This window comes from Columba livia, chromosome 1, assembly GCF_036013475.1.
Source record: "Columba livia isolate bColLiv1 breed racing homer chromosome 1, bColLiv1.pat.W.v2, whole genome shotgun sequence".
NCBI lineage: Eukaryota > Metazoa > Chordata > Aves > Columbiformes > Columbidae > Columba > Columba livia.
Window position 1 is genome coordinate 114,402,943 of NC_088602.1, and position 288,358 is coordinate 114,691,300.

Here is a 288,358-nt window from a genome sequence, read left to right on the forward strand (position 1 = left end):
AACAATTGTAATATGGACAAAGTGCAATGAAAATAAGTTGTTACTTTTTGCTAAGTTTACAAGTAAATATTAATGATAATGCTTATTTATTTTTTCCAAAATATTATTAAGCTTTTTTCTTAATCACAAATGTTCACAGAATTCAAACTGTGTCAAAAATAAATGAATAAAACACATTTGTGTTCTGATCTACAGGGTAACAAATAAATAGCAGCAAAGAAGAGTATTGTTGTGTAGGCCCAGTAGCTGTGGCCTAATATGAGAACAAAGCATCTAGTCATCTTCTGCTTTCTTCAACAAGAATTCCAAAGAGAAACCCAAAAAAGACAGTTCGTGCTGCTTATGACTAGAGATGAAAGGCAAAGGAAGGAACTGATAGACCTGAGGTGTCAGTTTTATATGCTTTGTTTTGTATTATGAGTGACAGGCATTGTTATAAAAAAATTAAGCCCTTCATGAAGTGGAGAAATATTTCTAATTGTAATTTTGTTCAGGAATCTAGTCCACTAACCATGTCTAAATGTACATGAGATGTGGACATGTACCTTCCAGTAATGGCCTTCATCACTGAGGTTCAGTGGTGAGAATGTAGAAAGAAATCAAGACTCTTGTCTATGTGTGTTTCATTTGATCAAAACCAGAAATTTATACATGGCAGTAGACTGTAATTTGCACTCAAAAAGAATCCCACATTTGCTTAGATAAAAAAAAAAATAAATAAATCTGTGTCTCTGCTGGGCTACCTAGCATGGTTAGCATGAAGGAGCAGAACAAGGAATGGCGTGACTGGAGTAAGTGTAAGGAACGATGAGCATAAGTAACTCATAGTATAACAGCAGTGTGGTTCAAACTGGGAGAAGACACTGGGCTGAAGAGACTATTGGTCTGATCCAGCATACCAGCATTCTTTAGACTCAGGAATAAACAGGGCATGAGACAGAAGGAATAAGGCATGGGACATTTGGAGTCTTTGGAGAAGGATCTGCACTGGAGACTTTTTGATGAAGTACCACCACACAATATGTTATCAAATACAGAGTCCTATGTGAGAAGGTTCTTTTCCAGGATCAAAGCCTAGTTTTACAATTATGCTGATGAAGGTATGATTTATACTCAACATGCTTCAAATTACCTTCCTTTACTGCTTTTAATTCCTTCAAGGCACTCAGAACTTAAATAGATCTTGTCAGCCTACCATCTGCTTCCAGTGGCAGCCAAGGGGCAGAAACATTTATAACAAGAGCAGTGAGTTAAAATATTACATATCTTCCAGAAGTATTCACAGGTAATTAGGAAAAAAAGGCCTAAATGACAAAAAGACATATTTTTGTTGTGAAAAAGAGTAGCCACCCTCCTCATCTGAGTTCATTGAGACAAGAATAGGAAATGTTTAAGATACCTTTGTGCCTTGAACAACTAGGATACTGAAAGGATCTTGGGAATCTTCAGGGTCACTTAGGGCATGTTTTTGTTTCAGTCTGTATATGTAAAAAGTTGATATGAAATACTATCCAGGAGACAATGTGAGGTTAAAGTAAGGAGAGACAAAAAAGCCACTGACCAAGCCAAGTTTAGATAGAAATGCAAATCATATGAGAACATTGTGGTTTAAAAAATATATCTAGGAATTGAAATTTCCATCCCTCAGTAAGGTCTGAAATATGTCTTCTACTTATCCATTTAAAAACAACTAAATTCAGTGGAGATTTACACAGAAAGAAACCCCCTAAAAGGTTTTCCAATGTTCTAGGAAGTTAAGAGTCTTATGAACTGTAGTCAAAGACTACCGCAGTATTTAGAAGCTGAAGCTCGTATATTCTAGATATTAATTTAAATAATACACTGAACTGCATAGTAATCATTAAGTATTGAAAATACTGAGTGGAAAATCTTGGCCAACAGCACTCTTTCCATTAAATTCAGGAAATTTTTGTCTGTGCATCATGATACATAACCTGTTGTTTCTCTGTCTCTTAGCTAACAGGGAATACCTACTGTTTCATTTTTGCAACCATAATAAGAAATATTAAAAAAAAAAAAACAAAAACAAAAACAGGCAAACAAGGATATCTGCAAAAATAAGTAAACCTTTGTAGCAGATGCACTCTCCCCTCTTACCCCCTTTCTTTCAGGGTGGCAGTAGCACTTCACCTTTGCTTTCAACACGTCCCCCTCTCCTTCAATTGGACAGTTAATAGCTCCTTTTGTTTGACCCTCGTGTCCGTTAGCCAGGAGAGGAGGGGAGGTGCTGAGAAGTCACGAAGTTTCTGGGATGCCCACAGCCAGAGGGGTGGGGGGTGGGGGTGCAGAGAAGCCGAGAAGCTTCTGGAATGCCCACAGCCAAATCTGATCATACTATAAAAACAAGGTGCCTGCTGAGGATCCCCTTTGTGTGGTCCTCTCAGAGCTGCGGGTCTGCCGAAGCCAAGAAGCCCTCCCCTTAGACTGGGATGCTGTCTAAGTAATCTCCCAGGACTGGGACCGCCTCACCTCCAAGTGTGGGTGAGTGCATAGTCCTCGCTGGACAAGCGAGTGTAGTATCCTGGAAGCAGAGATGGCTCTGGCTTTGTTTTTTGTGAGTGCGTGCATGCACACTGTGGATCTCCATTACACTTATTTGCTGTACCCCAATAATTTCCTCAACTGATATCCAAACCTGTATTTTATGTTACCAGATTGCTAACTAATTGTATAAACCCTGTTTTTAATTGGTTGTTTTGCTGGATTTTCCCGGACAGAATACAAGTCTGGTTTGGACCTTGTTTGCCCCCCCTCCCCCGCCAAACTGATTTTGCGGTGCCTCCATGACAACCTTTCTTTTCCTCTGCAAAACAAGCAGGCATGTTTGCTTGTTTCATATCAGTTGATACTGGCATTCACACAACAGAGGTCTTACATAATGTGTAGGCCTTACTATCAAGAAACAACTACAAAAACATTATGGCATAAAGTGCTGTCTCTCCAGAGAGATTTAGCTTTAGCTGAAGTCTTTTGCTGGGTTAACCTTGCCCCCTAATATGAGGGAGCATAATATGCTTTCTGAAACTCTAGATGTTTTGAATAAATGTAGATTGTGGGCAGTTCATTATTCAGTCATAGTTTTGACATCAGTGCAATATATGTACATTTCCTAAAGCCCAAGGGGAAAGCTGGCTGCTTAGGGAATCTGATAAGGTTAGACATTAAGTTTTTAGTAGAAGACTAGATAATGCATAATAAAATATAACATCTCAAGAGCTCTAAAATTTACACAAAATAGAAACTAATTAAAGGAACATTTAGGTATACTGCTTAACCAGTAACAGAGGTAAAACAAAAATGATTTTTTGTTTTCCAAATAAATCCGGCTTCAGAAATCTAAACACTACCAAAAGCTTTCAGTAGCAATTTTTCTTCTTGCCTTTGTTTCAGTCAAAGAACAATTTTCACATAGTTTTAAGGGTACCTCTTTTGATGGTGATTTTTTTTACCTATATCTATACCAAATATTACTGATCAAAACTTGTCTCTGATCAGCATGAAGTGTGATCTAAAACAATGTTGCTGCAATAGCCTTTTCAACTAAATGAACAAATAAAAATTGGCCTTGCCATTTTCAAGACAGGCTTGAAAGCATAAGGAGATTCTTGGAAAGCCTTGGAGTCCACTTCTCAAGGCTTGTATACGCTTGCCATTAACTGAATAACTGTCTCAGGGTGATTATCTATGATTAACTTCATAAATGTGCTTTTATTTTAGAGAAAAACTTTGCATTTCAGTATCTATACAGAGAACTGTGTTTGTTTTTTGCATGCATATATGGTCGATTTTTCTAACCTGAAATAATTGGTCCCAAGTCAATGGTCAGAATGAGAAACTGGAACATACTCAGATATTTTATCTGAATCTTCTGTTTGAGGAAAACTTTGTTCCAATTCTGAACTTCTACAGCCAAAATTGTTTCAGGCTAAAAGATGATCCTTACTTTTCCAGAGAACTTTAGGCAATTATAGAGAACCACATTTCTCTGTTGTTGAGGATTAGATTAGCTTCTGATTTTTATTATTTAAAAATAAAACAAATGGTATATGTTATCATATAATGGTTAATAAGGAAATAGCTGAGTGATAGATTGATAGGCACACTCATCCATAAATAAACTAATAGATGGGTTTCTCAGGCACAAGCTATTATTCAAAGTGATCTTATCTGCTAATACTTAAAAAAAAAAAAAAAAAGACATGGGTATAAGGAAAACATATGGCTTAATATTTGAGATTTCGCTTTAAGTTTCTGAATTTTGTGAGATTTTTTAGAAGAAAGATACTCTTCCTGGTTTTAGATGGTATATTGTTCTGGTACTGAGGAATGCAATTAACCTCACAGAAAATAACAACAAAGTCCTCATTATTATCTCACCATCGTTTTCTTCAGTTATCAGGTTACATTTGTTTTGCTAAAACAGAGCTAATGAGAACAACATTTAAGTTAGAAAAACCAATATTCAGTTACCAGGAAAAAATTCTGTTTGCATTATATTAAACTAAATATATCAAACCCACTATAGTATTACTAAAATGTAATACTTTTTTATTCTTTCTTAGAATTTAAGGCATTTAATAGTTGCCTACAATTGCAGTACAACAACACATAGCAATGCAGATCTGCCTCAAGGTCACAGGACTCTTCAAAAATCTAAATTGTACAAACTGTAGATCTTGCATGGGGATTTGAAAGCACTCAAATTATGAGATAAAATAAGCTCCCTAGGAAATCAGGTAGTTTAGGTGTAAGGTCTTCATTTGATGTCAGAGTAAAGTATAGGGGATTGTGAATCACTGCTTAGCATGGTAACTAGTCACGGCAGGAAAAAAAAAAAATTACCACAGCTTTTTATTCATTTTTCAAACTAAAAAAGAAATGTCTATTTCAAATAAAAATCAAAGTATGAGCTAATCCTACAGTAGGAACAGTGAAGGATCCTGTAACTTCAGCAATCCTTTGCCTGAGTTCCTAAACAGTTAAGATATGATCATACATACTGTATATGTGAGTAAGAAAAACAACACCTCAACAAACAAAACCAGCAATTCTGTCAGATTGGCATTCATTTCCAACAACCGTATGCTCTCTGCTGTGAATTGGTGAACGGCTGCTACCATGCAGCCTTACTTCTGGGAATGCAATTACATGTACCCTAGTAGTCAGAGAACATTTGGTAACACACAGGAAAAAATTATTTGTATTTTAACCTGCCGAACCAAATAGACGATTAGAGCCAAAAGCTTTTATCCGAATTTACTATTCATTCTGCCTTCTCCCATTTCCAGCCACTTGCAGATCATGTGCCAAAGGATTCATGTGCTAGTCCTGCAACAAGTGAAACTCAGACACTGCTCCCATAATCCTCTCAAAATGCAAATATTAAAGGAAAGAGAGGTATTTAGTTTATGGAGTTTGCCAGGTAAAAAATGATACCACAAAACTTTCTGTTTTAACAAAGATTTCCTCAAGCTTTCTCTAAGGATATGCACCTGGATAACCACAAACACTGAAGTCTAGTGGCGGTCTGGGCTATAAGAAGCTCAGTGCATGTATTTACTATGGCTTTTTAGGAAGTAATTGCAATTAGTTGAAGAAAGCTGCTTTGGAGGGTCCCCTCTAACTTTACTTTCCTCTGTCCATATTCACATCCTAGGGATAAACCATGTTAAAGAAAACAGGAGCTCAGTTTACAGTACAGCTTAAACAAGGCTAGCACGCAACTAGCAACACTGTTTCAAAATCAATACTGAAATGAACCAGCCAGGGCACTGAACACTTTCAGCCACCCTCACCATACAGTTGAGAAGAATAAGATTTTGGTCACCCATGCAAATCAATTAATCCTTTCCAGGCAGATAGTAGGCACAATTTTATATTGCTCATGTGCTACTTTAGTTGGCCTACTGTACAAACATGTCATAGATATCTTTCCCCCTTGCCTTCCAATTTCTATTTGTGTCATATTCTCTATTGCACAGAAGGGCTTATGTGGATAAGAAAAATCATGTAATTGCATGTAAATTATTCTGTATGTTATCTGGAGAACACATTTTTAAGTCCTCATTTTTGTTGAAGGCAAAGCAAAGATGACAGTGTATTTCAACAGCATCATCAGTATAGTTCAGGTTCACTGTTACAGTCTAATGGAGCTTTTTTGAAGATTTGGTTGCTATTTTTCTCTTCTACCGTTTCTAACTCACATAAGTACATGAAATGGCAGATCTAACAGTTTAAACACAGAAAAAAATCTAGTTAAATTGAAAAGAAAAACTTAGATTCTGATGAATCGGGCTCCTGAATAAGTACACTAATAAGATCTATGGCTAAGAAAATAATTTAATTCTAAGTTCAGATGTTTTATTCTGTGCATTGCTGTTGACTGTGAGTATTGGTTCTTTATGGTATAGGATAATTTGTTGCACCACAGCAATATGACCATATTCAGCAAAAAAATTAGGGTCATAAAGGTCCGTTTAGGTGGGATTTAGAGATCTCTCAGATCATCTCAAGAAAATATCAGATGGTTACAGTAGATGAAGTTTCAGATAATAACTATAACTGTGCTGCATGGCATGCTCATCAACCCTCTGTTCCCAGCTGAGCTCAGGGGCCTGTCTCCTGCCAAAAACCATGCAACACAGAAAGGAGTTTGGCTTTTTGTTTTTTTTTTTTTTGTTTTTGTTTTTGTTTTTTGTGATTTTGACTGTTAAAACACCCAGTTTTTAGGTTTGCTCATATATTCAGCTTATGTAGACTGCTTTGAAGTGTATTGTTGATTTTTTAATACTCTCCCGGGACAGTGGTTTCCAGTGAGGTGCATCCCTGTTATCCATGACATGAAATTGCCCCAGATAGTCTCAGCTAATAGGTGAGGTGAAGCATTTCTTCCCTTTGGACTAATGACTATTTAGGTAGACATGGGAGTGGCTAAGAATGGGTTCATCCAGGTCACAACATGGTAGTGCAACTCTGCCAAGGATGAACAACAAAAATGGGTGGCAAGTAATGACGAGCAGATGCAGTAGAAACAATGTTATGGTCATGTAGAGAGGGTGAAAAGACAACTGGAAAAGTAAAAAAAAAAAAAAAAAGACAATTGCTGAAGAGGAGGAGAGTGGATGAGCAAACAGTACATGCAAGCCAGATGTTAAGAGAAAGGTCAGAAAGACAACAACAGCAGATTGAGGGCCTGTGACAATGCGAACAGAGCAGACTCCCAAGACCTGAAAGCTCTCTCCAAGTATGCCTGTGTGAATAGTCTCTGGAATAGTTTCCTCCCAAACCTGGGAAACTGGGTCTGTTCTAGACCCTGGAAGAGATTGCCCACTAATGGTTGCCTAAACAGTTACTAGACATGGTTCATAGCTGGCATGGACCGAAGCCCACCCATTGCAGTCAGTTTGGTTATGCCTACCCTGTTTTGAGTGCTAAAGGAGTTTACTAGTGTAAATCTGGAATATTCCATGGATCATCAACCTCTCCATTAGTCAATGGTATGTGGGACTTGAACATTATACAAGAGTAGTTGTAGCCTACAGCTGTGAAAGACTCACATTATTTCACTGTACTGGGATTTTTCTCCTTTCCTAATCATTTTAACTCAAAAACTCCCTATTTTCATACTACCACTAGAGCAGGATGTAATAGAACTGAATAAGAGTACAACAATCTTATTGTTTAATTAAATGGTATAGAATAACCATGCAGTTCACAAATGCATGTTATAAACAATCTTTAACAATCAGAATTTGAGAGAACTTTCAAGACTAAGAAATCTATTTGTCTCTCTCCCTATCTGGTGCTCTACTGGCACCAGAGCTGAGAACCAAAGAAGCACAACTGGAGATCTGTCCTATCTAGTTATGTGTACAGAGTTCTCTTTCTTCAGGAAGCAAATTTTACTTTCCAACTATGGAACCCAGCTTCTGCCCAAAAAATTGTCCATACTTTTCCGGACAGAGGCTGAATAGGATACCAGGAGGATATTTTGTATGGGTGGACATAATGCAAATGGGAACATTAAAGCCTGCAATTACTTCAACCAAGTTTTCTTTGGTTTCTCTGTAGCAGGGGTGCATCAATTTTAATCGTGTTAGTTTTCACTGCACACAGTACCTATCGATTTTGAATAGTCTATCACTTCTGCTCATTTGCTCATTGTCATTTAGAGATGTCTGAAGAAGTACGCTGACATCAAGAACCCTGCTACTTAAGTACCAGATGGTTTTTCTCTATTGGGAAAACTATTGTCTCAGCAAAAATAAGTATGATTTAGTGCCTAGGTATGTTCAAGTCATTGTTTAATTTACTTCTACGAAGTAACATATTTTCTTTCTTGCTTCCATTATCTGTCTCTCATACAGTTTAAAACAGAGATGAAATTTTTTTTTATCCCAAAGGAGAATAAGTATGCACACTCGTAAGCACACATACTTTCATAGAGATATATTTAATTCCACATAAAATACATACAATATGTGATTGTGTTCCAGTACTAAATACTTTGCTTCCTAAATATGCTAATAATGCTTTTTGGTATGGTTTCTTTTTTTTTAATATTCTCCTTTTTTGTTACTTATTTCTTTATATTTAGAGCTATAGATTTCTCAGAATATTTAGAGAGAGAAATACTACACAATTTATAGTATAATGCTTTTTGCAGGATAATCATGCATTTTATACAATCCTAAACCATTATATTTGCTCTCTTTTTAAGCAGAACCATTTTTGCATTTGTTTAAAAATGTAAAGTTATAATCTAGCACTATCCTTTATTTTAAACACAAAGTAGCAAACACAAAAGCCAATTGCTTGTTATTCCTGAGAGAGACCTGTATACTCCAGGCTTCATATTGTTTTGGTTGACAAGACCAATTGTGTTTTGTCTGAGATGTGAAGTATTATCCTAAATTTAACATTGTCACCACTTAAAAGAGAAGTGAATTCACCATTCGAAGCTCTCCAAGAAAAACTACTTGAAAGTTTTAGGTAATAATTATTATATAGAGCCTTACACTGAAACTTCTCTTTATGTTCTCTCTGTTGGAAGTATTTTTTGTCAGTCAAGATCCAGAGTTAATTTTATTCTCTTCCTTGTATTCCTCATTCTAAAGTGTGAATGTTAGTGTTGACCTACTTTAATTGGTGATGTATACTAATGATAAAACAAAGTGACATCTGTAATTTCATTTCTTGCAGTTGTCACTATCATTATGTAATGATGCTTGGCTACTGTCACAAAGGAAAAAAAGACTGGTCCCCTCTGCACTCCACTTCTCCCTTCTTGGAGGATTTTGTCATACCTACATTGAGGGTGATTTGTCTGCTAGCTTTAGGCATTTATGAAATAGGCCTCTACATGTCAGTAACACATTTAAGTCTCCATTAAAGCAGATTAGCTAGTAAGATGATGTTAGGATGCAATTATCTGACCAAATGTATGTTCTGCATCACAGTAGAATGAATAAATCTTTGGAAGCCACAGATGTCATGAAGTAGGTGTCAACAGAATAAATGAAGGTCTGGATACTCTAGCTTAACTGTTACACCTACGTTAGAGAGATCTTAAAGTAAGTGAGGCTAAGCCACTCTGGATATGACAGGCAAAATTTCAATGCCAAAAGATTTCAATTCTTTGTAGATGTGCTAGTTCAGCGGGTCAGCAGCTAATATCTTTATTCATAGTTTGTATTTAACTAATCATACTGACATGTCTGTATAATATGATGCCATAATATTTACTGAAACTAATTGATTTTTATCATGCTTAGTTTGAAATAAATCATTTATTATTTTGTTTTGCACCAGATGAAGAAGTATTTGTCAGGCATGCAATTTTAAAAGATTCAAAGTGCTTAACTGCCACTTTGCTATGTTTTTAAAATAATATATTTTAAAGGTATGTGCTATTTTTTGCTATGCTAGAGTTAATTTTCTTCGTAGTAGCCAGTATGGGACTATGTTTTGGATTTGTGTTGAAAACACTATTGATAGTACAGGGATATTATTGCTATTGTTGAGCAGTGCTTACACAGTGTCAAGGTCTTTTCTGCTTCTCACACTGCCACATCAGCGAGTAGGCTGGGGGTACACAAGAAGCTGGGAAGGGAAACAGCTGGGACAGCTGACCCCAACTGACCAAAAGGGATATTCGATACCATGTGATGTCATGCTCAGCATATAAAGTTGAGGGAAGATGAAGGAAAAGGGGTACTTTTGGAGTGATGGCATTTGTCTTCCCAAGTCACTGCTACATGTGGTGCAGCCCGGCTTTCATGGAAATGGTTGAACACCTGCATGCCAATTGGAATTAGTGACTGAATTCCTTACTTTGCTTGCATGTGTGGCTTTTTCTTTGCCTATTGAACTGTCTTTATCTCAACACACAAGTATTCTCACTTTTACTCTCCTGATTCTCTCCCATATCTCACTGGGGAAGAGCGAGTGGCTGAGTGATGCTTAGCTGCCAGCTGGGGCTACACCATAACAAGATAACAACATATTTTTCATTGATGGGTTGAAAATTTGTCTTTTGTTAGTTTCTTGTATGACACTGTCAGAAAGCATAGCACATCTTCACTTGTTAAATGGGTTAATGGGAAGAGCAGACATAGTTTCAATTAATGAGAAGTAGAGTTCTTGCCAAATCTTGTTTGTTAGCATTCATACACAATCTTTTATGTTAATCGGACTAATAATTACATTTCCCTTTACAGCATTTACAGCAACACAAAAATTCACAAAAATACATAATTCCAATCTGCCTTACTAACAACATTGTTCTTTTCTTCAGGATGCTGATGAAGACTGTATACAGTCTATGGGTAAAAGTTGACCTGATTTATTAATTTATACATACACAAGGATATAAGTGAAAAATAGTTAATGGTTTTTCAGAATAAAGAATTAAAACCATATATTTGGAAGGAAGTATACGTGTGTGTATGCATGTATACATGATTTTAAAGACCTATGAAAAAGTAAAATTTTTATCTCTTTTCTTTGTATCATTTAAAATATGTCTATCCATTGGGCTGATGAGAAATTTTTAATATTTTTTACATATACAATGTCAACAACATAAATAACCAGTGTCGAACACACTTCTGTCCTATTAGGCTATGTACTACCCTCATTCTCAAACCTTGGCAAGTGCTATTCAAAGTTACCATTTATGATCTAGGACTTGGGGGTGGATGCTTACGCTATAACTTTTAAAATTAAATGAAACAAGATGCTTATGTAATGTGTTACATTTGTTCTGTTATTACCTTGACATAAATGAATATTCTTAATTTTATAGCAAAGACTTTGTAAAACGACAGCTCATTCTTTCTATTCATTTTCACAGTTTCCTGCATTGACCTTGTTTTGAAAAAGGAAACTTTTAAGGAAAACAGTAATTAGCTGTCAGAGGTATTTGTCAAAGACTTTGCTCCCTAACATCTATTTAATCACAGCTGACTGTTAAGAAGCAGGTTTCTATTAATATCTTAGATTAAGTTCTTCCATTTTTAGTCTAATGCAGAATTTTATTGTCAGATTATGCTGAAGCAATGGAAATACGTTGCTTCCTAATTCTAAGAAATTTCATAGAGACTTTCTGCATCAACTATACTTCATCATCATATAGTCTTGAGTTTTCATTGTACTCAGACGTCTTCTGTCAGCCATGTGTTTTTCATGGAGTTCTCTTAGTGAAAGCATGATTTTGCCAGGAACTTTTAGTTAGTGTCACACTCTAGTTTCAATTAAAGAAATGTGACAGGATATGCACCACTTCCAATCCAGTGAGATCACCATTAGAAAGGCAGAAGAGTCAGAACTCTATGGTTCATTTTGCTGCTTCCAGACCATAAAGTTTTTCTTAGTGGAAATAGGAACAAATTTTGCTGACAGAAGTGTCATTGTCCCTGAACTGTTGTTGGATCAGCCCACTATGCAGATAGCAGCAGTAGAGATGGTAGGTTTTGAGCTTTTACACCACCAGAATGCAGGTACCACCCTGCCTTCTGAACTGTAAGGAGGATCATCTTCTTTTTGCATTATCTTCCTTTCTATAGCAGTTTCATACATACAATGCCGCAAAATAAAAAGAGCTGTCCATCTTACAGATGTGGTGCCAAGTGGTACCCAAATGAATAAATTCACCCCAACACTGTAGAGAAAGAAGAAAGGGGTTCCTAGGGCCCCTTAGTTAATGTAAGCTCACCTTTCAGTGTGCCTTATTACATTTCTGGTGTTAGTCAATATCTTGTGGATTTCTGTTCATAAGGTTTTGATTACATCAAGTTGGTAGTCATTTTGTTGGTATTTTTTAGATATAAATATTTCTGTGGATTGCCTAGATTGTCTAGATTTCCAGGTAGCAACTTTTTAAAGCTCTTTCTCTCCACACCATAATATACAATTAACTAAATATAGTCTACTAAGCCCCTGTAATTGCATCACATTCTGAATTTGTAACTGCAACACAATGGAAACAGCTTTGCCATGGTGGCTTCTTGATCCCGATGTTTGTTTCTCTGTCCTGATCAGAACTGCAAAAGAATCCAGGCAGGGATACTAACCTTGGTCAGCAAATATTTATGTTTATTTTCAAATCATGTAAATTTCACCAAAAGCCAACAGATTTAACACATTCTGTTGCTTTTTTATTTTTTTTTTAAGAGTGCAGACAGAAAAACAAAAACTTTGTCAACCATATGTCAAAGGCTTTCTGGTGCCTTTGGTTAGCATTCCAGTGATGCAACAAAGAAGATTAAGGCATATTTTTCACCTGACTTTGTTCCTTAAGCTTTTTTTTTTTTAAGCAAGGTATCTCAACCTTGCTATAGTCAATAGTAAACCTGTTGATCTAACTGGCACAAGGGTTTAATCTACAATTTGATTAATTTGCATCAATTTTCTTGAGGTCAGTAAGAAAATCCTCAGTTATTAGTTAAAGTAGCATAACTAGCTTGAGACTACTTAAAGGAGAAAAAAACCCTGTCAATCTGCTGAAAAAGAGAATTGCACTCCTCATTACAGTGATATAAAACACCGAAGACCAGTGGAGATGACATCGATTTGTCACAACTATGCCTGTCAATGGAACTGTGCTGGCTTTCACTGGGGAGACTCTCAGGTCCAGACAGGATGATTTCTGATTATAACTGGCATGAGTCATCAGTACTTACCACCCAGTAAACCAAGTATATCTAAAGGCCTATATAAAAAGGTCCTTTTCCCATCAAAGTTTACAAAGGAGAGCCTTACTTCTGAAACAAAACAATAGCCAAGGGGAGACATGTACCCTGGAAAACACCAGAACAGAAAAGAGAATTGGAATCAGGTGAAAATATATGCCCACCACATTTATGGAAGGTGACCTGCTTAATCTCGATTATACATGTCTAATTCTCACTGGCTACTCCTCTGCATATAGGGTAGCTGCACGTTTGCAAGCCAGCTAACGTCTCTTCACTGGAAACAGTATTCACCACCTACAGTGTCTGTACGTGTTTGTGTGATAATTTTTAAATGACTGACGTTTTCATATTTTGTATCACAGAGGCTCTGGGTTTTCAAGCAAGGACTTGAGAGAACTTGCCTGTTATTCAGCAGTGCTTTTATTTTAAAACCTGTGGATAAGGGCAGTCTCATTCACAGATGTCTCACAGCTTTATTTCTGTTGCAGCAAATAATTGTATAAGGAAATAAAATGTTCACCTCTATGAGGTTAGCTGCAACGTGTGTGGAAGTGCTACTGGTTTTAATAGTCCATACTGACTGCATTAGTCTAGCCCTTATTTTTCTAGTCTCTATGCATCTGCAAGGTAAATGCTTGCCACAATGCTTGCTGACAAAATAGGATATGGCTGCAATGCTATTCCAGAACATATAATTTAGGACTATTAAAAATAACATCATAAAACATTTTTCCTGGAGCAATTTTTTTTTTTTTTTCTCAAAACTGCCTATAATAGTTGATGAGTTTTCAAGCTCTCCTGGGAGGTTTGTTTGTTTGCTTCCAGTTTTCTGTGTTGTTTTTTTTTTTCCCTTTGATTTTGTTTTCTGTCTTTCATTGTTACCTTTTTTACTAGTGATGATGCAGGAAATGACAAAAATGGTCAGAAGTGAGGATAAACACATTAACCTTCAGATTCTATGGCTTTGCTTGCAAAAATTCAAGTTGATTAAAAGTATTCATTTTGATTAAAAGGCCAGTTTTCCACTAATGTGCATATGAATGCTCTCATGAATTTCTCCTCTCTACACTTAGCTGCTATCACCTTGAAACTCAGAAAAAACTGATTTTTCCTTTATCCCCAAAGAACTTCACAAGGCCCAACCTCCAGCATTATTTCGTAAATAGACAGATATCTTCCCACACTTTTCCCTCAGAGCAGGGAATCCCTGTTTGCAGCTAGAAACACCTCCTAGAAAACTTCCACAGGAGTGGATGGCACATGCCTGATTTCCCTTTCTATCTGTTTCTCTCACAGACAGCCTGCCAACAGCAGGAAACACAAATTTTTGTTCCATCCCACAGAAAGCAGTAGCAGTCACCAGGGAATGGCAGGAGCAGAAGTAATACATTACATGTAAGGCTGGGTCTGTGATTTGTAACCATATCTGCCATTACTCATAGAGGTAGATTTTATGATGTTGCCATATTAGATTTTTCTAGTTTAAGAACTCAAAACTGTTGGTGTTATTTCCTCTTTTAGTAGCCCCTGGAGAGTCTCAGATATTATTTTATGTTATTGATAGCTGACGTGGCCATAGTCTCTGTGGTATATGGGACATTTCTGGTGAAACTGCTGTCGTTTACTGTTAAATCTAATTCGAGAAAAGAAACCAACTGCCTCTCACATAATGTATGTATTAGAAAAAGAAAGGAACCAAACACTAATAACTTAAAATAATGGAAGCAGTAGGTTTCCTCCTGTGGAATCACAGACTGCTCAATTGCAAGACCACTAAATTGTGCCCAGACTCTCCAGACACCAGGGTCTTCAAAAGGTCCCATTGTGAATTTTGTTGCTGTGAAACACAATAAAGTAATGTTCTAAGAAACAATGAAACCAATCTATTTAATTTTTTTTATACAGTAATAAAAATACATTTCATTTCCTTTATGGCTCAAGTGTAGTTGTCACTGCCATACAGAGACTCAGTGTGGAAGTCCATAACCAGTCATGTCCTACAAGGGAAGTTTCTGCACTAAATCATATAAATTATAGATAGCAGGTGCATGCAAACTTTTGGACTTTGTATTCTTACCTTTCATTCCTTGTAGCCCTTCAAAGACTATTAAAAGGCTTCGCAGATGTTTGAATCCAATCCATTTACTTATTTTATCACGTTCCTATAAAGATAATCCTGACAAAAAGCAGTAGGGTTTTTAATTATTGCCTTTTCCCAAGAGAAAACTGTTATCTTAATGATGAAAACTACATATATAAGTCAGTCCAAATCTAAGTGTCCCCCAACACCACTTGAGTTTCATCTGTGATTAGAACAGAAATTAGACAAAACCTTTAATAAAGGTATTAACTATTAAGATAATATTTTATTTTTATGTATGCAAATTATCCTTATGGGTTCCAAATGGAACTGCAATGATGAAACACTAATGGTGTTTGTTGCAGTATTTCAGAACCAACAGCAGAACAGCTCTAAATTTCCTAAGAAAATATTTTCCTGTAAGATCTCCAGATTTGTTCTAAGACTCAAACTACTCATAGAGCTAAGCTGATTTCTGTTTACTTATCAAAATTTTCTATATTTAGATAAATGGAACCAAAACAAAAAGTATTTATAATTTTACCTACTTTAATGAATACCTATGTCAAATTTGTTTTCAGTGGCAATCAAGATGAAAAGAGAAAAAATGAGACATGGAAAGTTTGGAAAGATGTGTGTAGGGAGAAGTGAGAATTATGAAACTTAGTTTTAGTGATAAAGTTCTGGTAGATATAGGGAGGAAAAATACTTTGTGTATTGTGGTGGTTTAAATCTATATGAACATTATCAAGACTTTTGGTGACTTTAATAGGTGTTGGATCACACTCTTAGTGAACAGGAAGAAATAGAGAAAGAAATATAGAAAAGTACTATGATCTCCCTTGTAATCAGCTATCACTGAACAAAAGTATTCAAGATCCAAAACCACACCAATGCAAAAATTTGTCAAAACCAGCCTATGAGGCATTTACCTTTTCACCCTAAGTGCTAGTAGTTACTGAAAGAAATTAAGCTTGAAGATCCCATTAAAGGTGTACTTTATTACATGATCTAAGAATGAAGAACTTTATGAAAGTATGTGAATAACTTTCCACTTTCTTAAGTCAAGGAACTTGAAAAGCCAGAAAAATTGAATCTATCAATAGGTATTTTTTTTGCCTTTGTATGGTACATCAGCTTAGTCAAAAGCAAAGAAGTATATGCAAATACAAACAAAGCACAGTTAATTTGGTGCATGCAACCTTGTTAACCATTTTAAAAATGTGATAAAGCATTGTACCCTGAGAGTGAATCAGGAAATTAATGTATAGCTTTTAAAATATAGGAATGCCACATGCACAAGAAAACTTTAATAGGGCATGACTGTTTAATTTGCTCTTTATAGCTCCTATTTCTCTAGCTGCTTTGTCTAGAAACTGGACTACCTTCTATTTGCTCTTTGTAACTTGGAATAATTAAAAATCCATTATGCTTCCATCTCTCCAATGACAGTACATAAATTAAGCCCCAGCAGTGTTGAAACACATAGGGAAAGTGATATGACCCTTTCGAAGTGTCACATATCTGCAATGCAAATTTCTCCTGGGTGATCAGAAATTCAGCAAATATTTTTCATTTAGACCTCAATCTTTTGCAGCTAAGTAGTGTTCATTTGTTGTTTCACAGTTCAGAAGTTATTGAGGTGTTTATTTTTGTTAATCAAATGTGCACTTCTCTGGTTATTTTTATACTCCAGAACTCTCAGTAATCAGCCTCAAGGATGTCTCAGTGCCTCTCAGCACTGAGAGCTGCAGCCAGGCTTTCACTTTAAAGAGTGTCTATTTTCAGTAACTCAACAAGAAGTAACATGAAACCAATTTTGCTAAAGTGTGTGTAGTATTTACCTTTTTTTCCTCTTTTGTGTTTACATGTTTCTGTGTTAGATGTAAGAAATAGAAATTAACCTACCCCAGTGCTCCTCAAGCCTCTTTGACTCAAACCTAGTATCAAATGATTGAATCAAACCCTACAATTATGAAGTTGCATGAATCCAGGGATCATAAAAAGGAAAAAATTACTTGCAGTTAGCCTAGGTCAGATGTATGCATATAACTTTTTGCAAGAATCTCATATTATCTCTATCTTATTTAGTTATTTTCATTTTTAGTTTTATCCTGTGAAAAAATTTATCCTTCTAGGCTTTCCTGAAGATGTTGCACTGGTTTTCCACTTCTCATTCTCAAACCCTGGCAAGTGCTAAAAGTTGTGTACTGAAAATTACCGTAGAATCATTGACTAGAAACAACCCCTAGAAGTCATGTAGTGGAACCTCTTATTCAAAGTAAAATTAGGTCATACAGAACTTTGCCGAGGGGTCAGGAAGGCCAAGTCATGGCCGGAACTGAACTTGGCAAGGGACACAAATAATAATAATAAGGGCTTCTATATGTATGCCAGCCAGAAAAGGAAGGTGAAAAAGAGCAGATCACCACTGATGAACCCAACTAGCAAACTGTCAACAACAGATGAGGAGGAGGCTGACGTACTCAACAACATTTTACCTCAGGTTTCACTGGCAAGTTTTCTTCCCATATCTCTCAAGTGGATGGACCACAAGGCAGGGACTGGGGGAGCAAAGTCCCTCCTGTTGTAAGAGAAGATCAAGTTTGTGACCGCCTGAAGAACCTGAATATACATAACTGTATGGGTCCCAATGAGATGCATCCCAGAATCCTGAGGGAATTGGTTGATGTAGTTGCCAAGCCACTCTTCACAGTATTTGAAAAGTCATGCCAGCGAGGTGAAGTCCCTGGTGACTGGAAAAAGGGAAACATTGCATCTGTTTTTAAGAAGGGTAGAAGAGAGGACCCTGAGACATACTGACCTGTCAGTCTCACCTTTGTGCCTGGGAAGATCATGGCACAGATCCTCCTAGAAGCTGTGCTAAGGCAAATGGAGGGGAGGGAGGAGAGAGATAGCCAGCACAGCTTCACCAAGGGCAAGTCCTACCTGACCTACCTAGTGGCTTTCTATGCTAAAGTGATGACAACAGTGGACAACGGAAGAGTCACGATTGTCATTTGTCTGAAATTCTGTAAAGCCCTTGGCATGGTCCCCTACATCATCCTTCTCTCTAAATTGAAGAGGTATGGTTTTGATGGGTGGACTGTTTAGTGGATGAGGATCTGGCTGGATGGTCACACCCAGAGACTAGTAGTCAGTGCAACAATATCTGGATGGATATCAGTACCAAGTGGTGTCCCTCAGGTCCATACCAGGACCAGTACTGTTTAATATCTTCATCAACTATATAGTTGGATTGAGTTCATCCTCAGCAAGTTTGCAGATTACAACAAGCTGAGTAGTGTGGTTGACAAACCTGAGGGATGTGATGCCATCTAGAGGGACCTGGACAAGCTTGAGAAGTGGGTCCATGTGAACCTCATGAGGTCAGGGCAACCCCTGGTATCAATACAGCCTGAGGGATGAAGGGGTTGAGAGCAGCCCCGTGGAGAAGGACTCAGGGGTACTGGCGGATGACAATCTGGACATGAGTTGGCAATGTGTGCTTGTATCTCCGAAAGCCAGCCATAACCTGGGCTGCATCAAAGAAGCATGGCCAGCAGGTTGACGGAGGTGATTCTGGTCTCTGCTTTGGTGAGACCCCACCTGGTGTACTGCATCCAGCTCTGGAACCCTCAGTACAAGAAAGACATCGACTTGTTGGAGAGGGTCCAGAGAAGGCCACCAAAATGATCAGAGGGCCGAAACACCTCTCCTATTAGGACTAGCTGAGAGAGTTGGGGTTGTTCTGGCTAGAAAAGGCTCCAGTGAGGCCTTATTGTGGTCTTTCAGTACTGGAAGGGGGTTTATAAGGAAGATGGGGACAGACTTTTAGTAGGTCCTGTAGCAATAGGACAAAGGGCTGTGATTTTAAACTAAAAGAGGGTGGATTTAGACTACATCTAAGGAAGAAATTTTTTACTATGAGGGTGGTCAGACACTGGCAGATGTTGCCGAGAGAGGGGGTAGATTTCCCATCCCTGGAAACATTCAAGGCCAGGCTGAAGAAGGCCCTGAACAACCTGATCTAGTTGAAGATGTCCCTGGTCACTGCAGGGAAGTGAGACTACATGACCTTTAAATGTTCCTTCCAAGCCAAACCACACTATGATTCTACAAAGATCTCACAGTTACTTTATGTAACTGGTTCCCATGCCCTGCCCTCCAACATTCTTTTATTGACAAGGACATTTTTCAATTTTTTACATGCTTTTCTCTCAATTTTTCTTATTTTTTTTCCTAGTTTTTATTCACACAGATGGCATTCTCACACGAAAAGAGAGAAAAATCAAGATGGTGGCAGCCAGGATTTCTTACAGTAACACTGAAGTATTTTTTCAACTCAATTGGTCATTTCAAACCAATGAAAAATTGTTGGCTTATATGCCAGGGGCCTGTGTGCACCCCTCCCACGACTCCAGGGCCCACCTGGCTGCCCCTGCTCTGGTCCAGACTTTCGGACTGGCTTCTGACCAAACTTTGGTCCTCCCCATCACTGTGGTCTTGCCAGGAAGTTGTGGGCTCTGGGCTGGCCAGAGTCATTGTACCCAGTATGACCCTGCTCCCTCACTTGGTGCTCAGGGATAGGGCCCTGCTTAGGGAGGGCATGGTCCTGTTGGCCCCATAGCTAACCTGGGCTCCCTGCTGGCCCCATGGCCACCCTGAGATCCCTACCATGGGACAGCTAGGCCTCACAGACTCCTGATGGCCAGCTCCAGTCTGTCTATAAGAACTTACTGCATTTTTGTGAACCAGAGAGCAGATAGCATCTTTGAAGACCTCATTGCCTTTCAAAGAATGTAGTAGTTTTCTGCTTTCTGGTGCTTTACCAGAAAATTATGAGCAAAAATCAAACTCAATCATTCCAGTATCCCTAACATTTCTATTCTTCTCACCTTGTTTGAAGACTACTGATTTTTATCTTCATGTATGATTTACCTCAAAGATCATGAGATCTTTCCTGGACTTCTTATCACTTCTTACCTGTCTTCTTCTGTGAATCACACTTTCAACAACCCAGTTAAAATAAAAATGTTAAAAATATACTAATTCTGTTTGTAATTTGTCTCTTTTATATTGAATAAGGCAGCCATCTGGGGGACAAAAAAAAAAAAACAACACAGGAATTTGAAAAACTAAAAAATAGTTCTAAAAACTAGGAATTCTCTCATAAAAAATAGAAAACTTTGAGTAGTTAAATTCATTACTAATAAACTATAACTTCCTTTTAGATTTTCTTTGTGTTTGTGCAAATATGTAACCAAATGTATCTCAGCATGAAATGGAAACTTAAAGCAAGTCTTTTATTTTTCCTTATTTCTTTCAGTCAATCTTCCCCAAGGAGTGACTTCATTCAAGTGTTCACACTAGTTTCAGATGGCTTGAACTCCTTGTGGTACTGCTAAACAATGAGATGAGGTCAAGGTTAAAACAAAGGGGGTAGGCATTCATTTCAGAGGTGTTCACATCACTGCTGTGTTTCTGAAAACTTTCTGTTCATGTTTGGAAAGTTTCCTCCTCATTAATTACAACAGCTAGAAGCCCATTCATTTAGCTTAGTTCAGTTTTTAATTAAGTCTTGGGTTTTTTAAAAGGAGTTCATTATTGCATTTATTATATAATATGTACCATGAATCTTTTCATTCACCTTCTCATTTTTTAATGCATCTACTCTCTGGTTTCATAATATCTATTGTCTTGCTGTATTTGTAAAAATCCATTGGGCGGCTTTAATTCATGCTAATTTATTGTTTGCTCTTCCTCACTTTTTTTTTTTTTTTCCCTCCCCCATTCTGGAACTGTCTATGAGATACCAGATTAATCTAAGATATTTGAGTAGCTATTATGATGCTATTGGCTGGTTCTGGGCATTGTAAGTAAGATTCACTTTCATTCAGAAATAGTTCAGTAACATTGTTCTTGTGTTCTCCTCTAGATGAGGCTTACCAGAGTAAATGTAAAACACTAAGTCTTAATTTCCTTAAGGTCCCTGTCTAGCTAAGTGAGTGAAGCAGGGTCTTCCAGGTCACCATTAATCTTACTAATTAGCTAAAATAAATCAGATTAATAAAAGTTTAGAGGTGACTCCTTTCCTCAGCTGACTGTAGAAGGAGCCAATGAAAGTAAGTTAGAAGAATCTTGTCAGAGATGAGTTAAATAAAAATTACTTGGAAGAAATGGACTCTGTGTGGGTGTTTTATTTTATTTTTTATTCTGTTTGGAATTAGGGAGAGATTATTTAAGTTAAGAATATTTAGTGAAGCACCAGAAAAAGAGTACTTAGTCTTGTTGTAGAATCTCAGTTACTGGAGGATTTTATGAAAAGCCATACAAATATTTGTCCATAATAAATTGAGGGACAGAGAAAATAAAAGCCTCTTATAATTCAGATAAGATATACATTGAAAAGATGAGAAAAATGTGTGAGCATCAGGGACAGACTGCAGAGATTTCTGATAGTCTTCCTTTTTAACATGAGACTAAAAAGACTGCAAAAATGATGGTCATCTGTACATTGGATACTATGAAATAATTATGCTTATACAGGATATGAGGAACATGGCATCATTTTCTACATCCCTGAGTATGTCTTTCTTCCTAACACACTTGCAATTAGAGTTGCTCAGGGAGCCAATATGTTGAACAAGTAAAAACACCTTGCAAGTGGAGATAACATTAATCTTATAACTTACTCACCATCCTACACTCTTCTGGAATGAGGAACATACTTAATTTTATCCCTTAGGAAACTAGGACATCCTGAAACTTGCTCCTATTATGATCTCAAAGCTGTGTGCTAGGTGGGGGTAAGGAGGAATTTAATCAGGATTTTAAAAAGTATCTGAAACAGGCAGGTTGACCGGGGGTGTTTGGCAGCTCTGATGGTGTGTCCAGTGACAACTGGTATATACTCCACTTTCTGTCTAATCACTCAGTCAAAACACTTATAAAGAAGCTGAAAGCCTAAGGAAAAGGAAGGAAACAGAGGGAGAGATAATTCGTAAGGGTGTTATAAATTGGTTTCTGTTTGCCAGTATAAGGTCTCCACTTTGGGATTACAGAGAAAGAATGATCTTCCTCAGCCCTGGCTTAACAATGTTTGAAGTAGTAACGGGACAGCAGGAAAGGGATAAGGTGAAGTTCATGAGATAATAAGTGCCACAAGGACTTTGGGAAGAAAGATCAGAAAAGAACTTTTTAATTGCAAATGTTCCTGTGAGTACCAGGAAAAGGGATAAAACATATTACCCCGCCTCAGCCTTTCCAGATGAAGGTTTGAAGAGAGAGAAAAATATTTTCTTCACACTATTTCTTGGTTGTGTCTGTGAGTTTATAGGAACTTGTCACACATCCCAGTATATAATGCCAAGATTCAGAGATATTTCTTTGTGCTTGTATAAAGTAGTTGTCTTCTGTAGAGAATAATCCAATTTTTCACTTTCAGAGCTACTTCACTAAAATTTGTTTCCTGCAGCCACCAGGTATCTCTTGAGATATTATTTTAAGCAAACAATGGCAATGGAAAAAATATCAACAAAATAGAATCAGTAAAAGCAAACTCTGCATGGTCCTCAAAATAGGTGTCCTTTTAGGTAATAAAAGAACCCCAGTCTTGGATTCCTCTGACTCCAATTCCTTTCTAAGTTGCCTTTTGCTCTTGTATGCTTTTTTTCCTTCCCCCGTGATTGTTCCCTACGTGCAGCAGTTAAAGATATTTTTAGGTACAGACAGAGATTGCCTGTAGCACCAACTAAATGAGACTGTCACATAGGAAGGCTGTAAATGCACACAAATAATAAAGCAAAATCTAGGACTTTGGCTACCACCACCTGTTCCTAATATTCTTTCATGGCCCCTGGCAAAGAAAGAAACTGAAGATGAAACAATACTTTCAATTGCATAAGGGGGTTGTTTTGCCAGGGTGGTACAATGCAAAAGATGTATTGCAGGAATCATTGTGGGGGCGGGCATAGAAAAGGTATAATGGGAATGCTGGCCACTGTGAAAGCTCACAGACAAAGCTTAGAGAAAGCAGTGCAGCACCCTCCAAAGAGAAATGTGAGCATTTGGACTGTTTAAAACATAATGACAAGTTTTCAGATACACTGCTGGAAGGAAAAATGGGGCACTTCCAGGAGTATGGGTGGGAACAGAATGACTTTACTCCTTCTGCTCCATAGCATGAGCTCATCTCTAGGTACATGTCAGACATCCTGGTATAAGGATGTGTTGTTTGCTTATGAGAAAAGGAAAGGCCAGTGAAGAATCAAATCATTAAAAAGAAACAAAAAAAGACCATATGTAAATTGTTATTGTTGGTCAGGCCTTACAGGGCCCCCTTCTTCTACCAAATAGTAGCTGCTATGCCCCACTGGCCACTATCAGCTCTCCAAGGTGTTTCATTAGCTCTGCCCTACTCATGTCACACCAGGTGCAGATGTTTTTCCACTGGCCATAGCTGCCTGGTCCAAAGTTTACATCCAAGTCTATCTTCTGAAGGGGAATGTGTTCATTTAGTGCTTGACCAACTTGATATTGCTTTTGTCCGTCAAATTTCTTATCTAGGGGCACTTATTGTGGTTAACAAACCTTCACAAAGCACTGTAATCAAACAGCACAAAATTGGATCTCCTTGGTCAGCAGTCCAATACAAGGAGTGAAAACTACAATTCTTTTTCACACAAGTAAACAGTTCCTTATGCAGTTCACTATTCATTTCCGATTGGTTCTCATCATCCAACACGAATTTTCTGATTACCCGAGTATGCTATTTGTATACTGAGTATGTGCATAAGCAGCAGACATTAGTAACACTCTATTCACTACACATTATGTATCTTTTAATGACATACGTGAACACTTTCATCCATAAAGCATCATAGGAGTCTCAGGTAGAGCTTTGCTAGTCCTCAGACAAACTACAAACTTACTCATTAGATTGCTCTCCAACAATTTGAGAATCATCTTTTCAAACTACTTAGCCATCACATTTTTCAGACCTTAGCACTTTGGTTTAGCAGTTATGAAATGAAGGCAACAGGCAATTATTATTCACAGACTGCCCTAATCAGAAATGGCCAGATAAGAACTGCAGTAATATCTGAAACATGTTTATATGCCACCTCGGCTATTCAGTCTCAACTTGTTCTAAGCTGAAATACCTGACACTGATACCAGAAACCTGTGTTGCCTCATTAAGCTTCCTACTCAGCAGAGTATAGAAAGAAGTATACTTATGCCCAAAACTGCAAGGGTGGGCCTGAACATTACATCCAGCTGTGGGCTACTGCAGATGAACAGCTGTCCAGCTCCAGTTGTCTGTCTCCTGAGGGGCAGCACATGTCTACGTTCAAACTCAAGTCGGCAACAGCTTCAACAAGGGTCTCTGAAACCTGCCTTCATTACAAAAGAGGCGTATCTTGCCAGATGCCTTGCTGAGTGCTGCTGGGCTCCTGCATTGTGAAGGAAAAAAAAAATAAAATCACACTTGCCAAACCCATAAATTCATGGCACAAAAAGAAGCTGTCTCTCACAGTTGATTGAGCACCCCTTCAGAGAACAAACTCTCTCTTTTCTGACATGCTGTGATGAACAGTGAAATAGTTAACAATCTCAACATCTATAGATTCTCAAGAACAAGTACACTTGCTAGACCATACTGCTTCATGGTGGACCAAAACAAGCTTTCAGGGTCAGATTCTGCTTACAAGCTGTCCTGGTTTTGGTTAAAACAAGACCAATTATCTTTTAGTGAATCTTCCTTCCAACTGAGTTCTAAGTAACTGTGTTTTTCTGAAGTTGGCTGCATGTTTTTTGGACACTGTTCACTCCGGAGCTGATGACAGTAAGAATGGTATGCAGAAGAGGCCCAGGTTTCTCCTTATTGCTATGACAGCTGAGGTTGCTGATAAATTTTGTATGTCCCATAAGTAGAAGGGGTGTACTTTCAGGGAGGAAGAGATAGAACAGGTGACCAAAATTGACCAACTAGGTATTCCGTCCCATACACATCATACACTGTATAAAAGTGGGAGATCACAAGGGTCTTGGTCTCTTCAACCACGGTCATCATCTGAAGAAGACCCTGCCTGTTCTGCCTGCCATTCTAGGCCCAGTTCCAGGCCATGCACCCCTGAATCCAGTTCCAGTTTACTGCTGAGTCTAGCCCAGGTCTCCTGAGTGCCTTCCCCGCACCCACTGGAATGAAGCCAGCTGTGTTGTGGGGCCCCGCTGCATTATGCTGGGAAATTGAGTATTGGATTTGTATATTTTGCATTATTGTTTTTCATTATTAGTAGTATAACTATTTCTAACTTTCCAACTTGTTCATCTCTCTCCCTTTTCCTCCTATTCCCTTTTCTTAGTGGAGAGGGTGGGGGTTAACAGAGAACATCTGCCATAGTTTATTGTCGCCCTGCAATAAACGGTGACACAAGCCTATAATGTCTTGGCATAGGAAGATCTTCATGAAATTAAAGAGAAAAACAATGATCATTTTAAATAGCTCTGGTGGAAACATTTTATACATGTGAATGTATCAACAGTGGTTTTCCGTTATATAAAGACAGGTAATGTGTTTTTTGGTTGGTCTGTTTTTTTTTTTTTGGAACTGGAGGTTATATCTTTCCTAGAGATTAATTCTCTTTGCTCAGAACTGTTCTGTAATCACATGAAAATATGAGACATCAAGATTCAATGAGCTCATCTAAAAAGAAGATCAAATTCCCATGTTTCATGATCTTAAACATCTGCTGGGGCAAGAGCAAAACAAACAACAATATGAAATAGAAATAATTGGTACTTAGATTGAAAAAGTGTGTATGTGTGAGTGAGCAAAAGAAAGACAGATATCTTTAACGAACCCACATCTGTTCATTCCTCACCCAACAGTTAATTCTGCCCCTAAGTCTCAGAATCAATATTGTTCTTTCTAGCGTGAACCCTCGAATTCTGTACCTCCTTTAACTCTGTTTCTCACTTAGTGTCTGGGCTTCTTTAACATCATTCCTAAGGCTGGGATTCTGGTCTGCATCTCAGTCCTCTATCTGTTTTATGGAGTCTTTGTATATGAGCATTTATTAAGGGTATGGCTAGTTAAAGATCTCTCCTGTTGCTGTCAGAAAGATAGATGATGGAGGAATGAGTGGCATAGTCCTGGTTTCTGCTTTGCTTTTTTTTTTCCATTTTCCTGTCAGTGGAAGAAGGGAAGGGAGTTAATTTTATTCCTCATAATATCCCAGATTGGCTGCTCTTACCCAGATGTGTCATTTAAAAAGAAATAAAAACCTAGTCAAACCAGAGGGAAAGATGGTGGCTTCTTCAGATGACTATACAGGTACGCATAATCTACAGAAAGGATGATCATGTCATAAGGATTGGGTCCTTTTGTCCATGGCTCCTAAGCACTGAAAATCATCAGCACATTCCTTTGTAGGTTCAGGCAGTTATCCAATAACTTAAACCTCTATTTCAGGGCACTGATATCAGGCCTTTTGTAAAAGATGTTAGTTTTCAAGCTTGATCATTCAGCAAGCTATTGTAGGCTTGGGATTTTTTAAAATTATCTGGGATAAGACTTTAATCCCCCGTAACTGCATGGCTTGTGGCAATACTGACCATCAACATGTGGAAAAAATGACAACACATAATGCTGTTCTTCATAGCATATTTGTGAAAGACAAATAAAGAAGGTCCATCATGGTATTGAAAACAATGCTCACCTGACCAGACACTGAAACTGATTAAAGCTGATGAGTAAGTAGATGTCCATTCCCTAGGCTCCTCCTAAAACCTGCATAAGACTTCAATAGTCTGAAAGAGAGAAGAAATAAATCAGAGAGTATTGGGTTCATCTTGTACCCACTGTAAGAGATAGATAGGGAAACATCTGGAATATGCCAGCTAGGTATTAATTATACAGATCAGGTCAACTAGGCTAGGTCTAGTTTACATTAATCCATTCATGAGACCACCTGAAATATTAAAACAAAAAAAGACCTTATAGTTTTAAAGTATATTTTCAGGCAGGATGTTGGGAAGAAAACTGAAAGTCTGAAGTGAGAATGGCTGAGATATGGTTATCTACATAATATATGTGGAAAAAAGTGTCATCCAGCCCCCTCCATGTTTAGGAATTACTCACAGATTTCTAGCAAGAAAAAAGCTTTTTTGATAGCCCTAAAGCCATCCTCTAAAACGGATGTTGTTTTCTGCTAGTTTCGCTTGTAGACTTCACAAGACCATTAATGCCACTGAGCAGCTACCAGGGGCTTCCCAAACCACTGCTCCCAGCCAGGAGTGCCAGTAGTCCCAGTGAGTAAGCCTCCTTTGCAGCTCTGCCTTAAAACCAGAGAATGTTCTCTGAACACAGTGCTTGGGATTTTTTATTCTTTTTAAACATTCCGTGCTCAAGAAATGCGCACTTTTTTTCAGACACCTTGTTTTTGAGAACTCTGGGGTTCACAATGGTAATGTTCTACAGCTCCCTTGCTGATTTGGCAGCTGGGAAGAGGAAAAAGGTGGGGATATGGGTGTCACAAGGGAAGGTAAACCAAGAGTAAACAACAGAAGGGATCTGATAAAAAAGTAAGTGGATGCAAAGAATCAAGGGAGTATAAGAAGAAAAGGGGAATGGAGCAAAGGTAACACAAGAGTATGATGGTGCCTACTGCAAACAAATGTTTTTAAAAACAAGTAATCAATCAAAGTTGGGGGCATAATTTGATTAGCACTCATAACTGTGAAAACGTGATTTAATAACTTCATATTTCTCAACTGTTGGTAAACTAGCTAATATTCTAGTTACTTGATTTGAGATGTGTTGCAATACAAAATTGAAAGTTTTTATTTAAATGACCATGTAATAGCATGCAATAGAATATACAAATAAACCTTTATATACTGTATACAACCTCTTATAACTGATCATTTTTGTAAGCTCCCACTGAAATATGTGGAAGTTTAGACCACAAATAAAAAGCTCCTTGGACTTTTTCAATAAATATTTCCAATGAAACAGCACTGCAGAGGGATGAAATGTATCACAATAGTTTTGGATGCTTTAAAACTATATTGCAAAATCTGACTATTAAGTGTTATGTCAGCATGGACTAATGTGGAGATCCTTTAGTTATAAACAAAACTGTCTAGTAGGCATTTGGATTTATTTTGAATAGTCATGACCATTTTCAGCTGAGCACAGAAAATGAAATATGAACTGCATTTTGAGGCTTGTGTTTTGAAAGCACATTGTGTATTAATATTTAATTTCTAATATAATAGGTTTATAATCTGTATTTATATAAAGCACTAAGATGTTTAAAGTATAATAAAGAACTATGAAATATTTGTAATATAGGCAGTTTTTACACATGAAATTGCTAGTACACTTAAGGGATCACAATGCACATAGATTTTCAGGCCTTCAGAGATGGACTGGGGTTTTGTTTATGAGTGATATATAAATATATAGGAATAAGTTCATACATTTCTGAGCTTATATTTGACCACAACTGTATGGGAATTAGTACAGTTTCTATTATCATTGAAAAAAGACAATAAACAGGGTGAGTGAATGGCTAACTAATATTGTTTCTGAGTTTTGTTTAATTATTGTACCACAGAATCTTTCCATTGCCTTAGACAGAATTTTTCCCTTGCCTTCAATATTCCTTGTTTTCAGTAGTATGAAATATAGAGTATAACAGTTATAGGAGCTAAATTATATATCCAATGCCATTTATTACATAAATATTTGTTTGACTTTATTGCCACTAATGGTAATTTCCTTAACTGAGTTAACTCCGTGATACCAAAGCATTTAAAGGATCAAGGGTGAATCTGAGTTATGTAGAGGATAATTTTTTGGCTGAATATGTTTCCCTAAGACCCCTACAGACTTTTTGCCTCCAAATAAGATTTTGAAATAAAAAAGTAATGCATTTTTTGCAACCAAATTATTATAGTTTCCATAATTTTGTGCAAGATATGTGTTTCAACCATTCAGAAAATTACTACAACTTTTTAAAATTGAAAAGTTCTTATAAACTTTAATCCTGAATTGCACAATACTCATAGTTCTTGAGCTGTCCTTTGGATGCTCTCCCAACAGTAACAAATTTACCAAAGCTTTGAGGGAGAGTACAAAATGACGTATCTGTAAATTTTTTATGATCTGAAGTAGCTGACCTGTTAGTTCAGATTTGTATTCTCTATGACAACTGTATTTAATTGTCTGCAGGTGGATATTTCCTTTTATTTTTTTTAATCTAAATGATGCCTGTATATGGAAACCAACGTGTTTGATGGGAAAGGATAGGTTTAGATAATTTTTTCAGTTTAAAAAAAATCAAAGGAAAGCTTTAGATATATTACAAGTAGAAGAGGGAGACGGTGATCTTCCGAGCTCTTTTTTAGCTCTGTAAGATCTAGAAAAGATGTAATTTATTTGCAACAGTGGCAGCCTAAGAAAATGTCATGATAAACTAAAGTGACTGAACAATGACTGACATGTGAGAAGATTCCAGGTCTACCTAAAATCTGATCTGTTCCTTCTGCCCATAAAAAAAGTAAGAGGGTGAATGATGAAATTTTATTTTTTTTCCTGCATCTGCACTGGAGGTGAAGAGATGAGATCTTGGTAGAGCAGCTCTGCATGTATTAATATCCTTGGACACAAACTAAATTTTAAGAGCATCTGGGTATTCTGCATCATCTTGGAGCATTTTCCTCCAAATTTCAGTGAGGGGAAGGTAAATAGAGAAGGAAGAGTGATGATTGATTCAGTAAGTCAGTAGCAAAATGATTAGGAATACAGGATATAGTCAATGCTTCACCTTTCAGCATCAAGAAACACTTGACCTTAGTAGCCTCTTTTCATATAGGAGTGATCTGATCAGGAAACCTGTCCAAGCAAGGAAGAATCTCTTCACTAACCACCAGTCTACAGGCCACACTGACACCACACAGCAGCAAACACCTGCTCTGGTTGACCACAAAGAAGAGGACACTGTCTGACCTTCTTTCTTCTTAGCTAGAGTTTGGGCACCATTATCTTGCTCAGCTGCAGGGAAGACCTTTTCTCTCTGGATCATCATCATGAATCTCAAAAATTAGATAGGCTGAGGCTGGAGTACACAGCAAGGGTCAGACTACTGCTCTGGAAGCCAGAAAAATAGACTGCCTGTTGATACCAAGTAGTTAACACTATGTTTTTTTAACAAATAATCTTTCTACATGCTGTAGTATTCTCTTTGTGTTTCTATGCTATCTCATTTTACATCTACAAAGCATTCCTTGAAAATCAGTTCTTCTATAAAAGTGTTTGAAATTGCAATGTATCATTTTATGTTGGTAGGGTAGGGTTTTGGGGGTTTATAGTTGGCTTTTCTGGCAGGGATTTTATAAATGATTCAGAGATTATAAAGCAACAGAGATAAAGACCAGCTTTGAAAGATAGGATATACTGCTCACTATGATTTGTATGAACTAATCTCTAATGCCTCTTTGGGAAAAAAACATCAACTGAAGCTTATAGTCCATTGCATACATTAGCAATGAGTACTTATTAATCTTATAACCTTTTCTAATTAACAGGGTAAATTTGAAAGTGAATACAAATTGAATGTATCCAAGGGTAAAATATATTCAGCTACAAAATGTACCCTCACATTTGCTGAAATATCTATGAAGTGGTGTGTCACAGAAATAATCTGGTTTATTTCTTTTTTTGTTTGCTTATAGTCAACAAGAAAAGAAGTGCCAGCAGCTGGCACTTTGCAAGTAACACATCTGTGCAAATCATATATTATTATAGGCATGGCTAGTAAAATTACATTGTTCTTATTGCAACTGTTGCCATTGCAGCTGTTGCTATTTACTACATGCTACAGTTCTTTCTTCTAAATGCATGATCAATGAAAAGTAGAAGAGAAATCTGAAGGCCCAATTTAGAAAAAAAAACATCTTAAAGTCATAAAGTGCAATATACAGATTTATCCCTGGGATCAATGATGCTTATGAAAAAGATGTAAGTATAAATTGACACTGTATGGAAATTCTGTGTGTCTTTCAATGAACGGTTTGTTTCATAAAATTCAGCATGGACAAAAGGCACTGCAAACAGGAAACATTACTATAAACAGAGGTACAAACACCTACAGTGATCAGGACATGGCAAGATACAGAAAAAATAGCTGTGGTTGCTTCCGAGAAGGAATCAAACTATTATAGTTACATGAGCAAGAAGCAAAAAATGTACAGAGATTGGATCTGGTGGTGAACAGAATTTTACTATTTTGGTATCTCATGGAAGGGAAAGAATTTCTGTGCAGTCCTTTAGAGGCATCTGACTCTCATTCCACTACCTATACAGGGAATACAGAAGCTGTATTAAACAACCCAGCTTGAATTGTTCTTTCTTATCCAGGCACCTAACAGAGGTCCTAGAGTAGAAGTGATGCATTACTTCAGCTGGCACCTATTTAGGCAAACTGAAATCTGGAATAGAAGTATACATCTTTTTCAATTGGGAGAAAATGACTTAAATTCCAGGGCACACCTGCAGAATTCAAATTAATGTTATACTGGGGAAAATTACTTAGAGAAAACAATAAACAGGAAACATAAGAATAAAAACAGAACTGGTTTTCATTTTTACTTGTCATAACAAAAACTCTAAAATAACCAGTTAAGACAATTGTATCAATTGCAATGATACACCAAAAAAGATAGGTAGCAAGAGGTATAAACGTGAGAATAATAATTCTGGGCCTTTAAATGCACATTTATGCATGTAAGTATGTATCTGTATAGGCAGAGAGGAGCCAGGTTCATCTCAGTGGTGCTCAGTAACAAGGCCAGAGGCAATGGGCACAAACTGAAACACAAGAAGCTCTGTTTGAGCATCAGGAAACATCTTTTTACTGTGAGGGTGACTAGCACTGGCACAGGTTGCCCAGGGAGGTTGTGGAGTCTCCATCCTTGGAGATATTCAAAAGCCGTCTGGACATGGTTCTGAGCAACCGGCTCTAGGTGGTCCTGCTTGAGCAGAGGGTTGAATTAGATGACCTCTGGAGGTCCCTTGCCACCTCAACTATTCTGTGATTCCATGATAACATCATTAAATCATATATGATCAAACTAAAAATCTATGACTTAATGAAGCAATTTCCATAGTAATGCTGTAAAGCAAAATTATTACTCTTTTTGTAGTTGAGTAAGTGTATGCCAGAGAAATTTTATAGGTGTCAATCTGTGTGGCTGAATGTAGATATTAAATATGTTGAGTCTCTTTGACCCACATTCCCAATGGCATTTAGATGCTAATATTCCATGGACTGAAAATGATGAAATTATTATTAAATTGGAATTAACTGACATTTCAACATTTACATCTCTTAGAAGTATTTAGTCCTCTCTCTTCAAAAGGGCAACATGTCAAACAGGAAAAGTCCATAACATAGTAGTTGCCTTGGTACAGCTCTTGTTTCTTGAACTGTAGACTGACGTTGCATTCTGTAAAATTTCCAAAATTAAAACACATTTTTAAATGGAATTTTCTCTCATTATTACCCCTCCCCCCACCCAAAAAAAAAGCGTATACAAATATTGCCAAAAGAATAACACAAAATTAAAGCAATACAGTCAATATATAGACAGTTTTATATTAATATTTTCCTACAAATAAGGTAACTTCCTTATAATTTTCTTTTAATGATGTAATGATAAAAAAAGAGCTGCTATACTAGAAAAAAATATTAGATAAGCACATAAAACAAGAAAGACCATTGAAAACTGAGAACTAAAAATGTGATACTACAAACTTTTTCTAGAATTTTGACTATCTGGCTCCAAAAGGCCACAGGATTCTGGGACACTATTTCTATCTTGTGAAGATCTATTGTATGTGCTGTTGTATTATCATGATTAGATAAGCTTATCCATGGAGACTAACATTAATATCTAGTTAACACTTCATAAGAAAGATTCAGTCTGTGCTTTTAAATTAATTTCCACAAATTTGCAGTTGATATTCTTTCATCAGAAGCATTCTTTGAGGTTTTTATTTAAGTTAACATACTGTATTTTACCACCTAGTTTGGGAATTTTGGATATATCTGACATAATTAAAGGAAGATTCTCACATTCATGTTATTTGAGTTATGTAGATCTAATAAAGGATTAGGTATTAATTTGCCATCTGAGACAAGCAAGAAAACAGAGCTTTGGATGGTATGGAAAAGCTGAAGCTGACATCTCAAAATCCAAGTTTTGTAATTTCCAATCCAAACACACAGTCAAAAATCCTATTAGTTGCAGATGGGTGCTCTCTTGACTGAAAACAACAACAACAACAAAAATCCCCCCTCTTCACCCCCTGAAAACCTACATTTTTCATACAGAACAGAATATCAGCTCAAGGTAAATAAAAAAAGTTGTATTTTGAGCAATACTAAACCCAGATTTTTGTTATTTACTTTTTTTAAATAACAGAATGATAGACAAACATGGAGGCACCACAGCATTAATGCAACCATTCCTCATAGCAGTTACTCACTGCTGATGTCAGACCATCTAATTCCCAGCTAGAACTGTGGCAGGCAACACCACATCAACACCACATGGCATCAATTCTTTTTTTTTTTTTCCTTTTCTTTTTCTTTTTAGGAAAAAACAAAACAAAAAAACCCAAAACAAAACAACAAAAAAAAAACCAACATTCAAACAAGTCTTCACTATTAGAAAGTGTTTGGAGATTCTTGCAAAAAAAGTAAATGATTTTGTGGAGAGAAGGAAAGGTGGCAATGCAGAAATGTAACATCTCTGCAGTGACCTCCGGTTAGCTTCAGCTCCAGGGGCAGCAGGATCTAGTAGGCTGTGACCCCTGACTGAGAGTTTGTTTGCTTTTTGTTTGCTTGCTGACTGGCACAGCATTTCAGAAGCATGTATGTGGGTAAATACAGTTAATTATTCTCTGAATATAATAAAACTTTAGCTCACTTAGACTCATCTTACATTTCATGGGTTATTTTATCCACTGGAAATTTGAGCTGCCAACATCACAGTCAACTCCTACTGTTCAGCAAACAGATGACACAGGTGTTTAAATAGGACAAAAGTATTGGAAACAGTAGCAATATCCAAGCATTCTGTTTCAGCATCCTCTCCCATCTGTAGTCTGCCATCCATTTCTAGGCTACCATTCAAGAGTCTGGTTTTTTAAACTCTTTTCATTTTGCTCTGATTTTATAAGTAAACTAGCACCTTGTGCACACAAATTCCTAGTAGTTGTTGTGTACTCAGTTGTTTAGTTTCAACACTTCCAGTGACAAACCACGCAGCTGAAAGAAAAAGCTCCACACCTCCATTTATTTGAAACAAGGTGTCTTAATACTTTGTATATGTTAAATCACTTTGTCATACAAGTATATCGTTCCCACTGAGATCAAACTTACAATAAAATTTGCATTCAATGGCTAATGGTCTCTCCTCAGACAGATGGAAAATTATTTTTCTTTGTCTGGCATATTTTATAAAAAAATGCAGTTTCCTTCCATCTTAAGCTTGCCACCAGTGCAATTATGACTGTTACATCATAGTCGTCACAGTGTAATGGGCTGAGTGCATCCCACTGAAATAAGAAACAATTAGTAATTGAAGTTCTCATTCTCACAAACCCCCTAGCTGCTGCATAGGGTTCATGACCCACCACAGGCCTGGGGTTGCTTCCCTTACTGTCTGAATTAATTTTGTTCCTTTGGGAAGAAGTTACAGCTAGCATTTTGAACTCGTGTTTCAGGAAGCATTTTGCTGCCTTCCTCAGCAAGTTCTCTTTCATTATTCCCTCTTGCTTATATTTAAGCCACTTCGTGCTTTCCTTGTCCACATTTTTGAGTTCCTTTCATACTTTCATTTACTCGGCTGATCTTCCTTCAACCATAGGATCAAAGTTTTATAAAGCACTACAAATATCTCTTAGAACATACACCAGGTCTGCTTGGTATAACATGGCACCTCCCAGTCATCAGTTATTGGGGTGTGATTACAGGGAATAATACAATTTGGTTACCTTCCGCCAGACTGCTCCTTGTGACAGTAAAACTCCAAACTCCACTACTTTAAGACCATGCCAGTAATAAACATTTTGGTCTCTCTCCTGTCTGCAGATGATACGCAAGCAATGAAAGATCTTTTGCAAAGTATTCTTTCTCCACACATGAGGTGGCGGACAGGCACAGGTGTGGGAGAGGGTCAGAGGCATCAGCTGATACCTTTTACAGAGTGTTGGTAGGACAAAACAGAAAAATCCCATTGCCTTGAAAGCTGTCTTCTTCCCTTCCATCCCTCCCATTTCACTGCTCTGTCATGTGGGGTCTCACTTGAAACACATGAGGGGTAACACAGATAAAGCCAGAAACTTAAGAAGGGGCCAGAAATCCCTGGAGCTGCCTACTTCAGTATTGGGGTCACAGGGGGACAGCAAAGTTCCCCCAGAAATAAAGCTCTGTTGGGGAATATGTCTGAAAGTGATCTTCTCCTTGCAGAAGGGGAACCAAACCAACAAATGAACAAACAAACAAAAAAAACAAACTGAAGGAGGAAGAGCAGGGGAAGTAGGTGATGGCTGAAAGAACTAGAAGCCGCAAGATGGACTTTCAGGCTGTAGAAATGGCCCCACCTCAAGTTCCTGGTTACAAACATGACAGAGCTGGTGAATTCAGTTGACCCAGATAGAACAGAGCATATTTTTTTAATTATTATTTAAAAACAGACAAACAAAATGTACTTAAACCCCTAAACCTACAACTTTACCTTGCTTGTTTGTTTTTTAAGTCTTTATGACTGGGTTGGGAAAGGATCTGTCTTTTTGGAGAAACCCTGGCATTGGGGTTGGCAGTTCCAGATGTCCTACTACTGCATTTATAAGGGGACCCTGTGCATCAGGTCTGAATTAATGGAAAAAATATAAATGGTAATGTTGTGATAGCTTGATTGATGGCAAACAATCTTGTGGTGAGGAGGCAGGAGAGTCAGAGCTCTTGCAACACAACACAGAAGATTAATGCTAAGTTTATCCGTATTGATGTGCGCAGCAGATTACACATAATAAGCTGTTTTACACAGTATCAACAGCTAAAAAAAAAAAATAAATAAATTAGAATGAAATGGATGCAAGGAACTCACGCAGACTGATAAACAATTGAATTTAAGAAGTTTTTTACAAGATCAGATGTACCATAGTGATACAGAATATTTACAGTTCAACCAGGAACTTCATCGGTATGGTTTCAGTATTATAGCCAAAAGACTTGCATTCCAACTCAAGGAAAAAACTTCATAAAAACAAGAAAAACTTCTCTCACAGTCCTTTCTCTTTATTAGGAATCAGTACTATATCTGATGAACTCCTCTAGGCTGAAGAATACAGTTGCTTGTTATCTTGTACCTTTTATGTGAGAGGCCATTGTGCACCCTATAAATTCAAAGATATGGATGTGTTAAAAGTACTGTGTATGATAGAGACTAATTTCTCAGCTAGAAGGTTTTGCTGTGCTTCTATAATCTCGTTCAAGTATCTGTTATCTAACACCGAGCTGAATGGGACCTATCTGTTCTCTGGCAGTAACAGAGTGCCCTACTGAAATGTTGACTGAAATCATAATGTGGCTCGAACATTGAAATAATGTATACTTCAAAGACTTTAAAAAAGAAAAAGCAGGATCCACAATGTGATTCTAAACGTGAGAGGCACAGGACAGGGAATACTCACAGAGCAGTAATAAATATAGCAAAAAAAAACCCACCATCATCCTTTAGTTGAGACAAAACTTTGTATTCTTTGGAGAAAAAAAATCTAAACAGGCTGAGAAATGCTTTTTAAACAATGTTGCTTCACAACATGTTATATCTAGTAGCAAAGCATGTGGTGTCTAACTCTCAGAGGTAAGTCACAGATAGCTAGGCGTACTTAGTATTTGAGAAATGATCCCCTTCTTCTTATGAGTTGATATATGGGTTTTTATCCCTGATTGTAGGCACCAAACGTACATCCTTCCTTTTAACTTGCAATAATGCTTTCAGGGCATACACAAGAGCAATGCCTTGCAGGAAATAGGGGAATGACAACATTGACTTACCAACAAAATTGCTCTTATATTTTCCACTAGTGTAACATAGCTTTTTTTGTCAAAACAAAACAAAACAAAAAATAAAACCAAAACCAAACATTATATAATGTTCATGTTTGTTTAGGAAAAAAAAAAAAAAAGAAAGAGAAGAGAAGGAAAAAAAGTCCACATTTGCATAATCTGAAATAAATTGCTCAACAAAAAAGAGGGAGGAGAAGGCAAAAGGAAGAAAAACACAAAGGAATAGCTCAAGAAAGAAAAATAATTTTGTCAAAATATTTCATTTAATATTATAAAAGAATCTGAACAGATTTATTTCATCCTATTTTCCTCTAGAATTACACAACCAAATGTTTCATAATAAAAACAAAATTCACCAAGTCAACATGACCTGCTAGTACCATATTAATATCTTGCCCACTTTCAGATGAATATTCTGCTTCACTACAGACAGTTCTTTGAAAATATTGTGATTGCTGTGAAGTGTTTGCCACCATGACTACATATCTCACAGTTTGAATCCAAACTAGTGTGGTAAACATCTGAAAAATAATTTAAAATGTATATTCTATAACTAGCAATCATGACTTTACAAGTACAACACGACATTGCAAAGCTTTCAATCACCTCCTGCAGCTCCAGCCTTTCACAGAAAACTCTTTTTCTGCTACACTTTAAATTCCTTTTTTTTATGAAGAAAAACAGATTACATTAAAAATCCATTTATGTTCCTAGATTCCCAACACATAAAATGTCTTTTTATTTTATGTTGTATTTTGTTTATGATATTTCAAAAAGCACTTTGTTCTGTGTAACAGTGGTATCTACTTTACCATTATTATATCTTACAGAAAGATAGGCACATTATTTTCTTAGGGGATCATAATTATTGATGAAGACTTATAAGAATCATTTTTACCCATTGATACTGTGGGTAAAATGAAGAACATATTGTCAATGTCACCTCTTCTGGTACTTTCCAGGAAGCAATTTAACAGCAATCGTGGAAAATGAGATCATAAAGGTTAACAGGGTAGAGATCATACCAATCATTTTAATGGAGTTTTAGAGATTCAAGTTATATCCTTTTCCTTTTCTTTTTCTTTTTCTTTTTTTTTTTTTTTTTTTTTCCAAAAGATGTTCTCAAGGTTTATAAAGGAAACTTAATGATGTGCATGCTTGTGCATGAAGAGAGTTTGTGCATCAGTATTCCACAACTGAAAGTACAACTGAGGAGACCTTTTTGCAGTATGTTAGTTGTTGGTGTGTCTTTAGAGTAAAATAGTTACATTTCATCTGGGAGCCATGGCAACTGGAGGTGCAAGATCAAGTACAGACTGAGCTCAAAGGATCAGGTTGTCAAGCAACATCTTAAATGAGCTCAGGTCTGGCATGGATCTCCAGATATATCTATGCAAGTTAAACTGAGGCTTTTAAACTGTCAGTATTATTTAATCTTGCTAATAGAAGGACAATGTAGTTGAACAGGCAGCATCCCACAATGACTTCAGTACCCGCTTTCAAAGGTCTCCTAATAATAAATTAGTTTAAATGAATTTGACAATCTTTACTGTATGGAAAGCTTTAAAGCCCTTCCTCCAAAATTTTTGCTGTTTAGTGTCCATCATACACCCTTGAACAATAAAAGGCCTATGTAGCCAGGGAAAACATGTAGTCCAATTCTATTTATAAGAAATGGAATTCAAAGGACTGATGGAAATGTTCACTTTACTTTTTAGGGCTAAGATACTACTCTGCTTTCTGGTTTGGTGAAAAGAATACCTTTGTTTCTACTATGGCTTTGTATCTCTGGTTTGTTCTGGTGCTTGGCTCATACCTTCAAGCCTTTCTTCTCCTCATTTTCAACACTTTAGCTGATACGTCTTCTCCTCACGCAGCTTGTGTGCTACCTCTCTTAACCATGGCTACCCAACCCCCTCCCCTGCACATATGCTCTTTGCTACCCTCACCTTAGCTTTCTTACTTTCATTCTCTTAGGTCTGGGAGTTATTTGTAGAGTAATGTCAGTGTAATGAAAGATTTAAAATCAATCAATATCATTACACAATTGTCAGTTTACAATTACTTCACCTGATTTATGCATAGTTAAAAAAAGGAGGAGAGGAGAGGAGAGGAGAGGAGAGGAGAGGAGAGGAGAGGAGAGGAGAGGAGAGGAGAGGAGAGGAGAGGAGAGGAGAGGAGAGGAGAGGAGAGGAGAGGAGAGGAGAGGAGAGGAGAGGAGAGGAGAGGAGAGGAGAGGAGAGGAGAGGAGAGGAGAGGAGAGGAGAGGAGAGGAGAGGAGAGGAGAGGAGAGGAGAGGAGAGGAGAGGAGAGGAGAGGAGAGGAGAGAGCTTACATGAAATGAAAATTATTTAAGGGTGTTTTATTAGAACTGTCCACCAGTTAAGGGAGCTTAGCTGCAGATTCACTTAATTCAATGTATATGCCTTTCCAAGTGCGATTAAACTTCACTCCTGGACTTCATTCCCCTACTCCCCTGAATTTCCACCCTGAATATCTCTGGTTAATCACTTAAATTTGGTAACAGTGTTCATCTCTTCTTTAGAAAATGCTGCTTCTTGTTGATGATGAAAATGAGCAAAATCACAGTGGCATAAAGAGGACAAAAACCTGATGGATATTTTTTAAATGAAAAAACTTTTCTGTCACGCCATTCTCTCCCCCCCCCTACACTTTCCTTTGAAGGCTGAGAATCCTTTAATATACTGCACTCAAGAAGCATTTCTGGCCAATCAAAGTGGCAGTGACAAAAAAGCTCTTTACTTCAAGATACATCAATCATCTGCATTGTTCATGGCTGAGTAAGAATCTGAACATGAAAGATATGAATTTGAAAACTGCTTTAGGATTACTGTCAGCCCATAGTAGAAGTTTAGGATTCTGGTATATTGGCATACCACAGGTATTATTGATCACAGAAGTAGCTGGAATTAGATATTGCATTATGGCCCCAAATAAAAAAAAAAAAAAAAGTTGGGGTTTTTGGTACACTTAGCCAAATTGCTTTCTTTCATGTGAATTAGCAGTCAAACAGAGAGATACTCAGAAATCCTATAGGTCATGTGGTATGTAGTGAACTGGCAGTGTGCTTTCTGCAAGCATCATGACCACCTTTCAAATGATGGTATCTTCATGCCACATGATATACTCAGTATGAGCAATGTGTGTGTGTTTGTGAATTGGTCAACTATGAATCATTTACATCTTAATAATCCTTTTTCATATTTTAACACAAAATTTGAGTAAATTATTTGTTTGCTATATTTTAGGCTTTCAAAAATCAGGATTTATGAACAGATGATGGTTGTCATATACTGTAAACTGATATCACAGGACAAAAATAGAAAAAATATAGATAGACATTTCTGTGAAAGTGAAATTAATGTTTCTGCTGAAATCAGGTTACTGACTCCTAAACTATTTGACACACATTTATTTCAAGTAATTTCAATTACACAAAAATATTGTAAATTAATATTGAAACATGGATAAAGGAACCATACTCATCTGTGACCACTAGGCATGATTTTCATCTAAGGTGATTAGTGGAACTTGTAGACAGTCTGGTAAAAATTGCAAATTATCTCCCCTAAACAATCAGTTACATTGGGTAGGCTTCATAATATGACAGTCCTTACATAGATTAATAGTCTTTGGATTTGGATCAACAGTTGATAATGCAAAAGAATGGACAGTCTTCTGCTTTAACTCTGAGCTCTTTCTTTTTCACTATTTTGTGTTCCAGAAAAATTCACATATTAAAACCTTAAAAAATATCTCCTTCTCTTCTTGTTTTCTGGAGGATCCCTTGCTAATTTCTGAATTGTGTTCTTCTGTGAATTAGGAACCTCTAGAAAAAGAAACAATTAACCTGGATGACAGGCCTTTTAGACAGTTATGACTCTTTTCCATCAGAGGAAATCTGCACCATATTGTTTCTTGAACATATTGTATCTTGCTACATTATGTGTTCTCTATAGTAAAGACAGCAGCAATAATTCATAAATGTGTGGGAAGATGAATGGTTATAGTATTCATACAAAAGGAAAAGTGTGTGCAATAAGTCTGAGTCAGATATTTTGCTAACATCAAATTACTTCAGTTTTGGATATGGCTGTACTTCAGATTCCAGTGTAGCTAACGTGGATAGAATGAGCTTTTTTACTGAGCTTACCCAGCTGCTGGTTTGCAGTTTAACCTTGTCAGCACAGAACTGACAGCAGAATTTATGCTGCTAAGTGGTGTTATTTATTATTCCTTTTTGAAGCTACATTTTAAGAGCCTTTATTACTAGAAGTGGTAGTCGAAGTAATTATTAGTCTTAACATTTAATTTGGCATTATATTTGGCATTATATTTGGTATTATATTTGACATGTGATTTGACAGTAGTTAGGATCATGTTGTTACACTAATGGAAGAAAGTAAAGGACAGAGTTGAAGTGAGGAGAGAAATGGGAATGCAGTGATTCATACCAAAACAAACTTACATGTCCCTAATCATAGATGTGTTTTAAACAAAATGTAAAAAGTGTTTATATTACATTTTGAGTCCATCATCAGAGCATTAGTCCAACAAATCTGAGTTGGTTCCTGTTAATGTCTTTCACTCAGAAAAAATAGAAACAAATTAAAACAAGAGACTTGTCCAAATATAAAATATTTTTAATGTAGGTGAAGTATAATTGCTTCATCCCTACAGCCAGTTATTATGTTTCTTAAATCACCATGTTTTATCTTCCCCAAAATTTATTTTGTCTGTCTAGTTATTTGGATTATAACATTGACCAAAATAATCTGGTGAAATCACACTTAAATCTTTTTTCAATTTTATTCAGGGAATAAGAAAAGACTTACCATGAACACTGTTGATGATGCTGGAGGATACCCTCCGTCCCAAATGTCCAATAGCTTCAAACCTACTACTTCTGGATCGCTTCTTCCTTTAAAATTAGCCTTGAAAACTCCTGTTTCAGAACATCTGGAGGGTGAAACTATGTGTTTTTCTTCATTGCTTGCAATTAACACAAATATGTCCTTCAAAGGCATCTACATTTCTGTACTTAATATATGTATGAAAAATAGGCATTTAGAGGGACTTACTGCACTGCGTACCCAATAATAGTGCTTCATAGGTGTCTACATTTCCCATCCAAGTATAACATTATAGGATAAGCGAGACATACACCTTTCCCTACTCATTTCAGTGAGAAATGTTTCTCTTTAATGAACTACCACAGCAACAACTGTGAACATGTTTTCTTATTCTGGTCCAGATTTTTTAATTTCATATTTTTCTCTCTGTTCTGCTTGTGAAGGTCAGCAGGGCTGATGTGTATTTTTTTTTTCTTATCTCTCTCTGCTTACTCTTCTAATTCATATACTTCATGCTTGCATCGAGGTTTTCTGTCTTTCAGTTTATTTCCTGCCCTGGCAACAGCATTTTATTTCTATGGAGACATAAGGCAATGTGATGGCTTAGCTCATTTCGAACTTTGTGTGGAAAATGCTTCTTTCATCCCTCACTTAAATATTTTTTTTCCTTTATTTTTAAAAGTGGAATCTAACAGATTCAGTGTTGCTTCTTGTGACCCATGTGAAAAGCTACATTTTATAACTGGCTGGTAGTTGACCCTCAGTGCCTTTGGATTTATCCCCTCTGAAAGCTTTTCTTTGTTCTGTTAGCTTTTTATTATCTTTTTTTTCAGAGAGTACATTCTACGTCATGATCTTTATGGTAAACAGTATCCTGGTAACAGAAGTAATTGGCTGTTGAACCCAGAAAAAAAAATTAGCTTGCATTGTATTTCCAACAAAGAGCAAGGCTGGAGGTGAGCTTGCTAACATCTGATGGACACAGCTTAAAATTACAGAATGGGAAAGGTTGGAAACACCTGGAATTTAAAACATATGCAAGATTTTTGGTTTATAGTAGATTAAAGATATTGACTGTAAGAATAAAGCATTATACATGACTCAGTCTGTGCATCTTCTGTTGATGAAAGGTCTCACTCAGCAAAGTTCCTGAACATAGTGGGATGATGAACGCAGCTAAATTGCAAGCCTGTGTTCAAATGCCTTGCTGAACTAGGATCTTTCTGCTTGTATTCTTACTAGATATGTAGTCATGTGATAATACAGAATATTAAGAAATAAAATCCTTTAAGGTGCTGCAACTATTTTCATACCCAATATAATGCAGGGTAAACATTTTTAACTTAAGAAACAAACTAAAAAATGTTTAGCAGATGGAGCCCTAAAATAACTTTTCATGCATAATTCAGAGCAGTTAATTTGTTTGCTTTACAAAGAAGTATTTCTGAACATACAAGAAGATGGAAAGTGTATGATATGTACATAAGAAGGTAAACTTTTTAACACAGCAGGTAAACATTTGCAATAGTAGTGACTGACAGCTGTATATTAAATGTCATTACTTTTTTCCAGACATTAAGCAGTATCCTTTGACTCAAGTTCTTTCAACACAATCATAATTGATGTTAACAGAAAATGTAAATTGGAAAAGATCTTAATTTACTGTTGGCAAAACCCTATTCTAATCGAAATATCTCACTCTAGTAAAATAATTAAAATGTTGGCCTACAAAATAATTAATATGACCTTAAAAACAAATTGCTTGACCTGTATAATGATCACATTTCTTTTAAATACTTTCAGTAGGATATTTCTTGCAGAGCATGGTAGAGACAAAAAGAGCTGAAGGTCAAAGCCAAAAGAACCCCAGGCAAACAAACAAGCAAACAAAGAAGCTTAGCCTTTAAAAATGTGCTTTAAGTGAAACTTGGGCATTTAGTTGAAAAAATTCGCTTGCAAAAATATCCATTTGGGTACCATTGAAAGGATTTAAATTTCATACATTCCTCACTTGCACAAAAAAAATTAAAAAATTAAAAAATAAAATTCCAGGAGACAGAAGTGAGATTCAACTCCCTAAACACAGATGACTTGAGATTTATGTTGTTTATAATGGCTATCCTGTGCCTTTTTTTTTTTTTTTTAATCTATGACAAAGCAAAAAAAACCCAACACAACAAACATTCATAGGCATGACTGATATAATCTTCACATAGCAATACAAGCTGGGCTAGACACATCTTCTTTTTCACTCTCCTGGGTAGAAATGGAGGTGAGCTCAGCTCTAGATATCTTCATTGTAGGTATATGAACTTAAATAAGGTAAATCTCAGACCTACAACTATACTTCAACCTATAGTGATTCATTTGTAAATCCTTCTGGAGCAAGGGAATACATCTTCCCTACAACATCTAAGGACTCTGATTCTACTTTCCGAGAACTCCTGGCAATGCAAGAATGAGGTTCTTCCTGCACAAACACAGATTTCTTTCAAACCCTGGGATCAAAGAAGATAGATAATTCTTTCAAGCCTTCCCTCCACAACATTTTTCTAGATGGCACATGCAGTTAAAACAAAGCATCCTGATGCAACTGGCTGGATGTGAGAGGAGGGTGGGCAAGGAGAAGCACAATGCAGTTTCTGCCCTTCGTCTACAAGCTTTGCCGCTCTGAAGGGAAGACTCCCAGACTCACCATGTCAGGGAGTGAGTAACAGAGACAGAAAGTGACTTTGAAGCTGCAAGGTATATCCCTCTCTGCTCCAGAGGCAATCTGTGTACCTCATGTGATGGAAAATATTTCATCGGTCTTGAAATTTCATAGCAAAGCTGTCATCACCAGCCAGGTGAGTGTCCTTACCACTAGGGAATATCACCCTTTTCCTGATTCCCTGGATTTAAAATTGTTTACTACTCAGTGGCATAGTTTCAGCCTCGAGGTGAAGAGCAACTGTTTTCACTCCCAGACTCTCTACTTTCCTAGATCTTGATTTCATCTCTCAACCTCCTGATTACATTCTTGTCTACTCTAAACTAGCTTGTGCATGCTCTGATGGACTTCACAGCCTTCTTTACGAAAAATAATAATAATAATAATAATTTAAAAAAAAATAGAAGTCCATGGACTCTGTACTTTCTCCTCTAACAGAGCAAGACCAGCCAGTATGGAATGAGATTGTGGCTGGGACCCATAGCCACTGTCAGAAGATGGAAAGCATGCCCAAGACCCCAGTCTGTAAACACCCTGTGTCCCCTAGGCTTCCTTATTCTACCTCTTTCCTGACTATGTATTCCTTTGGCTTTGTCAGTCTGGTGTAACTACACAGGCTTCTTTCAGGAAAGCTGAATGTTCAGTACCCTGAGAATCATTTGGATAAAAGTTTAAGCCACAGCTTATGTTAGAGGGTTGGTGCCTTACAAGTCTCTGATGAGCAGAGATATACTGATAGCAAGATTTCAATGAAGAACAAAAATTCTGCCCCACTTTCCATTGCTTTTAAGACTTAAGAGGAACTTTGGCTTGAACAGAAACAATTCCTCAAGAGGCTCCTACAACATTGCTGCCTTTCTATGGGTTTACCTAAGACAGTTCTATGGATGCAAATCTTTTCTTTGTATACCATTAGATCAAGGTGATCATCCATTAAGATCTGGGTCCTGGCTTTAATCTGTGAAGGCCAGAGTCTGGATCTTAATGGATGATCACCTTGATTCATTCATCTCATTGTATAACAACCTTACATGTAAAAAAAAAAGGTTTACATTTTCATAAAACAGTCTTAGGCAAATCTGCCAAGCCAATTTTTAAAAGTGAAACTGCATTCCCCAAAATGTGTCTGGAAAGCAAAAAGGAGAAACACAGGAGACACCTAAAACTGAGCATAGGCTTACAATGTGAAGACGGTATCCCTCTGTATAGTCTGGTACTGAGTGCTTAAAAACCAAGGGACAAAACTAAATGTCTGCAGCATTCATTTAGTGTACATTAATGCAGCTGCTTGATTTCAATTTCCAGAAACAGCAGAATGCCATCTAGCTGCTGGGGATGGCCTCTTGTGACTGAATTTTGTTGAAAGGTAATCAAAGAGGTTCATCATTCAGTAGCATAAACCTTAGTATCAGAGAGGATTTCCTTTTATTTTTAGTAAGTGTCATAAGGGAGAAGATGGGCCATGAAGCAGTTCCTTTTGCAGATTAATATGCTTTTTAAATGCTCGATGAGTGATGACATATCACTGAATGATTGTGCTTTTTATGTGTATTAGACAGGGAGGTGTTAGAATCTAAAATTCCTATTCTAACAATCTCCTTAAACAGTTATCCAGACAGTGGCATTAATCAATTACTTCCCAATGCACTGCATATGACAGTGTAAGGTTGACAGTTACAAACCAGTCAGCACATTTTCCTAAACCTGAATATAATGCCTGTTTGGCAGGAGGAGGTATAACATAAAAGATAACAAAAAATTGAAAAGAAGTTCTCACACATAGTACAAACTTCTAGCATACTTTTTATTACAATCAGCACAGGCAAACCATTTTTAAAGTTGTGTTTTGTTTTGTTTTGTTTTCTTCATAGCTTCTTTTTTCATTTGTGAGCAATGAAGACCATATTAAAACAAAGTTATTCTCTTGCAGCCCAACTTGAGTCCATGATGCTCCTGAGATGATTTGGTCTAGTCTTCTGTAATAAATATTGGTACCCAACTTCATATTAAATTATCTTAAGTATCACAATGAAGAGTTCTGCTTTATAATTGCAATTATTTTTCACATAAAACAGGTACAATAAAATATTATCTGCATTAAAAGGTTTTATTATTTGATAACTGTATACTAAATAACGTTGGAGGAGTTTTTTGTGAGCTGACCATATACGCTGAATCTGTTATTGTCAAATAAAGTTTTCTTCTTCAACAAAAATACCTGTGGCACCATTCTTTTATAGATAAGATTAACATTCATCTACATAGGGAATCTAGCATGCTTTATATTAAAGGAATGTTTTTTTAAGTATTCCAGAGATGCTGTATAAGCATTGCAAAGCCTATAATCCACATCCTGCAAGGTCTGCAATGTTTCGTAACTTTGACAGTACAATTAGAGATGTGAGGATAATGAAGCCAGTTTTTATCTTACTACCCAGCATAGTGTAAGCTTCAGCAGGAATCTGGAGCTCAGCATCTTTCCATATGCATAAGAAACCGTCAGCTGCTGAACCTTTTGTTGGCACAAGCTCAGAACTCTTGGTACTGAACTAGCAGGTTAAAGCTCTCATGGGTGTTCTTAAGAACAATTTGCAACATCCTTTCTTTGCTGTACAGGTGAAGGTTTAGGCAGATTCTTATTGGTTTTCATGTACATAAAAGGTACCAAGAATATAAAAACATTTTGGAAAAGCTATGTGATTTGTCAGGGTGTTTCCAGGACTCCCTAAATTATTTGCAGTTTTAGCAGCCTATAAAACTGGAAGTTCCTAGAGCGTGGCTCAGGTCTTCTGGTCTTCCCAGGGAGCAAAATGCATGACTGTTGTTGTCTGAGACCCAGAGCTTCAGATTAAGATCTGTCACCTCCTGAACGATGACTCTCTGCTTGGTGTGTTTACTCAGAGGCAAGGGGTCCTGCCTCCTGTGGGTCCCCAGCAAATTTCCACCTGACAGCCTGACACTGAAGGACACTGCTGCAGAACACACTGCAGTCCCGCTGGCCACAGATGCGTTCTCATTCCTCCTGGTCTCCTGCAGTCCCCAACATACCCAGAGAAACCAGCAACACGTGGGCCTCTGTCTTCAGGACGTAACCCCCGGAAACTATTTGCTCCCTGGTGGTAACCAGTGCTGTTTTCTATGCCAGCCTTTCCTCCTGCCCACATGGCCGGACACTGTGCTTGTAGTGTACTTGGGCAGGGTGGCCTCCTCTCAAAAGTGAGCTCCTCAGAGGATATTTCAGATGCTGCACAGGCAATGCCAGAGGAAAAATAAATGAAAGAGAAGATGAAAAGTTCTGTTTTATGCACAGAACTAACATGTCCTGAGTCAAAACCACCAATGTTTTAACATATGTGCGCTATTAGAACATACAATTTTTGTAGCTATGTTTGTCCTTTTTTTCTTTATTATCCGTTTGTTTCTATATCAGCTGACATCTTACGTGAAATTTTCTACATTGTCCACACATCCGAACACCCTGATCTTAACATTGCTACAATGTGAAATAAGCTGTTGCTGGCAAGTGGTTACTCTCACTGAGCTGCCAAGGATACAGACCATGTTCACTTAGTTCTCTGCAAACTTTTGGTTGGATTTCATTGAGCTGACCCCTATCTCTAAAGGCTCATATTTCCTTTTTTTTTTTTTTTTTTTTTTCCCTTCTCAGACACAGTAATTCAAGGCAAGTCAGGACACCTCCAATTTTAAGAGCCAGGAACCTGTGACATCTGGTCACCAAGAGGCAAATATTATTTAAACAATTCCGCGTAGCCTCCTATCTCTGCTTTAAAAAAAAAAAAAAAAAGAAAGAAAAAGAAAATAAAAAAAAAGAAAAATAACTGAGAGAAAATAACACGTAATTAGAAAAAATATGACTAATATCTTTCTCTGAATCCCCAGCGTGCATCTTTTTTAGCCATCTGTTCTCTGTCATCCAGGATCTGATCCCACATGTGCTAAACAGTAAGCACAGAATCCATCTGCAAACCTGACGTTAAGGTTATCTTACACATTCTAGCACAGGAGGATCATCCACATCCTAGTTTTCCAGCTCTTAAACTGTACCTTCTGTAGATAAGGTGCCTTATTGACTAGAAAGTGTGACTTAACACTTTCAGCATTTTTTTGTTCTTTCAGTATTCCCAACACTTAGAGAAATACTGTTACTCTTCTTTGGGCACAGAGGAGGAAGTAAAAACCAAAGTTAAATGACTTGCTCTGGGCTATACAGGGACTTTGTGACAAACTAGGATGTGATGCTGTTAAATAATACTGTAGAGAAATACACTTTCCTCTGAAGCTTAACTCCCAGTTTAAATTGACATATTCTACAAACAGACACCATGTTACAATACAGGTGCTCGTTAAATGATAGATTGAAAGTCAGTCTCAAAGTACCGGAGCAGCACATTCTCCTTGAGCTTTCCTCATTAATAAATTGTGAATCACATATATCCCATCAATAACCTGTTGTGAGAAACAAAACTTTTCTTTGTTAGATCAGGCAGTGCCATTACAAAAATGGTAGATTGTGCTTCTTAGTTTATTTTTCAGGTAAACAAGACTACTTTAGTTACCATGATCTGACATGCCATCTCCAGAACAGAAGGTACAGTACTGAAAGGTATAATACATTTGCAATACAAGGAAGGTTTATTTTAGGCATTAAATGAAATAGCATTTACCTAGAGTATGAAAAATACTGACCTAGTTTAATACAATCTTTCTTAAAGGAACAATTGTAAACACGGATTTCAGATTTTACTGCTTAAGTCAAAATGTTGTATTAAATGTTGTACTAAATTGTGTTTTGGAAAATATGAAGCTTGTGCCACAAGCAAGAAATAACTTTTATTATTCAGGGTGTCTTGGGTGTGTTTTTAATTCTTAGCTTTTGTAATGAAAAGTTAATCCTTGCCAGACCTTAAATAAGTAGGAGGTTAGCAGAGTCAAGGAGCCCCAAAATTCAAATCTTTTCACAAAGACCACTTTTCATTTTCTGATTGATTAAAGCAAAATAGCCATCACAATCATTATGAGCAAATGGGAGGACTGAGTGGCAAAGAAATATGTGGAAAAAATTTGAGGAATGTGGACCTTTTAAAAAAGGAGATTAGAGAGATGGCACCAAAAGCCAAGGAGGCAAGAAAAAATCAGAGCAGTAGAAAAATTATGATTTTTGATACCTCAGTCAGGCAGCACAGAACAGCTGCTGTGCCTAACAGAACAAACAATTCTTGCACCTGCAGAAAGAAATAATAGCAACATAGCAACTTCGCAGTGAAAAGAAGTAGATGTGGATGTCCTTGAGAATATAAATTGAGATCCATGAGAGCTGCAGGAGTTGGAGAGAGCATCCCCCCTTGCCGTGGTGCTCAGTGCTGGGGCAGAGGCTCCCTGGTCACAGCCCAGTCATCCCACCCACTGCAGGGGGAGGAACACAGGAACCAGCGCCATGCCACAAAAGGTTCTTGGGACACATGGTAAGGAACAAAAATTTGGGATATCTGGATCCTGACGTGATGTCAAGAGGCAGATACTGAGCACTGCAGAAGAGTACTTGTATTCAAACTGCAGGCATCCTTCTTCCTAAATTTGTGTATGTAGTACATTCAGTGGTTAAATAAAGCAAAGAAGGAATTATGCCACATGAATAGACATCTGACTGCTTTCCAGGTATGATACAAACCATCTTGAGTAGTTATCAGGGAAATACCCAAACAGACTAACTTTATCAGCACACACAGGACTTTGCTACCTACAGAGAGCTTGCAGAGCACGTACTTAAGATACACAATCATGAACACAAGGTGAAACATCAAACATACAACTTCAAGGAAAGAGTACAACATTTCCCAGGACAGATATCTGGATATTGCTGAGAATGAAATTTTGAATGAAACTGTGGCACAAAAATCAAATAAAGCCTAAGTTTTACAGACAGAGAAATATACCATATATCACAATATATTTTTATAGGACAGGCTTCAATAGTTCCCAAGAACCAGGTCACAACCTTAATGTTGGCTGACTGAAGCAACTGCATTACTATCATCACAGATCACTTTTGCACTAGTGAAGTGCTAATACCACCAAACAGATTTTAATGTGTTATAATTTTGGAATTAACTAGTGTTTTCTGATAAGGAGCAAGTCACCTTCTATTATCAGGCATCAAATCATTTTACTTCTTTTCTGATATGTTTTCCTCTGGTAAAATCTGCCAAAGAAAATAATTTGCCTGCTTGCAGAGTGGAAAGAAAATGTTCCTGAATACAGAAATTAGCCCTGAAGTACTGCAGATTTCCCAAGGCCTTGCTAAGAACTCAGAGACAGCTATTTTGGCTTTAAGTGTTCAAGCCCAAGTTTATTCTCAGGAAACGGTAGATCAAGTATGGTCCAAATCTTTCATTTTATCAACTGGGCTATGAGCCCATTTTATCAACTGGGCTATGACGTGTGTCTATATCAGGGACTGAAGGATTTGTAGGGTTTTTGGGTTTATGACTGGTGCATTTGAAGTGGTTTCCTTCTTAAACAAAGGTTGATGCCACGCAATAGGACATTAGCTATGGGAGCACCATTTTAATGTGAATGCAAGGTCTTCCACTACAAAGCTCTCTATATTTTTATGGCACATAAAATTCATATTGTTGGCAATCTGTTTATTATATCACATCCATGATGCTTGTTGACAGAGACGATTTGATAAGTCTGCTCTTTATGTAACTAAATTATAGTTTCAGGTGGACCTCTACAGTATTATCTCTCTATTTTTAATTACCTGGTGCAATGTCCTACTGATTGTGGATAATTTTTACTGAAAATGACAGGAAAGTGTACATTTAGTGGTTGTATTTGACAGAAAATATAGGTAAAATCCTTGCTGTGTAAGAAAGCTGAAGATCTAGAAAATTATCTCATCTAGAAAATGCCTACAGCCTGTCAATTTGTAGCTGAGGATGGCAACATGTGCTTCATACTGGTTCTTGTTTTATAAAGACAGAAAAGGTGCATCTTGCCCTCCTTCTTTTGGCACATTTTCTTGACTGAAATTCTCTCCTACTGCAATGATGCATTATTTAAAGACAGGTCCTCCTACACAACAAAACCTTCTGAAGGCTAGTACCACAGTGGTTCAAGTCAGCTGCCCACACTCTCTTGTTCCAGTTTCTGCAAGGGAATCACAGCTTGTTTATCCCAAATGTACCTCCAGCAGGCTCCCTTCTGAGTCGTAGTCACAGTAGCAAGACTGAAGGAGAGATGAGCAGCATGGCTGGAGCCACGGCTTCCAGAGAAGATTGTCCCATGACAGCTGGTCAGGGACAGCATGCAGGGATCTGGTGTGGTTGTCTACTGCTAGGTGTATCACCCTGAGGATATCATAGAAACGGCTCTCTGTTTCTGGAGTCAGTGGGACTTTCTCTTCAGGGTCTCTGGAAAGATCGAAGAGCAGTGGGGGATCATGTTGTGTGATGAAACCTCCATGGCAGAAGCAAACGTGAGAATCATAGCAACCATTGGAGTTTTCAGGACTGAAGTTCGGAGTGAAGAAGAAGACTTTCCAGACAGATTCACCTGCAATTTACAAAGAGAAAACAGCTGGTGATAAAATTACAAACTTAAAGGCCTCTAATCTTATGAACTCTAATTTACACCATGGGACATCAGTCTTTTGGTACAATTTTGCTCTGTATAGCAACTGCAATATATTGAAAGAGTAAAATAAAATTGAGCAAAATGAAAAGAAGCAAAACATGGCAATTTTCATGCTACACATATTCATAAAATAATTCTGATCATTTAATTCCCTTGGAAGAATTCTGATTAACTACATCACAGAAGACTTAAAAGTACTTGCAGTTTTACAGAAACAGTGCTAAGAAGATTTGCATGAATATTTACTAAGCCATTGCACTACCTCCTTTAAGTCTTACTAAAATGTACCTTTGCCTCTTGACCATATCCAGACACTGCTGGGCCATGTCTGCTTCTCATTTTGCTCATCAAAATAATTTCATTTTTACCTTTTTCCCTCTTCCCCTCTTTGTTGTATTAACACATAGCCCTCTGCCACATGCTTTCATTGCAAACATCTGCAGACAGAGCATCTTGTCTTATTAAATGTGATGACATGAAAAGGCATAACGGACACTAAACTCCTGTCTTAGGCCTCTAGATGCTTTTTTCCAAAAATAAATAATTGTACAGCAGTGCAATTTTTAGGTGACATTCTGCTTTGTAACATGGGAACCAAAGGTCTTTATTTATAGATCCATCATTCTCAGCTTAATTTGCTGTGCACAGAAACTGAACGGTCTGCACCAGTGCAACTTCAGTCAGTATTTTTACTGTTTAAAAATACTAGCTATTTCCTGGATTAAGAATAAGCAGATAGCAATTGATTCCTTCAGGAAGCACTCTTGAATAGAAGGAACACTGGAGAATCTGAAAATACTTAACAAGAAAGGGGTCAACAAAAAATGGCTACTGTTTTGCTCAAGTATCACAGGACAGGGAAGGCAGGAACAGACAGGCACTTCCAGGGAAGCACACTATCCTCCCACAGACAGGAAAGCATAGAGTTCTCTAGAAATGAGACCACAGAATAATTAATTAGAGTAAAAAATCTGTACTTTTCTTCTCAATAAATGTAGGATACTAAACAGCTATGGTCTATTATGTCAGACTATCCACACACTTGAGTGTATACAGACATCAGAAATGCATATTCATCATCAATTCACATTCCTCAGTACCTTACTGAGGAAAATAATAATTATATATATATATATATATATACAATCTATCTCACCTCATTTTTTTTAACAATGGGGGAAAAACTGTTTTTGATATTTTGTTGAATTCTGTTAAATTCATAGAAAGCTTGTTAATTAATTACTAGCAACAGATTGTCACAGATTTATGTGTGCCACAGTGGTTAATATTCATTAATCAATTAATAAATTAAACAGAATGGAAAGCTCTAGAAAATATGAGGACAGAGATGAACTGGTACATGCCATACTGTAACTACATCACATTCAATTTTTAAAGATAAAAATAGGCTTAAAAAAAGAAATGTTTGGGTGGACTAGAGTCACGGGCTGCAGTTCTAGTCTACAGCAGGAATTGAAAGGACAGTAGGTGACCTTCAGATTCTTTACAGCTTCTTCTATCCCACAGCATTTTCCACATTATAAGAGATTTTACTTTTAGGAACCAATTCAATGACAGAGCCTGGAGACTTCCAGTTCACTTAGTCTGCACTTAGATCAGGGTTGCAGGGGTGATGTTATTATACACATTAGACCGGGAGAACCCTGTGTATGTTGCCTGCAAGTCAGGAAAGGGGAAGGAGTTCTAACGGCTGAGAGTGACTTGCTGGCACAGACAATAGGACATGGTAGGCTTTAAAAGGCTCTGGTTGTGACAGCAGCAATGGCACAGCCTCACTGGGGAAGAGGGAAGGGGAAGGGGAAGGGGAAGGGGAAGGGGAAGGGGAAGGGGAAGGGGAAGGGGAAGGGGAAGGGGAAGGGGAAGGGGAAGGGGAAGGGGAAGGGGAAGGGGAAGGGGAAGGGAAAAGGGAAGGGGAGGGGAGGGAAGGGAAGGGGAGGGGAGGGGAGGGAAGGGAAGGGAAGGGAAGGGAAGGGAAGGGAAGGGAAGGGAAGGGAAGGGAAGGGAAAGGGGAAGGGGAAGGGGAAGGGGAAGGGGAAGGGGAAGGGGAAGGGGAAGGGGAAGGGGAAGGGGAAGGGGAAGGGGAAGGGGAAGGGGAAGGGGAAGGGGAAGGGGAAGGGGAAGGGGAAGGGAAGGGAAGGGAAGGGAAGGGAAGGGAAGGGAAGGGAAGGGAAGGGAAGGGAAGACAGCATTCCTTCATCTGCCTTTTCAATAACATTTTGAAAGGTTGGTTTGATACTTGAATTCTTTGTTGTTTTCTCAGAATTAAAATAAACAATCAAAATCTAACGCCTCTCGTTACATTTCTTTGAACTTACGCATGGAACATTTCCCACAGCAGAAATATTTACTCATTTACTGAGATTTAGAATTTACATTCTGGGAAGGTATGTAATTCTAGACAAAGCACTCCTTCAGGCTCTTTAAAAGTGTTTAATTGGCAAGATAGACAATGAAGAAGAGAAAAAGCCAAAGGGCTTTATTAATTAGTGCATTTTGTGCCTTTGTAGACCATGCAATATTTGCCACACCTGAGAATTTGATTCAGGAGACAGTAACACCTTGATAGAAGAAGAGAAAAAAAAAAAATAAGTAGCTATTAAAATGTCAACTAAAAGAAATTCCTGTAAGGCCATGCACATGAGAATTTTGTGGTCAGGCTGTCTTAACGCACATCTGTCTTTGATGGTACCTTTGTGCTGATTGACATTGAAAAGGAATTTTCAGCCAACTTTATTTGATGTTGGGCCCTGTAGCACCATGCCAGTTCAATGGCTTACATATAGTAACATAAAGTTGGGGATTTTGAATTAATCCAAGTCAGTACAAGCAGCTCATATAGGTAAGACACGGGGAAAAGAAAGAAATAAGGAAGTTGTACCATGATTATATTTTTTTCCCTCACAGAATAAAGAATTGTTCAGGTTTGCATATACAGAGAGCATATGTCATGTTGCAACATCAGGCATGGGGTTGGGGTCAGGGCACATGCAACACAACATCATGTCTGAATCATGTTGCCAGTGTTTCAAAGAGCTGATGCTAGTTTATCAGCTATGCAGCTTTCTAATGTCATGATCATACTGTGCCAAACGCTGAGCTCTGGGAGAGCCAAGTCTGTTCCTGTGCAATGTTCATCTGTAACACTGCAGCGGTGTTTCAGAGAGGGTCTGGAACTTCACGTGGTGCTGAAGGAACAGCAGCACAGACTTTAACTGCTCATTTCCTAAGCATTATAAAAAGCTAAAGCATATCTGTCAGTGTCTGTGGCTGTGGAGCAGCCAGTGTAATATACTAGGAGAAATAAAGAGCTGTCAGACTTCTAATCTGTAAAGCTGATGAACTGTATAAGGCTAGATATTAAAAAGAGAGAGCTCTGTCCCAGTCTCTCTCAGCTGATATAAAATCTCATTTTGTCAGTGTTAACTACAAGGATCAAATTAATCTTTCATTAATTAAAGATACCTTTGTTCTGCAAAGCATCTGGATAGTAAACTCATTATATAAAAAGATAAATATATGTCTCTTCTTCAGTGAAGTCAGTAGTAAAATTGTCTGGGCTTCCCCACAGTCAAGTACATCAGGTTCTTTCTAAGACAGCAGGCAAGCCCTAAGCCTGCCCCAATACTTCACAGCTACTTTATTTAGTGTCCATTTTTTCTGCAATTCTTCAGATATCTGAATTGTCCAACAATTTTACCTATCCAGCTCTCATAATACCTCTTTCCTTCACACATGAAGAAAAACAAAAGCTACAGAGGTTGTAAATATAAATACATATAAATATTCTCAAACTAAAACAGGTTGCAATTAGTTCAAGTAGGTGTGCTGTGAACATAATTGTTCAGAATTTGATGTCCGTAACAGACTCCTCTTCTGTTTTATTATCCTTCACCATCTCCTTATTCTCTCATACTCCTACGGGGAACCATAGCTTCAACACACAGGTAGCAGCCATAAAATTAAATAAAAGTCTGACAGTAAGGTATATTAATATTCCCAAAATGAAGTGACACACTGGATATAGATGACATTTCTGTTATAATAGCACTGTTCTTAATCACTTATGTCTAAATGGTGTTTTCTGATAAGCAGCTCTTAAAGTGAAGAGAAGCTACAGCTGTATTATTGCCTGGACCTCATTTTGACTGCATTTAATCTGACAGTAGCTTTATAGGTTTGCTGCTACTGACATCTCCTTTATTCACATTATTTTGTTTCTTTTTTCTGTAGAAGAACAAGGTAAACATGTCTGTTCTTCACTGTAAATTGGGGAGGTGATCTCTCCTTGACTTCAGATGCCTTTGAGCATAACCCTTTGGGTATAGCGTGACAAAGTAAATTGCCCACAGGCTTTTCTTGTATCTCGAATGAGCTCTGTAGCCATTGTCAGCTCCCATGTTCTAACTCACGACAGCTCTTCAACATTTCTACAGGTGAAAGCTGCAACTCAGTTGAAAATTACATTCTTCAGACAACTCTTGTTATTAGATTTAATTCTTTCTTCCTTTTTGTATCTTTGGAATCATATATATACACATACGTGTATCTATCCATATCCTCAATAATTTGACAATTTAGAAAAGGTTTTGGTTGCTGAACTCCTGTAGAAGTATACATAGCACATAGAGAATACAATTTATTTACTGTCAAGAACATATATACATTCATCACCATGTATATTCCTCAAATAGCTAATAAAAATCTGCTATTTGAGTTTAAAAATTTGTAGCTTTACTGTTCTTTTAATGAAAATTTGTATTTTTTTAGATATTTGTTTTAAGTATCTGAATATGTTACAATGTTATATTGTTACATCAGTCAAAAGACAGTACATTACATCCCGGTGTAGGTGGAGAATAACTGAGTGATATTCAAAGACATACTGTCAGTTTATGATAATCAGTTGTTGCTAGAAGAGTCTTGCACAAACAACTGTGCAGAACACACAGTATTTGAGGTAAAATAATGAAAACAGTAGTAGCAGTGATTTTAAAATCATATGTATAGAAATGGCAATGTTAAGTATCCCCCAAAACAGAAGGGATTGCACATTGGTGCATACTAATAATCATACTGAACAACTGCTGGAGGCAAAATGCAAGACAGTGAAACCACGCTCAGGCTGCTGAAGACAAGAAATCTCATGACTGAGCTCATTATCTAGAGTAAGAGATGTTATAGAAGAAGTTTCCACTGAATTCTGATCAAAAGTCAAGATTATCTGCTGAATGGTAGCAACTGACAAAGAATTATTTTCATGAATTCTTCATTATCATCTTCAACAAGAACTGATTGATCATTTACAGTGTTTTCTTGTTGAAGAAAGTCCCAAAAGGGAACAATCTGTGAGTATAGAAACTATGCTGCTAAAATAGGAAATGCTATAATGCAATGTTATGCCTCATATTTGGAGGTCTTATTTAACAGCACCATGGAAGAATACATGTTGCCCTGAAAAAAAAATTCCATCCATAGTAATTTGATGCACATAATCAACACACTTGCTAAAGATTTGTTTGAATAATCTATTTATTTGCTGAATGGACCATGTAATTTTCAGTTCATTCAAGCAGCATTTGATGGCATGCTGAAGACAGAACATAATGTTGGCACAAAAAAAAATTACTGGTCATTTCCAAACTATATTCAAAAGACTTTGAAAACAGAAAAGACTTATTCTATTGCTTGTGAGAGAAGTAGTATTGATTGACTGTTTTTTTTTCCACTGGAATCACTTGAGAACCAAGAAAGCAATATGCTTAAGAATGTAACAAAGCAGAGCTATTTTGCCTGAAATGGCAAAAACCAAAGAGAAACCTATTTGGAATTGTGTTTTGTCTTTTATTCGTTTTGCCCTTCAAAACCATATTTTATTAACAGAAAATAAATTAGGATAATCATTACTGTCTTACATAAAGTGGATGCATTCATTCCGACTAAAATGAACAGATCTGCAAGATTCAGACAGTAATTTTCCTGATACCAAGCAAATGTATGAGACAAAGATGCAAAGGAAGTCCTAAGCAACTCCTACAAATATTTTCAGATAAGTTTGAACCAACCAAAACTAAACCCATTCCTAGGAATTTGTTCATGAATTATCTTCTCCAGATTTTTTTTTTTAAATCCCCTTGAAACACAGAATGCTAAGGAAGTATTCCAAATTATTAACCTGAAAATTGATAGTGTGTTTAACCTTTAAATAGCAGAAGTACATCTAAAAGCAAAGAAATAACTGTACAAAGTTAGTTAAAAGTGAAAAGTAGAGATTTTGTAAATGCAGTAGCCTGGAATTTTGTGCACTGCCAAATAATACTGAATATTTGTTTGGTTTGCCTTAAAAAGTTGAGGACAAAGGTGAATTATGCTTCCTTGTGTGTCTCAGACAGTTATTTTTTTTTTTTTTAAACTCCTAGGATATTTAGGAAATCTTCTGGAAAAAATATTCTTGTTTTGTTTTGAAAACTGAATCAGTTGAGAGTTTCATTAGAGTTCTTATGAGCCTGTCGTTTGGAACCAATACATTTAAGAAAATGGAAAGCAGAAGTTTACTGCAGGTCTACAAAGCAAAACAATGTGCCTAATGAACGTATGTTCAAACAATGCAAAAATCCCTCAAAATCCTGAATTAAACCTAAACACCAAAAGGACATATCACAGGATGTTGCCTTTAAGATTATCAGAGGGGACTCTTATATAAATTTATTCCTAAGAAAATTTCTAGAAATCTATTTTCTGTTTGCACATGGATCTGTTCCAGGTTAAGGTATTCCAGAGAAATTCAGCAGTCTGCCGGTTTGGACCTCTATGCAAAAAAAGTTCTTCAGTCAGCACAAACGCTTCAGTTTGAAGAGAAGAGTTATAGGAAAGCAATGGGAATATTTTCTTGTCTTGGTGGTATGCAAGAGGGATGCAGAGACCTTCAGCTATTCTGTAGGTAACAATAAGTGATGGAAAGGGGAACAAACATTGACTTTCTCTTCCTAAGTACCAGCTTAAGGAATGCTTGTGTGCGGCACAGTGAAAAACAGGCTTTACCCTTTTGAAGTGCTGTAACCTGCTAAAATCTCCTTCCTACTAAAAACAAGAACAGAGAGGGGTTTCCTGGGGTTGCAGTCCTTATATAGGACTTAAACGGAGAGGTCAGCACTGTTTTGATGAAAGGTTACTCCAGGTCTGTCACTCAATACAAAACTATACTGGCTAGCAAACTCCATTCAGTTATGCACGAAGTAATCCAAACAATCAAGTTTTTAGGGATTTTGTTTAGTTGTTGTTTTTGTTTTGGTTTATTTTGGTTTTGCCCTTCATGCTGCAGCCATTCCTGCTCCTTAGTTTGCAAACTAAACCTGGAGAAAGGGAAGCACAGATAAGACAAAAAAAAAAAAAAAGAAAAAACAGAACAAAAACAAACAAACAAAACAAAACAAAACACAAAAAACCCACACAAAAAAACCACACCAAAAAACAAAAAGAAAAATAAGGTCTCTATTTCATTTCAACTTAACCAACTGGACTAGGAATTTGGGTTTATGTGTTTACACTGATTAGGAATAGAGCATATTTTTTAAAAAAAAGGACAGGACTTTCTTTTTTCCTTCACTTTATGTCTCTCTCCCACAGTAAGTAGGGGAACACTGGTAGGGAGCGGAACACTGCAAGTCCCAGGGTATAAATAGCTCTGCCTGAGCCTAACAATAACTCCGCTACCACTGTCACAGACCAGAGCAGAGGCAAGAAAATACTGTAACAGCATTTGTCATGCTTGTCAGGAGAAACACTTTCCTACATAAAATATTGTTAGCAGAAATGTGTATCAGTTGATTAGGTCAATTTTGTTCAGCTTGATATGAACAGTTTTGTGGTGTCTGTTCAAGATATAAATGCTCTTCTCCCCTTTGGTAGTTACGTTATTTCACACTTACCAAATAATATGCCCATACTGTGTCACTCAAATACAGCTGCAGCTGCTCCGATATGAGGATCAAGACAGCAAATTAAAATACTTAATGAGATAGTTTAGGTAGATGACATTTGATGCTTTTACTGCTTCCTCCAGCTGTTGTGGCTGAAACACTAAACATAGATGAGGGATTTGGGAGATGATTTGGGAATTTTGGAGGCTTTTCTTGATTGTGGTGCCTCCATGAAATGGGCAATATCAGGAAGAGAGGGAGGAAAAAAAAACAAACCACAAACAAACAAACAAAACCAAACAAACACCCCCCAAAAATACAAACAAACCCCCAAAATCAAACAAAAAGAAAAAAAAACAAACAAGCAAACATAACAAACAGAACAAAAAAAAACACAAAACCAAAACCAAAACCAAAACAAACAAAACAAAACAAAACAACAACAACAACAAACAAAAAACAAGGGTGCAAACAAAGAGTGAAGGTGATTGAAATTAGGGGAAACAAAATATCTTCTACAATAGAGTAGATAAAAAGATCATAATGGACAGAAACAGTAATAAGTGAAATAGTTGTTCCATGCAGTTGAAAAAGGTATGCCTTGATATCAACTAAGAAGAAAACCAAGAGCAAGAAAGCCAAAAAGATCTTAAAAAACCTAAACAGAACACCAAAAAACACATAGGGGTTTGATCAATTAAGAAGATCAAAAGGAGATTCACTGTCAGTGAGACCAGAAGCTCAGAAATGGGGAGGGAAAGGGTAATAAGCACATAGGAGAAGGATGAAAACAGGGTAAAAGCACAAAGTTCAGAAGGGAGAAAGGGGCTGCTCTTTGTCTAACAAAATTGTGGTGTAAGTATCCTGATGATTCATGAGTTATTACTGAAGGAAAAGTGAATATTCTCCCACGACCTACTTATTGTGAGTTAGGTACTTGATGCTATTTAAGTCTTTTATGGGATTGTGTAGCTGATCCAGTAGAGAACAGACACAAATCCACATCATGCTGACACTTCAGTGTTTTGCATGCATGGTGACACTTAAAACCAGAAAAGTGGTCTGCAGCGCTTGCCTTTGACTGTTGAGGAAATCTCAAGGAAAAAAAAAAAAGTTACTTTATACCATAACATGCAAATGTGTAAACATCCATAAAAGATACATCTATATAGCTACAGAAACTTGTTATTTATTGTTACAACTTTCTGTATGATTTCTCTGATAGATTACTTTGCCACTGTGTGTTGCTATAATGACAAAGGCTGGAGATAAGGAATGAGGTTTAATGAGACTTCATGAAGTTTATAAAGTGACTTTGGGAAGGACACCTATGAATCCACAATAGGAGCTGCCTCAATCACCAACACCACCATTAAGAAAGAATAAAAAGATTCTGAGAGGTGATATATAACAGACAAGGTAAATGACTGTTTTAGTCTTGTGTTAAAAGGAAAATTGACCAAGTAAAGCAAGTGACACTTTCTTAATTTGATTTTTAAGATCTTTATGCCAGTGTAACTGAAATCAAGATCTGTATCTCATCCATGTTTTCCTTTTCTGACCATTCTTGTCAGGTCTTTCATGACTCTGATGCACGGATAATATGCTGCTCTGTACTACAAAACCAATTAACACCTTTTTTTAACTCAATTTTACTACACAGTCTAACCCAGGTATGTTATTTATTGCATATTTGCATATAGGCCTTTATTTAAACCTCTGCTGATTAAAAAAAAAAAAAACAAACAAAAAACCCCACCACCAACAACAACAAAAAAGACACTAATTAAATGACATCATAAAATTCACAATCAACTTCAAAAGAAACCCATAGTGTCCTTCCTCACACTTAGCAAAATAAGGATATTTTTCACATTGTGAAAAAGGTGGCAAGACATTTCTAATTTTAAAATCAAGGTACTGAGTAGGATTTATTGCTCATCACTATGCTGCTACTTAGTATGCAACCTGACAATCTGGTCACCTCACTTAATTTTGGATCACTGCAATGTGGAGGGCTTTATGTAAGCTAGCTACCAGCCTATACTGATATGCTTCTTACCTTTGTTAGAAGTCTGCTTTAGGGTGAGAAGAATTCTGCTTGTTTCTCTTGATGGGAGTGCTTAGCTCAGGTTAGCTCAGCTGTAGGTGTTTGCACTGTAGACATCTACATGTTGTCATCACCACCCTCAGATTTGCTAAAAATCTGGTATGTTGAGAGCCTTGAGGGCACCAAAGATTCCCACTGGTCCTGCCCAACCTTATGGTGGACCCTCACCCAGGCACTCTACCCATGGACCAGGATTCCCATTTCAGCCATCAGTCCCTGCCTGAGTAGTGCTGCTGGAATGCCATTTCCAGCCCTGTTTCTGGATGGACTTAGGTTGTAGCCTTTCTTCCAGCTCTGCCTGTGCTTCCATCTCCTCCTGCTCCTAACTGGACTTCCTGGATGGACCCTGAACCTGAATCATCATTTTGCCTATTTGGGACTATTGGTGCACCTGTTATCAGCACCCAGCTCTGCTTGCTCTGCTTGCCATGCTTGGGTGCGGGAAGACATTGCTCTGTCAGAAGAGCCACTTCCAGTGCTAGGATCACCTACAGTTCTGTTGGAGTCACTTTGAGAGTGAAGTGTCAACCCAAGTTAGAGTGTCAAACTTCTTGTTTCTTCAGCATTCTCTAGTCCATCTTTAATTTTGTTTTCTAAGATCAAATATCTATCTACAAAGTACTGTTGCTTATGAAAGATTCCACAGTGTTCATATATGGATGGTGAAACATCTCCTCCTCTCAAGTATATATAAAACCTACATAGTTAATTGATGTGGCCACGAAATACAGAGCCTTGCCTTCTTTGTTCATATCTGTTACTTCAACATACTTTTTTAACGCCTTGCTCATCTTTAATGACCGTTTAATGACCTCTGAAATATAGTTGCTAGCTACAGTGCCTCTGCATTGACTCTGCTTACATGAAACCTGTATCTCCCATATTAATGTATGAAGTTTCCTCTGTTCCAGTTGTGGCAAACAAGAACAAAAGCTCATTTCAGATATTTCAAATGAATTTTCTTTTTGTCATCTAATTCATCCCCCTGCCACTGCACAATTGTTCCCTACAATGTATTTTTTTAAGAGCTCTCTTGATGGATGGTGTCTTCTATTGTAACTTTTGTGCTACTATCATTCATTCCCTTTATTGTGGAAGACAAAGACATTTTATTGGCACACTCCTTTCATTTAGTTTTTTATCTACTAACTTTTTCAAATACAAATCCTTCATGAACTTTTGCTGGAGTTTAAATAAAGTCTCAAACTTTTTTTGCATTGCCCTATCCTTCAACTACCTGTTGTGTTGACTATTCTAAATTCCATTTCTACACCTTTTATAGAGTTCTGGTGCACTGAAGTGACTGTTAAATATGCTGTGAATTTACTGAGAGGATGATTTCATCTTTCTTGCCTTCAGTTCAACAAAGTGTTTCTACCTTAGTTTAAGAACAATAATAATCTCATGCTTGAATTTAGCAAAGTACAATGTAATCTGTGACAGAAGCTGCGTTGTGCTCAACTAATTGTTTAAGAAAGGACCTACATAGGCTCCTCAACTCCCATCAAATCTCCTACTTCAAAATATTTGAGAAAAAAAATAGTAAATTATCTTTCCAGCCACCTGTGCTGTTGTTTAATAAGTTAATAAAAACTGCTTCATTTCTTTGCAATAGTGATACTGATGGATACACCGTTAGTGATTTATTTAATTTTATCTCAAGGTCTACAGGAAAAAGTAACCTGAATCAAGTTTTACGAAGTCTAAGACAAGTGTCCTGTTCACTAGACAACTCTACCTTGTAGAAAAATCAGTGTTCAGCATTCAGGTCTTACCTTTCTGAAGATTAACTCCAAACATAAATTCCCCAGCTACTCAACATCCCATAGGTAAAATCTTGCTGCCTTTTCTTCTTCTGGCATGTACATGGATATGTATACATTACATACTACCTAGTATATCCAGGTAAGTCCAGGTGCTTTTGAGCTTTGTGGTGCATGAACCTGGGTGCAGTATTTGAACAAAGCCCTTGCCACCTCATGGGCCTGCTGGAGAGATTCAGCAGCATAGAGCAGTCCTACACAATGTCTAGTGTGCTCAGCTGAGATGTAATCAATCATGATGTGAGTTCAACTCAATCCAGAAGAAAGCAGCAATGGAGCTGGGAAATTCCAGCCTTTGTCCTTCATTCTCTTTATTCTATGTCCTTACACTTTCATGTGTAAAAAAGACAAAATTGCTAGGACTTCAGGCAGTGTTTGATCTCTCTCCTAAAACTTACTATAATTCAGATTCTAACTTAAAATTTCTAGCTAATCATTGTCATGGGCTATGAAGGGTGGGGAGTTTGTGTGTTTTGTTTGTTTGTTTTTGTTTGTTTGTTGTGGGGGGGTTGTGTTAGTTTGGTTTTTGTTGTTTTTCTTTTTCCCCATGATACATGAGTGGCAAATGAATGGTGATTTTCCTTTTTTCCCCCTCCAATCTCTCAAGAACAGTTGAAGGAGGGCATGGAGACCACTGCTATGAGTAAGGTCGTAGAGACAATGCTTGTTCTCTCTGGCTTGATCTCTGTTTTTTTTAGCTAACTGTATAATTCAATGTAATAATTCCAGAATGTGTCAAAGTATTTTTGAAGAGTGCACTTATGTCACAAACTTAATCCAAGATTTATTACTATTTGTTGTGGCACTATGAGGTCCAGATTTTGTTACACAAAACTGTGACAAAGAGGAGTTAAATAAAGAGAGCTTCATCCTTGAGCATTAAATCCTACATCTTTTTACTGGTCTAAGAGTATGTTCCTACAGATAGTGGTTTATTTAAGGGCTTTAACACATTATTTTCACGAAGCAATACAAATAAATATAAAACAGCTTGCAGTCTAAAGTCATTCAGTTACACATTGTACTTTCTCAAAACTACTGAAAGTGCTTTTGGCATTACATGACAAGATATGAATTTTATATATGCCCTCCCTCCACACTGCAGTTAAGACTGATGACAGCACTCACAGGATATTTTGAAAGAAAAACATCTGCATACTGGTAGTTCTTCTTTGGCTTTTAAGTCTTACATTCCATTTTTAGTTCCTAGTTCTGAAAACTCAGTCTTCATCTCTAGATTTTAGCTCCTTTCTTGTCAATATATATATATTTTAATCAAGATCTTTGACAATAGCAATGACAACAAGAGACACCAGGAAATGTTTTTCTATTGTATTCACTACCATGGCTCCTTCTTCTATGCATTTTTATGCTATATACTATAAGGTAAGTAAGCATAGCCACATTCCTCATCTGTTGCAATGGAAATGATTTTCAGTTGTAAAACAGGTTTCGTTTAGCCTTCAGTAGTGGTTTGTAGTAATCCATTCTGCTTCATACTATAGCGCATTGCACACTGGCAGACGTTTACCACAACTACAGTCTAGTGATTAATAAAAGCATATGAATTCAGGCAATGCTTACATGGTTGTTTAACTTTCTCTTACACTTTCAAAGATGTATCTAACTGGCTGGCATTCACACTGAGTAGGCCCAAGCTTAAACTCTGTTTTTTTACTAATACTGAGTCAGTATTCCTAACTGAGGTCTTAGCACTTACGCTCTGTAGATATAAAAAGAAACCTGAAATTCAGTCAGGATTAGAGATTAGGAAATCTCCCAATCAAATTGCATTCAAATGGAACTCAGGCCAGCCAAATGGACTTGGTAAACAAGTTTTCTATCATCCAGATCCTAACCTTAAATTTTAAAGGTTTTCCTGTCTTGCTGAATCTTGCAGGTCTGTCTAGTTTTAACCTCAGAACTTTGGATCACCACTTTCTTCTTGTCCATCCAACATAAAAAGACTAAAACCTGAAATGTAAAAAAGGTTTCCTGCTTCCACAACCATCTTCCCGAGAAGAGACCAAAATTTATAAGAGGAAGAATAATATGCCCCTACACATACTTCATGCAGCCATGTAGATCCTTGGATGACCAAGAATGGAGATAGTGTAAGCCTTCCTAGAGGTACTTGTCTACCTGTCTGAAACACAATGTGTTCCTATACACCTTATCCAAATAGGTAGCAATTGAAATAGAAAATCTAACAATGAATAGTCGTAAGGATATATTTGAGGTCAATTTAGTCCACAAAGAGAACAAATCACTTGAAACTGGTTAGGAAAGACCAGGTAAAATTGTCATGGGAACTTCTTCATGTGTGTCTAGGCAGAGACTGCATTGACAGACTCAGTCAAGCACTTAAGTTCAAGTATTGAGGAGTTACAAACCTGTTGCTGACTCTTCCATGACATGGCAATAACAGATTTATCAAGCTTCACAACATGAAGAAATACTTAGTGGGAAATACTTAAGCCATTGTGCATGTAGACACTGTCCTTATTAGTTGTAATCATCTGCCAACATATTAAATTCAAGGAGTACCCACTAATGGAATAGTCCTTTGCAGCATTAAAATAAATTATTCTTAATATTCTCACTCAATTATGAGACAGTAATTTATACACTTTTTCACATCTAAGATGTGCTAAAGAGACACAGTACTATGTTGACTTTTGCATTTTTTCTGTCTTCAAAAAATGAACTGTTCTTATGGTTACTTATAACTGGATTACATGCTTTGAAAGATACATACTCAAAAATATTCTCTGAAATACAAGTAGTACATTTACTTTTCTTTAATTAAACCTTCTAGTTGCTAACCATTCAAATATACTTTTCACAACTCAGTTCTATTTTTTTATTTTTCCAAAAATCAGTGCGCTGCCATTATTTAAAAGCACTGGCATAACTTAAAGCACTTCTTAACTGGAGGCTTGAAATATTTTGGCATGTGAAAGGGGGGAAAAAGAGGCCTTTGATAATGTTCAGGAGCTACAGGCATTGTATAATCTATTTAGCATCAAGTTTCAAAATCCAGTTAAAGTATTTTCAGCACCTTTTCTTGATTAGTACAGCCCCACTGTGATCACCAGCATGGTTTTTTAAGTCTTTTGTTGCCATTACATAGTCCTGGAGCTTTGAGCTATTTGGCATTCTCGAAATCACCAGAACTTCTAAATGACCTAGCAGCTCTGCTAGGGCAGAGCTGAATGAGCTGAAGCAGATGAACAAACAACCTGATTCTTGTACAATTTTTGCAATTCCCAGTTGCTTTTCTATCCACTGGACTGGATCATGTTTCCACTGACTGTGAGACTAAACTGAGACATTTGTGTTCAGTACTTACTCTTGTGCTAAGATAAGCCTATTAATGCACTTTGCAAGATTTTCAGAAGTATAAACATGCAAACTGTCAAAGCATGATATTCAATATAATATTTAAGTTGTAAAAAAAGATACATGTTGCTAATTTTGATAAATCCAAAAGTCATAATCGAAGTATTTTGAGTATCATAATCAATTTTTAATAATGGATTTAATTTTATTATAATCCATATTCAGGTTTAATAATACATTTTCTACAACTAAAGAATGCAGCAGATTACTAACCTTTTTTTTCCATACTAAAAAGATAAAAATAGAGAATGAAAATCAAAATAGTATATGAACACTTAAAGGTTTCCTTGAAAGTTTAAAAGTGACCATTGCAAAGAGGACTCCAAACAGAATTTTATAAGCTTTCTATATTTGTTTTTAGAAAAAAAAGATTAGTTATTCAAACCCTCAATTGCAGCATGACACAACAGCTACATTTCATTTGCTTGATTGTAGCTTTGGTCTTCTTATGCTGACCAGATCTGTTAGGATGAATTCTCCCAAATGATACTTAGGTTTTTTAGCAAATTGCAAGCTTTTATGGCAAAGCTTCCCTCTCACAGCACAATTCAAACCATTTTCACTTCTGAGAAATATGTTTCACCTCATACTTATGCATAAGCTCATGCCTTCACAGCATACATATAAATAATCCTTACTGATGAAACTGACTTTCTCTGGAAAAAAAAAAAAAAAAAAAAAAAAAAAAAAAAGTTTTGTTTATCTTTGGCTTTCTTCTAAGTTGCTTTTTGAAAATTGACCTTAACATTCAAGGGCTACAGTTGTTTCTGGATCATGAAGATATACTCTTAGAGCCTCTGGCTACAGCTGAAAACTGGCTTCAGTACCAATTACATTGTTTTCAGAATCCAAAAATCATTGTCAACTATAAATACTACAAGCAATCTACCACTCAGTGTTATAGAACTGCCAGTAACATCCTCTGCAAGTGCAGCTCATAACTTTAAACTTCTGAACCAAAATTAACTTTGAGTATTAGGATTTGAGAAATTGGACAACAAAAACCATGTTATCGTATAGTGCACCTGATGCAGATAAAAAAATTGGAGGACCTTTCATGCAAAAAGCATTGTTTTAGCTTCTAATCTAGGTATGCTGCATAAAACAGAGGGAAATGCCAGCAGCAAATTCCATTTTTATATAAAATCCTTAATATCCACAGACTACATACTGTAGTCAGGAATCGCATTTTCCCTTAGTATAATTTAATCACGGCTAGGACAAAAAATTAACAGCTGATTAAAAGCAAACAGCAATGTAGTTGCAACAAATCCCCACTTTCTAGGCTGAATGTTGGGATAATCTGAAAGACAAAGAACAAGTAAAGAAGTGGATAGAAGTGCCCTTATGATCCGCTGTATGAAAAAGAGTGGACCTAGTTCCTAGTGGCACTACAGGATTTACAGTTCTAAGATACTGTGGCCATGTGGAACTAATGAGTCCTAATTTCAATTTTTTCCACAGCATTTTAGAATTGGAGAAAAAATTATTCAAAAGAAATTCCAAGGAGTGTTAAGATACTATTTTTAGAGAACAAGTGATCCTTCACTCAGGTAGATTTATTTACTCACTCACGAAGTCTTGTTCAGCATTTCTACCACATACTTTTGTAGCGCTAGGTTCAAAATCTTCATGAGCCCATTTATACTTTGCTATTTCCTCTCTCTAATTAACTTTGTGTATATATATATCATGGTAGTGTTTTAGCAGCTCCACAAAATTATTAATTAATCGTGTTGGCTTTTGGAAGATATAAAGTATTTAGAGTTTGGAACTGGGAGGGGGAGTTCGGAAGAAAAAGAAAAATATTCGGATCAGCTCAAAACTTCCAAAATGACAATTCTATAAAGAAGGCCTAGAGTAGATAATTACATTTGGTTTTGAATCAGCAGCAGCACAGTAGATCAAGACATTGTTGAGCCTAAACTATAAAGGTTTGCTGGCTAGGCAGTTTTGCTATCAAGGCTATGAACCGAAGCTAAGGTAACTATAATGCTTTTAGAACTGAGATTCGATCTCTGCTTGTCACTGAACAGGTCCATATGGTTAGATCAGCACTATGGACTGAAAACCTGCCTGCACAACATCCTATGGCATTGAAGTGAGCCCAGATAACATAAGTTAATCTTGAAGACTCTACTGAGTCTTGAAGACTCTATTCTTCTCACTGAGCGAGTTAGATGACTGAGAACCTTGCTTCTGTGATGTTATGTAATTTTAAAATTAATGTAAAATGGACAGGTAAAAGGTTGTAAATGAAAAATTAGCACTCACTTGGTAATGACAATATTATCTTATGGATGACTAACATTTCCTAGTACTAAAAGTGTCAGCATTTCTTTATTGCACTAGTGCTAATTCTAAGTGCTAAAGTATCATGATTTTTATGGGGGTTTTATGGTCTTGTTGACTTTTAATGTTGTGACTGCACCATGATTTCTAACTTCCCTCTCCTACTATGAACAGCAGAAACCTATTTTACTTTAAAATGCTAACATTGAAGAGGAGTGAGTGAGTGAGTGAGTGAGTGAGTGAGTGAGTGAGTGAGTGAGTTTCACAAATATTTACACTAGTCCCACATCCAGGAGACCATGTATTCAATAAAAATAAATGGATTAAATTTATTATTCTGCTGAACATGACTGAACTGCAGCCGAAAAATTATTTTCAATAAAGTTGGGGTAAAACTTTGAATAAATTTTTAAAATGTCACAATCTGTAGGAGATTGTTCTATGCTACCTCATGGACTTTGAATTTCTACTAAGAGGTCAATGAAAAACCTATGATAAAAAAATACTGAAATGCAGTCTCCTTTAGTTTCTAAAAGCTTTTACACAAATCCGTCTACAAAATTTCCCTATTAAGAACAGCAAAACAGAAAAGAAATTTTAAAAGCTGGGTTTCAGTGTTAAGAAACTCTGGATGTCTTAATGTAAAAATACTTGAAAAATGTAATGTGCTATGTGCCCTCTAATATTTTGAGTCCCCATAAAAAGCTCTGAAATCAACTGAAAGGTGACTGTTGGTACTGGGATGTGATCTTTTCTCAGGCTAAGGCCATGTACGCTGCTTACTGAATACTTCTGGTTGTGTTGTCTTTCTGAAGTACTGACCAGGACTTATAATCAGAAGCAACTACAAGGTACAGACTGCACATCATCCACAGATGCACACGGGCCTCCAGCATAATATAGTCCAAGTACACCCACCCTCCGAGCACCCACTGTTTTCTTCTATATTTTCTGCCTTTCATGGCATGGTTTTATATGGCATACTGAGAAGTCATCTTGCTCTTGACAGTCATGTTTCCAGGGAATTTCTCTAATAATCAAATATTTTTCTTTATTTTCTAGGAGTAATAGGATGTTAGAGGTTGTGGCACACAGAATACTCTATGTGGGTTGTGCATGCATCACCTACTTCCCTTAAAGAACATCGCCTAAGACAACATATGCCATTTGAATCTGATTTTAAAATCAGGATGAATCAGCGCTATGTTCCGAATGTAACATGCAGAATGCTGCAGGCTCAAATCCAACACTGAACTAAAGCTATTTTTGGAAGTGTAATGCTCCAGAAATTGTTAAAGACCCACTTTTTATGTTACTTGGTAAGCTGAAATTCATTTTTGAAAGCGAAGTGAATTTTTAATCTACTCTTTTATGTAGTAGTTGTTATTTATATTTGTTTTGACTATTGCTAAATTTATAAATAGTTAAAAAATTATCAGATGGTTGTTTTAACTTAGATTTTTTTTACAATTTGAGTGGTAGCTGTGGAGTATACTGAAAAAAAATCCGTAAGATTTTTCTTTTGTACTGTCACAAGTGCATGACACAATATCTGACAGCAAGCCATTCAAGTTGAAGTTTAAATAATACTGACTTAGTTACTTTAAATGCCTTTGCCTTTATATGATCACTGAAACCTGTCAACCTTTTTCTGTTCACTAAGAACATTACTAATTTAGGTCAGGATATCTTGGATTCAATAGACCAGTATGTTATGGTTGCTATTTTAATATGAAGAAAAAGTACTCTGATACAATCACTGAAAGTCTGCGTGTATAATGTCAGTGTCAAAGGATATTTACCAGTGTTTCACTGGGGGAATGGCTCTCTGAGACAAAATTGTTCCTACATCAATTTTTTTATGACTAAAGAGGCCTATTCTTTCTAGCTAGAAAATCTTACTCCTTCAAATGTTTATCTTTTCTTTATTGTCCTTTCCCATCTGCTCTTTTCTGAGAAAAGATAAAAGGTTTAGTACTATAAGATTTCATTTTAAAAAGGTATTTCTTTGTCAGAAAACAAAATGTTTCAGTGATGGCAGTTATAGTTGCATGGTGGTTATTATCTCTCCCTTTGAAGATGCTGTGCAAAAGAGGAAAGTCCTGTATCAAACTTCTATCAAATTTACCTTCCTTTGTATTTTGTTAAGCAATGAAAGAACGTAACTGTAATTGCTGGCATTCTCAGGGTCAATATGAATCCTTACTAATCTGTAACAGCATCCTCTAAGTCCTTTGTTCACCACAGATAAGGCAAGTAAACCATAAATGGAAAAAGCTCCTGAGGGAAGCAAGCAAAAGAACAGGAAAAAGCTAGACAAGGGTATGGGTTCTGCCAGTGGGTCTACTGGGTATGAAAAGCACATCCCACGGTTTACGTATGATGCTACGATAGTATTAATTTACCATATGGCAAAAAGCACAACAAAAAAAATTCTCTCCTATTACTAAGAAGGTAATGAGAAAGAGAGTAGAAAACCATTAATGAGGCTTCAGAGAATGCATGAATTGAAATTTCTTGTTTATATTAATAAAATAGAAGCAATATGAAGATATATGTTTAACATATCAAACACTTAGAGATATCTCTAATAATATGAATGTCAGAGAAAACAGAACTGTATATTTACTTTGTGGATGTTTGATTATGTCACCATTCAGAGGCACCTGGACAGGCTTGAGCAGCAGGCCCATGTGAACCTCATGAACCTCACAGCAAGGCCAAGTGCAAGGTCGTGCACCTGGATTGGGAAAATCCCAAGCGCAGTTACAGGCTGGGTGGAAAATGAATTGATAGCAGCCCTGCGCCCAAGGACTTGGGAGTTGTTGGTTGATGAGTGGCTCAACATGATCCAGCAGTAGAGTGCTTCCATCCCAGAAAGGCAAACATATTCTGGGCTGCATCAAAAGTAGCATCTGCTCTATTAGACCCCACCTGGAGAACTGCAGTCAGTTCTGGGGTCCCCAACATAAGAGGGACATGAATTTGTTCGAGTGGGTCCAGAGGAGGCCACTAACATGATCAGAGGGCTGGAACACCTCTCCTATGAGGACAGGCTGAGAGAGTTGTGGTTGCTCAGTCTGGAGAAGAGGAAGCTCCAGCGAGAATTTATAGTAGCTTTCCAGTACCTAAAGGGAGTGTACAAGAAAGCAGGAGAGGCTTTTTACAAGAGCCTGTAGTGACAGAACAAGGGTAATGGCTTTAAACTGAAAGAGGACAGATTTTGATTAGATAGACAGAAGAAATTCTTCACCATGAGGGTGGTGAGGCACTTGAACAGGCTGCCCAGAGAAGCTGTGGATGCCCCATCTCTGGGAGTGTTCAAGCCCAGTTTGGACAGGGCTCTGAGCAACCTGGTCTAGTGGAAGATGTCCCTGCCCATGGCATAGGGATTAGAACTAGATGATCTTTCAGGTCCCTTCCAACATAAACTGTTCTATGATTCTGTGATTCTGTGTTTTTTAAATGCTTTCAGAGAACTGAACGAGAAAGTATTTTCAAATAGAAGTATATTGTCACCACTTACACTCCAAAATATCTCTCACATACGAATTAACGCATTTCCATTTGCTAGTGACAATCACTAGCCTCATCTACCCTTACATTGAGACTGTAGAAAAAAGTTTTAAGCTGGTTTTATAGAGCTTCATAACGGTTTCCCAGATTTTGCTACCTGCCTAGATTCCATCTCCTGTATTCTCTCAGGATAATTTTGTGTTCACAAGTTAGCATTCTTTAAGCAGACAAATTCAGTTTACAGTTTTTAACTGTTAAAACTCAATGCGATATTACAAAAAATGGCATTGTAAATAATGCAAACTCTCTTAATAAGGTAACCCTTATTAGCCCTTAAGACATGCACATCATAATCCTTTGGAGAGGTATGGAAAAGTGCAAGGTATTCTTCTTATTATTTTTATTTCTTCAGAAACAGGTAATATTTTAATCCCTTTTCACAAGAAAGGCTGTACTTGCAACCAGAAGTTGCTACAAAATGGCCCTTCTGAGCAGATTTTTCCTGCTCTGTCCTCTCTTTATTATGATTTGAAGGTCTTTAGTCTAACTAAACCTGCAGGTACCTCTTAAAAAAACCCACTATTCTGTAAATTTATCCTACGTAGCCTGTCCGAAAACTGCAAAACAGAATATATTTCTCTTGTGTTCTTTTTTTGTTTGTTTTTATCCTGTAACAGCTGCAACTGCAGAAAAGGCTAAATGCATGACTGGGAAGATCCTGTAATCCCTAGCCAAATAACAAAATATGTTTCATGAAATTTTGAAGAGAGCTGGATGCTGGAGGACATTGCAACATCCAGGAATCAGAATAGCTATGAATTCTGTCATAATATAGAAAGAATCCCTGGTGGTTGAATTTCACTTAACTATTTTCAGTAATTGGAGTATATCACAACACACAAGACACTCAAAATAAAAACTAATTGAAATGTATCTTATTTGTTAAGTGAGGCAAAGTGGAAAATTTCTGTGTAAAGTTTTTCAGTGAAGTTCTACTGTCTTTAGAAGTCATTATACTTGCATGAATAGCTAGTTTGGTTCTATTGTCTAGTGTGCTTCAATTTAACTTGCCATTGCAAGTCTCTTTTTCTTGTGTTTACTGAATGACATTTTCCACTAAATAATGAAATCCATTTTGAAATAGAAAAGGTGAAGAGCTGCTAGTAAAGTCACTCTAGCATTTATGAGAAACATTAGTATATTTTTATCAGTAGTACCAAAATACTGTGAACATTATTTATTTCTTTATAGTACAGATTGTACGGCATTACATTTCTCAATGTTTATTGCACAGGATTACAATATATTTCCCCCTTATCAAGTGAAAATTTTGCACACAATCAGAAGAGTCTGAAAGATGCAATAGTTCCATTCAACTGTAGATTTGCTCTGTATCTGATGAATTCTCTATAATGAAGTTGTCATAGCAATGCATTTTTAATAGTATTGATTCATATGCTGGTAATGTTCTGAAGACAGAGCTCTTAATAGTTTTTTAGTACTCAGTTATGCCAAATTATAACTCGAGCAAATACGCAAGTACTGGTCTGCTTGCACTAGCAGATGAACATGTCATCTGACTTTAAATAGGCCAAAGCATAATGTGACATACACAACTAACATAAAGCCACATAAAACTTTGAGTGGCTCAGCTCAAGAGAGTAAAAGCAGATCCTACACTTTCTTTGTTTTAAATGTAAATGTTTAATGATTAAAAATACTAAATGATTACACTTTACTAGGCAAAAAGAAAATCTTCGGGTTTTTTTGTTTCAGTTTTTTTTTTTTTTTAAGGGTGTTGCTTTTGTATATTAGTACTTATATCGTATACTAGGCAGCCGTGCAGAATAAATAAGCATTGATAATGGGAAACCACAGTACTTTGCTGACACTGTTTTGGCATGTCTTCCTCTCTGTATTTTTAAAGGATCAATTAAATTTCACATATTTACGAGGTTTCAAAATAACAGGAAATCATCCTCCAAGGACTAGGACTGTATACCTTGGTTGTTCCCAAGGCACTTACAGCCAGTGTTAGTATGCACGTGTCTGTGAGAGTGAGACGTGAATCAAGAGAAAGAAAATTGCCTGATATTATATTTCATTCCATTTTAAATTCAGAATGTGAAGAATAAGGTGCATTATTTTTTATTATCAGACTAAATGTTAGTGAATCAAAGAGAGATGAAGAAAAAAACAGTGTTAGCTAATTTTCTGTGGCTAAGAAAGAAGAGGAAAGTAGAAGAAAGAGAGATTCTTTTCTTCACGTCTCTCTAGAAAGGACAAAGTTTAAATTTTGAATTGTTGGTTGAGAAGAGCACTATTTAGTACATATCCTCTAAATGCTTCTTTAAAGGGCTGATGAAGAGGAAAGTATATTGTGAATGCATTAACTGACCTAACTACTATGTTTTAATGAAGATGTGTATTGATTTGGTTGTGAGGAATGCTTAGCCTCTAAATATATAAATGTAAAATGGTAATTGTTCACACTGAAGTTTCTGACCTTCCCTGAATGATGTGAAAAACACACCTGCTTAAGTCAGACTCTAGAAGCTTGCAAGCAAGGTGTGCATGTACTATAAAATAAACATACACTAAATGTACCTGTTTCATATATGTAGCCTAAGAATCAAAAATTAAACTAAATAAAGGTTTTTCAAACTGAAGCATAGCAGTGGTAAAAATAAACTTACTGAGGGAACTGTGAAGTGATGAAGGCAACAAGGAACCAAATGGCTAAGCAGAACATATCTTCCCTCTCACTTCCTGGTATATGCATTTTTTCCTTAGCATCAAAGCTAATGCTACACTTTGAGTGTCTAAAAAAACCCAGGGGAATATGCAAGCTGAAGGCAAGATGCAAACTAAGACTTCCTAGAAAATAAATATGACAATTTATGCATTAATAAGTGCACATATGCAATATACACACCTTTGCCCTTTATTTAGAATGGATTGTACTTTAGTTAACAAATAAATAAATAACATTTTCCTTAACAGTTGTAGGCTTTCTCTTCTCTGAATTTCTGGCTGCTGCTTATTTGTTCTTCAAAAAGTGCATCTTTAAAATTAATAGAAGTAACACATTTAATGAAGGGATCAGCAGACTATAACATCTCAGACTAGTTGGACAATTGGGTCCTTCTAATAAGGCGCCATCAGCAGAGCAGTGCAGAAGATGCTGAATGTATCTGGGATTAATCATGTCACACTGTCATGCTTTCTTCCGCTAAACCTCAGGTCTAGAGGGAGGCAATGCTAGTCAGCATTTGACCCATATGTAGAGGTATAATCTGCAGGTAGTATGTTTTTACACAATTCCAAAGTAGCTGTAGTCAAACTAATTAATTATCTGGGGAACACAGATCAAGAACAGCACAAGTATTTCCTGGTGTAAAAGATCATTTATTGTACACAGACAGACAAGTGTTCCTTAATTACATTTCTAAAATAATTGCCTGATTTTTCTTAGATAAGGAATACTACCTCTTCAAGGCTATCTTTAGAGTATTAAATATCTGCTCCTGGTGGACTGCCATGAACTAAGTGCTATTTGCCTGACTACAGTTACTGGCGAGATGCAACTAAAAGATGAGAGGTCCTACAGTCATTTCTGGATACTGGAAAATGTGTGTGCTCACAGATAAATGTGGTACATATTTTGGCCATAAAGTGTGTTAGGCATAGAATACATGTAGAGTTAGGAATGGTGATCAGTCTATACCCAAACTCCGAAGACTTACAGCCTTGTAACTGATAAACTGATAATAGTAGCATGCTGAGGTCACGTTAAAGTTGCACAGCTTTCAAGCTTTCTAGTCTGTCTTTAATGAAAATGGCCTCATTCACTTTCTTGGATGTATTTGCAAGAATAGGGAATGAACTGTTGCTATAGGATACTTCTAATTTAGCTCTTTGCTGCTAGGCCAAAGTTCTGTAAAATTTTGAACTAAATGTTTAAAGAAATTGCTTCTCCAGACCAAAAAAAAAAAAAAAAAAGGCAAAAAAAAAAAAAAGCATTGCATTTGCATTATATTTCTGTTTTACTTGTGCTCATTTTCACATCCTAAAATATCATCTAATAGTAGCAGAAATAGTAACTGTGGATGGACTCTGAGATGAGCTGTAAAGCATGAGCTGTAGTGGGAGGCTAGAAGACAATAATAGTCTAACTAGCAATATAATGCACTTTGAAGTTATCAGTGGCTTCATATAGAGCTGCTGAGATCTCAGAAGAAAGAACAACCATACAGTACCCACAGCAATGCGGATAGCATCAGGTGCATACAGCTGTAATGCAAGTATATTTACCTCTATACAACAATAACACATAGGAGAGAGATAAACAGGTGCAAAGCTTTAGCTGACTGCACCAAATATCTTTACAAATATGATTGCATTATCTTCATGGAAAAGGCATTTTTGAAGATTTGAGATTGGACAAGTAAGAAAGAAGAAGGTGCTGAGCACCCACAGGGGACTGGTATAAAAGACAGTAGAGAGGAATACCCGGCTGTTGCCTATTCTCATATCACAATGTAGCTGACAAAGTAGTATATCAAAAACCCCTTGTGCTGGTTTGGAGGGGATGGAGTTAATTTACTTCACAGTAGCTCATATGGGGCTGTGTTTTGGATTTGTTCTGAAAACAGTGTTGATAATACAGGGATGTTTTCAATATTACAGAGAGTCAAGGCTTTTTCTGCTTCTCACAGCTCCCCACCAGTGAGGAATCTGCAGGTTCACAAGAAGTTGGGAGGTGACACAGCTGCGACAGCTGACTCGAGTGGCCAAAGGGATACTCCATACCATGTGATATCATGCTTAGTGTATAAAACTGTGTGAAGAAGAAGGAAAAAGGGCATATTCAGAGAGATGGCATTTACCTCCCCCAGTAATCGTTAAACTTGATGGAGCCTGGCTTTCCTTGAGATGGCTAAACACCGGCCTGCTCGTAGGAAGTAGTGCATGAATTCCTTATTTCGCTTTGCTTGTGTGTGCAGCTTTTTCTTTAACTATTAAACTACCTTTATCTCAACCGAAGAGTTTTCTCACTTTTTCCCTTTTGATTGTCTCCCCCATCTCACAAGGAGGGAGTGAGCAAGTGGCTGGATGGTGCTTAGTTGTCAGCTGTGGTTAAACCATGACAACCTTCAATGCAAAAAATAACCCAGTATCATGCAAATGTTATTGCCAGGTTCTGAGTGGGCTTTCTCTTTTCATTGCTGTGGAGAAAGGATAAAGGGAGAATCACAATCTACATTGTTGTCCCTCAAGTAAACAGGATAGACTAGTCCCTCATCATTGCTCTCCTTCATTTCCCATTAAACTCCCCTTCACTGAACAACAAAGCTGAACTTTCCTCAGACAAGGGGTACTTCATCTTGCATGAGTGTCTGTTTGAGATAAACAGCTTCTCTGCCTCTGTGGAGTTCTTCCTACTTCTCTCATCATGGCACAGAATAATTTCATCCAACCTCAGATTTAAAATGGTACTAGATAGCGACATCTTCCGATTGCTTGGTTCTTCCTTATGATTATTTATTAATATCAAATGTAAAATATATATGCACAGAAGTGGAAGATGAACGTTATGTGTAATTTTTTCCTTTTTTCTAGTTTAAAGTCCAAGACAGGTAGAGAGTCATCCCACAGGTGACCAAGAAGACTATGTTTTCAACTCATTTTAAGTTTGTACAGTAACTATTAAGCACAAGATTTCCCAGGGTACTTAAATCAAAAAAATGTTCCACCAATGCTTGTCTTGGATCATCATTTTGAAGCTGTAACACAAGTCGTGACTTTGAGTGTCAACTGAGATAAGACAAATATGTGTTTGACTTCATTCAGCACAGATGTTTTTTATAGAAAGGGAAACATGCTTTGGTTAATGTGGAAGTTGCTAATAGAAACAGTGAGCTGTTAGTTAAAAAGGAGCAAATCAGTGGGAAATGTTTTTTTCCTTGTCCTACAAAGTGGAATTATATTATTCATACAGAGCATGAAAAGGGACCCTGTAATACTCCATTTATTGGATAATTATGACTTTGACTCAGAGATTCTACTGTACTTTGCTATCCCAAGAACAGAAATAGCCATGCTGATATCATACTTGTACTGTTATTTAGCAAACCATTCTATTACTTGTACATTTTTAGGAAGATGTAACAATTGACTTTGACTACTTCATTCCGCAACACAGACTCTCTCTCGGGCAAGTTAAAAAATCAAACCAAAACAAAACAAAAACACCAACAGTTTCAGATACCACAGATCTCAGTATTGTATTGATATGCAACATTAATGCTTAGCAGCAATCTATCATAATGTCTAACAGTAAAATGGTGAATAGGGGCATTCTAGCAAAAAAAAAAAAAAAGTGAGAAAGAAGGAAAAAGGCTAGATATTTTAAACTATTTATTTGTTACTATAGCTCAAAGCTCTTTTCTGGTTCTTTTCAAGCTGCAATAAAAATTACATGAAATATTTAAAATGTGAACAGGTAAGTACACTTACTGTTTCCTGGATGCCAGCGCACTGCATTTAAATATGCATTACAGTAATGGAAGAGAAATTCATGCTTGGATCGGGTAACTTTTCCTTGAAGTAAGGGCATCAGATCATGTCCATCAATAATTCTGATTAAGAAAGCATCAAAATCAGAAGAATAACACAAACCTCACTGTACTGAGAAGACACTATAACTCTGCATTTCCTCTGCTTTAAAAAATAAATTTGTATGGTTACTTCCAGATGGTCAATTATGAGAAACACCTTCAGGTGCTCTTCACCTTTTATTTTTAAATTATTTAATGAAACGCTGATTTTATATTTTGCCATTGGAATAGTTGTTTCCTAAACCTTTTTTTTTTTTTTTTTTTCCTGAGAAAGTGACCAGACATATGTGAGTAAATTGCCACAACACATTCTGCCAATATACTTGCTGAAGGTGTTTGGGAGCAGTCTGGTCAAAATAACCCTAAAACAAGGGAAATGTATGCTGTGCTGTGTTAGCATCCAGGGAAGTAATGGGAAGAATTCTGTCCAGCAAATTGTGAATGTCAGAATTTAAGACAGAAGTAGTCATTTCAAAGTTGAAATTGAACTATGTTTAAATACATGTTTGTGCTGCTGGAAAATTTTGATCATGCTTTGAAGAAGTCAGTCATTTTACATAAAAATTGAGTTATAAAATAAGCAAGGAATTTAAATGTTTCCATATATTAAGCCTTTGAACTTCTGGAATCAGCTGGCAAGGGAGAAATCATAATCTGCATTTTTGACCTGGTTTGAATTACCAGTTTTACAAGATGTTTTATAGGAAATTACTTTTTCTGATACACAGATTAGCAGGTAATTATTTTTCAAGAATTTTGAGCAACATCTCACAAAAACTTTTGAAACTTTAAAAGTATTAATGTCTACATTCACTTTCATTACCATGTAAAATTCTTTTCACGTATAGTGTAACTACTACAAGACAGATACTAACTTCCCTTTTTTAAGCTGCAAGCTCTATATGACTATGAAATTCTTGGAGCAATTGTATACCACAGCACCATTCTGAGTAGGACTCTTCTCAAAGGATGTGGCAGGAAAACATCCTGGAATGCCTAAAGCTATGCTGTCCGATAATTTTGCTTTTTGGTGCATCCCTGTCTGTGGGGGTCTCTTGAATTAAAGCCTTTCCCACCTTTAATTTGTGGTGTTTTCTTGCCTGAGTAATGCACTGTTGTCTAGCCCCTGCAGTCTTGTTCACTATCAAGTTGAGAGCAGGACAGATCTATGTCTATTGTACACTTTCTGTTCTACAGCCTGTTGATGGGGAAAAGGTTGTCTCCGGTAATATGTCTCCAATACTCTTGCATTCCCACAACTGATGGTTTGAGGGGAATATGTAAGACTTATTACTGATTACTTATTTTTCTTCTTTAATGAGGAGCACCTCCTCCTTTTCTTTTTAATCTGCTTCCTCACAATGACTTAATCCTAATCGTAGTCATTTCTCTTATTTCTCAGGGAGAATTAAATTAAGTGATAGGAATTCAGCTGCCGGATCAAAAATACTTCAAAGTAGTCCATGACCTCCCATGAAGCAGTAACAATAGCATCTGGTCTACAAAGAAGAATCAGAGTGGAGCAACTTGGAAGCGGAAGTTTCACAAGTATACTGTGATTTCTATCAAAGAGATCAAAATAAAACATTGGTGCTTAGTCTTCACTCAGGTAATATGAAAACAAAGTGCATAAGATCTGCCCACTTTAAGAATAATGTGAACTGCTCAGGATCGACAGAGTTACTGCTTGTAGGGAATCTCTCAGGGCAAGCCTGACTAATTTTTCATGTCTCACACATGTCCTGCCCTGCCATTTCCTTCAAGCACTCAGTGAATCATCATTAGCAGAGTGTCTCTGCTCACCACTGGTTTTACCCAGGTGGATTCTGGATGCTTTGTGCTCAAAAAGCTGTTTGTGTATGGTAGATGCATTCAAAGCATATGCATATCAGCAGGTTTCTCCACTTGCTGGATTTGGATGGCAACAGAGTTTAGGTGGAGGCACCTTGCTGCTGAGACTGCATATCTCCTGAACAAGACAAGGTACAGGGATGTAGGAGTGTCAATAAAGCATCTTAGGAAATTTAGAGATCAGTGGGTTTTCTTTATCAGGGTGAAAAACTCTATAAGGGATTATTTTCACTAACTCGGTAAAGAACAAAAAAGCCTGGGGGAAAAGCTTAGCTGGCATTTGTTGTGTTTTGCTATACTAAGCAGACCCATGTTGAGTTGTAAAGTTTAAAATAATTTACACTCGCAGTTCCTTTTTCTACCACGTTCACTCATGCAGAACAGAGCCATTTTTAACACATTTATTTCTGTCTTTAGTAAATAATTCTAGGCCTGATTTGACAGTATGTTGCTCTTGGTGGTATTCTCTTTTCTGCTTGTTGCTTGGTACATGTTCTGCAAGTTAAGTTGTACTTATGTACAGCATTTCTGTAAAATATATGAGTATGTCAATATGAAAAGAGACACACTACTGGAAGTAATGACGAAAAAATGCTTTTAAAATCTAGACTTTTCTTTTAATTCTCCCCTCTATCTTAATAGACATCACTAGAAACTATAAAACACTCATGAGACTTTCTCTAAAACAGACATAACTACAGAGCATACCTGTCAGAGGGTAACTGTGCCTCAGCAAGTTTGACTACGGTAGGAAATACATCCATGTTGCTTGTTGGCTCATCTATATAGGCACCAGCCTGTATCACTCCAGGCCAACGGAGAAGCCCTGGCACACGAATACCTCCTTCCCAGTTCGTTGATTTTCCACCTGAAAAGTGAAAGATCTGTTTGCTAAGAAATCACTGTCTTCTTAGAAAAATACCCTCCCACAAGATTCAATTTCCAAATATTAAACATTCTGTATAGCTAGAATATTTCCATTAAATGTATTTATCTTATTTTTAATTTGCTAGGCTTAAGTTTTCCACCTACAACCATTACCTTTCTTACAGTGAATCTACTAATATGTATTAGAAAGAGCCCATAAAATGTATTTAGGTTACAAACAAAAATGAATAACAGCTGTAGGAGATAAAAAGACACCTCGCAGGAATTTTCATATAGAATTTGGTCTAGAGAGTGTGCCACATAGCTATGTGAAGATATAACCAAAAAACAGGAATCAAAAATAAATTCAGGTGTGCCTAGATGACTGAGTTATGAACTCAGAGAAGACATATGGTATCTTATTAAAAATGGTGCTTAATGACTTTAGATAGAAGAAAGTACTAATTTAAGTATGTTACTGAATTCTCCAATTCATTCGATTGCGAAAAAAATCACTACAGTGATGGCAGGTCTCAGGATGCTGTGAAGACCTTTTTGATTTCTAAACCAATACAGTTGCATCAAATGCACTATCAGCTGATTGCATTCAATACTACATTGCAGCCATCTCCTTTACTTCTACAATATCCATCACTGTCTAGTTGTCCTGACATCTTTGCAGAAGAACAATGTGTTTATGCTATAGCAGTATTTCTATCGTTACTTAATATATGATTGACACAAATCTATGTGAAGAACAATCACAAGTACTATCATTAATATCTTATACAGTCATTTGACTATGCACAGCACCTCAAGTTGATCTTTAAAATTAACATATCACTTGGAATAAATATTTCTGGTAAACAGATGGGGTTTGGATGTGATTAAGTATGGTCTGGGCCAGGCATTTACAACTAAACTGAGATTGTTTTATATAATAGAAATATCTGATAAAAGAGGGATACGTGTGTTGAACCCCTGCCATTAACTGAATCAAACAGCAATTCATAGTTCAAACAATACTATTATGACCCTATTTTCCCTGTATCTCCCTTTTTCAAGTAAAATAAATACACAAAAGAACAAAATATTACAAAAAGTACTTCAACAATTCTGTCTCTTCATCCTCCTAGACATCCAAAATACCACGTAAATGTTAATACCTGCAGAGTGAAGCCAGGCCTTGCCATATATCCTGTCTATCTTACTGACTCCCCAATAATTTTTTATTTCAGCACTGGGGGATTCAGAATCCAGCTGTTTTTCTACAGGTTTTTCACTGTTCATAAAGGTAAGTGGCAACTTCAAGAGAGAAAACTCTCTTTTACATAGATCTTTACCCAGTCTTTTGGCTGAAAAAGCTTTGGCTCATAATTCTTTGTTATATCAGATTTTTGCTTACTTTTTTCATGGGCTTTATCAGAATTTATAATATTGAATAGTAAGGGACACATAATTATCTAGTCTGACATCAGAAAACGTAGACTTTCTAATATCCGACATTATGTCAAGCAACAGTCTTTGCTTAAGTTGTGTTTGGAAAGCAGTGCCTAGTTCAGATCTCAACAAGACTGTCTTTCAGAGCGGTTTTAAAAATTTACTCTTGCTACTGCATCATATGCAATTCCTTTCTCATAATAAAGCAAATGGCCACCTATTCTAACACTCAGGAATGAGATGCATGGATTATTTTTGTTTACAATCTTGTAATAAATACGGTTTCAAAACAAAAATCTAACAAAAATGTAGATTGAAGTTTATAAACGTGTTATCTGGTGAGGTTTTAAACACTTACTACCTAGCAGAGGGAAGTGTTCACCTGAGTATGCTGATTGGTTGTTAACACCATTGGGTCCAGACCAGTGTAGATGTCAATAGACTGTGTGCATCTTCGGTAGAAAATATGACTCTTGCCATGTACAACAGTCATTAGGATTTTACAAGTTAGGTGAGGATTACGTGTTACTCAGTAAGAAAGTGTCAGGATTAATACCCTGACTGAGAAAATCCTGTTGAGTGGGACTAGTTAAATCTGAATAAAATTACAAGAAAAGAATGAGGACATAAAATTAAAGATATTCTCAGATTAAGCTATTTTCAGTGAACAGTTATGCTGGGGAGATGATTTAGTTCATGAGCTGGATCTTAATTCTGTGTATACATCACAGCAGCTTGTTGTCTGGACAGTACAGACAGACAGAAAACTCTAAGAGCTGATGTATACCATAGGTAGTTTTAAGTGTGAGGTTCCTTTTATTTCTCTCTACCTGTCTGAACCTAGTAACAGTGCGAGCTAGATTGGATTGTTTAAATAAATGCTCATTTTACTGTTGCCTCCTGTGTAATCTGAAGGCAGAGCAATTTCAAGGTAAGTGGTGAATCCCATTCCCAGACATGTTGCAATTCTTAAAACCTAGATATTGGATCACTTTTACAGCTTCTAGGTTCACAGTAATTTTTTTTTGAGTCACTACAGAACAGGACAGAAAACTTGCCCATTATCCAAGCACAAAGGAGCACTCGGCAAACTCTGTCTCCCTGCTGAGAGATACAAGAAGCAAAATGGACTCCACAGCAGGGCTATCTCCTCACTTATGTCCATGAAGAAGTGACTGCTGTTTTCCTTTCAAAAGGCTAATTGGAGCATAATTTTTTTTTATATCTCTTGAGGTTAGGAATAGAAGGGAACCAGGGCAGGAATTACAGGTCATTGCGGAAGACTGTCTTCTATTATCTATGCCTACGTGTTGTTCATCTTTATTAGAGCTGTGTTTAGTGACATCACTAGAGTTGCTTAATGCCATTATGTAATTACAAATCCCGTGATATAGATTGTCTTTAAAACGGTAGCTGTTAACGATATTCAGGCTATCTGAATTCTATTTTCCTTAAAATTCTATTTTCCTTAAAAAATCAAGGTTTCACTACTATGCTTGAAACGTGGAACAAACAACCGAACGGCTAAAATATTAGAAAAAAAAAGAAATATCCACAAAAGGTCACTATTTAAAAAATAAATCTCTTGATATTTCAGGATATGACTCATTAGTTTCAAATTTTGTTTGGACTTTACTGCAACAGAGAAAAGGCAGCAACCTAGTAGTCTGTCTGTATGGCAAACTCTAGGCAGCCTAACTATATATTCTTTCTGTTCTCTTCAATTCTCCTAAAACTGTTTTTAAAACAGCATAAAACACCCTGGGCTATATTTTCATGCTTGGCTATCTATGCTTTCTGAGGAGTTGCACCCTTCAGTGTTATATTGAACAATAGCCTACTTTCACCTTCCCTGAAAAATCTGCAGGAGCAGGCAAAGTACAGACATAAGTCTCTGCAGTCATCCACAACATGATGTCAGATTTCCATTTTAACCTCATTTCAAATCTTTGCTAAAAGAATAACCCTATTTTATTTTTCTCTCTCTGGTTTAAATTTACTATTACCTAACTCTGGAAATAGAGCTTTTACAAAGGATGATATATAAAGGAGAACTCTGTGGTATATCACTATTAATATTTCGAATGATGAATGATGTAAACTATTTAAAATAACTTTCTTAAATTACTTATATTATAGCCATAATACCCTTTCCTTCCTTCTTATAGTCTTCCGAAAACAAAGCTTCCAAACCAAATTTGTTTTCTTGATGACAGAAAAATACAAAGAAATTCATTCTTCTACCCATCTGTACTGGAATTATGCTACAAATATAGACAATCAAGTTGTTTACTATTGCTTACCTTATAAAATGGTCAAACAACAAATTATTTTCAATAGCAAGCTCACTCTTTATTTAACTGATTTTTTTAAACTATTTCATGTACTGCTTTTGTTAATTTTTAACCTGAGCTGTTCTTGTACAAGTGAATGTGATAGACATAGCTCATTTGGACATCTTCTCATCTGACCTTTCTTCCAATCAAACAAAATGTTCACTCAGGACATTTCTGTTCCAGTCAAAATTACAAGAAGTGTTGATCATTTAAAAATCTGTATCACTTCAGAAAGAATACAAAATACAATACATTTTAAAAAAAAAAAAAAAAAGGTCAATTCCTACTCTCATTAAAGTCAAAAGTGAAACTCCAACTAGTATCACTAAATATGCACTAGTATAGTTCCCAAGGCCAAAGTAATTGTCAGCTTGATTTCTCTGTGCCTTGCATATAGGAAAAGGTTTACTAAAAGCTTCAAGAAACACTTCTGAATGAACTTATCACTGTAGTATATGAAATTGTATAAAACCAAAATATTTCAATAAAACATTGGATAATTGATCCCTGTAGTTCTTTTTTACCTCTCACAGATCTGTAGCAGATCTTTAAAATAAAGATTTAAGTCCTTAAGAAACATTCACTATTATTTATCATGCATATTAACAAAATAACTATAAGTATATCTACTTGTAAGTCACAAAGCACTTAAAATAAATGTTATTCAAATGGTTTACCATTATCAGTGTTTGAGTCTGCTTCCATTAGCAGCAGAACTCATGACCCACTCTAGCAGCATGACAGTAGCCAAGTGACTGTATGCATTGTGTTAAATGCTTCAGAAATACAAAGAAAAGCAGTGTTTCTAATGTGCAGGTCCAAGGTACAGGCTACATATGAAACAGAAGCTGACAGTATTAAGAGATGCAAAGAGACTTCATAGAAAATCCCATATGTAACAGAGTGAGATAGATGTCAGCAAATGATAATGAGGAAGAACTTACTGTCTGCATATGTACCAGTGAAATAGTATAATGAGAAAAAGTGTGGAGAAAAGTTTTTAATGCCTTCACTGTTTACTGCTATGAAGTATGTAACAGGAGAGACACATTTTATAACACACTGAAGTTAATTCAAGAAATTACTCACTAATCAACTAAATAAGAATTACCACAAAATAATTAGATTCAGTATAGATTCAGTATCTCAGGGTACCAGAGATGAATATAATGGCACCCTTTAGACCAGTCAGTTTAAGCTGCTAGTTTATTCAACTCAAAGAATATTCTTTTCATTTACCTACTCAAGTAATTCTAAAGTAGAGACCTAAACCATTTTGAAAAAGTAACCTTATTTCTGTTCCTAAAGGAAAGCTAATGTGACTAGCTCAAATGGACACGCTCAAATTGCCGATGTCATACTAATGAGAAAGCTAGTGAAAAACACCTAAGAAGAAGTCAGTGCAGGTATCCTGGATATCACATACAGAAGCAACACCTCGAAGCTACATATCTTTCAACATAGAAATGTCACAGAACTGTACAAAAACCACCAAAAAAAACCCTAACAAACAAACAAACCCCATAAAACAACAACAACAACAAAAACCCTGGAAAAATTACAAAGAAAATTTTAAGAAGAAACTTCAGTTAAACACAATAGTTTTCATATTGCAGTCTGGAAATGGTAATAATAACAGGATAAAAAGGACCATAGTTTATATGTTATAAGCCATAATAAATTCTATGTTACAAATAACTTAGAGGTTATAAATTGTACATCAGGTGCAACTTATATGCCAGTGTATGGAAAATCATTCAGTGATCTGATATGAAAGATAAAGAGCTAAATAGGAAAATACAGAGAAACAAAGATTTTTCAAAAACATATTTTCATTTCATTCAACACAATTTTCAAACTTTACATTTCCAAAGGAACTAAGAGGCCAAAATGTTTCAAATGACCTATTAGCCTGATAGGTCCATAAGAACTACTAGGTTTCTGAGAGAAAGTGATTATTTGATTGATAAGTTTCTCATCAAAACACTAAGGAGCCAGGAAAAATGTACTATCATGTATGCACCCATGGGTCCTTCAGGAGTTCAGGTAAGAAGGTCTTGATATGTTGGAAAGAAAATCTTACTAAAAAAGCCTTGTTTGTTTGTTTTAGAGGCTGCATCTAGATTTAAAACTTTGAAAGATCTTTAACAAAGACCTTCAGGAAAAGTTTCTGGAGACTAATCAGGGTATAGGAGACATAAGGTAGCAATGAATCAAAATTTGACAAACAGGAAGGAAACAAAGAGATAAAACACACAGCCTGTTATACTTTGCAAAAAATTCAATAGTAAGCTACCTTGACGCTACCCTGTATTAAGCCCCTTGCTATTTTAATGTATTTGCTTCCATTTTGGAAGGGAAAAGAGCTGAGGAATAGAAAAACATATGACATGACGCAAAGTATCTATCCCAGGTTGATCGAATTCAGAAGAAAAGATAATGGACTTCACACCAAGATGGATGAACAGGAAACAAGATGCAAGTTCAGATTCTGTAAATATATTTGCAGTAAAACAAACATTAGAGAAAAAATAACTTAACTAGGGTCTACAGTCTTAGTTATTCATACCATAACCTTCACGGCAAACTTATGAAAAAGGACCTATGTAAAGACAAATGCACATCTTAATGCACATCTGTAATCAGCAAAATACAGAGATGACAGGCAGTCTGTAGGATGGAGTGGATAGTATTAAAAGGTAAGTTTATAAACATGTAGTGATACTTCATGGCAAAACCCATAAGGCAATAGCTGTGAAATCATTTTAAAAGAAGATATTGCACAATTAGAAATGGTACATAGAAGAAAATTACAAGAAGTTAGGAACAAAGATAAACTCATCAATTATTACTGATCAGAGAGACTGATGAGACAGCTTTTTTCTGAATGAGGTATTAAAGTGAAAGAGGTGCAAAAAATGTATACAAAACAAAGGTGAGCTAGGGTATAACAAGTTTTCCCACCTTTATCCCACATTAATGAGGAAACAGTATTAAGTGTCAAGCTGTTCCATGAAATTTTCAACTATTCCATTTCAAAATGGTAAATGAAAGCACCACATTCTCATTCTCAAATGATTTAGATTATGCTAAGCATTTAGAAAGACTCAAAGTGCCATTTCATTATTGCATGATGAAAATTTATATAACTAATGCTAAAATCCTTTGCAGAATCTAAACTATCAGGATTCAGATCTTAAACCAAGGTCATACTATCTAGGATTAGGAGGAGATCTTCTTAGTGATATTTTTTATTTACAATATAATTCCTGTATCTTCCTCCAAGGATTCTGATCCTGATAGCTGTCAGAAAAATGCCACTGGAAGATGTCATGGTTTTGATCCATCATTTCAATGTTACTGTATAATATCTTCTAAAAAATGATACTGAACAGATAAACCAGACTGTGTATGACAGCAACTAGTTAAACACTATATCTGGTTTCTAATTTCAAGGGCTACCCAAATTTATGATGACGGTTCTACAGACAGAATCCAGAGTAATAAAACCTTCATATAGCAATTTCCCCTTTTTTGCATTCAGTCTTGCAGCGCTAGCCCAACTCTCCAAAGTCCCCTTAAATTTTATCATTGGTGCTCATTTGGCTGGATATCAAGACAAATTAGTGAGTTTGGATTGGGGAGATCTGTTGAGGGCTTTTGATTTTAGCGCAGAACCAATTATTGCTGAGCATACTACTCCAGCTCTGACAAGAGGGTTAAGTGCCTTGATTAATATTCGCATTCATGCAGTGCTCATATACAAAAAGATAAGTAGTGGAGATGGTGTAGCACAGACAGGGAGAAAGGACATACATGTCTCCCAGTTTTGTAAACTATTAATCAGGTGAAGCAAATTCCTCATCTGCAGACACATGAGCATGAGCAGCACAAAGCAGCACTTTGTTAGGCGTATTGCTATGTCAATGCCTGAGACTTAGTGCTTTGCAGGTCTGGTTTTCACTAAATCTACCAGAGGTGTACAAAGCTCTAATGCTTTTCAATGTACATGACTGTTAAGACGAATAAATTCTTCTGCATGAAAACTCCTAATCATGCAATTAATTGATTACTTCCACTTCAGCCCTTTTGAAAATTATGTGTAACATACCTGTTTAATTGAGGACTGATATGGAGATGGAGGGAGTGGAAGATAAAGCAGAATTCATTGTATTTTAAAATGGTAAAAGTATATTCAACTGATTGCATGAGGTTTTTTTATTTCTTTTTATTTTCTTAGGAATGCTTCTTATACTATAATGATTTTATTTTGTATATAGTGATTCTTTTCTATCTCATAGTACATGACAACATTTGCCAGCATATCATGGGTGGTAACTGTAAACCACACAATTCATTTTAAAAATAGAAGCCCCATAACTCTTCAAGTATCTCTATCAACCGGATTTTTTATTAATTCAGGTAAGATCTATTTCAAACTATTCTCCATTCTGTAAGAATGAATAAAAAATTTTGCAAGGCTTGATAGAAAAGACTCCATTCAATCAAATTTCCTCAGGAAGGCACAGTCCCCAGTGTATTTGTCTTTTTTTTCCTGCTTATCGTTTATTCTGTATCTTATGTCTGGCATTCTAGAAGGCAAATATTTTGTAGAGCTTCTAAAACACCTCAGGCTGTGCCTACAGCTACAGATATGTAACCATATGGTTCCTTAATTACTGAAATCACTATGTAAGGCCTATGTGCTAACGTTCAAGATAGATTTCACTCTGCTGTTAGCCCAAGGGAACCTGTCTGATAGTTTGCAACCTCATGACTTTGGCATTCCTTGTTTTGATTCTGTAGCATTTCCTTCACAGCTCTCTTAAAATATAAGAGTAATTTCTCAGACAGATACCTAATGACTAAAAACTGTGGAGTCTTCTCACTTGAAAACCTCACTGTATTGTTATTGTTTACAGTGTATGTCTACTTTTCCTCCTTTTTGCAGTTTTACAGATGACATGAAACTGGGAGGAACGGCTGATCCACTGATGGTTCTGCTACCATCCAGATGGACCTCGACAGGCTGAGAAATGGGCCAAAAGGAACCTCATGAATTCGGCAAAGGGAAATATCAAGTCCTGCATCTGCAGAGGAATAACCTCTGGCACCAGTAAAGAGTGAGGGCTAACTGGCTGGAAAGCAACCCTGCAGAGAAGGTCCTGGTGGGCAACTAGCTGAGTGTGAGCCAGAAATGTGCCCTTGTGGCAAGGAAGGCCAGCATCATCCTGGGCCATATTAGGAAGAATATTTCTAGCAAGTCAAGGGAGGTAATCCCTGTCCTCTGCTCAGCACTGGTGAGACACGCCTGGAGGGCTGGGTCCATGTGCAGAGCTTCCCAGTAGAAGAGAGATATAGACATACTGGAGTGAGTTCAAAGGAAAGCCAAGAAAACGGTTAAGTGGCTGGAGCATTTACTTATGAGGAGAGGCTGAAAGAGCTCAGTGGGATCTTACTCGTCCATACAGATATGTGGATGTACTTGAGTAAAAAGGACAGAGACAGGCTCTTTTCAGTGGTGCCCTATGACAGGGCAAGAGGCAATGGACACAAAATGAAACACAAAAAATTCCATTTAAACATCAGAAAAAGTGGTGTTTTTTTATAACGAGTGTGACCAAACTCTGGAGCAAGTCGTCCATAGAGGCTGTGGAGTCTTCATCATCGGTGATTTTCTTAACTTGTCTAAACACAGCCCTGCACAGCCTGCTCTAGCTGACCCTGCTCTGCAGGACCTACCACTACAGACCGTGGGAGGTGCCTTCCAGAGTCAACTACTACATGATTTTGTAGCTCTGAAATACTACTTCTTTTAAAAATTATATCAAAAGGGAATTTACTTATTTCTCTCTATAAGTTTCAGCTTTGGTAAATGACTTTACAAAAACTGCTGGATTGCTTTGACCTTGTCCCCTGAAATATGAGGAGAAAACAAACTACAAAGCCACTTCCTAGTGGAAGAATGAAAATAACTTTATCTCTGGTAAAAGAGCAAGCATATTCATTGCATTTCATTAAAAATAAGAAAAACAATCATTCCTACCCTATTTCAATAAAACTGAAGATTATTAAAATATTTTCAACATCCATTTTCCTGATGCTGTATGTCCACCAGTTGCACACTGGACAATGCTGTTTCCTGTAGTTTGTCAGAGGAAATCCTTTGTTTAATATTTGACAATGTTGTCTATGAGCAGTCTGTGACTGAATAATCATAATATTTTATTATGATCATTCTGTGACTGCATGCTGTCAAGCAGAATTCCTCCATCTCCACATCCTTTATTCTCTCATTCTGTTACCCTATTATCTCTTCTTGTCTGCTTTCCTAGAAATACATTGCTGACAACAATTACGTTCATCTCCATGTTGGAATCATGTTCTCAAAGGTATCCAGTGGTGTATTACATTCCTGTGGACTGCAGGGATCCCCATGCCAGGGATAGGGGAATGGAAAAAATGAGGAAAGCTGTTTTCTAAGCCAGAATTTTTCTTTCTGCAAGATCACTTCATTGCAACAAACACAGTATCTTTCAGTATTGTTGTGTGATATCATCACAAGAAAGTGTATTATTATAAGATAGACTTGAAGCACGTTTTAAGTCTCCACATAGATTTTGGAGTACTAATGTCCTCAAGACCTGCACTAAAATAATAGAACTAAATTCTGTCCTTTTAACTAAAGTCTCTCCATTTCCAAATCAGTCTTCAGTTCAGTGTTTTATGCATTGTTTTCAAAACTTTCTTATCCAGCTCAGTCTTTTCTGCTTGAAATCTTGTCTTCTTCTGGCTGTTGTTGAACTTGCCCATCCCAAACTCAATCCAATTCCTCATTTCTTGTTTTTTTAACCTAACTTTCCTTTTCTATTTTTTCTAAAATGAATACACTGGACTGTGTCGCTGGTTCTCCCATCTCCTCTATATCCTATCTTTGTGTGATCCCACTCATCCTGTGGTATTTAGCTCCTATTTATGATTCCTGATGGCTCACAAACCACCTTTTTTCCCTTTCTGTTCTGTTATCCATCAATTTTAGTAAATTACTATGAACTGACATCCTTCCAAAGCTGTATCTCTGCCCAGTTCAAGAGCATATTTGCTAGTGTTAAAACTCCACAGAGCTCTGGCAGAGCATGAACTCAAGTTGAGCTGCTGTATTTGACAAGTAAATACCTTATATTTACTGCCTGTGTTTGAATTTAGAATGACAGCCATGAGTAGTTTACTATTAAGGAATTGAGTTTCGACCTGAGCCACAGAGCATATTACAGTTTTGGAGCACAACCAAGGAGATGATAGTTTCTTACACAGTTTTTAAAAATCATCAGAGAACGTTCACCTTTATATATGCCATTGTATCCTCCATGGACTTCTCCAGAACTGGAGATTTCTTCAACATGAGCCCCTTGGTCAGATGTAAAGTATACAAGGGTTTTATCACTCAGATTATATTTCTCCAGCATATCCAGAATCTGCCCTAAAAAAAAAAAGAAAAAAAAAAAGAAAAAGAGAGAGAAAATAACAGATTTAATGTCTTTGAGTGACTTTTTCATAAGCCCTGGCACATACAAATATTTTTGTCATTATCCCTTTTCAAGATCGTTTTCCATATAAACATTATTATACATAGCAATTGGCACCATGCACCATACAGTAGGGGAGAGTTGCACAAGGCTTGTTGTAATCAGGACTGTGGTTCAATTGCTGTGGCGTTTCTTGAAGCATAAAATGAGAAGATTTGTGCACATCAGAGAAAAGGGCTGATCCACCGAGAGCCAGTGACCTTTGGAAGTGGTTGCTCTGAGTCAAGGAAACCCCTCAATAAGAAGATTTAAACTGAGAATATCTGAAAGAGTCTCAACATGCAGAATAGAGCTAACAGTTTGGGGTAAACCTTTGCTGCCTAGCAACCTATAGAGACAGCATGGCAAAAATCTCAGTGTGAATGTTAGAATAAGACATTCTAAGAAAAAAAAAAAAAAAAGAGGAAGTTAATGTATAGATTGTCTCTGGAGACCACATGGTTTCATTATCAAACCTATTAATTAGTCCCTAAATTCTCACCATATAAGAAATACATCGACTAAACTCAAAATGTGCAAGGTAATAAACACACACACATGCACATATTTAAAAAGGGGATCCACATGGATATTCTCTGAAACTCCAAGGCACCGTGGGCTCAAGCTATGTTCTCACAAAGGGCTCCTCACACTATCTTGGCACTGTGGAGAGCTTCACAGTGCACATAAATCACATTCAAACCTATTTAGACTGAACTCTTTAAAGAGTTTCTGTATGAAAGAGAGTGAAGCCACTCTTTGTAACTTGCTCCAATGAATTTTATACTGATTAGGAATCTAAAACGATTGGTCCTGGAAACCAACCAAAGTATAAGAATATACTTCCTCACATCAGCCCGCAAATGAGTTTTAACCTTGTCCTTTAGGGATCTCAGAGCAAATGAAGATAATGCTGTCTTCACAACCATTTTATCTTTATTCTTTTTACTTAAACATCCAAGAATGGTCCAATTTGAATGTTAATTTTGATTTGCTCACCTGTCCACTAAGAATTAATTCATCAGCTGATGCCCAATTATTGTGTCAAAGGGGATGAGATAAGAACTTTGAAATACAGAGCCTTCTTTAATGATTTTCAGATCATCATTTCTGTTGCTATGCTCTTTTTCTGGATAAGAAGTAGTTACGTTGCCTTACTGTACTATTTCTACTTGTCTTTTAATGTTATAACATTCTAAAACTGCGTTGTTAAAAGATTGACTGTACTTTTCATCAGCTCAAATGACTGGGTCACGAATAAAGGAACATCAGCAGTTAAATAAGTGATACCTGTTGGTCTTGTTTCTAAACTAGGAGCAAAGAAGAAATGTAAGAGAGTTTGTTTATGTAAATTTTGAAACCCTGTGGGAGTTGAAATTTCCCAACAGAACTGAGGATAATCTGCTACAAAGGTTGACATTTAAAAGTTGGTGGGTAGGGGGAAAATTATGCAGCTCCATCTGACAAGCCATTCGCTTGCTACAGCAGGTGGACTAAGTGCCAGAAAAGTGAGAGGCAATTTCCCATTCGCTTCTGAGATTGTTTGGAGAATGCACTTGCTAAGTAATTATAATATCCCTTGGAAAGGTAGCAATGATGATAAAAAAGTGAAGTATATATATAAATTAAGACATTATATGTGGATATTTAGCTAAATGACTTCCAGAGTTCCCTTCCAACCAGTATCAATCTATGATTTTATGATTCTACGATAATAATAATAAATGGAATAGTACAAAAAAAAAATATGTGCGATGACACGCACAAATGCTTTTTTTTACCGACACAGTTTTCCTTCATGAAACTGAATTTTCAAATTCATTCTGTATCTAAAACAAAATAAAAATAAAACAAGAATTCCACTCAATACATCACATTAAATAACCTCTGGTGATCAGAGACATCTGCTATCATTCAATAATGGCCATTTCGATTTCCTGATTAATTTGGGAAGAAACGAGAAGCAATAAAAAATGTCTTGCTATATCACAAATAATTAAATAAAGCAGTCATAATTATGATGTCTTCCCCCCGCCGCCCGAAACAAGGTTGTGTAGCTTGATTTGGCCTGGAAAAAATAAAAAAATAAAAAAAAAATATCTGATACTCAAATGTTACTTGTTTCAGAAAAAAACACCCCAATAAAATGCATACAAAGTCTCATCCAGAGCTTGTTGAACTCAATGGTAAAACACCCATTTCTACCATTTTGATTTTTAAACACAAGGAAGATTGGCTGCATTAGGGTTAATTAACGAATGCTAAAATGAAAATTTATTTTAGCAACAACATTTTTCAGTACAGACAGACTAACAGTGGTAATTCAAATAACACTATTGTCAGAGAATGACAAACACAATGCACTCACAGAAATGAAACAAAACTTCCATTTCTATTTTAATCTTGAACACTGACACCTTCTAGAATGAACACTATAAATAAGCAATAAAGTGTGTGTTACCAGCAGATAAGCCCCATTAAAGTGCATTTGAATGATGTGGCTACTGTTAACACAAGCAATACTTTCACTTATTTGCATTTCTAAATGGTAACCAATACAGAAGAAAAATCCTAAGAATGTATTGTGGCTCTCTACTAGCAGATATTTTTCACATGCTATATTATAGCAATTTTGGAAGAAAATACTACAAAGTATGCAAAATATATTTACTACTGTTTTCTTATAACAATTTACTTTCTTTTTTTACTCTACCTCCTCCACTCTTATTATTACTGTAGATTTAACAGAGACTTTAGAATTAAGTTAAAATTGATGTATAAACATTCCCAGGCAATGTCAGTGAATGAAAAAGGGGTTTCATCTAACCCATTTTAGCTGCCTTTGGAAAAGGTGAATCACAACCGCTAAAAGGCCTTTTCTACCTCTTGACTAAAATAGAGAAGACAGGCAAATAGCTCAAAACTAAGTGCCTTCATACCAGACATCAAGGATAGTAAGATGAATCCTACCTAAAGTGCTAGACATCCAGCTACATGAGCAACAGACTTTAATGAGTGTGGTGAGCAGATAAATAATGTTTGAGAAAGAGAAGATGGTAAAACACCCACAAAATATGATTGGAAGGTTATCTTATGTCATGTGCTCTTGAATGACAAGAACAGGGCTTCAGCTGGCCTAGTATCCCCTTTGAGTCTCACTTCTGGTTGTAGAAAGCAATACAAATATTAAAGGACCTTTTGGATGTAAAGAGTTTATACAGAATAGGAAATGGCAGGACACAATCTAAAACACTGGAAAAACTGTAGCTCTGTTCAAGCAACAATAGCTTGCTATCCCCAGTGTAGGAAATAATAAAAATGGAAGGACTCTTGACTGAAAAGATTCACTTGAAAGCCATGTTCTAAAAAATTCACAGCTGCACTGATCTCCGTGGATGGTATCGTCTACATTTTTTCTGATTTGAACAGAACAGATTTGGAAAGACAACATTTCTGGACAGCAAAATCAATCTAACACTGAAAGAGCTGCATAATTTCTCAAGCTATTCAGCAACTAGAATTTTGTATCAAGTTTCTTCCTACTATTGTCATTCTAGGAATCTATACCCCAAAGTAGGTGGCTAACATTGTAGCAAAAGTTGGACACTTTTTTTTCATCTGTATTTTTTAAGATACAAACCAGATTAAGGACAGCATTAAGATACTACTTGTTTTAATCAGTCCATAAATGTTCCAAAATGTAAGTAAAGCTTCCTCCAAAGTATTCCGAGGACTGCTCTCTACACTCTGGTCTCCACTCTTGCTTCAAGCTGTGTTAAATTATAAAGAGTTGTTCCATTCTTAAAGTGAAAATGCCAGTTTCAATGGAGTAATAGCCATGTGAAAGTGGTAAGAGCAATTGACTCTGTTCTTTTGAAGGAAACTGAGAGTGCCACGGCATTATTCAGCTTCTCTAACACAGCACGAATGGTAGCTAGACCAGCCTGTCTAATGCAGAACACAATTTCTGGAGTTTTGAACTATACAAAACTCCTACTGTACTCATCTACATAAAGGCAGGGGGTTTATAACAAATGACTATTCATTTGAAAACAAGGTACAAACATTGAAGAACAATAATGTGTTTACAAACCGGTTAGTGATTTGGAACATTGTTCAAAGGTTTAGTAGAGCAAGCATATGAACAAATGCATTTGATGCATAAGTTAGCTCACTGTCATTTGAAGTCAATAGGACAGAAATGTTATTTGTATTAATCTGAAATCATTTAGAGACTTGCTGAAATTATGAATAAAAAGCTCTGGAATACAGAATACTTCTGTAATCTAGGCATTAGGACAAAACAGTCTCTCTATTTGCGAGGAAAACTTTAAAGCAGTTTGCCAGATTTGAAGAAACAACAAGATTCAGAAGGAGGGTTAAGTATCTGTCACAGGACAAGCCAGTTAATTATGAATGGAATTCCTGTAAATGTAACATTATTTTCCCATGCTAGCAGACTTTCATATGCCTCTGCTGTACCTAGAAGATTACAGTAAGCTTGAGACAATTATTGGACAAAGAGTGATCCAGAAAGATCAGCCATCACACATCTGCCTAGAAGAGGCAGCTATGTTTTGGTTTTGGTGTGTTGAATGGTTTGGGGGTTTGTTTGTTTTTCCCTGTCAGGAGTGCTTTGAATACATGCGTAAACTTCTACATGTTAACCCTACATGCGTAAGTATCTGGAAGCCCATATTTCTCCCAGAAAATATATCAATGCCATCCAGCTATATGGACACTACATAGTAAACCTCTTGGGACCCTCTTCCTGCTACACGAGTTTAATTAAGTTAATTCTACAGTCCATAATCTCTTCAGGGCTCAAAGGCTAAGATCTTCACCTTATGAAAACTTTATGTTGCAACTTTTGCACACCATCATTCACAAGCTAATTATCATTTTAATCTCTATGTTGATTTTATGTGATGAAAAAAGGTACTTCACTCTTGAATGCAGTGATCTGATTACAAAATCCACTGAATAAAGCCTTTGTATAAAAACAAGCTTAGTAACTAAGACCAAGACATCTCTATCTTAATTTTAGCTTTTGCACATTTCAGGTTATAAATATGCAAATGTTTCTCTGGTATGCTCAGAGCCATACAGTTTCCCCTTGATAAATATGTAAATCAGTTTGTCTCTGCAGTGGGGAAGTAATTATCACTTTCAGACCTAGTCATTGAGCACAACACTTGAGGTAAAGATGGAAAATAGTAAAACCATTGACAGCAATACAAGAAGTGGCTGCACATATGGCTAACAGTACATAAACCCTGCATGCAACTCATTTAACATTCAGAGCTAGAACACAACCACTGGAAAGTGGAAATTCTGGGATGAAGCAATAGGTTGATGTTATGGCACATTATCTAGACAGTCACCAGAACACATCCACCTAAGAAGATGAGTGATTCTGCATAGGGGGAGCATTTGCACATGAACCTCAAAGACTGGAGTGAATACTACTTAGTATAACTGTTTGACTAGACCAGAGAATAAATGCATAACTAATTACAAAATTCACAATGACTCATGCAGGAAGAAAGTGGAGTGTAGGTTCAGCAGAAAGTCTTGAATCAGTCCTACTGTGCTACCATTATTTCTAAAGTTATGCTATGGAAGCAGCCCATATAGTAAAGTCTTCTCCAAACTACAGAGCTGGAGTCTAAAATGTGTTGAGTTCCTACTATGACAGGTTAGTGGGGTTTTCAATGTCAACAGGGCATTCTGTCAAACAAGGATCATCTGGTTCTGAAAAAGCACATCTATTGATATATCAGTCTTTTAATTTGGATCAGGAGTGCATATTTACAATAATCCAGTCATAGACAGTTAATATTTCTGTTTGCATAGAAAAGCTGTCTTGTGTTTCATGACCCAGTTCCTTTGAAATTAAACTAAACTTGAGGATGGACTCCAGGAATGCACCTAAAGCACTCGCACTACTGATTGACATTCAGTCTAAGGGACCACAGCAGAGCCAGTCTGAAGTGGATTTCCTGTCTCTGCTGGTGTGATGACAGCCTCTCTCCAGCTTGGAGGACAGTTCAGACTGTTGGCAGTTCAAATTATGGTAGGATTGATGAATTCTACATTGAAACTCTGGTGCTAGAACAATCAAACTCTACCTGTGCGTATTGTAGATACACAGAGGGTGGGATTTACAAACAGTGTACAATTCTGCATGTTACATAGTTACTATAAACATTTTTAAAAATCAATTAAGCCAAAGAAGCATTTTCATACACAGCTCAGCCACCTTAAATGAATGAATTTGGCCCCCAAAATTCTGAATTCTTTCCACAAAGAGGTAAAGTGAGGCAATTGCTCCAGATTTAACTACGTATGACTACCATTCAAATCAGTAGTTGTTAGGTTCAGATAGTCTGCAGAACATCAAACACTTTTCTGTTGGATTCCCCTAGACTCAGGATGAGACAAGTAAAATTAGTGTAAGGGCTTGGAGAAAGGCAAAGTGATTTTGGTGTGGGGTCAGCTAAACTATCACTGTGAATTTACTTTCTGTTTGGGTGTGGATTGATATGTAATTTTGAACTTGTAATTGTCTTGTGACTGTTTATACAGTCTTATAAGTCTAATGTGTCTTTCAGACCCTCAGGATAAATTTTCAGCATAGTGCACAGCAGATTAAGTATGCACGGCTTAGCAGCTATGAATAAATGAACCAAATTTTGACTTATAATTATGCATAAGAAAATTTTTCCTAGAGATGAGAACCACATCTCTTATTTTCTTATTCATATAGGGTTCAAACTACTTTGTAAACATGAAAGTTGGAATGATACTTTACATATATACATAAATATACGTGGATGATAAAGCATAGTTAAGATGTGGTTATGAAAGTTCTAAAGACCTGTATGTATAGGTGCAATATAGACAATGCAGGATGGTAAGATTTTCAGATTTACATTGTTTCTACAACACTTATGATGGAACACTAAAGGTCAAAAGTATAACTATTCAGTGGCTATCTCCTTATTAGTATTTAAATAATCAAATAAATGCATTGCTTGAAATTCACTTTTAGACCTTACATCTGTTGAACATAAGGCTATGTATTTCTAATGTAAATCTTAATTTTTAGCCTGCTTAAAATGCTAAAATATGAGAGATGGTCATGCAATTTTAGGAGGGTCCATTGCATTTTCATTTTGCATGACAGCTGTGATAACTTTTTGGGTAAATCTCCATCTTAATTCTGCACATATTTTAGAATAAGATGCCATTTCACACATACAAGTGAGATACAAAATGCAAAAGAAACTGTCTAGTTCCCCATTTTGAGGTCTCCCATGTTTTCTTTCAAATTTTGGAAAAGATTTCTTTAGGTAGGACCTAGGAAAACTGTAATGACAACCGAAATATACTGTTAATTTTTTAATTAGACTGTCAGGTGAAGTTAAGGCTTCAGCTATTTGATTATTCCAATATATGCCGATGGTGGTTGATTCAATAATTGCCAAGCGATAAAAGAAACTCTTTGCTATATCTTCAAAGGTATAAATGTATTAATGTCAGACTCTGTTTGAAACTGCATAGGTATATGCTCTTAGATCCAAATGCATAATGCCAACATTTTGCCAGATTAAAGTACAAAGAATTATGAAGAATTTAAAACAGGGCAAGTAATTCAACCCCACATTTCTGCACTTCTGCACTTTTCTGAAAAAATCAAATATTTGTCAGTGTGCTTGTTTATTTATTATAACTTTTATTAAATAAAATTGGAAGTGTAATAAAATTGGCTGATACTAGAGCTTAAGCATTTGTTGTCTTTCGACAGCCAAACTTTTAAATAGTTGTTGAATTTAGGAGTGGCTTTTAAAAATTTTCTACAAAACATATACCATAAAGTTAAGAGGAGTTTTATCAAGATCAGATTAACATTCCTCATGATCTAACCTTACATGAAAGTAGCTGTGCATTCACTCACCCCAAAAGAACAAGGTGCCTCTTTTTCCTCCTTGACATGAACATCACCATGCACACTTGCTAATTCACCTATTTCTCTAATTGCTTTTGGGCAACTCGGTGACTTTTGTGCCTAAGTAAGCCTACGGTGCAATCACCAGCTCCAAACCATGCTAGCTGTGAATGAATCTCGGTACAGTCATGTTTATACCAATAAGAAAGCAAACCTGACTGTGAAAATTGTCCTCAAGGGAATTTTCCACTAATGAACGTAAACTCCAATCTGTCTTCCCTAGATGACATTCTGAACTTAGTAAAAGTAAAAAATAAATTGAAGACCACAAATCTTTATTTATGATTCAGCTATTTTCGCAAATTATTATACTTTTTTTTTTTTTTTTTCTGGTATGTATGTGTGTTTGCTGTGACAGTATCTATGCTGATTTAAACTCCAGAGGATCCTTTCAGAAGGGAAAGCAAAGTATTTTTCAGGTCATCCTCATTGATCATAGATGACTAGCTCAGAAGATTGCTCACTAGCTTATGAAATGGGACTTTGATTCTTTAATTCATCTGAGTGCTCTTGAAAAAACACTCCTACCCTATTTGGAAAGTGCTTTTATTGAAGTTTCAGAGTACTATTCAATAGCACAGCAGATGTTTACAACAACAACAAAAACCTGCCTTTTTCTGGTCTGAGGCCTGAAAGGACAAATATGTCACACTCGTTTTAAATTGGTTTGGAAATACTTGAGGTCTCTGCATAGGCCAAGATGTATTTGATGTCCCCAAGACTTGACGGAGGCATGAGATCATGGAGGACCCTAAGATCATCAGGCCCATTTCTTTGCTGTGCAATTCTTACTCATGAATAAAGCAAACATGTGAGATGTGAAATTACTAATATAGCTATTAATCTGAGTTTACAGAGGTTCAACAATATGAATGCTAAGTGTCATTTGGTTTGAAATGGAAAGTTACAAAAATGGACCTATGAGACCTTCTTGTGTGAAGGCAGGACAGATTTCTGGAAGGGCTCTGCTTTGCATACAAGGATCAGAGTGAGATGAGTTTTTTAGAATAAATCTGAAAGCTAAATTTGAGATGAGGAAGGATCATACCAATGCCACAGATCAGCTGAAATATTAACATAGATACAAGGAATAAAATAATCTAACTGTAAATAGATAGTATTTGGGCAAGAGAGAAGTTATTGCCAAGGTAAACTCCCCAAAGCACAGGTGGCAAATAACCACTGGAAGGCCTCAACCAGCACATTTCTTTCTTATGGGAATAGCACTATTCCTATGGATACAGAAACAAGTATAGAGTTAGTCCTTCCCTATTAATGTATTTTTTTAATGGGCTAGTTCTATCTGAACCTATAACATCAAATCTACAGAAGCTGTATATAGACAGAAATCCTTGAAGAGATAAGGTTTGAAATCTCCATATTTCACATTAATAGTTCTGTAAAAGACTGGTGTTTCAGTATCATGTGCAGAGAGAAGTACACAAAACCAAAAATATTTCTGCTCTCGAAGGTGCTGGAAAAGCACGTCTAGCTATACTCAGCAACTGTATCACTATCAAGATTCAGCAATTAAATATGACAAGAGTAGGATAGAACAATTGCAAACATTTCCTGATAGTGTGTTTATTATACCTGTGCCTCCTACTTAAAAAAAACCCACAAAATCCTTAATATAGAACAAGAGAAGTAATTAAATGTAACATCAGAAAACCAGTTTACTTTCTGAGAGACAAATGTGATGTTATTCTCTGGTATTTTTTTTGCCAAGAAAGTCCTCAAAGCTCTCTCTAAGTCAGCCATCTACTTCTTATGAGAAGCACCTGGGGGTTATTGCAACAACTGGTTGATGAACTGCAGCAGAATCACACAAAAGTTGAAATGTGAAGAGGCTGAGAAATCTGGGATATGTGGCTTGACTACCTCAGCTCTAAGTTGTCAAGAATATTTAAGATATGACCCTTGTAAATGTTTTAGGGAATTTTTTAAAGGACAACTACCGATTTTGTGCCTTGTTAATATACTACTAGTAAAAAAGCCACCATAGCAGCACATTGCCCATAACAGCATGCTAAGATGCTCAGACTTTGTCCTGTATGATGTGCTGTGGTGGGTACAAAGTAACTTACATTATATTTCACTCTGTTCTCAATGTTGGAAACTCAGATCACAGTCAGGAATTGAGAAAGATGAGGCATTTCAGCCCACTGTCAGCTGCACAGACATCATCCTCACCTTTGGCTTTGGTTTTCCCTCTACTTTCCTGCTAATGGTGTTGCTCCCTGCCTGCAAGCTTTTGGCAGCCACCTCTGTTTTCCTCCTATGCTTTGCCAGCTATTGCTAGCCACATAGCACCGTCTTGAACATATTAGAAATGTGGACCATTTATTTACTATCTTTCTGACATTATGGTTAAACTTTAAAATTAAGTATACACTTCTATTACACTTTTAAAAACATATTTTTCATTTTAATTAAAACTAAATCAACAGAAAATACAGATTTTTTTAAAGTTGTGATGCCATTTTTTTTTAAGAATCACAACCTTTTCATACAGTTGTTGACTTCAAGTCAGCTCAGTTCTACTGACTTCAGTATAGTTATCCTATGCAAACAGAAGACCTATCTCAGTATGGTTAAAAAGAAGACATTTACCAGGTTATCTATCATCTTTCTTAGTTGAAGAACCACTTTCCAACCAAAACGCTAAAAAAAGTATATTTTTAAAAAACAAAAGTACTTTGAGGGACTTGGGTATCTGCCAACTAGAAACACTTCCATATTGCTACTTTCTCTTTGGATTTAGGAAGACACCTTCTTCAACTCTTAGGGAAGAATAACTAATACATGATTTGCATGGAACTGAGAAATATTTATATATAAATGGAAAGTTTAAATTAAATAAAAAATTTCTGTTAGCTCACCTAAAAAGAGAGAGCTTCCAAAAGGAGGTGTAATATTAAAGTATGTCAAATTGATATTACCCTTTTTATCTCAGTCATATGACACTTTTGTTCCTCCTTGTTAAAACCTAGTCTTTCCAGAACTACTTAAATAATGATGTTCCAATAGGCTATTATCATTAGGGACTGATCACGGCAGGAGATTCCAAGTAATGAAATGCAGGCAAATAGAGAGAAAAAACACAGTGTGATCTCCTGTGACAATGCATTGGGAAGAACTAGCAAAGGAAAAAAAAAAAAAAAAGTCTGCCTGTGGCATATGAGGAGCTGACAAAAAAAAAAAAAAAAAAATGACTCTTAGATGAAAGTGCATCTCACATCAGGAAGGCAAAAAGTTATTTAAAGGAAGATAAAACTAGTATCACAGATATGGAAATACATTAACATTATCCTGATTACTTAGGTCAGTGGGACTGTTCATATCAATATGCAAGAGAGGAACTTGGCACTAAGGCTCTGGTTTTGGACCACCGTATCACAACCATATTTCTATATGTATACTACCAAATGGGTCAAGATCTCTTTTGACATCTAGGGAAAGAGAAATATCTACCAAAAGGGAAAGAAGTCTCATCTTCAGAGATGGTAACAGACCTACCACAAACGTTTTGTTAAAATCAATTTCCTGGCTGCCACTGAAGTAGCTCAATTATGTAAAAAAGAGTTTTATAAACAAAGCATGGGCTCAAAGCACCGTCCAACTTTGCCTTGAACATTGCCAATGACGGGGCATCCAGAACTTCTCTGAGAAATCTGGTCCAGTGTCTCATCACCTTCATAGTAAACAATTTCTTCCTTATGCCCAATCTAAACCTACCCTTTTGCTGTTTAAAATTGTTGTCATTTGTTCTGTCAATACAGGCCCTGGTAACAAGTCTCTCTCTCTCTTTCTTATGAGCCCCCTTTACATACTGAAAGGCCACAATAAGGTTTTCCCCAGAGCCTTCTCTTCTCCAGACTGAACAACTCCAACTCTCTCAGCCTTTCTTCAGAGGAGAGGTGTTCCTGATCATTTTCATTGCCCTCCTGTGGACCCACTTGAGAAGGTCCATGCCCTTCCTGTACTGGGGACCACAGAGCTGGATGCGGTACTCCAGGTAAGGCCTCACCAGGGTGGAGTAGAGAGTGACAAATCACCTCCCTCAGCCTGCTGGTCATGCTTCTTTTGATGCAGCCCAAGGCACGATTGGCTTTCAGGGTGCAAGCGTACATTGCTGGGTCATGTCCAATTTTCCATGCACCAAACTGAACAGAAAAACTGCATCTGTTTGAATTGTAAATAAGGAAAAAAACTTATTTATTACTTGCTTAATGCATGCTCTGCTGTTTTGTGGTGCCAAAATCAAGTGTATTCTGGATTATAAGTACTTTGATACCTTTCACACAGTCATATACTATGCACACAGCTCTGCCTTTCACACTGCCAAAAATAGTATAATCCACGACTTTGCTAGAAATGTTGAGATCTCCTGTGTTTCTCATTTATTTCAAACATCTGGCATTAAGTTATCTTTGGGTTTGTAGGAAGACAAAGTTCATATTCCTTTTCTGATCCAGGCAACTGAGTTCTTTAAGACTAAAGCACATTTACATTTGTATTATTTCTTGTTCGCCTGCTTTGTTTTTAAATTCAGTCCGATTCAGAAATGGAAGTAAAAGCAATTTCTGACCCACAAATATTTCATCCACTAAAATACAAGAGCCTGAAGAACCTAAATCCTTTATCCTCATAACACAGAAATGGCAGGAGTACTTTACAACCATGTAAACTGTAGTACTTAAGGGCCAAGTTAATCACACATCATTTTAGGCAAACTAAGTGTGATGTTATAGATGACTCCATCTAATAGTTTGCTAAAAAGGCGCTTGCTGAAAAAGGAAGATGCTTTTCCTCTTTCTCCTCTTCTGCTTTCCCTGAAGCTGGGTAGGAAAAAAGAGAAAAGGGAGGGAAGGGTGTTCTGCCTTCCCTCTTGTGGTAGCAGTAAAACGAAAGATCCACTGAAGCTGTGGAATACAATTTCGTGCTGGTGTAAGATAGGGATTTGATTATCCTGGACTCTCTCTTTCATCATCTCAAGCAAGCAGCTCAGCCCTTGGGGGTCAGGTGTTCCTTTGGATATTGAGCTTTCTACTGTAACATAAAACCTGTTGGGTGTTCTCAGGGCTACTACAACGTGATCTTTGTGAGGAAATGTTATAAAGAAAGTTCCACGTGTGGGTAGGGAGAAGGAATGATTTAAAAATAAAAGTGTGTTTACAGAATAAAAGAACTAAGCCAAAAGAGAAAGCAAAAAGAAAATAAAGCATTCCAATTAGTGAAAAATATCCTCAGTACAATAAATGAAATCTGAGAGGAAAAAACAAACAAAACAACCAACCCAAACAGTAATATTAAAAAATAACAGGTAGAAAAGCATAATAAAGATTCAGTATCAGATTTTCTTAAACAGCACACTAAATTGAACCATAATTCCTTATTTTACAATCAAGCAGTGACAGAAAAAGCTAAAAAAGAGTAAAGGTATCAATTTATCACTCTACCTTTAACTAGTCACAGCATCATTACTCTACTGCTTTCCCTAACCTCAAAAATTTCATTATTTATCTCATTATTATATTGCACTATTATACAGAAAGTGACAAAAGCTTTCTGTAACGCAAAATACACAACTGGTTTCTGGAAAAATAATTATCTTTCCTAGCATTACCAGCCTGCCGATCATATAGTGTGGTTGCTTTAGCAGTCAGATGTACCATTGATACAAAAAAAGCCACAGTCAATAAAAATCAGTTCTATCAACCTCATCAATAAGAGCTTATTACCACCTGGAATTTGAGCCTTCTGATTCAGCTGTTTGAAATGGCAATTCACATTCTAACCATTTCCCACATCCAACAGGGATCACCACCTGGAAGGTTAAATGGCTTGCTTCCCCCTCTTTCCAATTCCCATGGCAGTTAAATTGAAGTCCTAATGCTTTATTACAGATCCAGAGTTGAATTAGTAGGTGACTGTAGGCAAAGAGATACCCTATACCTCAGTGGGTAAATCTGAACATCATCTTTGTGCCTCAGCTTTTCTTCTGGGAAACAGGTTAATGAGATCCCCCTATCTTACAAAGACTTTGTGAAAATGCTTATTTGTGAAGCCGTTACATACTCTAGCAAAGCAATGCCACAGAAAAGATGAGAGATGTCAAAGAAATCTTTCTTCAAAACAGAAGTTCAATAGTGCATGCTAAATAAAACATGAGAATTCATATTTAACAATGAGGAATACACCTACTGTTGAGTAGTTGCTCATTAAGAAGGCACACTGTGATAAGGAGACAGGGTTCCAATGGGAAAAGAAATGACATGTAAACATACGCTTAAAAATTGTACCGTAAGAGACGAGCATAGGAAGATTGATTTTTCCTATCTTTGAGTACTTGACTTCATAGCCTTACAACGTTCACTTGTGCCTTCTGTGTGTTTGTATGAATGCATAATTATTCGAGGACTGTATGAGTTATATTCAGGTACTGGGGAATCCACCACAAAACTATCTGAAGGTACAAGGAAGGGGTGTGGGTGGAAAGGTTTAAATGCCCAGATTAAACATCCTTAACATCTTTAGTTTCTTCTCCCCTTGGTTTCATGTTTAGGCTTCTTTCATAGAGATGTAACTTCTACCAGCAACATACTCCAATTACCAGCTCAGTTGCATCTTTTATTAAAACCACGATTACAAGCTCTACAAATACCTAGACAGATATTGCTTTCAGTGTCCAAGTGTTGAAGTAAAATTATTGCAAAATCATGTTCATAAGCCATTACTGAAAGCTTCAGGTTCACAACAGGGACACCTTTGTCAAAGTTAGCAAAGGGAGATATAAATAATTTCTCTCTCTGTCACCGTGATCCCTTGCTCTGGGAGACTGACTTACTAAGTTCCTGTAGAACATCCTTGCGACAGGGTGAATGCAATTCCTCTTGACTGCTTCACAGTATCTGTGCTAAAAAGGTTGCTATGCAGAGGCATTCCACCAGCAAAATCTTTAGTAACTTCCTTTAAACTGCTTTCCCAGTCTGTATTTTGGAGATTATATATAATTTGGATAAAGTTAAGTCGCATTCATTTTCCTCATTGCAATCTTAATCCAAGTATACGTAGAGATCACTGTATTTCTGCGGGTCAATTTTGGCTTAAATCTTCACTGTGTTCTTAATCTCACTGGTAATGACTTTGCCCACTCACCTTAAGCAAGAAACAAAATGCAACCATACCATTTATATGTTAAATTAAACTCTAGGGGCAAAGATAAGACAAAAGGTTGGTAGCACATTTCATTACAGAACTTCCTATCCTCGTGGCCTGGAGAGTTGTTGGGATTCCCTTATCTCTAGCTTATCTAAAACAAGCTTTGAGCTTTCTCCTACTAATGGAAATTAGCTTGTCTCAAGAGCAGTGCTATTTTTTGCACTGATTGGAGTACTTTGATCACAATGTTGGATGTAATTTCACTGTTTTTGTATTTTCAAAGGTTGATAACTAATAGAAAGCCTTTACAATTTTGGAAGTTATATGATTACATTTTTGTAAAGTAAATGCATAATGCACTAACACATGCTGTGCTGACAATTTAACTACTGCAATATTAGATGCAAATGAAATCTGTTTAGTAGCTGGAAGCAAGTTTTGAACAACACAGCACTGCTACCACAAGGTGCATTACACTGAAGTTTTCCATCATGGAGCATGCACTACTAAGAAATTATTTAAATGTGACTGATTAAAAAATACTATAGGAATGGCTGCTTAAGATGTGCTTTGTAATCTTGTAAATAATGTTCTAAGAAGGAGCTTTTCTGTGTACAAAGATGTAATATAGAAAAAGGAAACTGTACTTAAAGAGGATTTAGGTAGCTCAGGAGGCTTATCATGGTGGAAATGGGAGTCTTTCATCATTTAGTCACCTCTTAGATTCAGTGCTGTTCAGTAGTGACTGAAAGTCATTGCTGCTTAGTGACATATGAAATGAGTTTGGGTTTTAGCCCAGATTGTAACTGGACAGCATCCACACCATAAAAGGCAGAACCACAAATGTCTTTTATCTGCACCCTTATTGACAATTTTCCCAGATCTGACATAAAAAATGAATGTGCTTCAAGAGCTTAACTACTGTCTTAGCTGAAGAAAAAGTCTCTTAATGTTACTGTAAGAGCAGGATGGCAGAACAAGGTGGGAAAATGCTGTTCTAGTCACAGAGTACCTGTATCAGCTGAAAAGCTTCTTCCTTAGAGATGCTGGCTGAACATCGTTGATGATAACAAAACCAGCTTAAAAATCAGCCTTCTAGACTTGAGACATATACCAGCATAAATTCAGGAAAGCAAGGTCACGGAATGCACCATTAGCATCAGGCATCACTCTGCAGATTTTTAGTTCCACCTCTAAGTTTTCAGGCTCTGCTAAATTTATGTCATATTCATAATAGCTGGATAAAACAATCTGAGCCTGATTATCTACCACTTCCGATAATGTGGCATCATTCTGCTTTGCTTATCTTTTAAATTGACTTTGTACAGTTACAAATGACTACATCAGGTGAAAAGGCATGGTAAATTAGGTTTATCTCTGCATAGCAGATTTTTTTCTGGAAAAAAGATAGGATAGCTCATCCATTTTTTCTCAAAGCAACAGGATTTTTTTTTTTTTCCTTTCATATTATTAATGACCATTTTGATTTTTAGCATAACTCAGAATTCTTAGAAGATTCGTAGTACATTTTTGGATTGATTCTAATACAGTAGGATTCTAAATAGACGCTGAAAGCATACAAACACTGTAAAGTCAAATAAAGATGTAAGAATTCACAACGATAGCTACTAACAATACTAGGTAAAAGAAATGACATAGATTTCATTATGCTGTATTCCAGAAGAAGAAAAGCTACTGCTTAATACAGGAAAGAATGTCAAAAATGAAGAAAAAAATCTAGGAATACAATCTAAGGGCAAAATAACTTGAAATAAATATTAATATTATATTTTAATTACTTTTTAATTGAAAGTAATAAGTCAAGTTTAAGAGCTCATAGGCTTGTAAGTTTAAACTAATTATTTTAAAAATGAGAAAATAAATGCTTTTACTAAGAAACAGAAGACAGATGTTATTATGAAGGCATATAAAAAGTGAAAAACTGGGGGAATTTAACATGCTTCAGGACATCAAGAATTCTTTGGCTGTAACATTTAGACACTTCTTTTTGTTTTGTGAATGCTTTAGGCTATCACACCTTCACAGAATTTTACTAAAAATCTTGTGGGCATATTTCAGTTTTCTAGCTCCTAAATATTATACAATTTTCCAAAAGGCAGCTTTCATTTTCTTTCTGAAAACTTTATTTTCATCTATCACTAAAGCAGTGGCACATCTATTAACAAAACAGATAAAAAGGCACAGGGGTCAATGAAAATGGTATATATTAAATTTGAATGTTTTCCACCTAGATTCTTGATTCACATCACTCCAGAGTTGAATGAAAGTTAAAAGTAGAGGACATCATCAACACATATACATTGCATGTTATCTATTTAAACATGCATACATTCATCCAATAAGAGGAATATAAACATTTAGTTTTTATTATCTCACATGTAGGCACTATAGAAATTACAGCCACAGCATAATCTTGCACATGTGTGTTGACATAATCTATTTTACAACACTGGGAAATCTAACTATGGAACAAGTAAACTATGTGTTTCCACAAAGGTCTGGAGTTGGGGGAGCTTTTGCTCTTTCCTTTCTCTTTGAAAATGCCATGTGAAGATACATGTTTATAGACAGTTCTTAATCATGCTAACAGCCGAAGCAAAGAAAAACAGCGTAAAAAGTGGTCTAATTTTCAGTTAGTCCTGCTGGATTGTACGCTACCTGGCCTTTCTCAATGAAGTATACTTAATTGGAGGAGAGTATCATGAGAATATCTTGCTTCTGTTTGCTTCAGTGAAGCGTTCCTTGGTTCCTCTAGACTCATTTTAAAGGTTATATCTGATTTTGTTTCAAAATATGACCTGACTTTGGTGAATAATTTTTTTATTTTCTTCAGCATCTCACAGGATCACAGAATGCCTAAGGTTGGAAGGGACCTCTGGAAGTCACCTCATCCAACTCCCCCTGCTCAAGCAGGGCCACTTGGAGCCCAGGACCATGTCCACATGTCTTTTGAATATCTCCAAGAAGGGAGACTCTACCACTTCCCTGGGCAACCTCTGCCAGTGCTTGGCCACCCTCAGAATAAAAGTTTTTCCTGATGTTTGGAGGGAACCTCCTGTCTTTCAGTTTATGCCCACTGTCTCCGGTCCTGTCAATGGACACCAATGAGGCCTCATCCTCTTTGCACCTTCCCTTCAGGTATTTATATACATTAATAACATCCTCTCTCAGCCTGCTCCATAACAAACAGAGCTCTAGTCCCATCTGTCTCAGCCTTTTCTCATAGGAGTGGTGCTCCAGTCCTTTAATCATCTTCATGACCGTTTGCTGGACACTATCCAGTAGCTCCATATCCCTATTGTACTGGGAAAATACAGAGCTAATCTCTTCATATGTAAGTCTACCAAACCTTTTAAGATTTCTCAGAAGCTACATGTAAGATGCACTGGGAATTTCCATTTATTTTCTTCTAATTAACGATAATCTAATGAAAGTAATATTTTCTTGGTATAACTTGATCTAAAGGCAGGTCAAAAGATCATGGCAGAGAGGCAGTTAATTTTTTTTGTTCAGCCTGCAGGGCATTCACATAATAAAGGTATCCAGACAAGGCCCCCACTCTTCAGTTACCAAGCTTGTGCCAGACTACAACTTCTGAGACTCTTTCACACTTAAGCCATTCAGTTGTGGTTGTTCCACAATGGATCAAGAACAGATATGTAGTTTTCCTACTGTTAACAGAACAATAAACAGCAGTTTGGAAAAGTGGTGTTGAATTAGTGTGCCTTCATACACATTGCATGCAAGTCTACAGGGGGCTCCAAAAGTCTTTGCAGTGATCTGTTTTGGATTAAATTAGCGTAACGCAATTTACATCAAAAACAATTTCTGAATATGTCCATTTCTCTTCCTATGCTCAATCAGGAATGAAGGAAGAGAAGAAGAGATGAAGAAATAACAGGATAGTATTGCATTCATTCATTCTTTCATTCATAACTTCTTTTTCTATTTTTAGACCATAAAATTATTTCATCTGTTCTCATATGAATTATAATTAATGGCACTAATAAGGTACTTAGCTTACATTGAAAGAAAATTAATGTTATTAGCCAGAGAATAACTCTCTAAGGCATGTCACATGTGACACTATAACTGTGAATGCTTTAAACATTGAATTCTATTACAGACATGATGCTATGCAGAAGAAGTACATATCCATGCTCCCAAAGCTTGTCTAGACGCTTTGTATTTCATATTTTTGACATGGACTGTAATAATACACTTCAGTGTTGGTTTAATAAGATACAAACAAGAAATATTCAAAGGAGCATTTCATTCATGTGTCTTATAGGTTTTTTTATCCTCCTAGCATGGACATTGCCTTATAATTGAATTATTGTCCAATTAGGTAACTGATTCTCCATAAATAAACAAATGAAAATGGAGAATTGTCTTTTATTTAGAATTCCCGGTCTGAGTGGACTCTGAGTGGACTTCTCTGTCCTACTAGAAAGTTTGTTGCTTTTCCTCTTGCAAATGGCAGCTAACACATTCTTACTGATTCTTGAAATCAGGAACAATATTTCATTTGCATTTCATGGTCTAATCTTGATATAACTTTTTCATCACTGGTACCTGACAGCCCAAACTTCTACTACTTCTAACTTCTATTATTTTTGTTATCATCCACAATGTTTTCCTGCAATATTTCCCACTCAGCAGATAGCACATTGTAGGTTTCTTTCAGAACTGAGTTGAAGCTGGTGTTTATTTTCCTACCAGATGCCAAACATTTCCAATGTTGTACTATGATGCAGTTTTCTATACACTCTTTTATTTGTATGCTTGTGTTGTCTTTAATTAGAAGGTTTTGAAGCATATAGTTATGTCTGGGCTATTTTGTTCTTATTGCTTTTGCAAGTTACATTCATTTATGCAAAAATACTAATTTCTGCCCAGTGAATGATAAAACTTCCCTTTGTGGAAAGCTTATAGTTTTCACTTTTCAGACTTTCCAGACAATTTTGCTAGACTTTTCTACTGTAACATTCTCCAGAGGCATTCCAAGAAAATACTGGTTATTGACATCAGTAGTACAGCGAATAAACAAATACTTTGTCTGACCTAGCTGATGCATTAAGACTGGCATTTTCAGTGGAGGTTATGGAAATAAGTACTCCCTTCAATTGAAAGAAAAAAAAAAAAAGGCAAAAGCTATATTATTGCTTCAGACTCCTTTGGAAATGTCAGCCATAACTTTTTTTCATCATTCTAATAATGGAGGAGAAAGCAGAGGAACTAAACATATTTTCTACCTCCTGGAGCAGATATGCAATCTGTCATCAGAGAAGTCTTACAAGACATAAGCGAAACCAAGTAACTAGACCCTCAACTGAAACAAAATTCGATGCTTGAATAGTGATTTATGACAGATGAGGATCTGTTTCCTGACAAAGGTAGCTTTGCTGCTCTTGAAGTTCCTGCAATGGATTGTAAAGGACAACACACAAGGAAACTCCTGTATCTCCTTTCTGATTTTGTTCAAAAATCCTGTGTTATCACTGCTGAATTTGTATCCCTGATTTGTCCCAAGCTTTTTAATAATATGCTTCTGTACTACACAGTTTATTTGACACATCTCCCAAGAGTCTGTGGTCATTCTGGAAGAGAGTAGTGGTTTTCGATCTGTTACCACCTCTGCATCATTAAATAGACTGAATTAGCAGCATGTCAGCTGCCTTGGTTCCCAACTTGCTGTTCAAACCCTGGAGCCACACTTCTGAGGTGGCAGCAGCATGTAATGGCATGAGCAACGAGGCTGGGGTAAGCTAACTACCGCAGAACAGAAAAAGAAATCGTAAAAATCAAACACAGATGGCAGGACCAGTTAATGCTCAGTAGCTTACTACAATGTGGATGCAAGCAGAAAAGACGACACATCAATACTTGTACCTCATGCAAGCATTTGGCTGATAAAATGTTGATGGCTATTGACAGAAGTGATAAAGAATCATGGTGTAATATAACTGGAATGAAAGCCACTCTCTTGTGAGAAAACCTGGCTTACAAAACAATTTTTTTCTGTTTAATCAAGTTACCTTCCACATTGAAAACCCTTCCTACTACATGTATCGCAGTTTCTCACAAGAGTTTTCTCATTTTTTGCCAATACTACAGTAAATACATTATGAATCACTAAATGTGCTGTGATGCCTTTTTTCCCCTACCTTCTGCAACTAGACCTCTTGAAGCAAAATATCCAAAGGAATATACATTATGTTTAACTGCACATGCTTGCATAGTTTAAAAATACGTATGCAACAAAGCTGAATATCTGTTTATAGCAACTTCTAAAGAAACAACATTTTCTTGAAGAAATCCAATTTGCACTGAATTGTACTGAGAACAGAACTGACTCGGGGTATACAGGAAGGAGGAATGTAAGCTCATCCTTAGCTCCTAATACTGCTGTTCTCCCATACAATTATTTTCTAATATGACCTGGTAGCTGTTTACACAATTGATTGTCTCTGGAATCAGAGTGTCATTCCGCTACATCTGGAGACAAGGGAGTCCTGCTGAAAGATGTAGTGATCAACTGGTCCCCATCCGCAGAGAGAATGGAAGGCTCTGAAGGGCAAATTGTTTGGTTATGACTCTTCTTCATGAATAGAAGTAGACCACACCTGAGGGATTTCACTATTTCAGAGAACTCACTAAAAAGAATAGCAAATTAATTTTCCTAATAACACATATTGTAGTCACTTTATTTGAAAATATTTTTATATCAGTATCATGTGGTTGTTTTTTTAGGTAACATATTGTTTTATGAGGACAACCTGCAGAAGCCAGATGGCACTCAGAAGCTCACGGGGTTGGATTCAATTACTCTCCGTCAAATGTCCATAGTAAAGGTGTCCATATCTCTGCTAAATCCATAGTGTATGGACTGCCTTCATAGTCAAAGAAGAGAGCAGGCATTTGCAGGACATAATAAATTCAGTCATAAAATAGATATTATAAGAGGTCAGATTGCTATGCCTTTTAAACTACTGTTTCTTTCCCCTAAGTATAAAGGACAAGTATGTCAGATATACCGTAGACATCCAAAGTCTGCATTTGGTGGACATGAATGTAAGTCTTCCATAGATTTCCTTCACTGATGTTAAAAGTACATGTAACATACCTACACTCCAGTCCATTTCCTCCACTGCATCTCCATATAAACCATGCTTGCTCTTTCCTCTAAAATTTTTTGAAGCATATAGAGCAGTATGGACGTGAAGATAAGACAGGACAAGAAGAAATGGTGCATCACTGTTCCTAGAAAAAAACAAAACAAAACAAATCCCTAAACCCTTAGTATATTTTGTGACAAAATTTCTACAAAGAAACCTTTCTACAGTAAAGCTCAAAACAAAACAGAGGAAAAGGAATATTGTGACCAGTTACAGGGTAATGCTGACTACACGCATGTACAGGGTAAAAATGTCATTCTGAACTGTATACTGAATTGAAAGCAAAAATAAACAACATAATCTAATTACTGTTTGCTATATATATTGAAAGAGGACTTGCTTAAAGCCAAGAGCCTTACACCTTCTGGCTGCAAGAACCTCTCTTCACTTTACAAGTAGATATTTAAAAGCCCACTTACAACTGCTGTTCAAAAACATACCTTTGTAACTACATATATATCTGAAACACAATTATCTTCCTCTACAAGGTCATATGGAAGCTGATCAGCTAGAAATATTACGAGGATTAGGATCAAACATCCCATAATATGGTCGTTCAGCCTAGGGAAGAAAAGGCTGAGAGGGAATCTCATCAGTATTTCTAAACATCTCAAGGGTGGGTATAAAGAGGATGGGACCTGATTCCTTTCAGTGGTGCCCAGCGATAGAATGAGGAGCAGTGGGCACAGACTGAAGCACAGGAGGTTCCATCTGAATGTGAGGAGAAACTTCTTTGAGGGTGCCAAAGCCCTGGAACAGGCTGCCCAGAGAGGTTGTGGAGTCTCCTTCTCTGGAAACATTCAAGACTCGCCTGGACACATTCCTGTGCAATCTACTCTAGGGGAACCTGCTTTAGCAGATGGGTCAGACTAGATGATCTCCAGCGGCCTCCTCCAACTCTAACCATTTTGTCATTCTGTGACTATATCAAGTATACTGGTACTTTTCCTCCTTCTCTGTCCTGGACCAAGGTATATGTCCATATCTTCTCTTGCTCTTTAATGCTAAGTGTGTGTGTATGCATGTGATCAGTACATAACATATGTTGTACCAAAGAATAAGTAATCTCAAAGTACATACTAATAGAAAGAAATCATTCTCCTCTCACGGTAATGAACAGCCTCCATTGTCTTCAGCCTACTTCCTGAACTGATATAGAAGACAGAATGCAACAAACAAACTCCCTGTAAATTTTTCTGTACATGTGATCTGTCAACACGATATTTATGATCAGTTCCAGCAGGCTGTGAAAGCACTGCTCAAGTAAGAACTTTTCCTTATGCATTATTTATAGAACTTTACTTAAAATTGTGCGGTACTAGCCAATTTTACTGCTATACGCTCTAACAGTATTTGAACTACATGAAGCACACTGTAAATATCAGTTGAATCACAAAAGCATTACCCAGAAAACTTGTCTGTATCTCACCTTAAAGCACACAGCTAATTACAGAGTATTTTTGGCTTTATATAACATATTTTCTCTTGCCTGCCTGTGGTGGACAATCCCTGTGATTCATGTGAACATCAAAGGGAGACTATATATTTCCTCAGGCTGTTGATTCATCCACTTTTTAAGGAACAGAAGAACAATGCAGACATGCACATACAAACTGTTTCTTTAAAATGAAACCCAAAAATAAATCTAACCTTCAGAAGCTGAAAATAAAGTCTTTTAATAAACAGGATTCATATGGTATGAATATTTTACTCCTAAGGAAAAGTAAGTAGGTTTAACCTAGTATATTTATGATCCATTTTGTCTCTCTTCTTGAATGGACCTTGTTTTGTACAAGTTACATGGTTAAAGTTTTTTTTTTACTGGCATAGGCAGCAGTACATAAACTCAAAATGGGAAAATTTTATCCAGATTACTCACTTGATAAGCGTGTTTCTGACTGGGACTGTTTCTTCATAAAGTGTCTCCTTTTTTAAAAAAAATGTCAGAATAAATAGAACATTTTTCATGTAGAAAATGGAAAAAAAATATTTGAATTTTCTTCAAATATTTGTGCATGTATCCTCCATTATCTTAGTATTTTAAAGTACAGGTTCAAAATATAAAGACAGTATCGTTCATGAAAGATCCACTTTCCATGAAATTGTTTGTTACTATTTGAGAGGTCATGTATGTGAGAAACTTTCATTACTGTAGAAACAACACATGAGATTTCTGGGTCAATGAAAAAGACTGAAGATGTCAGCACTTCAATTAAAAAGAAAGTATAAGTTTAATATTTCATATGTATATTAATGTAATACTGACCTTTCATTAAAGAACATTTCTGCAAGTCAGATTTTTGGTTTACAACCTGCAATTTTACTGCATAGGATTATCTTTGAATTTTTCCTTAAACACAGTTCACTGAATTTAGAATAATACACAAATTCTAGGGGAAAATGCAAGAAAAATCTACATTTTATTTATAATGGTGCAGGCATAATTTATTTTTCATGCAAACTGCCTTGTTCTAATGTCACAGAGATAGTATATACTTCTAAATGCCTATCTGTATTGCTAAAAGTGAGTATCAACAACCTCCACTTTAAAGGTCATTTTCAAGAGACAATAACTCAGGTCTAGGGTTTTTGTTGCTGTTGTTTTCTTGTTTGTTTTTGGTTGGTTGGTTTGGGGTTTTCGTGGTGGGGGGGGTGTTGTTTGGTTTCGTCTTTTTTTTTTTTTTTTTAATGGAACACAAAGATCGCACTTTCATGAAAAGTCATCAAATCAACGATTGATATGGAAGGGCACTACATCATTCTCTTCTTTGCAACTCAAATTGACAGGTTCTGATTGACAGCTCACTGTCAGGTGGAGAAGTATCTCAACTATTAATATCCTATAAAACATCACAGGCAGCTATTTATCTCCTGCCAAACTCTTTGAGAAGAATCATGACTGACTACCTTTACCATGACCTTGAAAATGGGATGACAATATCATCTACTAGGCAGGAGAGAAATTTGACAATAGCTTAACTCCTGAACCACTTCAGTAAACAGCTCCTTCAAAAATGTATTGCCACTATCTTTTGCACAGTTCAAACACAGGGAACTTCAGTTTCAAAAGATCTGAGATTCACTTACCCAAACACAGAAATAAATTTTATCCTAAAATGAATCACAGTCTTTTCAATTTACTGAGTAGCTAGACAGATTACACACAACCGTCATAAGACATTCTTTAATGTGTTCTTAACAATCTTGAAAACACCTAAATGCATCATGTTGCTGGTGACTCCTCTGCATTGCGTACTCCTAGGTTCTTATTTAGTGTGAGGAGTTTTCAAATTACTCAAGAATCTAGTTCAGGCTTGAGCTGTAAAACAAAGCTTTAAAGTGGATGAGAGAGCAAGTTACAACTAAGCTGACTTCGTGCTTCACACAAGGGTCTTTTAACTTTTTTTCCTGCAATTTTGCTCTAAATATTTGCTGCACTGAAAACTCCTTGGGTACTTTTGTTTGCTTTTCTGTGCAGTGATGTTAATTTAAGAGCACTGCAGCAGAGCAACAGCTGGGGCTCTGAATTTGTTGGCCTGTGGTTTCCAAAACAAATGAGATTTCAAGTACAATTCTACATGGCTTTGTTTTACTTTTTCACAATAAATTCTAAATTAACCTTTTATATGATGGACAAATATGATGTTTCTGAACAGCATTTTTTTTTCTAGATGCAAAATTATCCCCACATCTTGTCATAAAGTACATATTTTTAACCCATTAGACTATTAGACCCTGTATACCAGTGAAGGTGCTATGATCCACAGCAGATAACTATGAAAGCAGATATACTTGGCTTCGCCTGACCGGGGCAAACACTGTGCTGTGTTAAAATTGAGTTAAGAATTGTTTCTGTAATCCCCAAAAATCTTATAAATTCCAGCCAATTCACCCATAAGACTAAAATAGCCTGCAAAGAACTATTTGAAATAGATATAGGGGTAAAATACATTACTTCTGATAAGTACATATGATTTAATAAAACTTATTGAATGAGAATATGACATTTTCACATAATCATAGTGCACCAGAATCATAGTTAAAGTGAAAGAAAACAAAAAGGCTGAAGCATATAATCTGAAGATATATTTTCAGCACAAATATGTAACAGTGTGTTGATACAGGCAGATGCAAACCTAACTTTCCCTCTCTGTAACTCTCTTTTTACTTAAAACATTCTTGTTTAATATCATCCCCAGTGGATAAGTTCATCCAGTGCTCATTTCCCATGGCTCCCTCCTCTACTTCCACATTAGATCACCAATTAGACAGTGCTCTTTGAAAGGGGACGGGCTGAATGCACTTCATTAAGCCTTGTTCTGGTAGAAAGAAAAGGCAAACCTTGGCTTAGTTTTATCAAAGCAGGATTTTGTCCTACAAGCTGGATTTTGGTTTGTTCTGACTGCTAACAGTGCTAACATCATTGTTACCATGAATAAATACTTCCGTCTTATTCTTTTAAAAGACACATCTTTAAACTACAAACCTCAGATTTTCCGAATTTTTCAAAATCAGAAAAGAGATCTCCAGACCACCTGGGGGTAACTTATCAAAACCACAAAAGGTGTTAAAAATTGAATTAGAAGGGGAAAAAAATAAGTAAAAAGACAGAAAATCTGTCTCTTTCTAGAAGATATTAAAAGTAGAATGTGTTACTACTATATCTGCATTTGTGAAATGATTCTTCCATGCAAATAGACAAGATAATTTTGACATCTCTAATGGCATACCTATTTCTTTGCTGAAATGCTTAAGGTACACAATTCATATATGTGTTTATTTCCTTTCTATATAACAATTTTTTCCCCTTGAAAAAGTACATTCTTGTAAGCATGGGAAAAAGAAAGAAATTTCTCATCTACTACAAAGTATTTTCATTAGTAAATTCCTTTCCCCCACAAAACTTTGGAGCCCAGTATACAGGCCTACTACTTTTTGGAAGTGTTTGATTTACAAGGCAGTCTGTCACTCATCACTGAACTAGTTAGGTTCTCAATCATTCATAAATTACTTAAATCTTTCATTTTCAGATGGCCCAAAAGTATATGAATTCACAGCTTCTTCTTGTTAGCTTTTTGTTCAAAAGGAACAAGCAGAGGTCTGAGGAAAGGGGATGAAGTAGAGTTGTTACAGCTTGTAAGTTACTATCCTTTTTTCATGTATGTGCACATATTCATCATATATACACAAAGATACACAAACTCTTCTCTATAATTTGTATTTTACTGTAAATTATAAGGAATACTCTTGTAGTGTTGATAAAAACACTTGATTTCAGAACTCTAACTGCAGTACAACATGTCAACTGCCTGATCTTAGGACCTAGTGATATATGGAAAAACTCTAAACCCCAGTCTGCTCAAGTAGATGAAAATAAATCTGAATGTGTTGTAACAGCCTTTCAAGGACTGAAATAGAATAGATAAAAAGAAAAAAATGTATTAAGTGTCATCACAAAATGTTGAATATTATGGCTATGCAATCCATGACTGAAAAAATATGCATGAAAATTGTTCAATATCATCTTCACCATAGCTGCTCAATACAAACAAGTTTTATGCAAATACTGTTTTCCACAAGTTAGATTTTATTAGGATTTAAAAAAATATTACCAATTGTGATCAGCTATATAAATTTGTCAGAGAGGTGTTCTGTATCACAGAGTGGTACTTTTGTGTTGTTAATTTCTGATACATTAGAAACTGGTCTCTGGCATTTTCCGTATTTGGATTGTCTGTGCAGCTGGTCATTAAAGGATGTGCTGAAGACACATGAGTGACAACCACATTGAACTTAACACGAAAAAACAGCATTTATCTGACTTTCAAGTATTCTGTAATGTCTAGAGACTGTTCTGATAGGTTTACAATATGTACATATATTTGCTCTTGGCAAAAAGTCATTAGAATTAACATACACAGAGCTAACCCGCCCACTTACAATTAGGGTGAGCAACTAAATTAGTATGCATTTACACACACTGGACCTGATACTTGTAATTGTATATATCCTTCTCCAGTGCCATTTCTGAGCATTGAAACTTTTATTTGCTCTCTTCCAGTATACCTAGGAACAAATAAAAACTGTAATACACATACACTAGACGAAGGAAGAAAAATACAATACTATGTCTCCAAAAACCAGACCGAATTACCAATCCCCAACGTTCTGTGATTCTGTGATAGCTATATGCTATGAAGAAATTATAAGAAGACTTGAAAAATACAAAATCTAGTTATTATAAACATGGTAAGAAGTCATGAAGCTGACAATCTGACTAACAGAGAAATAGCTAGAAAAGAGAATAATGTCAGGAAGTCCATCGCCTACATGTGGCTAAAGGACTGAGGGATACTGCTTGCTGAAAGAAGTGGAACCACAAGAAGGACGTGAAGCAACCAAGGCTTCCAAAAACCTTGTGGCCCTTCACTTATGAGTCCCAGATGTCTGATTTCTGCTGCAACCTGGTTGCCTCTTGATGGCCATTCCCCTACAAATGGCCAAAGTCAGTAGACAAGTCATACAAGCAAAGGTCTACTGATGCACTGGAATTGACAGGTATGAACAACATCATGTCAGAATCAGTGTGTCAAAGCAAATATTGATTTTGTTGCTCACACTACTGTATGGGACAGATCAGTTCAGTGAATACTAATCTAATTACTCCTGTCCCCAGGAGCAAGTTTTATGGCCATATACTTAGCATGTGAATTCACTACATGGCACAGTTAAGATTGCCTGAATGCCCTAACTGCTTCTCAATACCTTAATGTGCTTGGATATTCTTTAATTTAACATTGACTCTGAATTGTCTGAGTTATAATTCTCACTATAATTGCAGCATTCCTGTAACTAAGTTTATTGTAAATTACGAATATGCGCTATTAACCTTGACTTCAATTTAACATCACTTTTGTCTGGAAAATATGTTGAGAACTGGGGTCAAGTGCCAAGCTGATGTAAAGCCACCTACCTCCAGCTGAGACAACAATGCTGCGCTGACTTAGATGATATGTTGTTTTGCCAGATCTAAACACTGACTAAGCTATACAATAACAGTGGACACATTATGAATAATAATGAAGTTAAAAGAGTTACTTGTTTTCTAGCACTGATTTCCAGTCTTCAGCTCACCTGTTTTGGGGCTACCATTTTATTGCCATTGAATCGAAATTAATGAAACATTCAGAGCTATACAAAACATTGTGAATCACTGCAGGTACATAACATACTTGTAAATCATGGAAGAACCTGTCTACGTATAGTTAATGTACTCAAGAGTCTCTTAAAATCACCAAATGCTTGGTCACTAAGCAGATAACCTGTCAACAATTTTCAAAGGGGGCTATGTGTGTGTGTGTGTTTTTAGTAAACAAAGTATTTCACTGTTAAATTAGTTAGAATGTAGATGAGAAGGCAGCTTTACATCTATAACCATTGCCAAGAGGAAATAAAGATACTTTAGTTCATAAATATTCATGAGAATGTTGACTGTTGGGAAGACTTACTTAAAGAAATTTAATATTAAAAAAAAACTTTGGTACAGTAAGCAGAGATAGCCACATAAAATATTTATAACAATAGAAATCATAGAAAAATTGCAGCATGAAATCAAGATTTTAGATAAACATTTCTTTCTTGCTAACAGTCTTGATGACTACTGCATGCAGTGTTTAAGTCTAGAAAATTTAGCCTCTGATTCTTTGGTATAAGTTTTCATCCAGCACTGACACCATGTGAATGTATTCACAGTTACTGCCTGGAATATACTTTCCAGAATAGTAATTAAGGGACTTCTTCTGTGTAAGAACAGTTTTGATTAACTATTTTTAGAAGCAGTGCAACCTATTTCAAAAGTAACTGAGCAAAATACTTTAGTATGTTTTTCAAGAAGTTAAATGGATGAAATATTTTTGCTCCAAATATATTGATTTGTATTTCAGAATATACAAATGTATACTTTTATGATTTGTTCCCATTCAAAGCCCTGTGATGACAATTATGTCAAAGTGGCTAACTTTGCAAAAATGAAGAATGACTTAGGAAGAATTTGTACATCCAATGTTTAGGTAACACAACGTCATGGCTATTGAAAAATAATTGCTTTAAAAAAACCACATTTATTTCCTAACTTCTGTAAATCAAATCTTTTCAGAATGAATCTGCATTAAAAGTGGAGGCATCTAAAATGACAATATCTACATGAAATTCACAAGAATGAAAGTCCTAAGAAATTTAGATATTTTAATTTTTTTCTGAAGCATGTAAACATGGTTTTTAATTTTTATAGAGAAAATTATGACATATCTGATAGAAAACAAAACAGAACACTTTCACTAAAGAGATTAACCTCAGTCATCTTTTAAAGGAAAAAAACGATGGTAACATATAACAGCCTATTCCTTGTGCCAATCAGTTCACTTTCTTCTACTTTTTTGGAAGAGCACCGTCATTGTGAAATGCCAGCACTAACTTATAACACAGTTAGAAACCTACCTGCTTATAAACTGCATGGCTTCTTTTGTCAGTCTCTGAGTAAGGTTCTCATAGGATAGTGGTTGCTGGATAATCTGATGGTCCCTCATTAAGAAGCAGTTCAGGTGTCGAAAATGATAAAAGAAAAAAAACAAAACCGCAAATGAAATAGCGGTTATTAACAAGCAGTAACTCAAGGCTTGGAAAGGTACTTTGAGAAGGCCAATGTACTGCACTATTGCCAAGGAGACCAGGGTGATTCCAGCAATCTGGACAGGGATGACAAGAGTTTTCTGAACCCCTTTTAAAAATACACTGCCTTGGCCAGGTTTGCAGTCTCTAAAATTGGTCACGGTAAGCCCGTAAAAGTAATCAAATCCATGACTGAGGGGGTGGTGACAGAAGTCATTACTGCTTTCACAGTTCATCCCAAGATGCCACTTCCCTACAAAGAGAAAAGGACAAGGAGAATTTTTGTAGTTAAATCATCAAACTTATAACATGCACTGTTCCAAACATGAAACTGTCACTATCCGACTGATATCTCCCCTCCCCCAGCATTTATTGTGTAGATCCCTATTTTCTACCTAATCTTTCTTTATGCCTTTATCAAAGACTTTATTTCATATCTGCCTCTTCATATTAGTTAGAAATAGTTTGGCAGAGCTCCTGATGGATACCATTAAATTCTGAGTGGGCTAGCAGGTCATTGAGGGGTAACAGAGCCCTAGCAGATAGCTAATTCTGAAAATGAAGCCTTTGTGCATGTGTAGTTAAGTAGTTAAAAAAATATCATTTTATAGCCACTACTGCCTTCTTAGGAAGAGTCAATAAGGAGTTAAGAAATATCTTTTCTGTTTTTTTTCTGGTAAATCATATACATTTGACTAATTTAAAAAAAAAAAAAAAAAAAGAAAGAAAGAAAAAGAAAAAAGAAAAAAAAAAGAAAAAAGAAAAAAGAAAAAAGAAAAAGAAAAAGAAAAAGAAAAAGAAAAAGAAAAAGAAAAAGAAAAAGAAAAAGAAAAAGAAAAAGAAAAAGAAAAAGAAAAAGAAAAAGAAAAAGAAAAGAAAAAGAAAAAGAAAAAGAAAAAAGAAAACTAGCAAACAGAAAATAAATCAAGAATAGTGAAATTAACGAGGCATTTATTATTTAAATGATTGCAAAATCTCTGAAATTGCCAGCCTCCCTCACTATATACATATATACATAGTGAGGGAGATAATTTTTTATTTATGGACACTATATATATATATATATAAATAATAAAGAAACAACAGTAACAAGTAAATTACTGCCAAATGCTATCTCTCACAGCATTTTGTCTCACTAGGAAATCATTTTAAACCCACAATAATGTTGGACACTGACTAACACAAGGAAACAGTGAGTCTAATTTGCATTATAGTAACAAAATCTATGTTCATGCTGATTACAGTAAGTATGTAGGTAATTCTTTTTATGACTCAGGTACAACCCCTTACCATATGCTTATGCATAGTTTAGTGCAACAGACCTGTTTGATAGCTGGTACTGCAACAGCAAAGAGAGTGAAGACAGAGGTCAGTTCTGATTTTTTGAAATAGTACCACCAAATGGGCTCAATGACATTATTTGTCTTTCACAAACGACAGAACTAAGGTAGGGGATGGGAATGTCATGTGCCTAAGTTCATCCACAAGCAAAGGCAGAGAAAAATACCACAGAAATCTTGAGCCTAACTGAATGCTTAGTTGAGTCCTGTTCTCCTTCTTCATCTCTTGATGCTCTTAGGTTAGGAATAACTTCTGTATAACACAGAAGCAGGTATAAAAGCATTTTCAGGTCTGCTTATGTGCCAGTAAAATGGAGGCCTCTACAGCTTTCTCATCCCATCAGAAGCTTTCCCTCTTACTGTCTGTTGGCCCCTCACCTGAGGTGGGATTTGGCTTTTTGCAGGCAGAATGGCTCTTGTCACTGCTTCTGACACAGTCCAGTGAACATCATTGTGGCTGAGTACAAAAACAGCAATGAAGACCACTGCACTGAATTTTTAGATGTCATAATGGTGCCATCAAGCACTTGCGAAGACTGCAAGTCTGAATTTCATTCCCAGCAAGCAAAGACACAGATTTTGGAAAGCAAATGCTTTAATATTTTCTCTTAGGTTTACATTACTGTATTTTGACCATTTTTATGGAATAATTGTAAAGCCAGACATGTAGCAAGGTGAGCATGAGAGAACTCTCATCAAGTCAGATAGTTGAAATAAAAGTAGAGGCTTATAATCATGATTATAAATTATCTTAAAGCTTTTTTTTTCTCATATTTGTCAATCTCAAAGCACTTACAATTTAGTAAAAAAATATGAAAAAGTAACCCAAACAAATGAAATATACTTTCAAGGTCATTTATTATGATATAAAGAAGTTTGTTTAAACTGGATCTCAATAAAACTAGACATTGCAAGCCAGGAAAGAAGAATCTTGCAACAACAAATTAGGACAGGGGAAACTATAGGACTTATTTTTGTTGAAAAGGTTTTAGCAAGCACAACAAATTGTTCAATGTCAAAGTGAACCTGGGCCTCATAAAAAAGAGATTTGTTCAGAAGCAACTTAAGGCAAACAAAGTAGACAGCAGGTTAGCTGGGAAAAGCAGCAGAAAATCTGGTTCAAATTATATTGGCAGCTGTTATGGAGAGACACAATTGCCATTCTCAAACGGCTGATGAAGTAGAGGGTTTTGATAGAACCTGTGCTACTATGGAAGTAAGTGATGACTGGGTCCACAATGGATGTTTAGTTTCATGTCTTGTGGCAATAACCCCTGTCTTGAGCTAGTGTTTCAACAGATTATTGTAATGTGCTTTATATCCTGGGTCTCTTCTGAATCCAAGAGCAGTGTGAAATGCTCTCACCTCTTTGCCAAGTGAAGCTTGATAGTACGGACACTTCACACAAGCATCATATGCATTTCAGCAGATTCTACCAAGCTTTTGCGTGAAATTTATGCTGTTATTTGTAAATTATGAGTGCGTTAATAGTTGGACATCTAGGCACTCTTCCCCTCTCCTTTAGCCACAATTAAGATTTCTGCAGAGCAAAAGCAATGCAATGAAAAGGCAAGTGGAAATGAGAGGCAAGTTCTATTCAGCCAAGAAACTTAATTTGGAACTCAGTTTCAGAACCCAGGATGCTGAAGAGGCTGCAAAAATTCAGGTTTCCTCTCTACTTTTCCCTCAGACAGTTGAAACAGGAACAATCTGAAGACTGAGTTGTATATAATGATATATTTCTCGTTGTATGATTTTGTGCTCTTCAGATAAGTAGTAAGATGCGAGATGCAGAGCAAAATGGAAACAGGAATATTTTCTGCACTCAAATAAATATATTTATATGAAGTACAAAGCAATAATAATATAAAATATATATGCATATATTATTAATATAGTCAGATTTTAAACTGTTGTATTAATCCTACTCCATAGACTAGACTCAGCATGTCACTACTGTGATGTATCCAAATATTTCAACACCTCATTCTGGAGGAAAGATACAAGTCCCAGTTTATCCATTGGCATTTTAAACTTTGGAGATAAGCTATGTAGGCAGATTTTAAACGTCTCTGGATGCTACACAATACACAGGGTAACACTAGTGAGGAAAAGCTGACCTTTACTCAACTGTAATTGAGTACTGCAGTAGTTAAAATAACACTCATTTGCTTTCAGTGGAATTTTTGCATTATGAATAGCTATTCCCTACAAAACATCAATATTTCTTCTTACTCTCCAGGATCCTTAACAGGTGAAATATCGCATATTCAATGCATCTGCCTTTTTTGAGAAAACTTGGTTTTGTTGCAGATCTTCTCATTGTGTCTCTTCCTGCCAGATCTATTGGATGCCAGCTTCTTTGTGTCACAGGGGAAAAATAATGTTATAAAAAAGTGTACACATAAAGTAGATTTATAGCTAAAATATATTTAGGGATGTATCAAGCAAGAGGAAGCATATATTCAGAGGATGGAACAAAAATTAAAAAGAAAGGAAAATGCATTTAGGGAAATAAAAATGTCCTTAGTGAGTAAAGGAGAGAGAAACTTGGGGGAAAAAATAAAAAGTGACAGTACAGGCTTGAGGAACTGAAAGGCTTCAAATTACTCTTATGCCAATCCATCACTGGTGTGGGATTTGACAATTAATTGTTTAGGAACTGCTGAGTTAGATTAAACCAAGCAAAGACTCTGTGACCTAGACCGATACGATGTGATAAGAATACCAGCAGAGGCAGAAAATGAGCTGGTTGGGAATCAGAGTCTTTCTATCTAGTCTTCAAATCTACATAATTTTTCTTTTTGTCATTTACACATGCTTTATCCTTAATTTTAATGCACTTCTTGATTTTCGGAAGCCTTCATTATACTCTAAGGATATGGTAATATTACATCTTATGGTTTCATAGCTATCATTCAGGCCACTTGGAAGAATTGTTCATTAAGCATCATGGAGAGAACTTCTGGAGATCTAAGTGGCAAGCTGTCATGTTGCAGTGAATGTGGTTAAAAAAAGAACATTAACTAGGTCAGCCCCAGAAAATAAATTGTATTACAGTACTGGTTACAAATAGAAAAAAAAAATGCAGTCTTTAATTGAATATGGACCAATATGAATTAACTCCATGATGAACAAGACAAATTATGAATGGCTTTTTTGCATCATAATTCAAATACAACTGCAACAAACATATTTCTGCTAAGATTTTCTGGTTTTCTGGTTTGAATCTGTCAGGACATCAAGGTATTTTATGCTTTCTAAGACTAGGGTATAGCTAAGTAGGATTTTTAGTTAAGAACATTGACATTGGGTATCTACATAATACAAATATTTTTTGAATAGTGGTGCAAATTGTTAGCCTCACTAAACAGACTGATTTTTAAACAGAAATTACTCCCCAAATTGCAAACTTTTGTTACATTTAAAAAACAAATTGGATGTCTAAACTAATGTAGTAATATTCCAGTATGATGTTCTGTAAGCAACTATTTCCTGGCAATTCCAATAGAAAAATACATTATGTAGTACAAGTTGTATTTAAAAAAAATCTTCTAAAGTAAGCAGTGTGGAATAAGTCGGTGGCCAAATCAGGAAAAAAAAAAAAAAAACGCACATTATTTAAATGTTATTTCTTTATGATATTCATTCAACTCTGTTTAATATTCATCTAGTGGGAATCTTTGTACCCATCACTGAATATTTATGTGCAGTTAGTTGTCTGAACTGTCTTTATAATGAGAGAGAAACACATTTTTTGCATTAAACATCTACCACAGGATGAGACAAATTTCCCAGAAATGCCCATTTCTGTCTGATGACTGAGACGAGAAGCCAGATGGTTAGCCCAGGTACTACATTATCTACTTTGTCGATATTTGAAAACTGGTGAAACAAATCCTACAACTGTGCTGACTTGTACCCTGTGATCAATCCCTCATTGTCTCTCTGTTGTAATCAAGTTCCTATTTATACTGAAAACTTTTCAATAGCTTAACTAATTTTCAATTTGTTCATCATGTTTCTTCAGTACCTTGCACAATGAGACTATTCACAAATGAATTAGACATACTTACGTGGTTAGTGTTGTACATATGCATGGGAATGCGCTCAGCTTTGTGCCAGGAAAATAAACTCATTATGCTGTGGGGAAAAAGCTTAATGCAGACCCTTAATAGCCTATATGGAAAGCTAATGTTCTTTTGATTGAAATGAATGAAAAATAATGCTGTATATTGTGCAATTTTACCTATTAGAGCTGTTGCATAACCTCTCTGCTTCAAGAGTTTGGTAAAAGTTATTTCTTCAGAAGGAAGTCCCCCAGAAGAGGCAGAAAACAAGAAGACACCAACTCGTGAGAAGGCAGCCATTCCTAAATACAATGAAAATGAATGTCACTTGGATAACATAGTGAAACAATTTCCATTCATTCTTTCTGCATACATTTTTTTCCTTTAGGTGGTATCACTTAAATGATATATTACCACCAGATGCCAAATGTTGCAAATGGCAGATACAAACATCCATTTAGCTGAGTGAGGTCTTTTGTGTATTGACACCAGAAACTGAGAAGTAGAGAAAAAATTCTCTGCTCATAACCATGGGGTCAGCCATAATATGAACAGCTGCAGCCCCTTCTGTAGATATTCTAAGGTATAACCTTTCTGAAAAAAGTTGAGCTTTCCAAATTTATTTTTCTTGAACACAGGGAAGGAATGGAGCTGAGGACTAAGTGATTTCACTCCCAAGTTCCACTCTTCAAACTTCCACCTTCCTCATACATGGCTTTCTACAAGCCTTTAAGATCATTTGAGGGAAGGCAGAGGAAATAGGGCAGTCCTATACCTGGGCATGTAAATACCATGAGGTCAAAAAAGAGCAAGAGAGAGTCTGATTCTGGAAATAGAGCAGTGAGGGCATGCAGCTTTGATGGGAGAGGACCCGTGTTCCAACGGCATGAAGACACATGATTCAATGCACACAGAGTGCATAAAAGCAGCAGCAGGCACCAGCTAACAAGACAACATCCAGTAATTTCTATATACTGAGAGTCTGAGAAACACAAACTTCAGCTTATAAACTGCTCTCAGGTTGAGGAACTTGAGAGCTCAGGTTCATGAAAATTAGATTACTAGGATTCCAGACAAGAGCTGGCTCTGAGTATAGACAGATAGAACACAGGATATCTATGCAAATCTGTGCAGATGTATCTCCAGGAAACCTGAATTATGCAACTGGATGATTGCAGTGCCAAAGTTACATGACTGATGTAGACAACCAGTCTTCCCTCAGGTATACCTTGCGGTTAGATGAGAAAAAGACTCATTAGACTGGTTTATTAAAGAGAGCTCAACCTACTCTTCATATGTTGACTTCAGTTTTTCACGCCAGCTAGCTTTATTGATCAACAGTTTAGCTAGTTTTAAGCATCTATACAGATCTATAATTTATTTATTATACAGTTATTTATATTTATTTTTATGTACTTCTATTGCTTGTAAGTGAAATCAGTGTAATTCCCATAAGTTACCAGAATGGAAGTACAGAACACTATGATTTTTTTTTTTTCATCATTACCATTTTCCAAGTTTGCATCTCATCAAATACTGCATTTTGGAATATTTTTATTCAGGTGTATTAGCAAGAGTTTTAAATTTCTAACCTATTTTTCCACAACATGATTCTAGTATCTTCTATAATAATCCTTTACTAGCTCTTCACTGATGTTTGGAAATACTCCATATTTAGCGATTTTGGAATTTAATTAAGACAAAGTTCAATTTTTGCAACTACATGCAAATGATTAGGTATGACTGAGAGAAGATCAGTAAAGAAAAAAGAAAACAGTTCAAATGCTAATTTTTCAGAAATAAGAACAAGGATCATAATGGAAAATGATCTGTAGCTTCATCTACAGTAAATATTAATAGCAATATAGCCGTAACAGGTATATAAAATTTTCCTTTGCAGCTGAATGTAATGGAAAATTTAGCAAGTTATATTAGCTGGCACTTTTGCAGAAGCTTGTTACTTGATTTGAATGAGCACGAACATATCAAGTAGGCTCCTGAGTCTTGCTTTGCTTTCATTCCCAGAAGCAAGGACAGGATGTTTTATCACTAATGAACAAGCGATCTGATTAATGTATAATGATCCTTGCTAAAAATGATGTTAAGGGAATGTTAAAGTTGCATGGCTAAGCACTGAGGGGCTCAGTCCCAGCACACTAAAATGAACTGGATCTTCACTGACTCAAATGGGCTTTGGATCAGGTACTTTCAAAGTATGAGAAGTTATAAAATGCATATATACATAGGATACTTAATACTGTGTATGGGTAGATAGGGAACAAATACTTAGAAAGGAGGGAGATTTTTTGCTTTCTTCTTCCCAGTTTTAAGGGCTGCTGGAATACCTTTATGAACTGTTTTCCTTCCCCACTCTTCCCTGAAAAAAAATACCAATTTGTCTAAATCAAAAGGTTTTGTAGAAACAGAAATACCTGAGTAGAAGGATTTACAGTGGGTTCTGCCATGGTGTTTTTCTAGATGCACCTCTGTGATGTTCAACACTCAGGCTGCCCACCAGTATTCTGGGAGAGGCCTGAATGCAACTGAGGATGCAGGCAAAGACCCCAGGGTCATCTGGACAATGGAGGAAGTCAATGAAATTTGTCTGCTCCTTACATTAAATAACCACAATCAGCTTTTTCCCTCAGTGTTTTTTAAAAAAATAAATTCCCAATTAAAAAGCTTTATTTTTGTGTTAACTATTCTGAAATGTGAAAACTTCCCATACATATGGAAGATTTCAAAAACTGATCAACCCTGCTGAGCTTGATTACTCACTGAAATGAGTACCTAACCCAGTAATGATCAAGAAGGGACAGAGAAAAAAAATGGATACAGTTTACTGCAAATAAAATATGATATTTATATATAAATAAAGTAATGGTATTTTACCTGATCTGATAGGATATCGCCCTGTCAGGAAAGCTGCCCTGCTTGGAGTACAAAGTGGGGACGCCGCTATATGCTGAGTAAGTGTCACTCCTTCCTCTGCTAGCCTGTCAATATTAGGGGTTCTAGTAAAACATAAAAGTAAAAGAATACATAAAGATGATTATTTCGAAATGGGCATGGCGAAATTAAGGCATCTCAGGCAAAAACTATCAGGAAAGTCAAATTAAGACTTACTGTGTGCAAATTATCAAAACCATGGTGGTGGTGAAATTCTAAATACTATTGTGTCAATTATTTTTACATTGGGTGTCAACACTGAACCCAGACAATGTGGCATTGAGACAAAAATCTTTTTCCCCACCTACATCTACTCTTCATGGCCAGTACTAAAGTGTGACACCTGGATGCATTATACTACAAGCCTTTTTTTAATGCATTCCTTGACCCAGAACTGTAACTTTGCTGCTTACATGGCCTTTCTGCTTCAGCAATGGGGAAAGGACAGACTGAAGAAAGTTGTGCTTCTTTATTCTTTACTTGGTGTCACTTCTGTCTTTCCTCAGCAAAAGTTTTTTGGGGTAGGGGTAATGTTGTGTGGTGATATCAGTTATTAGAGGAGATGAAAATGCTTATGACTCTGCATTAGGCAATGTTTACATGTCTGCCATGGCCATGCCTGCAATATTCAACCTAGGAGCACATCCAAGTTTCCATATCTGCATGGGAAACTTGACTGTGACCTGGCTCATTATGCAGAACAAAACTGGGTCCTGCAGAAAGAAATCGTGTGCCCTTGGTTCTAAAGAAAAGAACTAGAAATGCAGACTGGCCAGGAGCTGCAGGATGCTCTAATAGGTCCCTGGCCTGGAAGATTAATGACCATGACCTCAAGGCACACGAGTGCTCCCACTATCTACGTCTAATAGTCAGAAACATTAACTTTCCAACAGACTACTTTGCTACCTATAATATCACCTACTGATAACAAGCGGTATGATGAAATTTCTTCATTCTCCAAAGATCTAGTCTTGAGTTCTCACATCAAAGAACATACATATTGGAGCAGTTCTAGTCCTTGTGAGTGAGCTGTAACTTGAGGGGTTTTGTTTGTTCCAGGGTTTTTTTTTAGCTAGTTTAAATTATAAGATTTTACTTCTAAGTTCAGCAGGAACATAAGTATTTAACATTTGACAGGACAGCACTTTTAGTCTAAATGTTCTATTTAACTTGATCAAAAACTTTGCACCACTGAAACACAATGACAAAGTACAATTTGTGCTTTTTACAGAACCATCATACTGGTAATGGTGGTAATGGCTGGTGGTAATGACCATACTGGGGAACACTGCTGCATCACTCAAGTATATTAACATTTGATTTAATGAAATTACTGACTACAGCATGAAAATAAATGAAGGAAAAAAATCAGTACTTTATTTCCAATTGCTTAGTGACAAGATTGTCTCAAATCATGAGTGTTTCAAACTATACTTAATTCATAGTATTTGCATCCTGCATATTTTAAAAGAAAATTATTGATTAGAGTTTCCTTCTCTAGACCTATCCTTATGTGGCTGGTTGCTCAATTCTCTGTTTATGATGCAACTTTTCAGCAGGATACATACATCAGGTGTCTTATGTTCTTGTTAAGAAAACAAAGATTGAGTATTCTGTTCTCTGGAAAGGGTATGAACTTTGTTTACTTACAAAGAATCTAATCAAAACTCACAATGTATTAGTGTTTTTAACTTTACAAATTCGTAGAAAAACTAAATATCAAGCTATGTCTTTCCCAAATTAATCATCATACCTTAAGGTTCTGTTCCCGTAACATCCCAGGTCTCCAATACCAAGATCATCAGCCATCAGTAAAATGACATTGGGATTTGAAGTACTGTGTGTTTTGACACTGTTTATGGCACACTGGCAAATTATGAGAAGTAAAAGGACTTCCATCTTCTTCCTGATGTGTAGGAACAGGTGAAAAACATAATTAAAAAAACCCCCACATTTTAAAAAATTTGACTCATAATCTAATTCAGTAATACCATTGTCCTGGACTGTGCAGTAGAAGAGAAAAAGAAAATTAGATTCTATATTTTCATTCAGATTTCTTTTTTTCTCAAGAGGTTTTTTTTAACATTATTTTCTCTCTCATATTTCTTAAAAACATTTCTTAAAAACCTTTTAGTACATAGCTAAATTTTCCTTCCACTCCTTCACGCACTTTAAATATAGACAAAGAACTAGTTACAACCTCAGTGACAATACTTTTTCATACACAGATGCAATTCACAGCAAGAAATCATGAGAACAAAAAAAATATTTTTTTAATGGTTCATTGCTGAAAAAAAGTGAATCAATTCTGCTTCTGAAGTAAATTACTGAATTTCTCTTAAACAAGGAATAAAGAGAGGGTGAAGAGATGCATTATCGAATTACTCAACGGAATGTTTAAGAACAAGCTCTTTGCAAACGTTTTAAGTATCAGGGCCTACAGCAAAATTATGTAAAAATATTTGATATCATATCACAATGTTCTATAAACAATGCTTGTGGTATATCAAACTTAAAACATGAATAATTTATTATATACAATACCACATACCGTGATATGCTTTTACGATAAAAGCATAGTCTATCTGCAGATGTGTATGCTATGAATGCCATTTTACCTAAACAGGGACTTATCCTATCTCTGTTTTAAACAGCACTGACTATGCCCTGGCTACAATCGAGTGCCTCTAGGCTGTGATGGACTGTGCCAGGTATACACATCTAAAAATGAGCAGAGACTCTCTCTCTTTTGCCCCTAGTAATACTCCCATCTGCTCTGGATGCAGGCAGCCTTTTTCAAATGCAGATAAGGCATGAGTCACCTCTGCACTCTGGATTATGCTGGGACAAGACGGAAAACAGAAGATGCCAAGACTGAGGTAAAAATTTGAAAGTGAAAGAGTAGGAATGAGAGTGAGAGACAAGGATTCCCAGAAAGAATAGGGACAGCAGCTCAAGAAAGAAAAAATCTTGTACATCAGGGAGTTATGATAGATAAAAGTAACCAGAGAGAAGATAAAGAAGCCAGAACTGGAAGAGCTGGTACAAAGAAACTAGACATCAAGGGAGACACATTTGTAAATCAGTGAGGTGTGGTGGGTAAAAGTATTGGTAGAGAAGAAAGTACTCAGAACTGGAAGAGCTTGCACTGACTTGAATAAAGAGCAAGAAGGGAAGCTTGAGACCCAGCTGGAATCTGAGCTGCAGGGTGAAATGAGGAGAAATGGTAGAGCAGGGATGTCAAACTCATTTTTTTCACCCGGGGCCACATCAGCATCGCGGTTGCCTCCGAAGGGCCGAATGTAACTACTCCTACATTTATACAGTCCTAAAATTACATTCGGCCCTTCAGAGGCAACCGCGAGGCTGATGTGGCCCCTGGTGAGAATGACACCCCTGTGGTAGAGGGTTTATGAAACTGAAAGGGATAGTGCTGCAGTGGATAGGAAAACAAACTGAGGAAAAGAGGTGAGAGAACTGGGAGTGTCTGGGATGAAAGAGCTGAGGAGTTGTGATTAAGGCAGATGAAGGGAACCGATTGGAAAGAGCCTGGGCAGATAAGACGTGGGACTGATACATGTGAGAAGAGGCCAAAAAGTGGGGATCAATTAACACAGACTGGGGCTTCTGATTCTGAACCTTCATTATTGCATTCTGTCAGAAAGTACAGGTGCAAAGAGGATTTTTACTCTTTTAGTGCTTGTTCACATACAGATAAAACATTAATAACTATACTAGCTGATTTTTACTGCTTAACATACACTTTATAAGCCATTAACCTCACTTTGATGACAACAGTTCTGGTTTAGACTTCAGCTGGCAACATTTAAAGATCCCAGCCTTGTCACTGCAGCAACAGATCCCTACCTGCTTTACTCCATGGGAAGCCATCCACTTTGTTTCAGACATGGAAAATACATACACAAACTTTAAGACTAGAACACTAAACGCAGTTCTGCTTGGTGGGATGCATCTAACCAATGCTTCATCAAATTACCATACTAATGAAGATGTGTAGCACCTGTCACACTGCAGACATTTAATGTGCACAGTAGATTTACCTTTCTTCCCTCAGAGCATAAACAAGAGTGAATTGCTTCCTATGTGTTGCAAGAGAACTAACATGCTGACCCCATAGGACAGGAGCAACCTGCTCCTGTACCTTAAATTCCTGCTCCACTGTTCAGCCTGCAAGGGTCTCAGGGCCCATGGCAATAGAGATGTTTGAAAATGGTGACATATATGCTGGTGACATTACATATAGAGTTGGAGAGATGCTTGCAGGACTTGCACATTTATTTCACAGAATTACTCAGTTTTGCTGTAGGTTTCATATTATCTGAATAAAACCCAGAAATATATGCTCCTGCCACTAATAATAATTTTTAAAGGCATGAAGATAGCTGGTTTTGCAAGTTTTACAAACAGCAGTTCTAAGATTTGACTCAAACTACAAATGAAATAGCCTGTGTTTTAATTAGAAGGTATGGGCCATGGAGAGTAGTCTTTTAAAATATGTGTTCATCCTTTAGTCACTAATGAACAGAGAAAATTAATTTTTCTTTTACTGAGCAAGGTTACTGTTGGAAACAAGAGTAGCAGCTGTATTTTATTTTCCAAAATGAAATAAAAACCTAAAAAAATGCGTGAAGTACCTTAGAAATAAATTGACTACAATTTAATGAATTTTAAAGCAATTTCAAGTCTGTGTAGAGACATCAGCAGGAATATAATCTATTCATCAAAATGTCTAAGAAAATTAATCACCTGGCTCAAATATGAAAAACTTCTGCTATATATGCTATACAGCCTCTTAATATAGTATTTTAAATAAATCTACATAGCAAAGTTAACAACAGCTGTGACCAGTATCAACTGGATCATTTTCATTTAGAAAGTGGCAAAATTCTTATCGTCTGTATCTATGCTTGCAGAAGTTACCATCATTTAGTACCTCCATTTCTCATTTTGCAAATCAACAACAACAAAAATTGTTATTGAAAGATGTCTCTGATGCAATATTGCCAGACACTCCTCCACACTGAGGGAGCATCTGTACACACTCTCATGCGTTAGGCTACTTGCCTCTGCCTGATATCACATCCCTAAAGTGAATTCAACAAGGAAGCAGGAAAAAAAAATTAATCCAAACAACTCTGATTTCTCTGGTGTACTCTCTCTGCAGCAAACTTTCACGCATCTTGAAGGGATATGCTTGAAAAGCCAGAAAAATTGGATGGATGAAATTGAGTGGAACGGACAACAGCGAAGAAATACGGAGGAGCAAAAAGAGAAGGACGTGAAAAGAATGAAGGTCTGAGAATGCTAAGGTTCATCTGTGTCACACCAGGGTTTTTAATGGTGAAAAGACAGGCATGTGTAGACCCAACATGAAAACAATTACACCAAATCAGAGGAAGCTTCCACTTAAGCTAGTATGTGGTCTCCAAGAGCAGCCAATTCAAATAACATAAGAAACTTGGCAAGTATATTATTTTACTAGTGCAACCTTCTAGCTTTTGGAAGTTGGCATTTAGGGTATTTTGGACAGCAGAACACTGTACTGAATAGCTACTCGTGGATATTTTTACCGTCATGAATTAGTTTTAATCCATTCTGAGCCAATTAGCTTTTTTTGTTTGTTTATTTCTTTGTTTCGGTTTGGGCTTTTTTTTTCATTGAACCAATTCGATTTTGTTTTCCTTCCACAACATCCTTTAGACATTTCTGCAGTAGGGTTCAGCTTTGAAGGCTTATGTTTTAGATGCAGGTGGCATTATTTTTCCTTAATTGCATGTAGGACACATAAGTGCAATTTTTAATCTCTGCTTCACTTTCCCTGTGATATGATAGGACGAGAAGTACTTTCTTTCTTCCCAAGGTGGATGCTAAATTGAATAGATTTAAGAGGTGCTTAATTTCCTACAACATGAGTCATTCAAGAATTTGGATTCCATATGTGCTAATTAAAACTACAATACTTTAATCATTGTATATGAACCTATATACATGCATACATATACAGATGTGTCAATATACACATCTGCACATGTATGTAGGTGCACATACATACATATTCTACTTCTTCTACATATCTTCAAATTACATTTTTGGGATTCTAATACACATATTCTATCTGAATTAGAACAAATTTAGTACAAATGTATAAGAATATATGGATGAAACAAATAATAGATATAATCCACTATTTGTTGATATTTCATATGGATTTAGGAAACACTTATTTTAAGTTTTCTGCATTAAGAAATGTTGGCAGATAATGTAAAAGCTGAAGAGCTGTCTTTTCTGCCCCCTCCCTTCTAATTCCCCCATCCAGGATAACTGGCTCAAGATATTGTTAGTTATTTTATCCTCATCCTGATTACTACAGACAAATGCTTCTCTTACAAGACCGATATGAAACATTTTTAAACCTCTCTTCCCAACTGAATCATCCCAGCATTTTTATTCAGTTTGATTAAGCAATGTATCTCTAAACTACTCTTTTAATATAACAGAACCCTTTGAGAAAATGCTTAATATACTTTATCCTTGAAGGTATAGTATTTTCTGATGAAATAAGCAACATTTAAAGATATTCACCTCATTTTAAAATGCTGTGCTATCCTTAGGCAGTATGCAAAAAAAAAAAAAATTACTTTTCTTAAATGAATGTCAAAACTCCAAAAATTTCCCAAAGATTCCATAAATATCACTCTGTAAACACACTAGAAAACCCTTCCTTCCACCCTGCCCTCCATAAGATTTTGCAAAGAGAAAATCCCTCAGCTTCATGAGAAACAAAAAAGTTGCTACAATTTTTAAAATGGTAATTTTCTATACCATTAATAATATCCTGGTATCAGATTAAGTTTTGTTCAAATCTCTCAATTCCTCTCTTACAAGTCAGTCATATCTGTTGCATCTTTTAGCCATACGGCTGCAAAAAAATAAAAGAAATAAAACCATACACTTTTGGTCTGCTCCTAATGCTAATTCATTTAGACAAAGAAACATTACTTTGCATTTGCAACAAGCTAAGATCATGCAAAAAGTCAGTTATGGTATCCTAAATGATCGGTGTAGTCAGTCTCAGTACGGTTGCTTCTATTTTTTTTTTTTTTTTATAGCGTAAACTCACTATTTCTTAATGCTGATTTTTCAATGTTTTCTTATTTCTTCTCCTTCCTGGTAAGATACCTTCTCAGAATCGCCTCCACGCCTCAGAGTCAGACATACTCCTCCCAGTTCCTCAGGTCCAGGAACATTTGATGTGCTTCACATTTGTTTCTGGTTTTGTTTTTTTTTTCCTTCCCAGAAAAGCCCAAGAGACCCAGGAATCTTCCATCCTAACTATTGGTTAGGCACTTCAGATTCAATGCTAGATTAGGATGACTACTATTTGTTTCTCAGGTTGGAACTGATTTGCATTCAGCTCTCTCACAGCGTGGGTTGGGTCTGTCTTTATCTGTAAACTGGTATCTGTGTCTGTAAGAAAGCTGAAACACGTTTCTGAAAAGTGCCATTAGATTTCAATGTGCATCTTCAGGTAATTATGTATATAACTGAAAATCTGTATTTAATTTATTAAAAGTTGTCTCATAAGACAAAAAATTCACCTAACATGAATTGAGAAAACCAGAACAAATAATCATGTTTCTTTGTCAGGTATAATTAGTTACCAGATCTGAATCAAACAGAGATGAAGCCACACAGCCTCCATCAAACCCAAGTTCAATTTAGGTATCTTTTTAAAATGGTCTCTCAAGAATTTACTAGCTTCACCTCAACTAAAAAAAAAGAACTTAATGGCAGTATTAATAAATAATAAAAAAATATTTCTGGTATTATAACCTGAATGGAAGACAAAATCACCTTTTGTGATATAATGTCATTATTTTCTTTGTAATAGAAACCTGTATAATTACATACACATTTTAGAGCATATATTGTTTTCCATTATTACTGTTTCACAATATTCCTTGTTAGCTCATTAGAAATTTAATTTTGAATATGGGCTCTGGTAGCAATATAGTAAAAGAGAATCACAAGATAACACAGGTAGTCATACTATTTGGCAGTTATGCACTATCCTGAGAGACAAAAAGAAAAAGCTTTTCATTAAAAAAAAAAAAAAAAGAAAAAGCTAATCAGGAGTAACTGCTAGTGACTGTGTCATGTCACTTCCCATAAACCAGAGACAAAAGTTCTAAACAATTAAAAGAACTCTTTCGGTAATTGCACATTACTAAAACGTATGAGCACATATGAAAGGCGGAATTCTGCTCTGTCTTTACAGTTCACCACTTCACAAGGATTTTAGGTCTGCATACATTCTGTGTTTAGCATAAATATATAAAAAATTACAAATACATGTTGATGGAACAGAAAGATGAGATAGATGAGAAAGCTTCATTTCTGAAATCCATATCAACTTCAGTAAATATTACACAATGCTGACTTACAATGTGTAAAGCTGTTGACGTGCTATTATCAAGTATCTGTTTTAATGTGTATGCCAATTAGAATAAGAACTTCATGAGGCTATATTAACCAAAGTAATATGACACTTGCTTACATAATTTTAGGGCTTAGCTAAAATCATCCACGATATCTAGCTCAATTAAAAGTTTTGAAAGTTGTTGAGTCAGGGCTTTTTGATATACCAAAGCTAGATGGCATGTGAAACGACTCTTTTCAATAGTCTTTATCAAATGGGCGTGAGGAAGAAGAACTACTGTGACTAAAACTTTGTGCTTCTGTTTTTATGATAAACAAGCAGATAAAGACTGTACAGCTCTGCAGGACTGCGAGTTTTACATGTGGAATCAACAGAAGAGTTTGATTATCTCCATTTGAATTGCACCAACATAGAAACAACAACTTAATCAACAACAACTTATTAGTTACATCCTTCACCTTTACCCAAATATAGCCAAACAGGTCTCTTCCGAGTTTCCATCTATGTTCAAAGCAATATTTCACAACATGTTTAAAAATGAAAAATAGTCAAGTTACACGTAATATTGGACTAAGACACTAAACTTTATTGATACACTGCCTTCACAGGGATAGTGCACAGATCTGGAGGTTGGTATGTAAGTCCCTCTGTAAGTCTTTGGAGGGACAGCAAGACAAATGGTCAACCACTAAACACCAGATTTTAATTTTGTTCAATTTGAAAGCAGTTTCTAAGCCTTTTCCACTGAAACGGCAGTCTTCAAATACGTCTCAGAGGAAAACATGAAACCTAACATAAAATAAAAAAACACCTTGAAATCCAAAAAAGCCGTCTCTCTCTTGTTACTGACTGGCATCCTCTGGAGTCTGCCAAGATCAAAGCTTTGGATTTTATAACATAATATTCCTTTATCTACAACTACTCTTTTTAGTCAAAGTGGTTTATCAGAGAAATAGCAGTGAAATGGTTAGTTGATTTTTCTTTGTCTATGCAAAGCTAGCAAGTAGCACATCAATAAAATGATCCAGTGCGTTATACTATTTCCAAAAGGATGTTTCTTTTAAAGAAAAGTTGCATTTACATTAATTAGTTCTCAAAGTGTGGAGCTATTATTTTTTTTAACAGCTCTGTTGTTATTTATACTTGCATTATGATAAAACTCAAGGGCTCTCAATACAGCTGATTGTAACAGATAAAAAAAATGAGAAAAGGCTGCATTCAGCCAATATTAATTTTAACTATGTAGAAGTTAAATGTCTAGCTGTCCCATATAAGCTAGGCACTCATGGTACAAACTAATCCATCTGAATTTATTAATCCTAAAGTTATGCATTTAATTTGAGCTAATTATCTAGGGTTCCTCTCTAATTAATAGGAAGAGACAGGCACCTTCAGAAGATGATTCATATCTTCCTAAGATTGCTAAAATGAGATGTTGGAAGTGATGCTCATGATCTCTTTCCACCGACTAGAAAGAGGGCCTAAACACCTAGTTTAGACAAGATGTATACAAAAGGAATAAATTTAGATGAAATAAATCCCACCTCAATGGTGGGTTGCCTGTGTGTGCTTAGCATAAAATATGAAAAAACAACGTTGTGTAATAAACAACCACAACATTTTTCAATCAGTAAAACGTGCTCTACCAATCTTACTGATGTAAGTTTCTTACTCTGTGAGTAACTCCACTTAAAACTGGGAACTAGGGACCTCTTCATGAGTTTCAGTTGTAAAATGTCTAAAAATGTATAAAATGTAATGTAATGTATAAAAAAAGTATGTAAGTATCTGTCCTTTTCAGATTGTATAGCAATCTGATGAATATTCCATCTTAAATATTTTATTCTTTCATTACTCTCAAAGAAATTATATTTTATGTAAGGGTTTACATCCAACAGCAAGGATTATTTACAGGGATATTGGTAATTCTCTGATTGAAGTCAGCTATAGCAAACTCTGTATTTAGGTTAGAATCACAAGTCTGATCAGACAAATAAACTTTATCTCTGACAGGGTTCTGACAGAATAGAAATTACGCTCCCCACTGTTACTCAAGCCAGATGATATTTCAAGGAAGCTGTTGTCAGAGGTGACCAACCAACAGACGACAAGCCCAGCCAGACTGTGGTTCACAGCCTGCTCCCTGCTGCCTTCTCGCCTAAGGGCTACACACACAGCAACCAAACCAGCCTGTGACTGGCCAGTCACTGCTAGATCCCAGTACCTTCTGTCATAAAGTCCTTGTCACAGAAGAAAAAGCACCGTAGGTCCCATAAAATGACAAGAAGAAGGCTGTTAATGTGTATGGGTACTGTATAGCAATTCACATGGATAGTGTGCATTTTGGTCTTTTCACTGGATTGCATCTACTCGCATGCTCAAGTATCACGTGTTCCCCTGACTCCCATCACACCATGGGAGATGCATTCTTTCTCATCACGGGACAGTAACGCATGTGTAGGTGCTGTCACATAAGGGGTAGGAGAGGAAAGAGTAACAGTGTAGTTATTGTACGACATAGGTATACTCAGATCACTTGAAGAAAGTGGTACAGCAAGCAGCCCTCTCTCTTGTCCACAAGCAGCTGTTCAGTCTGTCCCATTGCAGAGACTGAGAAGGGCTGTATTAGAAGGTACATAAACTAATTCAGAGGAAATGGTTGTGTCTGGACTATGACTTATGTCCAATCTTTCCTTGATACACTATTAGAAAGAACACATTAGAAAAAGTGTTAGAGTATAAGAAAAAGCCATGTCTCCCATGTTTATCAAAACAAAATATCACTTGTATCTGCATTCAGATTATCTCAGTTTACCAAACTACTGAAAGCAACACCAGATTTTCATGGTAAGTATCGGATGAAGTTGTCAGTGAGTAGGCCGCAGGGGGTAACTCGGTGAGAAGAGCCCAGGGGCTGCTCTGTGCCGAACACAGTCAGGTCCAGCCAGCTCTCCAATGGGCTCACTGCAAGACACAGCTGAGTCCATCACCCAAGATGGTGACACTTTTGGGGAAACATTTAAGAAAGAGAAAAAAAATACTTGGTGGGAGAAACCCAGAGAGAAGGGTGGTGGGGGCAGAGAGGGAGGAGGAGGGAACAACTAAGAGCAGCAGGAGGTGCTCCACACTGGAGCAGATATGTGCCCAAAGGGACTGTAGCCCAAGGAGGGACCACACCAGAGGACAGGGAAAAAGTGAGCGACAGGGAGTGGGGAGAGGGAAACAGCCGAGCACCAGCTTTGTCCTCCTGTGTCACCCATCACCTCACTGAAGAGACCAAGTGTGATCTGCAGCAGTAGCGCGGCAGGAGATGTCAGGAGTGTGGAGACTAAGACGGTATAAGAGAGGAATCTGAAGTCAAGCTGGGGAAAACTGAAGGAAAGGTGATTTTTCTGCATCTTTAAATGTTTGTAGTTTTTTGTTATTTCCCAATATCCAATCAGTAATTAAATATTTATGCTACCTGGCAATATGCTAAGCTAAATTCTCCACATCATTTTGCCCATGACAGTTACTGGTAAGGGGCTTCCTTGTCTTTATTTCAAGCCGCAAGTCTTCTCACTCCTGTTCCTCCTATTTCCTCCCCCATCTCACTGCGGAGGAGGCGAGGGAGCAGCTGTGTGGGTGCTGGGCTGTCAGCCAGGGCCAATACACCACACCTGAAATGAAAAGGGATGAACGGATCCAATGGGAAATTACTTTCATTGATTACCATTAGCTAAAGGTTTCTTTGTTGTGATCCCATCCATCCAGATTCTAAATGTGAGCCTTCTACCAGGGACAGAAATAGAAAAGCTTTTTAAGTAAAAAATAATTCAATCTGAGATCAGCTGACTGATGGTGTTGCTGGTGTAAGCAGGAGGCTCACAAGACATAAAAGAATAGCTTTTCCTTCCTCTTCATTTGCACAAGTAAGAGACATTTAAAATAAGTAAGTGTAGCAGCTTATTGAAGACCAAATTCCTTATCTACAGTTTCTAAAACAAAGGTAAATGTGTTTTGTTACTTCTGTCATACAACTAATACTCAGGGAATGATATGTCCTCACTCTGCAAATAGTTATGAACATGTCTCATGAAGAATTGTTTGGAATTTTTTGGACAAAATTAATTCTAGTGGGGAAAAAAAAAATGAAGCAAAGGAAGTTTTTCAAAATGTCCCAATTTGAAAATGAAATTGTTCCCCTTTACTTTTATACCTAGAAAAATAGTCTGTTTAGGATTTACAAGGTGAAACCAAACCATTGTTTTTTGTTCTTTTGGGCAGGAAGACACTTCTACTATGTTATTTTGAACATGGTTAAAAGATTATCCCCCAAGTCTCCTATGTTTTTAAGATCTAATGCAAAATTAGAACAAAGAGAACAGAATGACCCTTTTATAATTTTTATTTTGTCCCAATTAACATGGTGAAAAAAAAGCCTAAGAAATACCTATATACGTATATAAAAGATGGTAAGCCATTTTCTAACCAGCTCTAATGCAGAGATACTCCACTAGCATTATTCACTGTAAACTCTACGAGTACAAAATAGCTTTAAAATAAAATTATTGGAAAACAAAAGGCATGGATGAAATGAGGAGGTCTTACAAACAGGAAAATATTTACCCTGGAAACAACACTTGTACAATTACAAAGGGTTGTGAGGGGCATAGTGGCTATATAGCTGCCTGATTGCAAATTACATGGATCAGAATATTCTAAAAAAATGTACAAGCTAAAGGGAAAAGACATTCACAAAATAAGGCCCCTTTTTATCCCAGTTTCAAAGACTTAATAATTTAATACAAAGTAAAAGCTGACTTACTCCCCATCAAGAAAAAAAAATCATGAATGTACTTATCTTGGCAAAAACATTGAGAGAATTTAAACTTCATAGGATTAGACAACAGTAAGAACCAAAGTCTTAAGATATATGAAACAGCAAAGAATTGTAAGACTAAAAATATCTGCCTGCAAAACAAGAAGTGGCTAAGTATGTCCTTAGACTCTGACAGAAAAAAAAAAAAAGTATCTCGAATAGTGTAGAAATGTATATATTGCATAACAGCAATACAGGAAAAAACGCAGTTTAAGCCACAAGGTATCCAAGTTCCTTCTGCCTTGTGTGAGCAGAAAACTCTGGCTCCTTCCCCTTCATCTCCTCCCTTTCCCCCCCCCTCCTTTTCTTTTTCTCTAGTTTATTCTCTGTCTCTTTCATAGGGACTTTTGGAAACTTGTATATTCTTGTTGTTAAATCAGAACACAATCCCTTTGCACATGGAAACTAAGAGCCAAAATCCCAACATGAAAAAACAAATGAAAATTATCATTAGCCCAAGATTACAGTAATTCATTTCATTTTCACCTTATTTTGTAGGACATTTCAAGAGCATAAATAAAAAGTATTCCAAAACCACCTTTTTTCAATTTTCTTGTGGTACATCAGTATTAACTTCCGTTCAGCATTTCAGCAGTTTCTCAATAATAGCTCCAAGGGTCTCATTATCTTTTGGCCTGGACTCATGCACGCTGCAAGTACCTTTGAAATGAATAACACAATTTTCCAATAATTTCAGACTGATACTTTACTGCTCTTATTAGATAAGTGCTATAATACACAACACATCAGCTGTCTGTTAGAATAACTTACATGAACTGGGAACATGACGCTTCTTACGTAGCTAAGAGTAACTTTTGTAAATGAGTAGTCCATGTCAACAGCTTTTAATTTTCTTCATCAGAGTTGACGGTTCTGTCAGCAGTGCAGAATACGAATATCGCCAAAAAAAAAACAAAACCCAAAACAACCAAAAAAAACCCAAACAAACCCATGCACCAAAAAACAAAACCCCCACAAAACAGAAAAACCAAACCAAACCAAAAAGATGATAAAGTAGCCTTCTAGCTTATTGACTTTGACTTCTAATTAAATACATTTTGTAACACTAGGGATTCCTGCAGAAACCATATTCACATCTAACACAACAAAACCACCAATCTGGCTGGTTTAAGACAACATCAGAGGAAAACAGGCCTGTCTGAGCTCTGTGTGCTAAGATTTCTGTATGAGAATGGCTGATCAGTATTCTTTTAGCATGCTGGAAAAAAAAAGATTAGACCATTTTTACACCATAGCCTTCTTTACTCCGGGGGTGACAGAGAGGCTGTAGAGTCTCTTTCTCTGGAGACACTCAAAACCTGCCTGGACACATTCCTGTGCAATCTGCTCTGGGTAAAACTGCTTCAGCAAGTGGGTTGGACTAGATGATCTCCAGAGGTCCCTTTCAACCCCAACCATCCTGTGATTCTGTGTAATTTAAAACTCTCATAAACTTTTGATCACTGTCATTATGAACTTGAAACAGTCCAAACTTTTATCTTCACAGTCCAGACTCTCATAGCCACAATTCTTGTTAAAAACTTAACAGTCCATCTCAAATGCCTTCCTCTTACCCCCCTTCACACCCTAAGCTAATTTTATTTCATTCCTCCTCACCCCCAAACTTCCACTCATACAATCAAGAAGCCACTCCACAAACCTATAATGCTAATCTTTCTAAACCATGCCTTAGCCTGTTCCAAATCCCTTCCTACTCAAGAAATACTGATGTACCACCAATCTAAAGTCAGAGGGAATACCTCTTGGATTCAGGTCCTTGACGCCTCCAATTCTGCTTGCCCAGGTATTGTTATTATCTCTACCACTCCACCATTACTCCTCCTGCTGCTGCTGTGTCACTCGGCTTCTCTCCCAACACCGGTCCTGCCACTAGCAAGGAGTACACAGCGCTACTTATTGGTGACTGTGGCTCTCCTAGTATTAAAGCAGCCTCAGCTGCTGGTCTGACAGGGATTTAACACCTAGATACAGGCCTGCACTTACTGGAAACCACCTAGAGAGAACCCTAAGGGTAGAAGCAAAAAATAAGTTTGTGAGAAGACGGGATGTACGGAATCCATATTATTAACGAGTCATTACAATCTGCATAGCAAATAAAATACATGGTCAGATGCCGTTCAACACTTGCTTTGGTTAAACAGGCTTCTCCTCTTTCATCTTGCTTCTTCTTGTCTCAGTGCAGTTGCCCAAATGTAGTCTTTTTGTATAAGCCCAGCAGACACAACCTATTCAGCAGAGATGATATTTTCCTTACCTTTATTATTCCTTGCCATCCTCACTTTCTCAGTCATTCAGATACTGCCCCCTTAGTAGCTGTGTTTACCCGCTATGTGTATGAGATTATAAAGGAAGAGATTAGATTTATTTAACATCACTTAAAAAGTTATGGTTAAGTCTTGCAGGCTTCTACCTTTGAATCACACAGATTTTGTCAGATTGCATACAGTGCACACAAACCAGAGTCACCTCAAAACTACAAGCTTATTTCAGAACCTAACCCCCTCCAAAACTATTTAACAATTCATTTCCATTTGATTCTTGAAACAGAGTCCATAATCAAAATTACATACACTTTTAACATTACTTTTTAAACAACCAGACCTTAAGTGGTAAGAGAAAAAAAAACTGTTGTACAGCTGGAAAATGTTCTAGTTCACAAACACCCTGCTTGCTTTTTTGTTCAAAATGCTTTCATAATTCAAGTTAAGCTTATACACTTTTTAACTCGTTGCAGGCAGGAAATGTTCTGTTCCTCTGGAATACTTAACTATTAGGTGTATTCTGTTGCAACATTATTTGCCACTACAGTTGATAGTATCTTACAGACAAGAGTAGACAGTATTAGGATTCTTTTCTTTTATTTCTTATAAAATCCATTGTTTTAAGTTATTGAGGAAAAGACAACACTGTATATATTACTACTTCTCAGAATTGCTGATTTCCTGTCATGAAGAATTTGCTTTGAGCTGTGAAAGAATATGAACTCCAACTATACATGACCTCAATGTTTACAATTAAATTATATATAAATGACAGACTTTTGGGAAGAAGGGGCATTTTACCTTGCAGCACGGAATTGTTTCAGTTTCTGCCTCTAGTTTTCAAACAAGATGGCTGCGGACTTATTATCGGTAAATAGGTACAAAGTCCGATCACATGAACTGAAACAGAAAGGTGGAGGGGAAGAAAGGGCAACAATGAAAAAGGCAACTTCTTGTTATACAACACGAACAGTATTTCTTGATAAGAGTCTAGGAAACAATCTCAGTGTGTTTCATAATTCATCTGCACATGTCTAACCAAGACACTTGTTTTATTTCATTGCTGAAGGTCTCCTGTTAGGCTTTTCAAAGGCTGGTGATTTTGCATCATATTTTTGGAAAACAAGTGCCTTAATCTCAGGTACACTTCTGCCTTTTGTAAACTTGGTAAGGGTTCCTGCATGATATCTACACAGCAACTTCTAAAAAACTACATTAAAACACCTTTTTAAGCATAATTTCAGATTATTGTTTTTCAAATTTTTCCACTGTATGCACAGAACTATTTAGAGGTTTTCTCTATATAAATACTGTCCACCGCAGCCCATCTTGGTTTGCTCACTATACATTCTCTTAGAAACTGTATGTGCTCCCAGAAAATGACTCCTCCCAGGAAGTCTAAGTATCCCAGTAGGAAAAATCATTCATTAGACTTGAAAAAGTGCTACCTAGTTTATGTGTGATCCTCCTCACTCCACCCCAGTTCATATATTTTTCACGAGGAAACTTGATTAGGAAGAGAAAGATCTGTGTCCGAAGATGTGTCACAACCAATGCCAGTAAAACTTAGCAGAATCAAAGCCTTGCCTTCTTGATACAAAACTTTACTTTTCTTCCAGGCACAATATTGAAGCTAACAATGACTGTGAGAAATCAAACTGAACCAATGTTTTTGAACAGCTGTCTAAATGCAAAGTTTAAATTACATTTTTCTGTTATTCAAGAAATCGGTACAGCTTGTTCAGAGCTTTTCTCCTGAGTTTTTCCTCCCTCTACTTTAAAACAACATTTTACTGTAACAGCTTTGAAACCATTTTAAACTGCCAACCTTTTCTCTGTCTTAAATACAAATAAGAAATGCTAGCGCTACCTTAAACCTTTGAAAAACTCTGCACCTATTTTCTTGCAGTTGTTGAAAGCACTAGGAAGTAAAAATAAAAACAATTTACAGAAATATTGTCAATCTCCCTAAAATAAGTAACCAGCTAGTTTTAATCTATTTGATTATTTTTAGATTAATGATATTTTAAAAGGTACTGAGAAAAAATCATTCATATAAGAAGCAGTACAATATATAATAGATGAGCTGCAACATCCATTGCTAAAACACAAAAATATTTGTACTTCACCAAGTTTCTTATGTACATACTCTGCAACTCTTTAGAGATGTATAATGATAACTATCTACTTACAATAAATTAAGACAATTAAATTATTATTAAGCAAAATTAATTCAAAAACTTTTAATCACATAAATTATAAGAAAGTGATATATATGACAAGGATATATATGCCAAAAATGTAGATGGATTGAATGACTTGTCTGTGCTAATTAACGTGATAATTCAAGACATTTCACGTGGAAAACCAAAATGCAGTGTAAAAAGGTCTATTCGTTCTAACTAAAACAATATACAAAAAAATCATGATGAGTTAATGAGTGAAAAAACAAGTCCCCTCTCCTATCAAAATCAGGTCACAGAATGAAGACTGAACTGAGGGATTTGAGTTTTGTCTCCATGTTTGATTAGAATCACTAAAGAGTGCTAAAGTGACAATTACTTAATGACTTCAAAGCATAAGTAGGTGAGAAAACTGCAATGCTAACAGGGAGGCTGCGTTTAGGCCATGCTGAATAGGGTACTACATTATCCAGTAATGTATTCTGCAGTGATAGGGAACAGATATATATTGTTTAATGAATTATATTATCTGCTTTGACCAATAGCTGTTTTTATGGTTTTCTTTTTTTTTTTTTCTTCCCACATAGATACGAACACTTAAGTCCAAATCTGTACTTTCTTTCATAATTTGTTAGAAACATTATTTTTTAAGATACTCCAGTCTTCTGGTCACCAAGTGGAAGGTAGTGTCTACTCATTTATATAAGAATATTAATATGTATAAGTGAGTTCAACTGATCGAATTGGTAAAGGAAATACAATTTTTTAAATCATGTTTGAGAAGAAAAGGAGATAGAAGGATGCATAACTAGATTTGCTGGAATCTGGTGGAAGGGAAGAGTTGCAGTGAGGCAGACCTTTTGCCTCAGTTCATCAAAACATCGCTGCCGAAGCTTTAAAAGCTTAGGATCAAACTTAATCACGCCACTAATTGTTCACGTATCTCATCAGGCTTGCAAGATCATAATTCTTCATACTTAAAAAACACAGAAAAATCTTTCAAACTGGTGAAGAGATATTAAGCTCTTTATGATTTAGATACGTTGCCCCGATCTCTTTCAGTGAAGTATAATACTGACTATTCTTAACTAATAAGGATACAGCTAGAAGTGATCCATAAAGAAAATTTTAAAATTGTTAAGTGGGATCAAGTTTTCAGCTTCTGATTTGGTACAAAATGGGGAACAACCTGACTAAGCAGCAATAGTAAAAAATATTCATAAGAATGACAAACCATTCATTAGTGAAAAAAAAACAAAACAAAACACCAAAATACCTACGGCAAAAAAAAACGGTAGTTCTGTTCTTATGTTAATTCAAAAGTATGCTGTACCTGGGACTAAGGCAGCAGTCTATTAGTAAAATATAGCCTATTTTTTCACTTATAAAACCCACAGTTACAAAGCTAAACATTACCTGAGTGTCAGAATTCTCTAGGGATACAGAAAAACTAGAATCCTGAAGAGCAATTAAAATGCTAAAAGCTTCAGAAGCATGACTTACGAGGAAGGGTTAAAGGAACATAATTTGTTAAATCCACACACCAAAAACAAAAGAGTAGAGGAAGAACACTGGATATCCTGGTAGAACAAAAGATTCAGTGACAGATTTAGAAAAAATCAGGTATAATGTCTGGACAGACGTTTTAAGCATACACAATTCTGTCTCAAAGAATTCACCTAGATCTTGAACATCTCTTATGGTCTTATCTATATGTAAGCACATGAAATACAGGATTCTTTCAATCCTGCAGTGTCACTGTGAGCAGTCATTGACCTTATAGAACCCAAGGTGAATGTTTGAGATGCCCTTAATAGGTGGAGGTACTAAGCTCCTTCTACATATCTCTAATATCTAACTGTATCAGTATTTACAAGTGATGCTTCTTGTTTTACAAATGTTTTATGAAAACAAATGTCTGTTAGAGATCTTCTGCTAAGAAAATTTTAGTTCAAAGCATAAAATATGGCTACATCATTTTCTCATATATTTTGTTACAACACACTGAACCTAATTTCTCAAGGTATATAAACATATACTTGAAGTTGGTGAACAACATAATACAGGGGCTATCCCTCACCCCAAATTAGTTGGTGCTCTACATGCTAGTGCTCACAAAGCATATTTGACACTAGCTGTCCAAAACATGTTCTGGAGCATACTATCAGTGCATGTTTGCATGTCTCCACATGTAGGCAGGAAGAGAGGGCAGTAGGTTCAGGATGAAGGTGTTCCCAAATGGAATTACGACTTGGTTGAGGGGTACGCTAACTCCTTCAGCCATGGAAAAGACCCAAGTCCACTTGTCAAGAAAAGCTAATCTATCTAATAAAACTCAGCTGCAACAGGGACTCAAGAAACAGCTGGTTAATTCTGCTTGGCACTGCCCCCTCCTCTCCCTTCCCACCATTTCTGCCTCCTGATCAGAGTTGCTAATTCATATCTTGCAGCACAGTGTTACTGCTTCTCTGGCTAGATAGATCCAGACAGACTGCCAGAATCACTGCAAAAAAAGAAAGGCTATGGCACTGTATGGTAGCTGCCCTCCTGTGCTACCTAAGCTCATAGCACGTTTGCCCTTATCATGCAGACATTCTGGGCTGTGTGTCAGGGCACTCATTTATCTCTGCTTGGCTCTTCTGGGTAGACAGAAAATTTTAAGGGGATGCACCCATGAAGTAGGCAGAATGTCTGAGCTCTGGAGATTGAACTCCCCAGCTTGCTGCCTGCTGAGTAAAGAACACACATATAAAACCTGAATCTGGAGCATCACAGATCACTGGCTTGGAGACCTTGTGACCCAGAGAATCACAATTCCTCCTCTCTCTCCTTTCCATCTGAAGATGTAATTACTGCAGCCTTTGAAGAGGCTGAGCTTCAGAACACAAGACTGAAAGGCACTGCTGGAAGGCTGACTGCATTCAGTTCCACCCTTACTGCTGGCAACCAAGTAATGTATGTCTTGCTCAGGAAGGCTGACAGAACATGTATTCCACATGGCACTACAAAAATTTTCCTATAATTTGTAACAATCAAACTATAGTAAAATGAAAAAAATATACCCTGTTTCCTCAAAAATAAGACCTACCCTGACAATAAGCCCCAGCATGATTTTTCAGGATTTTTGAGGATGCTCAAAATACCTGCCCTACTTCAAAAATAAGCCCTAGTTACAGTTCATAAAAATGTCAATTTGAACAGTGTCCAGGCAGCTATACATGAAAAAAAAAGGCATCTTTTGGAGCAAAAATTAATACCAGATCCTGTCTTATTTTTGGGGAAACAGGGTAGCTATTCATTTCACATGTAGACAAGAAAAAAAAACCCAAAAATAAAAAACCAAGAGCATAATCAGTATTTTAGGCTCCTGCAATAATGGAAAGTTAGATATAATAAACAAAAGTTGCAAAAGATCATATAGAGGAAGCCCATCTCGTACAGGAAAAGCAAAATAAGATACACGACCTCAGATCTTATCTATGGATGTATTCCCTTCTGCCCTAATCTTTCTGATAGTTTAGGGCAAATCAACATACCCATTCAGCACTTCAGAATTACAATGACACTGCTAATCACCAGAATACTTTGCCTGTGCGCAGCCAACATTTTACTGGAAAATCAAAAATTATGTTAAAAAAATAATCCACAAGCCATAGAGATGAGAAAATGATTGTCATTGACTTTAACAGAAACAAAAAAGGTCTTAAGTCTTCATTTCCCAGCTTCAGAAACCATTGGCTCTGTTGTACAATCCCATCAATAAACACAGCAACGGACATCTAAAAATATCTTAGATCCCTTGTTCCCTTTTGTGTGCTTGGCTGGCTTTCCTAGAATTTCACCCCTCATTGCTGCTTAAGAACCTTTCTACAGTGCCTCGTATAAATTTTTAGATGACCAACATACGTCTTCTTCACTTCACTTCACTCTCCTGAAGCGTAACATGTCTTTCTTGTAACTAACTCGCTTGTAATTGCTGGCAAATATCAAAATCCAGAAAATGGATGGCTCTCCTCCTCCAGCTTGCTTGGCTGTAAGAAGACCAACATCATTCATAAAAGATGATATACTCCCTTCTGACTTATGTAATCAATAAAACATGACTTAGATCAGCAGGTGTATGGTATTATTTCTTTGCCTTAAGGCATATGCTCATTTTCCCTTTTGCAACTGTAAAAACACAGACAGAAACAATAAAATTCACTTATTTCATATTCTTAGGGTGAAAAGCTCTTGTTACGTGACATCCAGCACTGGGAGGAGTTTCATATTCCGAGGGTTTATAGGCTCAACTATAGCAACTGTTGTGAATCTCAGCTGATACCTGAATTAAATTATATTTAACTCTAAGTCATTCCAAGTAATTCATTACTAATAGTGGATTTAACAGCTGTTCTTGTAAATCATTCTGAAAGCTTTTCAATTACTGAGTTTATTCTTTAGATTATAATATTCAAACTAAAATGGATTATAATCATGTTTATCGTCTTTGCAAAAGCGCCTGCAGAACAAGAAAAATCAAGTCAGTCATTTCTGTGTGAAACACATAGTACATGATGCTGCTATCAATGCTATAAAAATATGTAAGTGAATCCATGTTTGGAGCACAGTATGAAGTAGTGTAATAGAAAACTGCAATTTTTGAGTCAAGTGTATTACCTAAGAAAACAAACATGTTCTGAAGCTTTTACTCTCCAGGAAAAGAACTTAGTCACACAAGTTTCAGTAATGTGGAAAACATTTTAGCTTCAAGGTAAAGAAAACTCATACCAACACAGAAAGGTCAAAAAATAAAAAGGTTATGTGTATATAAAACTTTGTGTTGCATACTTGAAACGCTTTGGAAATGCAGCCGAGTATTTTCACCTTTTCTGACATGCAAGAAACAAAGTGATTTTAACATATTATTACAAAGCCAGATAAAGCAGACTTGTTTGGTTAAGAAGAGCTACCTATTGGCAGTTAACTTACAGTCATTCAAAAACCTGGACCCCCAGCATGTATATTTACTATGTTACACCATAAAATTTAAAACTCAGCAAAGAGTTATTCATCTGACTTGGTACGTGTCCTGATAGCAAGTAAAATTCATTTAAAAATGTGTATGTAGTTAACTGTTCTCCAGACTTTACAGGACTCAAGTCTATTTGCATGATTATGTCTCAGTAACCCAAGTTCACCCTTCTCAACAAGCAGACTTCAGGTTTGTAGGCACAGAATTAACTGTTTTCATGGTTACTGTACCTCCACCATTGTATGCTTCCCAGAACTCAAAATTATTAAAATGAAGTCCTTACCACTTGAAACGGGCTTAAAATAAATAATAATGTAGGGGGGAAAAAAAAACAACAACAAACGAACAAAAACCCACAAATAAAACAAAAAAGAACGAAAACAACTGCGCAATTCTCAATCTCAACTTCTTTATACTCCTCCTTAAAAAAAACAAGACACAAATACTACTGCTGAGATGTTTGAGACAAATATTTAATACAGCTCAAATAAAACTTAGATCAGCATTTTCACTTACTTGTGCATCTAGAAAACTATAGTCCACCATGAATTAGAAGTTCTGCTTGGAGTATGAACCCTTTTCACTGTTAGTAAGAATACTTAGTCAAACTAAATAACTCTAAACAGTTTGTCTATATTGGGAAGATTTTCCTGTGTTTGAATGTAGCTTTGAAGAATCAAGTAAGCTAACATTACGCTGATTATCACTGATGGAGCCAGAGTAAAGCAAAGCAAATTGAGGTCATCAGCGTGTCAGGTCACCTGACTGTCTTGAAATGTGTACAGTAAGATTTGCAATACAAACCGCTTAACCCTGAACATCTTGTGTATTACACTTCAATTTTTTTTTTTCTTCAAAATGGCTGTCTTTATTATTTATTTCCCCTTTAAACACCTAAAAATTTTGCATAAGCCTTATGTTTTCTGAGATCAACTGGTGGTTTACAGGCTACAAATAATGAATATCTCCCCTTTTGGGGAGGGTAGGAGAGGTGGAGTTGTGATCAAAACACTTACGCTTTTCTCTAATTACAAAAATCAATCTGGATACACGAGCGACATAGCTCTTTCTCATTAATAAAAACAGGTGTTACTAGGCCAGCAAAAACAATTAAAGATGGATTTTTTTTTTAGAATATTGATAATTAGAAAATGGATTAATCCACCTCAGGTACAACTGCCATACAAACTCATCACTCACCCTCTTGAAATTTTTGCCACAACAGAGTACACTCTTAGAGCAGAAACACATTCTTTCTTTGAATAGCCGAATACTACCATTATAAGCATTGAAATTACTATAATAATTTTTTTATTCCTTTTAACAGATTAATATTTTTTTGGACATACTGTATTTAGGATTTGACCTTTCCATTGATTATAACTATGCTCCCACAGAAGAGAACTATTAAGCAAACTAATGCATTTGCAGTTTGACACAAAGTTGGATCATTTACGTATTACACAGTGTTTATTGCAGAAACAAACCAGCTGTGGGCATTCTTAACACTCTTACGGTTACAAAGAAAAATTTGATCTGGAAGCACAGGACCCATTGTCTTAAATCTACACAAAAACTAACAGATGCATGTGATGACTACACATGACATAGAAAAAATACATTTAAAGCACTGTACCGTTTTTTCCTAGCCTACATAGGCAGGGCCTAAGCAGAATTATCAAACCACTACAAAATGAGACAAGTAAAAAGTAAAAAACAAAAACCCAAAAAACACCAGAAAGTCAACTCAAAAAACTGTTTGAAAGACAAGTTTTATTATTAAAATGTAAAAGTAAAGGCCAAGGATGTTTTATTTGTTGTCTTTTTTTTTTTTTTCCAAAAGAGAAGGAGGTATGAGGACTTTGAGTCTATGGTATTTCTGACAAACATAATGCAAGAGTTCTTTCAAGAGATAGGTTTTGGGTGTATGCAAGATGCCTAAGGGCTCTAAATTAAAATTTAGATATGATTGTATGACACCTAAAGCTAAGGCTTTAATAGCCACCACTAACTTGCTAAAATGGTGGAATACTGCCAAATTCAAAGGAAGGCACTGTCAGAAAAAAATGAATCGCTGAGAGGCCTACCTACAGGCAAAGGTGACAGGACTGCCTTTATGCGAAGCCACAACTAACCACTGCCTGCACACAGAAGGGCAAAGTAGGACAAGTCTTCAAGCCAGCATGTCACCTTGAGAGCCTGACATGGCTTTTTTCTTGTTTGCTTCTGCAACTGGTATTTCAAAGACTTTGATGCCCAACGGCGCGTTACCTGCATGAAAAAAAACAAAACAAAACAAAAGGAAGGCTGATGAGTAAAGCTACCTCTTTCCCTCACCTGCCCAACCAATATCAGATTATGCATCTGTGCAGGATGATTTTGCTTTATGTTGAGAACATTGGCTTGTTTCTTGAACTTCAGAACTTCTTGAATGTTTCAGAAAACTCACAGAACAACCCACAATTAACTATTCTCATGCCCAGCAGCCGTTAAGAGCCAGGTTTACAGACCTTTACTCTTTCCTCACAGTTTAATATAGATTTACACCTTTTTCTTTACAGCCCCTAGTATGATTCAGTGCTAATACTATCCTGGTAAATCTCTACACAGGCACGCCCAAGTTTTTCGAGGAAATGAGGTCTAAACAAGTTAAAAGCGCCTCTCCCATGAACAGCATCAAGTGGGGCCTAAAAAGTCCTTCACCACAAGAGGCCCACGAAGAGAAATTGACTTCGTCTTACAAAAAGAACAACGAAACAAACAACCTTTCGCCCTGCTGAACGCCGGCCGCCCAACAGCGCTCTCGGCACCAACACCCGCTCCCCGCCGCCGCCACGGGCCCGGCCCGGCCCGGCCTTCCCCCGCGGCTGCACTGCTCCCCGGTGGCTCCGGCCGCGGCGGCGGAGCGCGCTTGCGCCAGAGCCAGGCGGGCTCCCGGCTGCCCTGGTCTCGCCATGGCCGCCTCCTCCTCCGCCGCCGCCGCGCTGCGGCCGGTCACTCACCTGATCTTTGACATGGACGGGCTCCTGCTGGGTGTGTAGCCTTCACTTCTCTCCCTTGCCACGGCCCGGCCCCCGCCTTGGCCTGGCCAGTCCCGCTGCACAGTGAGGCTCGGCCGGTCCGTGCGGTCTGCAAATGGCCCGTAGCGGGCGGCGAGCAGCCCCCTCCCCGCCTCGACGCGCCGCCTCTCAGCTGAGGCGCCTCCCGGGGTCAGAGAAGCGGGCCGGGCCGGGCCGGGCCGGGCTACCCCCAACGGCCACTTTTTCCCGCTCCACTGAATCTGGGCGGGCTGCCAGGGCGCCCCGGGCGGCGTTGTTTAAACCAGGTTTGAAGGGATTAAAGCAACAAGAAACTATTTGTTTCCTTCCCCTCCTCCTCCACGCCAGCCCCTGCCTTTTGTGGGCAAATTTCGTCTGAATTAAGAGATGCGGGGCTGAGACTGAAAGGAGCGCTTACCCTTAAGCGTGGGTGGCTGTGGGCAGAGAGGTGAGGGCTGGATTAGGGGTTACAAAACAAGGAAAGCGAGTGTGGAGAATGGGTTTCTAGGTTTTTAGGACTAAAGGAGCCTGAGGATCAGCAGGAGGCGGCTGAGAGCAGCAGGTCCTGCACCCCAGCGCCCTTGTGCTGCGCCGGGCACAGCAGAGCGTGTGTAAACGTTTGGAGCTGCAGCCTCCAGCTGAAAGGTCTGGAAACCGTGCTGATAGTCCTCTCCCCGTTTTTCTTTTAGTAGACTTAGCTTTACAGGGTCATTCTGAAATCCGTCGGTCACAGAATCACAGAATGGTTGGGGTTGGAAGGGTCCTCTGGAAATCATCTAGTCCAACCCACCTGCTAAAGCGGGTTCACCCAGAGCAGATCACACAGGAATGTGCCCAGGTGGGTCTTCTATGTCTCTGGAATGTCCCTCATGCTATGGTTAGATTGGATCTTTAGGTTTGAATGGTCAGTATGTTTAGAACAGTATTTAAATTGGATTATAATTATGTAAAGGATGAGTGTCAGGAGGATGGAGGATGTCTCTTCTCAGTAACAACCAATGGTAAGACAAGGGGCAGTGGGTGCAAACTGGAACACAGGAGGTTCCGCTTAAATGTGAGAAGAAACTTCTTCTCAGTGAGGGTAACAGAGCACTGGAACAGGCTGCCCAGGGGAGTTGTGGAGTTTCCTTCTCTGGAGACATTCAAAACCCGCTTGGACACATTCCTGTGTAACCTCATCTAAGTGTTCCTGCTCCAGCGGGGAGATTGGACTAGATGATCTTTTGAGGTCCCTCCCAATCCCTAACATTCTGTGATTCTGAACTATTTGCTGAATCAGGGCCTTCTGCTGCAAGTCTCCTGTAGCATAATGGAGTATTTTTGTGTGTGACTTGGTTTTTGAAATAGTCTGTGTGGATTATCGCACAGGAAGCAGCTTTGGATGTGGGTGAATTCTTAAGAAGTGAGAACTTGAGGCATGTGCCTTCTTTCTGCAAAACCTGAATCATTGCAGTTTCTGGAAAAACTGGTCTGAAGTCTAATGAGTTACTCTGTTTCTAAGAAATGTGTACTTTTCCCTTCATGCGTGTAACAAGTGAAGGCAATTCATTTATCATGGTTTTAAACAAAAATGGCTTTACTAAAATTATCACAAATATTGTCAAGCATTTTGGAGCCTTTTGTTTCTGCTTGTTTCATCTACACTCTCAATTTGCTAGGTAAAAGAATGATTAAGTAGTTTCATTTTCAGTTTCACCACTGTAGACTCAAGTAGCATGGAGTTATGTGGTGGGCTTTTAACGGTGGGGTTTGGTTTTGTTTGTTTGTTTTTGATCTCGGTTTTGTTTTGTTGTTGTTGGTTTTTGTTTTTTTTTGTTGTGTGTTTTTTTTTTTTAATCCAGAATAAATTATTTTAATTTAATTATTATTTACAAGTTTCAGGAAAGCTTTTTTAGTTACTACTGCTTTTTAGCAGAATTTGAAAATCTGCTTCGCACAGACTACTCACCTGAGCAGGACAGTCTAGGTAAGCAATATGAATATTTAGGCATTGATATGGGTACCTAAGATTTATGTATCAGTTTGAAGTGAATTTATTATTCACAGGTATTACAGGATAGGTGCCTTTGCTGTGGACAATATTCTAGGAACTAAAGACATTTTTTTTCAGATATCCTGTCTATATTTAGAAATTGCCTTTCTGCAGAATTCCAAATAGGCAAAAAGAATACAAATGGAGGTTCTGTGTCATGTTTAGTTCTCCATACTCCTGGGGTTCATACAGTGAGGAAGCAATAAAAATACTCTAGATTATGAACTGTATCTCATACTGGGAAAGTAATTATAAAGGATCCATAATTCTTGGGCCTAAATTTGCCAAGATTGGGACACTCGAGATGTAAACCTACTTCTTGCTGTTATTAAATTTATCTGTTATAAAGTATAGCTCCAGAGAAATACTTTTATCACTTTCTGGATTCAAATAAAATAGCAGACATAAATTATGGCATTTTGTAGGCTTACATATAAAATACACTACATGAAGAGTTTATGCATGCTGGTGTAATTTTTTTTTCTCCTTATATATGAGGCATCCTTTGCACTGATAAATATTTGTTGTGTTGTGTTTCCATTCCCCTACTTACTGTTATGCTACAACATGGATGTGATTTCTTCCATTTTAAAAAGTTGCGTAGAAAGAATGTTTTGTATTTCAGTAATCTTTCAGCTGTGGTGAAAGCCATAATTATAAAATTAGACTGAAAATTCTCTTAAGTGTCTTCCTGCACAGATTAATAAAAGGGACACTACCTTGATGATTTTCATAATGCACACTTCCTTTCAGAAGACTTGTAGTATGTTTCAGCCTGTAAATATTTTGAGTTCTGTCACAATTCCAGCATAGTTTTTAGTGAACCTTTTTGTTTCATGATGAATTCTCTCCCTTAGGAGGCAAAAAGATAGTCAGGAGACTACTCGGACTTCCCCAAGATTCCTGTGTGTTTCAAGAAATTTGGAATAATTTTGGGGATGGAAATGGCATAAGGGATACACAGGCTAGAGACTTTCTGCCCAACTTGTTTGCTGTAAATCTTCTGATGAGACACATGGTTACCTTGATGTGAAACTACGTGAGAAACAAGATGCCCTTTAATTTTCTTATGAACCTTTTAATGTGTCACATAGTGTTAATCAAAGATGATACAATGAATTACATATGTATTGCTAGAAGCTAGAGAAATCTGCATAAATTTACCTCATTTGAAAGAGCACAAACAGATTTTTGATATCTAAAACTACAAGGACCTCCATAACTGATTGTATTTTTCAGAATATGAAGATTTAGGTTCTGCAGTAAATTTCACAATAAATCAGTGTGTGTAAATGTATGTGACTACTTTTGAAAGTTTTCACCTCAGGTTTGTTGATTTTATAGACCAAATATTAATTTATCTATAAACAATGAAAAATTGAACATTAAATTGATCTAATGTGCCATGAACTTTCTTTAGCTGACATGCTTGCTTATGATTAAGGAAGGCAGGATATCTTCTGATAGGAAGATTTCCAAAATATTCGTGACTACTTCATAACTGTGAGTATAAAATCCTTAAATGAGGTCTGAGGCACTTACAAGGTTTGTGACTTTGGAAACAATCCAGGTGTCGCCCCACAGAACCTGCATCTATATATTCAGTGGCAGACACTAGGCTCTGTGAAAGTGTTGCTGAGTCCAATCTCCTGTAACTTTACTTCCTCCCATCTCTTTAACATAATTGAGCCTGATTAAGTTGTCCTTGAGTCTCACCTTGATATATCAGCTTACTTTCAATAGGAAAGTTCTTGCCCCTGAAATTCCAGTGGAAGTATTTAATCCCTTTCATTCTGAGGCCTTCTGTATCATTGTTTGAAATGTTACCTAACACCCTTTCTTTCAGCACTCATGATCAATGCAGTTCACCCCACTTCTGGATTTTTCTCCTTTTGGATTACTGTCTCTTGCTCTTTGAGCTGTTGGGTGAAATCTTAGGGCTTTTTATCTGTTGTTCCAGTTGCCAGGAAATTAGCACACTGGAAAATATTGCTCTAATTTAGTAAGTAAAATATGTGAATAGCACCCCTAGAAAGCTTGTTATGTGGTAGGTAAAATTAATTAAAGGATTTTTTTTTCTTTTTGGTATGAAACTCCAGCTGTAATGGAAAAAAAACACCTTTGTCCAAGTGTACTACAGTTACATCCTGCTTTATTATACATATGCACCAAGATTTAGTTAACATAGTTTATAAGTGGTGCTCACTTCACTGTATAGTATAAACCAGAGGAAAAGGAATAACTCCATTTTAATTTTGGTGTACTGCTGTACTTTTCTTTTTAAACCAACACTTCTGTAGTGTTAAATTTCTGCTTGTTTTCCTACAGCAAATCCCAACAATAAATGCTCAGAACTTGTACAGCAGACTACTGTTCTTACCACTAGTATGTAGTATAATTAAAACTATTAAACCTACTAATGTGTGTGCTTATCCAATCCATACAGCAAAGGGTTAGCTTGCTAAAATAAATAAAAATTAAAAAACCAGAACAGAAACTAGAGATCTTTGAAGATCTTTCATAAATAAATACTTTTGTTATAGTTTTACTGTTTAATATCTCATCCTGACATTTTAGTGTATTGTCAAAAACATACAAAACCAATGCTGAAGATGGGGAAGGAAAAATACATTGGATTTGTACAAAATATAGAACTAGAGTTATGCCCTCTAGGATCTATCTTCTCAGCTTACTGCATAGGTTGTATTTTGAGCTATGGCAAGGGGTTTTGTTATGTGATTGTAGTTAATAGCTACCTTACCAGCAGAGTACAGACAGGATTTAATGTTGGCTTTGTTGATCTGTGGCTAAATTTGCATAGGGCTGAAAATATTTTAAATTAGAAATTATATTCTTTACAAGTCGCGTGTATAATATGAATGTTTCCTAACTGACAAATGCACTTAGAAAGCTGCTGCAAAGATATTTCTTAGCACTGTGCTTACAGCTGAACTAAAGCTAAATAAGCGAGCAGAGAACATGCTACTTTAGTAAGTTGTCATGTTTTTATTTTTGTTCAATTTTTTGTTAGGAGTAATGACTGTTTTATGTAAATTATTATTGTTGCTGGTGTCCCTTAGTGTTGTGAAACAGCATCTTGACATTAAGAAATGTCAGTATATTCAAGTAAATGTGAAAGAGAGATGGTTTCTAAAGCAGCTTAGCTTTGCAAGATAGCTTTGCCATAACTCAAAGTCACATTGGATAGAGAAGGCACAGGTACACCCTGTGTTTCAAGCAACTGGGATCAGAAGTTGCTGCTTTTGCAGCCCCTATCTCCCTTGTGTGGAGAAAACCACGGGGTTCTCCTGTGCCAACTCCTGCATGGCTGGTCATACAGGTATTCTCTGGTCTACAGTATAGAAGAAATTAACTTGCAGTTAAATTCTTTGCAGCATTGTGAGATTCCTCAGAGTTTTGGCATGTTGTCTTTCTTCCCAGTGTTACCTACTAATTGTCACAAGGTCAGAAGTCAAAAATGTACTCTGACTTCTATTGTGTTGCACAAGTTTCGTGGGAGATTGCTGTTACAAGAAATCTCGTAAGAGTTCCACGCTGGAGTTTGCTTATGTACATGCTGTTTTTTATTTTACAGTGTGAATGGGAGGTTAAAACAGCTTCCTATTTCTTCTGCATCAGAGCAAATAGCACCAATTCAACTAAACATCACTCCTCTCTAGATTGTCCTCTATTATGGCTTAAGTGGAGGAATTAATCTTCTTAGGCTATAAACTGGCAATCTTGTAAGCCTATTTTCTGCTTCTAGCTAGTGGAAACTTATTTTCTTGCCATTCTCCATTTCCATCTGAGTTGAGGGAACAAAGAAAGAAACACAAAATACTGTCTTGCCCTTGTGTTCTGTACTTGCATATTGTTGAAAAAACAAAGAGATTAAGGATATTATTAGGTTAAAATGCCTCATAGATGCTTCTTGAGCAAATTTAGTAGATAAGTAAAACAGCTTCTCTTCAAGAATTAACTAACCATAAATAGAGTAAATAAGATTTGTCATATGCTTGAAAGATAATGTTTTAATTTAACAGCAAGGAAAATTTTGGCAGGGACGTAACAAACATGCTAACCTAGAGTCTAACTTCTGTTATTCCCATGATTGATTTGCAGATTGTCCGTCCGCGTGGTTTCCTGTTGTTTGTGGTTAGAATAATCCAGAACTGGAGCTTAGTTAGGCATCTGTAGAACAGAACTTTTTTCATTTCTGTAATGATTATCACATTTCAAAATGCCACAGGCGACATTAGCGATGATCTTTTTTTCTACCCTGGGGGATTAACAAAGGAATTCTCCCAAGCTGAAAGCTCTATGATTTGATTTTATTATTGCATATAAATCACATACAAATGCAGTACATTTTTGGTGCTTATTTATTACTTGTACAAGGCCCAAAGCACTTGCTTTTAAAAGAACAAAACCCAAGACAAGCTAAATAAATGAATCCCAAGAGATTTCAGTTTTCTACTGTTAATAATGTGGCTTTCGTTTTCCAACTGTTAGACACATTCAGTTGTATAGAGGGCCTTTAGCAAGTGCAGAGGTATGTTTTGAAGGTGCTAGGAGTCTCAAGGTTCTGTTTAGTGATTTTAAAGATACACACAGCAGTTTGACCATTTATAAAAATTAGTCTCTTTCTGTGCCTAAATGCAGATTTTTCCAGTCTGTTTGTAGATGATAAGGTTTTATATTTGTTGGCTATGCACACTGTTTTGTGTATAAAATTCCAATTATTTTGCTTTGAATGTAAATAATAATGTGTCACAAATAGAACAGAATTTCACACAAAGAAAAGGTGCATAGAATTTTTCCGTATAATAACACTATTTCCAGCTGCTGTATTTCAATTTTCCTTTTACTTAAGAAGAAAAATAACATTAACGACCCTGGATTTATTTTTCTGCATGCTGGCAGTAGTTACACTGTGTGCTGTCTTGGGCCCAACCCTGCAGCTCTTGTTCTGAGTAGCTGTAGTTCATTCATGTAGCCTTGTTGTGAGCTGGCTAATTGAACTCTTGAGAGTGGAATTTTTAAGGCCACCTTAATTTCTCTGCGTAGGGCAGTTTACCAGCAAAATTCTGCTTTTTTAGTTCTGCTGGTGTGTTTTCTCCAATAATCAATCTTATTCTTTAATACTTGCATTTATACTTCTAATGGTGGGGAGAGGGTGTCAGTATTTGTTATTACCTGTAACTAATTTTTTTCCCCCTCTTTTTTTTATTGACAACAAACATCAGTGGTGACAATAATTTTCGCAATGTGATCGTTGCTTTTTTTTTTAAAAAAGGGAACGATGTTAACTAACAACACAAAAGCAATTAAGCTAGATATCTTCTGCCTTCAAATTTGGTATCTAGTCCTTTCAATATGGACAACTGATTTTCTTTTGCATGATGCAGAGACTGCTGGTGATTGTTGCTGCTTCTGTTATGTGTTGCTGTACCTCTCTGTATCTCTCATAACTTTCACAAGACTACTGAGAAGTATTTAATAAAGGTAATTTTTAGATTTTACAGTGGTTCTGACAGAGACTCCTGACCTTGATTTATCTGTTTCCTCCCCCTTAATAATAATAATAGTAATAATAATATCATTGTTCCGACTCAGAGTTCATTGAGGTACTGCCAACCTTTATCAAGATTTTTCTTGATACTTAGGTTGGAAAAAAAAATCCTGTTTTATTTATCTCACTTTTGACTTCCTTTCCTTCAGTAACTACTAAGGAATGTTGGTCTGTTTCTTATGGCTCTTCTCTTACTGATTGACAACTTTTCTCTTTATTTATCCTCAATATTTTTCTTCTAGGAGGGTTGCACACCTATTGACAGTATCAACATTTGCTGTCTCTGTGTATGCTTTCTGTTCTTGTGCAGTTTTTGAGAGTTTTTAATTCCTCTTACAATAAGTACCATTTTCCATAGTAGTTTGGCAATAAATCTGATGCTGTAATTTGGAAAAACTTGCGTCTAAGTGGACACTGCTCTTTCCCAAGTATGGTTTTGCTGTTCTTATATGTCATAGTTGTTTTCTTTTCAAAATGTATTCTTACTTTTTTTCTTCCTTCCCTTTTGAGGTATATGAAGTATTTTTGTAAAAGTCATCAAATAAGGCCTACTTCTAGTACACTGTGTGTCTTTGATGAAACTGTTTTATTTCTAGTTCTTGAAAGCTTTCCTTTGGGCACCAGTTATGTATCAGCACTCCATATATAATTTTTTTCCTCTGCTGTTAGTTTTTGTCTCTGCTGTGCCTATGTGTAGTTCTCTTTTGCGCAAGTTTCATGTTCAGTTTGTCTCAGGATAACACAACTGAGAGTAAAGCTCAGTTTATTATTTGTCAGTCCAGTCTTTCAATCTGGCATATGTAGGAATTTACTCATGACCTTTGTCGTTATATAATATGTTCAGCATTATACAGTGTCTCACTTTTACAGCTCATTAATAGATGTTTTCTGACCTGCTGTAACAGTTCCAGCAACCCCTGTGTAACCTTTGCTCTCTGAAGGATAGACACGAGCAAGTCCTTTGCAGTAGCCCTGTGCTTGTGGTGTGATTTGCTGCCAAGAGCTCAGCCCTCGTGTTCGCTCCTGTGCATGGATTGTCTGCTCTGCATAGATATTAGTTCACTCAGGTTCTCTTTCACAGTGTCGCCACATACTGCAAATTGCCTGCTCGTGTTAGGGCACCTTTTTGAACATTATGTCTTTAAAAAAAAAATCAAGACAATTAAATTAAACAGTATTCTCTGAAAATAAAACAAACAGTTTCAGAACAAATATGGGGCCTTGGTACTTATTTTAAAAATGTTCTTTACGCTCCAATGATTGTTTGCTGCTACCCTTATCTACAGTCATGCTGAATAAAGCTATAGCTAAATGGAAAGTTAAATGTATTCATGAGGTGTTAATGTCTACATCTTATTATTTGCAGTCTCTCAGAGAAAGCAAAAGTAACTACAAATAGTGCTATGCCAGAAACTGGTTTCTTTACCATCAGTGTTGCTTCAGCATGCAATTAACTGATTCATTCTAAAGTGGTCACAGTTGTTGATGACAAGAGGCTTTGTATTTGAATATGACACATCTTTTCATCCATGTGAAAACAAGTTTGAAAGTTAAATATTTTCTGTCACTTTGGAGTGCTTTAATCAGTCCGTTTGGATGTAATGTAAACTGCCACAGAGTACATATTGAAAATAATACACCCTTGTTTGATTACTGGCCACTCACGAGAGGAAATGTCTGTTAGATTGGGTTGTTTTATGAGTTTGATGCTGGTGCTGTTCATTTGGAAACATTTCTAAGGAAGAAGAAAATATTTGCCCTAATACTGGAAGAGGAATAAAGATGTGTCTGTTTAAGGAAAATATTTGGGTTGTAGTGTGTCAGAAGTGCTAAAGTGAGAGAAATTAATGGGTTTTAGGTGGAGTATGAGTACACTGAGACTTAATTTCATTTGAATAAATTGTTCTGTGGTAAAGATTTTTTTTCTTTCTTGTAATTTACATACAGAAAGCTCCTTTGACCTGTCTCATGGCAAAAGAGTAGACTCATATGCTTGTAAAGTGACATAACTTTGTTTAACGTCATCATTCTGCTACATGACCATTACTGTGAAAAATTACACCACGTGAAATGGTGGATCTTTTTATGCTAGGACTGAATCCTCTCTGTAGCGTTATTTTCTTATTGGGCTAACAAAACATTCTTTGCCTTGTGGCTCAGGGGAGATGGAGCCACAAAGAGCATATCACAATGCCATAAATTTCTAGTCTTTAAAAATTAAAAATGGTGTTTCACGGGGAACATATCCCAGGAAAATGAAAACACTTGGGCCACCAAGGTATTGTAGTATATCTACTTGCTGCTCTGCTGCCTAATAACTTAGGTTATTATTATTATTATTGTTGTTGTAGATCATATTTTTATGGTATTTTTCCTTCTCCCATTTTTAATTTGAACATTTTCATTTTCCGTGAATGAAGACATTTAAGAGTAAAGAGCAAGAAGTAGCATTGCCATTCTGGTTTTGCGTGTTCGAGAACTTCAAACTTTTTATGTGGCAGTTGATCGCAAATTGTAGAGTATTGTAAAATTTAGTTTCTTAAAATATTTGACTTGTTGGTTTTGCATCATTCACTTTTTATCATGGCTTTACCTTTTTCAAAAAGTGAGTGAACTATTCCCCTTCCCTCTTCTGGAACTTGTTACAGAGAGCAGGTAATTAATGTGTGCACTTTGAGATGCTGTAGAATAACAAGAAAAAAATGAAATTCTAAGGGTTAGTTTAAAAAAGAAAAAGGTTTTGCATCTTTATGCCCCTTGTTGTGTTGATGGCAGCTCTACTTTTTTTTTTTCCTTTCATTAGAAAGCCTAGAGTTCTTTCTAACAGATTAAAAAAAAAAGGTTGGGTTTATCTGCTAATTGTATTCAAAGTTTTAAAGAACTTTTGGCATGTTTTTTAGCTGCCTGTTAGCTGAGTCTTCATACTTTTAGAAGCAGCTGCATCTCCTAAAAACCTCGCACTTTACCACTGCAAAATTTGTGGATGGCTGTGATCTGCCACACGCAGCCTCCCCTGTCCAGGCTGGTCCCTGAACTTCCCTGAGAGGAGAGATTTCTGCAGTCTGTTGTAGCACTGTTACTGCTCTCCAGGCCATTCCTTTCCTATGGAAAACAAGGTGCTGGAGAGAGGAGGCACTCTACACATATGTTAGGACAAGATTTGAAATAATGTATAGCCTGAGTGTTTCTAGGTCCCAGGGTTTACAAATAGGCTGTGAGTTCCAAAACATATACATTGGACCTACAGAATTAACTGTAAATATTAATGGCAGTGTTAATAACATGTAAGATCTTATCCCAATACTTATGCATATATGCAAATATACTTTGTATAGCATTCTTCATGTAACATCTTGGTCTCAGAAAATTTCTGAATTTTGATGGCATCTTGCGAAGGTTCATAGCGTTAGGAATTGTCTTTTTATGATATATTTATTTTTTGTTAGTGATTTTCTTAGACTGTTTTCTAAATGCTGCAGTTATTCCTTGGATATATTAGTATTGCTTTCATCTCAAATATACTTCACAACTAGAAGCAAGCCTGTGAAGGCTTTCTCTGTATGATATTTTTTTTTTTCCCTTGGGTTTGTTTTGCAGACTTCAGAATTTTTCAAGTAAGATTCTTTCAGGTTGAAAATTTCCAGTGCTCTACGAGATTCTAAAATTCTTGGATAAAGCTTTAGAAATCATAGAGTGTCCTGCGTTGGAAGGGACCCACAAGGGTTAACGAGTCCAGCTCCTGTCCCTGCATATGACAACTGGTAACAGCAGATGTCTTTTCATGTGTGTGTATGTATGCAAAGGAGAGGATTTGTTCCATTTAAAATAACTAATAAGACAATGAGTGGCATTTCAGTAACTCAGAAATTGTCAAAGAAAAATGTCTTAAAAAATGTCAGAATTTTCTTAAAGAAGTATCTTTACATAATGGAGAGTTAACAATAAAATGGGGTTATATGGTTTATGAATTAACTAGGCTTTGTTTTTCCCTCAGAGATCTTAGCTTTAAGAGTTGGCGTTTCATGATCTGTAGCTGGTACCTGTCTGCATTATACTGGTTAAAGCTGCTCTCTACATAAATCTTTCTATGTTCTTCCCCCACTCCTCCAGGCGATAACACAAGATGATTGAATTTTGGTTTAGTGTGGTTTTTCTAGCCTTGTTGCCCTGGTTAAGTGAGAAATGGCAATATGTTCTGAGAAGTTTCTAGTAAGACGGGAAAAAGAAAAGCCATATTCTAAGATTTATCTCAAACCCATGGAAGTTATTCACCTCTTCATCCATTCAATTTTCTAATACTGTGGTTCAACATAAAATAGATTCATGTTTTCTTTTTCTTCCTTCTGTTATAATTGGAGATTTCAGGGGACAAAACCAAATATTCTTGTTTAACGCAAATGTTTCTCTATTTGTGTACAGGCAAAAGGAAGGCAGAATACTTTTTTTTTCCTCTGTGTACTCTTCAGTAGATATTTTGTTTACCTTTGTTTTCATAGTATTTTGCGTACTGAAGTTGTGGTCTTCAGTTCTCTGCTTTATATTCTAATTGTATGTACAAGAAATAATGTTTAATTGATGTTCTAATGTTGTTCCTAAGTATATCTCAAAAGAGTTACAAAAAGAAAAAATACTTCCAGTAACCGTTAATTCTTTCTGGTTGAATCCTACATTTACCTTTCTTCTCTCCTCCTTTTTCTTTGAAGTAGTCTTCTTGTACTGTGAATTAAAAATAGGGTTGCTTTTGAAAAAAAAAAACCTAAACTCTGTTAGTTTAGGTCCAACTAAGATTAAATCTGGTTTTCATAGAAATTGTTCTCACTAAAGTCCTGAAATCCTCATTTTATCTGAGTATTCTTGACTTGGCTGCTGATTTGATAATGCTTATCAGTAACTTTCCCCCAAACCTTGTTTTTTCATGCCATTCTTTTTTTTAGAGATGAGAGCAGCATGGAAATACATAAGTCGGAAAGATTATATTTGTACTCATGAGTAGTTACAAGGTGTCCAATACAGAGGTATTGTAACATATCAGAGGTGTAATAAGATGCACCTTACAGATACTGCTCTTTCCTTGGATAAAAGTAAAGGAGTTGACACAGATGTTACAAAATCCTACGGTTCTGTTTAAATAATAGTATCCACTCCTTCTCTGCAAGTTATTAAAGTTTTTTGTTGATCATATAGGCTTGGAAGCATAAATCAAATATTCAACAAAGTAGTTTACAAAGTTCAATGATTACAGATATTGTACAACTGTATTGAATGGTAGTCTAAATTTGAAAAATGCATGACCTGCTTGAATTGTCTGTAATGAAGCCTTTAAGACAATTATAGACTACCAAGGAAATTATTTTTTCACAGAGTGATAATGATGAAGATGTAATTTAATGGCTTCGCTTCTGGCAATGTAGATGCTTCCCATTTCCCCTTCAAGACCTACTTAAACTCCTCTGACTGTTCATGGGAGGGAGTTAAATTCACAAGAAACATGCTAGATTTTTCTGTAATTAATAATAATAATAAGTTAGAGGGTACTGTCAGAAGAAATGCCTTTCCTGAAGAAAACAGCTTTAATTCTTCTATAATTCCATTTTATTTATTTCTTACCAGCAAAGTTTTAAAGCTCTAGAAAACACAAATTCATAACAGAAGTGATGACAGGCCGGCAGCCCTGTAGCAGTACCACCATGAACTGTGTCACCCTAACACAATAAAAAAAACCCTCCCACCTCTTCAGTTATGACAAACTCAGTGACTAAAACTGCCCTTTAGAGGGTAGACTGCAGCCATGTTCAACAGTGTTGAGCTCTGTTTTCTTCGATTGCAACATTTCATACAATTGGATTCTCATATTAATAGTTAGATGTACTCTTCAGACAACAGAAAGAAACAAAAGGCTTTGCAGTTTATTGATGGAATGCCACTTCTGCCTTTCTGTGCAAAGTTTTCAATCTCTCTGAAAACTACAGTCGGGAGGCTATTAGAAAAATGAGGCCTATAGTGTGTTTGCCTCTTCTCGGAAGAGAAAGGCCTTTGGTTACCAGCTGCTTTATTATTATTGCAACTTGTATATCTACTAATTCTTTTTTTCTTTACTTTTAGGAAACCTCGTTTAACTAGATATGCAGTTTTAACTATATGACTAGGACATGTTAGTCCTTCCTAACAGTTTCAAAACATAATGGGTCGAAAGGTAAAGCTTTAGGACTTAATCCTTTTGTCTGAAAGTCATTTAAGTTCCAGTGGCTCAGTTCAGTGTATTCAGCAAATGAAGCAGATGCTTTTTATTTTGCTGATTGTAAGCTTGATTTTAGATCAACCAGAAAGAAATTACAAGAGTAGGATCAAGGAAGCTATTTATTAAGCAGTGTTACAAATGGCATTTTTCAGAGTTATTTCATATTCAATTAGTAATTTCTACTTCATTCTAGATTTTAAGTCAGATCTGTTTGTATACTGCTGAATATGGCTGTTCATAATTGTTTTCTTAGTTACTGTATATAGATGCGTAAGCAATGCTTATACTAATAATTTCTAACTGTAATTTTTGCCATACCGCATCAGGTGTTAATCAGAGCAACTTCATTTTTTTCTTAATTTCTTTAAACATCTCACCCCGTTCTAACTCTGAAGCTGCCTGCAATGCACCTTTAAAAACAATTTTCATATTTACAAGGAGAATGACATAGCAAATTGTTACTATGAAGCAAAGATTTTTTTTTCGTTTTTTGGTAAATCTAATTTCAGGTTAGTTACTGTGGAATTGGAAATGTGTATCTTATCTAAGGTGTTTATATTCAGAAGCTCAGCTTGGTTGTCTCTTGCTTGTACCGTTGTGACTTAATTGATCTCAGTAGTTTTGTTCCTAGTTCTGGGGAGTGAGAGAAAGGCACTTTTTTTTTTTTAATTTTTGGATGGCGAGAAGGAAGTTTGGGCTGCTTTTGGAAATAAAGTAAAAAAAGAAGAAAAACTCCTTTTATGTGCTTATTGAGCATATACTTTGCCCTTGCAGTAGAACTAAGCACACCCTAGCAAAGTAACTCCTGTGTCATGCTTATTACATTTCAGCTACAGCAGAGCAAAGCTGCTTGTGTCTCAAGATGTAAATTTTGACCTCAGCTTGCAGAACTGAGGTGGAAAGGAAGAAAGAATGAGTGAAAGGGGAATGACTTCTGGTTTGGTTCACAATATCTATTTTTATTTTTAGCACATTAATCATACAAGAGAATGAAATGGACTAAAGTTCCTTGCACTCTTAGAGTCTCTGAACACATATTTTTTATTTCATTTCATAGGATGCACAGCACTGTTTCTTGTAACTCTAAGCTGTCATACTCAAAACAGAGTCATAACATAACATTTCCATTATACTCAGAACCATTCTCTAGCAAAATAAGATTCAGCTTCTTCCCTTTGAGATAGCTGAAAATATAACCTTAATAGCTGCTGTCGGAGAGTCATCTTCCAGCTTTCTATTTCTGCTGTAGTCCTCATGTGAATTCGGTTCACTGGTGTGTTAGTGAGATTCTCTGTCTGAACCTTTTTGTAATCACTGTATTCTTCCAGGATTGTAGTGTGAATAAGTTGTGTGTCTTCTTATGAGACATCCCTGTCACCGTTTTGATATTTTTCCCATTTTAAGCAATAGATAGTAGCGTTTAAGTTAAATAGATTTTGATGTTTGAAGACCTTATGCTAATTGTAATATGTTAAAATAATAATAGGTTGGTTTCATCCAAGTGCAGGATTTAAGACGTGAATCTGTTCTCAATCACCTCCTCTCTACCAGGAAATGCCACTCTTAAAAAAGCTTTAAAAGCTAAAATATTTTAGTTGAAGGTTAGGACTGGGTCCAGTACATCCACCTTTAGGTACCTGATGTATGCCAAATTTTTAAATGTGCTCCATAGCACTCATACTAAAATAAAATCATTTTTGTGTGCAGTTAAGAGATTGATGGAGGTCTCTGGAGTGGTTTCAAACTGAGGTGGTTTGAAACCCTTTCACTGGCATTCTCTCTCAAATGCTTACTTTTGAAATATCTTCTCCACGTCTTACATGAACTGTTGTTGATGCCTTGTATTTGCATTTGTTTTTCAAGCTTCCTAATCAGTGTGTATCTGATCTATCTTATTAAGTAGAGATTTTTTATGGTTGGAAGTAGAGTTCTTGGGCAGATCACACAACCTTGTACAGCAATTTTCACAACAGAAGCCTAGCTCAAAATATGCTGATAAGATCTTTCAGTTAATAAAACCTAATATATTCTCTATTTCTAGTGTGATATTTTATACTAGTATTACTAGGTAGACTACATCCTCTGTGCAGAGAAGCCAAAGTTTTTCAGCAAAATTTAACATATATACTGGGAAAAAAACTATACAGCTCTTCAGCAGCAGAACTGAGAATTCCTCTGTAAATACTCATGAAGAAAATAAAAGGAATCCTATTAAACAACTGTTATTGTATACTGAACTCTCTAAGTGGCAGTTTATTGAGAAATATTAATATGAAAATCTAGTACTAATACACTCTGGCTGCAGTTGAATAGCAGACTGGCTTAATATCCTGGAAATAGGAAAAGCTCTTTTTGCCATACAAAGTGTGGCAGTGCACAGGGCTCAGAAACAGGAAAGCTATGGGCTGGATGATGCTTGGGGCAACCTGATGTAGTTGAAGATGTTCCTGCCCATGTCATGTGTCATGGGGTTTGCACTATATGATCTTTAAAGGTCTCTTCCAACCTAAGTGAATGTATCATTTAGGTATCTCTCAGTGGATTCAATGGAGATTAATTAAAAAGGTTCTATGACTGTGTGTAAGTTTTTATTTCACCATGCAAATTTTAAGCAAGATGATTATAATCTAAAACAAACTACAGTCTTCCAGTAGGCCTGTGCTTCTACCCATAATGTTAGGAAACAAAAAGAGCTTGTTTACCATCACTAGCTTTGAGTGGTCACACTCTGGGCTCCAGGTTGTATTTGACTGAAGAGTCAGTTAGGACCTGCCTCCAGCTTACTGCCAAGTCTTGGAGGTAGGCCTTGCTGTTACCATGTGGGGTTTTTCAGTGCTCTGTGAGAACAGCCCTCTACTGTGGTCCTCAGCCCCATGTGGGAAGTGAGGGCTGTGGTCATGCGACTTCAAAGAAGCCTCAAGTCCACACTTATCATGTGGTGCTCAAAGTCCCTAAAATTGTTTTCTATACCATGATTTTGAGGTTTTATGGACAGTTTTCAAACAAAGAGTGACTACAGCACATAAAACATAATTTTCAATTTGCTGTATCCTACTTGGCCACATGGATCTCTAAGGTCTGATTCTTTTTTGTATTTTAGATTCTAGTTAGGATTAGGAGTTCTTGGTATACAACTGCTAAAGAGATACTTTGATCAGGTCTTGCAGTATTTCTGACACATTCCCTTTGACTGGAAGCTGTCAGCCATGATGAAATGTCCTCTGTCTTGGAACATTAAGCACACTGTTGATGTTTGTTTTTCTCCCCTTAGTGTTATCACCACAGAGAAATTACTCCATCAGCAGATTTACTTCAAAAATTTTAGGCACTTTTGAGCGGGTAGAAGAGATTGGCTTTATTAATCTGTAGTTCTTTGCACTTCCTTTGTGGTAGCATGTTTGACACATTGCTGCAATTAAGTTTAGAACATTGTCCAAGGCCATACTGGAAAAATAATGTTTTTCATTTCTATTAAAGTCACTCTGTCATTTGAAATTTTTTCTACTGTTTATGAAACTGACTTTTTGGACAGCATGACAGAAAGTGACTTAGAAACATGTAGTACTGAAAGTCAAACAACTTGAATTTGCAACTTGCCTAGGTTTTATATATATGTAGCCTCCTGGGCAAGCAAAAGATTTCTGAGAAGAAGGAAATAGGTGTTAGAACTGTGGCATGCTGAAGAGAATTTTTGCTTTGGTTTAATTTTGTTGGATTTTTTTGAGTGAGGAATAAAGTTTTCTGACTCTCCCCACCCTCCATTGACTATTGTTTTTTCCATTTTTGTTGTTTTGTGTTGTGGGCTGAACAGAACAGCTCTGGGATGGCTTTTCAGGGAAAGTTATGTTTCTTATAGCTTTTCCTGGAGAAAGTATATCTTAATTAAGAAGATATACTTGGTTATTCTTCTGCTGATTTTAATAACATGATGACCTTTCTGGTTTCATCTACCTTGTGTGGTGATTTCTTCCAAGTTGCTTGGGACATCTCATTTCAAAACAACTTTTTAGACCCTGTTTTGTATTCTTGAGGTCAGTGAACTGCTGCTACATGTTGTCAGCAATATATTGAGAAGAAGAGAGGACACCTTGGTGAAAAGCCAGCTTCCTTGTGATCATGCCATAAGCTGTTCTTCCTGGAGCTGTCAGATGCTCTTCTGGATGAGAACAGTCCTTGTATGATACTATTGCCTTGTTGTAGTAGGTGATATGCTAAAGGCAATGTAACTGTTCCCTGACTTGGGCCTCATCATACACATTTTAAGAAGCTGCATCTTTCTTTGCCACTGGTTTCAGCCCAAAAAGCGGGATTGTGTAGGCGCCATATCAGATGCTGTTTGCATAGTTCTGTTTTTAATGGCTAAGGGCCTCATGAACACCTAAGAAAGCATATCGGGCAGTTTCTGTGAATCAATAGCTTTTCTATTTTTTAAACTAGTGAGATGCTGTCAGCTGATATTTAATAAGTGCAGATTTAGGATGTTTTGAATTAAGTAATATATATTGCCTGTTATTTCAAAGTTTGGTTCCCTCATGCTCCGGAGTTAAAATACAGATTTCTCTTTAGTGTTTCCTGTACTGTTTTGTATTGATGATGGAATATTTGCTCACAGCTTCACGTCAGAACAGTGTTTGCATGCCTTACTCCTGAACTGTTTCTTTTACTTCCCTCTGGCATTAAAAAGAAGGATAAGGTACATATGTGAATACAAGCTAGCATTAAGATATGTCTGCTGTGTTAACGTAAACTAAAAGCCTTTTGAATTTGTCCAGAAGCTTCTTCACTTCTCCGCAGAAGTAAAATGTTTCTTTGCATATAACATGAGAAACTTGCTTCCTCTGTAGCTGCCATTGAAGAATTCTCCCAGTAATATAAGCCCAGAGGGGCAAATATGTGATACGCATTTGGCAATAGTTCTATGCAGCTAGTATTTTTTGAGCACCAAATTCACCTTTTTTTTAAGCCTGTTAGCAATAACTTGAATTCACTGTCTTGTATCAGACAAGGGCAAACAGACTGACAGTACTCGCAGTGAGTTATCCAGTGATAGTGTGTTTCTCTGGACTTAGCGAAGTAATCACCATATAGCGTATTTGTATATCTTGAAGTGTACTTACATTAGTATTCTAGTGCAACAGAAAAGAAATAAATAGATTTGCAAAAATTAAAGCTCTGGAACAGACTTCTACCTGCTCCCTACTAAAATGAATAATGGATAATTTCTCTGAATTTTTCTAAGTGCTAATTAAAAATAGAATGATTTGCAAATCATCACTCAACTTGGAAGCAGCAATTTTAATTTTTGTTGATTATTATAATTATTTTTTCTTTATCTTTGGAAGTTATGGTTTATCAGTCATATGAAATGGTTTACCAAATAACTTGTTCCTTATAACTGGCTTATGATTTTGTAGTAGCCTTTATTTGATGCTTGCTATGTATTCTAATAGAGAGTTTACATTTCTTTAACTTCCATGTAGCCGTAAGAACAACTTAAATGCTGGTTATGAGAGTAGATCAGTCAAAAGGTACAAGATATGAATACTGCAGCAGCATTTCTTTTGACTGGTTTGATGGGCCAGACTGCATTCAGGTTCAGCCTGCCTGGTTGAGTACTTCAGCACCACATGCCCTGAAATTTAGGTGTAGCTCAAATATTTTGGTTGAGTGTGCATAAAAGCAGTGCTTATTGCGTCCTGTGACAATGACTGAAGTGGTTGTCTCTGTAAGGTGATAGATTTAGATTTTGCTTTTCTTCTTAAACAAGTTCATTTGGAAGGAAAAGGGGGAATACGACAGCAAAGAATAGAACATTCTTGTTCCTCAAGTCCTCCTGAGGCAATCTTTGCCAGAGGGTTTGAATGGCCATCCCTTTAATGAGCCCTTAAGTGAACAGGCTCCATGTTGATTTGTGTTGGCACTCATCTGAGTTTTATTCTTTAAAAGGCAGCTTTTGCCTTTAAAACACAATACTGTATATACACACACACAATATACGTATATATACAATATACATGTTTATATGTTTTATATTTATATAGAAAATATATACATGGTGTGTATATATATATATATGTATACATATGTATATAACATAATAGCATAAAACAAATGTTATGAGATGTTGGAGAAGGAGGCTCAGGCCCTAAGGGTGAATTGAAAGGCTGAGTCTCATTTTCTGGATTAGTGCTGTAACAGGCTATTGTGCAGAAAGTTATTTCTGTTGCCTGTCTTCCTCATCCCCACTTTTGCCAAGCTGTTGTAAGTGATTTTGGGGTCAGCTGTTACACTACTGCTTTTTTTCTCCTCTTAGCCATCATGAGTAACCATACCCATGCATTTTTAAACTAGCTTTCACAGTAGGGAAGTGTGAATGGAAGGTTTTTAGGAGGGAGCTGCAAGACTGACCTTTTGCCACAAATCACAAAATAGTTTTCTACTAATTATTGTTTATTTAAAAAAAAAAATCAAATTATCCTTTTCTTTTTTTTTTTTTTTCTTTTTTTTCTTTTTTTCTTCCTGATTGTTTTGCTAACTCAAGAGCCTTCAACCTTAATTCTTCAGTGGGTCTGGGTGGTTTAAACTAATTTTTGCAATTTCAGACCCATTCCAGTGACAGCTGTATAGTTGCTAGTCTTTTGCATTGCTTATACTGGTTTTGTCTGTCTTGTTTGACTTCTGATATCTCAAAGGGAAAATCTCAGATTCCCACTGAAAGACATGGTAAGGATAGAAGAAGGAATGGGGAATGAGTTATGCACCATGCTTTATTCAGTGGCATGTTGAAGTAGGTGGGTGTGAAAACCATTGACTAAGTTCTGCATGTGATACTCAAGACTTGACAAAGTCTTTCTGATAGGAAATCTGTCAGTGTTTTGGCTTTGCCATTACTATATTTAAATCCTGTGTTCTTTAACACTGTTTCAGTTGATACAGTAGGAGAATAAACACACAAAGGCCTGTGTTACATTTAAATGCAGAAATGAGAGAAAATGTAAATGTCATTGTTGTTATTATTACTAGAACTCTGGGAGTGGAAGAAACATCTCACGCTCTCTGGAATGTTGATTGTCCAGACCATTTCAACAATTGCATAGATTTGTTTAAAAGTTAACACTTTATACTATGCTAAATGCCATCAATTGAGTTGCAAAAAGCAAAGCAAAAGTTTCTGCTTCTGTAATTGTGTTCTGGTTTATAATTATATATATCTTGTGCCCCAAATGAGCATTTCAGTAATTTTTATGGCTTCTTACGCTGTTGCATACCTTAAGGAGCTTAAAGGAATATTGTGAAAGACTGATAGAAAAGCAAAGTCATAGTCATCTCTGTGTTCATTCAGTATTGATGGTGACAAAATCTAATGAGATTTTCTCAGTCTTAGGCCAAAATCTTGATAAAAATGACTAATTGTGGTTGAATTTGGCTAAATTGAATATTGAAGATTAATATCTTCTACATATGGACAGAAATCTGCCTCACAGGTATGAACATAAGAAACCTATTGGTTGAATTAAAATTCTTGCCTTTAAGCATTTCTCTATCCCCCATCAAAATAAAAATTTTTCAGAGTTTAGATGTCCAGGATCTGATTTTTGACTCACTGGAATATACTGAATATACAGAATTAAAATTCTTTTTAGACTTCTAGCAGAAGGATAAATCATAGGTGTATTTCATCTGGGAAGCTTGATGCAAAGATGAGGTGAGTTATTCAAAAAAAGAATAACTCAGAACCAACGCTTAAGATGAGATATGGCCAAGATGAGCTTTCATGCCTACTAACCTCATCTCCATGATAAACTAGAGATTATTTTAGAATTACAATAACATCACTTGAATAAATTCAGAAAGTATATAACCACCTGAGAAAATCAAGCTCCATATTCATTCATGATGTTATAATCTGAAGATGTCTTCATGTGAAAGTAAGTGTTTGATAAAGCTGAAGTTTAGAAACCGCATCGATGCTTTACTATACCACTAACCTATGTAGATCTGCATTTCCAGTTCTGACTCAGCAGTGATTTGAGCAGATCATACATTCTGCTTATGCACTGTGATCTAATGCCAGGTGACCTGTAGGTTTTTCTGAATATGCAGCAGCATATTTTTGTGCCAGATTCCAAACTGAGTAATCCAGTGCCTCTGTCATTCTTGTCACTTTGTTTTTATTGTGACTGGCTTTTTTACACCCTGTAAACAGCAGCAGTGGAGTTGACTGTGCTTTTTATATAGAAGGCAGCTTGCTGCAGAAAATGACTAGAAGATGATATGTGGCCAGGGAATGAATATCACTCATTCCCAGTGAAATGTGGCGAGTGGATGGACAATACGTTGTGCTGATAATGTCCATGTAAAAGATGTATCAAGGGATGAGCTAGTAAGAGGAAGAGTGTTTTGAAAAACAGAAGAGAATGAAGCTGAGGTTACACATTTCCTGCAAACTGCAAGAGCTAAGAAGTCTTGTTTTTCCTTCCCTCTGTTAGAACAGGCCACTGCCACATGTGTCCTGCTGTGTTTCCAGTTTATATTCCTGATGGGAGCTAGCAGCTAGGGCTGGAATCACTTGCTTAAATGTATGTGTTTATTACCACTTGGGGTGCTATATGTCTGCTCATGCAGTAAGGTGTGAGTCTCGCCTAGATTACTTTTTTCAATGTCAGTTTTATATGGATGTCTTGGACACACTAGGGTGTCTAAAATACCAGTATGTGCCTATAATGCGGCACTCAAATTGAACTTCTAATTCCTCTTGCTTGTTTTATTTCATTGATATGTTATATTCATGTGTGTGCATTAGATTTAGTTTCTTTTTGTATTGCAGATTTATGGTTGTTTGAAATTATGGTTCTTTGCTATGCTTAAACTGATCAGTCAGAATCCTGTGGTTACAATGGCAAAAAGACTACCCTACCTCATATTTCTTAAGCACTTTTTTTGATATTCCTCGATTTCAATGGGAATAAGAAATCTTGAAGTTGTATCACTATTTAGGATTTATTTACTGATATCTAATTATAAGGGGGACATACAGATTTTCCTTTGTCTTCAATCAAAAGGAACATCTGTCTTTATCTCATATATGTATGCAGGAAGTACAGATTTTTCAGCAGTGGTCTCCTCAAATTCCAATTTTGCAATGTGTGTGTGTGCTCGTGCAATTTTTTTCCCCAGATTTTATTTTTTATTCATGTGCTGTTGTGAAACATGTCTATCTATATCTATCCTTTTATCATCTAATCATGACAATTAAAATCATGTTGTTTCTCAAGAGTTACAAATATGTAGAATCTTACAAGAGGTCATGAATCTTGAGATGAGGGTAGTTTTCTTTGCATCAGAGTTGATGACCAGAGTCCAAATGCTATGACTTCAAGCAGGGTGAAAGTGATCTCTTTAAAAGAAAAGTTGAATGTTTTGTAAGCTAATTCTTTTAAAGTAAGATTAATGAGGAGAGAGAAGGAGCGGCTTTCTGTCATCTTGCTTGTTTAAGCATTTATGTTGCTTTAAACAATTGAGTAATATGTGAGATTAACTCACATTTAAATGTAGGCAGTGATCAGTTGTGGTGTGTTGACCAATTTGGGGGTTTGTTTTGTGGGTTTTGTAGGGTTTTTTGTGTTGCCCCCTACCCCCCATTTTTTTTTTTTTTCCTCCTTGGCACTGAGAAAACTAAGCTCTAACACAATGCAAATAGGATAACAACTGTTTTAACAGATTTGACTCAAACTTCTTCATGAGTACTCTGCAGTTGGCAAACTGCAACATTGCATAGCAGCTTATTTTTAGATCTGCAATCTGGACACTATTAAGCATTTCTTGAAGAAGAAAAAGCAAATTTTGTTCCCAAATCTGGTATGTGATATTTAAAATGCAGGAGGCTATTAAACTGAGTATGGACTACCCCTGTGAAACATCTGTAAAATGTCCATCTCTGCCCACAAAATGGTCATTGAGTTCATTTAGTCCATGACTTTGGGCTTTATCTGTTATGGTGGGCATTCAGGAAAGGAAAGGTCGTGTGTTGTATGGAGCTACTGGGCATCAAAGGCAGCTCAGGTTGGGGCACTGCTGCACTTGCAGAGCTTCTTGTACAGCTCGTCCTCCATTGGTTTGGGTGCTTCCTGCTATACTGATTCCTATAACATGCAACTCAAATAATGGGTTACAAAAATTTAGAGTTATTTCCATTACAGTCTCTACCCTCAGTCCCTCTGGACCACACCATAGTGAACTCCTCTCCTTGCTCATAGCCTGGCTAGCAACAAGGAAGTCCTGCTATAGTAATTCCCATAACATGCAACTGAAATAATGGGTTTTTCTCCTGATTCCTCTACCTCCCCTTCCACCCTGGAACAATGCCAGGGGGTGGGAATTGGGGGTTGTGGTCCGTTCATCACACGTTGTTTCTGCTGCGCCTTCCTCACACTGCTCCCCTGCTCTAGTGTGGGGTCCCTCCTGCAGGTGACTGTTCTCCATGAACTTCTCTAACATGAATCCTTCCCACGGACTGCTCCAGCATGGGTCCCTTCCATGGGGTCACAGCCTCCTTTGGGCATCCACCTGCTCCAGGTAGATATCTACTCCACTGTGGGAACGGCCAGCTTCAGTGTGGTCTTCACCACAGGTTGCAGGGGAACCTCTGCTCCAGTGTCTGGAGCACCTCCTCCCACTCCTTCTACTTTGACCTTGGTGTCTGCAAAGTTGTTTGGACTCAAGTTCACACTGGAGTACCAGCCTGTCCTGTACAGCAACACAGAAGCAGCAGTGATGCCCTGGCCGTGTACCAACCCAGATGCATCACCATTGCTGTTGTCAAAATGTCCTGGGCACAACCGAGTCAGATGATGAGCAGTACAGCAAGCAGAGAAAGCAAAAAACAGCCACTAACAAACACCAGACTCTGATTTGCAGCAAGGTGAGCAAGCTCTATGGCAAGCACAGGAGCCTACCAATTAATAGCTAAACAGCAATAACAGCTATAAATTGGATCTAGCACATTCCAATCAAAACTGTCATTATCTTGAACCCTTTGAGCTCCATGTTTTGTGCCAAAAATGACAATAGTGGTTCAACAGCAGCCAGCAACTAAACAGCCACTCACTCATTCCCCCCGTGTTCTGCCGTGGGATGGGGGAGAGAATAGTAAAAGTGAGAAAACTCATGGATTGAGATAAAGGCAGTTTAATAGGTAAAGCAAAAGCCACACACACACAAGCAAAGTAAAATAAGGGATTCATTAACTACTTCCTATAGGCAGACAGGTGTTCAGCCACTTCTGGGAAAGCCAGGCTCCATCAAGCTAACAGTTACTTGGGAAGGTAAACATCATCTCTCTGAATAGCCTCCTCTTCCTTCTTCTTCCCCCAGCTTTATATACTAAGCATTCACATGGTATGGAATATCCCTTTGGTCACTTGGGGTCAGCTGTCCCAGCTGTGTCACCTCCCAACTTCTTGTGCATCTGGCATGGGGTGAGAAGCTGAAAAGACCTTGACTGCTACGTCGCAACAGTGAGAGCACCCTGGTGTTACCACCATGCTGCTTCTACTAAATCCAAAACACAGCACTATACCAGCTACTAGGAAGAAAATTAACTCTGTCCCCGCTGAAACCAGGACAACACTACATTCTTAATTCACCTTCTCTGCTCACAGAGGGTACCACCTGGCAGTATCAAGCAAACTGGGTGCTAGCCAGCGTAGCATTGTTGAAAACCCAGTTGCTTATGCTTCTGCTGATTCAAAATGGTATTGTGATACCTTTCCTGTGTGTTGTATGGGTCTCCCACATTACTCTTAGCTTTTTTCCATAAGTGGCATTAAGAAACATTTGCAAAGAGTAGTACGGGTGCTATTTTTTTTTAATTTCATTTTTCATCTAAAAGGTTTTTGTGAACCATTTGCTGCCCTGTTAAGCAGTTCAGACAAGTACATTGGTTCTTTAGCTGATCTTTTGGCTCAGCATCCCTTCTAGTTACTGAAGGGAAACATATACAAGAGTGCTCTGGCAGGCGGCAGAGAGTATCTTCTGAACTGCTGTGGGTTCACATGGTAGTAGGTGCAATGATGGGAGATGGCCACCATGTTTCTCATTTAATTCCATATTGAAATCATGTGAAGATCTCAGGACAAGCAGTTTACTGTGGTTAAGCGGTGGGATTTGTCAGACTGCAGGGAAGATCTTCGCTTATATTGTAGTTACAGGCTCTGCTTTCTTCAGTTTGCCTTCTTTATAGTATATACGATAAAGCTGAAGGTTTTCAAACTCCGTTGCGTAATTCTTATATATTCAGAACGTGAGGCAATGTGCGCATGAATACATTCACTGTGTTGTTATGCCTATACAAATATTTTTACATGGCAAAGGACATACTGATATGTGAATACCCTAATTTTTCTAAAAAAATCTTGTAAGAGCAACTATTTTCTTTCCTTGCTTTTGCCTTTTGTTGCTAAAGTGATAATAGTAAGCATACCTTTAGAGGTACAGAAGGCAAAGACATGCATGGAAGGAAGTTAAAGCATGGTTAACAGCAGTAGCTGGTGTTTCAAAGGAGACTATTTAAATAGATAAACAGACTGGTAGAAAATCCACTGTTCAGGATCTTTGCTGAAAGGAAGCCAAGAGTTAAAAGGACTTTTTTTCCCTGTTTTGGTGTTAGATTAAATGTTATTGACCTTCTTTTTCAAAGATTTGTCTGGGGGGAAAGACAGAACTGTTTGTTTATATTAAAGAAAAAATAGTTTGAAACCTAAAAACACCTTTGACATAGAAGCCGATAGTTTTACTGGCAAAATTCAGCCTGAAGCTTACTGTTGCCAGAAACCCTCTGGAAATACAAGTGGGTGTGTTCTACTTGAGTAATCACATGTAAATGCAGAGGTGCCGGCAGCACTGTAATAATGACTGTAGTGTCTTTGAAGGCACTCTGAAGTTTCTGTTCAAAGACACTCTTAAATAATTAAATCTTTTTCTTATTTTTTCAATTTACATGGAATATGTAATGACATCCCCCAAGTACCAGATTTCCTTCCTTTCTTTTCTTTCTCATGCAAAGAATAAACACAGTATTTTAATTCAGACGCTGCTTGCTAACCTGTATTGAGCAAAGAATGGTGATGAGAGCAGGTCCAGATAGTTCTTTGTTGTGACCCTCAGTAACCTTTTCTTAACACAAAAGTGACAGCTTGAAAAACCTGGGTACCCCTGAGGTGGTTTTAGAAGTCTGTGTTCCCCTCTGCAAATAAAGGAAGGCAATTTTGTCCACTTTGATGTGCCCTCTGGCTCCTGGCAGTTCACTCTGAGACCATTTATGTGGTCCTCCTTTAAGACTGGCTGCTCAACCTGCTCTACATATTTTTTTTTTAATTTTTTTTTTTTTTTTTTTTTTTCAGATACCGAACGCCTCTATACTGTAGTGTTTGAAGAGATCTGTGGGCGTTTTGGAAAGGCCTACACCTGGGATGTGAAATCCTTGGTCATGGGTAAAAAAGCCCTAGAAGGGGCAGAGATTATTCGAGAAACTCTAGATCTTCCAATGACCAAAGAAGAGTTACTACATGAAAGTAAAATAATGCAAGAGAAAATATTCCCTACTGCTAAATTGATGCCAGGTATGTTTCTCTTCAGTATTTGTAAACTGTTTACAGAATTACTTAAATGCTAGCCAAGATTGAAATTTTTAATCTGCCCTCCACAAAGCAGTTTCTCATACAGATTCAGTTCCATCCCTCTAGTTGTAGCAAGTTTTACTCAAATCTACCTCCTATTTACCTGTTAAAGAGATATTTTTGCCTGTTAAAGGGTAATGAAAACTTATTTTCTTGTTTACTTGGAAAAGACCTTTTTGTCTATATGTTTTAAAAGAAGAAAAAATTGTATATGTGCATGAATTTTGTTTTGTAAAGAAGACATTCTTCATAATTGCTGTTGGCATATGCATAAACTCAGCAAGTTAGTTTTCTCTGGCTATGAGCACAGTCCAACATTGTAAAGCACAAATACACTTTTAAATGTACAGACAAATGTATGAGCCCATGGGTTTCATCTCGCCTAACCTCAATGTTGAAACTTAAGCCTGGCATTGAGCCAGCCATGTGTCAATGGAGAGGGAGAGTTTCTCAGGTTGTCTTAAGACAGGTAAGTTTAATCACATTCTGAAGATACATGTTTTTTTACCAGTGATTGTGAAGAAAGCCCAAATGAGTAGCTTAAACCAGGTACCTCAAGATAAGTAAGAAGGCGAATCTTAATTGTAGTATGAACTCATAATTTTGTATTCTGTTACATATACATCTGGAATGCTTAAAGAAAAATCCTCAGCCATGCAAGATAAGAAATACCTAAAGCTAAGATTACTGTTAATTTTTTGTGCAAAGTTAAACCTCCTGGAGCAAATATCAATAATTTACGAATGAAAAAAAAGTAAAGGAAAGGGGGAGAATGAAACAGTATTAAACGTAAAATAACTACATGTCACTATACCAAGTCTCACTGTCATAATTTTTTCTCTTTGAATTTATGTTTGTTTGTCCTGAAAATCTCTACAGCATATTAATGATGTTTGCATTTTTAGATCCTTTTTTATACCTGGTTTCATAATGCATTAAGAGGATGAGCGTTAAAAATATGTGGTATGTTAGGAATAAATAACAAACAGCAAAAATAAAACATGTAGGTTTTTTTTTTTAGGCACATTAAAAATAGAGTATTTTGTACAGAAAATTTATTTAGTTATTTCTCTGATGTCTTTTATATGACAGATTTTTCAAATTGCATCTTTCTTGCTTGTAGATCGACCTAAAACTGTAAGACCAGTTAAAGTCTCCAGGAAAACAAGAAAGATGGAGGGATGTGGTTTTTATTTTTCTTGCAAACTTCTGGAACTAACTTTGCAGCTATCTCTTTTGCAAGACAAACAAAACTCCTTAGTCTCAGTTTGGAAAAGGCCAGGTGGACAGATTGGGTGAAATGTTAGGAGACACAGAGAAGAGTTGCTGTAATGTAACAGCACACTTAACAGGTGCTGTTAAATGGATATTCTGTGCCTGCTGAGGACTGTGATATTGTGGCTGAGCTGGCTGGAACAGAATTGCAGAGGGATGATGGAACAGATTAGCTGAAGGAAACAGAGTTTTGAGCTGTTCCTGCCTTCAAAATTGAATTCTGGGCTTACTAAAGCTAGGCTTTTATCGATGAAACAAGCAAAATTCGTAATGGGACAAGCAAGTAAACATTTTTATCATCACCAGAATTGTTCAACGGATTATCTTTTCAGTTCAGCTAAATACATACGGTAACTTTCTTCAGGCTATTTTCCAAAGCAGAATTGATGTGAATGTAAGTACTTTATGCTCACTGGCCATTGTGGGGAGCAAATGCAGCCTTGGTCACTGGAGTAATGGGATCTGTACTTTACTTGGGAGCAGCACATTAGATACAAGCTGAATTGCTATGAATTTTGAGAAAATGAGCTTCATGTCAGCTAATAATCTAGAAGGAAGGAGGTTCAGCTGTTTCTTTAAGGACTGACCTGTTCTTCAATCTGGTAATCAGATTTTTTTTAATCTGATACTTTTCTTCTCTCCTTTTGTATCTTCTGAGAATATATGTTAGTGTAAACCTTGTGGATTTATTCTACAGTCTCTTAATGTTCTTTAATGAAAAATGGACTTCATGCAGGTATTGTGTAAAATGTAAGACTGTGGTGACATTTTGAATTTACAATATTCTCTAAATAAGCTGATCTTTCAGATGATTGCAGGTAAATGCAGGAAAGTGAAAATTAATTGTCATATTTATTAATGGCGTAAAATGACTCTGACGTGCTGAGTCTGTGGCAATCTTTTGGCAGTTAATAGTCAGGTGAGATTCCATTTTTCAATCAATTTTTACAGTTTTTCCAAAAAATAAGGCTCAAATTTGGTTTTGTAGAGAGCAGTGCTGAATGGTGGCCAATGATGTTTGAAAAAGTGACTGAAGCAAAGCAACACTTGTTTCTGGACACAAAATGAGCCATGTACCTGTGTGTGCCAGCAATAACTTTGTTAATTCCCAGATCAAGTAACTGACAGGTATTTCAGTGATGGTTAAAGATGGTGTGGAAGTTGTACAAATATACAATTGGCAAAGCAGTTCTTTGCCTGACAGACCATGCCACTTAGTGCACAACAATTCTAAGACATTAGCAGTTGCAGACAGAATTATGGCTATTTCAGTGTGGCTGAACTGACTTATAAACTTCCATGCATCAGGCTCCGGTCAAAATACAGATTTTATCTACGAAGAGGATATATTCATTTCTAATGTGGAATTTTCCAATAACTATTTGAGAGTTTTTCACAGGTTTATTTTTAGTTCTGAAAGAATCTTATGGAAGGCTAGTTTTGATTCAGTGGAGAAAAGAATTAATCCAAGACAATGCTAACAAAATGACAGGGCTGCCACTTGTGCTGCTTTTCTAAGTATTTCTGTCAGAGTACACAAATTGTTATCTGCAAGAGTAACATACTTGTCTCCCTGTTTCTGCAAACGCAGTACTACGTTGCAGGGAAGTGGATTGACAGAGCAATAGGGAATGACAAATGGAGCAGAAGAAAGCCACACATATGTACATTTACCTGTACGTGTATAGGTGTGCTTTTGTTAAAGATAAACCCAGAATATGCAGAGAGCTAGAAAAACCTAACTCCAAGTTACACAGCTGCCAACAGTTACTATAATCATGTCAAGGTTATGAAATTAATGGAATTCTTTCATAGCAGTCTCTGTTTTTTGGCTCATCCTCTTCACAAAGCACAGGTCCTTAAAGATCGTGTGGCTGTGTATACCTTTCTGACGTTTTCCGTTTCTGAATCATTTCCACGATAACTGCGATTTCTTTGCTGCAGCTTCTGTTCAGGCAGTGTAGAATGTGTTGTGCAAACTGTTTTCCAGTTCAAGTACAGTTGACTATCTCTTGCAGACATGAGGAGGTAATTTCATAGATCAGGTTAGTACCGAATGACACTGGTCAGAAATCTCTAAAAGAGAGGAGAAAGAGTTCAAGTTCTAATGGCAGCTCACTTTAAAGACTTATGTATTTTTTTCTTGAACAATTCCGTTCAACCAGCAGTCTAGTTTGCTTAGCTATTGTTTCTTTCATTCATTGTGTGCCCTAAACAGTTAAACAGATGACTTACAATGTTATCTTTTCCTTCCTATTATTGTTTCAATGATAAGAAACTCTAGTGAGTCCATGCTGGGCTCAGTGAGCCTTTAACCCCTAGAGATCAGTCAATTAGCTGCAAACTCAGAATGGTGCTGTCTGTTTGGCTGATATCAAACATTTGTCCTTTGCATTAAGTCCTAAAGGATTGCAACCCAAAATTGCTTTTACCAGGAAGTCAGCGACATGGTTGACAGAGGTTCCAAATTGTGTAAACTTTAGTATTGTAGTGTTTCCATGGCCATGTTTGTGTTGGTATGTCTAGACTAAAGTAACATTATCAATTTGGTGAACAGGCAGTCTCTGCCATCAGATGAATCTCTGGTACTTTTTAGAGAGCAATAAGGTGAGAATATAGAATTCTTTATTAATAGCCAGTTACCCAAATTGAGAAGTAGGTTATTTGTTGCCACCTCTACTTTTGTAGCTAAGTGAAAAGATAACATACCATTGCAGATAGCATTTTCAATATCTCAGAACAAAAAAGAAAGAGGTGGATCTGACAGTTACATTTCCATAGGCTCATCAGATTGGTGGCATTACACCAAGTGGTGGAAAGTCCCACCTCTGTCACACTATCACCTTGACAGCAGCAATGCTCACTTCTTTTGAGGACAGAGAGCAAGTGTAGATAATAACACTGTGCTGATGGGCTTGCAACTGTTGTAGCACCGCAGACTACATAAGAATATTTTTTAATCTGTTTGTGCCTTAAATTAACAGACAGCTTCTTATTCTATGTCAGATGATTTTTTTTTTCCTTGTTGGATGCTTTTATTGTTCAGAGGCTGCTGAAGTTTTTACTGTAGAATTGCTTCTATGAATTTAAAGAATTATCATTGAATGGGCTAGAAATGTAATCAACTTGACAAAGCTCTGGGTGGTAATGTTAGCGTTTCTTTGATTAAAGAGAGTGATGAAATCTTGAAGAGCTTTAAGTTTGGTTTGATATCACATTCACTCTAGGAACTGTAAATGATTCTGAAAAAGAGGTGCAGTCTTTTCATACAGAGGCTGTATTTATGCTTAAGATTTCCATTTGTGCACAACTGGACATATATCATACAAGACATGCATAATGCATGTACACAGTTAATTTAAACAATGCACAGAGCACTTTGGTTTCCTTTAGTCTTTTTCTCAGCAGTAAATCTTATCTTGCAAATACATGCTGAATGCTCTCATACAGCTTGCTTTGTGTAATGTTACAACAAAATGAAGTGGACTTGAATATCGGTCTCTAAAAAGCATTGATTTCTTTTGTGCCCCAGCGGTCAGGTGTCCTCTGTTCTCATGCTGTTAGTGTGAGTGAAAGCTAACTGTATCTACACTGTGGTGAATGAGGAACAACACTGTGAGAGATGTAAATGAGGATCATCTTCGAGAGAGTGCTGAAAGTCTGCAAAAAGAGTGTGAAGTTGTATTTGCACTCATAATTTGTGTGTGAGCTATGTGAAGAAAGGTCTTGGTGACCACTGTAGGTCTTCCAACAAAAATTTCAGTGTACAGGGCAAAAGTTTGTTGATCAAGACAATATTCTCTAACGAAAGCTGTAGCCATGTTGTTTCTTCTGCAGCACATTCTGCATCCTGGCTACAAGACTTAGCAAGTGTAGTTATATTAGCGTGGGCTGTGTAGGGTAGATGAGTTCCAAAAGTGCAGCAGGAAAAGAGAAACAAAATATAAGAGATACACCAGCGAAGAAAAAGGGAAACCGGGTAAAAGAGGTATTATATTAACAAACTGGTCAAACATGCTCAAAAGGAAACAGAAAAATTAGTATTTTTTGGGAGAGAGTAAATAGCTCGGATTAAAAAAAAAAAAAAGTCCAAGAAAACGCAAGCATATATAGATAAAATATACATAGGAAAAGACTTGGTTGCCCATGAGATAGTTGGGCTTTGTTTGTTGTTGTTATTGTTTGGGTTTTTTTGTTGGTTTGTTATTTTTTTGGTTGTTGTTTTTGGTTGTTTGTTTTCTCTCAATTACAAAAGGCCTCATGGAATATTTCAGTACCCCACCCCATTTTTCAAAGCAGCACATTTTTTTTTTCAAAGAAGTTTAGGGAGAGAATCGTTCCTTAGGTTTAGGATTACAGTTGACAATAAACCAATTGTAAAAATCGTATGCATTATGAAATTTTCAAATGAGAGTAGCCTTCAAATGAGTTTAGCTTATTGAAGTAAGGAGTATGATTATCTTTTCAACAATTTAAATTAACTGGAGACCAAAGTATGTATTGCAATTACAAAATGCAGACAAAAAATAAGAATAGCACGCCGATTTGACTGGATAGATAATCAAATAACTAGTAACTAACTGTAGAGAGGGATAAGACAATTTAATAAGTGTCCTAGGTCACTCACTTTTTCTGAAGTATTTCTGTAGTCTCCAGAAGTATGTCAAAAGGTATAGAATAGTTGTAGATAGCAGTGATGTTGTTACTATAATCATAATGATTTGAGGCCTACATGAAAATTTCAAATGAGAAGTAATATCTCTCAATTAGCTGATCCGTAGAGAAGCTTTTGGGCATAGAAAGCGATCTTCATATAGGTTTTAAAATACCCATTCTTTATTTAGGGTTTTCTTAAGAGTTCACTTGTGTTTGCTTTCTAAAAAAGCAACTATGCAGAGGAAGACACAAAATAATAATTTTAAGTCTATCCGAAACTTTTACTATTTTCATACATGTAGTCTTTAGTTTCCTGTAATAATGTAGCCTGAACTTCCACTTGAATCAGAAAATGAACACACAGAATCTATGGAAATTCCAAATGTATTGATAACCTGATTTCACTGGCTACTTGATGATTGTATTGAATTAATACAAGGAATATGCTGTATTTATGGTGTGGTTTTTTAATTTTGTTGTGTTGGATTTTTTTTTTATTATTTGCTATCTTGAACTAAAGTAATCCTACATTATACTATTTCTCTGATTATTAGATGTCCAACACTGTAATTTTTTGAATAAACATTTCATTTGGAAGAATATAAAGTATTAATGTATATGATGGCTCTCTATTCCAGTTTGCTCAAAATGTTCTTAAATTTGTTAACACTGTAGCTAAATTAGTTGAAAACTATAAAAGAACATTATCTATGATGGTTGGTGCAGAACTGAAACCCCTGTGAGCTGTTTGGATTTTATTTGAGGGTGAGAAAAACAGGAATGTGTCTGCTAAATGTCCTTCCTAGAAGAACATGTTGGCTTTCAAATAACAAGTTATAACAAAAGACATAACACACATACTGTCTTCTCTATTGCCCATGGATTTCCTGTTTCTCTTCCTGGGATTGCATAATGGTCAAAATACTTTTAAATAGATATTAGATGTAATTAGTACCTAGGTGGTACCCAAGGATGAACTAAAGAAATACAAGAGAAGTATGGTACACTGTGATGTTCATGAAAGGATTTGCCACTGAAAATGCTACCATTGCTTTATTTGAGGCCTCCCCGATGAGGTAGGAACTCCTGTAATGTAATTTTGAAGCTTAATTTTCATAAAAGCTACCTTGTAAATTTTAAGATACGAACTTCTTACAGTTCTGTTTACCATGTATGCTTATGCTTAAGACAAGGCCTTGAGGAGTTATATTTGTCTTTTCAGGGCTTTCTCTTGCATAGTTTATGTTCATCTTTTTAGGGTTGAAACAGACATTAGAAAAGAGAGAGGGCCTGTGGAGAGTCTGTGCAGGCCTGCGCATTTCTGTGACCTCGTACACAGGCCAGCTCTAGTCCTGGAGCCAAAAGACTGTAGGATTTTGGCTGTGTTTATAAGACCATCAAGCAGTGGATTATCAGGTTAAGTTACTGGCAAAACTTAGTGCATGATTGTCTGCCTGGATGGTGTAGTTATGCCTTCAGATAAATAGACTGCAAGCAGAAATGTGAACACCAGAAATTGTTGAACAGGTGAACGGAGGAAACTGAAGTTATGGTTCAGTGCTGAAGCAGCATGAACAATCCTCCTCCATATCTCGTATGTTTGCACAGTTTATGATGGAGATCACTTTCTTCACTATCTTGAAAAGCATTCTTATAGTCTACTGTAACATGTTCATAGAAACTTCTCTTTAGGAAAAGAGAAAAATAATAAATGCTTTGTAAGACAAAAGTTTGGTTGAAGACTTATATTAGAAAAAAATACAAGAGCTTTATATTATTTCCTTATTTGTCTGGAGGCATTTCACAAGAAATAGGTCTGAATCTGGAGTTCCAGAACTGATATAAGTTAGCAACAGTGTTCTGTTCAGTGGTAGACAAACACAAGAAAAGTGATGGTCAAGAAATCTGAAATTATATTAAATAAAATGTAGCAAAAATGTATGTGTTATTCACCATACTGGAGTATTCTGTATGACACGGAGCTCATTTTTGTATAAAGCTAAGAGGAAAATAAAAATACCCTTTGTTCTCTGTCGATTTGAATTAGCTCTCAGGTGTTATGTCTTGTTAATTTTCACTTCATAATGAATAATGCCACTTCATTATAAAATGTCATAACTGAAAAAAAGATCATGTAGAATACAGTGTTGTAATAGCATATAAATAATTAGGTTGGGACTATGGTCAGATCATTTTAGTGTAATATTATTTGGTTTCCTGAACTCTTGCTGTACACATTTGTACTAGTCAATGAAAAGAAAAATGTGACAGCCCAAGAGTTTTGTTATTCACTATAAGCCTTTATTTTAGTTTGTCAGTTGATCCAATATGTTAGTCACCATGGTTTCAGCTGAATCTAAAGAGAACAAGCACCACATCAGGAGTCTAATGGAGGAATAGTACTTCTTTTAAAAAAACAAACAAACATAGATTATATACTTTTTTCTAAAACTTTCAGAACACAAGTGCTGATCTCTTCCTTTAACATAGGTCTGTGGTCTCACAACTTCTTTCTGTTGGTTTAGTTTACGTTTTTCTTTTCTTTTCCCAAAGTTGTTAACTTAATTGACATATATAATTCCAATCCCTAGCATTCTCTGATTAACCAGGTTTTAAAGATGCTGACATTTAAAGTTGATCCTTCTTTTCAGCATCTGTAACTAAATTCAGTTTACGATTCCTTTCACCTATTTTTCTTTCCAATAGTCACTGGTGTTTAACTATTACATTCAGAATATAGTAAGCTTCTGTGTCTGTTCTAAAACTTAGTATTTAAAGAGATAGAGGAAAGAAACAATATTCTCCTTTTTGATTATTTGAAATGAAAGACCACATTTGGAAAGAAAGCATAGCAATGTGGATATTTATTCCTGATTTTTTTTATAATTACTTGAAGAATTTATGTTTTACTGCCTAAGGCTGTTATTGCATGTGTACCACATTAGGAGTGTTACCGCTTTCAGTGGGAGGGGTGGAGGATGGTGCCAGGAGGCCTAGCAGATAGGTCCCTCTGTGATGGATGGGCCTTGATCCCTGACACAGTAGCTGCAAGTAAGTTAGAAGTTAGTGTTTTCACAGGAATTTTCACTGTACTTCTTCATAGCCATGGAGTTTTTAACTGATTGTTTTTGATGTAACTCAAGTCTTCATTTGATTTGAAATATCTGTGTAGCTATAGGGCATATAATGACAAAGTGTATGGCAGGGGAAGTTTCTTACAGATCTTTAAAGCAGTTCCACACTTCCCCTTCTGTTGATGTTTTCTGTAAAAACCAAACCAAACAAACAAAAACCTACTAAAAAAGATATTTTCTTCCTAATGAAGAATTACATGCCGAATTAGTACAATAATTGTGTCAGTAATTTGCTGTGGTGGCCAAGTGTATAGAGCTTTTCTGGAGGTAATTGATTCAAACAAAAATGGGTTTTGTTGATCTATACCATCTACAAGGAAATAACAAACCTGTAATTAAAATATTTTTCAACTGCTACCGTTTTGAGCTTGTTAAGTTATGCTAGCTATTTATTCTTCCGTATGCTATGTTTTTTCCACGTAGCTGATTTTCCCTTTTTTTTTTTTTCTAATCTATCTTGCTATGTTTACACATATGCAACTAATCATTTTTTAAATGGCCTATTTTTATTAAAGTGCCTTTCCTGAATAATATAAATCTTTACTCTCTGGACCTATTAGGGACAGCTGCATTTTAGCTTCCTTGTAGCGAGGAAAGCCTAAAAGAGAAAGTAAACACGCACATACATTTACACACCAAAATCATGACATGTGCTAAGGGAATATAAGAGAGAACCCTGAAGAAATAACGTTTCTGCAACAGTGCTTTTCTGTGGCTGGCTTCCCCCGATAGAAAGGTAGAATAAACATACCCTGTGACAGATGAGCTGAAGCTGTGATGCACTGGGTCTAAAGAAAATTAGCTACTTGAAAAGAGCACAACTTTAGAGAAAAAATAAATATATCGTAGCAAGGATGTAGGCGATATAAAAAGTATTCTTTCTTGTGTAATCTTTAGACTTCTTTATATTACTACACACATGATATACTAGCCTTGCTAAATGTTGCAGATAATTTAGAATCAATTCCTTTGACTGAATAAATTTTATTTTAAAAGAGACATATAGGCTACTGCTTTACATTAAGAGAGCTTAGTACTTCAATTAATATAATGTGGACTTCACATGTTTCAGAATGAAGACATGATCCGTATCTGGAATAAATAGCTAACTTGTATTTAGCGTCATATTTTAATGAGAGGACAGAGTAGCATCATTTGGGAAAAAATGAACTTGCTTATTATCAGTATAACCATTTAAGGGGGCATAGGAAGGCTTTTAAATGAGTGATGCATTGACATTAGAGGAGGAATAATACTTGTTATTTCTGTCCAGCTGGAAGTCTAACATCACAGAAGGGCATGTATTTATAATTTAAAGACTGTCTCAAATACAAGCAGGGAGCTGGAAATGTCAGTTATTAATTGGTCGATTAGGTTCTGGAGAACAGAGAAGAAATCTGTGGAGAGCCACATCTGCAGGTCATATTTCCAGGTAGGTGGGTTAGTTAATGCACCTATTTATTAATCTACACACTTTTTATCAGTAGTAGTTGTAACTTCTCAAGTTGGACATGTAACTGTCCTTGTGAAAAATGTATCACAAGTAAGACTGTTGTTTATAGAATTGTCAAAATGGCTTATTAGAGCAGAAAAGTTGGAGCACATGGGAAATGCAAATCAGAGATGCTAGGGTGGCAAAGAATTAAATGGACATGGAGGAGCAGAAATGTTTTGAGGAAGCAGGAAACAGACACGACAGTGAATCAGGAGGAAGGGAATGAGATTACTTTAGTACAGCCAGACATGAAAAGTGGGATAAGAATTCATGCAGTTGGAAGATGAAAACAAAGAATCATTCTCAAGTTCGTTGAAAGAGCTAAAAGTCAACTGGAGGCTTATCTACCTGAAACTAATATCCTTTGTCCAGCACAGTTTGGATTCATGCCAAGAAGCAGAGCTAAAATGATTTTACAGATATAGAGGGATTTTCTCTTGTGAATTGGTAAAGACCAGACCTCCACTTCTCCATTAGACACTGCTGATTGTTTTGTCTGGGAGAAGTATCGAGCATTTAGAATGCTGCAGTGAAGAAGCATTGAAAAGTCTGCGTAGGAAACTCAAAACTTGCACAGAATAATGAAGTATGTTTCACTCTTACACTGACTGTTGTGTTTTTGCTGTTCCCTGCATTAACCTTCCCTAGAAGGCTGGATCGGATTGAAGTTTCTGCCCATTAGGCTTGAGGTGTTCATTACTCTGGGTTCACAGCATCAATAGATAAAGCTCTGGCATTAACAACTGTGACTGACAGCTCCCCTCCTCTGCCCGGTCTTGCTTTAGTAATTGCAAAAGGGAGAAACTAAGCTCTCTTAGGGGCTGGTTTAAGCCAGCTGGATACCTGCTTCAGAACTTAAAACTATGCCATTCAGTGAGCAGTATATTTCTTTGACTTTGATTATTTTTTTCCCCAGGCGTATAAATCTGCGTATAAAAGAAAATGTTCCCCTGTGTGCTTTTCTCTCACTTACAGAGAATTCGAAATAATAAACATACATAATATTGGGGACATTGTTTAATGAGCTTCTGGTGGATGTACTGATGCAGTGATGTTGAACCCTTTTTTGGCGTATTTTGAGAAAAGCATCGTTTGGTGACAGAACAAGTATATAACTTGAGGAATGTTCCATGATTTTTGTGTGGAGAAGGAACATTTCAGATATAGTGAGAATTTTCTTCTACACTGACTGATTGAAATAGGTTGCTATATTCAGTAAGAAAACAATGCTGAAATACTGCTAAATGTATTGTAAATAGGCATAAATATTAATACATATACCTACATATATGCATATATATATAAAACAAAATATTTGTCTTACAGGTGTTGATAAGCTGATCCGTCATTTACACAAACACAACATACCCATAGCTGTTGCCACCAGCTCAGCTGAAGTGACATTTCAGATGAAAACAGCCAGACACAAAGACTTCTTTGGTCTTTTCCATCATATTGTGTTGGGAGATGACCCTGAGGTGAAGCATGGCAAACCACAGCCGGATGCATTTCTGGTTTGTGCAAAGAGATTTCACCCTCCTGCACCTCCAGAGAAGGTAAGAAGGGGAGGGAACAAATAAATTGAAAAGTTAGGAATATTCCGTTTGGGCTATAATTGGAATTTTTTTTAATGTGCTAAATACTTAGATTTAATATGAACATTATAAAAATCAGCTACCACTGTTTTCAAATATGTTTATTCTGTTGAAGCAAGAGATGCTTGGAAAGCATCATTTCCCCCCACTATGTTTAATGTTTGTGATGCAGATTGCTCTGATTTACTACATGGTAGTGTGCAGTGATAAGAAAGTGTAATGATTTTCTGCTCTATGCATAAATCTGCAAGCTTAACTTCACTGCTCAAAGTTTGGAAACAGTTATTTAAACGTAGCTCAGTTTATTTTTCAAACATTCATGGCTGATTTACCTCTTAAGTGTCTAAACATTAAATATACTTCTTTGTAAAGAGGGCATATATTTTTTTCCTAAGCCATCTCCTGTTGCATTTTAAATCTCTGAGATCATAATTCTTGTTTCCTGATTTGAAACCAATCAGTTTGTGCAATCTTTCTCAAATAGTAGAGGTGTTATGTTTCTGTCTCATTTATATAAGTTTCCAAAGCTGATTCTGAAATAGAAAACTGTAGGGATATACGTGAAAGATAAATTGAGAGTAAGTTAAAATAACGTCTTTGCTTTTATTTTAAATTAAATGTCCCTTGTCCTTAGAGTATTTTTCTTGCTTCTTGTTTATCCTGAGTGCAACATAAATTCTGAAGTTTTTGAGTTTCATTACTGCAAAAAAAAAAAATGTATTACATACTAATTTTTAACGAACAATTTTAGGTTGATTAGACTGTGATTGCTGTTTTCTTAGTAGGATTATAAAAGAAAAAATGGTTACACAAATACATACAAAATGATTAGCTAAGGTTCTTCAGCATTTCATACTTCAGGTTCTCTCCTAGAGTCTAAATGGTATTTGTGTTGCCTGGGAGTACAAAGTGAAATTGCGTGAAATATGCCATGTTGCATCAAATTATGTTTGATGCAATGTGGCATACCACTAACAGTGTTAATCAAACTGGTTTTGGTTTCTGATTGGTTTTGTTTGTTTGTTTTTGTGTGTGTGTGTGTTGCAAGTTCTCCTGACAATCTGTGTACGTGCATCAACTTCATTTGGAAACTTAAAAGCTTAGAATAGGTAACACCAAATGTACATGCTCGTGTTCATGCAGGTGACAGTTGTATGGACATGTTAGGTACTTGTGTGAGTACTTGTATGGTGCATTCCAAATATTGAAGGATCTGAGGAGTAAGACTGTAAATCTCACTTTAGAGTCAAGTGGTTATGAATTTTGAGCGTGTTAATTGAGAGCAAATGCTGGGAAGCAGCCCAAGATTTTGGAGGGTGTAAGAGGTGAGTTTAAAGCAAGAATAAACCTCAGCTTGATGTTTTTTTCATACAAAATTATTCTTCCTTGCTTAACTATGTGTCTAGTGAAAAAAAAATCAAGGTATGTTCCTGTAATGTTGTCTGGTGTGGTTTTTGTGAAACAAGATGAGAGGTGTGTAATGAATATTTTTCAATTGGATGCAGATGTGGCTGTAAGCTGTTCTGCAATTCTGAAAGCAAAAGATCATAAAATATTGAGAATTTATATAAAGCTGAGTCATAACTGGTATGGTATCTGAAAGAGAGGTAAGGAAATTTAATGTCACCTGTATTAAAGACAAGTTAAACTGTTATATCATGCGAGGAGCCTAATAGTAATATCCAGAGGGAGAACTTTCCTAAAGCTTATAGTTTCTGTTGGTCTATTTCAGAAAAGTCACAAGGTGGTAACAATTAAATTGGACAAAAACATAAAAAAACCCCAAACAAAACAAAATAACAACTAAACAATGAACAATAAAACAGCGACACTGCATTGTGGATATTTTTATTTGTTCAGCAGTAACTAGCCTTAGCTGTGTTAACAACAACAAAAAAATTTGAAGATAGTAATATCTGTATTATACTTAATAATTTTAAACTTGAAAAGTATATTAGACAAACAAAATTTCAGACTGTTCGTTCTAGCTTTGTATAGTTATTTTCTTTAACTTTTCCTTAAATAATGCAAGTATTTGAACTCATGCTCTATATGAAGTTTAACAGCATTCAGAATTTCCTTAGTGCAGATAATTTAGCTGAACGTTTTTTTTGTTGCACCTACAAAACTCACAAATGTCAAAAGTGTTGGAATTTCGCCCAAACACAGAACTCCCAAAAAGAAAATCAAAACAGTAATGCAAAACTAACTGAAGCATTCATGACCACTTGCAGTGTACTGATGGCAAATGCAGTGTTTTGTCCCAAGCAATGAACTGATAGACCTACGGGTTTGGATTTCTTGCTAATAATCAGTAACATGCAAGTTTGCAGGAGGAGGTGTAGCAAGTAGTTGGATTCAAGATAAACCAATTATTAGAACAGTGTATTTGGTGTTTAGGCTCATACATCTATGCTGTATGTGATTTGAATATTTTCCATTGGATTAGATTTACTCTGATCCCTGGATGAAAGCTGAGTAAGGTTCTTAGGAGCATTATGTCCTCTTCAGCATTGGAGATTGCTTGGGATGCACGTGGAGAAGACTTCTACTTCAGTGTCCTGCTGAAGCAGCCTGGTACACACCAAACCCACTTAGCAGTAATTGCGTACTGTCTGATTTGCTTCTGAACTTCACTGCTGCTCCAAGAGAAAAAATACAATGTAGCCAGTGAAGGCCAAATCTGGAATTTACCTGTAGTGGTATGCCAGCCTGTGGCTGTTGCTGAACAGCCGTAGTTCTCCAAGTGGGCAGTTCTAAAATGGTAAAAAAATGGATAGGATGTCTGCTTTAGTATCATTCAATGATGTCTTAATTGTCCATCTGGGAATTTCTTAAATGTTGACCTCTTGGTTGGCAGTCTTGGGTTAACAAGGAACTTAGTAACCATAATGCTGAAACCATAGCACAGGAATTTTGAACAAGATACACTCACAAATTCAGCCTTGGCCTTACTGTCTTGTGATACATGAGATTGTATATGAATTTCCAACACTAGTAACAATTAGCTGTCATATGAGTAATTAATTAAATCAGTGAGGTGATCAAAATGTGATCTGCAGATTAAATACTAGAAATTCTGACTTTTACTAAAACTCAGTGGTGTTTTTTTTTGTTTGTTTTTGTTTTTTTTTTTTAAAGCGCTGAATTCTGCTCTCAAATACACAGATGCAACTCATATGAAAACCAGCTGGAGCTGTACATATATAGAAACAATGTGTGCTTGAATTTTGTAGAAATTTCAGGGTGCAGTGTTCGAAACACTGTGTTCTTTTCCATACATTTTATTTAGATAATTGAAAAACAAAATTCAAAATATTATTTTTGTTTGGGGTTTTTCTATTATTTTTGTACCTTTATATGATCGTAATTTGGAAAATAAGTTGCTTCATGTTTTTCTAGAATTGGTTACATGCTATTTTACTATGTTTCAAATTTTTACAACAGGATCCCTTTTAAGGGAACCTTTAAAATGTGCTGCAGAGGCGAAATTGGAGTTTCATTGATGATATTACTGTGAAATTTGGTAAATTCAGCTATATGTGCCAAGGGATGCCAAAGACAAAAAGAAGGGCTTCTATAAGCACATAGGAGTCAAAAGGAAGACTGGGGAATGTATGGGCCCATTGCTGAATGAGATGAACGACTTGATTACACGGAACATGAAAAAAGCTGAAGTACTGAATGTAGCAAGTCAGGAATGCCAGGTCCTTGAGACCAGAGGGAAGGGTTGGAGCAAGGAAAACATGCTCTTCGAGGAAGAGAATCGGCTCAGGCTCATGGCAATATATGTAAGCAAACTGGATGTGAATAAGCTCATGGGCCCTGATGGGATGCACCCATGAGTGCTGGGAGACCTGGCAGATGTCATTTCAAGGCCACTCTCCATAAACGTTGTTCCGTCATAGCGACTGGGACAAGTACTAGAAGACTGGAAAAAAAGGAAATGTCACTGCTGTCTTCAAGAAGGAGGACCCAGGGAACTACACAATGCTCAGCCTCACCTTGATCCATGCAAAGGTGATGAAGCAAATAATCCTGAAAACAATTTCCAGGCACAGTAAGAACAAGCAAATCAAGAGCAGTTAGCACAGCTTCACCAAGTGGAAGTCATACGTGACCAACTTGATAAATTTCTGTGATGAAATGACTCTCCTGGCCAATAAGGGGAGAGCAGTGGCTGTTGTCTACCTGGACTACAGTAAGGCCTTCTTCCGTAAGATCCTCATAGTGAAGCTGTTGATCTATAGGCCAAATGAGCAGTGAGGTTGTTTGAAAACTGTCTGAACAGCTGAGCCCAGAGGGTAATGATCACCAGCATAGTCTAGTTGAGTGCCAGTGACTAGTGGTGTACCTCAGAGGTCAGTGCTGGGTCCAGTCCTGTTTACCGTCTTTATTAATGACCTGGTTGGTGGAGCAGTTTGCTGATGAAGAGAATGCTCAGGAGTATCTTGTTAATGTGTATAAATAGCTGAAAGGCAGAGTATAAGGAAGGCAGAGACAGGCTCTTTTCAGAGGCACCAAGTGGCAGAACCAGAGGCAATAGGCACAAAGAAACATAAGAGGTTCTGTCTGAGCAAAAAGGAAACATTTTTTTACTGTGAGGATGACCAAGCACTGGCAGAGGTTGCCCAGAGAGGTGGTGGAGTCTCCCATTTTGGAGATTTTCAAAAGCCATCTGGATATCATCCTGGGCAACAGATTTGAAGTGGCCCTGCTTGAGCAGGTGGGGTTGGACCAAATAAACTCCAGGGGTCCCTTACAACCTCAGTCATCCTGTGATTTGGTGATACGCTTCACAGATTTGATCTGGAAAAAAAAAAAAAAAAAAAGTGCTTTCGCTAAACAATATCTTTCTGTTTGAGTTTGACTCGAAGGGCTCAAATTATTTAAAAACATAATTTGGGAATTTATAAATATTAGAATATTAATTTTTGCTTTAAAATAGTTCATAAAACCTTTGCTGATTTTGTGTTTCTGTGTGTATTTTTGTATAAGATACATATCTCGGCTGTAATTTCTCAATGCCATCATGAAGCAATTTGTTTCATAGTAGCAGAAATGTTGTGCTAATAAATTTATTTCAAGTATGGGTCTAGCTCAGGGGGTTTCAGACATTCCTGTGCAAACATTTATATGCATGTCCAATATACTCATGTCATAAAAAATACATGAATTAATTATTTACCTACTTGTGGATGTGGCAGGTTAAGGCCTTTCTTTCTAGTATTTTGGTTGTTTTGCCTATAGGTTTTCTGTAAGATAAAGGACCTTACTAGTAGTGGAATTTAAAAACAAATACCATTTATGTCCATTGTTTAAGAAGAGGAAAATGTTATAGTAATACAAATGATTGTAACTCTCTTATGAAGAATCAGTCTGTTCCATTTAAAAAGTTCCAAGTGATGTAAATCATCACCTTAATTTAAAACACTATTTCTTTGCCATTTCTTCCATTTCTAATTAATTAATTGATCTCATAGTGACGAACAATATCTGTACCAAATCTAGTGAGAACTCATTAAAATTTTTCAGACTGATTAAATGGCATTAGGATTTATGAGTCTCGGTGGACTTCTTATGTCATAGAAAAGAGAAGTTCAAAGATAAATTTTCTGAGACTTTTTTGCTACAAAAGATGTAGTGAAAGAGTAACAGAGATTCAGAACATTATGACCATTTTGTAATTTTAGTCTATATTGTACAAGGAAAAAGAGGGGGGAGAAGACTGATTTAGCACTTAACGTGACCATCATTATTGTGAGCTTTGGTAAAAAGGATGCCAGAATCTATTTTTTCTTTCTTATCCTTCCTGGATTTTTTTCCCTTTTCTAGTTTTTTCCCCCCCCCTCTTCAATTGCACCACTTTTGCTATATGCATGTAGTGTATATATTTCACTGACTATGGTCTTCAAATAAGCAGGTATTTTATTAGGATGTTTCTGTTATTCCTTATGTATACCTGGAGACTGAATTTATTAGGAGCATTTTAAATAAGGTACAGAAATGACAAGGGCATGAACTGCGGTTCTGGGTGGTGTATTGAGCTGTAAATTGGAGTCCCTGCTGTTGAAATAATGTATTTTAGTCATCACAGATCTGGCCCTTTTCCATTTTATAAAGAAATTGACTTGCACTCTTTCCTGAATGCTTACAATTCACAAATCATACATTTTATTTTAGAAATATCAAAAGCATTACGTGTAAAAATACACAGACATTCAGCTTAGTTCAAACTGACATCAATGGCTGTCACTTCAACCTTGGCTCTAGCCTGTCCTTTGGACAGGCCTACATTCCCAATGTTTCCTCAGCTGAAACACTCTCCTAAACAGGTGTTTATGGTATAGAGTGTTATGATTTGCACATGCTCTGATGCTCTTTGAACTCAAGTTTTACCAGTTATTTTAGCACATTGCTAGATATTTGCTTTTTCCAGCAGTGTATGGGCTGTCATCGTAATGGTCATGGTACACGTGCCTTTCAAAGCCTTTGACGACGAGGGGTTTGTAGCAGGTGCTGCTGCTCACACATGCCACGGTCCCTGCAGAAGCAGACGTGGCACGTGCCAGCGACCCCTCACCGCAGGACGAGGAATCAGGTGCTGCTCCGTGTCTCTTTCCAGCTGCCGGTGCGTGTTGAGGTAGAAGGCAGGATTCGGGCTTTCTTTTCAGGAGACGCTTGACTTTCTTGTCTGTACTGATGTAGTTACGGTTCATTAAGTAATACAAATTAGGCAGTAGGTGGGTTAGAGCCAATAAGGAACTTCTGTGTCATCTGCTTTGTTGGTGCCAGCTCCTGCGCAGCCAGGAGGATAGCATGCTGGCGGAAGGTCTGGGATGTTTGCGTGTTCCTGGTGTGTGTGTGTGTTGTTTTTGTTAGGCTTTTTTTCAGATAATTTCCTCACTGATGCACACAGTGCCTCTTTGGGAGTTGCTTACCTTTAAGGTTGTGCTCCCTCGGTGTTCCCATTAGCCTCACATTCCATCCTGCATGGTGGCCAGCTTCCAAACAGGGTAGAGAAGATTCTCCCTTGGCAGCAGCATGTTGTGTGGTAGGGATGGTGCTCCCTGGGACGTGGTGGGGCTGCTGGACAACCTATTCAGTGCCACGGGAGCTTGAAACTGCTGCTCTTACATACACACAGCGTGCTTAAGTTTGCAGTAAAAGCGGAGTTCACTCCTTTGACAAATGTATATTATGTATGGCAGATTGTATTGTAACTGTACATGGGGTGATTTGGAGGTAAATGAAGTATGTCGCACCATTTGTGTGTGCCCAGATTAGTTTAATTGTTCCATGCAGACATACCCCTAAGTGTTGAGAGTGGATAGCAAGTGAAACCTGAAAGGGTGTATCTGTTGGCTTGAGAACAGGACGTTTCTACTTGTCTGCCTTCTAACCTAAATGGGGTGCCAAGCTCAGCAGGAACCTGCCTTTCTGACTTAATAGTTCTTTGAGAAACAAGGTTTTTGCTTTCATGTGTGTGTCCAAAATTGCCCAATCTCAACAGTTTGTTTCTCTTTCTCAGGAACTAGACATCTCTTGCAGTTAATCTTCTGCAAAGCATAATTGTAACAGTAGTCCCAGTGCATTCCTAAAATTTCAAGAAAAATTGGCTCCATAGAGAACGTAACAGCAATCTAGGACTTGTGTTTTCCTTTTAAAGCAGATCAGAAGAGAGGGTTGAGTTGTACTTCTCTCGTCCACTGTGTGGAATATTTCCTCAAAATATTGGGGAAAGCAGCTTTTTGAGCACTCTTCGGCCTGGGGAGTTCAGTCTTCCAGTTTTTAGGTTTCTTTGGGGATTGTCCTACTTACCACACGGTATGCCAGCTGTTTGCGCAGGAAGGTTCTTGACTGAAGCTTTTTCCTGAATTCATAAAGCCTTTGCTTTTCCTGCTCTGCAGTGTGACTGAACACTTATTTCTAGATGTCAAGTTCTATTTGAGTATGTAGTGTGTTGCTAGCCTAGCTCCTGAGTTCCTGCTATTGTGGAGCAGCACAAAATAATAAACAGCATAACTTTTTCTTACTTTTCTTTTTCTCCCCCTTACCCCTCTGGAGGAGCTATTGATTTCAAACAGATACTGGAGTAATTTAAAGGAATAAATTATTAACAAATTATACCTTTAAACTGCCTGTTAGGCAATTTAAAGTAAGTAGGTATTTTATGTGTTAAGATCTCCATCTTGAAATACTGTTAAAAACTTACAGCTTGGGATGCAAAGGTCACAGCACTCTTGTGGAATGTACTTTTTATGTGATGTGCTGCTGGATAGTCACCACATCTAACAGTACAGGACTTCTGAAGATCTGCTATACACATTCACTTTTTCCCTAAATCCATAATAGGCCACTTGATTATATTTACAAGACAATTAAAGGAAGGAGGCAGTTACAAAATTGTTTGTTTTGTTTCATTTTCAATTATCATGCTCTCAGTTCACATGGTTGATTTTTCTTCCTGCATCTCTCCTGAGGCATGTGCGTCTGCATGTGCACCCTCCCACCCCCCTGCCCCGTTCTGGCAGTCTTTATTATATGTTTGTGGAAGAAAAATGAGACGTTGCATGGCTTGAAAGTAATTTGGTTCTTAAGTGTTCCAGACGTTGCCGTTGTTACTGTGGTGCATGTTTATTTATGGATGTATTTGTCTTGTGGAGATGAAAAAATTCATCGAAATTCCATGCAAAAAAAAAACTGGTCAAGGTTTGCTTTCACTTAATGTATCTGATTGGAAAAGGAAAGGAGGATTATAATTGGTTCTTAGTCTTTGGGGTACTCTGCTTGGGGGGTGGGGAGACAGGAATAATTTTTTCTTCCTTGCATTTGTCTTGATAATGTATCAAGTCGCTGCTAAGGGACTTGATGAAATGTGATGCAGAATAACAAATTATGTTCTGCAGCCTTCTCTTCTTCTACGTGAGGTGAGTGTATGAGCACAAAGAGACTGGTACACCTCCAAATTCTAAAAGCATTATATTCAGATTAGCAGGTCACTGGAGATGCGTTGCTAATTGTTTTAGGGAACTCATTATGGGTATTATCACATATTAATTATGCATGGTAAGTAGTAAAAAGAAGGGGGGCAAAATCCTTCTTTTATGATAAATTGCTCACTGAGTTATCTTTTCTTTCTTTCAAGACCTTGAGCGTTTTTTGGAGATGCCAAACAGAGCAGTCATTGAATAATTAGATTTTAATTAACAGGAATTTTCACAAAAAATGTTTTTAATGTCTTTTGGGTTATAGCAAGCATGAATAAATCTTTCCAAAAGATCTAGTGTGCTGATCCTCTGTATCTCAAGTTACCTTTGTAATCACCCCCGAGCTTGTTGTAACAATGCTTTTCAACAGTTTAAAAGAATGAAGACTGAAACAAAGAATTGCATTGTTAGCCATATTTTCTTGGTTGCTTCTTTGTGAATTATTGTCATGGGGAGACCTCTGGAAACCTTTGGAAGACTAAGGTCAACTATGTTTGTTTTTTTAATGCACTAAGGCTGTGGGAGGGAGAGTTAATTTGGTTGCTTCGGGTTTTTTTGTTTAAGTTACTTGCTCTTTCTGGAGATGCGGTTGTAGGTACTTTTCAGAGAGCTGGTATTCGTGGCAGGGTTCTGCTAGTTCTGTGGTGTGGTAAAGAATTTTAAGAGTCTGCTTTTTGGCACAGTTGCAGAAAACTTACATACAGGACTGTCAATCAACACTGACAAATTACTTGTAGTCTAAACAGGGCAAAGCATTTTGCTCAGGCTGATTGCTGTATCACAAAATAAGTGCGCTTACAAAATTATTGCAAGGTTTACTTCATAAAGCAATGTTTGAGAATTTTTTTACTGTTCTTTTGATAGACTAGTGGTATAGAGATAAAAGACCTTGTAGCACACGTAAGAGCTGAAGTGCCAGCTTTATCTGCTAAAAAAAGGGTCCTTAACATTTCCATTCCAGCATCTCTTTATCTTAGAACGATAGCGTGATTCAAAGACAAGAAGGACGTGGTTCAAGGTAAGCTTTGATAGGACTGAAGTGATTCGGATTTAAAGTAGAAAACTATTCCAAGCAGTGATAGAAATACTGTCCCATTCCATCAAAAAAAGCTTTTCTATCTAAATAGTACTGAATATAGGAATTGTTGTTCATGATCAGATTCAGCGTCCATCTCATTCGGTACCATCTCTGATGGCAGCTAATACCAGAGGCTTAATAATCACCTTTTAGCTAGAGTGGGATAATTTATCCACTTAAATTCTGTTGCCCCAATATCGAGTAATTGAAGGCTCTTTTTTAACAAAAAAAAACACAACCAACTTTAGTAACCCTTTCATAGTATTAGGTTTTTTTCTTGATGAAGATGACTATGTGGGACAAGGAATTCTGTAAATCTTTTGCATAAGTTCTGAATTTCTCACCTTTTCACTTATTTGAATATCAGCCTTTTTTATGTTATGTATGAGAAAGATAAGAAATAATTGATCTGTCACTCAGTATTTTAGGTACTGTTCATCACATCTCTTTTTATTTCTTGCTCCATAAGTAAAATACTTTACAATCTGTTCAGATTTTCACCATCTGAAAGGGTTGTGTTTGGGCTTTTTTTTTGGCTAGGTGAGGGATAGTGGGGGCTGGTTTTTAATTTTTTTTATCCTCATGAGTATTCTGATTGCATTTCTTCAGACCCTTCCTATCAAAAACATTTTAACATAGAATAATGTCTGTGGCATACAGTACATAGAGTATTCCAGATGAGACAGCACTATATATGTCTATGAATATATACAGTATCACCCGAGCTCTGAGCTTTTGCGGAGCTGTCTACAGTCATGTCAAGTGCTTAAACTGAATGTTACAAGATGTGCATGCCATTTATTTTTTTTCCAGCTAATGTGTATTGCTTACACTTCTTGACTATTTTATTTCATTTGATACTTGACTGCCCAGTAGACTACCTTGTCACTCCAGGATTCTTACAGATATTTCTTATCCCAGCTAACCTACATAACTTCGTGTCATCAGCAGTCTTTACCAAGTATAGAGGTAAAGCTTTACTAGCCGATGGCTCCCTGAGCGACACCAGAATTCTTTTTAAGATGCATTCTTTTGAAAATGCATCTATGACTACAACTTTCTAAAATAGTAGCACAGTAATGAGAAATGGTTTTTAATGTTAGTAAGTCCTTCACTTCGCAGTTTAGTTGCTTCAAAGCCTAGGGTCTTACTGACCAGCAAAGACTAGCTGGTGAGATTTCATCCATTACTGAAAAATATCTTCCCTTGCAGAACATGTTTTCCTGCATTAGGAAATTGTCCTCTTTCTCCTGAACAGATACTTGGTCACAGTGATCCATTCAGTTGCTGTCTCCAGGACACATTATTGCATCCTGCAGCTTCAGACTAAAGAGTGGAAATATTAGAGGTTGCAGCCTATTGTCCTAAGCTTCAAAGCTATTACAGACTCAAAATATTACTGATTCAAAAAAAGTGCCGTGGGCAAAAAGCATAATAGTATGTAACTTATCTTACTGCTTTCCACTTTCAATAATGCTGTTATCCCAGGGTAATGCCAACAGAACCTTTTATTCCACGAAGAATGATCATGTATCTTAGGTAGAATGTATTTGCAGTTTTAAGATTAGCTATGATACATCATTTGAAGACTGCTTTCAATTGTGAGTTTTTAAGTTTTCAGGCAGAAAATTTTCATTGAGAGGATTGGTTTTTTTTCTTAACCTTCAGCAAAAATGTTTGCAATTATTTTAATGTTTTCCTCAGAAGATAACAGTATTTTCTAATTATAGTAATAACTAGTACAATGATCATATGATAACTTCCATGGAGGCTTATATCGTGTAGAGCAGGTGTTTGAAGTTTGGGAAGCTGGGAGTCCTGCAGTTGAGTGTTCTAGGAGTCAGGAATAACGCTATGAATCTATCATACTGTGACCATTACTGGATCTGGGAAAGCTCCTGCATTTTCTGTTGTTTGCATACCGTGGCTACCTACTATGTACACCGTATTTATATTTAAGTACACATTAAAACCTGAGCAGAAAAAAAGCATCAGATCCATGTACACTGCGTGACAGGCTTGGGGCCTTCACTGGACAACTGTCAGAGCACTATGATATATATATAAGCATCTAAGTCTATAAGAAGTACAGATGTAGTTTGTAGAAACTAGTAACTCCTCACACACATACACGCTGACTGGCATTTATTTAAAGAATGCTCTGCTTTTTAAGTGAACAAGGTTCCAAGTTCCTGTTTCCGATGACAAGCAAGTATTGTTCCTCAATTTTCCTCAGAGTTAAGGAGTTAACAGAGGTCATTTTTGATAGAATTAAGTGAATCAACCAGCTCTGCATTAGCGGTCGGCTGTATTCTCTGCTGCCTTGGTCCAGCATGGAGCAAAAGTGCTTTAAGCAAGACAAATTTCAGTTAATAGCTCAGCAATAAGAAGAAGAGGAAGAAGAGAATGTACCAATGATTCCTGAAAGAGTGTATTTTTTAAAGAAACTGTTGAAGAAGGATGAAGAGTGTAGGCATGGAGATTGTACAAGGCACAGAGGTCAGCATGATATAAGACCTACAGCTGAAAGTGGGAGAGAGATAAAGAATGCAATTAAGTGAAAGGATAGAAGATGTCTAGGGAGTAGAAGGAAATAAAAACAAGACATACAGTAATTGTGGGTAATGTAATAAGATAATATAGGGCCTTGAAGGTGAAAATGAAAACTTGAATTTGTGACTGCATTAAGTAATCCATGTAGCTTCATTATAAATTATGAAGAGGTAATAGTGTGCAATAGCCCATTTGTCCTTAACGCTTTCCCAAACACTTTTTTTAGGGAGTGTCGATGGAGAGTCAGGAAAGAGTAGATAAGGTAATGACGTATATACTGAAATAGTAAAAGCATTTATTTTTTGAGGCTAAGTATTCTGTCTCGAGAGGATTAGTAGATGATGTGACAGGGCTAACATTACAGCAGAAACTCTTCAAACATTTAGGATGCTACATGTCTAAATTTAAAATCTCATGAAGATAGTGGAAAAAAAGTCAGCTGCAAATGCGTGCTTTGGCATGTAGCTCAAAGCAAAGAGGTTTTCTTTAGAAACCTTGATGTTGGAATTTCATCTTCTATTCTGTCTTGCATTAACTAGTAACTCTAAGGCATTTGGACAATTTATTACTGTCCCTTTCTCCTGTCACTTGATTTTTTTTCTTGTCTTAGCAATCAGTTGAAGAGCAAATATGCTTGAAAGATGACAGTTGACTTTGAGGAGGCTGGTGGAAGACTCTTTTGCTGATATCTTACTATTTACCTCTCTTCTTTACATCTGTGGTGTTAGTACATGGCAGCCTTAAGTTCCTTTAAGATGATTAGTATTCAGTGGAATAACTTTCTTCCTGTTTCCCTGATGGTTTTTGGAACTGCTTTTGTTTTAATAATACACTGTTAATGAAGGATGAATGAAACATTCCTTAAGTCAATTATTCAGAAAAGGCCTTCAGTGTAGTTTCTCTCAGAAATTTTGAAATGTATCCATTCTTTGCAGGAACAATTCAGTCTCACCAGCTTTCACACCATTTTAAAAAATCTGTGAATTGAGTCCGTAGCTTCTCTGTCTGAGTTGAGTATGTGATCTGGCTTTGTGTAAAGTGATTACTAGTAAGAGCTTCAGGCTCAATGTCAGTCCAAGGATGAAGAAATCCACCACAGAATGGTGTATTTTAATAAAAGGATTTCAGTTACTCGGCAGTGTGAAGACATAATAATGCTTGTGACATGCTGTGCTGTATTGCTTTAGGATCAGACTGAACATTGGAATAATAGCAGCATTGAGAAGAAAGAAAAAATAGGATGTCTGATTTGAGCATCTCTTTTTCTTCTGTTGAATTCTATATTTGGCGTAGTGTATGCCAGGCCCTAGTTATAGAGACCTGTGAAAGAAACTACTTGGATTCCTGGTCTTGCATGTTAGGAATCAAGCAGCATGTTATGCATAAACTTGCACAGAATTTGATAGATCCCAAGGAAGATCCACCACAGGATACAGCTGTGAGGTTGTGCGATAGAAGCTCATCTGCAGTCCCACGAAAAATGGTCAGAGAGGTGATGGCAGGTGAGGGATCCCAAATCACACCCTGCCCAGCTGCTCCCAGGCCCACCATGGGAGCCATCAGCCCATCAGAGACCCATCTCCACAAGGCTGGGGAGCACAGGGTCCTGAAGGCAGAGGGGAGCCCAGATTAAGGACTCAGAGAGAAGGACAGCCTGTCTGAGCCCTGCCAGGGCTGTGCCAGGAGAGCTGTCAAGGTGAATCATCCAGCCATGGGACCCATCAAGGTGAAACACTGCTGGATCCCTTTTTGGATTGAGGGGAGATGCTGCCTGGGGCATGGAACATAGTATGAGATGCAGGGGAATAGCATTTTGGGATGTATTACAGGGAAATAGAGGGACAAGGGGATAAAAAAGTCTAGATGAGTGTAAAAATGTGACACGCTTATCAGGCCATGCCTTGCTCCTGACTGGCACAGTCTGTCCTGTCTTAGAAAATTCCACTCCTAACTCTTTTCCTGGCTGAAGGGCACCTGTTCTGTGTGTCTGTCTGTGTAGCCAGCAGCTGGAATCTGACCCTGGGCAGAGGTCTGTGTGTCCACAGTGCCAGCGGCTGGAGTGAGCACAGGTCTGGGTGCTGGTGACTCGACAAAACCAGGTCCCACTCCCTGGGGTGGGACAGCCGGTCACAGAGACCCGGCCCATCTCAGGTCCAGTGGCTGGACTGAGTGCAGGTGAGTGAGCAAGTGCTACTGAAGAGCTGGCAGAACGAGCCTGTGGGTTCATGCGAGTGTTCAGTGTAACTGTTGAGTGGTGTGGCTGGCTATATGTATTAATATATTTATGTACATGCTTGTGTGCATGTGCCTGCAGGGGATACATGCTCAGCCTTGCTACTGTTGGGACCAGGGGGCACAGACCTACAACAGCCTCCCCTTTGCCAGGCTACCCGATTAGGCTCTGTTCCCAAACAGCAGTAACCTGTTCCCTGGGGTCACATTTCTCTCCGTAAAGGGCAACTAGATAACCATTTCAGGTGTGGATATTCCAGGTTATGTATCTGGGTCCGTCTGTTTCAGTCTCCTAATAAACCCCCTCCTTTCTAAACATCTGCCAGAGCTGTTTGAGCTCTTCTACCCTAGTTTCCTTGTTTCTACCATGGAATCTACAGTAGATCTACAGTATTTCATCTTCTCCCATATTTTTGTTGCAGTTCTGCTGAGACAAGTCTTGCCCCATCTGAGAACATCACCTTATTCTACCTACCTTCTGCACCCCCTGAGTCAGGAAATGGGAGGTCCTCGTAGTCTAGACATAGAGTAAGAGATCAAAAAATGTCTAAAGTTAGTATTGATTATATTATCATAGATTCCTCTTACTTTATGGGAGGAAAAATCTTTCAGTTGTTCAGATGTCTTTTAATTTTGCTTTTGTATTGCAGAGATACCAGGAAGTGGAGTGTACAGAAAAGAAAATATTTCCCTTTGGCCTGACGGGCAGGGCCTCTTTGGGGTAATAATTGCTACGACATGCACTAGGTACAAAAGTTCAATATCCAGTGTACTGATAGTATTCTAGAAATTACTTTTAATGCTTTGAAGTATTGAAAATGGAACCAGAGGAATGCTTAGTGATACTTAATACATTGTTGTAGCTCTTCTGTAGAGTCATTCTGGTTGGAATGAACCTTGCAAAGTGACTAATCCAACCTTCTGAGAGCAGAATAATAGTAAATTCAGACCAGGTTGCTCTGGACTTGTCCAGTTAGTTTGTAAAAGCCTCCAAGGGTGAAGACCACACGGCTTCTCTGGGAAACATTATCAAGTGTTTAATTCCTGCTGTGTTTGTTTATTTATTTATTTATTTATTTTATTTTATTCCCTTCCCTTTTTATATCTAGTCAGACAGAATCTCTCCTGTTTCAATTTAGGACCATCACCTCATGTTCATCCTATGCATCTTGGTAAAGACGCTGTCTCTGTCTTTTCAGTAATGTCCCCAGAGATACGTGGCAACTGGGCAACTGCTATTTGCATTCTTCTCTAGGCTGAACAAGCCAAGCTCTCCTTCAGCATTTCCTCACAGGGCAAGTTGTTACAACCCCAGCTGTCTCAGTGTCCCTCTGCTGGACTTCCTGAAGTTTATAATAATCTTTCTGGTTTATTCTTTCTTAATTTTAATGACTAATGAACTTTTCAAACATAGTCATTGTGTATTTGAGAATTATGATACTAAATAGTAACAGAATTTCATAGTCAAGTGCGGCAATGAGGAACAACGCTTGCAGATGCAGACAGGGATGCACAGGCACAGAGTTCTTGTTAGCAGCGAGAGCAGAGCCAGGCAGAGCTGAGCTCTCTTTTATTAACAGTTTTCAATTTATATGTTTGCAGTTACAGGTCTGGACCAAGACGTTAGACAGTTTTTTCAAAAAATGTTATTCTCAACACACCACGCTCATGTTGTGACTGTTTTCAGTCACGTTCCCATGCATATCTTGTGGGCGGCATTCCGACCAATTCATTCACACGCCCAGGCCCAACATTCACACATCATACATATGGGGGCGGTTTTCCGACAGGAGATGTCATTCTCACTGGCCTGGGCTATCACTTCTTACACTCATAAAAAACATACTTCTGTATAATCTGTCCAAGGCCCTTAAGCTGGAACTGCACATCCTGCAGTTCCCACAGTCAAGCTTCTGCTCAACAGATACTATTAACTTAAATTATAAGCCAAATAGCCTTCCACAATTATTTAGATTTCCTTGGAGTTGTCATTTTGCTCTGTGTTTAAACATTTGGAAAACATACAGAACCTGACACTTCTTTTAGCTTTCACTCAGGGCTAGGGACTTGCATAGCACAAAATACACAAAGTAAACATGGAGCTGGTTTGTTTCCCCTTCTCCTCTCATCCGTGTTACCCAAATGTGGGGGGTGTTCTGCATCATTTGGGCAAACACCGACCTTTCAGTATCATGACCACCTCTAATTTAAACTGCTTCTCGTTTCTGTGCCCCTATTTGATTTTGTTTGATATGTTACTGACAGCCAAGTTTTTTTTTTTCAATAGAGATAGTCACTGTAAAAGTCTGTTTTAATTTCTGACTTCATGCTTTTTAAATCTTTCTGTAAATAAGTTCATGAATATTTCTTTCTGTTTCACTTAGAATTTCTTTCTCTACCCTGCCTTCTTTCTTGCTTCAAGTTGAAGAAAAGGGACAGATTGTTTAGGGAGAATCTGGATTTTCTGTTTACAGAGAAATAAATGTTCTGAAATGAACCGCAATTGTATATGTTGTAAAATTGCTTTTGTTTGACAGCTTAATAAATCTCAATCAAAGATCTGAATGACTAGAGGTATTAGAAGCTTGTCTTGCCTGACAAAAACCAACCAACCACCTTTTTGCATTTCTTTATAAATACAGCAAAGGGCTCAGTATTATTCCAGTTGACTGTGACTCTTAATGTTATTTACAAGTGCCTTTACTTATGGGTCTTCCATACAGTTTGTATTTTTTAATTAATGTGAAGACCATAAGCAAAAATCACCTTAATTGGCAACATTTTTTAAATGCTGTGATTCTTCAACAAGTACACATGTTTGTGGTGCAGACAATGCAGTGCCAAACCTTCTGTTTACTTCCTAAACTTTTGCCAGTGTCAATAAGCTTATAAATTTTGGAGATCTTGAATCAATGTTTTCAAACCTACACCTATGTTTATCTTGTGAATTCATCTGATTTTTCACTTTCACGCACAGACATGTGAGACAATTCCACCATATATTCCAGCTGCAACCACAGTCAGCTAGGAGTGGGAACCAGGATTGTAAAAGTGTTCAAGGCTTGGCTATTGACGTCAGGACTAATTTTAAGAGTGGAGAATTATTTGTTGGTTGTTCAAAACCAGATTTTTAGTAGAATGTAGAAGGACACTGAGATGAATAAAAACAAAAATCTGTCTTAATTTTTCCTGTGTGCCTTCTTCAGACTCAGCAACAGTTTCTGGGATGAAGCACTTAGAGAAAACAATAGGAAACTGGGTACAGATATTAGTAAACTGGGCTGTGTCTGGTACATATATTCAGTTGTGTTGAAGATAGATACTTAGTATATATCAGCAATGTTACATGGAAGTGTGAAATACCAGTTACTGCTTATTTTGCTTAATCTGTTAGAAAGTTCAGCAAGGACCTCATCCACTGCATTCGTCAATTAGATGTCATTCAGACAGGCATATGTCATTGCATTTGTTTGAATTAGATTAAACATTTTATGTAAATGAAATATTAGATTATGTAGAATTTAAGACTGCTAACTTTTGTTTATCATTGCCTTCCCAAAACATGTTTGATGCTGTGCTGGTGGTACTTTTATATTGAATTGAAGAAAAGTTTTAGTTCCTACCAAATCCATATAATTTTGGGAGTTTGATTCGGTCCTAACAAAATATGGAAGTTACCTTTTTCTCCTCAGGTCTTCCTGAGCTGCTATTCTTGATATTTTATGCATTTGATGTTAGCTTTATAAACACATGCAGTTTTATATCTGTATATATAGCAGTATATATCTATCTAGGGATATATGTAGATATGTATTTTAAACTACATATATGCATTTCTATATAACAAATGTGTTGAGTCCAGGAGCCTGGTAGGAACAAGGCTGCTGCAGTTCCGTGACCCCAAATCCAGCCAGTAGCGAGGCTGAGAACTTATTTCCAGCAGTCACACCAGCACACACAGCATATATAATACGTACATACAAGTGTACATGTTTCAGCCTCCTCAGAATGGCACAGCAGAAGTGCTGAGTGCTCACACAAGTACAGAAACTAACAATGGCTTCGTCCTGTTTGTCTCTCTGGCTGGTCAGGATGAAGGCCTGTTAGTGCAAAATATCTGCATAGCACAAATGCAGTGAGGATCTTTCCAGCAGCTGGATTTAGGCACTCAGCTGACAATGGATCCTGGTCTCCCTAGTTGTTGGAACTTGGAGGCATGAACCCCCCAGGCCACAGCCCTCGGTGCAGATCCTTCTCCCCTTCCTCTCACCCACACCCACGCAGTGGATGGCTTAGACACAGCCCAGCCCATGGTCCAGGATCCTTGTGTTCCCACACACTTCCCACAGAGTCTCTTCTATACACAGATGAGTCTCTCAGACAGTTCCATGTGCCACGGTCTCTACAGCAGCTGCCCAGGGCTCCCTGTGCCTGCCCTGTCCCTCCAAGACTCAGCATTGCCTGTGCTCTCGCCTGGTTCACAGGCCACCTCACCTACTTGCCAGCTAGTCCAGTGTGCCCTTTGCTAGTGCATGTGCATTTGCACACCCATCCTTGCTGCAGGTGCTTCAGCTGTGGGCACATGGGACACATGGTTCCATGTCAGGATTGGCACTGAGACCTCCATGAACTTCTGCAAGTACAATAGTAAGTCCTTGCCGAGGAAACCATCAGAAATTAAGTTTAATTAGAGGAGACAGGACAGGCAGTGCTGACTGAGGTGGGCACAGCCGGGCACATGGACTGATGTCCCTTGCTCACACCCCACCAGCCCCTTCTGTCCCCCATTCCCATGGGATGCCTCGACCTGTGGATCCTTTCTTGCTGGCACATCTGGGTGGATCTCGCCCTTCTCCAGGTCTCCTCTGGCACCAGGAGTGGCTGGTCCAGGGGGGCCCCTCACAGGGCTGTGGGGACCCCCCTGCCCCTCCTGCCCCATCAGGCAGCACAGGGATGAGCTGCTGGTGGCTGCTGTGGTAGGCATTTGAGAGCGTCTGGGTAGGGTGTGATTCAGGCTCCACCACCTGCCCTTGTTGCTCCTGCTGTGCTTCTTCCTGTGGGCAAAGATGAGTGCTTCTGTCGCATAAACTAACATGCATGCATATATATAGATGTATTTCTAGATATGAAAATGTGCAGATCCTTCTCAGTAGAAACTTACTTGGCAATTTTCACTGCTAATGCTTCATAGATGCTCATTGGACTTACTCATAATGTGATGTTTCATAACCACAGAAGATTTGGAAGGAAAGATTCTTATTAATTAAAAACTGTCAGCCTAAGCTGTGCTACTTTTCTCCGAGGAGGATAGTTAGGAAGGCATCTAAGCAGGGAGAAAAAATTTTAGTTGATAGGGAAATAGGAGAATATGTGGGAGTGAAGAACCTTGTCTGGCAGCCTGCAGCATTGCCACTGCTGAGCACAAGAACATCTGATTGAGAAAAGCATTTAGAGTGTCATGAACAATGTCTGCTCTCCAAATAGATGCAAGATGCTGGTAATCTGAAGAAGATCAAAATGACAGTTGTCACTTGATTATGTAAGATTTTCTTCCTCTTTCTTGTGGTTATGAAGTTAAAACTTGACCTGGTTGAGATTACGGTAACTTTAGGTCTAGATAGAGTAATTGTTTCTCTCTGGTTTTAAGTCATTATCTCTTGATATTCAATAAAACTGCTTTTTAAGTTACTAGTTGTCAATGAGGAGACTGTTCTCCATGGCTTTGAAAGTATTGAAGTGTTTTTATTTCCAACTGCAGGGTCAGTGGAGTAAATATAAGTTTTAGTGTGTTTTCTCACATTGTTTTCCTTTCTAAGACTGGAATTTACAAACATTTGAAGAATGGGAAACAGATGCATTTTGCTACACCTTCAAGATCTGCAAACTCATAACATATATCCCCAAAACAATCTCAATGTATGGGTCAAAAAGTTTCATCTTCACTCTTTCGACATATTTGCCATCTCATTTAGAAATTTTCTCTATTCAATAATGAATCTTACCTGTATCTCACTAGTAGTAGTTCAAATCAATTAACAAAGTTTTAAAATATAATAGAAAACACTACAACTTCTAATCAGAAAAAAAATGGGGGAAAAATTACTTGAGCTGTTTCCTGTATACTGAATCATAGTGTTTGAGATTCTCTTTTACTTCTTCAGCTGACAACCTGTCCTCCTTTTTTTTGTAGTCATAGAGTATTTTACCTGGTAGTCTGAATATATCTTTCAGCGGATTGTGTGGCAGTGATACTTTGTCACCTTGACACACCTGCTGCAGTCTGGTTTCCCCAGGGAATGCTTATATACTGTCTGGGACCCGAAGCTTCCAAGTTATCAGCAAAATGCTGCTCATAGCACTCAGCTGCCTGTCAATTTATGCAGATTCTTCACAATACCTGTGGCACCATCTATTTCTGAACTGATTGTGTTGCTGTATTAGAACCGGTTTCTTCCAGGTCATCTGTTGTGATGGCTAGAGCAACATAAAATCACTGTTTGATGTATGCCATAGTAGTCTTACTAATATATAAATGCACATAATTTTATTTTAAAAAAGAAGAAAAGAGGTATGACCTATGCTTAGGCAGAGGCAACTTAGTTTTTTTCCCAAAACATGTATGTGTTATAAACACATTAACTCTCATTAGGTACTTGTTTGTGAGTTGACTGCAAACATTTGTAGAGAAGGCAATTTGCCTTTCGCTTAACTGTGAGGAAATGTGCTTGCAGCAGTATTGGGGTGACTGAGACACTTTCTAATGGAGTATTTTATATTCCTGTCATAGATTCTCCAATGGTCACTTAGCAATATGTCTGTATGTTTTGCACATTTGTCATTCAAATCTTTAAATTTAGAAGTTTTATTACAGTACCATCTGTCTCTGCACCAGTGAGGCTGGCTGCACACTTTTGAACAGGAAAGAAAAGCAAATTGATATCACATTCACAGAAATAAAAAAGATCATTTTGATGGTTGATGGACACCAAGTTGACCATGCAATGTGCCATTGCAGCAAAGGCAGTTGATGATGAGGAGTATTGCCAGCAGGTTGATGGAGGTGATCCTGCCCCTCTACTCAGCGCTGGTGAGGCCATTTCTGGGCTCCCAAGTACAAGAGACATACGGAGCTACTGGGTAGAGTCCAGCAAAGGGCCACAGAGATGATTAAGAGACTGGAGCATCTCTTGTATGAGGAAAGGCTGAGCGAGCTGGAATCATTCACCTGGGAGAAGAGAAGGCTCAGGAGGATCTCAACGTATGTAAAAATCTGAATGGAGGGTGCTAAGAGGACAGACCCAGGATCTTTTCAGTGGTGTCCATTGACAGGACCAGAGGCAATGGGCACAAACTGAAACATGGGAGTTTCCCTCTGAGCATCAGGAAACACTTTCCTATGGTGAGAGTGACCCAGCACTGGTGCAGGATGCCCAGAGGGATGATGGAGTCTCCCTCCTTGGAGATGTTCAAGCACCGTCTGGACCTATTGCTGGGCAATTGTCTGTAAGTGTGGACCAGGTGACCTCCAGAGATCCCTTCCAACCTCAGTCATCCTGGGATCCTGTGATTTTGAGTCCGTATGAGATTTATGTAGCATTTGCTTATTTTCTGTGTGTGTATATGTATTATGTGTGGACATCTGTAATCTGTAACACTGTAGCACAATAACATGGCAACAAGCTTTTGAGTAAATTCCAATGGTCACAGGGAAATGGACACGTTTAGTTTAAATGGGAAATCAACCTTCATCCCTTTTCCAAAGACTCACTCAAACTGTTGGAGATCAGCAAATGCAGAATACTTCCAATCAGTGGTAAGGAGTGATTCTTACTGTATATATAAATCATTATTGTGTTGGATGAGCAAGTAGTTTTTACTTAAGCATATGGCCTGTTGCAGTGTTTTGAGGACTTTGCTCGTGAGAGGTCAGTTTACAGGCAGTTAGGTGGTAGTTTTCCTTTTAAATTAGTCTGCTGTCTGTCAGCTTTATACCCTGTTGACATCTGAACAGTATTTCTGATTTAAATATACAGATGAGAAGTTTTATAAATACAAATTATATTAAGAAAAAGCTGATGAGAGCCCACATAATTATAAACTTGTTTTCTTTGACGAACTGAGTACACGAGAGAAGTTACTCATGGCAGAAGTTGTGTGACAAGCATATTCAGTAGTTGCTGTTAACATGCCTGTTGATGTTAAGCCAGTGTCACGACTTTGTTAGTTACTAATCTGATATATATTAAACTGTGTAAGCCTTAGGCCGCTGAGAAGGAGACTAGCTGTATAAAGACCATATACCCACCATATGTTTATACACATGCATACATACACACAGTTAAATAAGCGTGTGTTTCTATTTTGTTCCTGGTTTACTTCAAAACTTTCGCTTACATCTTAAGCCCCTTATTCCTTTCACTGAAAATGACCTGTTATTCTGCCTGTAAACATACTTGAGTCGAAGAAAGAACTAATGGCCTTTGGTTGAGATGACTAGTAGCCTTCTGGAGCTGGTCTAATAGAACAATAGGCACAGCTTGATCACTCTGGGTCATCTATGCAAAAAAAAAAAGTGTTTCCATGCAGTATTTTAAGTCAGTAGATGATATTATTAGGGGAATTTTGACAGAAGTGTTGTGAAATATATTGCAACAGTAGATTAAGACTTAAATTCCTTCCTACATGTTAATTCATTTTTAAGTGTATTATTTTTCATCTTTATTGCAATATTTGAACTTGGAGTTTGCAGCAGGAAGAAACTTTTTACAGGCGTAGTCTGGTTTACTGATTGATTCACACAAAACTGCTTGATATTCACTAGCTTTCCATCTTGCAGTTTTCACAGCTTGAAATACCTTGGTAATTATTTCTTCCCTAAAATAAACAAAGCAAATGGATACAAAGAAGCTAGAGATTAATGTGAAAGAGATTGCTTCTCTTCTGAACTCAAAAAAAAATATATTTACATTTTCTTTAAAAATTTCCTCTTATTCTTAATATATTTTTTTTACCAATAGTAATTGTATTGATCTAGTAGATCTTGCTGTGCACTTAAAGTTAATTCCTCATTCAGAGTTAAGAGGGTTCTCTCCGTTGAACTAATCATGTCTCATAATCAATAGTTCAAAAGGGGTATATCATACATAGCGTATGTACAAATATGGTGGTTATTATTAATTTTGTTACTTTTGGTGGTAGATTTCATGTTCTTTAGAAATACCGCATTTAGCACACAGAATTATTTTCTCAGGTAGAGAAAACGTTGCAAGTAATTTTGAGTTCTGAGCTCTGTTTGCCTGCACAGTTGAAGCAGCTTTGCCAGCTAAGAGTCTGAGAAATCATCTTTTGAAACCAGGAGGGCAGTTACTTAAATAGATCTGATTATTGATGTGATGAGGCATTTCAGTTCAGTTGTGATATGTTTAGATTGCTACAGCAAATTAAATTTTGGAATTGCGACATTCATAACTATAATCCCATGCCCACAGCTGGGCTTGTGTTGAAAGAGCAGGTTCTGCAAAACTTTGCGCACCTATTTTGTGGTTTTACACATACAGTCTGCTTTAGGCAAATGCAAGGGATGCCGGGGATAAGACTGTAGTTGGAAGGGGTGAACCTTCTGTGTTTCAAACACTGCCCAAAAAGGAGGATTTATAGTCCTCTTCGGTATTCCTAGTCACTTACAGCTGTTATATGATTGTTCTCTGGATTGTGAGCCTGACAGAGCAGTTTTCTGTTGGGGTACGGAATTGATTCACAGAGGGCACAGAAACATAACGCCCATCACTGGGAGACACATGGAAGCAGACACCCCTTAGCAGGAGGTTAAAGAAAGAGAAGGAGGAAACAACCTTTCATTGGCAGCAAACCACTAGTTTGGATCAGCTACTTTTGAAAGTACCTCCCAGGAACAGGTTAGGAGAAAATTGTTGAATTTGGTTGTGTTTGCTTGTATCTTAAACGTGTACGTGGAATTTAATCTAATGACGTATGATGGAAATACATTAAATTGAGGTGTGTATTATCCTTGCATAGATGTAACGGAATATTTTTACAGCTCTCACTCTTAATGCTATTGCTGTTTTATAAGTTCACATTTTAGTGGAAATAGTACTTTGAAAGAAAACACTGAAATAGTTCTGTTTTAGCAAATGTCCCCTGAAATGACCCAGAGTCAAATCTTTGTACTATTTTGTCTCAAAATCTGATCCTTTACAGGTTTGTGTCCCCTTATGATGTTAATTTATTTCCTTTTTCAAAATAGTGTGTTTATTCCAGATTTTAATGGTTCTTCCTAGTGCTTTTTTATCTCAAGCTTACTCCTGTTCTTTGGCTCTTCCATTTCTTAATCCCTCTCATGAGGTGTGACTCTCTCCAAGATGTTACACTTTTTAAAGATTTTAGGAGTTGTTCTTGGGTTTGGATTGTCCTGAAGCTGGTGCTATTAAGTTATTCTTCCAAGCAATGTAACAAAATCATCTTTTTTTTTTATTTTATTTTTTTTTATTTTAAAAGTTACAAAAGCAAATTTCCAACAAAAGGTCTTTAAGATTCAGTTCAGGTGTTTACCCAAGTTAAAAAAATAAACAGTTAATATTTTTTACAATTTACTTTTGTACTTCATTGTCCACCTTCCTCTTAGAAAATCTATATTGAGAAGAGTATTGCCATTTTTTAGTACAAGTACTTGCATCCTGTAGTTGAAATATGTAGAAAATTATAATTAAAATTTTATTATGTTTTTTTGAATTACTTAAAGGTGCTAGTTTGTGACTTCATGCTTGGAGTTTTATGCTGTTGATCTTAAAAATTCTCTAAAAGATAATTTTCAACTGTTTGAAGTTTGAAAAAAAAAAATACAACTCTTTTCTTTCTTATTATGAGAGTTAAAGTGTAACATGGCTGCATTTCACCAAGTCACTTCAGACCTGTGACACTGTGTCATGTATGGTTCAATGAGAAGCTTGTACTGAATAGGAAAAAAGACCTTTGCCGTGACTCTTTTTCACTCCCAGTGAAAACATATTTAAACGTTAATGCCTTTTCTCACCTTCTTTACTGAAGAAATTAGTAAACTACTTTATGTCTGAAGCATATGTGGGTTATTATTAGCACTTCTGTCAAAGACTAAACACCGGTTAAGATGATGTTTAGATCAGATTAAGGTACATTTCAGTATACAGGCTGGTCTTTCTGTGTGGGAAAATAACACTCGTCAAGAAGACATTATAGAACAAAAAGAAACTATTGCCAAAAAATTATGCCACTTGAAAAAACTGAGTGGCTCCGTGAGAATCAGCTGCCTTCTGCAGCACCTGCTGGGTTGGATATAGACAGGCGATAGTGTCCAGTCACACAAAACAAGCAGGTTACCTGCTGTCCTCAGCCTGCTGTGCTGCGCTTGTGGCTTTGTAGACATTCTCTGTGTCCAAAAAGTTCATTGCATTTATTCACAAAATACTTTTTGATATTTAATTGCAGTTCTAATTTGAGACATAGAATTTGGATTCATCAAAATAGGTCCTCCTTTGGATGTACCTGGTTTGTATCTCTGTGTTTACTTCTGAGATGGGGCCAGCCTCTTCTCCAGGGAGCAGAGTGATCATGCAGTTGGCAACAGGCGTGAGCTGGAACACAAGAAACTCCTGCTAGATGCTCAGAAGCCCATTTTCACCGTAGGGGTGGGGAAATATGGCAAATGGTTGCCCAGGAGGTATGTGGAATCTCCATCCTTGAAGATACTCAGAGCTCACTTAGTAAAGGCTCTGAGCAGACTGCTCTGGTTGGACAGGCATTGAGGGAGAGTGCCTCTAAATGGCCTCCAGGAATCCTTCCAGTGTCAATTATTCTATGATTCTGAGCTCTACATGCAAGGTGTAGTTACTTGAATGTGTTGTGTATTACACGTCACAAAAGTCAGTGGTTTTATTAAAGCTACTTCTGTGTGGAAAGGAAGGCAGCGCAGATTAACTATTTCATTGCACAGAATTCCTTTTTAGGTCACTTTTAGTGATAAGTGGCATAAAAAACCAGCATGTTATGCAATATGAGTAGCCTCAGTAGAGAGCATCTTGAGTATTTGCCTTGTGTCCTCCGTGAAAGAACAATACTCTTCTATGGCTAATCCGAGCTGTGGTTGATTGAGTTAGATTTCTGCTGCCGAGATAATTGGACACTGTTTCGGAAATGCCTGGGAATTTCTTGAGGCCTGTAACACAAGTTGTCATACAAAGTTCCCAGTGTGCTGTCCTCTAAACACACAGTCCTCTGTGAAAAGAGTGCTCCAACCATCCGGAACCATCAGAGTAACCCCGCATGTAAATGTGACCTTCTCCCTGCCTCACAGAGCCGCTGTGTCTGGGTCCGGCTGTCACTCACAGAAGCACTTTCTTTCACTTGTTGGAGTCTTGGAAACAAGCAAAAAATTTGAAATTTCTCCTCCTTCTTCCCCGTCTAGACAGTTTTACTCCTCCTGGCCTACCTTAAGATAACATAATATGAGCTGGTTTGTGAGAGACTAGCTGCTGGTGGGGGCATTTCTGCAAAAGCTGAAAATGCAGAGTGATCTAATTATGTGCAGATGTAACACACTTCCTTTTTTTTTTCCCTTTATTTTTTTTAATTGTGATAATGATTTTTATTTTAATCTGATAAGTCTTCTGGAAATTATTTGATTGTTGTACTGGTCTGCAACATACTCCTAGTAGCAAGTTAATAAAAATCTGAATTAAAAAGCATATGTGTGTATAATTTCTAACAGTTCTTAATATGAACCATTGAATCATGAAAAATGGTGGCTGGTAGTCAGTATACTGGATACTCTGATGCTTAATTCATTTGATTATAGGTTTTCAGCTTTTTTTTTCGTTTGCTCTAGCATTTAAAAACATCTTGGTTTACTCCTTATTTTCCATAATGGAACTAAGTGATGGGCTGTAAGCTGCATGACTTTCTAAAACAGCATATTTAATATGGTTCTATTATCCCTGTCTAGTCAAATTGGCATATGTCCTTAAAATAAAATGAAGTCTAATTCATTATTGTTACTGAGACTTTTCCAAACTATTTCTGGAAAGAGTGCAAGTCCAAAGATTAGGAGAGAAACATTAATTGAGTTACTTGTTTATTGTTTTTTGTTAATTCTTCAGAGAGTTAACACAGTGGGAGGCCAAAATTGCAGATGCTGGAGCTGCTTAAAATGCATTTATGCGATAATGTTTAAGTGACTCTAGTGGTAAATGGGTCACCCAGAAATATATTTTCCCCTTGTTCCTAGATACTTTGTATATCAAAGCATAGGAAAAAAAAAAAAAAAAAGGAAAACAGAAGTTACCTATAAAATAAGCTTGTATCTTTGTTATGTTAGTGAAGTTGTTGGGCTTTCCTCTTTTTGAGAATTTCCACCACCTCCCGTAAATGAAAACAGCATATTTTCAGCACCTCAGCATTTTTTAAGGGTTATAGATGGGTCTGTTTTATTCTGAATTACATTATGGTTCTTGAAAATTGCTGGGTCACTCACAGTAGTAACACAGTTGGTCAGTAGTGGAATTATTTAGAAAATCTGAAAAAAATGGGTCAGCAAGGAAAAAGGTAAAAGTTTTTGAACAAAACAAAAAAACATTATTGTAGTAGTAGTAGTAATAGTAATAGAATATTTTAGACTGATAATATATTTCTTAGGTACAACATAGTTTTGAGTTATGACCACAGAGTATGAGCTAGTTTTTTACCATGAGGAAAGTAAAACTACTTTTGGAAGTGACCAGTCAACAAGTTACCTGTAGAAATGAAAGGCCTGACCGGCTTCTGTTTTGCAGAAATGAATGATGCAGTTCTGAAATCAATGTCAGCTGACTCTACTCAGTAGATTTATTCCTCTGGCCTGTTTTGAGGCTCACTTTGATACCCATTGGAATCAATGGGGATTTTTTTAGTTACATGATTTGAATTAGGCTTTAAGACTGTGTTATGCATGTATACATAAATCAATGTATAAAATTACCAAATGTTTCAGGAGTGCAAATTTTACGAATAACACATCATGCTTTTGGCTAGTTGATTTGATCATGAAGGAGAAAAAGCAAATATAAATAAAGAAATTACAGAAGTATAATATGCAATCCATAAGAAGCCCCGAACATTATATGTCACATTCATTTCAGAGTCATCTGAAAACAGAAGGTACAGTAATCTTCTACTATCTCCTCTCCCCAAGTGCAGAAAGAGACTGGTCCTGTTCAGAAGTTGGAGAGTGAACATAGGGATAACCTCTCAGAGGTCTTACCAACTCTTTTTGAAACTGTGATTTGAAACCTCAAAATTCCCCTGTTTTCCCTTTTTGTTTTCCTTCAGAAGGAGGGAAGAATAAAATTAATTATTAATCTTTATTTTTGTTGTGGTTTAGCCTGAGCTAGCAATACAACCACAACAGCTGCTCACTCACCCCCCTACCCACCTCCCAAGTAGGAGACAGAATCCAAAGGGAAGGGAGAAACTTGGGTTGAGATAAACAAAGTTTAATAAAATAACAAAATACTAATACACTACTAGTAAATTTATTTATTTAGTTATTTAGTTATTTAGTCATTTAAAAAATAGAAATAGAATATAAAATAAAAGATACTCAATGCAATACCTCATGAACTCTGTCCACACCGAGCAGCTAGTCCCAGGAAACAGCACCCAGTCCCGAACAGCTGATCCTGGAGAAGCAAAAAAGGAAAAAAAAGGCAGAAAGGCCTCTTGAAAATGGCAAAACACCGAGCTAGTGAAAGTCCCGAAAAGAACCCCCCCAACTCCAACAAAAAGAGCAAAGAAGAATGCAAGAGAGAGACCAGAAGATCCCGACTCTCCTTCAATATGAAGCATGACACTAATGGGATGGAATACAGTCATTGACCAGTCTGGATGTCAGTCAAGCTCTGCCCCATCCGTGCCCCACTTCTTGATGCCTCACACTTGTGGGCAGAGCGCTCAGAACGGCCTTGGCTCTCAGACCAGAGCAATTAAAACATTAACCCTGTGCTGGGGTGTTATCTGCTTGTTCTTAAACTAAGTCCAAATAATGGCCACGCTAGCTATGAAAAAGAAAATTAACTCATTTTCAGTCAAACCAGCACAATTTTTTAAGCACTTTTGTCCCTAGAATGCTTTCTGATTTTTTGTTTCTTCGGGCTTTTTGTTGTTGTTGTTTGTTTTGGTTTGTGTTTTAAAGTCAGAATATATACATGCAGTGGTTTTGTATAGGGTGGAGAGTCATTCTTTCAGTACTTCCTCAGAAGGCAGGGTAGTTTTAACTTAGGACTGAAGACTTTTTAAGTGTATGTTTTGCCCAGTGAAAGACTTAAACATGTCGGCTTCAGTTTGAACAGACCACAAGGTAAATGTTACAGTGGTAACAGAAAAAGAGGACTGAAGTTTAATGTTTTCTCATTAAGTCCATGGTAGCTGTTTCTCATGGAGCATACGGGGAATACAATGTAAAAATAATAATATATTAAAAGAAAATGCTTAGGGAAGAAAATGAAGGAGTTAACAAATACTCAGTTCCTTTTCTTCTCACACTTTTTATCAAAGGGAATAAAGTACTTCATACTCTTACAAGTAAGACTGTCATTCAAAGGCAAAATACTAAAGCATGTGGTTTAGTGCCTGTGTCTGCAAATGTTTTCACTGAGATTAAGGGCCTAACCAGACCAGACCAGAACCAGAAAATGGAAGATTTTTCTAATACAATATGAAATAATTTGAAGTTATGTTTACCCATTTTATAGATTATGAAAATTTTCATCCTTTCTTTATAAAACAATAGATGGTAGTGTTTAATTTACAGACAACTTCTATGTGTATAAATTACACCATCTTTAGTCTCATCCTTAATTCTGTTTTAGAGCTGATATGTCATGTCATATGTGGTCAAGGATATTTGCTTGATAGGCACTCCCAGTGCATATACTTTATGTACAGAGGTTTTTCAAAATCTTGAGTTTGGAACTGATTTTAATATATTATCTTCCCAGACTTCTTGGATATCACTAATAGCAGTAACACTTATGGATACCTCTGCTAGTTACATAAATATTCCATCCAGACATTCACAATGTATAGGTTGGAGAGGGTTTGCTATACCTACCAATGGCCTAACTAGCAGTCCTTTCTTATATTTTTAGATTTCATTTAGAAAGATGAGATAATGAGGTGCTGCGGTGATTTTATTGTTTCTTCCTTTGGTTAAGTGAATAATTTTTCTAGAGTCAGAAAGTGAAATATAAATTAATATGCTTTACTACTTTACTTTTTTAAGCATCTAGTTCATTCCAAAGTGAGAACTGTCCTATATTAGTATGACCTTTTGAGTGATCTCATAGCAGGAGTATTGATCAGTGACATGAGTTTTAGAAATAATGCAGAGAAGCAGCCAGAATCTCAGCTGAAGTCTGTATAAATCTCATCTGTCTCTCTGAGTTGGAGTGATGCTGATGTTGCAATACTTAGGCAAAATGGGAAGAACTTGGCTGCTTTCGTATCTCTAAATTTAGTATGTGGGCGGGCCAGGACAGTGAACACTTTATAACATCTCTATGCAGCAAAGTTAATAAATCCATTTTGTATGTGATCCTCTTGAAATGTTTCGTCATCCATTCAAAATGTTGCTGTGCTGTTGATAGGAAGTGTCAGTAGCAAGAAGAGCTGGAGGAAGACCTGGTATACTTATTTCGTGTAACATTAGAGCCACTGTAATTATGGGTTATTTGCCTGGCTTCTTTGGTAATTAAGAGTTTTAATTGCTTCTAGTTCCAGAGAATTAGTTAAGCTTTTCATTATACTTACTGCCTTCCATAATCATCAGCTTCTCTCGTACAGTAAGCTTACTGACATCATGGAAGTCAATTAGGTCTTCCAAGGCAGAGCAGTGAAGTACGTTTATTTGTATGGGCTGGATTAGAAAAGGTTTCTGAAAGGCCTTAATAATTCTGTTCTGTGCAACATTTAAACTTATTCTTCAAAAGGCAAAGCCTGTCAGGGTTCCATTTAACTTTTCAGAGTCCTCAGAGTGCTTAGGGTCACAAGCTGAGGTATTGCAAAGAACAAAACCTATAGGCAGATCTATGCTCCTGTTCTAATAGCAATTGTTCCAAGATTTGCAGAATCAGCTGGTTACATATTTGTAGTTAGTGATAATAATCAGCATTTGAAAATATCACATTGTTCAAACCAGAATTCAGTGACTGTATAAAGGAAATGAGCACAAAAGAGATAGGTGTGATTCCGTTGGCTCACTAAAAATCATTAATTAAGTTTTACTTTATTACCTGCAAGGTAGAAAGCACCTCTTACTTTCTCTTGGCAGACTCTGAGTGGTTCCTGACATGTTGACTAGCAAGAATCAATATTTTAAAAAGAAAAGGAGAAAGAAAGGGTATGTTCCCTCTTCCACTGTCTCTGATACAGATGGATATGTGTAGTGCAGATATTTAATACAGCTTGCGAATTTTTTTTTCATTGAACATAATAAACTTTTTGTAGGTTGCAACTTGGTTCTCTTAGAGCACAGCTAGAACATACAAACACTGTGCATCACTAATCTTCCCTGGTGAAACAGTTTTTTGTCAGAGAACCTAAAAGATGCAGTACGCTGTTGTGTGTTCTCCCGGCGTGTCATATCTAGATTCAATCAAAGGTTACAGCAAATTATTACCCTTACTCATTCAGTATTAGTTGCCACAGTCTATTGTGTTGTGAAGAAAAGGGTAAGAAAATCCATCCTGTGTGTGTAGGAAGAGATTTAGTAGATTGGTAAAGACTGTAGAGAAGGGCTTAATTCACAAAAGAGAAATTTGTGATAAGGCAGAGTTGCACTCTCTGAAGGCTGTGGGGAAAATTGCACTAACCATCCCAGCATTTGTGTTGAATTACTGAAATTACTTGTGGCAGTAATTTTGGTAGTAGTAGTAGTAGTAGCAGTGCTAATACTATTGATAGTAAATGCAGTCTGAATTGCGGAAGTGTTAGAAACCACTTGTCAGTGTAGGTGGCGGGATGCCAAAAGTTGCTTTGTTTGTCCATGACCAAAAATTCAAATTAAAGACTGGGTAATGTCAGGAAGGAATGCTTTATTGTATACATTCTGGAATAAATTCCAGAAGCATTGTCTTTTAGTATATAAAAGTTCTCACCAGATAATTTATTATATATTTATTTATGGTAAATATTTATTATTTAATATCCTGATGTTCAATTCCAAACTATCATCTTGCATGATTGTGAATATTTTAAGGCATGGAACTTTTACCTGACTAAACTGTCTGTTCTCTAAAAGTAACCTTCCAGTATAGTTGCTGATTTTCCTTTTCACTGTTGCTTTGGAAGAATTAAGCAAATAGAGCATGAATTCAACAGCGCTCTTCTAACAAGTGACTTCTGTCTTGCTCTTCACTCATCTGAAGTCCTAATATTGACCTAGGTAGTGTAGTCTTCCCCCTCTTGTGTATGTAGGAAATTCCACACCTGTAAGTGAAAGCATTGCTTTTGCCATTTTACAGGTTGTAAAGTTGGTCTTGAAGAGTTAAATTGCCTGCTTATAGAAGTATTTAAGCACTTGCTTAACTTTAAGCTTGTGCTTAAACCCATCTCCATAAAACAAATCACTTAGGAACATCTGGATAACCAGTTGCTTGGATTTAAGTATGCATTTTGATGTTATTTTGAATTGAAATTAATTTAAGGTTAATTACCATGCAGATGTTCGAATTGATAGTTTTGCCGTTGTTCTTATTAGGTTTGTTTAAACCAAGAACTGAATTTAGCTTTCTGACTAAGTTTTATGTGGCATCATTCTCTCTTTTGAAACAGAAGACTAAAAGTTAATAGTAACATTCTTCTTTATTTTTTTCCCTCATCTTCTTGTTTCTCAGTGTCTTGTGTTTGAAGATTCACCGCTTGGAGTCAAAGGAGCCCTGGCAGCAGGAATGCAAGTGGTTATGGTTCCAGATGAAAAATTAAATCCAGATCTTAAAAAGGAGGCAACACTACTGCTGAAGTCCATGGAGGATTTCAAGCCAGAACTCTTTGGTTTACCAGCATATGATTAATGCCAAATGTCTGGGAACATGCACTTGACTGGAGATCGGGAAAGTGAAATTAAATTTTGCTATAGAGCACAAAATTCCTGTTAAAACCAAGTCTTCCACGTAGTACCATTGACAGTTGACTGGAATGTTTGTGATTTGTCATTGTGATAAATGCTGAATCAAAGCAGAGTTTTGTCTTGTGAAATGAATCCAGCCTTGTTCTCTGCACATCGTAATGTTTTCTGGGAATATTATGAAACTATTTAGACAGTTTATTGTAACTTCTTTGGAAGCTTCTTGTTATGTTTCCACTTGATTGACTTACTGTTTAGATCTTAACCAGAAGCCTGTTCTGGATTTACTTTTATCTCATTACATTGATTTTGATACAGTTATTGCTATCAACATGTTTATCTTTTTCCTCATCCTGTACTTGCCCATCTATTCCCCTTTCTATGCTGTTGTCATTTTTTACCCAGTTATTTACAGACTTTTTGTTGTACTGTCTGTGTTTTCTTATTTTGTTTTCTTCTTGAGGGCTGAATGAGATGACTTCCAGAGATCCCTTACAACCTTCACTATTCTATAATTCTGTCATCTTTTTTTGGTGTGGTGATCGCCTGCTAGGAGGTATACAAGGTTATATGATCCTACAGTTTAACCAAAATGCTTTGCATCTGCCTTCTTCTGTTTCCTTGTATTCTCTTCATTTACCATATTGCCATGTAGCCTGCCTATTCATTCTTGTCAGATGAATCCACCCTGTCTCCCTGCTTCAATTCTGAAAAAGTTATGGCCTTAACTCCTTCGTATCCAAATAGCTTTCTCTAGGCCATCCTTACTTTTCCATTCTTATCTCTTTTTTTTGCCAAGTTCCCTACAGAGGGTTTTGCTGTCTGTTTTTAAAAAGACAGAAATTGTAGGTTTGGTTTATTTAAATACTTAAAACTTGTTTTCTTGGCTACCGTAATTTCCACAAAATACATTATGTTGTCAGCTGTCTCGTTTCTGTTTCTGTCATCTCGTCAGGACAAGGGTAAAGGTCTCTTTAGAAAATGCTAGACATGTAAAGAGGTTCTGGTGGAATCCACAAGTATATGTATGACATGGTAGAAGCAATGTCTTTTTCTAAAGAGGCCTGTATCATGCAGGTTCTATGATTGTTTGGTATTTTAAAATGAATGATTGTATTCTGCATTTTAAAAACTAAATTTTTAATTGAGTGTCCATTAGGTACTCCAAAATCTTGGTAAAATATCAGACTCCGTAAAGACAAGAAGTATTAAACGTGTCAAACAAGAAAATTTCCGTGTATTATGAGAAGACTTCTCTGACTTCATTTTTTTATTGTCACCTATTTATCTGTGATCTTCTTCACAACAAAGTTTTCTAGGCATTTCTAGTGGTTAACTGGTTTAGGGTTAAGTTTTTTAGCAGGAACAAAAATGAATGAATCATAGATGCTCCTGGATTTAAAAAAAGCTTTCACGTCTTTTATGTAGACTGCTATTATTTTCTGTTACTGTAGTCTCTTCATACCCCAAAAAGCTTATTCCGTATGGTCAGTCAAATATGACCTAGATGGTTCCAGAAGGTTTTTAGTACAAATAGTAAAATGGTTTGCAGTTCAATGCTTTTCATCAAGGGATCTGGAAGACTTTTTTTGAAAAAAGGCTAAATAGTGTTTCAGTGTACATATTTTGTGTTTATTTCTTTAGGCCCATGTATTTTTCAGTCATTAATGTTTGTACAGTGACAAGACCCCATCCTATCCAATATTAATTCCATTCCTGGTCTATCCAGACAAGAGAGCAGAAATATTGCTGTATAATTCCTCCTTTGACTTATGTTACATAACACAAAGTGTTGCTGTAGAGCAATAATTCTGAGCTTTCAAGTGTAAAACAGGTGCCTGTTGGGATCCCTTTCGTTGATAATTACTGAATTCCAACAGGGAAGTTACTAGGTAGAACAAGCTTTAATAAGCTGTAATTAGTAACTTTTTCAAAGTTTTGCATATATTTAATTTAACTGGGGAGTTTTACAAAACATGAAAATGAAACACATGAGTTTACTTTGAAGGAACTGTCATCAAAGTCTTCAGTTTTCTTTTTAAAGATGTAGAGACATAAATGCATACATCACTGACAAAATCAGAATTACTTCATCATGACCACCATGATGAAATCAGCATACCCTGCAATTCTAATTTAATAGCCCTATATTTTGCAGAGAATTAATAGTCAGAAAACTTTCATTTCTTAACAATAAATCTTATCCCTTACAATTATTCTTTCATGCATTTAGTATCCCACCCGGCAGTTGTCAGATTACTGCCCCAAACTGAATTCTGTGAACCTGAACTTTATGGTATAACCTTCCCCCTATAGTAAAATTCCTCTCCATGTACTTCACTGGCTGCTGGGCTGAACTTCCTGGTCCTGGGGTGAACATTCTTACTGTTATTATAGTAAGTGACAGTGTTTTATGGTTAGCTTTTCGCTTCACTGAATGAGAAATCAAAAGAGTACACAAAATTAAATTATTCATCTATAGTAATAGATATAGGAGCTACCAGGCAAGATTCATAAAACTTTAAACTAGATTGAAGGGGGAAGGGGGCAGTACCAGGCCAGTCTGTGATGAGCAGCGGGGTGGCACACCAAAGATCAAGGAGCTGCATGATAGTGAGATTCTTCAGACTGCGCCACGACGTGAAGGGCACAACCAACCACGCTTGAAGTGCTTCTACACTAATGCGCACAGCATGAGGAGCAAGCAAGATGAATTAGAAGCCTTGTCCCAGTCCCAGGGATATGATATAATTGGCATTAGGGAAACCTGTTGGGATGAATCCTGTCACTGATGCTCTATGATGGACAGCTACAGGCTCTTCAGAAGGATAGGAGAGGCTGAGGGGTCACACTGTGTGTAGCAAAGGGGCTGGAGTGCATGGGGCTGACAGTTGGCAATGGCAAAGTTGAGAGCCTCTGGATAAGGATTGAGGGTCAGACAAAATGGATGTTGTCATGGGTGTCTACTATAGGTCACCCAGCAAGGATGACAACACTGATGAGTTATTCTTTAAGGAACTAAGCAAAGCATCCAAGTCGTCTGCCCTAGTCTTCATGAGAGACTTCAGTTTGCCAGGCGTCAATTGGGAATATCACACAGCTGGCACCAAAAGGCCCAGAAGATTGCTTAACCATCTGGACAATAGCTTCTTGGTACAGGTACTAAGGGAAGTGACAAGGAAAGGTGCCTTTCTAGATTTCCTGCTCACTAACTGAGAGGGTCTTGTGGGTGAGGTGTCAATTGGTGGCTGCCTTGGCCACAGCAACCATGAAGCCGTCAGGTTTAAAATCTATACTAAGAGGATGAAAACTGACAGCAAGACCTCAACTGTGGATATGAGGACAGCAGACTTCAAATCGCTCATAGAACTACTTAGTAAGGTCCCCTGGAAAAAACTTTTGAAGGTGTTGGGGTCCATCAGTGCTGGTCACTTTTGAAGTACCACCTACTAAAATCACAGGAGCAGGCAATCCCAAAATGTCAAAAGTCAAGCAGGTGAGGCAAAAAGCTTGGATGAGCAGGAATCTTCTTGAATTATGGCAAAAAAATAAAGTATATGGTCAGTGGAAGCAAGGTCATCATAGGAGGACTACAGAGATGCTGCTCACCGCTGTAGGGAGGAAGTTTGTGTGGCCAAAGCTCAAATAGAGTTTAAGCTGTCTGGTACTGTGAGGGACAATAAAAAGGTCTTTTAAAAATATGTTAATGGCAAAAAGCAAGCCAGAAATAACATTGGCCCATTCCTTGATGAGAATGGTCAGCTCATAAATGGGGACACAGACAAAGCCAAAACATTGAATGCTTTCTTTGCCTTGGTCTTCAGCACCAAAGATGGGCTCTGGGACCCCTAGAGCCCCGAACTAGAGAACCGTGGCTGTGAGAATGACAGACTCCAAATCAATCCCAAACTTGTGCAGGATTTGATACTCCAGCTGGATCCCTACAAGTTGATGGGGCCTGATGGGATTAATCCAAGGGTGCTTAAAGAGCTGGCTGATGTCATAACGAGACCTCTCTCTGTGATTTTTCAATGCTCTTGGGAGTCTGGACAAGTCCCAGTTGACTGGAAGCTGGCAAATGTTGTCCCAGTCTTCAAGGGCAACAGGTATGACCCTGGCAACTGCAGGACTGTCAGTCTCACTTCTGTGCCTGGAAAAATTATAAAGAAGATTATTTTGGCAATTATTGAAAAACACCTGAACGACAACACAGTCACTGATCCCAGCCAGCAGGGGTTCATGAGGGGAAAGTCCTGCTTAAAAAACTTAATTTTGTTCTATTACAAGGTTACTCACCTGGTTGACCAAGGGACACTTGTTGATGTGGTCTTTGTGGATTTCAGTAAAGCCTTTGATACTGTCTCTCACAGTATCCTCCTGGACAAGATGTCCAGCATACAGCTAGATAAACATACAATGCAGTGGGTGAGCAATTGGCTGACGGTCCAGGTTCAAAGAGTTCTGGTAAATGGGGTTATGTTGGACTGGGGACCAGTCACTAGCGGGGTTCCACAGGGACCCATCTTAAGGCCAACACTCTTCAATGTCTTCATAAATGGCCTCAAGTTGCACCAGGGGAGGTTTAGATTGGATATTGGGAAAAAATTCTTCACGGAAAGGGTTGTCAGGCATTGGAACAGGCTGCCCAGGGAAGTGGTGGAGTCACCGTCCCTGAAGTTGTTTAAAAGCTGTTTAGATGAGGTTCTTAGGGACATGGTTTTGTGCTAGATTATGGTTGGACTCAATGATCCTGAGGGTCTCTTCCAGCTGAAATGATTCTAGGATTCTAGGATTCTGTGACTTGGACACAGAACTTGAGGGAATACTAAGTTCATCAATTACTCAAAATTGGGAGGAGCTGTCAACACTCTCAGGAGCAGAGAGACCCTACAGAAGGATCTGGACAAATTGGAGAACTGGGCAATCACCAACTACGTGAAGTTTAACAAGGGCGATTGCTGAATTTTGCACCTGGGACATGGCCACCCTGGCTGTACATACAGGCTGGGGGATGAGATACTGGAAAGCAGCTCTGCGGAGAGGGATCTGGGGTTGATGAGGGTTGATGGCAAGTTGAACATGAGCCAACAGTGTGCCCTGGCAGCCAAGAGGGCCAACTGTGTCCTGGGGAGCATCAAGCATAGCATTGCCAGCCGGGTGAGGGATGTGATTGTCCTGCTGTGCTCTGCACTGGTGCAGCCTCACCTGGAGCACTGTGTGCAGGTCTGGGCAACACAGGTTAAAAAGGCTATAAAGTTACTGGAGAGTTTCCAGAAAAGGGCTACAAAGTTGAAGAAGTGTTTGAAGGGGAAACTGTATGAGGAGCAGCTAGCGTCACTTGTTTTTTTCAGCCTGGAGAAGGGGAGACTGAGAGGAGACCTCATGGTGGCTACAGCTTCCTCACAAGCAGAGAAGGAGGGTCAGGTGCTGATGCCTCTGGTGACCAATGACAGAACCCAAGGGAATGTCAGGAAGGTGTGCCAGGGGAGGTTCAGGCTGGACATGAGGAAAAGGTTCTTCCCCAGAGGGTGGTGGAGCACTGGAACAGGCTCCCCAGGGAGGTGTCACAGCCCCAAGCCTGACAGTGTACAAGAAGAGACTGGACAACGCCCTCAGACACATGATGTGAACTGTGGGGTTGTCATATACAGGGACAGGAGTTGGAGTCAATGATCCTTGTGAGTCCCTTCCAGCTCAGGACATTCTATGATTCCATAATCATAAAAATCCTGTCATTCTCCATCATATGCAAGGTGAATGTTCATGTCAGCAGTAGGTGACTATAGCCTGCCTGATTAACCCTATATCAACGTATGTTTGTATATATTTCTTTACCTACTTTTTGGTTGGATTTGTGTTGCTGCTGCTCAATCATTTCAACAACATCTGTTCAGAAAATTTAAAAAAAAAGGATTTAAAACTTGGATCCCTTCCCCTCCTTCTGTCTGCTGCCTTCCAGATGGAGTCCTGTTCTGACTGAACTAAAAAAATCCGTATCAGATCCTGGATACAGATCATGAGGACATGTGAGCAATCGGGAAGTTTGAATGCTCCATCTGTGTTTGTATGAAGATGACTGTTAAAAACAAATCCAAAAACTCTATCTTCTAACTTAGCAAGCAGTCTTCAATTCCAACAAACACTTAAGTACATGCTTAATACATTTTTTGTAAGCATAGAATGTATGTACCAGCTTAATTTTAAGCATACATTTAGTTTTACTTGGTTTTATATAGAACATGTGCTTCAGGCATATTCTGAGAAGAACTGCAGCCTCTACAAGATAAAGGCAAAACTTCATGACCAAGTTTTTACCATTGGAAAATAGCATAAGTGCAGCAAGATGGAGCTAAATCCAACCATTAAAACACATTAAAAAAAAAAAAAGGCAAGTTAGTTATGTATGAAGTATTGTATTGCAACTTAAACTCCTTTCTACCTCACAAGCAAATTAGGCTTTACATGTTACTGGAAATCCAACGAGATTATCTTGGTAAAATTTCCAGGTTGCAAAGGTAAACATAAACTCGATTTTTCATTGAGTATATTAATGTGAAATTCACTGCATTGGAACAGGATGAATTTCAAAATACAGTCTGACTTCTGTGAAGCTTTTCATTTGCCTTCTACAACTAAAGTGCAGGAAAAGCTGAGATGTTCATTCCTCATTTGAAGTAGATGTCTTCCTAAAGAGTGCTACAGTTAAACCATAGAAACTTCTGCCCAGAATCAAGCTCATGTTGCATATATTCAAAAAAATTTCTTCAGTAGAAGCCAAACTAGATAAATTAGAAAAAAAAAATCATGTAACTTCATAGGGAGGAATGAAATTATTTTCCACTGCCTTAAAATAGAACGTTTTTCTTCAAATTAATTTGTTTGCATTTATTTGTTTCTAATTTACCACTTTGTAACGTCACTTCCTCTGTTTTGATGTTGAGAGTAGAACTCGTTTTTTTTGCAAATTAGTGGAAATTAGTGGTAAGACTGGAATGGAGGAAAAGAACACTTCTCTGTCCCAAGAGAAACATAACTATCATCATCACTTTATGTTAGCCTTTCCTTTGACCGACACTTCAAAACCTGTGGGTCTAATTGGCTCATTAATAGTAACAGTGTCCCATCCAAATCACGGTATGACTGCAGGTAAAACTGCTAACTTACGCTCAAATGTGATAAAATCAAAGACTTAGGAACTTCAAGTTAGAGGTTCATTGTCCAGATCATCCTCCAACTTTCTGTGAAAAGGAGGTGTTTAGTAGGGAATCAGGTAGATCTACAACTGACGGTCAGAAAAAGATACCCGCCATAGGCTCCCTATACAAAGATGCAGCTTGTTTGGGGAAGAATGTAAATTTGATAGTTCCACAGAATAGTTTTGTTCCTAATGACTTTTTCCAAAGGAAGGGTAGAAACGTGCAGGGGCAAGAGGAAGACACACACAGAACAGCCATTCCGAACCTCCTTTGAGTCTCCCAGAGGAGGTGCCTGAGACCAAGAAAAGGAGTGGAGTTCTTCCAGCTGTTAACAGAGGTATTGCTTTGGCATAACAAATTGACATATACCATTTTTCTCTCTGTTCTCACAGTTTTCTCTACTGCATATGAACTTTAGAGGTAAACAAAAATATGTGAAATGCAGTTAGGCTTCAGTTGCAGAAAATTCTGTGTATACATTGCCAGAAATGCAAACAAACATCTCTGCGACATACCAGTACAATTGCTGTTCTCAGTGGTTGCCCGAGCGACAGCTTCTCATGCTCTGTAGTTAGTCAGCTGAGACACGGTCAAGCACTGGACCATGGTAGTTAAGCTGAATAAAGAGAAGGTAAGTGCTACACTGGGAGGAAAAAAAAATAGTAATAATACAAAAAGAATATTTTCCCTTTTCAGAAAATGCTGAAAGTCATTCGACAGTGTTGTACTTTGTGAAATGTCTTTTTCCTGTTGCAGAATGTAATTTCAGCAGACAGTAGTTATACCACATAGGAGTATTTCACACATTTAACCAGCTGCAGGATATCCACAGAGACATGGATGTCATAAGCCAGTTTTAAGTAAGGAGAGAATGGTTTTCATTACAGTACCAAGAAAGGGCATGGAATGGGGTACACAAGCTGAGGAAAAGCAGGAGTTAATCTTTATTGAAATACCATCTTGATTTAAAAATTGTGAAGACTGTGCAAACTGTATCGAATCATTTTATTACCATGTCTTTATTGCTTGGGTATGGTCCAAAAGTGCTGTATTTTACCTGAAACATTGGAGAGCTGATTAAGTCAAAATGGATTTGCTGGTGGCCTATGACTGCAGCCTTGTAAACTTATTGATTACGGCCCTCAACATTGTTCTTATTGATGGCAGCATCTGAAACATTGTAAAACCCAGGGCGTTCACTTTATTTAGACCAAATACATAAGGGAAGTGACTTCATGTTTTTCAGTGCAATATGAGGCAGGAAAACATGGTGGATTTTTTCCCATCTTAGAGCAAATCTTACTGTAAGGAAATTTATTAATCGTATATTTTCATCCTGTCATATTTCCTTAGCCCATGTTATGTAACTCTGGTTAGTAATGATTTTATCAAAGTTACATAGCAAATATGTAGCTGAAATTTGTGACTGCTAATTAATTGATTTGTCTGGAGCGTACTAAACACATTGCATGGCTATCTTATCAAATTATTGTTAATTTTTTGTGGGTATGGTAAAGGAAGGTGATTTGTGAAATTGTGTATGGGTCATAGGTCCTTTCAGCTCTGATTTTCTAGTAAAGATTGAGGTGTATTAAGAACAGCTTGTAAACGTCTTCTTATGTGAAGGACTTTCTGACATCTGGATGACAGGAGCTGTCATCTGTGCACTTCTTGAAACCATTGCTGTATCTGATATGAAATTAACACTACTTATAAACTCAACAGAGAAGTGCTTTATCTTTACTGAAGTTCACACCTGTGTGAAATTTTGCTGAAGGAAAGTGAACAGTGAAATCTAGCTCTAAGAAGAGAAGAAAGGGAGGAAAGAAGGAAAGGAGAAAGGAAGGAGCAGAACAGCACCCTGCCCACTTAGTTGACTCAAGCCTTCTCAGTCAAGTGAATCATCAGTGTGATCATGGAAAGATTTTTATGATTATGAGATATGTTTGTCTCTTCTCCTCTCAAGCTGAGACTCTGTAGGCTTTAAAAATACACGATATTTCTCAATGACATTTACTTAGAATATCAACCTTCCCCAGGAAAACCATAATCACCATAAATTCTGATTTAAAGAGAGAGACTGCTTAGAGGAGTAAACACTCAGTATGAGCACCCCACAGAGAGGTTTAGGTTCCCTTTTCCAGTGGTACTGAACCAGGTGTAGACTACTTAGTCTGACGTTTAGCAAATAACAGCACCTAACATGAAACAGCCTTCTTTTCACAGCAAGCTAATTGCATTAATATTGATCTCAAGATTTACAGCTACCTCTATGCTTCTGCGGCAGCATGAGTACCCAGTCTAGCTATTCTGTAGATGATCTGGATGTGTATTATATCAGCTTTTTATTTCTACAATGACCACACCAAAGATTGCACATTTAGTAGAGTATTCTGTGAGTGATTAAATACTGAGTATCCGAGATATCTTCTCACAAAGGTGACCAGGACCATCCAGTTTTAGCTCACTAATTTACAAAACTTTCTGCTTGCACCCTTCCTTCCATTAAGCCATCAGAAGTTAATACCACAATATTGGTCTTGCTGGTTGTTATTAAGATGTCTTTATCACAAGATTATTAGTTTTTTAGTTTGTTTTGGTTTGTTTTGTTTGTTTGTTTGTCATGTTTTTGGTTTTGGTTTTGTGTTTTGTTTTGGGTTTTTTTTTGGCTGTTTTGGGAGGTTTTCTTTGGTTTTCTTAGGTTTTCTTTTGTCATTTTGTTTGTTGTTTTTATTTTTTTTTTCTGGGTTTTTGTTTTGTTGCTTTGTTTGTTTTTTTAAAAATAAGAGCTAAAAATCTGCAGAACAAAGTAGTCACTTCAGAGAAGTGCCAGTAAAATGTGTTTTCTTAGACTTGCTGTTTCTAAAATCCAGTTAGGGGCAATTGAACATTAAGAGACTTAGACAAACCTCTGACTCCAGGAGGGTTGGGTTTTACTGGAAGACTTCCAACACTGCTTTGCACTGAATTTGGTCTATAACTAAACATCCAATTCACTTTGCGCTATGATGCTAGGCAAACTTTGGATACACTTAATTGATGTAAATTAACATGTATTGTAGAATTGTTCATACACTGCTATAGAAAATTTTAAAATGATACTGCAGACTGTAGTGATTTGTGCCAAATCATGGTATCTTCCTATCTGGTTCAGTGGAAGTGTTAAGACTGACAGGGTGCAACATACATTTCTTGTTTGATGACTAGAGTGAAAGAAAAATATCTCTCATGAGACATACAGGTAACTGCAGCTCATAAAATCCTCCTTTAAATAGGCTATGCATCACACAAGTATATACAGACAATTTCCTTTTAGCCCATCTCCCTCTCTCCCCTGTTACCTTCTTCTTCCACTCCTCCTGCCACATATAAACATTTAAGTTTAGCATGTGCTGGAAGTTAAATGCAAAGATTAAAATATGTTTTAAATTCCTAACAGCAGATCAAAACTTTTGACATGGTTGAACACAGTGGCTTGTATGAATTTACCTTTGAAGGTACAAAGTCATCAACATATATGAAAGTCTCATGCTAGTGATTAAATGCCATTTTCCCTTCTGGCTTCTACAGCTGAGGTGTCATTCTTGGTACAGTATTCTTCAGTTATTTTCGGTTTACATCAAAAGTGTTAAGATGGATGTTTTCTTCAAATGTATGGATGTTCATCTGGATAAATATTCTATATGCCTTGATAATTAAAAATCCTTCATCTATCACTGCCAGATTATTCTCATTTTTTAATATTTGAGGTTCGTACCTGTATAAAAAAATAGAAATTTAATGAACTTATCTGTTTTATTCAGTAACTCATCTTTTGTAAGTAAAATGTCCAAATAAATGCCTGATAAAGTTTTAGACAATCCGTTCAGAACTAAAGATTCCAGGAATTCCAGATCACCACAGTTGTTTGCACTTATGCATTAGGCAGAGACTTATTCTCTGTTATCAGACTCTGACCTAAAAGTTACCCAAGGAAAAGACAAGCCATTTCAAATGTGAAAAGGGAAAAAGTGCACTTTACTAAATAATTGAAATCTGAGATTCATTTGTCCAAGGTAAAGTTTATCACCTCATCAAGGGATCTTTTGGGGAAACGCCACTCTGGTCTTTGTTTTACAGTGAATCTCATCCTCAGACTTCTCAGTTTGCAGCCCAGCTGTTGGCACAGTTATCCCTCGAGATCTGAGCACAAGTCACTTTTGATGTTGAAGACAAAAACTGATATACACTGGGACTCCTGGAAATACAAAGCCAACCTCTTGCGTGGGCCACACTTGCCATATGCAGTCAGGGTGAATAACTAGACTATCATATGTTGGAAGAGCTTCTACATGATAAAATAGCTGCCATTAGTCATGTTCTCAAAAAAGAAAGACAGGAAAAAGGTATCAACAGCTATGAGTAAGCTGTGCAGACAATCAGTGATCGAGTCATCACTGCAGAGTGGCCAGATGGCAATTCGGACCTCGCTGAATCCCCTTCAGTATCAGTAGCCACCATCCACACACAGAGCTTTTGTGCCAGAAACGCAGAACTCTCTGTGCATCCAAAACGCTTGAAGTACAAATTGTCACCATGACAGTTACAGTCCTTTTAGAAGTCCGAAGCACAGCCATGAATTCTTTCATTACATCTCACTAAGGATAGCACGCTGCATTTCCCTTCTTCTACTTGCAGGGTTTTTTGAAGGTGTGTGTAAACCAGTTGAATTATTCAGGTCTTTTAGTTGTCTGATTGCACAGCTGATTATAGATGTAAACAATCAGCAGACATGAGCTTTGCAGATGCAATTAATCACAAAACACACACACAAAAATGTAATTCTGCATCATAAAAGCTGAAAAATTGTAAGCCAGAATGCAAACAGGGATTTGAAATGTTGGGAAAATATTCGTGATGCATTTGGATTTTTTTTTAAAACAGGAAATTTGCTTTAATATTATAATATAGTATTTAAAATAAACAGTTTGTGTTTTTTTTTAATAAGACCATTGCTGTCAGAGATATTGTAACCATAACTGCACAAAATGATCACTGTTGGAAGAAAAATGTCAAATTTACCCAAATGCTGTATTCTACCCATAATCTATTCAAATAATTTCATTTTTAACTCTAGCTGTAAGTTTTACAAACTTCTGACTAAGACTGAAAACTAATATAAAGTACAGCGTCTGACAGCAAACAAAAAATTGTTCCTAAATCTAGAATACATGTAAATCCCTAGCTGTCCGTTCTCTTCACAAAGAGACAGCTCTTTTATCCCCTTTATTCTTTATCGCTCTTTCTCTTTTATCCCTTCAACTATGGATCTTAATCACCTGGGATTACTACGTGTACTTTCTCTGATCAACATAAGAAGAAGTTAGCATCTCAGAATAACAGAAAATATTAAAGACTCAGGAAAAAAAAATCTCTTCACCTACGTAAGGCCAGGGTAACTAGAAGCAATGCAGATGAGCTCTTTTTCCACACTGTGGGTAGGAACAACACATTCTTCTGGTCCAGGGTGGATGGAGAAGTGTTAAGACACCCATCAAGTGGATTTTGTTTAGATTGTTGATTCAGCTTCTTTTTCAATATTGTTCCAGTGCAGCTGTGACCAGCCACAACGTGAAAGTAAAGAAATAGTGAAGTGAGCTGAATGTAATTGCAACCCTTCAACTGCTTAGTGAAATTAATGTTTCCGTGCCTTTCCCTGCTATGTATTGGCTGTGGGCTAATGTCACTGCGGAGCTCCAGGAAGCCTCCTGGGAATGCTCCCATCCATGCCCATCATGGCAAAGACGTTTCAACATTCTAAGTCATGGACCCAAAGCTTCCAGGCTAGTAAGCTGGCAAAGAAAATATGTGGCTAATTTTTTTGTTTGGGGCATGGCTTCTTTGCATTTGAATATGGAATAAAATAAAATATGATTAATGCACAGTCATTTTTGTTGCACAAAGTAAAATGTTTCCTTCATTATTTTTGTTTTCTTTTGGGAAACATCCAGATAATGTAGTCCCAACATAGCTGATAAAAAAATTTACATTACAAAAGTTACTCTGAAGGATGTTAAGCTCTTTCTCCCTTTCACTTGGATGTGCCATCAGCATGTCTATGTAATTTACATCAAAGAATTATAACAGAAGTGTCAGAGGAGTTCTCTACACTGTCAAGGTTGATTTTCAGAAGTACTGAAACATAGACGGCATTCAGGAAACATCTGGAAGAAAAATGAATGTTGTGCCAATAATTAAAAAATAATTAAAAAATCACCTATTTATTTATAAGCTTGTCATTATAAAATCAGTCTGAGGAAAAAAAAAAAAGAGAATTAGTTTAAAAAGAATTAAAAAGAATTAATAGAGTAATTTAATTAATGCGAATCAGCACAGGTTTCTGGAAAACAAATCTTGTCAAAGTAACTTGAGGGCTTTTTTTGACATATAAAAATTTGACATGTAAAGGTACTGTTGCTGTAATATTCCTGAATTTCTATTCTGACCTGAAATGGCACAGTAACTTGATAAATAATTTGAAAGAATAAAAAAAATCTGCATGCTATACATAATGTTTGTTAAAAGTTCTCTAAATAATAGCTTAGTGTAATTAAAAGCAGGACCCACTGCTAAGTAGCTACAGAAGTTGATTCACAGGGATCAGGTTTTGGCTCTAAGCTACTGAATGAGTTTATGAATGTCTTGGGTAAAAATACTTACTGATACAGTCTTCAAATGATCCACAAATTGCACAAGAAGGGAACAAGCAGGTGGACACAGAAGAATACTGGTCAGGAAAAATCTTCACAGGTTACTAACTGTGCCTCTCAGCAAAGTGTTTGTGAATGCAGTCCATTCCCACAGGATGAAGAACTTTGTCCTGGTAAGCCACGGCTCCAAAACCACTCAGGATCACACTGGATGGTTCTGCAGGAATTGAGTCTCCAGTGCAGAAAACAGACATATGGATTAGGAGTTGCCAAATCTTGCAGTGGAGAGGCAGCTGCAGCTCTGTGTCCAACCAGCAGTGAGGCTGAGCAGGTATTCCCAGCAGGCATATGCTGACAGAGCACACATATACACTACATACATTGCTCAGTATAATATAGTTCAGTAAATTGCCAGCTGCGCAGGTAACACAGACAGACACACAGAGCACTCGCCCAAACAGGCAGCACCAAGGGACTCACCCTCCCCACTCTCTGTCCAAGCAGGGTGGAAATTGGGTTCTAAGAATATATATGTACACGTGTGATATGGATCCCTCTAGCAGCTGGGTTCAGCCAGCCAGTCCACCCAGAAGGGTTTTTACCACACAGCCAAACAGTATCTGCGCTCTGGAACCCAGCAACTCATTAATTTTCAAGCCAAAACTGAGGACATACCATCCACCCCTTCATGTGACCCCATTTCCAGCAGAGGCATCCTTGGCTCCTCCAGGCTGGAAGGCACTTGCCATGCTGGCTGTTCCCATCCAAAAGGGCACCTGTGCTTGAGGGGCTCCCTTGTGCCCCTCTGCCTTGCACCAGAGGCAGAACCACTGTGGGCAGAAAGGCTGCAGCCAGCCTGGAGCACATGCCCAGAGAAAGGTCAAGCAGGAGCAGAGTAGCCTCTGTGTTCGGTACTGGTGCTGCTGCTATGAAAAAGGAAACTTTGAGAAGCTCTTCAGTTTAGCAGGGCTTTTGTAAGCTAGAAGTCTTAAATTTGAAGCTAGATAAATTAAGTTTATTAAGTAGGCATGTTTGGAACAAGTTATTGTTGCTAGGACAACTTGGCAATCGATGAATTGAATTCAGTATTTCTTGAAATGTTGAAATCAGACCTAGAAAGTTTGTGATGTGCTTTTGTTTTGCTTTGTTTGAGTTTTGTGGGTTTCTTTGTTTGTTTTTAATTTATGCTTAATTCCTGCAAGACCTAATTCAGCCATATATTTCATTGTCTTTCAAGGAGTAGGTCATATCTGAATATCATAATAATTTTATATTGCCTTATAATCTATGAAAATGGACTCTAAGAGTTGCTTAGTCATTGCTGAAAAATGTTCTTAATCTTTCATCCCATTAAAACCTTGAATTGAAACATCCTTTTACATCATGTCCAGGTCTTCTAAGTGAAGCTTTATTACTAACGAAAAACAACCAGACATAATTTCATGCATTTTTAGTACCAGATATGTGAATTAATCTCAAAAGCAATTCAGCAGTTTTATCTGGACAACCATCATTCTTTATGGGCACTAGAGATACATGGCTGATATATTGTGAAATTTTCACTATAAAATACAATCTCCTTTTTCCAAATTAGATTGAGCTTTAAATCTCCTAAAGTAGAAGGGTATAATATGTAAAATAGAATACCTCAGGAAATGTCTTGACAATGAATTTTCATGGGTTTGGGTTTTGTGGGGATTTTTGTTCAAATAGGAGATTCTTAAATTCCCCTGCTCACAAGAATACTGAGAACAGCAATGGTGGCAATATATGCAGCAACTTTGCCTCCCTCAAGAAAAGACAGACCATGTTTTTTTTAAGTTTGGAGAAAGAAACAATAAGTTTAATGAAAGGGTCGCCCCCAGAGTGACCTCATGGAAGCACTGACGTAAAAGCTCTGTGAAAATATTAATCACTTTGCATTTGCTTTTAATAGGTCACTAACATAAACAAAAAAGCATGACCAGGAGAGGGAAGGCAAGGATTCAAGGGATCATTTTCTCATTTTGCTTAAAAAAAATGTTCTTGAACCTTTGATTTAGTTCTCTTAAAGTACATATAATTTAAAAAATGCATTAGAGGGTGGTCATACCAGAGTTGATGAGAAAGGGAAAATATTTTGTCTGGCTCACCTATAATTATATTTAAAAGTTAGAGGGATGAGGGCTGCTGTTTCTAAACGTTATCAAATTCACCATGTCACATTCAAATCAATAGGGTTAATATACCACTACTTTAAGTAGTTCATAATTCAACATTAGAAATACTATTCAGGGAAAAAACAAAACCAAAAACAAACAAAAAGAGTTTACGACCTATGAAAGAAGAAGCATGCAACTCATTAGGACTACAAGGTTGTTGTGAGGTTATGCAGGGAGAAAATGTAAAGGGCCAAAGCCCATCTAGAACTTAATCTAGCTACTGCCATAAAAGACTACAAAAAATGTTTCTATAAATTCCTTAGGAACAAAAGGAGGGCTAAGGAGAACCTCTGTCCTTTAGTGGATGTGAGGGGAAACACAGTGATGGAGGCTGAGTAAAAGACTGAGGTACTTAACACCTTCTTTGCCTCAGTTTTTAATAGTCAGACCAGTTGTGCTTCAGGTACCCAGCCCCCTGAGCCAGAAGACAGGGACAGGGAGCAGAATGAAGCCTAAATAATCCAAGGGGAAATGGTTAGCGACCTGCTACACCACTTAGACACACATGAGTCTATGGGGCCACGTGGGTTCTGAAGGAGTTGTTGGAAGTGCTCATCAAGCCACTTTCCATCTCTTATCAGCAGTCCCGGCTAACAGGGGAGGTTCCAGTTGACTGGAAGCTGGCAAATGTGATGCCCATTTACAAGAAGGGCTGGAAGGAGGATCTGGGCAATTGCAGGCCTGTCAGTCTGACCTCGGTGCTGGGGAAGGTTATGGAGCAGATCATCCTGTGTGCCATCATGTGACACGTACAGCACAACCAGGTGAACAGGCCCAGTTACTATTGGTTTATGAAAGGCGTGAAAACCTTTAAAAATAATTTGACTGGGAAGGTAAATTAAATCCATTTTTAAATATGACCAAGCTTAGAGAAGTAAAAAGAAAATACATAAATCTAAAATAAATTATAAGAGTATATTTTGTTTGGAAAAGATCTGGGAAAATATATTCTTCCATGCAAAAAAAGGGATGACTTTTGTTGGTAGTTCTTGCTGACAGAATGTCTTGTTACAGAAGCACGTCAGGTTTTATGCATTTGTATACACACTACTTAACTTTAATGGTAGTCTTTTCATTTTTGTGTTCCTTTTCCCCTTTACTACATGTCTGGAGCTAAAGTCTGGAGCTAAAGTCAGGCACTGGACAAATGTGCAGCACCATAGATTTGCCCGTAATATTTTGTATCCTTAACTTTGTACATTTTATGGTTTTGTGAAGAGAGTAAGTTAGGAACCACCTAATCATTGCTTAAGAAGAATCATTGCTTAAGAACACAAGAATCCTCAATACATAATTAATTCTTTTGCACCTGAAAATTAATGCTAAAGATTCGCTCAAGAATCTCATGCCTAATCAAGCTTTTGCACCTGTACGTTTCCAGGCACTACTTAGGCTTATTTTTTTTGTTTGGGGGGGGACGGGTAATTGTGGATAAAGTACACCTTTCTCTGAGGTTAGAATATACCATTCCTAAGGGGGCTATTTTCAAGCTACACTTCTGGAAGCCTTTGTCTCCCATAAAATCAAGTGTTCTTCCTTTCACTCCTTAAAGAAAGCAACTCACCTCCATCTTCCTCTTGATTTTGCAGGACTAATGACTCAATAAGGCAGCAGAAGTGTAAATTATAATACATCTACTGACGTAGTCCTTGTAACTGGGCTGCTCTATTTTGGCCTAAAGTAGCTGTATGTGAGATCTACAACTTTTTCATTAAGTGATGAACAGTAACATTGTAAATAAAATGACAAAAAGTCTCATATGTATTTGATTTTTAATCAGTGGGAAGAACTGAGGGAAATGAGCCACCACACTTCAGAAGTTCACAGCAATATCCTCTTTGTGTATCTTAGCATTGGGGCTCATTTTGCTCTGCAAAATGCACACAAGAAGCACTTTCCATTGCTGGGAATGAGACAATACACTCTGAAGTGTTGATACAATCTGACTATGCCATACAGGATGTACAAACTTTGAATTTAAACAATGCACACTGAAGGTGTCAGGGCACATTTATAAATTAGGCTTATAAAGTATTCATCGGATCACTTTTGTGCATTGAGCTGATACATATGCATTGCACATTTGCTTTCCCTTCTACATCTCTCTCTCTCAATCCTTCCACATACAATTCATGAAAGCTTAGTCTCTTAAGTTCAATTAGAATCAGTGGACAAATCTGGAGATGATAAGAAGGGTGCAAGCTATGTTTACATGTATACCTGTGACTTCAGTAAATACCTCTGATTTCAGTATATGCCTATCACCCTGAAAGTTCAAAAATATAATTGTTTACAAACTTCATACATCTGCTATGGGGCTGTTGTGATTTGCACTAGCTGAGGATAATGTCCTTGTGAATCTACCTCACAAAGGCCAGTGAAAACAAACTGGAAAGACTAAAAGACTGCAAAATTCAACAATTTAAAACAATTATAGTTTTGAACCAGTAAGTTAAAAAAGTAAAATATGAACAGAAATATATGTATTTTTTCTGACAACTTTTTTTGTTTCCCCCTTCATCTCCTTCTATTTTCACATCCTCTCTGGAAAATGATTGGCAGGTTTCACAACGAAAGATAGATAAACCTGAAGATGGTCCCTTCCAGTCTGTTTCAGAGACCTTTAAAGAGTCAAGGTAATTGCTTGCACTCAAGAGATTCTAATCCAATTTAAAAAGAAAAATTGAGTGAAGAGTGGGAATTGAAAGTAGAACAAAAAGGTAGTCTTATATATTGTGGCCAACACTGAAATAAAATAAATAAATAAATAAATGAAATTGTGATTTATGCTTACTGTGGTTATGCTGATTTAATTATCCAAATAAACCTTTCTAATTCTAGTCAATAGCTACATTTTTAACATGAGTTTTTATTCATAAATATATCTCAAAAAATAAAAGTAAAAATGCTGATTAAGATAGCTGCACACACTTATAAAACAAGATATATTTCCAGTATATTTTCTTGAGGAATTGCCACTTTCCTGCCCATTACATGTATGCATTACATGCATGCACATGTGTCAAGGAAGCAAAAGTGCCACTGTCTCATGTATGAGAAGTATCACTGTTTTGATAACTTGTAGCAATGATGCATACATTTCAGTTCAAGGGAAATATAGAGATGTAACTGAACAGAATATTATTTGCATGCAAATCAAATGCACAATAGTACTAAAAACTTCAGTGTTATGGTAAAAAACATGAAAGATCATTTTCTCAGTGAAGACATATAGCACACTGTCTATAAAGCCATGTATGGTCATGCACTGAATATTAACCTGTCAATCTGAGAAGCAGGGAAGAATTATGTAAGAATAAATAGGTACATATTTTACTAAACAGTAAGGAATGCAACAGCTTTCACATTAGCCCATAAATCATAAAAGAATTGTGAACCTAGTAAAGATTATCTCCATTGGGATAGAAAAGAAACAAACCAAAACCAAACCCACCTGTAAAGGAGTGAAAAGTAGCTCTTGTTCACTGTACACCTGTGATAAGAGCTCTATTAGATGAAATAAATTACATGCTACCAAGAGAATGTCTTCCCACTCTGAAGACATAAGGGACTTTTCAGTCTGTATGTGTGCCTGTATGGATGAGAGAAAGAGGGTGGGCATGACTCATCCTGACAAACAAAACTTGTCCCCAGAATAAATGTACAGAGTCTAAAAATATCAAGGCAAACAAACAAAACATGTAAAAGAGAAAAAGGAGAAAACATCTTACATAAATAAAGAAGGTGAAAGAACAGATACCCATTTGAGGTATCAGTTAAATATAAAACAGTGCATTGGTATGCAAGCAGGGAAAAGCAATCAATCAGAGCTTAATGTCTTATGCCATTAATATCATGTATGCATAAGTTGCCTCACAATATTGCTTCTAAAAATATCACATTTTCATCTTCTACAATTTACAAAAAGAAGTGCGCTTCACAACCATTAGCCACATCTCATTTTTGTGATAGATTCTCAGCTGATATAAACCACTGTGACTTCATCTGTGCCAATGGAGCTTTTTTATATTAATTTAAGCTCTTCATCTTTTCCTTAGATGTTCTGCACAATGTGGAGTTTTCTGCAATTAGCAAAGTTACTGAGCATAAAATGTTTTTAGTATGCATTAAAAGTGAAAAAATATTCAAGATAAATAAGCTTTCACAATCAGAGTATCTATACACGTCTATTTTACAGTTGTGTGACCACCCATAGAGAAGGTCCACCCTTATTTCTTTCTCTCATATAACTCCCTTCAGGCAATGTATTACAATATCTATTTTTCATCCAACAACATTCTTCAGTTCTTAGACTGGCCAGAGGATCATTAGTGGGAGAAAAATTCATCTGTCACAGACATAATCTAGTAGTTGTGTCTCATAAAACCTTGATTAGTTTAGAAGACCCAGAATCCTCTGGGGACTGTAGCAAATTCAAAAGCTATTCCTAAATGATAGAGTAGATGCTTGAGTTTCTTACCTGCCCTGCTTCTAGGCAATAAGAAAAAATACAGGCAGACAACTATTTGTTACATGGAACATATATTTGCCAACTCAACATCAAAGCTAGCACTCACCCAAACTGTGCACCTATAGTTTACAGAATATAATGCACTAGATGTCATTTGGTGCAAACTGGCATAGTACTGCAAAATAAGCACCTAGAGAACCTAGTTTGTTTTTCTTTCAGGATTCCGTGTGAGGACTGAAGTCTTGAAGTCACTGTGAAATTGTGGATTTTTTAGATTAAGATTAAAAGAGATCTCCATCTGTCTCTTGTTCTTCAGCAGTGCTTTGAACATTCAAAAATGGCTCTGACAGTAAGAAAGAATAGAAAGTGTAGATAAGCAGAGACAGTACATTCACAGATCATGGGTCTATTAATTTATTATTAATTTTATTATTGCTTTATTAATATTTTTTCTCCATTGAGAGTGATGCTGATTTCTACTTAATGGAAGCAACAAGCACTTAGCATCTCATTGGAGAATGGCCAAGGTATACTTTAGTTTGATTTATTGTTTTAGAAATGATGCCTTTGGATACAACTCTGATTTGGCTCTCAGATTAGGAAAGTAGTACTAAGTGAAAAAGTTTATTAAACTCCTGGTGGCCACCTAACATAGCGGTCCTCAGTTTCAAAGAGCAGTCCTTGGTGTGCCACAAGAAGCTGCACCATCTCACGGTGGTATCACTCCTCTTAGATTTCCAGCAGCAAAATTGTACTACAAGGTGGCTAAAAATATGTTACTCTCCTAATATTAATTTTCTATGTGAGCAGTTGCTGTAGTTGCCGTAGGAATTTTATATAATCGTATATTGATGGTGCGGTGGCTTATGTGATTATTGAGTAGGAAGAAGTCAACATTATGAAGTATTCACAGGATCTTTGGCAGACTTAAAGGAATTTTTTGAGCTTGATATGGAACTGCTTGGAACAGAATGGCAATGGCTAGTAATGGTTTCAAAATTTAGCTATTGCACGGGTATACATAATGTATAATCTTCTTTTCTCCTGAAAAAGGAATAAGCACCTTCATATACTTGCATCTACTCATCACAGGTAACCTTGGGAATGCTGTTATATTCACATCATGGGGACTATACTGTGCCTTTTTGGCATTTAATTAATGCAGTCAGGCTGGGTTGTTTGTGAAATGCTGTGAATGTGGTAATGAGCCTGATCTGACAGATTTTAGAGTGCACTAAAGGATTTGGGATATGAATGAAACGTCACCTTTTTAACAAAATGCCGTGAACATGGAGTTAAGCAATAAATGTTTGCTGGGTAGCATAGAGGAAAGTCCTGAGATTCACTTATTGAGATAGAATTCCAAAAATACAGACCCAGCCTCAGGTCCTGCTGTGAACCTGCTTTTTATTTGTTCTGAGTAGTGAAAATCCATGACTGCTGAATTGTGTGATGCTGGAAAAATGCATTTGCAGATGGACAAGGATGTGTCCCTGCTTCTGCAACAGGAAGTGTGGAAATCTGAGCCAAAAGAAGAAGTGATTGATCCCAGATCAACAAGGATAAGAAAATTTGAAGGAAAATTAGATTTGTGGCTCATTTTTCCAGTGACTGTAACTGTTCTTTTATCAAAAAAAATGGCCACATCCTGTTCTGTGGCCCTGGCACAACACAGTTTATGTCTGCGTGGCTGAACTCTCATCTTTTCACAGGGTCTGCTGTTCACACATTGGGAAGTGTCTCTGACTTGTGCTATCTCTCGATCAGGGTGTGGGACAGGGTTATCTGGTATAAGCCACAGCCATGCCCACAAGCAAGCTAACTGCTGGATAGAAGGGCTGTTCACATGCCTGCACTTCAGACTGTGCCTTAGCCAGACTTGATTTACTGGTATGGGTGTAAATAGCAAAGTACTGTGGTGACTATGTATCTGTGATTAGATCTTCATGTCTTAGCTCTTCATATCAGGGCAGATGCTGACATGCTGAGCTGACCACAGCTCAGTATTGCCAACATCAGCTTCACCTGTTGAATCCTTCCAGTGGACCCTGCCTTTGGGGCAGGGAATGGGCTGTATGACATCCAAATATCTTTATTTACATGTTTTCTACAAATCTAAAGAAGCTACCGCTCCTGCCTAGGATGGCTTGAGTGGATACTGAGCAATGCTTCTGTGCAGTTGCATGTGGTGTAACAGGACATAGAAACACAACAGTGAAGTGAAAAGTTTTGCTGCCAGGACCTTGACCTCCTTGTTCTTTTGAGTATCCCCCCTCCCCAGCAGAGCCACTTTTCCGTTGTCATTGCTTCTTAGTTACCTCAGCACACTGGACCCACCAGACTACCAGGTTACAAGGCAATAATAAGACATAAGCTGAATTAAATCTTGTTTTTTAGGTTCGACAGTGCATTCAACGGCTGTATGCTGGAAAGTCCCTTTCCTCCCTCACATTCCTGGCGGAAGTATAGATAGAAAGTTATTGAGAGATGATCAGTGTGCTGCCACTTTCTCAGCTTGGCTTTTCGGACAACCAGTTTTGACTGAAAGCAGACTGCAATGCCAGAGTTTATACTGCCTGTGTCACGAGCTTAATAAATAGAGCAAAGAAACCCTGGCACAATGTGCAGCACAGAACCCGAGCAAAGTTACTACTAGCTAATGTCTCCAGTAATGGAAAGTACACTAATGATTCTGGGGCTGTGGGGTTTTCCACTGGCTTTATTCCAGATGCTGGAATTCCAGGGATGGTGCATGAAAGATCTTAATGGCTTTGTGACACAAATTGGGTGGATTTTTATGACATTAGCTTCCAATGGTTATCCTGTCTGTCAATTTCTTATGAACTATGCTTATTTTGGATGGCATCTGTTTGTCCATGCCTTCCATATTTTTTTAACTGTAGGATTTTGCAGAATAATCTGTATAGAATAAGTGCTATAGCCCAAGAAAGTAAATGTGCAAACAATGAAAGTAAAATCACCTTCAGAAGATAAAGATGTCCAGTGCTTATTACTTCGAGCATTAAGACTGATGGTAACATGAAGTCCTAAATGCCTCTTGTGTCTTCCTAGAACAGTATCCATATTCTCAGAGGGTATATATATTTTTAAATAAACCTCTCTGAAGATGCCAGAGAATAAAATATATCTATTTTATTAGTTCATTGTTTTGAAATAATGTTCTTAAAGTACCAAAAGAGGAAAAAAAACCCACCAAATCAACAAGACCTCCACAACAATTACATTGTACAAGGAGAAATCTTCAGTGTTTTACCTAATTTATGGCTGACACATTTTAATGTCCACTTTCAGGTAAGGAAACAATTTGCAGCTTTGTCATACTAGCAGCATTGATAAGACATACATGAGTATAGAATATACGAGGTAAAAGAAGATTATGTCCTGTAAATATTTCCATTTATTAGTTTCTTTTGCTATCTTCCAAGCTCTAACATTCACTGTTGACAAAGTGACTGAAACGTTGTAAATAAATAATTTCACTTGCATGCAAAATATGACTCTATTACAGTAGTAGGAGAACTCAATGGAGTATACCGATACATTTTGCAAACAAAACCCTAAGAATTACAAACCTGAGATTTTAGAAGGTTATAATTAGGGTTGTGTTTTTTTTTTTTTTCTCTCAGAATAAAATCTATTCAGAAATTATTCACCATGTCAATTACTTGTCTGGAAAAAAAATACTTGTAAAATGGGATTTTTGTTGTTGATATTTTTCTTATATATTCAAATATAATTCAATATTTGTCACCTGAAAGACTAAAAGTACACCTACCAGATTTTTTTTTTTTTTAATTAATGAAGGCAAAATGTGTATGGTTTGTGTAAAGAATTAAAATTAAAAGCCAAAAATTAAATTTTAAATTTACTTATTGTTCTGTTATGCTATCTGATATTTTTCTACAATGGAGATCAATTATTCATTCTCTTGGGAAAGACAGATAATTAGCAGGGGAAAAAAAATCCTAGCTATCTTCATACACTGGAGACTCATTACAGAACACAAGAGACCTTCATCCTAAATTCAGTTATTTGAAAAGCACAGAGATATTGGTCAGCACCATTTATCAGTGATATCTGCTTTTTATCAATGGTTTGTGTAATATCATGAATGCGTATTGGAGCTTTACAGAGAACTAACTCTGCCTGTTACCTCTTTGGTTGTCCAAAATATATTTGTTATATGATTAAGACAGCCCTTAAGAAATTAAAAAGTACTTATGGAAGAAACATATGAGATGGATTGACAGCAATTAACCCTTCTACTGACAAAGACATGAAAGAGGTTGAATTGGAATTATTCTGGTAAAATAATTAAAAAAAAAAAAAAAAAAAGACAGTTCCTTTGTCAGGGAAGAAACCTTCTCACAAATCTGTAAGAAGAAGTGTGTGTATTTAATGCATACAGTATATTTATCCATTGAACCAATTTGCAACGTTAAGGCATGCCCTTTCATCTGTGTGTGAACAAACATCATACGATTACTCCATTTTGTTAAGTCTTCATCTGTGTTTTTAAAGCACATGGGTGAATAAGATTTTCCACATGGCTGCATTCTTCTCTTAATCAGCTCTGACTTTTGCTAGGATATCCTGACTTCCCTCTTGTACCTAAAAACTTTGGAAGCCAGATGTGAGTTACATTTTTAAGTAGTATCTCATACCATAAAGATTTCAAACCTCGAAGAAGGTGGTGGGAGAAAACTCCTGCTAGACTAGGCATTCATTCAATTGAAAAATTTAACTGCATCTTACACATATGGCTTTGAAGGATTTAAGACTGATATACAGGAAGGGATATTTTTATATAATGAAAATACTTATTCTACAACAAAATATTTGGTAGTATTTAAACGATTATCTTTCAACTTACAATTTCTTAATTTTGTTGGCTTGTTTAAAAGTATTGAAATATGAATTTTCTGATAGAATTTGAGATAACTATATAACTTTATATACCTATAGGGAAAAAATGTTATTTATTTCCCTTCATCCTGCCAGAAGATAGTTCAGTTTTCCTCATTTGTTAGTTACAAATGGAACGAGAAAATAACAGATAAAACAAGATGTTTTCTATTGAAATGAACAGATGTTATTTCTAGAAGTATGATGATGTTTCGCATTTCTCGTTGAAAATTAGTGGAAAAAAATGATTAAAATAAAAGTGTTGCCACAGACTTTTTAAATAAAACAAGCTAGTGGAAAAATCACATTAAAATTCCAGTTAGAGACTGCCTAGGGGAAGAGAGAAATTCCAAGAAGTGTTTGAGAGATCACAGTCTTCACCTTGTGCAGCATCTGAAAAAGACACAGTGCTTAGCTTCTGTGATTTATAAGCTCACTTTGGGGAACAAACAGGATTATAATGGAAGATGACTTCCTAATAATATTTATTTGAGGTTCAGTCATCACACAGTTAGTCTTTTCTGTGAATACAGACAATAAGTTGAATGAGAATGAATTGAGATCCATAATGAAAAAATACTTCCCCTTTCACTATAACAATGGAAAAAAAACCCCAATATTGCAGCCATCTATTTTCTTCAGATTTGCATATTTTATTTGGCTTTTATATCTTGTTACCTTCAAGTAGTTTTGAACAGTTTTTCGCTTCCAGCTGCTTTTGCATTCCTGGAATATTTCCAATAAAAGTTTTCTCTCCTGCTCTCATACTAATTAATACATGGTAGAGTGCTATATTGTGCAGTGTATATGCACATTAGCGCTACTGACATTTTGCTGCTTCTCTCAGTAATTAGCATGAGAGGATGAAAGGAGGCATTTTTTTGCTAATGAGTGCTCATACAACACTTTGAACATGTGAGACCCTATAAAAGGATGAAGCGCAATGTATCCTGTTCTTTCCCTCAAGCTTTAAGTCCATGTTCGGCTGCTGCTTCTTTTCTCTCATGGCTAAAACCTTTCATTTACATGTTGAATTTCCATTATGTGAAATGATAAAATGAAAAGATTTAGAATATGGAAATATTACAATTTGTCTCCATAGAATACCCTATTTGAAAAAAAGCAACAACAGGACATATATGCTATTACACATTACCAGTTTATACTAAAGTAGTTTGTGAGGAGAGCAACAGTGGTGATCTAATCCTGGTATTAGGCAGAATAAATAAAAACCACAAGTTTTGTAAGTATAATAGAGTCACAAGTATTTTAAGTAGAAAAAAAAAAAGTCAATATTTTTGTTTGTTTAAAATAGGTTTCATTTACTGCCTGGTGTAATTTGATGTTGCCCTTCTGATATCAAGCTATGTTGGTGAACTCAGCTTGTATAGATGAAGCTCTGTGTTCTTTTGCAGATGCTCATGTGGATTTTTATGACTTGTTTAAATGTGATGGGAAAAAGTGCAAGCTTTTCTGCAGAAAATATTTTCTTACAAAATTCAAAAGCAATTAGGATTTATTGCTGCTCAGCTGAAGACAATCCATGTTCCAGAGAGTGCTGAGCAGTTTTCTGTTGTAAAAACATCCTGCAGTTTTCTCAGTTTGCATATCCAAATGTAACTCTACTTTTTATTTTATTTTTTTACACCCTGTATTTCCTTCTATTCTGCAGTTTACAGTAGCTGTCTCAGAGGATCTTGTTTCTCTATTAAGTTTGTCCTGTTTTTTCCTGCTGAACTGAAAATTTAGGCTCTGTGTATAGTTTCTTTTCCAAAACAATAACAGAATGATGGATGTTAAAACATAGACACAGTTCCTTAAAATGTAATAGTTGTAGCACAATAGAAGGAAAGTTGGATCTGTGATAGGACAGAAAACCAAGTGGTTTTCTATGTGAGAAGATGTCACAGAGACTGTATTTCAAGAAAATATACTTAAGTAAATCAGTTCAGTTTCTTCTGTTTTCATGCATTTTTATTGCAAAATATGAAATTTCAGCATTTCAGCAGAATGCATCCATGAAAAAAAATCAAAACAGATTTTAAAACTTTTACTCTGTGCTCCAATACTGTGATTTAAAGTAAATTATTTATTCAGAAATGGATTTTAGTACAGGACTATCTACTTCCTCATAGCTACATATGCCAATGTGATAGGATAAAGCATTTAAAATACTCATAAATTATCACAGAAACAGTAATACCTGTCAGCCTACATTGTCCAGGTTCAGAGTTCTCTTGAATTCAGATACGTATGTGTGTCTATTTTCAGTATTTTTTCACTAACTTCTCTGAATACTGGTGTTCTCAGTGATGTTCTACATGATGTAAGCATTCTGCCAAATTAATCGACAGCCTGACTTTCCATATACAGAGTCTTTTGTTCCTGACATTATTTTTTACCCTATAGCACATTTAGGTAATTTCCCAGTCTCACAGAATTCTTCTCTGTAGTGCCTCAGCATGAATAAGCTCTTGGAATATCCAGATCAGTTCGGATGCTTTAACTGCAGAATATTTCCATCATTTTTAATGCAAGAAAATGAAAATTGAACACAATATTCCACATGAGGTTTTAGTAGTATTTTGTGAGAGAAAAAGGAGAATTGACACTGACTTCAGTTTGTGAAATCTATAGTGGAATCATTTCAATTATCTTCTCTGGCTGGGATAGTTTGGTGAACATGTCATAGATCGTATATCCATGGAAAACATTAAATTCTTCTGTGCATTGTGGTATTCTGTGGTATTCTGCTGATCCACTCAAGTATGAGAAAAATGCATATTTTATTTTCATTTTTTTACCTTGCAATTATTGTAATGCTGACTTCCATAAGCCTCATGTGTTAAAAAATCACCTGAGTATTGTCTCCTGCTTTTATTAGGTTGACTAGACTTCCTTTCCTGAATACTCATTCCTGTCTGAAGGAACTGAGCTAGAAATATGGAAATATGAGATGATTCTACGCTCACCACAGCGACATTCTCACATTCTCCTGAGAGCCATTTCCTTTTTTTTTTTTTCTTTTTTTTTTTTTTTTTTAGTATTTTCCCAGAATTTATGATTATTTCTTTCAGCTTTTGCCTTCTGTTTGTCATTCCACCCATCTTCTCATTCTGGAGCTTAGCTTTATGCAATTAATACAATTAACATGAATTGCAGTATGTCTTCTGGAATAAGTCAGACATATATATCAGAAGAGCAGACTGCAAACATTTTCAGTGCCCTTGTATTATAAATATATTGGAATCTGGCTAAAGCAACATAGTGATCTCGATAGGAAATATTTTATAAGTATTAGTAGTCTTTTTTTCTTCTTTTTATTCATAGAAACTTTAAAAGAAGCAGTACCAACATTTTCTTGGACAAAATAATAACTCTTCTGGCTAGCAAGATCAGTTGAGTTCTCTTATAATATCTCTAATCTTATACAGAGAAGTTTTATTGTTCAATTCAGCCCAAACAATGCATTAATAAACTATTTTCAAACTTTACAAGTTAATAGAACATGCTCTTTTTCTGTGACCATGGAGTTCTGCTCTTCTGCTTCATCTCAGGGGACTTTTCTAAGTTGTTGTCCTCTGCTGGACCCTTACGCTTTTAGGAACTTCTGGATTTTTTTTTTTTTTTGAAGCCAGATTGGTTTGGTTCTTTCATCAGGGAAAACTAATAGTCCCTTCATTATCTGTATTTTCTTCTTGTGCCTTGGATAGCCTCGGTGTGACCCTTGATTTAGGTATGAATTGCATGCAGTTCTAAAGCTTTGTTTCCTTCTTGGGTATTTCCTTCAGATTTTGTTGATACCCTTCTGTCTACATGATTTTATGGCTACATAACTCCTCCTTGGGTAATGTTTCAAAGGCTGACATCTTTTGTTCTGTACTTTCCATAGGGTTTTACAATAGTTTTCTAAAAGTTTTTCAGTCAATCCTACATTATCTTTACCTTAAGATTCACTTTAATGCTTCTAATATACCTGTGACTAGTAAGTTTTCCTCCATTTCTTCAATTTATCTTAATAATATGTGTGCCTTATTATAATATTTTTATTTAGAATCTTTCTGTTTATTAGTAATTAGCAGAAGCTGATCTAACAGAAACCTGCTTTTTAACCTATTGACTTCCTTAGTACCGCTGCATCAAGAACAGCTAAGCAAGTTAGGGGGTATTTTCTATAGGCCTAGTAGCTCCCAGATTGATTAATAAACTGGATGTGATGTTTTGAATCTTAAAAATCACCATGGGCTTGTGGGAAAAGCAATGTTAAGCAGAAAAGTAATTTTTATCTGTTAAGTACATTTCTTCCTAAACATGAAAAGCATAGAAATGTATAAAGCAAACAAACAAACAAACCACCAGCCTCACCTCAAAAGATCATTTATCTCCTTGTTTTGAGGCAATTTAACTATAGCCAAGGTGTACCTGACAGAAGCTTGTAAGACTTATTGTAAAGCTTGAAATTATGCTGTTTCTGCAGCCTATCAAATGGCCTGTTCTGACTTTTAACTATCCTTATAGTTAGAAGCATGTTTTCCTGATCTATCAAAAATTTTCTTTGCTGTAAATTAAACTGAGTACTTAAAATGCCGCACTCAGGAGACATAAAGAACAACTGATCATGTCATTAATACCTTTTATACCAGAAAATTCAGTTGCAGTCTTTTCTAATCAGAGACGAATTCCTTTAACCTGTCTACATATGCAATTTTTTTTTTTATTTGGTGATTTTGATGATGTCATTTTGATTCTAAGTTTTTCGTAAGTGCCATTGTGAAATCAATGTATAATACCCGGCAGAGGCCTTGCCATGGCCACTAGTGCTCATTAGCTACCTCTTAATACAATCTTGCTCTCCTTTGCTTGTCTACCTAGCAAGTACTGTCTATTTGGTATCGCCAGTATCAGGACTTTACAGTAGATGATCATAACAAACTGCAGAGATCATTTTGAATCAGAGGCTGTCTTCCAAAGGGCCTGAGTCCTCTTCCTGACCCATGTAACTTTAACATTTTTTCATAATTTTATTCCACTGTCCTGGTTATTAATGAAAATGCTGAGCACTACCCCACCTACAAAAGAAAGTATATCCATAGTACTGCCGTAGCTAGGTTCTGCTCTGCTGCTTGGCTGCTGATATTTACCACTTTTAGTAGATTCCATACTTGTTCTTAGCTAAGTTCCTTTATTTCTTCCCCTTGCTTATGAGAACACTAAAATTGTAAAAATAAAAATAAATAAATAAATAAACAAACAAAGAAAACCACATCAACACAAACAAAATACCAACCAACTAAAAACCAGAAAAATCTGTAACTTGAAGCTTTGATGCTTCTTTCCTTTCTCTAATCATAGAAGGGCATTGAATTGCTATACATTGCTCAGAAAATGACCTTTTAATAGGATACCAGTGAGGATCCTCCTCAAGGTACATTCTGCAGGCGTCTAAGGTGTCATCTGGTTTGCATGAATTATCAAAGATAAGCCATAACATTCAGTGCTTTAAATTTTTCTTAGACCGTATTTCATCAGGCAGTATCCCCACCACTGCATTAGACAAGAGCTGGTATCAAATTCAGTCGGTACTCTTTTGCATTATTCTGTGGTACTTAAAAGGGAGAAAAAAACCCTTCTAACATTGAAAATTGTTAGCATTATTACAATACTAGATCAGAATAAACTTGTACAATGAGTATAGCAAAAAGAACTTATTGTTTAGGGATAAGTGAATCTCAGACTACTTTCTAAAACAAGGCACAATTGAGTGGAGAGATGTCCTTCCCATGTTCCATTCTGATATTCATGAGGACTATCTTCTGTATGACAGGCCTCTGCAACTAGCTCAGTAACTTTCCAGCATTCAGTTTGATATGTAGGGAGAAACCAGGGCCCTCTTAAGTTTCTTAGGACCCTCCCAGATGTTAACCAATGAAAGAAAAACAAGCTTACATGTACTGAGGAATTCTATAATGATTTCTCCTAGACTTCTGGCAGATTCACACAAAATTTATGAATGGACATTGCCTGTAGGAACATGATAGCTACATAAAACCACTTCTGAAGTAATTTCTGAGACAGGTATCTTTCCTATACTATGAATACCTGTCCAGGTTCCCATCCCATTAAGGAGCTAGAGTAAGTCCAGATCACATAGGTACCCTAAGGCACTCTCCTGATTAGAGTTTTGGGCTTGTTTTTAAGAAGTTCTGCCTGAATGAAATGCTAATTTTTTTGGCAGATAGCTTCAACCTAGGCAATGTCTTTCATCACAGTTTCTGACAGACCAAACAACCCTATGAAGGTAAAACAGAAGCTGGCTTTCAAGTGATAGTACATAAAATGTATTTTCAAATCAAATCATGGCTGGAGGTAACATTTAAAGATGTTCCTTTAGTCAGGTCAGCTCAGGGCAGTTTTCAGATACATTCTAAGAGGTATCTTGTTCTCTATAAATGTTTTTTTATGGCTGCATTCAAATTAGTAACATGGGTCAAACCCTTTTACAATAATAAATATAGATATAGTTGCTGACTGTTCAGGTAATAAGTGATTTACATGTCTTGGGGATACACTAATTTAGATGTTACTTAGCAAACCTAAAGAAAGGTGGAAAGTAAAATAATATAGGCCATAAAAATACATAAACCAGCTGTCTAGAGATCCGTTCACTGCCACTGAAAAGGGGATACAAAATATGATCAGATTAGAGAAGGTACCGTATTGCAGACACTGTGTGGGAGCATAAGTAACCATATGAAAATGCAGAGTAATGCTAAGTCAGCATACCCATGGTTAGCAACCAAACATGAAGAAAAGCTGGGATATGATGGGCTCTGGTACATTATTCAGATTGTATTCAAATCTGTTTATTTGTCACAACTTATGAAGGCTGCTGACTGGTCTGGTACCTGGCTGAGCTCAGCACATAGTTGACGAGGAGTTAATTGAAACTAAATCCAAGTAAGAAAGAGGTTATGCCTGCAGGCAGAAGAAAACCCCTAGGGAGCTTTCCATCATATTCGCTTCTTCATTTGAAGTCATGTCGCACAAATCATCAAAACAGCCTTTGGTTCCTAGACTCCCCTCTGAACCTGGACTTATAAATAGCAACCTATACACAAACACCAAGACTAAGAGAGTTCTCTCTTTTTGTTTGGTGATGAAATGACCTTAATCTTGTATACCTTCCTTATCTCATGAATTAATTATCATGATGAAGCTTACTGAAGCCTGAACATAGTAAGTACCTACACCCACTGTTCTCCTCTTGGCACCAACTCCTTAGAGAAAGAACACAGAGTCACGTTTAATGTTTCGTCTAGTGTTTCCCTATCTCTGACTGAGCAGGGCCAAGGTTACTCTGACCTTCAGAGTTTAACTACCTAACTCCATGAGAAAAGAAATGAGTCATCATGTTTTTGGAGATTAGCATGAAGTTGTGTAATTCACTGCTTGGAGAAACTGAGAAAGACTAAGATTCACCACTGTCTAGTCCAAATGCAAAGCCCAATACCTCAAGGTTTCTTGTGATTAAATAAGTTGAAGCTGTAACAATATTTAAGAAAAATTGGCCTAAAACTATCAGATTTTATATATGTTAATTTTATACAGGAAAATAATGGGTTTTTTCCCTCTGGAAAAAATAATGATGACTACCGGTGATATAAGTTAGGTTCATGGAAAAATTTTCAGCAAGACTCAAGAAGAATGAAAGAGATAAAAATGGCCAGTTCAGGTTCACTCCAAACCTTTTTTTCTTGATCATCAACTCATTTAAAAATGAATGGTTTAGGATTTTTCCTGGCCACTAGGCATTTCTAGGAAAAGCAGAAGTTTAGGTCCACGTGGTTTAGTTTTAATGCTGTAGACCCCTGCTACGCCAGGAATACGGAGCTGATCTCCCTTTCCACTTCCAAATGGTTATCCTGTTAGAATGGGATATTGGAGACCAAATGCAAAGCCTAAATTCTGTCTCATGTCTGAATCTGCCTTCTTCCTTAGCAACCACAACTGAGTCATATGAGATACTGAGTTTTTTGCATAGCTTGTATTGAAATGGATTTACTTCATATAGATGGTTTATAGGCTAATATTAAAAGAAATCATTGAGACAGTGAGAGAAATTGGTCAAAGGACCTCTACTGAATTAAGTAAGTGAAGAACATGAGATTAGACTGCTTAATTAGGTTTCTTATGAATACTTCTGATTATCAAAGTAATTTCACTTCTACATGAATTAAAAACAGTGTTTTGGAACCACCAGAATGAGTATTTCAATACTTCGTTTTTTATCCTTTTATCTTCTAGTGAACCAAAACTATTGCCTGAATTCGTCATAACAAGCAGCGTTGTGTTTTGTTTTGGTTTGATTTTTTAACAAATTTCCCAGTATAAGTTCTGTCAACAAACAATTTGCTGATGACTGTACTCAAGGGGCTTCTGAGTATCAGTTCTAGTGGTTCTTTGGAGAGGTCTTCAGTACTGCTGAGGTGAAGACTTCCAAAATACCATCCCAACCACTGTTTTCTACTGTAGAAGAGGTAAGTTAGCACCCCTGGTGTTCTGATGTGAAGATCAGAAAAAGACAGCAAGATTTTTCTTTGCTCATTTTCCAGCCATCTTTCTCCTCTTAAAAAATGAAGATCATAATAAGTAAATAGCCAATTTTACTTAAAAAGCATGGTCCGGACCGTTATGTATCTTTATTTCTAGACTCCAGAAACCTAAAATACCTATAGGTAGATTTCAACTTTATTTACTGCCCGTCTGCCCCCAAAAAGAGTTATGAAGGAAGGAATATCTCACAAGACCATCCACATACTTTGTCACGTATCGCGTGAGACCATAAGGGAATAAGGGGAGTGCTTGTGGTCATATTTTCATCAGCATCTTTTCAGAAACCCGGGGACGTTAATGGACAAGGAAAGCAATGTCAATTTCCAAAGTGGAAAGGAAGATTAACTTAAAAAGGGCCAAAAAGAAATGCTTTTAACTTTATCCTCACTGGAATCTGTAGAAATCTTGGAAATGCTTGTGCGTAAAACTGTGCTTTTGCCCCCAGAAACACAAGACAGCTGTGGGAAGCATGCTCCGGACATGAAGGCCCCAGTGCTCACTTCAACCATAAATAGTCTATTAGTATTCTCATCAGCAATGTGACAGTCATTCCCTCTTGTTAGCTTTTCGGAGGAGGACAATGCCCTGGTAAAGGAAAGGCACAGAATGCCATCAGCTTCAGGAAGCAGAATTTTGTTAAAGCACTTTCTGTATAGTAGTTAGTGTTGTAAAGGTTAACCAACTCCACTTTAACCTCTCTCTCTAGCTATTGCAAGAGTCAGTGTTCAGGTCAGGTCACCTGCTTCTATCTTAGTCTTGCTGAATCCATGACCCACAAACCTAAAACCTCCTCCAGGGTAAAATATGCATGAGCTTGTTCTTTAATGCATATCCTTAGGGCACATGCTTATTTTAAGTCTCTCCACTGTCTATTAACATTAGCAAAGGTTGTTATAGCTTTCTCCATTAAAAAAAAAAAAAAAAGGAAGAAAAATTTGACTACAGTTGAGTGTAATGAAGTCTTTATTATCCTGATACAGCAAAGTGTCCTTTTTTCTATTTTGCTTTAAAGTGTGTAATCATGTGCAAGTGAAAGCATAGAGATAATTAGTGCAGCTTTATTAATGTTTTAATTTATTGAGAAGGTAAAATCTCAATGGATGCTCCAGAAATACCCACAACACTCCCCGAGTCTGAAAAGTTTGGGCAGTTTTTGTATCGGAATAATTTACATTGATGTCATAATGTGAAGAATCCCAACCATTCAATGATTTTTTTTTTTAACTCACAATCTATTTTATTAATTATCCTGCTTTAATTTCTTCAATATCCTACAAGTGTGTATGATGCTAGGAAGCATGCCAAATAACTTTCAAGTCAATTTTAGATGTTCTCCTTTGGAAATTATGATTTTCTGACGTTACCAGCCTATTTAGTGAATCTACTCTTCCATTCACCAAATAATTCTTTTGAGTCATCATATCAAGTATATAACTACAGTGAACAATCATTAAAGAATTTTGTGCGTCTTTAGAGACTTATATGTCCTCAGGTCCTGTCATTTTGAGGTGAGACTGCTGCTGTTTCAAAGTCACTGATTTGTACTTGCTGTCTGACTGAATTTGTATGGAGACACATACACAAAATAAAAGTTTTTCTGAAAACAAAATGAAAACAGGGAATCAAAGCTTATGTCCAAAAACCTTAAAATCCAAGTAGCTCACTAAGCTCATTTCCTTTCGACAAAAAGAAAGGCTCATACTAAGTCAACTGAAATATAGGATTATTTATGCCATTTTCTACCAGCTCCAGGTAAGCAGTACTGATCTACTTTTGAACTTAGTCCTTATCTTGTTCATATTTGTTCACATTAAAGATCACAACTTTGTCGCTTCTCCACTCCCTCTTACGATATTCTCCGTCTCTTTAAACCAATATATTTTAATCTAGTTTTGAAGCCAAGTATTTTTCAATTTGTTGCCAATGTTGCAAATAACTATTAAAGAGGAGTTCTTTGATCACGTTATACACTGAAAATGGGATACAAAACAGTGAAACAATGGTGATTAGTCCATTGAGAGATACAATTATCAGGTATTTAGTAAATTGAGAGCTTTCTACTCTGTAATTTAACCAGTTCCCAGTTGAAAAAAAAAAATATCCTAAAGAAGTTTTAAAAATATCCAGGATTCATGAAGGACATCTGGTAAGTTAAGGCTATTTTTAAAATTGCTTAGAGAACAGTATTTTTTTTCTGATCCAAATATCTTCTGGAAACTTATATATCTCATGACCTTATTAGTGTACAGCAATTTCTAAAATGTTTCCTCAATGATGTGATGAAGACATTGATTGAACAGCAGTTCCCAAGTTTCATCAAGTAGTGATGTATTAAAATATAAGGTTTAAATAAAAAGAAAAAATTCAGTAACTAGCAAGTTTCTGTCACGTCTGGATTTTTTATCATCTATGTTGGAGCCAATAGCCAGAAGAGAGTAGAAAAGATGTATGATTATAATTTCTTTTACAAAGGACAAACCTTTATTTTAAATAAACAAAGCCCCTAAAACTGCAGATCTGTCAGAAAATAAGGTTCATTGCTTTCTCTATTGCCTATAAAAAGCCAGGAGAGTTTCAAACAAATAGCAATAAATGTGAAAAAGGGCCACCCTGTTCTCTTTACTTGAGTTCCAGAATAGCCTGCAATATGTTTTAGCATCAGAATATACGAGTTTTATATTTGAGTAGAGAGGGAGTACCTTTGAACCAGAAGATTTGTAGACCTACCTTAATTGCAAAAAAAAGTAGAATGACAGAGACTTTTAAAACATTTCAAATAAGTAGCTATTCCATTTGTCAGGCAGAGTGCAATTTATGACCAATGGAGATCACAAAGTATATTTCTGAAACAAATTTTGAAGCATACTGTAACAAAGGTCTGAGGCATCAGAAACTTCAGTGGACATGGTAATTTCTTGAGCTCCCAGATGAAGCTCAGAATTCCATCAAAACACATATCTGAAGAAAACAAGAAATCTAGGGGAAATAGTATTGTAGGTCCAGATCTGTGAAGGCATTTTGGCTTTGAAACACCCAATTCCTAGGTGCTGTGTTGCCACAAGGTACATGCCTTAGCCAAGACATTTTAGAAGAACATTACCTTAGGCAAGCCAGGGTTGAACTGAAGGAAAAGAACAAGTCTGTGACTTGTTCCACTTGACAGTGGAAAATTAGATATATAATTTTCTGGCGTAATGCAATGAGATGTTCGGTAGTGCTTTAGGAAGATTCTGTCTTCAGATGTATTCGATATCTCCTTATAGATTCAGGCCACTGGGAAGAGTGATCTGGAGGATTGTCTAAGCTTTAGGTTGAGCTCAGCTCTGAGCAGCTTATGACTTGAAGGTAGTACTGACTTTGCATGTGTCTGGCAGCAAAAACATGACTTTAACAGAAGTAGGTGGCACTGATTACAGGGACTGTAGTGGAAACTTGGTATTTAGATAGGCATATACCTGAGTATGTCTGAGATTTTAGCCCACGGGGAATATTTAATCTAATTTGGTGCTTTTTGACACTTCTGCTGACTTGAGTGAGTGAGATTGCTGCAGAGTTTGTGAAATTGTTGTCTTATTCAGTGAATATGTTGATTTAATTAATTTACTCAAGGGAAAATAAAATATTGTATAGAGGAACTGCCTGCTTCTCTAACAGCCAGTTCCACTGCCTTTATTGTAAATGATACAACTTTTACAAAATATATATTTAGCAAACCAAAACAATCAGCCCAATTCAGTATGCCAAAAGAATCCTTCTAATGGCACACATAAAAGTGAAGAAGGGAAGGGAAGGGAAGGGAAGGGAAGGGAAGGGAAGGGAAGGGAAGGGAAGGGAAGGGAAGGGAAGGGAAGGGAAGGGAAGGGAAGGGAAGGGAAGGGAAGGGAAGGGAAGGGAAGGGAAGGGAAGGGAAGGGAAGGGAAGGGAAGGGAAGGGAAGGGAAGGGAAGGGAAGGGAAGGGAAGGGAAGGGAAGGGGAGGGAAGGGGAGGGGAGGGGAGGGGAGGGAAGGGGAGGGGAGGGAAGGGGAGGGAAGGGATGGGAAGGGAAGGGAAGGGAAGGGATGGGAAGGGAAGGGAAGGGAAGGGAAGGGAAGGGAAGGGAAGGGAAGGGAAGGGAAGGGAAGGGAAGGGAAGGGAAGGGAAGGGAAGGGAAGGGAAGGGAAGGGAAGGGAAGGGAAGGGAAGGGAAGGGAAGGGAAGGGAAGGGAAGGGAAGGGAAGGGAAGGGAAGGGAAGGGAAGGGAAGGGAAGGGAAGGGAAGGGAAGGGAAGGGAAGGGAAGGGAAGGGAGACTAAGGAGTTTTCTGTCTCATTTTTTTCTTCAAGTGAGGGTTTACTGACATACTCTACACAGGTGAGTTGTTCCCTGATTCAAGAATCCCATTTGGAGGTCCAATATCTGCTTCCAGCTCTTGTCTCTCCCCAGGTCTTGGCTCACTTATGTTTCTTTTGCCCTCCCTGAGGAATCCTGGTGAACTTAATTCCAACAGGAATCTTAGATTACTAAATGTCACAATATCATGCTAATGTACTTTAGTGAAATACACAACTCTCAATTAAGATCACAGAATATGCGTGTAAGAATGCAATGAGTGTCAGCAGCTCCCTGAGGGAAAGAGAGTTGGGGGCTGAGGGTGACCCCATTTCAGGCTGTGCCCTATCCAAGGGGGACAGACACACAGGGCCTGCACAGGGTGGGCAGCACTGGGTGCTGTTAACAGGGTCATTGGCAACCCCAGGCATGTCAAGTAGTGAACAGAGGCAGGTCAGAGACGCCAGCAAGGGGCAAAAGGAAGTTTGTGTCTGAGGGTCCATCCAGGAGATGAGCAGCCTGCAGAGAAGAGCCAAGATCCTTCTGAGGGGCAGGGGCAGAGAGAGGGCTGGAGACCCGGACTCCAACCAGCTGGCTGGGGCAGGGACTGGTGAACCCAGCATGGGCTGAAATGGGGCTCTTGGGCCCATGAGTGGTGGGGTGGGGCACAGAAGGGGCCGGGCAGAGGCAATAAGGTCTGCTGGTACCCTCAGGAACTTGATGATATACATATAGGCACAAGGTCAATAAATGTAGAGGAATGCATGCTTTATGATCACAGGAGAAGGCAGACACCTCTATATAAGGCTCAGATAAATACATATGCTCACTATGAGTCATCTAGGCTGACTACTAGGAAATACCACAGACAGAGTCTAACTGATTAACCCAGTGTCGAGGGTTTTGATTGCGGGGTGACAATAAAACCCTGGCAGATGTATTGTTAACCTTCTCTCCCCCCCACTTCCCCCTTTTGCCCCTCCCTCTCCCCCCTTCTCACTAAGGACAGGCGATTGGGAGGAAGAGAAGGACAAAGAGAAGAGAGTTGGAAAAAAATAAAAATGTTTTACTAATGCTACTAATAAGAATAGAGAAAATAATACAAAATATACAAAACCAATCTTAAAAGTCTCAGCAGAGCCGGCAACCAAAGTCCTGGATTGGACTCTGAAGCCAACTGGAGCTGGATTCAGTCTGTCACTAGGCCTCAGTTCGCAGGGACAACTAGCAAGCTCCTCTCCTAATGTCGGCCATAAGCAGAAGGGAAAAGGCAAAAAGGGGTGAGATCCTCGTGATCTTCCACTTTTATATGAAGTATTCACATGAATGGAATGTGATACACAGTTGGTCAGTTTCTTGGTCACTGGTTTCTTGTTGCCCCTCTCACGAGATGTCCATTCGTGCTTATCAATAAGTTTGCATTCCATTGCTCTGTTTACCAAAACATGTGTCTGGTTCTCCAGGAAAATGCAGTTAATATGAAGGCTTTAGCTGACAGGCAAATTCACTAAAAGAGAAACTTATTTTTTAACAAAACCAGGACACCCAGTGACTTGATATCTAACTCTTTCTGGCTGCATAGAAGTATTCCCACTTTGTACACTGGATAGTCTTGCCAGACATTTCTCCTAATTAAAAATTTGTTTTCCCATATTCTATTAATTTTAATCTTCATTTCAGCTGTGTGAAACAAGCTTTTATACATGAGTTGACTCTATATGTCTCTTTGAGGCATATTATGGTGTGGCAAAGTCTTTCTTGTTAAACTTCTCTGAAGTGAGGAGGATGTTAATGAGGATCTGGAGACCTGGTGCTTGTGTTAATCATCTGTCCACAGAGTCATTGTTATTTTCTGACAAAGCAAGTGTTTTAGCATGCATAAAGATGACCAAAGTAAAAATAAATAAGTTGCTGCCTGTGCTGCCTTGCCTACACAGGACAATGTGAGAAATTGAAGTACAATTTCATACTCGAGATCAAAGATTAAAGAAACTAATTTCATCTGGCTTTCCATATTTCATCTACAAACCCTAATTAGTTGTTGAAAAGTAGTTTCTTGGCATTATTTATACAGTCAGAAGCTCGGCGCATACCTACCAAATCAGAGTATGTATATAAGTGAAAAAATAAGAATGGTTGTTTTACAAATCAGTCTCAAACTTAGCTGTAAAATAAGCATAAAATCTGTTCAATTATTCACCACACAAACATAAATTTGTGATTACAGATGGCAAGTAAGTTGGATTTCATGATTGTCAGTGGCACCTAACAAGACAAATGCACATGCAAGTCAATTTTGCAAATCTTGCCCTTTGTGTCTTTCTAGTTCTTCAGCATTGCCAATGAAACTGTAGCTACTGTCACCAGTTCAGTTTATAATCAATCTAGTGGTGTAGATTTGCTTGAATTAACAAGAAGGTTAGTTTTAATCTAAAGTGAGACTAAAAATAGCAGCGTGAGGTTGCTGCTAAATTACCTCCACAACTCCAATCAAATAAATGCAGTTAAAAAAACCCTGTACTTTTTAAAAAAAGAAGGCATTTGGAACCAGTTGGAGTGCACAGATGTTTAAGTCATACAGTGCTGATCAGCTAGAACTTAGGCACTGAGGTTTGAAAGTGTAAAAACCTTTTGCTCTGAGTGATTATTGAACAGTGCATCTGGCTCCTGAAAGAAAAAAGTAAGTTTTATATACTATAAATTATATAATAGATTGCTATTAGTTAGCTGCACTATTACTGAAGAGGCTGTAGTTGTAAACTACAGTTCCTCTGTTCACTCTTTTAGACACACTAAAAATACAGAATAAAGGCTATAGTCTCCTCCCAAATAGCTGACTCTCTGAATACATTGTAGCCACAACGACTTTGTCACCTTGTCTGGAATTAGGAACTGAGCCTATTTGACACATGGTTGAAGGGAAAACTGATAGGACCTTTCTTTAGGTTTTCAACTACTACAGCTCTTTGCCTTTAAAATCAGTCTGAAATGCAACATCAGGCACTAGAGGATACAGGTGAATTATTTTACATCTGTAATTTTTAAGTTCTTCTTCCATCAGTCTCTGTTTTTCTGCTGTTTATGTATAGCTTTTCCTCCGTCCTGTTCTTGAGAACAAAGTTACTTTTGGGGTCATTTTCCATTGAAATTAATCTTATTAATTGCACAAATAGCAAAGCACTGTGTACCTGAGTTAAGTCTTCCAAAGATGGGGACTTTTGGAGCTATTAGCGTCACAGGAATAAACAGACCAGCAAGTACTCTTTATTTTGTGTTAATTCCCAAACTATTAATTATTTCTGTACTTAGAAAAAATGAGTTACATGGTATTAGAATTATGGTATCTGCTGATAAATCCAGAGTGGAAAATTGTTTCTAACATCTTCTAAAGGCTCTTTCTTCTAAAAATGATTTTATTTAATTTTTTTAAATTTGTATACTTTTCTTTTTTACAGCCACATATTGCAACAGCTATGAGCTGTATGCTTCTTGTGCATTTTAGGTATGTCCTACATCTATTTCTGTTTGTTACTGTTCCAAAGATTTTTGACCTCTAATTAGAAAAACAAAACACCAAAAAACCTTGTCTTTTGTTAATGAATCTTACCACTTCAGCCAGTGAGCTAATTAGAAACATTTGCAGAATACAGAGTAGACTGCATAGGGTTTTATGCTGTGATTTTACAGTTCTTTTAATCACAGACAGGAAAAAATCTCCTTTTTCTTTTGGCAAATGGGAAAAAGCAAAAAGCAATCCAGTGAGCATTAAAATGCAAGGAAGAAAGTTAGTTATAATGTGATGAAAAAAATAGCTTGCTCCTTTCTGGGAAGTTTTTATTGAAAAAGAAGTAAAAATACTAATTGAAAACTATTTTCTGTTTTTCAGGAAGGAGGTGTCAGATTTTATGTAACTGTATCGAGCGTAGGTTCCAGGTGTTAGTAGTAGAGGGGGACTTCAGGGCTGGCCTCTATGGGGAAAGGCCAGGGGCTGCCCCATATTGGACACTCCGGTCAGTTCTATCAGTGATGCTAGTGGTGCCTTTGGGAAAACATATTAAAGAAAGGGTAAAATGCTACATGGCAGCCTGTGAGAGAAATAAGTGAGGAAAAGATGTGTGAGAAACAATCCTGCAGACACCAAAGTCGGTGAAGAAGGAGAGGGAAGGGATGCTCCATATGCCAGAGTAAAGATTTTCCTGCAGCCCATGGAGAGGCTGAGCCAGCAGAAAACCATGTTGAAGCAGGTATATCCACACTGTAGTGCATGGAGCATCCCACGCTACAGCAGATAGATATTCCCTGAAGGAAGCTGCAGTCAGTGGAGACTCCACACTGGGGCAGGCCCCTGGCAGGAGCTGGAGCCCTTGGTGAGGAACTCATGAAGGTGCAGGTGGAGAGTGTGAGGAAGAAGGAATGGCAGAGATGAACTGTTATGAACTGCCTGTAACCCCATTTCCCATCCCCCTTGACAGCTGAGGGTAGGATGAGGTCAAAGAATTAGAAATAAAGGAGTGAAGTTCAGCCTTGGAAGAAGGGGTGGAAAGGAAGTTTTCTTCATATCTCACCATCCATATCTATTTTAATTGTCAAGAAATTAAATAATTTTTTCCTAAGTCTGTTTCATCTGTGACAGTAATTGGTACAGGATCTCCTTGTCTTTGTCTCAACCCACTAACATTTTCATCTTATTTACTTCCCCTGTCCTTTTGAAGAGGGGAAGTGAGAGGATGGCTGGGTGGGTGTTTGTCAGCTGGTCAAGCTCAACCCACCACAGTGACAAAACTTAGTTTTTCAAAACTATGCTATGAAGTTCTTGAAACAAAAATACCTTCATTTACTTAAAAGCATAATTTTCTCTGAAGATGAGTTCTATTATTATTACAAGACACATAATTTTATGATTTTGTATTTCTAAAATTCTCATATTTTTCAAACTTCTAATTTGAAGAGTGATATTTCCATCACAGTGATCAAATCACAGGCACAAAATTTTGTATCATTAATTTCCTGATGTATATTTAAGCTTCTGTTCTGTGAGTATCCAGTTGTATACTCTCTACATCCTCTGTGGTATGGAAATCTGCATGAAATGACTGCTACCCCTGCCTAATCAAAATAATGAATTTGTTTATTATGTGTTACCCCTTTGAGGACTCTCTAAGACTGCTAGTTACGTTGAAAGCTATTTTTTGGAAGCCACCCCAAATTATATCAGGAATATGTACTTTTATTGAAGTTACATATTTTGAAAAAATGTTGTGGTCCTACTCTGCATTTTTGGTGTATTACTTAGACTGCTTTTTCTGTATAAAGTGTGAAAAAGGTAGCACATGGCATATTTCATAGATACAGAAATGCCTGTCCTGGCCAAAAAGTCACAGTTGTCATCTTTGCCAAGGATAGCCCACAGTTTTGGGCCTTTAGGTCCATGCTTTTCAGGCTTAACAAAACCTTGTGCCCAGATTTTCCACATCCTGTGTGGGAAATATCTAACTGCTGAGGCACCTCTCAAAGGTTTCAATAAAACTGACTTAACTCTACACAACAATATGGAGGTAAATTACTTTATTCTTAGAACAGGGCGACTCTACTGAGTCTGCAGGTTCACTGGTCCATGGAGCTTCAGGTTCATTTGTGGTGCCTAAAGAAATTAAGATGTGAACACTACTGGAAAATGGGAATAAACAGAGCCTAAGCACTCATACTCTAAGTTTGGAGGTATTGCATGACACTTCAGATACTTATCTGTATCACTTGGAATCCAAGAGACAATCTCAGCTTTATTTCATTTTACAGTGTTCTCAGAAAATTACTTTAAAATTGTAATACTACTTTTAATTTTGTCTCAAATGCTTTCAGAAATATCTTCCAATAATATTAGGTACTCACATGTTTGCCAATATAGCCTCTCTTCTTTTACAAGAAAATCTATACAAAAGATTTTTATCCAAATTGTGAAACATAAGCAAAATTGTTTTAATCAATATTTCCACCAGGGCAGAGTGGAGGCTGTTTGTCACTATAATTCACTAGGGGACAGATTGTTTCCCAGTATTGAATGTCTGTCAATAATTTCATGAGAAGTCAGTGAGTCTTTAGCATTGTAAAAATGGTTGTAATGTGGCTGGTACTTAAGAACTGCATAGAATGAAAGGAAAAAATTAATTTACATGCTGTTCAGTTTGATTTAGCTTTCATTCACTTGTGTAAAAGGAACAAAAAAGGCATTTTAATATTTGTTGTGAGATTGCATAACATCACATGTATGTGTCAGATGCTGTGTGTAAAAATAAAGGTTTGGCCACTTGGAATCTGTTTATTACATTGCCTTGTGAACCTTAGGACAAGGCTGTGATTCCCTCGACAGACCTGAGCAGCAAAGAGGCTGAAGGAACTGACTTTCTCCCTGCCAGACTGGCCTCGTTGCAGCTGCAGCACAAACTGTGCAGAAAGCTGCTCCCTGGGGTGCTTATTGAGGTGTCAAGTCTGTTGTTCCCTGCAGGTACATTGGGAAGTAAGCGTTATCATGTTTACTCCTGCTGAAACAGGAATAGAATCATAGAATCATAGAATGTCCTGAGTTGGAAGGGACCCACAGGGAACATTGAGTCCAATTCCAGTCCCTGCATATGACAACCCCAAAATTCACACCATATCTCTAAGGGTGTTGTCTGGTCTCTTCTTGAACACTGTCAGGCTCAGGGCTGTGACTGCCTCCCTGAGGAGCCTGTTCCAGTGCTCCACCACCCTCTGGGGGAAGAACCTTTTCCTAATGGCCAACCTAAATCTCTCCTGGCACATCTTCCTGACATTCCCTTGGGTTCTGTCATTGCTTGCTAAAGAGAACTGAGGAAGTTGTAAACACTGATGAGGTCTGCTCTCCTCCAGGCTGAACAAACCAAGTGACTTTAGTTGGTCCTCATATGGTTATTTATATAACTGGAAACTAAACTGTGAATTTGGTCACAAACTCTCTGCAGTTTGTTATAAACTGAAAATTGAGCCCTAAGCATTTAAAGAGTCAAATGCTGGCTTTGAAGTTAAAATCCTGTTCAAATGAAAGACAACCACACAGGTGCGACATGGTTTAGTCTGTCTTGACTATGGAGTGAACAAGGCAGAAAACTATTAATTTAGGGAATGAAGGCTATTTCCACAGCCAAAGGGTGTGAGAATTTATTTTTACATGAAAGCTCACATTCTGAGGAAAACAGCAAAATCTGTAAAAAAAATGTTTATGGAGTACATTACTGTTGCCTTCAGTGAATATTGACTTGGTATTCAGTGCTTTAAAATATAGTGTTTGTAGAGGCTGTTTCAAAGATTTCTGTGAAAGGTGACTGAGAAAACTCAATTTATAAATGTGATGCTATTTATGAACAGAACTTCTGAAATTGTCTATAACTCCACTGAGGAGAGAAAAAAAAGGAGGGTGAACCAGAAATCGATAGAGTTGAAAAATGGTTACTGGATCTTGAAACTCTGTTTAATTACCAGAATGAACAGCAATACAGACGTTCCCTGTACTACATTTTTCTATGCTTCTTATTTGAAGTCTAAGAGGTAAATTATTTTACTTTCTACCTGAAAGCTAAACTTTACTTAATTTGCCTCTTAATTTGCCCTCATCTCTTAACTAATAGGTAAATTATTTTAGTTGTGTCAGTTGTGGGGAGCCTAGACAAGTTTACAAACCACATGTTAAAGAGAAATTCAGGTGTATATGGCCCATCACTTAATGAGAAACTGGCACTTTCAAAGCCAAATCAAACATTCAGAAACATTAGTCATTATAAACAATTGTGGTTCTATTACTGGTTTCTTGCAGTCTTATTTTTTTTTTCTTCTAGGCATAGTCCATCGGAGCATGGAGTAAGAGTTTCTTAAGGTCCAACACTTCTAATATTTGACAGTCGCATTTTCTGAACCAAAAGGAATTAAAAATATGGAGTTAAAAAACAGCATTCTGGAAATTTGAACACATTTCGTTTGGCTTTATAAAAAGCTTCTACTTAGATATATTTAAAATAAGTTTGCGTTGGTAAGGCTAAAACGTTTTGTTTTTATTTTATTGACACAACGTTTGCGCTAAATTAGTACAGAAGTCAAAATGATCTATTTCTTTGACCTTATTGAAATGAATAATTTATACAGTTCTTCAATAAAAGTGTCAATGAAATGGATATTTTCTGGAATGAATTGATGTGCTGAATTGGCATTTTCCAATGGAAAACATTACAGCAGAAAAAAAAATCAGCCATTTCTTACTTCAACACATGCTATTTGTAAAATTGTGTCATGTCAACTCAGTGCATTGCTATCTCAGTTTTATGAGTTCTTTGTGCCTGCCTATGTCTCCCAACTGACTAAGCCCCACAATCCAATATAGATGTGAACAATCATATTAAAAACTCTCTCTGCTCCAAAAACCCACACTATCCTCATTACATTGAGGCTTTTGTCACAATCTTGCATTGACTGATGAACTAAAAATCTTAATTTCAGATATTGTGCTTCGTATATTATTACTCATTGTATAAGTGGAACCTTAGTTTATTCAGGTGTAAAAGTGTACTCCAGTTGTCTTCAGGTGATGTCCATACTGACTTTTTGCTTTAGATATCATTAGATTTTAGAAATTATTAGACATTTTCTTCTTTACTGTAGCTGGAATTAGGTATATGTGGCTTTTGTATTGTTACTTTGAATAATGGTGTGCCTTTCGTCAACTGTAAAAACGTAATTTTAAATTAGATTACTATTTTTAAAGTGTTACTTAGAGGCTAACTAAGAAAGATTCTAGTTCAGACAATTAGTAATTTTTGGACTGCAGAATCAACCACATTCAAAAACAGCAAGAAAATATTATTTCTATACTTTCTATAAACTAAATGCTATTTAATGCAAATGTCCTCAAATTGTGTTATGAAATCATAGAATCACAGTCATAGAATATATCAAGTTGGAAGGGACCCATAAGGATCATTGATTCCAACTACCATTGTTTTCTCTTTTCTGTGTTTTCTGAGAAACAAAACCAGATTTTTTATTTAAACTTTAAATTATATTTTAATTTGAGATCTGGTAGCTGTTAAACTCTTTGTATCCATCTTCATTTCTTATTTTCTTTGTGGTTTTCAGATGATTTTTTTTTCTGAATAAAATAACACTTATTAGCCAAAAAAGAAAGAAATAGTGTACTGAAAAATCCCTGTAACTTTAGCTAGAAATGATGGAATACTGTTTTCCAAATAATTTATTCAAATAATTAATTACTTTTTATTTAAGAAACAAATTATAGTAATACTATCTTACGCATAAGATTACAGCAATGTAGAGTGAACCCCAATTTTACTTATCTGGTAATCAGATATGATGATAAGATTCACTCACCGATGGTATTCATCCAGCATTTTGCTCTGTACAAGTCTTCTTTGAGAAAGAACTCAGTGGGAAGCTTTCAGAATGTTTTCAGTTCACACGAGGCTCTCCAGACTAACTCAATGTCAGCACCAGCAAAGCACTGGTAGAGAAATACTGATGGAGCCACAGATCACCCAGAAAGCCTCAAACCCTCTGAATCTATGAGCATAGGATTCACCTGACTGAGATAGGGTTGTCACCTTAGTGACAACAAGTAGAAGCCCAAATAAGCCTAATTCAGATCTGATTTCTCACTATTTAAATATTGCTTGCTGTGTACCTAGTAACTGATACCTTGAAAACGCCAGAAATACCCAGGACTGGCTTCATCCTAACTTCATGTTAAAATGAATGTATTTGGTTTGTATGACAAGGTTTTAGTAGTGGGGAAGCTACAGGGGTGGTTTCTGTGAGAAGATTCTAGAAGTTTCCCCTATATCTGATAGAGCTGGGGCCAGCCAGCTCCAAGACAAACCTGCCACTGGCCAAGGATGACCCCATCAACCGCAATGGTAGCACCTCTGAGATAACATAGTTAAGAAGGGGGAAAAAACTGCTGCGCAACATCAGATGGAGAGAGGAGCAAACATATGTGAGCAAAACATCTCTGCAGACACCAAGGTCAGTGAAGAAGGAAGGGGAGGACATATTCTAGGCACTGGAGCAGAGATTCCCTGGCAGCCTGTGGTGCAGACCATGGTGAGGCCAGCTGCTCCCCTGCAGCCCATGGAGGTCCATGGTGGAGCAGATATGCACCTGCAGCCTGTGGTGGACCACATACCTCAGTAGGTGGATGTGCCTGAATGAAGCCATGACCCTGTGGGAAGCCCATGCTGGAGCAGGCTCCTGGCAGGACCTGTGGACCCATAGAGAGAGGAGCCCAAGTTGGAAAAGATTTTCTAGCAGGACTTGTGACCCCATGGGGAACGCATGCAGGAGCAGTCTGTTCCTGAAGGACTGCAGCCTGAGGAAGAGACCCACACCGGAGCAGTTTGTGAAGAACTGCAGCCTGTGGGAAGGACTTACAGTGGAGAAGCTCATGAAGAACTACCCCTGTGGGAGGGACCTAGATGTGCTCCTGTGGTGCTGCACTCTGGGGACATAGCGTCAGGTGAGAGTGAGAGCCAGCTGCTCTGGAAGGGAAAGAACAGCCCCTCCTAAATTAATGTATGTCAAACACCACTTCATCATTTAGTGATACTGTTTAAAAATTAGCTGAGGGTAACAGCAAAGCAGATGGAGCAATGGCTTTGGCAACCAGAACCTGCTCCCATGGTGCCCATGCAAGAGATATAGGGCAAATAATCAGGCCTAGCCACCATCCAGTGGTTGCCGGACAAATCTGTAGCAACTGGGCAGGTCCAGGGCTAAAGAATACCAAGTTGGTGTGTCAGAGCAGGATTGGCAAGGTACAAGCATATGTACCACATCCTGAAGGCAAGCACCAACAGCACAGAGCTCAAATGCACCTCCTGAGCCAAGGTACAGGGGCAGGCCCTGATGAGGCATTTCCAAGGACTTGCTGCCCTGTATCCATCCCAGCAGTTGGATCCCAGGTTACCTAGCCAAGCTGCAGCAGAGCTGGCCTGAGTGCAGGCAGCAAGAGCCTGAGGAAAGGGGAAGGGTGGCAGAGCCCATGCTATACTCATGGCCCTGACACAGAGCTCAAAAGGCAGTGCTGACAAACCACCACCAGTCTTGGCTTTTTTCTCTTTCTCTCTCTCTTTCTCTTTCTCTTTCTCTTTCTCTTTCTCTTTCTCTTTCTCTTTCTCTTTCTCTTTCTCTTTCTCTTTCTCTTTCTCTTTCTCTTTCTCTTTCTCTTTCTCTTTCTCTTTCTCTTTCTCTTTCTCTTTCTCTTCTCTTTCTCTTTCTCTTTCTCTTTCTTTCTCTTTCTCTCTTTCTCTTTCTCTCTCTTTCTCTTCTCTTTCTCTCTTCCTTCTCCTTCTCCTTCTCCTTCTCCTTCTCCTTCTCCTTCTCCTTCTCCTTCTCCTTCTCCTTCTCCTTCTCCTTCTCCTCTTTCTCCCTTTCCCTTTCCGTTTCCCTTTCCCTTTCCCTTTCCCTTTCCCTCTTTTTCCTAATTCTTCAAGAAGCTTTTAATTTTCTAAGTATTACAGCCTGCATACTCTAAGCCAGGGGTGTCAAAGTCATTTTAACCAGGGGCCACATCAGCCTCACAGTTGCCTTCAAAGGGCTAAATGTAATTTTAGGACTGTATAAATGTAGGAGTAGTTACATATTCTCAGTATTGGTTTACTTCTAATCTTATTGAGACTACCAACAAAGGATTTGACGGAAACAGAGTTAGGTCAAAATCAGGAAATTCTGTAATCTCAATTTTGCTCTTATTTCTTTTTTCTTCCCACTTGTGAAGGGTCTATACCTTTAAACTTCTTTAAACTTCTTGCACACTAGTTCTTCTTCCTCCCTATTTTTTCTTCTTTAAGGTCACAAATTATGTTATGATGCATGCCATAAACATGTATTGAAGTTTGGCTGAGATGACCAGGGACCTCTTATTCCATATCCCAAGAGAGAGTTGTACTGAGAAGATAATAACCATGACAATCAAAACTCTGCAGTAATTCCTTCTTATCAAAAACTCCGTATGTTTGTTAGGTAACTTGAGACATATATAAAAGAAACACACAAAGTTTGTGTCTGTATCTGCAGTAAACAATGATTTTCAAGATTACATAAATTGTTCATTTTTGTCTAATGGCAAACAAAAGCAACAGTGGAATAAACTTTAAATTCCTCCTTCCTTTTCATAATACTTTATGGACAATGGGAGGATCTCTAACTTAGTAAGTTAGACTTTGTCAGGAAAAAAAAAGTATTCAAAACAAAACCAGGAACAAAAAGATTAATGAAATCCCTTTTATAATGACCGTCACAGCAATTTATTTTCCCCTGAGATCATTCAATTTACTTTCTAGTCTTTTGGTTTGCCTCTGGTTAAAAGTTTTTCCAATCATCCCAAATTTAATCTAACACTTCAGTGTTGGTTTAATGATTCATCAGTTAAAGAGTATAAGCTACCTCCCTATTTAATGAATATCAAACACCACTTAGTCATTGACTGATACTGTTTAAAGATTAGCATGTTTTTGTCTCTTGCAACTCCTCTAGAATGACGCTCTTCATGTTATCACTGTTAACTGTAAAATCTTCAGTAATTAGTTCTCCTTTTAAATGAGCTTGGTTTGACTTTGACTACACTGCTAACTTTTCTAACTATCCTTAAAAAAGTTAGAGAAGACGTTTTCTTCTTGGCAGCAAACAATTTATAAATTAAAGAACTTTAATTTTTCTTTCGACATGAATCAACAATATATGTGAGAGACATAAAATTCAGGATATAGAAAGAAAGGAGATAGAAACATGAACAAGTCCAATCATATGGTTAATGATGCTGTAGGGATTGACTATTCCTAGGTGTCTGTGGGAGCATTTAGTTTCGTATTCTGTTTGCATGTCAATGAGTTAGTTAAGTATGCATATAGCTATGATAAGCATATGGACTGCCATTTTAACTAGCTGTGCAGGCAAAGCAAACAAGACTACATGCATTTAACAGTCAGTGTAGGAAAACAGAAAGATTTGCTATCAGATAGGTTTCAGTGCATTAAAACAGAGATCTTTGGAGTGTGTATAGCAGACAGCTGTCAGAGTGAACCATTTACAAATGCTGACTTGTAGTTCAGCAGTGATGAGCAGCTTCTGCTCTCACTATTGCATTGTAATTAGCACTCCCTGAAATAGTTCACCAGAGATTTGAAGACCGCCAAGCTCTATACTTCTTGCCCTGGCCTAGTTGAGATAGCTTTTCAAGCCAATGATGGGGAAAGGTTAATGCAGAAAAGTCTGCTCATTAGGAATGTTAGCAATATTAAGGGACTTCTTGTATTTTGTGGTGCACACTGTGTCTATGAAGCGACACATTCAGACTCCGCTGTTGCAAAGAATGAACAATTTCTGATGTTAAAAGCAGAAAAGGCTGAATTGAGAAAGGCATTTTCCTATCAGTTTCTTTATTTGCTCTTGCTTTTTTGTTCATTTGTTAGTTTTTTTGGGGGGTGGGAATCTTGGTTTATATGCAAAGTCCTGGTCAAAGTGAAGAATGTAGTATATCCTTTCTCCAATACAGATTCTCACTGGATTCTGTTAAAAAAAAAAAAATCAAATTATCCAAATGATCTGTATACTGAAATGAAAACAAAGGACTGGTTGCAGGAAAATATATCAGCTAAAAACAAACTTCTAGGATCTACTAGGGACAAAATTAGAAACTAAGGAGGCCTAGGTTTCTTCTTTTCCTTGGTATGTGGTTCTTTGGAGGGATAGAGGACTTTCTGGAGGTTCCATTTCTCTTAAAAAATATTGAGGAATTTTTTCTGTCTATTCAATTTGGAAGGTTACTAACAGAAGTAAGAATGTTATATATTTTCATTTTTGGTTCATACAAAAAGAAGACCTGAAACATTCTGTTACTTTCTGTTGATTTACCCTGCATATTGGTCACACCCAAGATAACCATGCCTCACTGCCATGGCCCTTCTGGGGCTGAGGGCTCCCCGTGGTGGGTGATGGCAGGGCCTGGCAGCCAGGGCCCATCCCAGCCCCAGACAGGAGCAGGCAGCTGGGAGGCACCAGGAAAGCCCCAGCCCTGGGCATTGGGCACCTCCCTGGTGACAGGACGAGGCCAAGATGTGGGCTCACATGTGGGTCCGTCTCAGGGACCCATGGCCAGGCTGGGCAGGGCTGTGGGGAGCTGGAGACTGGCCATGCTGTGGCATTGCTGAGGCAGGGACTGATGGCACTGGGGGGCTGAGATGGGGTCCTGGGCCATGGGCAGAGTGGGGATAGCCTTGTGGGTCCTGAGCAGGGACAGTCAGGGCTGGTGCTGCTCTCAGGGACATGACACACAGCTTACAACATAATTACAGGTTGAACCCCTTTGAAAGAAGCAAAACTTTAGCATCTTCATCCAGAATTTACTACAGAGCAAAGCTGTGGCATTTGATGTCAGGGCTGTGTGCCGTAGAATTGGAAAAGAATCTTAAAATCTAAGTGCCTATGGTGACCGTTTCAATTTGTTATAAACAATTTAGATTAAATAGCAATATAAGTCTTAGGTCTGTTTAAGCTTACTAAAAATATTCAAAATGTTATACAACAGTGAGCACAGCTACCTTGCTGGGCAAAAGCTTCTAATGAACGTTTTGTTACATGTTTATCACTGTTATCCTCAAAACAATGAGTTATGGGCTCAAAGATGTAAAATCTTTCCCTCCCCGTTCACTGCCATCAAAAGCAGTGATAAGTGCTAATTGAGAAAGCTTTCTTATCATTTCTCAGGGAAACATATTAACACTTGTCCTACTTAGGAAGCTGATTATACCCTTAAGAAGGGAAAGTGGATGGGGACCTTCTCTATTAGCCCTGAAGGGCAGACAGCTCTAGCTCAGACATAGTGATGGGGTAAGGCTTCTGTTTGGCTGGAAGTATCCAGATGATTAGTCTCTGGGTAGCACTGAGTAGATGAACTGAGTTGGTAAGTGTTTTGCATGAGGAGCATCATTGCATGAAGTACATATTCTGCAATATAAAGGCTTAGTATTCTATATTACTTTGAAAAGTTAGCTTGTATAAAAATGTGTAGTTGTTTGTAGAAAAAGCCAATGAGGTTTAAGGTTGAGCACCATTGTTGGACTGGAAAAAGTGTTCAGATTATTTCAGACTAATAAACCTTTGTTTTCAGATGCAGATTGTAAATTACCATGAGTCTAGAGCAAACTGATTTACAAAGATGGAAAAAAAACCCTAGTGTTAATACCATGAAAATAATTTAAAAAACTCTTAATAAATCCCAGTGTTATAAACAATTACATCACTTTGGGGGAGACAGGACAAACGGAAGGGTATAGGAGTCTTTAATAAGATTTCCTGATAGTATCAGAGCATGATCCATATTGCAAACAGGACAATAGTTAAACATAGAAAAAACCCACATGTACAAATTAATGCCAATTAATGCAAATCAATGCTCAAAGACACAAGGCTGCTTCAATCACAGTATGAGAAAGGTAGCTCCCTTAATTTAGATTTTTGCCTGTTTTTTCTTTCTCACAGGAGAACAATCAAACCTTTAAAGTTTAAGTCAGCTTTAAAACTCAGCTTTTATTTCACGAGTTTAGATAAAAAGGGTGGGGTCAGAAGTGATTTATGTCCTTTTCTATTTGTCTTCTGTGAGGTTCATGGAATTGACTTATCAACCATTAGCAACCAAGATAACAGTTTTAGTCAACGGTTGCCATTCACAGTGGTTGACAAAGGTGATCCATCTCCTCAATGCATCTCTTTGCTTCTGCAGCTCTTCTGAAAAAAGAATAATTTCAGTTTATATCCCAGCTGATTCATTGAAAAAAAATACTGCTTTTGTAGTATAAGAGAACAGCAGGAAGCATTTCTCTTGCTCTCTGGAACAAGTTCACTTTTTTTATTTAAAGCATCATTAAATGCTGGGAAAAGGTCAGCAGCTACTTCTTTGGTGGTTTTTGCCCTCCCTCTCCTCCCCTTTTCTTCACAACTTCTTGAAAATCATATATATAAGATTATATTACCTGAAAACCTTCCAAAACAAATCTGTCGGGTGCAAAAAACAAAACAAAAAAAAAAGGAAAAAAAAATTCACCTACATTTTCATCATGTCACATCTCTTCCTGTGTTAAATTCTTGTTTAACAGAGCCCTGATAGTTCTTCCAGGGAGTCCTTTTGATTTGGCAGAGTCCCTATGGCTTCACAGAATCACTCGTCATGCAAGTCCAGATTGACCCAGGGGTAGGTCTCAAAGCCTTGGTGTTATGTGGTAGGTAAGCATGATTCCCAGTGGGAGCATTTTAATGGATCCTCTAACCTAGTCAAATGGCAGTGATCATTTCTGACTTTTCCCAACATCATTGTAGTGTAGTACTTAAATCTCCACAGTTAGTGCAGGCAGAACAGCTGCTGTACATTAGATATTTGCCTGATTTTCAGCTTTTTTTGACAAAAGGGCATGTCCTATTTATATTTCTGGAAAGTAGGATACAAGGCTATATAAGTGACAGAGCTGGTAGAAGACATTAAATGAAAAAACTGAACATTATAAACATTCTTAATTCTGAAATCTTA

General features: G+C 37.1%; 2 protein-coding genes across 33 annotated transcripts; one reads left to right on the top strand and one right to left on the bottom strand.

Annotated features, from left to right (window-relative positions):
* Window positions 1-49,554: 49,554 nt before the first annotated feature.
* On the bottom strand, window positions 49,555-159,871 carry LOC102091366 (steroid sulfatase). Of its 30 annotated transcripts, none has more exons than XM_065073933.1 (15): window positions 159,651-159,871; window positions 158,839-158,919; window positions 150,253-150,351; window positions 148,930-149,415; window positions 147,941-148,042; window positions 147,708-147,829; window positions 135,601-135,753; window positions 133,791-133,912; window positions 131,078-131,200; window positions 125,318-125,741; window positions 116,770-116,906; window positions 94,225-94,362; window positions 82,948-83,107; window positions 80,288-80,409; window positions 49,555-52,607 (listed from the first exon to the last, which is right to left on the bottom strand). In XM_065073933.1, exons 6-15 carry the CDS (start codon window positions 147,731-147,733, stop codon window positions 52,225-52,227), a joined length of 1,788 nt encoding a protein of 595 aa, XP_064930005.1. In that variant the 5' UTR covers window positions 147,734-147,829; window positions 147,941-148,042; window positions 148,930-149,415; window positions 150,253-150,351; window positions 158,839-158,919; window positions 159,651-159,871; the 3' UTR covers window positions 49,555-52,224. The 30 variants fall into 30 exon arrangements, with proteins under 30 accessions (XP_064930005.1, XP_064929976.1, XP_064930112.1 ...); XM_065073904.1 differs by having other exon boundaries at window positions 158,740-158,919; XM_065074040.1 differs by lacking the exon at window positions 147,941-148,042 and adding an exon at window positions 145,772-145,967 and having other exon boundaries at window positions 158,736-158,919.
* On the top strand, window positions 159,543-234,589 carry PUDP (pseudouridine 5'-phosphatase). Of its 3 annotated transcripts, none has more exons than XM_065074096.1 (4): window positions 159,543-159,681; window positions 186,929-187,147; window positions 199,091-199,320; window positions 233,130-234,589. In XM_065074096.1, exons 1-4 carry the CDS (start codon window positions 159,603-159,605, stop codon window positions 233,304-233,306), a joined length of 705 nt encoding a protein of 234 aa, XP_064930168.1. In that variant the 5' UTR covers window positions 159,543-159,602; the 3' UTR covers window positions 233,307-234,589. The 3 variants fall into 3 exon arrangements, with proteins under 3 accessions (XP_064930168.1, XP_064930160.1, XP_064930169.1); XM_065074088.1 differs by lacking the exon at window positions 159,543-159,681 and adding an exon at window positions 159,784-159,973; XM_065074097.1 differs by lacking the exon at window positions 159,543-159,681 and adding an exon at window positions 160,381-160,524.
* The last annotated feature ends 53,769 nt before the right edge of the window (window positions 234,590-288,358 follow it).

Coding starts and splice junctions, on each gene's coding strand:
- LOC102091366 (XM_065073940.1), bottom strand. CDS start 147,733: ATGTACCACAAGAAAATTGAAAAAAG. Junction 131,201..133,790: donor GCGATATCCTATCAGATCAG/GTAAAATACCAT, acceptor CATTGTATTTAG/GAATGGCTGCCTTCTCACGA. Junction 125,742..131,077: donor TTATGCAACAGCTCTAATAG/GTAAAATTGCAC, acceptor TTCTCTTTGTAG/GGAAGTGGCATCTTGGGATG.
- PUDP (XM_065074088.1), top strand. CDS start 159,784: ATGGCCCGTAGCGGGCGGCGAGCAGCCCCCTCCCCGCCTCGACGCGCC. Junction 159,974..186,928: donor GGCGGCGTTGTTTAAACCAG/GTTTGAAGGGAT, acceptor TTTTTTTTTCAG/ATACCGAACGCCTCTATACT. Junction 187,148..199,090: donor TACTGCTAAATTGATGCCAG/GTATGTTTCTCT, acceptor TTTGTCTTACAG/GTGTTGATAAGCTGATCCGT.